Here is a 288358-nt window from a genome sequence, read left to right as displayed (position 1 = left end):
GAATTAGATTTTCTGGTGTAATAGAGAAGGTGTCTAATCGACCAAAACATATTTTATTATCAATATGATGGATTTAGGGTATTTAATACGCGAATGAGTTCCAAATAAAAAAGGGGTTGTTTTTGACTGGCATGTGGGGCTGTTCGTATGATTGCATTCGTTTTTTTTTTCACTCTAGTTTATGTGTTTCGGGATATCTAAATCAGATTTATATCGTTTCGTGAAAACGGTAGTAAATTAAAGAAGATAGGTGGGTATGTGTGCTGCATATAGTATGCACACAGTGGCATTCGATTTAGATGCTTGATGAATTGCCAAAATCCTTTGTTTCTATATTCGTGTAACTCTGCATCATGCAACTACAGTCCGAAGTAATAGTTAATCTTTACAGCCATAAAGCAGATAGCTTCCGTAATAAGGAGTGATTAGGACCATATCAATAAATTCTTTTTTTATTTATTGGGGAGAATGTTTACTACACTTTCCTCCAGTTAATATATGGACAAACCGAATTTGTCTTTTTTTATTTTTTTATTTTTATTGCACCCTTAGAAACATCCACAGCACATACAAGACGAAGAAGGAAGGAAAAAAAAACATTGAACGTTTCACCTAACCGTCCACACATAAATATCCATGGGACACAATACAAAACATTGTTCCATAAATAGAAGAGAGTCATAAAATTTTGGTCAATCTGTTGTGTGGATGGATATATATCTGTGCCGGGGTAGGGAGAATATCTTTCAGCATATATTTAAGATGAGATTAAGAAATAGGGTGAGAGTGCGGAGTTGAGGTATATGTGTGATGGTATGTATTTTTCTTGTGGACAGACGTCGTAAAAAACACTATTCGGCGATCAGAGGGACAAGATTAAAAAATTTATTAGAAAAATATTTATTGTTCTCCAACGTAAAAAAAAAAACGAAACGAGTTTTTTCACATCGGCCACCCTCCCGATACTAAATCAATATCATTTCAGAACAATATGTTGCTGCAAAAGAAGTTTCATCTCTTTGCGAACATATTAAGTTTGAAGAATAAATATTTTGGATTTCTTATTATGTAATGATCTAATGTGTTGTTTTGTCTGTCCCTAAGTTTGTTTTTTATTTATTCAAACGGAAAGGACTTGAGAAAGAGTTGAAAAATAAAATATTTTGCGTCAATATCGTGAAAATGTTCATTTCAAATGAAGTAGTAGATTCCATAAATCTTATTGGTTGGTTAGCGACAAGAAAAACTAATTCAACATTTTTCTCTGTGGAAAGAATAAAATTTTGCCTGTTACAGGAAAGGAAAATCCCTAAAATATTGCAAATTAGAAATATTCTTATGAATCTCATTGCATTGCTAGTCATGTATATGTACAGTGTACTGAATGGAATACATTTAAAACCTTGAACTTTCACTTCGGTCTCAATGTTACAGTTTTCCGCATTTTATCGCTGATCTTTGCGTTTATGTGGAGAAATTGTTCATGTCGGACAAATCGATACCGCACACAAATCCAAATCATCGTAAAATGTTGCAAGACAAAGCAAATTTGAAAAAAAAAAATTGTGTTATATACAAACCGTTGAACGTATACACATGATGACATGAGTATGAATACCTCGATGAGTATATCGATTGTTTTACCTTGTGATATTTTTGCCGTCACACTTATTGCATCATTGGAAAACTTGCGGCGGAGCGTCAAAACTGTCATAATGTCGAATTTATGCTGTGCTTGATGGATTTGCCAGTAAAATTTGGAAAAATGGTGTGTTACGGGAACATTTTCCAATCTGTGACAATGTCTGAACATATTTCAGACGTTCAGATCTGGAATTGACGAACCATATTTTGATAGAAATGTACAGCCAGAGGATATCGTTAACATGTCACAGACGGTAAGCATATTAACAGTTTTACTAAGATCTATTACTTGATTTGATCGAAGATTTTCAGAAATTAATTTCAGAAATCTATTACTTCATTTGTTTCGAACATAATTTTTTGCTATATAAGACCTCATTAGATAGAGCTTGTTGTTTAATATTGCTATCGTTGTCGATAACAGATGACAGCCGTCTGTAACCGGTTCAAATTTTCTGATTTCAATTGAAATTTCAGATCAATTTTAGATTTCTTATAATTTAGGTCATAACCTGCTATGACCTGACTGAACTGAATCAAAAATATTGCTACGAAATCCATTTTTGTTCAACAAAAATCTCTTTTTGACCTTAATTCGCAAAAGGTATGCCCATTATGCGTTCTATTATGCTCAGCTTTGTTGTGATATGCGTTTGCGATAAACTGCGAACATAAAATTGAAACAAAACAGCTACTGAATTTACAACACCAAAGATAAGACCATAAAACAACAGATTTATCGGAATATTATTTTGTGTATTATTTGTATTGGTAACGATTTTTGTATTATTATTTTCGCAATATTTATTGGCCAATATTTTCGATATTATTTTAATCTTAATTATCCCATGCTGAAAGCATAACAATCTGCTTTATCTCTATATGCTTAGCATTACGCGTTTGCTTTTGTATAAACACAGCGCGTTATCTTTAATACCGAATTAATTTTCTTTTTCGTCAAGACAAGGCCGATTTTTTCTGATTTTGTTTTAGAAATTTTGGTTCAAAATTTGTTTCACTATATTTTGAATTTTACCTAAGAAAATGCTTTGGAAGTTCTAGGAATGTTAGTGAATGCCAGAGCCAGCAGCAAGCGTAAGGCAGAAACAACAAGGTCGCGTCACTTCAACACTAGTTTGGAAATAGTACTACATGCTACATGCGCCGAGAAATGTACTTTTCATGTTTCAAGCCCTTACAGCCTGGGACAGTCAAAAAAGTGCATTTTTATTCTATACGTGTTTCATCGATTTCAACTGTTTTGCCATTGTAATTTGTATTGTTAAAACAGCTGAAATCGATAAACACGAAAATCATAAAAATACACTTTTTTGACTGTCCTTGGCTGTAAGAATAAATGAAATAAATGAAATGAAATGAAACTGACCCCACAGGTAGAACGATATGTCAAATGACGTTTAGAAGCCAATACGTCAAAATGCAATGTAAATCATATTTGACACATTCATTCTACCTGTGGAGCCTGTGGGGATTTCTCTGCTTGGCATGTAAAATTCATCCACTCGGAATAAAAATGGAGTAAATAACCCACAATGGTAAGTAGGGACTTTAGAAACGGTCATTAATCAATTTTCTTTATTAAAAGCGAAAAAAAGGCTGCAAACTGCAACCAGTAAAAAAACGATCTTTTCAACAAACAAATATTTACAATAAATAAAAATCATCAATTCTATTACGTCCCAAGGTCCCTAAAATGCAACTAGAATTTCTTCGTTGAATCGCAATGGAAACCTTCTGTAGCAGGTAGTCCATAGAGCGCGGTTCCCCAGAAGCCTTTTGCATTAACGATCCCAATTTCTTTATAAATGTCTTTGTCTCAGGACCCATGCTACCTAGTGATTCAAAAGCAATAGGTGTGAATAAATAATTATCTTTTAAACAAATGTAATGATTGTGCTGAGATCTTTTGGCATTATCAGCAATCGAACCAGCTTTTTTGGATGACTGATTAACATAAGAAGGGGCTAGGGTATCTCTAATGGTTACATCCCACAAAATAGGTCTACCGTGACTCCATGGAATTAGAGTCATACCATCCGGTCTTTTCCCGTCATCTCTAGAAATTCCCGGAGGCTGTACTAAATTCGGAAACCCTGCAGAAGAAAATGCATGAGAAAAGATTTTGTTAACTTCATCATGTCCAGGAATCCATCCTCCGCTTTTATTGCAAGATAAACCATGTAAGCCATCCTTCTTAACGTTTTTACCACAAATACATTTATGTTCTTCGCATAATTGACAGCCTAGTCGAAGACCAACAGCAATTCGTGCAGAATTGTTATCTAATAATAAGTCTAACTGACTCGATGGAACTACTTGTAGCCACTTTGAAGATTCTTTAGTAGATGACGCAAGCAGTCGAGCACGAGCAGTTGGCTCACTAGAATCAAACATTTCCGAAAATTTACTTTTGATCCTCGGTAGGTCCCAATTCTTTTGCACTTTCTTGTGGGCATCATTATCTGGAATAAAATCTTGAGGAATATCCTCCATCAAACGTAAAATATCGTCATTAATTATTCGTAAATTAAATTTTTCAAGTAATTTGTCTGACAGATCGGATGATGAATATACAGAAGACAAATATGCTGGCAATGCCAAATCCTCTACTTTCCTAATACCCATACCTCCAAAGGATAAAGGCAGCGAAGCCTGATCCCACGAAAACCCATCCACCTTCGTATTAGTAATAACTTCGAGTGTAGAACGGAAGATCTCGTCTACAGCTTTCAGTTTATCTAACAATAAGAAAGATCTACACGAGCGCAAGAGATAATTAAACCTACAGCTAAACAAGGACTTCCTAAAAATACACAAAGCAGGATGAACATCCATCAACCTCAAACGATCGCACATCAAACTAATTGACTCAATCTTAGACGAAAACATCCTCTCTAAACCTAATTCGAAAATTGGTGAGCCTAAAATTTCAAGTGAAGACTCATCAACTTTCTTAATCCCTGGTAACAACGCTGAAATGTCAGCGTACATACGAGCCTCATCCTCAGCAGAAGCGTTAACAAAAAACACCTCACACTTGTTCGCATTAATCTGTTCTCGACAACAACGACAAAATTAGTGGTTTGATTGGTCTCCTTTAATATATATCGCAAAAGGATAAACAATTGAAGACATAGATTTTTTAAAATTAATTGAACAAGAGCTATTGTAGTATCATACGTTTACTCATTTTTGGAATTACAATTTAATTCCTTCAGGGATTACTTGCATTACATTTCGAACTGGTAAAATTATTATTTTTTGATATGTTGACTTCAACTACGCGTATGAACTCATTTGCCTAACGAGATTTTAGGCCGGGACCTACAGCACACAGGCTGAGAATCTTCCCGATCAGCCATTGCATTCTTAATCTTCTCTTTGTTTCGTGACTTTATTACAAACCGAAAGCAATCCCACACGGACCCAATATTTTAATCCCAAAACTCTTTTTTCTAATGTAGAATGTTAATATACTATTGTTTAGGTTTTCATATCAGGCAAGCACTACATGCTTATTGGCAAAGATGTTATTTAACTGATATTTTGCTATCGACAAATTTATGTGCATATAATTAACATGAATAAGATGCTAATGACACTCTCTGTATGGACTATTCCATACATATACTATGACTATGAAAGTAAACACAAGAAACTTTAAGTATCGTCTTACTATGAGGTTACACACAAATTATATGCGTTACCATCTAGGCAAACATAATCAAGCAACGAAAATTTATCTTTGATTTATTTTATTATACCACATTCGAGGCCCATTCAATACACATTTTTAATATCGCTGGCATAGGAAATGGTGGCTATTGATTTCATTAAGGATATTTCCTGTTGATTTATAGCTGGGATCCATTGATATAAATGGAAAACAGCCATTTACTCCGACTTGCCATATATTCATATATTGGAGTAGAAGATATTGGTCAATTTATTTATTGGTTCGGAAACGGTCGCTGCAAAGGAATAGTTTTATTTTTATGATCTTTCAATCTGATATTTAATCATAATAAAATGTTTTAAATCCGGAACAAAACAACAAACAAGCCGATTAATATCGGGGAGCAGCAATCCATTTACATAGAAAACATTATAAATAATACTTTCAAACGAAACCATTTATTTAAATCGAGAGCAGAGCAACCAACAGAGAAAAAAGAACGACATCCATAATGTGCGGTCAATCGGTTTTATTACAATATAGTTGAGCTCATTTTGTACCCATATTCACTGTGCTATGCATACGAGAGAAAGCTATCATAAGGGACAGCATTAAAAAATATGTTTTCCAACTGGAAAAAAGGAATAAGGAAAAAAGGGAAAAACAATGTTTTCAGACCAATACCAGCACGAGTGGCTAACTTGTTTGCTGTTTAAGTTAGATTATAAGCAGAAAATGGTTCCGAGCTACGCATTCACAGTTAAGACTCAGGACGTAGACCTGAAAGAGTTGATTTGCAAAAATCCAGATCATGATAAGGTTTCCCAATAACACTAACGATAATTGCGGCTCCATCGATTGCTGTTAAGAGAAAGGACATACCTCCAACCTGAGCGGATCTAACATGACTTGACCGGAAGTAAATTTTAATTAGAATTTTATATGCAACGCACATCGAAAAATCAGGTAACCTTATTACCTGCCAGCCTGACAGTGCCAGGTCAGGTCAGTTTATTATTTTTCAGGTCGAATCTGATTTCAGATTAATTCCGGTCAGGTTAAAAGTAAACCAATCAGGTTCAGGTAACCTGGCTACGGGTTGTAAACAGCCCAAACTGATGCAGAGTCTTATCCAAAATCATTCGATTTTTTATAAAGTTAATCTAAACTTCGAAACATACAGCCGCCCATAAAAAATTACGAAATGGCGGGCCCACATCTTTAATTTCACGCTGATGTAAGACATTCTATTGGTCAAAAATTTGGTAAAAATACAGTTCAAGCGGTCGGACAGCTTGAACCAGTGCCTATATTCGCGGAAATATTTTCACGAATTTTCTCAAATTTTCGTGAATTTTCGCAAAAAGTTTTTTGTGGAAATTTGAGTTCACTGGCTTGAACAAATGTTTTCTTATCGCGGCTACAAACGGCCTCAGTCAAGTTTTGAGCAGCTGAAAAAATTCGAGTGGAATTGTTACGTATAACAAAATTAAATTATAAAATACGGGCATTTGATTCCCGTATATTTCGTATATCCACGAAAAGGAAAATTCGAAAAAATCTAAAAATTTCTTCGAAATATTTTTCAATTTTCTTAGTTTTCAAAATTCTTTTAAATTTAGGAAAATCGATATAATTTGGAAAAATTGTGAAAATCTTGAAAGATCGACAAATTTTCAACCGAGAAAATCCAGAAAATAGTTTTATTGAATTTTCATGATTTCGTGAAAATTCACAGAAATTTAAAAAATTAAGGAAAATTCGACTCTGAACTGCATCAGACAATTTTTGAATGTTCTGAATATTTTTTTTTGTCGACAATATATTCGGATACAGCAGAAGAATCGTACGGGCATGTGTAGTCCTTTGTTTTTTAAGATAGTCATCCTGAAATAGTTTCCTTTCGGCAGTTTATCTTTCGGAATTGTGTGTCTGTACATCTTTTTGTTTTGCTATCTTATTCCAATCGACATTTTTATGGACAACTTTTCAATAAAAATTTCACAGAAGCATTATGAGACTAAAAGAAATTTCGAACATTGAATATTTTTTATGCCGATTAAGTGAATAAATACGGCAAATGGCAATGGAGAAAATTTTTTGTTTTTCTTTCCGAATTTTCCGTTTCTTTTTCTGCTTTAAATTGGGGGATGGTTCATAAAACTTAATTGATTCGAATCCACGACTGATGGTTTTATTATTTCAATTCGTAATTAATCTAATTGAGCAACAGCAAAACGATTCTTCAACAATTACAAAATGTTCTTATATATTCAACCGTTTACACAATTTGATGGGTTTAGAGTCAAACGGCTTTTAATGCTTAATCAGCAAGCACGTGCTACGCCGGCAAAAAAAAATGGATTGGAAAAATTTGCAACTTAATAAATACAAACCGATATAAAACATTTAAACATCCAGTCATGCTTACTGTTTATATACTGGAAAAGTTTTAGTACGATGAACTTTGGAAAAGGTAAAAATGCATTCACTTGACGCTAATTCGGACTTTTTGTCGGACTGGTATGGTAATAATGAAATAAGCTAGAACGAGTAGGTGAAGCTTTTATTAAAAGCTTCAGAGTTCGATTGAAATGGCTAAGTCTCTCGAAATAGCTTCTGGCAATAAAAGTTGAGCATAATACATTGAGGGCTATTCTTCTGTTGTTACTGGTGATAAAATGCCATTTTTCTACCCTTCGAGCAAAAATCATGTCCGGAGCGTTAGCGGAGGACTTGACGCAGTCTAACTTCCAAAAAAAGAACGAAGAAAATTTTTTGAGACGCGGCAACTATATATAGGCGAGAATTTAAGTTTCTTTTCTTTGGCCTGTATCACCACAAATCCTATTTTATCTTATTCGCGCTTCAAATACGAGCAAAACGAGCTATCACTCGACTATGTAGCTTTAAAATTACCGGAGATACATCGTTTTGAAATTGGCACTTTTCATAGAAAATACACCAAATTGACTTTTCCTTAACAATCAAAATCTTTCAACTTACTCTGTATGTTTCTATCTATCTGTCTATCTATCGACGGTCGATCTCGGAAACTAGTCAGCCAATCTCCATGAAATTTTGCAGGAACCTCAGGGTGGGCATAAAAATGAAAATGTGATACGCCATTACCCCAGGAAAAACCAGAATTTTGTTTTATTGGCCTCGAAGTGGTTTCTGAGTGTGGTTTTCGAGGGTCGGGAACGCGTTTTCGGCTGTAGCTTAGCTGTATTGAAATCTACAGAGGCGTGCGACCCATCAAATGAAAGGTATTCGTAACACGATTCGAACAAAAAAATAATTTAAAAAATCGGGTCAGATTCGTTTGAGCTAGAGTGATTAGAGTGACCAAATTTTGAGCTACTCGAGCGTAGGATGAAAGGACTAATATTTTTTTGGGTTATGAAAGATAGAGAGTTACTTTCTTCGGCAAAGTCTAAGAGTTTTACGAGTAGAAAAGAAAGGCATTTGTGAAAAATGTCGAAAGTTGGAAATGGGTGGGTCAATTGGGGTTTTGGAGATATTTCTTGAATGGTGGCAGATAGAGAATTACTTTCTTCGTCAAATTTTCGAATTTCGTCAAATTTTCAAATTTCGTCAAATTTTCAAATTTCGTCAAATTTTCGAATTTCGTCAAATTTTCGAATTTCGTTAAATTTTCGAATTTCGTCAAATTTTCGAATTTCGTCAAATTTTCGAATTTCGTCAAATTTTCGATTTTCGTCAAATTTTCGAATTTCGTCAATTTTCCGAATTTCTGTTATAAACTGTTATAAAAAGCAGTGTTCTAAAACTTCTAAAACGACTGATATCCCAACAAAAATCTCTTCGAGAAAAGTGTGACGCAGTCTTTGAAGTACAATTTCTAAAATGAATGATATCGCTAGCGTTGACGCTTTCAGCTTCGTTCGCAAAAATTAAATTTTACACCCAATTAGTTCAAACAAGCTGGCTTAGTTTTTCTCATCATCTGCCAAATAATTTTTACCAAAAAAAAATTGACTGGAAACAACCAAAATTTTACCAAAAAAATCTGCGTCGCAAAGTGGCAAATGTTCAGGAACAGACCAGCAAGAAAATTTATCTGCCACATGCGACACAGATTATTTTGGTAAAATTTTGGTTGTTTCCAGTCAAATTTTTTTTTTCGGTAAAAATTATTTGGCAGATGATGAGAAAAACTAAGCCAGCTTGTTTGAACTAAAATTGAGTGTAAAATTTAATTTTTGCGTAACGAAGCTGAAAGCGTCAACGCTAGCGATATCATTCATTTTAGAAATTGTACTTCAAAGACTGCGTCACACTTTTCTCGAAGAGATTTTTGTTGGGATAGTTATTTATGCCACCAGGTGATAATAATACATTTTGTCATGAGTGATAGAAAATGTAACTTTTGAGTACGCTGAACGAGGCAAAGCCGATGTGTAATATGCTTTATTAATCACTAGATGTGTGTCGAGTGTGACAATAAAAATCGTGTGTCTAAAAAAGCATTATCACCGACTACCGCATTGCACCAAACTACAATATTAATTAACTAGCATTCTGATGTAAGCCGAGCATTTTTCTTACGATACAAATTATCCGAATTTCCACTTAATCCTAAGATGATGATGTGACTGTGCCTTTCGACCTACATCATCAGCCATAAAATAATTTCCATAAATTCTTCGATATACAGTCATGAACACCTAAAATTGCCACCGTCTTATCAATTTTTTCGATCACGCATTTACATTCGTTTGAATCACAAGCATCACGAAAATGAATGAATGGAACGAAGTGGACAAAAAAAAGAGACTGATAATATGACGGCACCTTTAGGTGCTCATGACCCTCGAACGAATTTGTTTGCATGTATATTTGCTGTATGAATAGTTCCGCAGTTTCACTATTTTATGCATCTAAAATGCATTTTTCAAGCAAATAGGTTTCAATTGGAACGAAGATATCGTTTTAAAGATCCGAACAAAGGTCAAAATGATAATTATTTTACTATGAATGTCTCAGTACATAATTTTGGGATGCATCGTGAGTCAAAATATTGGTTCAACTAATTGTACATTGGGTATAGATATGAATTGTTTGTTTAAAATATTAAGATTATGACAAACTAAAGACGATAGATTTAGTATAAATTTGGCAAGGATTTCTGTCACTCTCACAGTATTTCTGAAACCATCTGGATAGTTGGAAGTTAGGACAACATTGGTTTGTGCGATAGACGTCTCTGTGATATTTCATATTTTTTGTAAAACAGTTTGTTCAGCAGTGCCAATCAGAAACTAATTATCTCGGTTGTTAAGTAGTTAATTTTAGGTGAAGTGATTTTAGAAATGTTCACCTATAATGGGCTACTTTGCAATTTTTGGTAAAAAATCGTCGAAGCAATGTGTTAAAAGTGCACCTTTGGTCTATCAATTCAGTTCTATAGTGTCTGCTGCAAGTGCCAATTTTTGTTGTTAAGTAGACATTTACGGACGATCATTTTGTTTATAAATCGTCGGTTTCTATCTACTTTTCAACAAGATGTTTGAACGGAAAATCTGCATATAAATAGAACTGAGTTCCAAATAGTGAAATAAATAAATAAAAAATCGAAAAACTTCTCGTAAAACGTTTAGTTCACTACCTCTACATCCACGAGTGTGTTTGACGAAAGAAAAAAAAAATATTTAAAAATTATTGTAGGATTTTATCTTCGTGTGTAATGATTGCAGCTGGTGTGAGAAAAAGAGGTTTTAGGCGTGGCCAATCTCTACAGGTATTCTTCGGCCAATGGGAAAATTCATATACATTCCATTGAAAACACACGATGATAATATATAATGTATTTTCGTCTTGTATTTCATTACATACAACTTGATGTATACTTGAGCAGCGATTGCGCTGTTGATACCACACAATAATGATGTTTCTATGTAAAACAAAACAGACAGAAAAAAAACAATTACAGAAAATGGGGAAAGCATACACCAGTGTGTGTCGGTTAATTTCTATATTTTTTCAATTTAATAAACAAGACCTATATACAGCGTACCAGTTAACGGTCACGGTGTGAATATGGTTTCACATTTTTTTTCTGCATAAAATTGGTTAATCTGCAATGCTTCTTGTAGGTCAATGAAATTGTTCACTCAATGACGACAGGCTAACGGATTAAAGTGTGTGAAGTTCGGAGATTTATTCATCTGGTAAAAATCGATAGCCCGGAGGTGTGTTTATTTTTTGACCATTATCAAGATCACAGATCAGTTTTAGTTCCAAATTACAAAAAATTCTTACAACAAAAACTACAGCGATAAACTATCTAAATGACCGTCTTTTTCTAAATCTCTTTTTTCTCCAACTTCTCTCATTTCTCCATAACGAATATATAGAGCAATGAGAGAAAAAAGTTAGAAAAAGACGGTCATTTAGAGAGTTAGTCGATGTATCGAAAAGATAAAAAATCAAACAGTACAACTGTGCAATAGACCAATTACGCTCAAACGAAAATCACTCACTTTATAAATTAAAATCAAAGTTTTCCACAAAATTGATCCTGTAGTCATTGGATGTATCTCAGATATGCCACCTGAGAATCGTCTAGTAAATGACTGTCCATTTATGATGTGACTCATAGATTGTGTCCACTTATCTCCATTGAATCTCTACAAAGCTTACGATGTTCGTAATACGAAGCATAAACAATAGTCATCTGTTGCAAAACATATGTTAGAAACAAATGAAGTAAAAGATTTGACATCATAGTTTAGTCAATTCAGCAAACAAATGAAATTATAGATTTTATAATTTTGACAGTTGGTATCAATACTCGGTCTATTACATCTGTCAAAGTGACGTTTTAAACGTCAAACCAAAAAATTTCAGCCAAATAATTACAAAATCGTTTATTTTTCTATAAGTCTGTTCCACTGATAGAATTGACGAAAAATAGACGACTTCTTAACTATTTGGCAGAAAAATTTTGGTTTGACGTTTAAAACGTCACTTTGACAGATGTAATAGACCCAACTGTCATAATTACAAAATCTATAACTTCATTTGTTTGCTGAATTGGCTAGACTGTGATATCAAATCTTTTACTTCATTTGTTTCTAACATATGTTTTGCAACAGATGACTGTTGTTTATGCTTCGTATTACGAAGCTCGTAAGCTTTGTAAGACAAAATGATTCAATGGAGATATGTGGACACAATCAATGAGTCACATCATAAATGACTGTCCTACTAGACGATTCTCAGGTGGCATATCTGAGATACATTCAATGACTACGGGACTGTCACAATTAATGTTATTACAATTGCCATTTGCAAACCGTTACATTCGCCAAACCCGTTTGAAATCAATAAGTGAATCAGTTTTTGGATATAGGGTTCTCTTGAGTAAACCATGATCATAGCAACGGATGAGTCACCTTTTTGATCATTTTTAGTATAATATCATGCCCGCACGTTAGTAAGCGGGCGTGACGCAAGTCCATTACCAAAAAAGTGAGGATAATAATGGCATGATGTCACTGAACATTTCGTGGCTGGATCCGAAGATGGCGAGGCAATTTATCACACAATAGTTATTTGCGTTTCTTATTTGGACAGCTAATTTTAGCTACTTCTCTACATGTGAAAGTGGCTATAATTAGTTGTTCAAAGAGACACTCACAAAACTCATGTAAGTGGTCGAAAATTCGAGATCCCAGGAAGGCATTTGAGAAGCACTCGCCTTGGGCTTTGAAACATGAAAAAAGTCATTTTTATACATAAGTGGGAATAACATTATTTTCTCCACTCAATTGCGGTAAGAAGATGACGTTTTGTTGACATTCTATCTGATGACAGTTCAGGTGAGAAAATTTTTATTTTCAACTAAACGCCATGTCTTACCGCAATTGAGTGGAGAAAATAAGGTTAGTCGCTTCGCTCTGACAGAAAACTTTCGTCCTTGTTGGAATTTCCTATTTTCTCAGAGAGGAAGCTCATCTACTTCAAAAATATTTTGCTCCGATTTTTGAGTGAAATAAACTTAACTTTTATTTTACTACAGGGAATGTCAGCGAGATGTTAGAATAGACATGGATTAGCTTCAGCTGTTTTTAAGCAGGTCCTCATACAAACAAAAGTGCTTGTACATGCTTATACTCGCACGCGTGAAGTAGTTAATGGTAAAAAAGTAGAAAGACGTATGATCTGCTTTCGTTGTAACAGTGGACCCGAGAATACACACTCTCCAGATCATCTGTCCTTTCAGACACGACAACTAAATTGAAACATAGAATTACATTGTAGGACAATCCAATCATCCAATTCATGATTTTGATAATAAACTTATAAACTTATATACTGGTAACGAAATGATAGAAATGTAGACCGTTACTCATCAAATTGTGGTGGTACATCTTTCGAAAAAATAAATAATTTTCAATTGATTCCATCCAGCGCGGTCAAATCGAAACAAAAGCGACATGCATTGGTCATTATTTTCTCTTCTAATCTTTTAATTACATTGTTTTGGCTACTGGCATAAAGTACGTATCAAATCTTTTTAACAACAACTTCATTCTTCCATACAAACCACTCGCGTATTAAATTGCATTCGAAACGTGGTTACATTATGCCAAATACATATATATCCATTCACTATCTTATCAAAATGTTTTATATAAAATACCCGGCCTAAAACCGTCTAAGGTATAACTTTCGATTGTTTTAATAATTTTGCAGTGAAGTGATATACATAAAATGTATATTGGTACCTCGATGGTGGTGGTGATGGTGAACACACAATGTCCGTTGGTCTTATATCCGTATTATGTGTATCTTATGTTACCATAAAAGAATCGTAAAATTGTGATATGTAATATCAACTCAAACGAAAACATAACAAACAAAATATTATTTAGAAGATTGTGGCCTCCAGTTTTTATAAACATTGGACACACAATCAGAGAATAACAATTTTTGTATATATGCGAGTAAGAAGAAATAAATAAATAAAATAAAAAAGCAACAAAAAAAAGCGTATTACCTCACTCGAAAAAAAGAGTGTTTGTTATTTCGCATTTATCTAGTGAGTATTATGAGTAATGCCATATTTGGTGTCGAATATTAATGGTTAAAGAATGTCTGTTCTACGCGCTACAGAAAATTTCTAGTTTAATCATTCGATTCCATTGATAAGAGCCAGTTTTGAAACAAACTCAAAATAAACATTAGGTATGTAGCACAGTATGATGGGAGTGAAAAGAATTTGATATTTGGACGGTCATTCTTTATGTTGCTGATATAGTTAAAATGATAGTATCAGTCACTCTGCAGAGCAATATTAAATTTGTTTTTGTTTGTCTCTAATCAAATGGCAATTTTCGACCTTCACGACCAGGCTGGTCGAACCAGCGATTCGGAAGAATATGAAGTTAGAGTATGGAGCAAATTCGGAAAAGTGGAAAATTTTCCGAATCCTTCCGGTAAGTGACCAAGCTGTAAACTATGATCATAATTTGCTGCTAAAAATGTAATACAGTGCCGGACTGGCCATACGGGCCATCCTGATAAAATGGGTGTTTCTATAAGGGTTCTATGAATTGTTATATAAAAAAAATTAATCAAAAGGCTTCTGGTAGTAAGTCCAGGCCTGACTTAATATCGTGTCAAAAAATTGATAAAAAGATGCGCTGAAGAGAGATGGAATTCTAGAGAATTTAGCTAGTAGTACACGTGAACCACAATTGTAAATTCCTGGAAGAGTAAGCGCGCAAGGTTTATGTTAGGAATCTGGCAATGATCAAGAAGGCTTTCAGAATGGATTGAATCAAAGGAGACGGTTGTAAGACGATGTAAGAAAAAAAAGGATTGTTGAACAAGAAGTTCAGGGGACAGCATCCCCAAGTGAATTGTTTCCATTTTGTGTAGTGAATAGTTGTGACATGGCGCAGTTGGTAAAAACAATCTCAATAGAGATTGTAGCTCCAGTTCTTGGTCCCATATAGTGGTTTAGTGATCAAAATAAACGAAACATTTGGTTGGCTCGACATACGTGTGGTCACTACACAAAATGGAAACAATTCACTTGGGGATGCTGACCCCTGAACTTCTTGTTCAACAATCCTTTTTTTCTTCTTACATCGTCTTACAACCGTCTCCTTTGATTCAATCCATTCTGAAAGCCTTCTTGATCATTGCCAGATTCCTAACAGTTTATGTTGTATCTTGTATCGAATCGTAGAGATCAACGATCCGTCTAACGACATCAATACGTAACGTCAGACTTTTTGCCCTAAGGGTGTGACACGATTCACGCTATTGCAATATATTTTTGTCGGAGTGTCTAGGGGTGTACATGCCCGACAATAACGCTAACATAGAATCCTAACGATAAAGGCAAATGAATCAATGGAGTGAAAATAATAAAGTTTTGACTAGACGGTTTTTTATCAAACAAAATGCCAGTGTCTAGCATGTGATCTCAGGACTCCCTCAAAGAGATAGATGGTATTTGCACCCGGGTACAGATAGTTATTTTCCTAACGCATACTAAAAAAAACATTTTAGCAAAAGTTAGGAACAACGTTTTTCCTAAACGACAAGGGAATAAGCGACGATCACTAGTTAGAAACGAGCCGTCAGAACAGTCGGAGCGTTTGCTGTCACCCTAGTTGAAGTCAAATTATTATTGTGAAATGTGTACATCTTACAAATTGCGCATAGCGCAATTATGAAGTCCCGTACGACGTTCCTTTCAAATGTAACACAAATTTCAAGTTGACCTAAAATTTTAATTTATTTTGAGGCCTAAGGCCTAGTTACGGCCTTAGTCCAACGACCCAAATTTAATTTTTTTTCAACATCATTATATTCGGCCTTCGATTACCTTCCAAATGAAACAAAAATTAGGAAAATCGGACGAAATTTACTCGAGATATATGCAAAATACACTTAGGGCCGAGTAGCGGCCTTAGTCCAAGGACCCAAATTTAATTTTTTTTAACAACATTCTATTCCTCGTTCGATTACTTTTCAAATGAAACAAAAATTTTGAAAATTGGATCAAATTTACTCGAGTTATATGCAAAATACACTTAGGGCCGAGGAGCGGCCTCAGTCCAAGGACCTAATTTTCAAACATTTTTCTCACCACATTCTATTCGGTATTCAATTACCTTTCATATAAGACAAAAATTAGCAAAATTGGATGAGATTTACTCGATTTATATGCAAAATACACTTAGGGCCGAGGAGCGGCCTCAGTCCAAGGACCCACATTTAAAACGTTCTTCGCCACATTATATTCGGGCTTCGATTACCTTTCAAATGAAACAAAAATCACGAAAAAAGGATGAAATTTACTCGAGTTATATGCAAAATACACTTAGGGCCGAGTAGCCTTTCACTTCTAGGGCCCTAACTCACGGGCCATTCACCCGATTTTAATAAACTTTTTTTTCCTGGATCGGTATCGACATTACCTATCTTGTGCCGTTTCATTTACATTTCCAACGTTTTTTTTTGCCGTAAATATCCCCAAAAGACCTTAAAGCACTTAGGCGGCCCTAACTCACGAAGGGCCGACCCAAATATGCCCATCTTCGAACTTAGCCTCACTATTTTGACTATCTTTCAGGGACAAAAAAAATTTTGAAATCGGATTTGATTTACTCAAGTTATCGACGTGACGGACAGACGGACACACGGACAGACGGACAGAAGGACAGACGGACAGAAGGACAGACGGACAGACGGACAGACAAAATTTTTATTGCGGATTCGTCATCTATGAACATAGGCAAACATTTTGCCCTTACCGTCTGCTTCGAATTCCATCAATTACACACGGCATCGTAATCCTATAAGCCCCTTTGTACTTCGTACGGGGCTAAAAATTCATTCTTGACCACTAACACCTTTGAAATGAAATTTCCAACTTCTTTCCTCGGCATCTGTGATCGACGACAACGATGAGAAAAAGATTTTCCTTCAATTGAAAAATGAACTGAAAAACAAATTAAGATCTAAAAGATCTCGTATCAAACACAACAGAATAATTTAAACAAAAGAAGTACTAGACTTAACTCAATAACTCATTTTTTTTTTGCTAGAATTAAATCTCAAACCACAAGGTGATGTGTATCGGACCGACAGCCGATTCAAAACAGCTTATAGCCAGTTCAGTTCGGTTTTCTCCAATCCAAAACCAAATGCAATAATAATACGATAAAACCCACTTCCCAAGCAAGTAATTCCCGCACCAAAAAAAATGTATGAAATATACTTTGCGCCAAACAAAGATACACAAGAGAAAAAGTACATCAAAATATGATATCAATATCAATTTGTTCAATCGCTGGAAAAACAGTTTAAACTTTATGAAAAGGTTTTTGAAAATCGGAAAATATTACATTTAAGTCATCGTCGTCATCCCTTGTCACTTTAATAAGATGTTTAGATGGGATTTGGGTGAAAACATTGTGTGTATTTGGATGTTATTATGGGTATTATGGGAGTGGGGGCTCCACTTATTACATTCAAAAATTGCTCTTCTTAAACAGTGTTCTTTATCGACGATGACTCGGATGAGTTATAGAAAATGTGTCCTTTGAATAGGATTTTATTAATGGATAATGCGGTTCCGAAGACGTTTTATGGTTTGACGACATTCATTTTTCCCAGTTTTCATTCATTCTTTTGATTTAGTTGATTAAGTGAAAGTTTGGAACTTAAAATCTTTCGTCATTAATGCTTTCAATTTGAATCATAATAGACGCGATGGAGAGGTGAGCTGGTGGGCAATTCAATTTTCATAAAAGATATCCAATCCAATTTTCATTATCCGAAAACTTTCGTAGATTCGGTATACTTTACTGGTAACAGACGCTTCCATAAGCACTAGGTATTCCGTTTAATATACAATGGGAGCAAAACAAAACAAAAAAAAATCTCGAAGAGTATAAAGCGAGGGTAAACTATGCCGTAATAAAATAACACAAATCTGGTCGTCCCTAAATCCCATGTAAGTACATAAATCAAACGATGTTTTTCTCCCCCATTGGAAAACCGGAACTAAATAGCGCCATATAAGAGACATGAAATGTTTTAAAAGTAGAAATTTATGAGGAATTGGACAGGTTAGACTGTTTAAAAATTAAATTAGAAAATGTGTTTTATTGAATTGGAAGCGTTCGTTGGTGGGAGGAGGAGATGTTTTTTTTAGAATTGTGTGTGAATTTTTTTAATGACCGAGAAATATGTCAAACGGAACGTTTCACAATTCGTTATTATGATACGCAATTAAGGGAGCTGTTAGTGAATTTTTAAATAAATGAAACCGCGTTACATTGTCAACGGTTCCTCGTCGATGATATTTTGTCTACGCAGTATCGAGCTTGTTATTTCTAAACTATCATCAGCAAAAGCTAGGTAAAATGTAAGTAAACTCGTGTCCCTGAATTTTTACAACGAAGGACTCGGTTTTCGATTGTTTTCTTCTTAATAAAACTGAAAGGTCATTACACTTATTAGGTTCATCTAGCTTGACTAAGGTTCACCTAGCTTCACTCGGAATAGATATTCCGATTCCCAAGGAACTACGATTCCTACGGAATTCCGATTTTCTATGAATTACAGTGAACGACATCTCAAATGTCTCACTGTCATTTTTTTCATAGAATGTCATTGTGAATTTGCAATGACACAATAAAATTCTCAGAAAAATTTGACAGTGAGACATTTGAGATGTCGTTCACTGTACGATTCTGTAAGATCTACGATTACGTCGAAACTATGATTCACTCATGTAATTACTAAAATTTAATGTAAGAGGTAAGACATTATGTCAAGGTGGTTAGGAGAATCAGTGTTGTCAGGAGTGTCAGTGTGCTTAACAGACTCAGCGTGGTTAAGAGTACCAGTGTGGCTAGGAGTGTTGTGACATTGACATGCCTAACCAGTAACTAGGGTCAGCATAGGAGTTTCAATGTTGTTGGAAGTGCCAGTTTATCTCGGGTGACAGTGCTAGTTCTTCCATAAAAAGAGAAAAATTGGAAACATCATTTTTGGTTCGTAAAATAGTTAGTTTCGTTTATTGGCTCATCATTTGAAAATACATGTAAAATTACAATGAACTTAACAAATTAATGAATACAACTAGAACTCTCGGTCGGTTTTCCTTTGTTTGCCATGATGTGGTATTTATGTCACCTGTCACAGACAGGATTGATCTCAGAAATCTTTTACTTCATTTGTTTTTAACATGCTTTTCGCTATATAAGACCTCTTTAGTCAGAGCTTGTCGTTTATTATTACTGTAGTTGTCGATAACAGATGACAGCCGTCTGTAACAGGTTAATCGATTGTTCGTGCAGTTGCTTCCTTCATAGAGTTGTAGATGTCTTGACCTTTAAACGTTGGATTTGTCCTTGATTCATGAACCTGTTGGCCAAGGTTTCGTATTCTACAGTTGATAAGGGCCGGACAAGAAGTCAGAAGGTGTATTGGTGTTTCGTCCTCTTCATCGCAGTTCCTGCATGTTTTAGTTTGTGATAGTCCGAGCCTGTACAATGTGCTTGTTTAGGTCACAGTGTCCAGTGATGCAGCCTATTATGAACCGTATATCCTTTCTGGATTTGTTCAAGATGAATTGTGTGTTATGTTGATTTCGGCCATTTATTTTGGTTTTAGTGTGTTCGCAATACTCGAGATTTCTCCACTGTTCAGTATGTTTATCCTTAAAGAAATTCCTGAACCTGTGAAATTCCTGAACAAATTCACACAAAAACTAGCAACAACCGAAGACATCCTTGGAGAGATAAAGATTCTATCAAAGTTTAGAATTTTTACTGGCGGCAGCAAAGTGAACATGGAACCAAACTCGATTGGCCCCAATTAGCAGTGGGTTCCAGTATAGCCAATTCAATCAAAAAATGAATTCCTTCGATGGATTCCTGGTTGGCGTGAGTTCCAAAGACAGGACAACTAGTCTCCATCACCTATCGTTAGATCATCAAGGAAAACAAAGATTTGCGGTGAGAAAGATCTTAATGAGAATCGTAATCTATCTAAAGTCTCCCTTAACCCGAATTTGTTGCACAAGTTCTGATTCGAATACAAAATTCCAAAAAATTGTATCCACCTGTCTGATAACATTGAGTTATGGTGTTCTCTTAATCGAGGATTCCTTCCTCTATGTAAAGTAAATGGTAGTAACAAAACCCCATCCATCATCACCAATTATGTAGATGCGAATTCCATTAAAGACATTTGACGAAATTAATAGATATAAATTATGGAAGTACAAAATCGGACAAAATCGATTTTTTTCTTCCGTGCAGGACAATGTAATAGTGAAGCTGCACACTCCACCAACCTACACCAAAAACTTTTTGCGTTTATATTACACCGAATGTGTGTAGATTTATATATTCTATAATCTGCAACCATCAATTAAATGAGCTGTTCTGTCATTATCTCTTAAATTGCTTGTAACGATGTGTGCGAATTTTATGTATGTAACCCAATGGAATTGGGAAATGATGTGAATGTGATTTGTAATTTAACGAAATTCATTTCGTTTGGATATTAGGGACCATAACATTTACCACAAATTGAGTTTATGGCTCTATTCATCATTGAATCGGTGCTTTGGGACAGCGTGTTTTGTGCATTACTAGGTCACCGTTTCTTTCAGCATTTCGATGAAATGGTGAACAATGAAAATCTACGAATTTCCTTTGGAAAATTCATAGAAATCAGTTCTAGAGGCAATTCAAATAGATTTATTCTGAGAGGAGATCGAGAGAAAGAGAGAGATAAAGGATTTTAGTGAATAAGGACTACAATCTCGAGGTATACCCTTTGGAGTATGACAAACTCGCCTTCGGCTCTAAAGATTGTTCTTTTTTCCATATGTTCCACTACAAGGGAACATGTTTTCCGAACCTTTCGGATAGTCAACTAATACTAAGTTGCGCAATGTTGACCATCAATGTAGGTCATAACTCACATCCCAGACCTTAAGCCGTGAAATCTTAAAATGGATTTCGTAGCCAGAACTCTGAAAACCAAATAGAAAACCACCAAAGTAAAGCCGTTTCCCAATCATGCGAATACGTACGACTACGTACAGATATACACATTAAATCGTACATTACATCACCCTTCATATAATATGATAAAGAAAAGAGAAGAAGAAAGAAAATCGGAAGATATATATCTTAGAAAACGAAATAAATTGTAACTAATAATTTAATGGGCAGTTGTCGATCCCATGACCGATTAAAGGGTGGATAAAATATTTATTGACTTTATAGGGACATTGGGACAAACATATTGTATAGAATATTTTAATATATTGTCGTTTCGATGGTGCAGTAAAAAGATTGATGTCGGTATAACAGAAGTTTATTTTTTGTTGTTATTATTTGCCCCCTCCTATTTGCTTTACGGTTTTTCGAAGATATCTCCGGACATTTAAACGTTAAACTTGTAAGTGATACGTCAAATAAAAGGTATTTACAATACCGATCGACAAAAAAAAGTTTATGGAAATCGGATGACCGAGTCGTGAGTTAGACCCCTTGGTGTGGAACAGGCACAGGGCACGGTTCCCCTCAACCGAAATAAAGTTTTTTTTTTGGGTACCCAAAAAATGAGTGTTGATATGGATGAAGGGACCCCTAAGGACTATAAAACAGGTTTCCTTCACTCCAGGTCTGCTGATCTCCCCATAGTAAAATTTTCAAAATTCGTTTTTTTGAGGCATCTGTGGTAGGTTTTCAATCTTTTTTAGCTTATATTAAGATCCCTGACCTCAGAAACAGCTCAGTGAGTCCGTCAATGAATTTTATGGAAGAGACTTTTTTTTTAAATAATTTATTCAAAGCCGCAACACTATTTTTTTTTAAATTTCGTCGATTCCGTTCTGCGACTCATAAATCGACTGCAAACCATTGACTAACATCTACAAACAAGTTCGGAATGTGGCTTAAACTAATCTACAGATGTCTAAACTTAAATACAAAGAAAGAAAATTTGCCAAAAAAATGTTTTGTGGTCGTTGCAGTATGTCAAACTTCGCCAATGCTGATTTTTCTTACTTTTTTCTCAAGAAAAGAACCTTCGAAAGTAAATAAAATGTTATCGGAGTGTTTTAAAAGTCGCAATTTGACGTTTGAAGTAAATACAAACGAACACAAACGCTCACACAATTAAATAAATTATATTAAACTTTCCTAAATTGTATTTACTCTTTAGTATGCCGAACTTCGAAACTTAAAATGGAAGGAAATTCGGTAACTTTTATTAAAATTCAAATTAAATATGTTGCTTCGAACCAATAAAACTGAAAAAACCTTGTAAACCTTTGACAAATTTACTTAATTACCTCTAGAGTGTAATATTAGTATACCGGGAAGTACTCTCACTCCATCTTTTTGATATTTATGTTAAGCCAAATTCAAATGAGTCCCTTTAATATGTGGTAACTCCAGGAATATTTTACTAACCGTTTTTTGAATAATCCGAGATAATTTCACTCTTTGCTGGATGATTTGAAATTTACATGAAAATGTAATTTCTTTGTTTAATTGATTAAACTTAGAAATGTGATCTTTAGACTCGTATTCTGTTTCTTGTTTTAGTGTCCATGATCCATTCAGCTTATTTAAACACTCCCATAACATTTTATTTACTTTCGAAGGTTCTTTTCTTGGGAAAAAAGTAAGAAAAATCAGCATCGGCGAAGTTTGACATACTGCAACGACCACAAAACATTTTTTTGGCAAATTTTCTTTCTTTGTATTTAAGTTTAGACATCTGTAGATTAGTTTAAGCCACATTCCGAACTTGTTTGTAGATGTTAGTCAATGGTTTGCAGTCGATTTATGAGTCGCAGAACGGAATCGACGAAATTTTAAAAATTAGTGTTGCGGCTATGAATGCATTATTTTTCTCTTGGGAAATTATATTCGACCAATATTTTTTGATCGACGACCATTGGAATTTTTCCTTTTACAAATATTTTAATTCTCGCTACCGTTATTATCATCAAATTGGTACCAATTAGATGGAAATATTGGTAAATGGAATTATTTTTAACGCTCAACCCAAAACTAATAACGTTCGATTATTACCATCCTTTTCTCTTCCATAAAATTCATTGACGGACTCACTGAGCTGTTTCTGAGCTCAGGGATCTTAATATAAGCTAAAAAAGATTGAGAACCTACCATAGATGCCTCAAAAAAACGAATTTTGAAAATTTTACTATGGGGAGATCAGCAGACCTGGAGTGAAGGAAACCTGTTTTATAGTCCTTAGGGGTCCCTTCATCCATATCAAGACTCATTTTTTGGGTACCCAAAAATAAAACTTTATTTCGGTTGAGGGGAACCGTGAGGGCGGCAAGCAGTTTTTGCTTGTAGGTCGGCCACATTTGAACATATTTCGTTCGTTTTAGCTTTATTAGATAGGTATTGACCGTACCAATCAGGGAAAAAAAAGTTCATGAAATTATGTTCTCCGGAGCGTGAGCTAGGTCTCTTGGAGTGAGCTCTTATCTGGCTACTCGGCCGTACAGTGAACGTGGAGTATTTTGTCAATATCTCGAGTAAATTTTGACCGAATTTCATGAATTTGTTTTTGTTTGAAAGGTATTAACGAATGTAAAGCGTCGGTACTATTTCCGGTCTCCTAACAAAATGGCTGCCGGCGGCCATATTGGATTTTATTAAAAGTGATATAAAGTGGGAAAAATGATGCTTAGAGAGTTTCTGTTAACATGGAAATAATGTGTTAAGTGTGAGGGGTTTCAGGGATTCCATATATGGACATCTATATATACCTATATACAGCTATATTGAGCTATATACAGGCATATAGAGCTATATAATAGCATATTCCTCTGTGAAATGTTTATTTACAGTGAAATATAGTTAAATATAGCGGTATATAGCAGTTTAAATAGGAATTTATGAAATTTGTCTTCGTACGGGGCTGTCTATATTGCCTCCGGCAATTTAGTTGTATATGATAACAAGGCAAAGAGTGGATAATGTAAGTGATTTTAAAGGGAGAATAGTTTTTCAGCAGAGAAGAAAATGAAGTAAGAGAAATGAAGAGTTTCACATTAAAGGCTTTTGATACGAATAGGTGTTTCGTACGGGTCGGCGTTAGCTGTGTTTTTATATCCCAGACACCTTTAACGTACCATCGCACACTTTTGAAGAGTTGGCGCACTCATTCTATTTTTGGCATGGGAATTTTAACGTTGGCTCTCGGATTCCATTTAAATAATTTGGCGCAAAATCTATTATGTCAGAGACTCCATCGAGACCACTGAAAAAGGCGAATTTCGTACATGTGCCAGATTAGCCTACAGATAGGGAATTCTCCGGGACCCACATCGATTTTGAATGAAAAAAAGTTCAATTCATGCGAAAATTAAGGTCTGGCAAACACCTCTCTTGTTAGAATTTCATATTTGCCCTTTGGCAAACAAATAATTATTTCACAATTAAGAAAATAAACTTCTAATTGAGTTCCGAAAAATTGGCAGTTCCCTCCATCTTTATTTCCTAGCATAGCAGGGCACAAGAAGTAAAGTGGTGACCTACGAATTCCATTGATCCGAAAAAGTTCAACACAAAAGAGTTTGATGTATCAGGGAGTGAAAATGTATAATGAAGTGCCATTGAACGTTAGGATTGAGGATAATTTGAAACTTGAAATTTGAAATTTTTGTAGAGATTTCGTGAAGTTGAAATATTCTTATGAATGGTGATGGATGTAAGATGATGATTTGAGTAGTTGTTAACTAATAAACCGAATAAAACTAAACACACACTGCATCCATAATGGCTTGAATCTCAGAGGTAACAGTATGATCAAGATTGTCAATGCGAACAGCGATATCAGTACACTGAACAGCCAACCAACCAACGATATAGGGAAATGCTGTTTGGAAATAAAAGCTCAAATAATAGATTTTCTTATAATTCTATTGTCATTCGTCATACAAAGTCACTAATGTCCCCATATCCCCATATCACAACGATTCGGTGCAACAGTTTACACTACTGAAGCTAGTGCTAGTGAACAAACGTGAAAAAGCGGCTATTATACTTTCCGAATACAGTTAACGCCAACCAAATTTCTAGCACAATTTGCTTCAGCTGTTTCTCAGCTGGTCCACTCATATATAACTTTACCCTCTGAAGTAGGTGACAGTATAACGGTTCTTTATTTTTAAAAGCGAAAAAAAGGCTGCAATGCGCAACCAGTAAAAAACGATCTTTTCAAAAAAAACAAAGTTACAATAAATAAAAATGGTAGATGCTAGTCGCCCGTACGGGCGAATAGCGTCAGTAGTATAAGTAGACTAGTCGTCCGTACGTGCGAATAGTTTTAGTATTATAGGCATACTAATCGACCGTACGGACGAATAGTCTCAGTATTATAAGAATGCTAATCGACCGTACGGGCACTTAGTGTCAGTATTATAAGGATGCTAATCGCACGTACAGCCACCTTCCGCAGTGATGATGTTTGGCCGGCCGGCGAATTAAGCGAAATGATATATGTATCGCCACCGTTTACAAACATGATCGTCAGCACAGCCAAAAAGTACGTGCCCAGAAGATATAGGAAGGAATTCAAATGAATGAGTTGGATTTTACTATATTTTTCGATCAAAGAGAAGTAACAGGCACACATAGCTTAAGAGAAATTTTAATAGTGCTGGTGCTGGTGCGAAGAGAGCAACCGTCTGTACTGCTGCACAATGAGGTTCAGGAAAATTAAAGTCCCGGAGCAGCTAAGGAGCTTCTAAAATAATTGGATGAAACGAGGAAGAAAAAGTTGACTCAAACAGTTGAAAGCATGGACATGCAGATCGAGCAGAATAGCATGAGCTTTGATTCGAAAAAAAAAACGAAAATGAAACCGAATAGAATCGCACGAAAATTGGTACAAACGTTAAAACCTCCGCACGACAGAGATTTCCTGAGCCGGATAACCAAAAAAATCGTGATTTCCGAAAAAAGACAAAAAAGAGTAGCGAAATCTCCAGATGTTTCTCCACGACGAGGCTCTAAATATCATGAAAAACGGACGAGCTAGTGGATCCGATTCGATCCACCCAGAATTTCTGAAGAATTCTGGACCCAGATGCAGAACATAGCTTGCAGGCTTCTTCACGATCATAATCAAGACGAACATCCCACCACGAGCGTTCAAAATAACAAAAGTAATGGCACTTCTAAAACCGAACAAGAACGAAGAAAAACCAGAAACGCTAAAATTAATGGAACGTGTCCTGTACAACCGAATGGAAATTGAAAAAATCCTGCTAGATGACCAAGGTGGTTTCCGTACCGGACATAGATGCGATGACCAGGTCGTTTCACTCACCAATTACATCGAAACTGCACACGCAAATTTCGCAAGTTTTTGTACGCCGATGACAAAGCATATGCGTTCCACCACAAAAAGATTCCAAGAATTGAACAAAACATTGAACGAAGACATGGTAAATTACGTTTAATACTGCCGGAAGTGGAGATTAATTCCAAACGCATCGAAAACCGTCGCATCGGCCTTTCACCTGAACAACCGCGCAGACTCCTTAGAGCTAAGAATCTGGTTCAACGTCTCGTGTCTAAAACATGAATTCAATCCAGCCTATTTGGGAGTCACGCACGCTCGACCGCTCTCTAACTTTGAAACAAGAAGAAAATCAGCACAAGAAAAAACTTGCTGAACAAATTAACCGGCACCACTTGGGGTGTATCCGCATCGTGCCAACAAACAATGAATACGATGAATACTGCTGCTCCTCGTGGATAAACAGCGCACACACACAAAAAGTAGACACACAACTCAACGAAGCCATTGAATCGTAACTGGTACGGTCGGATCCAAACCTCTGCCATGGCTCTACGCTCTCTGTGATAAAGCACCACCAGAAGTAAGAAGGCAATACGCTTTTCTAGAGAATACCAAAAAGTCCTGTCGATTCCCAACATACCTCTCGGCTGTAATTCCGGAAACCGTCTATCGCCACAGCAACGCAAGTACACGAACACATTTTCGACACCAAAGATTCATGGAAAGAGACATGGGAAGACTCTGGTATGCAAATAGTATTTTTCGTCTTCGCCTCGTTAGCACAAGCTTAAGACGTGTCCTGAAAAAATTCTGCTTTCGTCACAAGTCACGAACTACGTTTTCTGTACTGTAAGGATCATAATGAGACGAAAAACAAAACAAAAACATTACAACAATTTCAGCTTTTCTTAGCAATCACTTTTCGATCGTAGGTGCAGTGACGAAATACGTCGAATTATGATTCTAAGGCTCAGAAACCCACACTGGTGCAATTTAAACAGAATTCGTACGGGCGAATAGTCGTAGTATTATAAGAGTACTATTCGTCCGTACGGGCGAATAGTGTCAGTATTATAAGAATATTACTCGCCCGTACGGGCAAATAGTCTTAGTATTATAAGAATACTATTCGCCCGTACGGACGAATAGTGTTAGTATTATAAGAATGCTATTCGCCCGTACGGGCGAATAGTCACTACGAATAAAAATCATCAATTCTACTACGTCCTAAAGTCCCCTAGCGTTTCTCCGTTGAATTGCAATAGAAACCTTTTGTAATAAGTAATCCATTGATCGGGGTTCGCCAGAAGCTTTTCGCATTAATGAACCCAATTTCTTTATAAATGTACTTGTATCATTTCTTCATTCCATCGCAAAGCCACTGTGAAGTCGTTTTATCATGAATTTTAGCATCAGTGTCGTCTCTTAGTAAAAAAAACACTTAAAAATCGACAATTATTTTATTTTGTTAAATGTTACAGACGGCAAGCATATGACCAGTATTATCTGGTCTATTACTTCCATCAATCATAAATATTTTTAAACCCTTTATTTCAAATCTTGTACTTCAATTTTTTTAACATTCATTTTACTATATAAAGCAACTATATTACACAGAGCCTGTCATTATTTTTGTCGTCGTTATCGATAACAGATGAATAGCCGTATCAGCTTAATGTAATTGTAGTGTGCTTTTGGGACATGTATAATTTGAAATGAAAAACTTTATACGATTTTTCCGGCGCGTATGACTGTAAAACTATTGAACCATTCGATGAGAACCGATTAAATTTTTTCATGGACTATTTAACCAGGAAAAGACTGCAATTCAATTTTATAAAATTCATAAATATAGTTTCACAATCAATAAAATCGAAACTGATCATACATCAAACATCTCGCTGCGCTGCAGTCGAATCTAAATAGACATGATATGCATGCAACAACAATAATAAATGTATGAACTGGTCGTAGTGAATAATGCATAAATGCATAAATTGAGTTATCCCAACACGAAATGTGTACCTTCTACCCCTTTCCACACCAGAGTATCTTCTCAATGTTCCAATGTCTAAAATATCAAAAAAAAGTAAAATAAAGAAAGATCCATATAAAGATGTAAAAGTATTATGTGAAAATTTCCCGAACGGAGGGAGGAATTTTCTTTTGTGAAAAATTGCTGGGAAGGGAAAACACGAAAATGTTAAGAAAGAACAAGTTACGTGTCAGGAATAATGAGCTGCTATTAGTCTTCGAACCGGTCATTATTTGTGCATGGGGGGTGAAAGAATACATATATCCAGGAAGGAAAAAAAAAACTCGGATAAAAATTCCGGGTGACGTTAATTTGAGACCAGAAAGATTGTGGTCAAGAATAAATTTATATGTTTGAAGGAAGATAATAAAGATGATGTTTATTGAATTGATATGTTATTTGGGATGTGTTCAAATTATTGGCTATCACCGTCATTCATACCAAAGAAGGGTAAACACACAAAGTCCCTCATATTGATTTTATTTGACTAAATTATGTTGTCAACCGACTCGTTTTTTCTATACACACAATGAAGGAACTTGCGTCATTCCATACATAGCGAATCAGTGTTTCATTATCAAACTCTTAACAACAATGAATGATGTGCAAATCTCTTCGACTATTATTTGTTCACTTGAGACTCAATTCATTCGGAGTAATATTTTTCCGCATTTTTTTTTCATGCAATAAAAGAGCGAACCACCAACTTGCAACATTATTAAATTTCATGAAAAACAAGAAAAATCGTAAAGTATAAATTCAACAAATAATTGTCTACGATACAAACGAATGCCATGCATATATACAGCCACTATTGTATAATATAGTGGATGGATTATTGTCAACATAACAGACAATGTGCACAACAACGGCGGAAAATTTTGATTATAGCACATCGGAAAATATATTGCGAATTGAAGAGATAGATTTGTCGTTTAGATTTGGAATAAATTTGAATTTTAAAAAGATTTTGAGTTTTCGGAATAATTTTTCGTTGTTGAACGAATGTTTTCACGATGGGGCGACGGTATATGTTTGATTTAAATAAAAACAAGTTCGATGGAATGGATTGGACTGATTTTTTTTGGAAAACTTTTACATGAAGAATAATTTGAAAATAAAAAAAAAATGAAAAGTAGAGGTCGATTGTCGAAGGATAATGCCAATAAATTTAGATAATAAACTATTCTTAGTTCACGTGAGTATACTCTTTCTACCCACAACCTTCAACTTTGTGGGCTCATGCTCTACCATGGAGCTATCGTGGTCGTATCAATTTGTTAAACTTTTTTGGTATGTATCGATAGATCTTGATTTAAAACCACCTTTAAAAAAATTCAAAGTTCATGCGGGCCTTCGGAGGAATCAAGGAAATGACGCTTTGTTACAAAAATTACAGCCACAGCAGTTGAGGAACATAATCGACCATGGGTTCGTTGGAAAGCTGAAGTATCATTCTGAAGTATGGCGATTTCCATGAACTCTGGACACTTTTATCTCATTAAACCCGGAAAGTTGAAGATTGTGGGTTCATGACCCATCCGTCACGGATGATCCGTGAACGAAAATTTTTCATTTCAGATTAAATTTCATTCCAATACGGTATACGATTCTAATAATTAATGTTCCAGCTCTAGTCCTTTAACTAGCCATGAGTCTAAAAATATAATTTTCCTACTTTCTTGTGTATTGTTTTCATTATATTCCAAAACATCCAACTGTCAACTATAATCAACTTTTCCGAAGCCATGTTTTCTCACGTTCAAGTTAGTACAGTCGACAGTGAAATTTAGACATGAGTTTGCTTCAGATATTAGTTGGTCCACTCATACAAAGTGATTAAGTGATTATACATATTTATAAGGGTGAAACACACACATGCATGCGCGTGGTGGTGGCTGAAAAACAGGTGACGCAAGTTCATGTCTAAATTTCACTGACGTCGACTGTATGTTCAGAGTGAGGTCTGGGTCGACCTGATGAGTTCAAATCAGTTTGTGATCCAATTTTTATCTGAAACTGTTTTCGTTCAAACTCGAAACCAACCTGAAAGGTTTTATCAGATCGAACTGTTCAGTTTGGGTTGCAGGTTGACCTGCTGACTTCAAAGAAAAGATCGACCAGAAGCGATCAGAAGCGAACTGAAAATTTCACGTCAACAAAAGTATGATGCAGATCGACCCAAGCTTGTTCCATTCCGAATCTGTAGTTCAATCCGAAGTTTAATTTTTTTTACCACAACATAAATTTCAATTAATTTATTTCCTCAAGCAATCTTAATTCCCTTGACTGAAAGTCATGGGTCTTACGGATGATAAACACTAAAATGTTTGTCACACAATGTTCACTACTATGATTGAAAATACATGAATGTATGACCAGAAACCTTAAATACAGAAAATGTTTGTCACACTTTGTTCATTCCTTGATAACACGATAACTCGATTAATTCTCAATGGATTTCCAAAAACTTTTTTTTATTCGACGAGGAATTTAATTCCTGAGGTTAAGTTCGAAGATGGGTTATAACGGACGGGTGATGTCTGAGATATTCCTAAAAGAATTTTTGTCTTGTCGCTTGATAACACGATAACTTGAGCAATCTTCAACGGATTTGCAAAAACGTTTTTTTATTCGACGGGTAATTAAATTCCTGAGGTTAAGTTCGAAGATGGGTTATAACGGACGGGTGATGTCTGAGATATTCCTAAAAGAATTTTTGTCTTGTCGCTTGATAACACGATAACTTGAGCAATCTTCAACGGATTTGCAAAAACGTTTTTTTATTCGACGGGTAATTAAATTCCTGAGGTTAAGTTCGAAGATGGGTTATAACGGACGGGTGATCTCTGAGATATTCCTGAAAGAATTTTTTTAATTCTTAACGGATTTCCAAAAAACTTTTTTTTATTCGACGGGGAATTAAGTTCGAAGATGGGCTGCAACGAACGAGTGATCTTGCAGATATTCCCAAAAAGTTTTCCTCTCGTCGCTGGATAACACAATAACTTAAGTAATCCGCAACGGATTTCAAAAAAAATAACTAGATTATCTGTGTATATAATAGTCATAGAGGTAGACTACCTAGAGGAATTATGCCCCGAAATTCATTGAAAAATTATACCACACACACCACTAACACGAAAACGTCAACTTTGCTTGATTTTGACATTATGGGTCCCTTTACTTTTGACATTAAGAGTCCCATAATAGTCTCCTTATCATACGGAGTAATTTTCGACTTCCCAAAAAATTTTTATTCGATAAGTACTGAAATAACTCGGGTTAAGTTTGTTAATGGAAAATACTGGAATAATAATCTGTGATTTATTCCAAAAAAAACTTTTAGAACTCTATGCTAGAAAAAAATGAATGGGTGTCAATTTTGCAGCCAGAGCGAAGCGAGGGCCGTAATCACACGAGTTGCATATGCACACCTTATTCATAAGTAAATGGGGCCGATTTTCAGTAGATTTATTTGCTAAAAAAGTCTCAGAATCTAGAAAATTTCAACGAAAATTTACAAACAGAGCGAAGCAAGGATTTCCTTAAAAAAAATTTAATCGACGAGGACTGAAATTCCTGAGGCTTAGGATCGTTGATGGAAAGTATTTGAGCAATAATCTAGACGTTATTTCGAAAAGATTTTTTTGAGTGATTTTGTGGTAGTTGTTTATATACAAAGACATTGAACGAGTGTGTGCTTCGCTTCGCTCTGGCCGCAATCCACACGAGTTTCATTTTTGTTCAAGCAAGAAACTATTTTCACCATCGTTTATAGCAGACAATATCACTTAAGGCCAGTTCATGGTCGCATATATCGCAAAAATGTATGCGGTTTCCCAGGTGGTATGCCAGGTGCTGGTGGACCTGCTCCAGGCGTTGGCGGTGCTGGACCAACCATCGAAGAAGTCGATGAAAACAATCGATCGAAACGAACATCGCAAATTCCTCGTTTAAGACCACACGTGAGTGGCCTTAAGGCCAGTTCATGGTCGCAATAATCGCAAAAATGTATGCGAGTATGAACTGGCCTTAAGATCGTTTGAAAATGTAAGGCATAGCTCGCCTTGTTTTTTAAAACTTTGTTTTGAATAAAATAAAAGGAATGCGCAATTTATAAGAAAATAAGTAGCGCGCCGATTTCCGTGAATTTAAGAATTCTTAACGCGTAAAGGTGACAACTGGAATTCTTAAATTCACGAGAATCGACGCCCAGGTGCAGATTTTCGTATTTTCGCAACTGCCAAGTTACGAATATTTAGGGTTACGATCGCATGAGAATCGATGTCGCAAAAATTGATTAAGAAAATCAGACAGTCAAGGGACCTGACCCATCCATAAGGTGGGGCCTAGTACCTAAGATAGAACCCATATCAATGGAAGGTTCTTAGTGGACATTTTCAAATTATTTTTTAGACGAAAGGGAATAGTATCAAGGAGTATCACTAGGTCTTAGTCATGCCGATCTCACCAATATAAAACAATCTTTTAAACATGTGGTAAATCAACTTTGCTATTTGAAACCAGTGTGAAATTTTGCGAAATTTGAGAAAAATGGACGAAATTTGTAAAATTTTACGAAATCCTAATTTGACGAATTTCGTCAATTTCGCAGATTTGTCGAAATTTTGCAAAATTTAACGTAATTCTAGTTTCATAAATATCGAAAATTTCACAAATAATAGGCCATGCATTAAACAGATGCCGTTTCTATACGAAAATCGATCGAAAACGGTTGAGAGCCGTTTCATTCAATACCAACAACATTTTCAATTCAAACTTTATCAGAGACGAAAGAATAACAATTAAATTTCAACGTCAATCTCTTATCTATATTCCTGTCTGTCTTTACATTCTATTTTCCGAATGGCGCATAATTCCTCAAGCCAAAAAGTAATATTTAAAAAAAATCCTTACCGCCTAGAAATGATCATATCATCCCTACATCCCTGCCCAATCTGTACATCAATTTATGCACGGAAATATAAATTTCTGTATTTTAATGTGATGTCACAAGTGGAAAATTCAAGTGCAAAGCAAAGTTTTAACTGCTCTCAAAGCACGTACTTGTTTTTTATTGCGGTATTTTATAAACCGTGTTGTACAATGTACCTTTGTGCACTCGACACCGGATGGAGAGAGATATGTTATGTGAGCCTTCTTCTTAAAAAACATTTAATAAGGTATTGTTTCTGTGGTCGGGCATGTGTGTGCTAAACAGTTGAGCTACTCATATAAATGGTTGTTGGTGGTGGGCATAGTGGGTAATGGTGAAAACAACCAGATACATGAAATAATCACACACACAAAAAATCGAGAGTAAGAAAACCAATTTTTATAATCCGATTCCGTTATGTGGGGTTCGGGAATAATTTGCTCTAACAACTTGTCATCAACATTAACCCTCCGGCCAGTCAATATGCACACAAAAGTCTTCTCGTCAAATGATACAAAAATTCTTCGGATCGAACCTATATACACACACACCATATTCCGCATATGCTACGGTTCGGTAGATGAGTCTTCTTCTTCTCTTTTTTTTTATCATGTCCATTTCTATTACATTGGGGGTTTTTTATCATGCAACTCTCGTAGGTGTATAAATGTGTGTCTTTGATGTAATCCAATAAATTGGAACTCGTTATTGTGATGTCTTTATCGGTTTATTATCGAGAGACATAAACGCACTACTTTATACGGACATGTTTATGAGATTTGTTTTTTTTTCTCCTACAGTGGATGGTGGAGTGTTATTGTCGAAGGAATTATTTTTTTATTATCTCGTTTTCTTTTCTTTTAACACAATTCACACTTTTATTTTTTAAATCTACCACGTTTTGAGAGTGCTTGTGAATACATCTAGCTTTGAAGTGTGAAAAGTCTCTTGAGTTTAATCAATTCAGTTCAAATACAATGTCATCAGAATTGGGTCGTCAGACGATGTCTGATGTCTTGTAATTAGTTTATGTTTGGGTGGAATGGTGGGTAAACAGTTAGAAAGTCTAGCAACGAACGAATCTATGGTTGGCGTCAGATTTGTGTATATAATTCCGAAAAGATTCACATTCAAAACCAAGATTTTCATCATTGTGGAAACATAGAACTGAATCAAGCACAAGAGCAGAATTCTCAAAAGAGACCTCCTCGACGCAGTAGTCAAAATTTTTCATATAAATTACATTTTTAAGGTTGGTAGTATCAATGAACATCAACACAAGGTATGGTCGAATGTCAAACGTTGTATGGAGTGGAGGACATAGCGATTTCATATAAAGAAACTCACCTCTCATGAGAGGTGAGTTTGTTTATATAAAATCGCTTTGTCCCCCGGTTTGTATGAATAGACCATACCTGGTTTACACCTTTATTGAGTAGTATGCTACTGCGTCGAGATTTGATATAAATCATTATGAAAGGGAATCATTGTGAAGAGGAAATTTGATTTGAACAGCGCACTCCACACGCAGTAGCAGGCATGAGCGCCGCCGAAAATAAGCCGCCGATCAAGCCGCCGCCGGCCATTTTTGAGCAAGCCGCGCCGCAGCCGAGCCGGTGCCAAAAACACGGCTCAAACCGGCTGGAAAATGAAATAAAGATTTCGAAAGGTGAATGTGTGAAATAATTTTGAAAACCGAGATTCCTGTTGATCCTAAGCAGCTCAAGTACTTTTTGATTTTTTTTTACAAAATTAAGAAAATTTTGAAAATTTTCTTGAATTTTCATGAATTTTCCAGAATGGTGTATTACGTCCTCGCTTCTAAGTTTGTTGTTTTGGCAAGTATGACCTTTGCGGAACGAGCTGAAGGCGCACAATCAGTTAATTCACAAATTTCAGAAAACTTTATCGATCTTTGCGAATTTTCTCGATTTTTTTTCTTTTCAATTTTTACTTAATTTTCGTGAGCTTTCGATTTCTTATCGAAAACCATTTTCTTAATGAGTTAAATGAGTGTACCGGAGCATGATTTTCCATTTAGTTCAAGTTTTGAGGCAATAAAACTTGACGTGTTAGTGAACCTTAGACTTAGAGACTTGCTTGTAACAAGACCAGTTCCACTTGCACTTTGAACAACCTAATCTACCTACATTTTCGCTTTCCGTACAATTTCATTTTCATGCTTACTAGTTCATTTTCCATGAATTTATCTAAACGTTTTTATTTTGAAAAAAAGTTAAAAGGAACCTCCAGCCGAGTCGTTTTAAGCCGGCTCAAGCCGACTTTTTCGCCGCCGCCGAGAATTTTTTTTCGGCTAGCCGCCGCCGAGGTTTCTCCGTCGGCGCTCATGCCTGCGCAGTAGTCTAAAATTCTCATATAAATTAAGTTTTGTCCACTGCGTTACGGACGTTCCATACAAAATAATAGGCCAAATGGCCGTTAAAAAAATCTGTTCTTGTGCCTGTTATTGGATGCGTTGACAAAGAACTTATGGGAACTGTCAAACGTTGAGACAAAAGTATATCTTCTTCATTTGAGATTTCCCGCATGTTCTGGTGCTTGGTTCAGTACTATCAACACCCATGCTCCAAGTACAGACAAAACAACAGAATTGGAATAAAGGTCAGTAGTCTCAAATTCACTAAGAATTCAGTTTTTTATGTTGGTACATTGACCAAATGACAGTTAATAAAATTTGTTTCTTTCCCTGTTCTTGTAGTGCGCTGGTGCTATGGTATTATCATTTTGGTCAGTATTGGCATCTACTGTACGCAAATATTAAAACGTTTTGCGTCCATCGATCACAATAAATTGATAAAACTCAATTGTTTTCGATTTTCTTCTGGCGAAAGACGGAACCGCAACCATAACATTAAAGGATTACAGACAATACAGAACGAACGTTTCCCATTTTCCCTGTACCAAACGCCTTCATCCTTTTTTTATTTTTGATAAATGGCTGAACCAGTGAGCTATATCTGTTTTAGATTCCACACCATTTAACGTGACCACTGACCATATCTGTGCTAAATCTATTATTCAAATGAAGTTTAGCATGAAAAATACTCCTTATGTAAAAATGCTATTACTGAATGTGATAGTGTTTGCGTCGAAACGGTTGTGTAACCAGCTAACTAGACGGTACGTGATTTTTTTTTCGGATAAAATAAACTCGGTTGGTGAATTCGTGTTTCATTTAAAAGGGAACTAAATATCAAGAAAAATATATATTCCGATAATAAATTGATAATGATGTTTGATTCAACTTCAACCGGAGATCATTAACCGTCTCAATGAATTACATTCAGTTTTCGTTCAATGAATCATTAAGAAAACTTGTTTGGTAATTAAGAGGGAAATCTCTTGTTTGCACAGCATTTATTAAGTTTCAAAATAAACAATCAGAACACCAAGAGAATTGTATCTCAATAAAAGAAAACAAATTCCCCATCATTGTTGATTCGTCAGCTTAAGATTTCTTTTTTGTCTTTAAATTAATGTAAAATTGATTTATGTACTTTGGGAACCGGAACAGAGGATCTTTTCTCAGACGTTTTTTGTCAACAAATCTTTTCGTGAAGCCGTAGATTTATGTACCAGGTAAGTCGTGTATAAAAGAGGTGTATAAGGTATCCCAACAAAAATCTCTTCGAGAAAAGTGTGACGCAGTCTTTGAAGTACAATTTCTAAAATGAATGATATCGCTAGAGTTGACGCTTTCAGCTTCGTTACGCAAAAATTAAATTTTACACCCAATTTTAGTTCTAGTTTTAGTTTTTCTCATCATCTGTCAAATAATTTTTACCAAAAAAAAATTTGACTGGAAACAACCAAAATTTTACCAAAAAAATCTGCGTCGAATGTGGCAGATAAATTTTCTTGCTGGTCTGTTCCTGAACATTTGCCACTTTGCGACGCAGATCTTTTTGGTAAAATTTTGGTTGTTTCTAGTCAATTTTTTTTTTGGTAAAAATTATTTGGCAGATGATGATAAAAAACAAGGCAAGTTTGTTTGAACTAAAATTGGGTGTAAAATTTAATTTTTGCGTAACGAAGCTGAAAGCGTCAACTCTAGCGATAGATTTTTGTTGGGATATCAGTCGTTTTAGAAGTTTTAGAACACTGCTTTTTATAAAAATTTATAACAGAAATTCGGAAATTTGGCAAAATTTGGAAATTTGACGAAATTCGAAAATTTGACGAAATTCGAAATTTTGACGAAAATCAAAAATTTGACGAAATTCGAAAATTTGACGAAAATCGAAAATTTGACGAAAATCAAAAATTTGACGAAATTCGAAAATTTGACGAAAATCGAAAATTTGGCGAAAATCGAAAATTTAACGAAAATCGAAAATTTGACGAAAATCGAAAATTTGACAAAAATCGAAAATTTAACGAAATTCGAAAATTTGACGAAAATCGAAAATTTGACAAAAATCGAAAATTTAACGAAAATCGAAAATTTGACGAAAATCGAAAATTTGACGAAAATCGAAAATTTGACAAAATTCGAAAATTTGACGAAATTCGAAAATTTGACGAAATTCGAAAATTTGACGAAATTCGAAAATTTGATGAAGAAAGTAATTCACTATCTGCCACCACTCCAACCCCCTTATGACCCACCCATTTCCAACTTTCGACATTTTTCACATATGCCCATCTGTTCTGCTCGTAAAACTATGAGACTTTGCCGAAGAAAGTTACTCTCTATCTGCCACCATTCAAGAAATACCTCTAAAAACATAATTGACCCACCTATTTCCAACTTTCGACATTTTTCACATATGCCCCTCTGTTCTACTCGTAAAACTCTTAGACTTTGCCGAAGAAAGTAACTCTCTATCTTTCATAACCCAAAAAAATATTAGTCCTTTCATCCTACGCTCGAGTAGCTCAAAATTTGGTCACTCTAATTACTCTAGCTCAAACGAATCTGACCCGATTTTTTTAATTATTTTTTATTTCGAATCGTGTTACGAATACCTTTCATTTGATGGGTCGCACGCCTCTGTAGGTTTCAATACAGCGAAGCTACAGCCGAAAACGCGTTCCCGACCCTCGAAAACCACACTCAGAAACCACTTCGAGGCCAATAAAACAAAATTCTGGTTTTTCCTGGGGTAATGGCGTATCACAATTTCATTTTTATGCCCACCCTGAGGTTCCTGCAAAATTTCATGGAGATTGGCTGACTAGTTTCCGAGATCGTCCGTCGATAGATAGATAGATAGAAACATACAGGGAAAGTTGAAAGATTTTGATTGTTTGGGAAAAGTCAATTTGGTGTATTTTGTATGAAAAGGGACCAATTTCAAAACGATGTATCTCCGGCAATTTTAAACCTACATAGTCGAGTGATAGCTCGTTTGGCTCGTATTTGAAGCGAGAATATGATAGAATATGTTTTGTGGTGATATAAACCAAAGGGTAGAAACGGAATCGTTCGGCTATATATAGTTGCCGCGTCTCAAAAAATTTTCTTCGTTCTTTTTTTGGAAGTTAGACTGCGTCAAGTCCTCCGCTAACGCTCCGGACATGATTAAGGATGAATCATACGAGCTCTAAAGAAATGTATGACCTCTTTTTTTGCGTGCTTACGATGCGTCATATCAGATCTAGATTATTATTTTATCATTTTTGCATACTTTCCAAAATATTCTGACACTATGCTAAATTGTTCCGCATTGTCTTAATTTTCCCACATTTTTCTCAATTTTTGCTCATTTACCTACATTTTCCGACATTTTCCTCATTTTCATTAATATTTTTTCATTTTCTTAAATTTTACCCAATTTGATGACATTTTTCTAATTTTTTTTATATTTTCCGAAATATTTCCGCTTTTTCTTAAATTTTCCGAAATTTTCCGAAATTTTCCAAAATTTTCTGTATTTTCCTAAATTTCTTTATTTTCTGAATTTTTTGACAATTTTCGTAAATTTTACCGTAATTTCTTAAGTTTCCACTAATTTTCCGATATTTTCCAAAGTTTTTTTTTTTATTTTCCGATATTTTCCAACATTTTCCAAGATTTTTCCGAATTTTCCTAATTATTTACTCAATTTTTCCGAACATTTTCCTACGTTTTATTATTTTCCTAAACAATATTATACAAAATTTGGAACATGTGAAAACGTTTTCCTGGTTACACGACACTTGTGGTTAATTATTACGTTCTCTGATGACCGTTTTAAGAATTCTACCAAACTCTACTAGATGCCAATCAATAACTCGACTCCATCCATATCGTAAACTTATTGATGAACTAATTCAAATAACTACCACAAATAATGTGGTCTCTGTATACCAACTTTTGAACATACAAATTGAGATGCAGAAACCGAAAGCAATTAAATTCATCAACCAGAATAATTTGCATTATTCGATTGTTTATACTGTTAACGTCTTCCACCCACCCCGCGATAAGCAATGAATCTTCACACAAAATAGGGGTTAATTAAATGATTCAAATTATTGACCTCTAAAGCTTCTTATGCACAGCTTTGTTTCCATTATATTTATTTACAAGAAAAGGGGGAGACTGTGTATCATTTTGTGTATATTTACAAATTTATAGAAAATAAATTGGCACACCAGCCTCATTGTGATCATATTTAACCATTTTATTCCAAGAACGGAGCAAGTAAATGTATACAAACGTTAAACTCACACAAAATTTGTTGAGATTTCAAAACCACCATTATATAGGTCTACACGTTCTGCTATTCTGGTTTATTTACCGTTTGCGGATGGATGTTAGATTTGATTGTACGAAATAGAATTTGATTTTATATGGTGTCTGTATGCACGAATGGAAATATATTCGTACATAATGCTCTTACTCTATCTCTGTGTTCTATTGTTAATTAGCATTGTTTTGTTGATTATGATATGAGCAAACAGAATGTGGATAATTAGACGAAAAAGGGTTCATATCGCAGGGTCTAACCTCTCGGGATTTTAACTCTTTAATCAAATCAAAATGTTATTTCATTAAAAAAAACCAACACAACAAATTTGGAGTGAGTCGTTTCATCCTTCCATGTATAATCGTTGTTTCGGAGAATAATTCATTCGTCGTCAATCATTCAACCATTAAGTAGTTGTCAGAAAATTTTAATTTGAATGTCTTAAATTCTGATTTACGCTTACTTATTGCCACACTTTTTTATTATTATGCGCATATTATATCTGATTCAAGTTAAGAAATGGAAAATTGCCTGTGGAACACTGAGCGGAACGTTTCTTATATATATATGTATTATACAACAAACACCCTTCGCTAGTACTCTGTGTGTGTACCGTACCCCCTCATCTTATTATACCCTTTTTATATTACACGCTCTGCTATTGTACGAATGGTGAACTGGAAAGCTTAATATTATACAATTAGGTGGGAAGTTAAAAATGATTACTGGAAAAATGTCTTATTAAAATATTATCTTTTCGCTGCAACGATCGTTTAACAGAGTGTTTTTTTTGCATCGTACAGAGAGAGAGAGAGAGCCTAAGATGTAGAAGCTCTTACAAAAATTAAAAATTAAAAGTGGGAGAGTGTCAAAAAGAAACATTTATGCAAAGAAATCACCACACCAGGGAGATGGGTGTATGGAAAGGGGGACCTATGTTAATTAAAACAAGAAAATAATTATTTTCCATGAACGACGGGGGGATGTTCAGTTTAATGCTTTTTAGTATAATTGTACACACAGAGGTTATTTTTGGTCAAGTGGATATTACTCGCATTTTATTTTATGTTAACGTAAACAAAGCTGATTTAAATTTCAGATTATATGTTTACCATGTTAGGAAGACATGTATGGTAAACACACTCACATATCTAATATTTTGTTGGTTTTTTTTTTCACGAATTATCTCTCGGAAAGAGTACACATGCAATACGTGACATATTCTTGAAATTCACAGTCATAAAGTCAATGAAATTCCTCTTCACACAACATTAAAGGCATAATGACCATGAGCATGTTGTGTGCCGACCACTGTGGCTAAATTGTTTTTACTGTAGCCACAGGTTAAGTTTTAGCACACATAAAACTTGACCTAAATGTTTCTATGCAAATCTAGTATTAATATAATGTCGGGTTAAAATCGGTGCGGTGCTTTAAAAACCAACTGCAAACAAATTAAACTAAACATTTTGTGTATGGGATCGTATATAGTTTACAGCATAATGTGGTTATGGTCATACATTGTTCAATTTTCATACCAGTACAAATCTTAGTTGTTTTTCCTAAGCAACTGCACCAGTTTATTAAAGAGGAACAAGAGGGACTCATATGCGAGATACAAAACTTTTTTGTAGACGGTACATCATCTGTTATGAACAACAACGACAAAAATAAACGCTGACCTCTTTATTTCGTTCAACTATATAGCAAATGCATGATAAAACAAATGAAGTAAAAGATTTTCATTCAATACTAGGTGATGATAACAATAGAAGTAACAGGTTAGATACTTGGAAAAGTATTTCAATGTTGGGAGATATGATAAATTCATATAGATACACCAGTCACAAGGGTTTTGTTGGTAAATATGAAAAGAAGATAACATTGTCAAAAAGTAGCAAATGAGCCTAACTGTTTCACTACATCTCGATTGAAAATAAAATGGCAAGGCCACCCCTTCTTACTTACTTAGGCGAGCACTACAGCCTTTTATTGGTTTTGGTTTCATCCAGCATTTTTCTCCAATCAGACTTATTCCGCTTTCAGATCCTACTCATCTTCAATTTGTATTTAGCAGTTTTAGGAGCACGGGTTCCTCATTCATTCTATGTACAAAGAATGAATGAGGATAGAATCGATTGATTTTGTTGAATTTAACTATATCGGGCTCATTGTAGAGCTCATGGAATTTCTTCACCAAAATTCTAATCCACTTTTACTCCTCCAAAATATTAACCGAAGAATTTTCCTTTTAAGTACACTTCACACTTAATTTTGCGTCGGAGTGTTTTTGATAGAAAGAATTTTTGAAGACTGTAGTAAGTGTTGCCCTTTTACTTATTTCCTATCCGATGCTTCACTTTTGTCCAAAATAAGTCTGTTTTAGCGTTTGATCCGTTGGTCTGTCGTCAAACAATGAATTTAGTAGTTTTATCTCTGAACTTAAGACTAAACGCATCACCCTTCGATAGATTAAGGTTGGTTCGTTCGGTATATGTTTTTATGTAGGTCACGGAGTTTCTGTGGGGTTTGAAATTTAGTTTCTCTATGTTGTACGCAGTGCAATGTAACCTTCTGATTAAATAATCTTGAATTCGTCAACAACGTGTGAAAAACCAAAATAAAACCCACACGAAACCGGTGGCGACCCCACCTTGTCAACGGACAACACATGAACAAATAATGATGTAATCTATTTCTGTTTGAGTATGTCACCATTCCGTCCATTTTAGTCTATGTCGTCAAATATTGTACTTCTGGTACCCACGTTCCTCTCTCGTATCAATTTCTCAAGAAGTATCCTAAATAATAATCGTCTTCGACATGACAAGTTAGGAGTGCGAACTGTCCTTTGACCAATTCTTCAGGACACTTCCCAACGTTTAGATCCGTTATTGTTTTAATAACTTCTTTATTTATCATTCCTTTTTATTTCTGAGCGGAGTTATGTTCGCAGATGTTCCTGAATAGATTTCCACCATTTCTCTCTTAGTTATCATTCCACCTACTTCAGATTCCTACTGGTGAAGCCTCTAATTCCTTCTTTCTTGATTTGATATACGTATTCGAATGTGCTTTTATCAGTGAATTGATTATGTTCCTCAACATCAATAATTTAAACGAAAAAAAAATCACTGAACCTATACAGATAGATAACTAAACTCATCCTCAAAAACGAAGAACGGGAGATCTACGAAATACACTAACTCCAATTTGTTTTATTTATTTTTTCCCTATTCGATTTAAGTTCTGATACATTATTACAGCAACATCTTCCTTTTGTCTTTCTATCTACGTCTATGCACATACCTACAATAAACATGAATACAATCTTAGCTATGAACGATAGAAAACATATATAATGCGGCATGGAACGCCTTTATTCAGTTCACATTTATGTTTCCTTCAAGGCAATAAAACTACCCCTATCTATCTATCGGTAATCAAACCAATTCACGTAAGGACGCGTACATGGTTCAGAGTTGCTTTTATACACTGTGCCACTGAGTATAGACTAAAGTGTATAGTCTGATAGTAATTCTGAAAAATAAAAGGAAGAAAATACTCATGTGAATCGGTCCCACGTAAAACGGTAATAAAATATAAATAAGTGAAATGTGTTTCGATGCTGGTAAATTTATGTATATTATGTTCTAGATGATCATCATTGTCGCATCGATTTTCGCATTTTAGTTGTTCCAATCAATTGGTTTTTTTTCTCGTCCATCTCTGTGGTATTACGCCAACGATCGATCTGAAAACTACTCTAATATAATGAGGAGATCTATGAAAAACTACAGAAAGGACTAGTCTAGTAATCTGCTATCGACAACTGCAGCAGGAATGAGCGATGAATAATTACCGTTCTACTCTTATATAGCAAAGAGTACAAGGAAAACATTGAAGCGATAGATTTTGTAACACTAGGAGAACTTTACACAAGTGACTTCACAGATTATATGGTCTGGTGAATAACTCAAATTCCTTGAAAATGAAGAGGCTAGGTTAGCCAAAATATATGGAAATGTCAGACTTTAGTTTACGGAGCGTTGAGTCAGCGCAAGTACATGGAAATGGTAGAATTGAGCATATGGAGTGACAATTTAGCCAAAATACATGCTAAGTCATGAATTGCGTATAAGGAGTGCTGAGTCCAAGGTTCTGAAAGAACAGGTTAGGACACCCACGAGGGCGGGTGACACGGAAATCGATAAACGCACTCAGTACAGATTGTGTGTGAAATTGACTTGAAGAAAATGTTTTTTAGGAAAATTCGAAATTTTGTTTTTGTTACGTTCCCTTTTTAAACCCGTACGAAGTACTGGGGTCTTATAGGTTTACGCATACGTTTGTAACACGTCGAATTGGACTCCCTGAGTAAGGGGAAACCTATTGTGGTTGTCTAGAGATGCCAAATCCGCGAAAAAAAAATGTCCGTCTGTCTGTCCGTCTGTCCGTCTGCACGATAACTTGAGTAAAACGCATCCGATTTTGAAAATTCTTTTTTTTCCCGGTTGGTAATGTCAAAAGACAGGCTAAGTTCGAAGATGAGTGATTTTGGATCGACCCCTCCCGAGCTGTGGCCCAATAAGTGCTTTACGGTTTTTCGAAGATATCTCCGGACATTTAAACGTTAAACTTGTAAGTGATACGTCAAATAAAAGGTATTTACAATACCGATCGACAAAAAAAAAGTTTATGGAAATCGGATGACCGACTCGTGAGTTAGACCCCTTGGTGTGGAACAGGCACAGGGCGGCAAGCAGTTTTTGCTTGTAGGTCGGCCACATTTGAACATATTTCGTCTGTTTTAGCTTTATTAGATAGGTATTGACCGTACCAATCAGGGAAATTTTTTTTTATGAAATTATGTTCTCCGGAGCGTGAGCTAGGTCTCTTGGAGTGAGCTCTTATCTGGCTACTCGGAAGTACAGTGAACGTGGTGTATTTTGACAATATCTCGAGTAAATTTTGACCGAATTTCATGAATTTTTTTTTGTTTGAAAGGTATTAACGAATGTAAAGCGTCGGTACTATTTACGGTCTCCTAACAAAATGGCTGCCGGCGGCCATATTGGATTTTATTAAAAGTGATATAAAGTGGGAAAAATGGTACTTAGAAAGTTTCTGTTAACATGGAAATAATGTGTTAAGTGTGAGGGGTTTCAGGGATTCCATATATGGACATCTATATATACCTATATACAGCTATATTGAGCTATATACAGGCATATAGAGCTATATGCTTAAATAGGAATTTATGAAATTTGACTTCGTACGGGGCTGTCTATATTGCCTCCGGCAATTTAGTTGTATATGATAACAAGGCAAAGAGTGGATAATGTAAGTGATTTAAAAGGAAGAATAGTTTTTCAGCAGAGAAGAAAATGAAGTAAGAGAAATGAAGAGTTTCACATTAAAGGCTTTTGATACGAATAGGTGTTTCGTACGGGTCGGCGTTAGCTATGTTTCATAGAAACTTCGTAGCCGCTGAGCTCAATTTGTGTGTCACCGCCTTCGTGATCAACTCAGAGTTGTCTTAACCTGGTTCTTTCAGAACCTTGGCTGAGTCAGCCAAAATACAGGGAAATGGCAGAATAGAGTGTGGCTGTCTCAATAAATAAGTTCGATCGTTCACAGGATTTTCATTTAAAAAGGACTCATTAGTCCAGCAAGTCGTAAGCACAATTGAAAAATCCCAATTCAATTCGCAAGTCGAAAACGTGTTTACATTCATGTTTATCAACACTTTATTCAGTGTTCACATAATCAAATCGCTAACAAAACGTCGATTTCCCACACATTTCCGCTAAGAGGCGATTACCCATTATCCCTTAAAACAAAATTAAATTAAACTAAATTGACTTTTAATTCAAATGGCACATTGTTAAATAATTTCAACTTCCGGATCGAATCAACACAACCCCTCGACAAAATTCTCGTAACCGATTCAACACTGCACGTAAACGTATTCGAATTCACCGACTGTGTTGCAATTGTCAGTATGATTTTATAGTAAGGGAATTTTTTTTTTGCGATGGGGAGAGTGTTTACGGTATCGCTCAGAGAGTTTGCTGATGGTAGATAGAGGTAAACGTTGAAAGGAGTATTGCAACTTTCAACTGAAATTCATGTATCTTGAGCGTGACTAATTTCACTGTTGCCTTTTTAGGCTAGTACGATGGTTCAGTGAATGGTAAATTTGCCGTGTCGTTGGCAACATTGTGAATTTGGGTTCATGTATGACTCTTTTCTCAATGTAGCAAATCAACATTTATATCCTCATCCCTGCGGCGTGAATGACCCTATTCTCTCCCCTCAAATGCGCTGAGAAAATGGTGTTTTGTTGACGCTCTCTCTGATGACAGTTCAGGTGATGATGTTCTTGAAGTCACCGAAAATCACGACAGAGTAAAGTTAACCAGGCAGGAGCGCCTATTTGACTAGGGACCTGAATAATCTGAATAAAATTTTTCAATTTATTTCAGTGTTCATTTGAGTTCATTTTCACATAGTGAATTAGGTCCCTTATATGACGTTTCGAAAATGACCGGTCCTGCCTGGTTTATTTTACTCTGCCGTGCGAAAATGCAATTTCTAACTTTTATTTCCGAGGTAAACACTTTTCACGACGAAGGCTTTCGAATTTTCTGGGAAGGGTGCAAAATGACTAATTTCTCGCCTGCGTTATGAAAAAAACGGAAACAGGAAATTCCAACTCGAGCGAATGTCAAGCAAGGGGCGAAAATAAGAAATTTCAACCAGAACAAAAGTTTGATGCCCTAGCTAGCGAAGCGACTTGATGCAGCATAAGAACTATAGGTCAGAGCTCAACGGTGTTGCAGTCCTAGTCACGATAAAATGGATTGCCTTGATAACTCTATGCACATTAACAACCCCATGTGCACTACACATCTACGTGTCTCTATATTCATTTCGACTATTCGCATACCACCCTCATTTGTTCGGTATTATGAATTTATAGTGAATATAATAGATATGCATAATGTAATTTAAAATACAGTCAAATATCGATGGTATATACAGAAAATCGACGACAGTGTATGCATTGAGGCATTGAGTCTAAATCGAAAGGTTTAACGCGAGTCTCGACAGTACACACACAAAATTTATAGCAGAAACTAGGAGGGAGAAAAAGTTTTCGAGTTCATGATGAAGTGATTTTAAAATGCGTCTTTTAACGGTGCCATAATTGTCTATGCTGGTGTGGTTGATTACAGGGGTTGTCGATTGGATGGAGAAACATTGTATGTATATAATGTGTACGATGCTCTGTGGTTTCGTCGGGTATTATTTAGAGAATGACGGCTTTTTTGTTTAAGAGGGGTTGTTAATTTAAATTTTGTTTTGTGGATATTAAGTGTGTATTACAATGTAATAGACGTTTAGTTGCATAAATCTCCATACACGAATTGAATGTTTATGGGATTAAATTAGGGTTGTTAGCATTGATCTGTGCAAATTATGTGTATTTGAAAACCGAAAATCAAACGAAAAAACGTTTGATAAATAAAAGAAAGACGGTGGTTGTTTAATGCTAATCCGCCGTTGACGATTATAGATTTTTCCGTCTCTCCCCACATTTTTCTCTCTCTCCAAATAATAAATAAAATGTGTCAAATAACCCGCAAAAAAATCAAAGATTACCACCCTTCGAAATCTTGGTGTTAACATCTTCACACATGACCTGATATTGAACTAAAACCGTACAAAACACGTGTCTAATTTAAACGTGTCGTCGTCGGTATAACAGTAAAACGAACTATAAAATCCGTTTCGAGAACGAGATATGTAGAATCACAATCGAATGGAACTGGAATTCAAAACTAAGCCAATCTGTATTTTACAGAAAAGAAAAATGAAACAAGAGGAAAATATGTAGCCAGATGTGACACACCTCAACGATTTCGTTATTTCCTTTTTTTATTTAATCTTTTTGAAAGGACGAAAGATCGTATAAAGTTTGTGGAAAATATTTTTAGAAACGATATGAAGATACGTCTTGCAGTTTGCAGTATTGTAACTATATTTAGTTACTGTAATCAATTTTAAATTAAAATCAAATCAAACTAAAATTATTGATTCAGAAGATTTTCAGACTAAACGCAGCGAGCATTTGAATCCCTTTTGTTACATTTTGCAGTACTTACTCAGTGTAAAGGATCAAAGGCTCGAATAACACCAAACAGTTCAATTGCTCGTAATGTAAGTCTACACTTCTGTAAGAGCCTAACTGTCTCTCATGTTACTATAGAGTAGTCGTAGAGAGCAGGTAAGCAACGCCATCTGTTTTGATCTCTCTGAGTGGTGGTCGATGCATGCGTTTTCGAGAGTATCCGTTCCATACAAAGATTCTAGTACTCTAAGGCTCTTCTAAATGAGGAAATTCAAAAAACTTAATTATTTTCGAATAGGCGTGCATTATTATACTCCATATTCAACCCTTTGCAAATCAATTAAAACCTTTCACAGCCGGCAAGAATATCAACTGATCTATCAGATCTATTACTTCGTTTGATCATAGTTTTTTAACAAATTGATTTAAAATCTTTTACTTCATTTTTAGACCCGTACGAAGTACTGGGGTCTTATAGGTTTACGCATACGTTTGTAACACGTCGAATTGGACTCCCTGAGTAAGGGGAAACCTATTGTGGTTGTCTAGAGATGCCAAATCCGCGAAAAAAAAAATGTCCGTCTGTCTGTCCGTCTGTCTGTCTGCACGATAACTTGAGTAAAACGCATCCGATTTTGAAAATTCTTTTTTTCCCGTTTGGTAATGTCAAAAGACAGGCTAAGTTCGAAGATGAGTGATTTTGGATCGACCCCTCCCGAGCTGTGGCCCAATAAGTGCTTTACGGTTTTTCGAAGATATCTCCGGACATTTAAACGTTAAACTTGTAAGTGATACGTCAAATAAAAGGTATTTACAATACCGATCGACAAAAAAAAAGTTTATGGAAATCGGATGACCGACTCGTGAGTTAGACCCCTTGGTGTGGAACAGGCACAGGGCGGCAAGCAGTTTTTGCTTGTAGGTCGGCCACATTTGAACATATTTCGTCTGTTTTAGCTTTATTAGATAGGTATTGACCGTACCAATCAGGGAAAAAAATTTTTATGAAATTATGTTCTCCGGAGCGTGAGCTAGGTCTCTTGGAGTGAGCTCTTATCTGGCTACTCGGAAGTACAGTGAACGTGGTGTATTTTGACAATATCTCGAGTAAATTTTGACCGAATTTCATGAATTTTTTTTTGTTTGAAAGGTATTAACGAATGTAAAGCGTCGGTACTATTTCCGGTCTCCTAACAAAATGGCTGCCGGCGGCCATATTGGATTTTAGTAAAATAGAAATATCTTGGGAAAAATGATACTTAGAGAGTTTCTGTTAACATGGAAATAATTTGTTATGTGTGTGGGGTTTCAGGGATTCCATATACGGACATCTATATATACCTATATACAGCTATATTGAGCTATATACAGGCATATAGAGCTATATAATAGCATATATTTATCTGTGAAATGTTTATTTATAGTGAAATATAGTTAAATATAGCGGTATATAGCTGTTTAAATAGGAATTTATGAAATTTGTCTTCGTACGGGGCTGTCTATATTGCCTCCGGCAATTTAGTTGTATATGATAACAAGGCAAAGAGTGGATAATGTAAGTGATTTTAAAGGGAGAATAGTTTTTCAGCAGAGAAGAAAATGAAGTAAGAGAAATGAAGAGTTTCACATTAAAGGCTTTTGATACGAATAGGTGTTTCGTACGGGTCGGCGTTAGCTATGTTTTTAATTTGATTTGAGTTTATATTTTGAAATAATTCACGCCGTAAGTGTGACTAAAATTTGAATTTCACGTGAACGATGAAAAAGTGAACCGAAAAGTAAATTTTAACGCTCCCTTGCTTAATCAATACTGGAATGTTTCTAGCTGATTCTTTATTTATCGAACTGTCTCACATGTTACTAGTGGTGGCAGAGAGGTGATAACAGATAGCGTTGTTTCCGCCTTGCCGGGAAGCAACGCCATCTGTTATGATCCATCTGAGTGGTGGTCGATGCATTTGTTTTCGACAATATCCGTTCCATACAAAAATTCTAGTACTCTAAGGTTACCAAAAAGCGATTTTAAAGTTTTCTAGTCGTTGATCTTCCGATTGAGTAAATTCAAAAAGCGTAACTATTTTCGAGTAGGCGTGCTTTATCATACTCCATATTCAACCCTTTTCATATCAATTAAAACCTTTCACAGCCGGCAAGAATATCAACAGTTTCACTATCAGATCTATTACTTCATTTAATCAAAGTATTTTCAAGAAATTGATTTCAAATCTTTTACTTCATTTTTTAGAAGATTTGATTCTTGTTATAATAAGACCGGATTTGTCAGAGCTTATTTTTGATTTTTTTTTATCAATAAGAGATGATTGGCGCCTTATCTATCATTTTTACCTGGAACTATCCAAAATAACTTCGCTAAATCATCGCACATACAAAAGAAAATCTTCATTTTCACTTCTCTTATTACATTTCCTTTCAATCGAGTTACAAAAGGGGACCGTTCAAGTATTGTCGATTTTTTGATTACATTACGGAAGGATATTGTGTAATAGCGGTAAGAGTTCCCACAGGAATACTTTATTTTGTAGTATATTGTTGTCCCTGCGTATCGAATTGTTAGATTAACCATATGAAAGTGTCCATAAAGACGAAATTAGTATTGGGTTTCATGACAAAATTTAGAAATTTTGTTACGTGCGGAGTTTTTAGTGGCTTGGCTTTGATTTGGTCTTGAGGTTTCATTGCTCTATCTCTATGCATATGAATGAGAACTCGGAACTCAGAACTCGGAACTCACAACACATGAATATCACAGTCTATTAGCCTGTGACGGCGATCATAGATTGTCTTTAAATTGTAATCAACGGAGTAACTCCCGAACTTAGTTATAAGTACAGTGTGCATTCATGAAATAAATTCATTCCGATTTTGGTTGTCTAAGGAGAAACAACTAGTTTCATTTCTTACCCATAAAGTCTTGAGCCCGACGTGAAATCTACATCGCCGAAAATGTATTGCCCCATCAAGAAAGGTAAAGTACATGTAATGGGTGATTCATAAACTTCAACCTTTCAAATCATCCGACTTAGATAGAATATTCTCACGAGCTATCACACGCCTCATAAGGTTAAGATTTGGCCGAGATATTTAATTTCAAAAATTGGAAATTTGTATGAAGAAATGGATTTTCATACATTTTGAAATTGATGAATTTTACCAACCTTTGTTACTTTGTTACAACGAAACTTTTAATTTACCGGTGGATTTGGCTGAAATTTTCAGGGTATGTTAAGGATGTAATTCTGAGAAACTATTTTGAAGGAATTTTTATAAAGGCTTATAATTTCAGAGCTATGAGCGTTTTGAGCCATTGAGCTATGAGACCTATAACTCGAAAAATACTGCAGATAGAAAGTTCGTTTAAAATATAAAGTTATAGAGTTTCAAATTCTAGTCGACACGTGTTTCATGGTTTTACCGAAAAATATTTCATTTGGGAGCTATGAACGTTTTAAGTGCTAGCTATGTCCTCCATAACTCGGTAAATATGGCAGATAGAAACTTCGTTTAAAAGACAAAGTTATAGAGTTTTAGATTCTAGTCGACACGTGTTTCATGGTTTCCTTAAAAAGTCGTCTATTTGGGAGCTAGGAGCGTTTTAAGTGCGAGCTATGTCAGCCATAACTCGGAAAATATAGCAGATAGAAAGTTCGTTTAAAAGACAATTTTATAGAGTTTTAGATTCTAGTCGAAACGTGTTTCATGGTTTCCCTAAAAAGTCGTCTATTTGGAAACTATGAGCGTTTTAAGTGCGAGTTATGTCAGCCATAGCTCGGAAAATATGGCAGATAGAAAGTTCGTTTAAAAGACAAATTTATAGTTTTTCTAACAACTAGCAAATATAATACACATAAACGAAATATATTAAGCAATGATTTTGGTTGATAAGAAACTGTAAGATGATTTATAGTAAGATGTTGAGGAACGAAAAATTTTAAAATTGTGAAATATGTTCCTTTAAAGAATGGAATTCAAACGGAAGAAAGCCGAATCATCTGCCACTTTTTGACGCAATTTTTTTTTGTTATAATTTTCTTCCTAAAATTTTTCTGGTAAGATTTTTGTTGATAAAACTTTCGCGTACTTTCCTCATCGGCTACCATTTGTGACGCATACCTTTTTGCGTGTCGAATCTGTAAGCGTCACCTACACCGATATCAGTTCTTTTGTAAGTGGATAACAGGACTTGCGTCACACCTCCACTGTAAGTGGTTTTGGGCGATAAGTTTAACATTATATTTAACGCCCAAAATATATACGTGTAGACAGCCAACACTTTTAAATTTTCTGAATATTTTTCAGAAAATCTCTCAGTTATACCAGTTATTCAAGCTCTTTTTGACGAAACGTTTGTTCAATTTTAGCTAGTTTGCGAGAAACTCACAGTTTTTTGGAACCGAATTGTTATCAGCTGGAATGATCCATATCCACTAAAAGTGAATTTAAGTAATCGTGAGCGGAGCGAACGAATTTCGTTTTTGATCAGTTACTGCAATCGTCGATTTGACTTTAAAATTCTACATTTCCCGATGATACGAAATAGTGCACGTTAGGAAATCAACAAACAATTCACGCAGTAAGTAACGCATCGCTAAATCGTCCCATTCTTTTATAAGGCTTGATTTCCACTTATCAAAAAAATACTCTGTGTGAGAGACAAAATTGATTTTTTGCAATTTTTGCTTTGTTTATTTGACTCTCTCACGGAGTACTTCTTGTACACAACGAATATATTCGCCACAACAACACTAAATGCCAAATAGCAACTCTAAATTTCATTCATAAAATCGGATGAGCTGGCAACTTCACATCGACAAATTTTTTTTTTTTTAATTTTGCCAATGTATCTTTCCAGTGTCTGTTCAATACAGCAATTCAGCACACCAAGAATTCGATGTGAACACTATTTACTTAGTGTAAAATTTCTGTTGTAGCACAATTTCAGTATGTCGGTAATATTTTAAAGTCTAGCGTCGTAATTCAGAACTGGAAACCTCGCATACGTCGCTGTGTAAAGGCACAGTAAGGAAGCGTAGAGAATTATTCGGTCCCTTAAAATGCAAATTCTAAAGCACACTTACAGCGTGAATTTGCTTAAAAATTGAGACCTTCCATGCAAGATGCTTGGAAATCTACAAAAAATGACTTTTTTCTCACGTTGGAATTTCCCATTTTATGATCAATCTACAGATTTCTCACTTCAATTTAAAACTTGCCGATTTTACAAAAAGTCTACTGAAAATTATCGTTATCGCAAAAATCCACTGAACCTTGCTGTAATTTTCATACAAAAGTTGTAGCTCAATTTTAGTTTAGTTGAAATTTCGCACTAAAATGCAGTTAGAGTTACGACCTTAGTGAAAAAAAAAACGATCATCGTTACCTTCTCACATAAAACCTTGGATATTCCATGGAATCCGTATTACGTACATTTTGTGGGAAACGAGCCTTTCAATACTCAACTTGGCTTTTCAATCAGTCTCCAAGTAAAGTCAAGTATACAACCAGCAATGCAACCAGTCGGTGAAATGAAATTCTCATACATTTCTCCACACGAACTGAAATGTTTGACAGATGGCGCATCCATTTTGTGTCAAAATTTCATTTCACCGGCTGGCTGTATACTTGGCTTTAAGTTGAATCTCCCATCGTCGACGAAAATTTTGAATCACTCAGAAAAGTTTGGCGGGTGAATTAGTTTGTGCGCACACGCGGGTCCGGTTAGATGTCAAATAACTTGAACGAATCCATTGCAGATGTCACAATGGAACCTGACGTGAGTGACATTCAAACTGTGTGCATAACAAATAAAAAACCAAATCAAATAGTCCGCAATGGATGCACAGGAATACAAACTGCTCCATGAAAAATATATGCAAAATAACAACGGATCAACCATTACTGACACATTTGTTGCTATTGTTCCGTCATTCTTCACGACATTCATCACTGTCAACATTTTAGTAGTTTCAAAACCATTAGAACTACCGGCACAGTTCCTGGTCGAATTTCTGCTAAACATTTTTTTCGTGATACTCAACGTAACTGTGCTACACGTAGAACTATGGGAAATCACCGGATCACTGTTCGTGATAGCAGCAAGTGCTACGGTCCGGCAGCTCTATAAGCTAACGTATCTTACTCCATTCATACAAATCAGGACAAAAAGGCCGGGATATTTGGCAATGACACGATCGACAATAAATCTTTTGACGGCTATTTGCATACTGGCCGTGGATTTTCGATGTTTTCCGAGATCGTTGGCCAAGACGGAAACATTCGGATTCGGTCTGATGGACACAGGCGTCGGACTGTTCGTTTACAGTAATGCGATCATTTCAAGTGAAATCAAACCAATCACACGACAAAAGTTAACGCTAAACAAACTGAAAGGTTTACTGGTACAGAACTCACCATTGCTGGCGCTGGGCATGATGAGATTTTTTGTTATCAACGAACTGGACTATCAACAACATGTTTCGGAGTATGGCGTGCACTGGAACTTCTTCTTGACATTAGCAGCAACTAAAATTGTTGGAACAATCATCTTGAGCATCATTTCCACTGCAGAGCATATCAAGTACGTAGCGATTTTGCTGTTGGTCGTACATGAAACGGCATTACAACTGGGACTTTCCAACTACGTACTGAGCGACGTTCCACGAACTTCGTTTGTGGCAGCTAATCGAGAAGGCCTGTTATCAATCAATGGCTACGTGGCCCTGTACATGGCATCCATTCTCGTTGGATCATTTCTGAAAACTGATGCTACCGTCGTGAATGCAAGAACTCTTTTCAAACAAGCCGGAAAGTTGGCAATGTTTTCCATATTACTGTGGAAGTTAACCTATTTGTGCCGTGATATGTTCGGAGTGTCTAGACGTCTCGCCAATATGGGCTATGTTGTATGGATTTTATCGATTGGCACCACAATGACCGCTCTGTATATGTTGCTCGAAATATTCTACCATTACTTGGTATTCCATAAACCGGCAACGTCGGACGAAGATACACCAGAATCGAGGACGTGTGTGCCGGTAATTCTACAGGCAATCGAATATAATGGGCTGGCCTTTTTCTTGGCTGCGAACATTTTAACCGGATTGATTAATATGACTTTTCAAACTTTGCTTGTCGGCTGTGGCGGTGCTGTATTTTTGTTAACTGTGTACATGTTTGTGTTGGCAGCGATCACATTGTTTCTGTTTGTGAATAAAATTAAACTCAAGTTTTGGTAGAGTTTGGATTTTATTCAAGGAAGGCAATTCCAATCCAATGCGAAAAGTCCAGAAGATAACCCAAAAAAACCTTCAAAAATCTTAAAATTGCTTGAAATCTAGAACTGGGAAGATGATGGACCATGTGGGGTGTGAACTAAAAAGAACCGAAAAACAAAACATGAGCAATCCTTTGAAATCCTAAGTACTAGAACTGGAAAGCTGGTGGACCAGGAGTAGCGCTAGAACATTGAGAACCATATACCACCTCAATGATTTCAAATCGTTTCTTTCTTCAGTTACATGCAAAAACAATCACCCCTATCGTTCTCCGACTGATATTAGCAGGATTTACACCCACTCTGAAGGATCAACCTCAGGATTCAGTGAATTGATTTTGATAAAATATTCCCCAAATGGGTCTGGTCATTTGCTTTTCTAATAAACGTTATAAAAATATGCGAAGAACCATGACCAGCCCTCGAAAATCACCTTTTTCCACTATATCTCCAAGACCTTCAGCCCATTTGTCTTTTTAAAAATCCTTTGCCGAAGATATTTACAAAAATATCGACTGAATCATCATTTTTTTTTCACTTCAATTTCGTATTAATTGCAGTAATGCAGTTCATTCCACGGCAGGGTTCCCATTCGTCCTCTTTTTAGAGGACATGTCCTCTTTTTTCATCTCGTTCTGCTTTTTTACAAAAATTCTAACAACATCACTTTTTTGAAGAAGACGTCGTCTTTGTCCTCTTTTTTTCAGCTCTTCTTCTTATTTAAGTAAATTTGATGCAGCTCATACCTAAAGAACCTCTGTCAGAGAATCTCTGAACGGTAATACAACGAAATCTTCATTAAAAAAAAATCGCTCGCTTCGCTCGCATTCTTTACCACCTCATTTTTTATACATTAAGATAAAAGTTAGTCATTTTACAAGAACAGCGTAGCGTTGTGTGAGATACCAAAGATAAGGTAAAACGAAGTCTGTATTCAGGTAATATGAAGTGGATGTTATAACTGAGAAGGAATCCAAAAGAATATCAGGAAGATTTCAATGCATATTGTACACAGAATTTTTTGTTTTTAGCATGAACTGGTGTAAATTACACAATAGTTGCACAAAGAGCATGTACAGTTGCTGTAATTCCGTGTCAGAAATTCACTTTTCGTCCTCTTTTTTGAATGTCTTTTTGTCCTCTTTTTTGATGCCGAAATGTCCTCTATTTCAAAATTGAAAAATGGGAACCCTAGGATTCCACGGGGGAAACAAAAAAAAAAAACAAACAAAATCGTGTCTAACAAACGCACTTCAAGCATAAGATGTACTAATAGGGTACACATTCAAAATAATTGCGGCTTGCCAACTTTCGACACCCTGGACTTTACTTAAATAGTCGTAGAATGCCTCCAAATAAATTTCTAAAAATCTAGAATTCAGTTCTATCTTCAATCAGCAGTAGCAGGTTGTTCTAATAAAGCTTTCAAGTGTTTACAGGCAAAATATTTTATTTCTTTCGCACTACCAAGTCCACAGAGAATGTCCGATCGCCTTAAAATAAAGAAAGTAATTCAAGCAGAACTATTCGTTATCGCCTGTGAACGTGGCTCGATTCGAGGTGGTGTGACTGAAGATCCGAATAGCAGAGCTAGACAGTACGCGTATGAAGGTTTTGTAGGAACGATGTACGTTGCCAAAACTGAAAACATGATGAAAGCGGAAGATCGATTGTTGAAAGCTGATTTTCGTTACAATGTCCACGATGAAAGCAACGCCGCGGATGAAAGAGGATTCATCTACGTTATCAGCGGACAAAAAAGGCAATAGTTATTTACGCATGTGTCGCAAGCGAAAGTGCCTACAATTAATCGTCTAAGACTGGTACGTTTGTAACTTTTCATGCTAAAAGGACAATAACTTGAGAAAAAATATCAAAAATTGACCTCATTTTCGTACACGAAGCATGAAAAATATCGAAATATGTTGAAATACGATAAATTAGTGAAACTAATCGATAACAAAGACTGGAACTTGAATTAAAAAAAAATTAACAACAAATTGGTGTAGATTCCTTCCTTCGGCCCAAAGCAAAGTATGAAAGTCATTTGTTGAAAAAATACGAGTTCCACTGACTTTGATAGCTCTCACCAAAATAATTGAATCCATGGAGTGTCAAAAAAACATAAAAATTCTCCTGCTCGATGTGACATTCATTCGAGTGATTTTATTAGACTCTCTAAGCTTCAAGTTTTGTTTGTGAGTTCTGAATTTGTTAAATTGGCTCAGGTGTCCGTTGAACGGTTCTATATTCATTTGATACGAAAAAACCCCACTGTCATACCGATGCAATTTCGTTGCCAAAGCAGTGATCTCTTCGCATGATTTTTCCTTGTTAATGCGTGGATCATGAACAGTGTGCGAATATCATGGATCGGTTGGATAAAGATCGTCTCCTGCAATTAAATCAAGATCAACGAAAAGTAAAACTATTTTCGAATTCGAACAGAGTTTTCCATCTCACCCGGACACGCAAAAACTGATCCGTCTTAGTGCATAGGGACTTGTTACGTGATTTTGCGAAATTGACAACGTCATCAATGTCGTTAATGTGACAAAGTCGAAGCAGTTCGTAGCACTGAGTTGACGGACACCAAAAATGAACCAAAGTCTGAGCAGTTCGTAGCACTGTCCTGGGGTGGCGGAAGCCAAATTTTATTGCCAGCAAACATTTTCAAAAGATTGTGCACGGCGAGTCACACTGTATTGCATAAACGACAGGGTAAAGAAATGATTAATAGTGAGACTAACATTCAACGAACCAAGAACTCCTGAATGTCATTCTTAAACCGCAAAGATAGAAGGATAGAAATGATAAAGTACCTGCCCTTCACAATGAACCGCGTCAGCCAATGTCAGCCATGTAGATTATCCAACACAAGTTGTAATGCCCGGTATGAGTTGTAATTGCCTGCACTTCAGAGTTCGTAAAACTTCGAGACGACAGTGTGAATTGTGTAACCTTTACGAAATTTGTTGGTGTTGTTTCTTTCGTGTCTGCCAACATTCAACAACAACAGGACGGTAATGAATGCCAAACTCCAATCTTCTCTATGAAATGAGAATGAAACTTCAGTTTGACGGACTGTCCTTCTTCAAAGAAAATCTCATTACCGCACCTGAGAATGGCATATTCTTCCTTCGTTTGGAATATAAACGGTCGTTGACCCTTCACCGAACAATTCTTTAGTTCGCTCATTTGTCACTCCTGATGATTTGCTTCAAACGTTATTTCGACCAAAAATCAGAAGTGAGAAGCTGATCCTTTATTGCTTCGATTTTCGCTCTTATTATCTCGGCAGTCACCGAAATTTTCAAGGAAAGTGTTGTTTTTACCAGTTTTTACTCGCACTTTTATATTATTATCACCAAATGGTGTTTATTTACATGTCACGCAAGTGTAAGATTTTGACAGATGACGTGTCCCAGTAAATATTTTCCCAGCTCAACTGTTATGTAAATGCTGTCAGTAATTAAATGGCCCTTCCACTGAACGAAAATACACTAACGCCACCAACACCAAAAGTTAGTGTACTTTCGTTCAGTGGAAGGGGGTTTCCCTTGTTGATTGAAACAACTGACAGTTTGCACTTTTTCATTATATTGAAGGAAGTTATCACGTACTCATCCAGTCACAAGTGAAATAATTGGTATTAATATCGATTACAACTTGTTTTACTCGCTGATCGTAAGCATCGTAAATAAGTCGATAGAAATTTTTCTCAACGCAGTGCGCGTCTAGGAAGATATATCAAATGTATACGTCTGCCAAATTTTGTTATAATTTTTCAATCTACCTGTAGAAAGCCGTAAGCCAAATCGGAATTACGTAAGTCCAGTGATTCTTGAGATAATTTTTTTTAGGATACTAAGAACACTCAAGACGTTGAAATCAGTGACGAATTTTGTTTCAGCTGATTTTCGGTGGATATACTCACACAAACAAAAGTCACTGGGTAAATCCTTACGCGCAAGCGCGTAGTGTAGTAAATCAGTTCAAAGACATAATTTTGAACACTTGTTTATACTTAAATCAAATTAAACACTTGCTCTATGAGTGGATCAGCTGAAATGAAATTCGTCACTTATTTCTACTTACTTCTATAGGTCAAGTCCAAGGTTGTTCGAAAGATCAAAAATTATTTACAGAGAACTTGAACGTATGTGCCACGAAATTTAGCACGATGGAACACATCTATGTTCTTCTTTGAAAATAAGCCCAAATGTTTGAGTGGTTCTCGTGGTTCCGACCATAGGTTTCTGTCTCTGAAATTTCCGAACAAAACGCTCAATGATTTCAATTTCGACTACATAGTTGAGGTTAGGGTTCTTTGTGGGTGTGACGGTGTAGCTGTCAGTATTCGCGTTTCTTATGGACTTGATCTATAGAAATCTGTTCATTTTACAGATGTAAATTGGTTGGTCATGGATAAAAAGGATCCTTCATCTTGGAAACACCGATTTTTAAGCATTTTCGGTGCTTCATCAAAACATTTAAATTCCACTCAACAGCAAAGGTCTGATACAGTTGGGCCACCTGTGTCTACAAGCATCGAATCGGCCGTTGAAGCAGTTTATGAAAGCACCTCTGCAGTTCGGCCTGAAAAAAGTGTCAATTCTCAAGAACAGCGTGAGTCTACCGTGTCGCAAAGGTTGCATGTTCCCCAAGCCAGTGTTCCGAATAGTGCGAGCAACGCTGCTCCGAATAATTATCCTAAACCAGTTCCACGACGTTCGAAAACTGGTCAACTTAATGATTCATTTACCGTTGAAACCCTCTATGGAATGCCAAGAAGCGTTATCGATGGCGGTGATCGAATGAGTCGACAAAATTCGGATAAGGAAAAAGCAAGGCCGAACGTCAATCAAAAATTTTGTAATTCCGTTAGTGAAGGTGTCGCGAGCGGAGGCAAACTAGAAGCCAGCCGCAATTACAGTCAATCGAATTTGAATCTAGATAAAGAAACCACACAGAATGATAGTCGGAATCAACACAATGCCACAATGCTAGCACCAAAATCATCGCAGACAAGTGGTCCGAGCAGTAATGTGAACAGAGGTCTAACGAATCAGAATCTGCACCAAGCTATAATGTTTCGAGGATTACAGCAATCTCGGTCTGAAAAACTTCAGCAAGAAGAAGCAGCATTACGAAAATTGCATGATCTCGAAGCCCGTATTCGGAATAGTGATAGCAACGCTGCTCCGAATAATTATCCCAAACCAGTTCAACGACCTTCGGCTACTGGTCAACTGAATGATTTATTTATCATTGAAACCCTCTATGGAATGCCAAGAAGCGTTAGCGATCGAATGAGTCGACAAAGTGCGGATGATTCTTATCAAAATAAGGCCAAAGCAGGTCCGAACGTCAATCAAACATTTCGTAATTATGTTAGTGAGGGCAAACCAGAAGTCAGCCGCAGTCAACAATCGAATTTGAATCTAGATAAAGAAATCACACAACAGCCACATCGTTCTCCGACTCCGACTTCACAATACCCAGCGAGCGATGTATTCCAACAGCCACATCGTTCTCGTGCGCAAAATGATGTTAGTCGGAATCAACAGAATGCCACAATGGCAGCACCAAAATCATCGCAGCCAAGTGGTTCGAGCAACAATGGCAACAGAGGCCGAACAAATAAGAATCCGCACCAAGCTACAAAGTCGCGAGGATCACAGAAATCTCACACTGACCGTGCTGGGAACACAGGCCAAACGAACCGGCATCAGCAGCATGCTTCAGTACGTCAAACTTCGCACCAATCTGACAGCAATGTAGAAACCGGAAATTTATATCAGCCAAAGCGACCCCAAACGCGTGGTACAACGAAACAAGCTTCTCATGGCTCTGGTACCGATAAGAGAGATCATAACAAACCAAACAAACCGCATCAAGCAAGAAGTGCAGGTGCAGGTCCGAATCCTGGTAGTGGAACGAATCAGCGTCGCGAAGGCAACCAGCGAACGTAAGTTTTCATTGGAGCTAATCCAGTCTCAGTCAATTTTTTATGGTTCGTTCTACTTCGCAGGTACTTCGGATTCAAGAAATTCGAAAATTATCTGAAAAGTCCTGCGGATTCAGTTGTGATCTCCTTGCATTTGGAAATGGAAGCGTTCGAAAGCTTTTTGAAAGAGCCCAGGGCATATGAAGGAGGCACGTTCGGAATGTTGCTGGAGGTTCTGAGTGAAAAAGTGTTTTCGGATGAATGCAATTTGGTCAACTATCAGAACGACATCGTTCGACTCATTGCTTATCCCGAAATAATGAACCGTTTCCGTGACAAATGCCTGACTGTGGACGACTCCAAGTTCAAGTTCATTTTTAATGTGGCGGATTTCTTGAAACGACGCATGCCCGTTTCTGCTGCAGACAGTTTAATGGGGCTGGTGACCCTATGCGTTAGCAGGCTGTTGATGATCAAAGACAATCCAAAATATGGGACGCTTCTCGAACAATTCCAAGAGTTGTTTAAGTCTCTTCACGAAAAGCGACAGCAAGAAGAAGCGGAAGTGATAGCCAGAAAACCACTTTCACGTGGGAAATTCACAGGTAATTTCGTGAACACATTTTCTAGGATTGACCGGAACACTAACGCCATCTACAATAGACTACGACTTGAAATCGTTCGATAAACTGAAACCACCGGATGACTTCCGAAACATACCGATAATTCCTACGATGGAAGAACTATTGTCGTCCGAGCCGTCGTTCTTGCGACCGAATAAACAAGCAGGCTCGTACGCAGATGCCGATCATTACCTGGATGTACAGTTTCGTTTGCTTCGGGAGGATTTCCTACAGCCTTTAAAGCAAGGTATTCAGGAGTATTTGTCGTTGAGGTAAGAGAGAGTCGCTAGGAACATCGCTCATCAGATTCAATTGAAAATCCAAAAAAAATTGTAGAAAAACGACGAATAATCCGAGAATGCCCAAAGGTTCACCGATTCGAGTGTATTACAAAGTGAAGTGTCTCACCGCCGAAGTAAAGTTTGAGAATCTTAACTACTGGATCGAATTGCCGACGGACTATTCCAAAATCAATTGGGATAAATCCAAAAGACTTCTACCGGGCAACTTGGTGCTGCTGACGAAAAATAGCGCATCGCTTGATTCAGTTGTGTTTGCTACTGTTGGTTTCCGAAATGATGATGATCTCAAAAAGCATCGAAAGCTCACCATAATACCGGAAAAAGCACAGTCACGCATCGCTGATGTTCTTTGTGACGAAACCGATTTACTGCTGATCGAATCCGAAGTTTATTGGGAATCGTTCAGGTAAGTTCTGAATGTCGGAAGGATGGCCTATCTACTCGTTCCGTCGCTTAAAAAATTTGTCTACTTCAAGGCACGTTTTAAAAACGGCTCAAAATCTGAATCTGAGCACTTTTCCCCTGGCGAAATACATTGTGAGCGCTTGCAACAACGTTGAACCTCCGCCGTCACTCGTGGAACAGCGTTTTGATGATGGGGACGTCGCGACCACGATCAGATTGTGCTTCCAACAAAGATATTTTGCCGTCCATCCGTTTGTTAGCAGAACCTGGCCACTGGATGCAACCATTGGACTCGATGCAAATCAATTTGACGCTTTCAAAGCTGCTCTAACTAAACAATTTGTCATCATTCAAGGACCGCCTGGAACGGGGAAAACTTATGTCGGTACGTCAATGCGAATGAATGGTGTTCTGATGTGCCACTGAAAATATAATTTCCAGGTCTTCGTATCGCCGAAGTAATCCTACAGAATCCACAGCTGCGGACGGGACGAAAGGAGCATGATGTGGATGATTTGGCAGTGCAGTCGGAATACAGAGGACCGTTGCTTTGCATCTGCTATACTAATCACGCGTTGGATCAGTTCTTGGAGGGCATACTGAACATAATGAACCGTCACGAAATGGATCCGAAAATAGTGCGCGTGGGAGGAAGAAGTAAGTCGGAGGTTTTACGCGAGTTTAATTTACGTGATATGGCTAGAAGGACAAACCGACAGTTAGGTGGATTGCAGCGGAGAGAACTGAACGACCTCGAAAGGGATATGAAGCAAAACGAAAGATCAATCCGAAATCTCAAGCAAATTGCCGCCGAATTGCAATGGCCTACTGGTAAGCGTGGTTTGTCTGTAGAGGTATCGCCAATTTTTCAACAATTTTACTTGCAATCTAAACAGGAATCATCAAATTTGAGTCAATTGACGATCAGATCTATCAAACGTTGTGCTCCGAATTCTCGTCGCAACTATTGGACAAATTGAGTTCTCCGTCTTTTTTCAAACTCAGTAACTCCGATGTGTACAACATCACCGAAGGCAGTGCTATTGACGCCGTCAAGAAATGGTTCGAATATTTGCAAGTGAACGCGAATAAGAATGCAAAAGGTCGCAAAGCCCAGAAAGACAATAGCCAAGCTGAGACGCCGAGTGAGGAAGCATACGCGGATGTAGGGGAAGAAGAATTCTATGACATGGATGAACTGATGGAGCACCGAATGATTTTTGATGATGTCGTCGACCATGCTGAAATAGAAGCGCAATTCGAGCATAGCAATAGTGTCGGTCGGTACCATGGAAAAGAGATGAGCATCCCGCATTCAACGTTTTTGTTGAAGGAATATGAAAGAAATATTCAACGAAATGTCATCCATGACAAAGACTCAATGGCTGTCGCTAATACGAAGCGACGCAATGTTGCTCAGGTTCGCGAAAGTGTTTTTGTTGAACAGAAGCGGCTGGATGTGTTGGTGGAAATTTTTGCTTGTCTGAACGAAAATCGTGTCAAGATCCCCGATGTTGCAGCAAAACTGGAAACGTTGAGACGCTTCAATACAACGGACTCTATAAATGTCGTCGACAAGACTTTGCCACTGGTCGCACAGAGATATGCTGCATACTTGATTGTAGCCAAACGGGCCAAGCACTTAATGAACGAAACCGTACGAGGTCTTGAAGAAAAGTTGATCGAAAGCGCCGAAACCATTGCTCAATTGAAGCGTCAACATGAAGTGGAAATTTTGAAGAATGCTGACGTTGTGGGTAAGTGACGAATGGAAACAATTAAATCGAAACAAGTGACAACCGAAGGGTCAAAAATTCTAGGTATGACTACGACTGGCGCTGCAAAGTTTCATGATCTCCTGGCAAAGATGAAGTGTCGGATCGGTAAATTTCCAAAATGTTTGGCGCAGTTTCCCCATTTAATGAATGCCATTTCCCCAGTTATCGTTGAAGAAGCCGCCGAAGTGCTGGAAGCGCACATTGTCACTTCGTTGACCAAATACACCGACCATTTGATATTGATTGGCGATCATCAACAATTGAAGCCGAGCACGGCCGTCTACGAACTGTCCAAGAAATATGACTTGGACGTGTCGTTGTTCGAAAGAATGATCAATAATCACATGACGTGCTATTCACTGCTGGTGAGACGCTCTTTCCCCCAAATTGTAACAACTTCATGACGACGGAGTCGTTAAATTCAATGTTTCAGGCTCAGCATCGAATGCGACCCGACATCGCCGACCTTATCCGTGGTTCAATTTACGCTAATTTGGACGATGCTCGGAATGTTCACCAGTACGAATGCATTAAAGGGATGTCGAACAGTCTATTCTTCTTAACCCACGAAAAACTTGAAGAATCGGTAACGCCATTCTGTCACCTCAGTTGTGTTGTTCGTTCAAGCGCAAATTTAAAACATTTAGGAAGGTGATTCGATGAGTAAATTGAATGAATTCGAAGCTGATTACCTAGCTGGTCTGGCTGGATACTTGCTGAAACAAGGATACCTCCCATCATCGATTACTGTGCTGACGACTTACACTGGCCAACTGTTTCTGCTCAAGTCGAAATTCCGGACATCGGAGAGCCTGAAGTCAATTCACATTACGTGCGTTGACAATTTTCAAGGCGAGGAGAACGAGATAATTTTACTGTCGTTGGTTCGCAGCAATTTGGATGGTAAAATGGGATTTTTAAGTATAAGCAATCGGGTCTGCGTCGCTCTCAGTCGCGCAAAGTAAGTGTTACAATACTGGTATGGAATTGATCGCTGACAATATTGGTCTCCCATTAAAAGGAAAGGCCTTTACGTCATCGGGAACATGAAAATGCTCTCCAAGCAAACAATCTGGTCACAAATCAATGCCAAGCTGGAACAGAAGAAACAAATCGGACCCAAAATGACAGTCGTGTGTCAACGGCATCAAACCCACAGTGACATAGCGAAGGGAGAGGATTTCATCAAAAAATGTCCGGAAGGAGGTTGCTCGAAAGTATGCGGGCTGTTAATGAAATGCCATCACCTTTGTCCAAGATTTTGCCACGCTCAAGATCTGCAACACGAAAACTATCGATGCAGGGAGCTGTGCAGAAAATTTTGCCCTAGTGGACATCCTTGTATGCTCGTATGTCACTTTGGCACAGGTAGGTCATTTTCAAAAAAGTTATTTCCTTCCGGCGTCTTTTGATCTGCGGTCCATTTCAGATTGCTTACCGTGCAGAGTCAAAGTGGATAAGCCGCGCTCTTGTGGCCACAACATATCGGTCGACTGTCATCGATCCGCTGAGGACGAGTTTTGTCGCACTCAAATCAAACGGCTGCTGAAATGCGACCATGAAGTGATCGTTTTTTGTAGCCAAAAAATGGATGATTGGCTGTGCCGTAAGATCGTGGATAAAGTTCTAACCTGCGGCCACGAATCGAAACTGATGTGTCACGTTGATCCGGATACGTACAGGTGTAACATCGAAGTGAGAAAGGAACTTCCTTGCACTCACTACAGGAATATGAAATGTTTTGAACAACCGGCGGTCTCGATGTGTAAAACACTTGTGGACAGGGAGCTTCCTTGTGGTCATAACCAAAAAATGGAATGCCGACTTGATCCGAAAGAAGCCACTTGTGCGGTGAAGGTGACCGCGACGTTGGATTGTGAGCATACGGTAAGTCGAATCGCCGGTGTTTAGAGCGTGAGAAAATAATTTTTTTCCGCACTCTCACAGGTTGTTGTGCCATGTTTCCGGAAGACAAACGGTAAAATCGACTGTGTGGAATTATGCGAAGAACGTTTGAGCTGCGGCCATTCATGCCCTCAGAAGTGTCACTACTATAAGGATCGCCATCACGACAAATTTCAATGCAAGAAACCGTGCTCTAAATCGTGTGCCAACGGTAACCGAAATAGAAATTCAAAAATTGGTAAAATTCACGTGATTCTTGCAGGTCATCCATGCAAGACAAACCATACGTGTTCATCGCAATGTAAAAAGTGCAGAACGATTGTTGAACGTGCACATCCAATTTGCGGTCATATCGGGAAGATACCTTGCTGTGATTCGTCAACGGAGTTCCAGTGCCAAGAGCAGTGCACTAAAGTGTTACCCTGCGGTCACTCATGTGGCAAGAAATGCTGTGAGCCGTGTGGTCCATGCCGGGTACGTTCGTTGTGTCGCTTAAATAGAGAGGGAATTATCACGTCACGATACCATTTCATGCATCTAGGTACCGACATCAAAGTCAACACCGATTTGTGGTCCTGGTCATAAACAAACGGTCCCATGCAATGAAAGTCCCACCATCGAAAATTGCAAAGAGAAAGTCCAAATATTAAGCACTCTGTGCGGACATGAAATCACCGTTGCATGCAACATGCGATCTGGTACGATTATCAGAACTTATTGCCACCGGAACACCGGGTGAATTCATGTACTCAATTTGTCTTATCCGTTCCAGCATCGTCTGTGGAGATCCAATCACATTGCACTAAGCCGTGCGGTTTTACATTTCCCGGTGAAAATGGATGCGGACATAAGTGTTCGGGTACGTGCAGCTCTTGTTGCATGGGTACTCTGCATCAAAAATGCTTAGATAAATGTTTGAGGCCGTTGATATGCGGTCATCTGTAAGTCAGACGGATTTTTCGTTTCAATATCCAGCTGAGATAAAAAAAATCTTTTCCAGCTGTGACTTCCCATGCTCCAGGAACTGTCCTCCGTGTAAGAAGCGCTGCCAAATGAAATGCGAACATTCGAAATGTAAGAAGATGTGCGGTGACGCTTGTTTCATCTGCAAGGTAAATGGTTTTCACTTTCCTCTTTCGTTATTCTCCTTCAAAACGACTGTTCCAATTGGCTTCCACAATTTCACCATCTAGGAACGGTGCAGCTGGCAATGTAAACACGTGCGGTGCAAAAATTTATGCGGCGAAATGTGCGATCGTGGTCCTTGCAACGAGCCATGTGACAAAAAGTTACGTTGTGGCCATGCGTGCATCGGTTTCTGTGGGGAAATGTGTCCGCCACTGTGTCGCATTTGCGATTTGGCTGAACTAACCGAATTCCAATTGCTGTTCACGGAAGACGAGGAGGACGCTCGGTATGATTTGATATTTAAATGAAGCAATTTCCCTGACATTAAACACCTGCAGGTTCATATGGCTGCCGGACTGCAAACATGCGATTGAAGTCGAAGGATTGACGATGCATTTCAATGCCACTGATGAAACTGGTGAAATTGGCCTGAAGAAGTGCCCACGATGTACGACTGTCATAAGGACATTGTCTGGAAGATTCGGAAATATAATTCGGAAAACGTTCCGTGATGTTGCTCAGGTGAAAAAGAACTTTTTCGGAAATCGGCATCAGAACCAAAAATTAACGGAGGAGATCCATCAAAATCTGCAATTGGAAGCTACCAGTCTGGTGAATTTCCTGCCCTCCGTGAAGGCTCTCTTCGAGATGATCATATATTTCGATGACAAGAGCGCAACCGCGAAACTGCGTCAGGTAGACATCTTTCTCATTTAACTCGACTCGATTTAACTCAAAATTTACGATTGAACCAACAGGTGGACATAAACACTCTGAACAGTTTGAAGCAGATTTGGGTTTGGGTCAAGGAAGTTCTGAAGAACGTGTCCGATTATTCGAGTGTCGTAATAAAGAGCGACTGCGATTCACTGTTCGCTAACATCACGAACAGACCGCTGCCGTTATGTTCTTTTGAAGTCGATAATATCGGCAGTGAGATTCAACGGCTCGTTCATAAGATCCAATTCAATCGTCGCTGGGAAACGGCCTCCCATACGACCAGGGAACGTTCGAATGCTAAAGATCTGCACGCAAAAATTTCGGCTATTTTGCGTTCGAAAGGAATCTACGACGAAAAATGTCAACGAAAATTCATTGACTACATTAAGGACCTGGAAAAGCTGTTGAAAACCGGCATAGGCATTTCCGAAGGTGAACGCTTGCAAATAATCAAGGCGCTGGACATGAAGCAAGGTCACTGGTTTAAATGTCCCAACGGACATCCGTATATCATTACAGAGTGTGGTGGGGCGATGCAAGTTGCTAAATGTTACGAATGTGGTGCAAACATTGGTCAGTTCTGATTCTATTGTTCCCCTCTGTTAAGTGGCTCCATTTAAAGTTTTTGATTTTTTTTTTGGTTGTTGGTCAGGTGGTGGCAATCACGCATTGTTAGCAACCAATCAATTTGCTCCGGAAATGGATGGTGCCGCGCGTCCAGCATGGGATTCAGTAATGGTTCCCCAGAATTTCGGATTATAAATCATTTTGAACTGTTGAAGTGTTTGAGTTGGTTGAAGTGTTTGTTGAACCATAGCATCACAGGATCATTCACATTTTGTTCCATATTTTCTTTACCATTTTTTTTTTTTGTTCAATAAATATTCCAAGTGGAAATAATTCGCCGATTTGATTGATTGTCCACATTACCAGCCTTGCTATCAAATTAGTGAATTCAACCAGTTTTGATGAGAGTGCTCCCAGATCTGAATGGAAAATCTCTTGTCGAGTAAAAAACTGTAATAGCCTAAAGTCCAGGCATGGAAGCCCTAATTCCAATAGAAAACAGTTTTTGGTGGTAGTAAATAGGATGCGCAACAGATACTCTCACCAGTTAGGAAATAACAAGCAGGAAATTCCAACACGGTCCAACAACCTATGCAATTGTTTTGATCATTTGTGTGTTGAGTGACCTCACTAACAGCCTTTTCCGGTCAACAACAAACTCAGTCTGGACCACCGACTTAACGTGACTTCCGAACCACGACTCGAAGTACATATTTCCGAACCACGACTCAAAGTACGCAGACACAATGTGGCAAGACAGTGCTTAATTGATATCTCGCCTAAATGTAGGCTAGAAATATACTCACACAAATTTTCATCATTTTCTGGTTACGTCATACGAGTCATTAATGCAGCCACCAAACACATTGCAACTACCCAAATTATGAAGCTTGAGTGAACTTTGAGGTACGTTACCAATACGACATAATCGCTAGAAAAATTCTATATGAAATTGTCTGACACGGGAATGGAACCCGGATCATTTTAGGCATCAGGCATAACGTTATTTTTGCACTTGTACTTTTATGTAAAAATTACGGTATCAGCATACTGAACGATTTTTAGAAATAGAGATGGAACATTACATTACAGAGATGGTAGCCTGTTTGTAACGTTACGAATTGTAACGAAAATACAAAAATCCAAACGATAACGTCACATGTATAACGCTGAGAATCCCAAGGTTCTGAAAGAACAGGTTAAGACAGCCACGAAGGTGGGTGACACCGAAATTGATAAATGCACTCAGTACAGATTGTGTAACTTGAAGAAAATGTTTTTTAGGAAAATTTGCAATTTGTGTGTCGTGATCAACTCAGAGTTGTCTTAACCTGTTCTTTCAGAGCCTTGGATAATCCTTGATTTACGCAATGAAAGTATAGAACAGGTGAGGCCGATCGGCCGATTTATCTTAAACGTACTCACAATTTATGTCAAAATAATATGAAAATGAAAGCGTTTGACCAAATTTTTATGTCCTCCGGGCGGTCGATAGACATACCTGTTTTATATTTTCATTGAATTTAATGGATAGCTAGTACGTACGTAACTACTAATCAATCCCGTCCGTAATTGAATTCTCAAAGAAAGTCCGTTAAAGTTCTTCAAAAAGCAACCTTCGACTCATTTTTCTTTGCGTCACAATTTCCAACAAAAGAAAAAATCTAAAATTGAAAACAGATTGCTTCCATTTAGGCCAGTTTTTCTCAGCACAGAAGCTTTCTGTGTCTTATGTTGAAAGGAAAGAAGCATTCAATTTCGGTCGATTTCGCAATGTTAATTATCGTTTTCACAAAAAGTACTCCTTAGAGAGCCAGCTGTCAAATAAACAAAGCAAAAATTGAAAAAAATCAATGTAGTCTCTCACACGGAGTACTTTTTGGTAAGTGGAAAACAAGCATTAGTTTGAATTCACAGTCATTCCCCGTTTTGTCTCCTTTTTATTCCGTTTTTCCTCTGAGTACATGACAGTTGGCATTTCATACAATAGTCAATTAAAATGACAACTGTCATCACGGAAGCTAAACGGACTCTAAGGCTACCTTTAAGAACGACATAGAAGTGTGTTCGCGTGCTGACCAGATGCTGACAATGTATTTTGGATTTGTGGGCCTGTCAATGTACATAATTTAGAAAAATTTACCTTCAGTCTACGATCGCATTTTGTCACCTTTTCTGTCTAACAATGTACATATTCACAAACCAGAGAAATGATAACATATGGTGTTGCTACCGCCTCACCCTTGAAGACGACAGCAACGCCATCTGTTCTCATTTCTCTGTCCCAAACATTTATTGTTTTCTTTTGCGTAGGTCGATTTTATACTTGCATGGAAGCTTTCAATCGTTGTGGCTAGTCTAGAACCTGTATTGTCACGTCTTGAAAATCGAAAAAACATTTTTTTTTCTGTAAATTTTATTGTGTATAAAAATGCCAAATTTTCAATATTTTAACATAATGATCGTGAATTACGTTTTTGATTTTAAAAACCTTTTTTGGTTAAATGAAAATTTATCACACTAATTGGATTGGACATTGACGCCGTAGCTTCGCTGAATATTCCAAATGCAGAATTCCCGCTCCTCCTAAAACTCCTAAAATTCATAAAATGGACCAAATCCTCCTAAAATCCTCATAAAACTCCTAAAATGGGTTCAAGCTTCAATAAAACTGAAAAACTAGAAAAAAAAACCTGAACAACGCTGTGATATCGACACCACCAATTTTTTACTACAGAGTGCGTTGCAAATACTCTTTGATGACATGTTTTAGTATTCAATTATCTCTTTTGTTTAAAAAAATTTTGATTCTGGCAAGTTCTACATTCAATTTCCAACATTGTACGGAAATGAATCCGAGCTTTTTTTACGTTACGATTTGGCAATGGGTTGTTGATACATACATAATTTAAGAATAAATAAAACTATAAACTCATGCGGGTTAAGACAGGACCTAACAGACAGACAATAAAAAGCACAACTAAGCTCTAGAAAATAAACTAATTATCCATTATCCATTATTAGCCTTTCCATCATTTATCATTTTATTAAACAAACAATGAGCAGGGATGCTTAGACTTTGATGAAGATTCAGATAAAGATGTGGATGGTCAGGGAAGTAAAGATACAAGCTATCAGGTAGCAGCGATGTGAAAAACAGTAGAGACTACTTACTCAGTCTAAAACGGTCCAACAAAAAATATTCCAAAAAAGACTACTCTTCAGTCTAGTCTCAAAGTGTCGAAGAAACAAAAAAGTGTCACAATGTGTTCAAAATGAGACTATTCAGTGAGCCTTGTTCATTATTTGTTCATCCGAAACATTTACGATAAAAAAAAACAATTTGAGACTAAATTTGAGTGTCAAATAATTATGAGACTAGAGTGAGACCCTTCAGTATACGTTTTTGATAGTCTCGAGAGACCAGAATTTTTACTCGGGATCTGGTTCAGATAAAGTACCGAGAACTTGATTTTCAGTATACTCGTTAGTTGGTTTTACGTGTGGTATCGTGATGGAATCAATTCAGACTTACAGCATCGCTAAGGACCAATTTTTGGGATTTTTTCAAAGAACGAAAGAAGTTGAGACTGGTTTTATAACTGTTGTATTGGTTTCGTTTTTTTCAGAGTTTTTATTTTCAAGTGTTACTGAACTTATAGGTCATTTCGGACAGATGTCCATAAAGCTTTTTGTATCGTTGCAAACCGTTCTTTTGACCTGCAAGATATTTCTGTCTCGATGGTACGTATATACATGGGAATTCTCTCTGAGTTTGCTTACCATTGGCTGACGATTTGCGAACCAAAGGACCCGTATATGACGAAACAGTGTCTTTATTCGAGTATTAACTCAACATTTCTTTTACGGAATCTCGTGCTAGGCTCATTTATGAGTATACTCTTTTAGAAACAATTTTGGTCTTTCGAGTTAGGTAGTTGCTGAATTGCAAAGTTAAAAATTGTGCTTATTGTGTAAATTGTGCCTTGAATGAAGAACGAAGTTTGTAAAAGTTTTTTTTTGGTAATTTCGAAGGTCGACGTTCTCAGTTAAATTCTTTTATGCATTAAAATTTCCTAAAATACCGTAAGCCTTAAATTATCAAAAAATTAGTTGAAAAACCTCCTAAAATTCTACTAAAGTTTTCTAAAAAACCTCCTAAAATCCTAAAATTAGGAGGCGTTCGAAGTCGTGGGAACTCTGCAAATGAGACAAGGGCTAAACAAACGCAGCTTTCAGCTAGTCCGAAGTTCCCGATATTCTCATATCATAGCACATTTACGGCGTGAATACAGTTTGTAAACCAAAGGCTTATGCAGAATCAGCAACAGCTGAACTTCATCAGCTGATCAAAAAACGCGCCCTACGTGTATAAGATACAATCAAAAAACATTCTAAACAACGAATTTACTACAAACATACGTGTTATGTGCGCACGTAGATGACCTTAACGTATGCACGCACTGTGTGTAGCTTGCCTTTGAATTGTTTTCTAACTAACTTTTGAACTAACTAACTAACTAATGTAGGCGATTTCAGTTATCTAAAAAAACCAAATTTTTTTTTTTTTTTCATACAAAAGTCAATATTTCGAAGTTCAATATCTCGGCCAATTTTGAAGCTGCAGTAACGTGTGATAGCTCGTTGAACTCGTATGGACAAGTAGATTCCAAGCAAGTCTGGAGTAAGTTTGAAGGTCATTGGAGCCAACAGGGGGAAGTCAAAACGTTACTGTAAATATGCTCCTTAGTAACAAAAAATAATTTTTGGAAAAATTTTGTAGTAGTGGACTTGCGTCACGCCCGCTTACTGCATGCTTACATGCATGATTTGGTGTATTTAGTATGAAAACTGACCAATTTTAAACCTACATAACCGAGTGATAGCTCGTTTTGTTCGTATTTAAAGCGAGAACATGATGAAATAGTTTTGTGGTGATAAATACAAAAGGGTAGCTACTGAAATGTTCAGCTATACATAGTTGACATGTCTCAAAAAAATTTCTTCGTTCTTTTTTTGGGGGTTAGACTGCGTCAAGTCCTCCGCTATCGCTCCGGACATGATTAGGTTGACGAACACAGTAGGACGTACTGCGATCAATGACGCATTAGAGTGGCAGATTTACTAGGTTCATGTTGACACTGGGTTCACAGGGCGCACCATATCGTTGCAGAATGCTGCGGAATATACCTTGTTTGTTTATGGTGAAAGCTACTTTATTGTAATGTACGGTTATATTTCATTAAAAAATTAATTAAAATAAGTTCGAAAATTAAAATGAATGTGTTGCTGCCGACTATCGAGATATGATGCACTTCTGTGATTCATCGAATAAATGGAAATGGAATAAATGGAGCTATTACTGAAAACTAGGAAAAGCTAATTATAAATTCTAAACGATTTTCAATTATAATGTGACTGCGAATAGGTAGCTGCATACTTTTCTAATTAGGTCGTCGCACTGAATCTACGCCAGTCCTTGAGTCCTCCATCTACTTGGTAGTAATCTTGAGGGCGAAGGTCAAGCGCTGCCAACTCATCCTTTGGATCGTAAATGTATTTCCCTTTTCCTGCCAATTCGAGCGACACATCGCCCACAAACTCTTTAATTAGCTGGAAGGCCTCCTTTCTATCCGCGGTTAGCTTTACTGTCCAGAGGCCGAACGGACTCAACAATAAATCTCCATTGAGCAGCTTATCCCTGCTGGTAGAGATAATTTCCGGTTCTCCTTTGCTGTCCCGTTTGATTCCATAGCTGAGCGTAATGGGCACACCATTGATAACGTAAATCTGATCTTGGAATTCGTAGTAGTTGACGCCAGTGTAAACCATATTGACCACGAAGTACTCCAGAACGTCTTCGAACTTTGCCTTGCGCGCCTCATCACTGCTGTCCAGCAGAAATCTTAAGTAGATGAGTGCAAACTTGATTGCTCTTCTGCTTGTCACAAATGGTTCACTCTTTCGCACATCCGCTAACAGAGTAATCTCGTCTCCTTTAAACAGGGCCTCGATTTCCTTCTTATGGTGCTCCTTCGTCCATATATAGAAAGGCCCGCCCAATTTCTCGTTCGAATAGAATTTGGCAGTGAAGAAAAACTTTTCGTTGGCTGGAATCGTCGCCCAGTATTGCGTGATGTGGTCCTTGATTTGCTTCAATTGTTTACTGGCAACGACAACCATTTCCCTCAGACTGTCCTCATCTTGAACTGGTTTCAGTGATTCCGGCAATGTGCTCGCCTCTAAGTAAGATCGAGCGAATGGGAACACCCATTGCTTGAAAGCATTCATTGAATTCTCGTACTCGAGAAGAACCAGATTCGATTGAATGGTCATGTCGAGCTGTCGCACACCTTGCTCATAGCTGGTCCCACGCAGCAGATCTTCGTAGTCTCCCGCGGCGCCAATATTAGCGATGTAGTCGCCCAGCGCCTGCTGGTCATGGTAATTTTCGAGCCGATCGTAGATGTGGATGAGAAGCGATAGCGCCTCGGAGAGTTGGTCAAAGCAACTTGTCAGTTCAGATTGTGCGTCGAATCCTTCCATGGCCATTTCGAGCGTGGTTTTGATTCCATTCAGAGTCGACTGAACCTCCCATTTAGTCACATCTAGGGCCACCTGTCAAATGGGTTTTTGATATTTTAAGTTAAAATGTCAGTAAAGGAAATGAAGGAAATGGATCGTTAAGATCACCTGAGATTTGCCCGATAGGGAATTCATAACTTCGTGCATGTCATCTCTCATGTTTCTAACCATCGGGAAGAGAGTGGTGTAAATGATTCGTTCGTAATCATGCAGAGCCATAATAGCCTCGTCAGCCTCCCGCAGAGCTTCCGATATGGCGTCCAACTTTTTCTGGTCATCCTTGAATTTGTCAAACGTTTCAAACGAGGCCGAAACTAGCTTCACCCCATTTTTAATTTTCTTCACGATGTCAAGCACATTCTTTTTATCCGTCTTGCCAGCAGCAATCTCTTCTTCGAGCTTGGTCTCCTTCTTGTCGATCGTGTCTTTGAGGTCTATCTGAATCGCATCGATTCGTTCAGTCTGGGCGGCAATGTTCTGTTCATTGTCTTCAAGAGCACTGTTAACTTTCTCAACATCCAATTTCTTCTGCAGTTCCTGCACTTTGACATCCAAATCCTTCAAGTTCTCTTTTTCAGTTGCACTATTTACCTACAAATGAAACGATAGAAAAACGATTTCTAAGTATTCATTATGTGAAAGAACGACCGACAATCAGTGTAGAAACTGATCAGCTAGCCGAGAGATTGTCATATTTTAGAAATTGTACTATAAAGACTGCGTCAAACTTTTCTCGTAGAGATTTTGTTTGGATATAATTCATTTTAGAAGATTTGGGCTCTTAACCTGAAATTTAGGTCGCACGCTATTCATCAAAATGATGCCTGAGTGAAGATTTATCGATATAGTCAATAAAATTTTTGACGAAAATTTCCACGTTCTCGGCGACCCCACGTTCTATTCATAAAAATGATCGCCACAATTTCTCCTATTACTTATTATTTCACCCATTTTCAACTTTCGACATTTTTCACATATGCTCCTCTGTTCTACTCGGAAAACTCTGAGACTTTGCCGAAGAAAGTAACTTTCTGTTTGCCACCATTCAAGAAATACCTCTAAAAACGTAATTGACCCAGACCCACCCATTTCCAATTTTTACATTTTTCATTTATACCCCTTTGTTCTACTCGTAAAACCTTGAGACTTTGCAGAAGAAAGTAACTCTCTATCTGCCACCATTCAAGAAATAACTCTAAAACCCTAAGTGACCCACCCATTTCCAACCTTAAATTATCAAAAAAAATCGATAATCGATAATTATTGATATTTTGTTAATTATCAAGATATCGATAATTCGATATATCGATATTTCGGTCCGAAAATCCGATATTTATCGATATATTCCGATATATCGGTATATTAAAATGAAAGCAAAATAAAATGATCGAGTCTGGTTTTTGACAATTGAAATTCAATTGACAAACAGACTCGATCATTTTATTTTGCTTTTACCTTATCATGAATTTTCAGATATCGATATTTTGATAATTATCGAATTTCGATATTTTGATAATTATCGATAATTATGAAATTATCGATAACGATATGACTAATCGATTATATTTTTTGATTGATATTATCGATAATTTTGAACGTCTCCCATCCCTAGTCACTCGAACGTGAGTTATTGCCCTACCAAAAAGTAAAAAGTAGTGCCCTAAGTGTTTTATACATATAAAATGACTAAACTTTCACCGATTTCGCTGATTTTGGTTTTGTTTGAGCCATAGATTGAATTTAAATATATTTGGAATTTCGGTCCTTGGTCTGAGACCCTAAACGGCCACACTATGGGGATATGGACCATAGATGCACTAAGGGTATGATTTTACTAAGATTACGGTAGTACTAGATGAAGGATTTACTAGGGTTACGGGCGAGCTAGATTACGGGTCGTACGGGGCTAGGATTAGTGGCATCAATATTTCTGGACGAATATGACCGAAACAGAGATTTACTACAATCTCCCAAATGGTTCGATGAATTCGTCAAACTTCATGCAACACCTAAAATTATTTTGAAATCTCACCGCAATTTCCTTCTCGGTCGAAGTCAGTTGAGCATCCAGCTCTTCAATTTTTCTGTCACGAATGCTAACGACCAGATTGCCAAGTCCATTAATCGATGTTTCTAATCCTTCAGGCAGTAAAATAGCCGAACCAGCTGGCATATCTGGGTCGACCACTAAAGAGTCGACAATTGTTGTTCCTGCCGTAACCACAGTACCAACGGCGGCTCCAATCGGACCGCAAAAACTAGCAATGATGCCACCAAGATTCAACAGGTTGAGGAATCCGTGAATGAAAACATTCATCTCCATTTGAGCCCGAAGCGCCTTGAGTTCCTCAACAGTCGCCTCTACTTCTTCCAGTTTCTTCAATGTTTCGTTGACCAAAGTTTCCAGAGCGTCGTCCATTCCTCTCATGGATTTATCGATTCCGGGATTTACTTTCGATGCAATCAATTCGTTAGCCTCATTCACCTTGAGTGTTATCGCCTGATTGTAAGACTTTTGGAAATCTTTGATAGCCACTCTCCGGTCCATTTCCTTGATTTCGTTGACTCGCCTTAGTGTGATATCAATGTACGGGGCTAAGTCAATTATGAAAGTTTGCGCCTTGTACTCTAGCTGAAGCGAGCACAGTTTACTGAGACAGGAGGAATAAATGGTGCCGAGGGCGAGCTTTTCAACTCGTTTCGTTTCATTCTTATGTTCATCGGCGTATTTTCGAACACGGTTCAACAATGCTTGGTAGTAGGGAGCCATGTTAATGCGATTGTGGATGCCGTAGAATAGGGACTCTAAAGTGTTCATTTCGTACAGAAGGGCTGAAGTGTCGTACAATTGGTTTAGGTCACTCGTTTCTTTCATACATACGAAAAAGTCTTGTTCCAAGGAACGTCGTAGTAGCCGCGCGTCGCTCCTTTCATTCATCTCTCGGAGAAACTGCTCAAGGAAATGCCGTAGCAACGGCGTCTTGGCAGCCATTCCAAGAATGTATCCTTTGAAGTCGATTAGAAATTTAGCCATTTCAGATACTGGTAGCTGAGGTTTGAGTTTCCGATCAGGTTTGTCATTTCCACCAGTTCTACCTTCGGATCCAGGGTTGGAGTAACCTTCGTCGTACCATTTAATAATTGTCCAGTCGCTATCCGATGTCTCAACATTTAGACTAGAAGAATGTTTAGCATTCAAATTGTTTCCGTGTTTTTCTCCAGCACCGCCCTTACCACCAGCTTAATTTTTTATGAAATAAAAGGGGAAACTTCAGCAAAACATCAATTGCAACACAAAAGGAAGAACCACTCACCTCCATTAGGTCCAATATCACCGTCAGAATCTCGGACGGTGGCAGAACTATTATTGCCCTCAAAAATGGATAAAATAACGCTTCCGCCCATCCCACCCAGTCCACCAATGCCTCCATCACCTCCACGCATTCCGTTGGTTGCTGCTTTTGAGTTAAAGATGTCATAAAACGTTTCCCATATGACATATCCAGGTCCCATCGTTTTCTTCTTGTCTACCTGCTTCCAATCTACACCTTCCTTACCGTCCGGCCTATTTTGCCATTTGTCTGTTGGCTTTCTAGCGTCATATCCTTTAGATCCTTTTCCACCTTTTCCACCATCCTGACCTTTCCCACCGTTACCGCCAATTGCCGAAATTGTAAGGTACTTCGCATTGTGAACTTCGTGGGCAACACCAATAAAATGTCCAGCAGGCTCACCCGCACCACCAGGAACGCCGTTCTCGCCAGGTGTTTCACCTTTTCCAGGTTCTGCTGGACTCAATTCACTTTTCCCATCTTTCCCATCCAGATGTATTGACGGGGCTCCCACAATATGCGATTGGGGAGCGGCGATAGCCATATGACATCCTGGAGCTGTAAAGTCGGGCGTATCGATGTAAACAGCACAAGACGCATTAACGTTAAAAGCCTTGACGTTTCGTTCATTCTTCTTGTACTCTTCTAACACCTTCGACAGTCGGACGAAGGGACCTTGAGCTAGAAGAGTTCCATCAGACTCAACCACGATATTTGCGGTAGTAGCCAGCGTGAGCTTTACAACGGAATTGAGTTCATTCATTCTCTCCTCGTTCAGTTTGAGCCCACTGATCGCAGTGGTTTCAATTTTAAGTAGTTTCGCAAACCTTTCAAACGTTTGTGTCGAAACGCGAAGCCCTTGAGGTTTACCACTCTGACCCCAGTCGTCCAAGTTGGCTACATTGTACATGGTTGTGTCTTCTTGGATGTAGTCGGCGCTCAGAGCTTCCAAAAATGTGTACAGTATTTTGTACCAAGCCACATAGTTGGTGATTAGAGTAACTGAATCATCAAGAGCTGTATATGGAACTGTGCCCACGTCTTCTTCTAGCATGGCTTCTACAAAGTCAAGATAGGAGATGTCGTCTTCCACAGCCTGAAACTTGGCTGCAGAGATTGCAATGTCAACAGCTGCAAGATCGGACTGCATGGAATCGACAAAGTCGGTTATGAATTTGTCCAGTTTTTTCAGTCTTTCTGAATTATCGGTGACAACTTCTAGAATCTCAGTTAGGGAAGCAATCAAATCCACCCAATCTACGGACTTACGCACACGTTTATCGACATCGGCGTTTATCAACTCGCCAATTTCTTTCATTTTGATTAAAATGTTATTGTTAAGTTCGTCCGAAATGTCCCTCATCTCCAGTTTTGTCTTGTCGGCGATGCTCATGCCAAAGTCGTCCGTTGAAACCGCCATGAAACTAGTTTCCGTTTTTATTGCGTTCACGATACCGTCATGGCTTTTCTGCATCAACGGCGACTGGTCCAGATGGCCCGATTCTTCAGGTTTGCGGAACAGTGAAATGCGACTGTACTTACCGTTTGTGGGTTTGCTCAGAGCCGTGAAAATGACGAGCGCATTCTCCAGAATTTTCTTCCTCTTTCCATTCTTTTCGGCTTCGATTTTCTTCTTAACGTCAGGAATCATGTTCTTGACAATAAAATCACCGACAGATTTAATTAGCATCTCGTCCGGTACAACTTGGATATTTCCCGAATCATCTTTTCGCGTCACTTTCGGAACTTTAGTGGCTACCATTGAAAGTCCGTCTTTGAACTTTTCTGCATCACGAATGAATTCTCCAACGCGCTCAATTGCTTCAATAAATGGGATTCCACGTCCATTCTGTCCAATTGCTGTCTCCCACTCGACGGTAATGTGAACTTTGATATTTTCTAAGTTTTCGAAGACCATCTTGGTCATGTAGGCACCAGCCAAATCGACGGCAGTTCCTCTGGAGTCTTTGAATCCGGGACAGTCATAGAATGCGATATCCTTTTTCGTGCTCACCACCAGTTCAGGATAGAGCGTCTTCGATGTAGACTCTTCTCCAGGCCTGCTGATTTTCCCGTCTTCATCTTGAATGATTATATTTCCGGAATATTCAGGATACTCCACGGCCCACATCTTTGACATGTCACCAGCAATGAATTGAACCAGCGTACTCTTGCCAGTACCTGTATTGCCCACAACAAGGACTGCGTCACGGTGGTTTGGATCAAAGATGACTTTATTCTTTGCCTCTTGTACAAGTTGCCATGCCTCTTCGATTGTCTCCCTTCCATCGTTGGACGTAGCTGCAGACATTTTGTTTCTCCTTACAGGTAATGGAAATTCCGACGAGAACCATTTTGGCTGAGTAAGCTTTCGCTTCAACTTCGCAGTCGTTGCAAAAAAGTAACCACCTGAAATCAACGAAAAGGACAAGACGTTTACTCTTTGAGTTGGAACGAATGTATTAGCAAAACTCGATCAGCTTACGCATTAAGTCGTTGTCCCTGAGAAAATAGGATTTGTTTTTTCGCCTGATGGACCTCGCCAACCGAAAATCCGCCATTTTTGATGTTCAGCAATTTATTTGGCAATAACAAGTTAAATTGAACCTAGAAATAAAACATAAGCTAACGCCGACCCGTACGAAAACCTATCAAAAGACTTTAATCTGAAACTCTTCATCTCTCACTTAATTCTCTTTTCTGCTTAGAAGCTATGAGCCTTTTAATGGTTATTTGGATCACAAGGGACGAAAGTAAAAATATGCAACCGTGTGCGAAGTTTGCAGCCCGTGGCCGAAGGCCAGGGTGGCAATCGCACCGGTTGAATTTTTTTACGACGTGCCATGTGATTTACCCAACTTTTCATTACAATAACTACGAAAATTGTAATTTGAGCTTCCTAAACACGTTCCAATTGATGAAATTTACCGAAAAAAGCTGAAATATGCGGGGCAACGTTCTTTATTGGCAACGTTCTTTTCTATCACATCGATCACAACAACACCAGACGGAACACATGTTGTTAACAACCATAAAAATACGATCTATAAATGAATATGTTTGGAACTTGAAAGTACAGTTCCGATTATTAGTCATTTCCATTTGTGTGCCTGTTTTGTAGGCTGTTTCACGGATTGTAGGCCGAACGATTTCGCTCCTCTGTTGTTGCTGTTATCTACTTTCCCAACGCACTTCAAGCAAAAGTGGTACTCTAAATAGGGTACTGAAACTTGACAGTGCTCCATTAAACATTTTACACTGTAAAAAGAGGGGGGATAAAATTTCTTACAAAATAGTACTCTATTGGGCAGCTGTAATTAATAGCACTTTTGCTTGAAGTGCGTTGTTTTCGCATCTTCTTTGGGGGGGGTGGGGGCGAAAGTACTTTCACACCTCTTGTGATGTCGTGGCGAATTTTTAAACTTTCGCATCTCATTCGGGAAGCGAAATTACAATTTTCATAGTTAGTGTAATGAAAACGTATGCGCAAACGCATCCTTCGAACGGGTCTAAACATAGTGGGGATCCTTACGAGTAGTACGTACTAAATTTAAATATTTTTCCAAAAAAGTCTTAAATATTGAAACTACACTGCAGCACTGCATCCGTAAATCTTCCATTTTTAACTGATCTGTAAACTATCTCCGAATAAAATTGCTAAAAGCAATAATCAAAGTCCTGCACGAAGTACGCCCACCCTATATAGTAAAAGATTATATAAACAGCTATACGCTGTCGTTTATACCACTATATTTGGCTTTATAATAGTTATAAGTTACCATTTTACAGCTAAAATTTAGTCGAATATGGCCTAATATAGCTCAATAATTCAAATATTTATTTATTCAAAGCGAAAAAAAGACTGCTCGCATACGGCGCAGTCAGTAAAAAAACGATCTTTTCAATCAACAAATATTACAATATAGTTGTATTGTATATAGATGTCCATGTACAGGATGCCTAAAACACACCGAAAACATTATTAGTCAGTGACTGACAGTCACCGATTTCCATGAACTTTTTTTTTGTCGATCGGTATTCTAAATACGTTTAATTTGACGTATCATTTACAAGCGTAAATGTCCGGAGATATCTTCAAAAACCACTAAGAGGGATTCTTTTTAAAAACAGCCTACCGAAATCGGACGCATTTTCCAGTGGACTTTTTTATATGTGCCTAGAAAGGACTTCGACCCTACAACCCAAAAACAATTTCAAAAAAATTCTTCGAAGCTTTTGTGACTGGTGAAAGGTGATCAAAAACCGAAAACTTGCACTTTTCTTACCAAAATTTCTCCGGGTACACGAGCCGTATATGGTCGTGTGGGGTGTCATTAGAAAGCTAATCACATGTACTATTGAGCCAAATAGAGACTCATTGGTTTTAAAATTAATACACACTGAAATATGTGCAGTTGAAGTTTTCAACCGAAAACTTGCACTTTTCTTACCAATATTTCTCCAGTTACACGAGCCGTACATGGTGGTGTGGGGTATCATTTGAAAGGTAATTTTATGTGCTTTTGGGCCAAATAGGGTCTTATGGGGGTTTGAAAGCATCTACGATGCAATATGAGAAGTTGAAATGTTTAAGTGCCTATATTTATAAACTTTTTTCCCTGATTGGTACGGTCAATACCTATCTAATAAAGCTAAAACAGACGAAATATGTTCAAATGTGGCCGACCTACAAGCAAAAACTGCTTGCCGCCCTGTGCCTGTTTCACACCAAGGGGTCTAACTCACGAGTCGGTCATCAGATTTCCATAAACTTTTTTTTTGTCGATCGGTATTGTAAATACCTTTTATTTGACGTATCACTTACAAGTGTTAACGTTTGAATGTCCGGAGATATCTTCGAAAAACCGTAAAGCACTTATTGGGCCACAGCTCGGGAAGGGTCGATCCAAAATCACTCATCTTCGAACTTAGCCTGTCTTTTGACATTACCAAACGGGAAAAAAAGAATTTTCAAAATCGGATGCGTTTTACTCAAGTTATCGTGCAGACGGACACACGGACAGACTGACTGACGGACATTTTTTTTCACTGATTTGGCATCTCTAGACAACCACAATAGGTTTCCCCTTACTCAGAGAGTCCAATTCGACGTGTTACGGATGTATGCGTAAACGCATAAGACCCCAGTACTTCGTACGGGTCTAAAAATTCTTGAGTCGCTAAATTTCTAAAGGTTCATTGGTGCATTCATCGATATTTTCAATTTTTTTGAAGCTCGGTTCTAGGTAAGTCAGAACTTGAAACGTAATATCTCGGATATCTAAGTTAGGTACAATTACAATTTCCTCCTGATCCAAAGACTTGGAATCTCAATACAAAGAGGGAATGCTGCATCGATTTTGGGCACAGTGCCATACACCTCTGGGTTGGAGGAGATTAATTTTATATTAATACACAAACGGAATATGATTAATTGTCATATAATGTAATTTTAATATAATCGCAAAATAAACGAATTAAAAATTTCCTCCTTACGCACGTGAAACCGAACTTTCTATGGAATGTTAGTAAACGCATTTGTGCGTACTTTGTGGACTGCAAAATTGTAGAAACTAAGACAAAGGTGCAAAAGTTTATAATTACACCAGTGTAGTGTAGTGCTGGTAGAATTGACTTGCGATTTTACAAGCCTGATAGTTTTTTCAAGAAACCTAAATTCTTCGACAAATCCTTGAAAAGCATCAAATCGAAATTTCACTTCGTTTTTTTTCTCAAAATTTTTCGAAACTTCCTGCGAAAACATCAAATCGAAAAATATTCGGATTTCAAAGTTTTTCAAGGATCGATTGAATAAAAAAAAAATAGAAAAGTTTAAACCCAGCAGTACGGAATAAATCGGTTCTTTGCTGAAATTTGATTCGTGATGAAAGAACCTGGGTCTTGAAATAGCTCAGAATCGGTGACGTTTTTTTTAGAGTAACCTTGATGGAGCCCTATATCATCTACTAGTGCACCACTTTCGAATGAGCCGAACAAACGTTTAAGAGTTTTGTGCAAAGTTTGTTAGTCACGGAACAAGATCATGCATTGCTTCATATGAGTTGCACGTTAACGAAACGCAGTATATCGTATTTTGTAGTAGAAAGAATAGATGAATTAAAGTTACGAAATGTTTTAAGAAATATGTGTAGAAAATAATAAACTAGCGATTGAAAAAACGAAAGTACCGATAGAAAATAATGAACGACCGATAGAAAATAATAAACTGTCGTAAAATTATGAATTTATCGGTACTTTATTACTTTTTATATCGGTAAAAAATTATCGGTAGTTGTGTATTTTTTTATCGGTACTTGTGAATTTCTCTATCGATCATTTATTATTTTCTATCGGTACCGTATTTATCGGTCATTTATTATTTTTTATCGGTAGTTTTCAATTAATTTATCGGTCAAATATAATATCCCTATAAAAATTCTTAAAAACTGATAAAACGAAAAAAAAAATCAACAAAGTTTGAAGAAAATTTCTTCAAACCGAACATACCGAAAAAAGACAGTTAATTGGCGTTTCTTCACACTTTGGTGATTTTTCTTGGCGTTTCATCAGTTTTTGAGAATTTTTATAATCACGAAAAGAAATCGCCAAAGTGTGAAGAAACGCCAACAAAAATCGCCAAAGTGTGAAGAAACGCCAATTATATGCCTTTTTTTGGTTTTGGCGTTTTTTCTCGCTTTGGCAATTTTTCTTGACGTTTCTTCATACTTTAGCGATTTTTTTTGTGATTATAAAGTTCTCAAAAACTCATAATACGAAAAGAAAAATTGCCAAAGTGTAAAAAAAGGACAAGAAAAATCGACAAAGTGTGAAGAAACGACAAAATGTGAAGAAACATTTTTTTGGCAATTTGATTTTGGCGATACTTCATGGGAATCATAAGACCCCCGTATTTCCTACGGGTCTAAATATTATCCGAGTGACTATAGATCACAAAAACAGAAAAAATGCAAATTTTCACTACGCACCCAATAGCACAGCTTTACTTTGAAAATATTTAAGTAACTAATGAAATTTGTCTTCGATGATTACGGCGGTAATTCAAAGCACACAACACCCTTTTAGCTTCACTTCACAGAAAGCAATGAATTGTGTCATGAACATCTCATCCAATTTCGCATTATTTTCCTACTTTGCTAAGATAACAATTTTTTATTCAATTTCCAAATTTACATTAATTGCTTGCAACAACAACAACAAAATTAAATAGAAAATCTTATCATTACACACAGAAAAATAATATAAGGACAACAAGACGGGAATGTATATCATTCGTCGGAACGGTATAGTTTGCATCCTTAACGTATGAACATTGTTCATTGAACAATGTGTTATAAACGTGGAAAATGTCAAAAACGCATGTACGTATTTCGATTAGCAGATTTTAATATTGTCACGTATTGTAGTAGAGTAGAGATTCGTGGAATATGCATAAATTACGTATGGAACGGAGGTGAAACGCATATACCGTATGATATACGTCCTTAACGTATAATGGCCTTAGGCATTGAATCAGGACTTTATTTCTATGTCTCTCATTTCTTTCGAAAGAAATCAACGAGTTAGGGTGTAGAATGTGTTGTAGTTAAATACTAAAGTTCTTTAATACGTCTAATACGTTCACCAATAAGAAATGTCAACCAGCACTTCTGTATGGCAACATTCGAAACGTCGTAGACTCAGATCCAGAGGTCTCAGGTTCAAGTCCGGAGGAAGTCAGTTTTTAATTTGAAGTATTTTTTAGATACTAATAATTAATAAAAACTGGTTAATATAACCATTCTGAACTGAAATAGGTGCCACACGTATATTAGACAGTTTGCGCAAATGACATATAACTTATAAGCTTATAAGTCAACTTATAGCTTTGAAATTATAAGTTATAAGTCAGTCAGTTATCAGTTATAAGTTAGGTGGTTATAAGTCGCAAGTTATAAGTCGGTTACATATAAAACGAAATTTATAAGTTGTAAGTCAGTGAGTTATAAGTTATAAGTGAATTTTCAAAATCTCTCAAAAACGTCGAATTCACACTTTGTTGATACTTTTGGACGTTTCTGAGAGATTTTGAAAATTCACTTATAACTTATAACTCACTGACTTACAACTTATAAATTTCGTTTTATATGTAGCCGACTTATAACTTATAACCACCTAACTTATAACTGATAAGTGTTAAGTGACTGACTTATAACTTATAATTTCGAAGTTATAAGTTGACTTATAATTTATATGTCACTTGCGCAAACTGTCTATTATTCGCCATCGCTGTATATAACTTCCTTATAAATTGGCACCACAGGCGAATCTTTAAGCCGCCACCAACATTCTAATGAGAATAAACTTTCTCACTTAAAGTCGGCTCCACTGCCTGTACGAAAGTCTTGTATACTATTTACACATCACTTCTTGTGCTGTGTTGGGTATGTTTTCGATTGAAAATAAAGAAAAAAAAACTTCTTAACATCTAATATTTCGGTTAATTAATTTGATCTCATTAAGTGACTGGTTTGCTGTTATCATCACTTCATTAAAAGTAATGTTCACCGATTCCAAAGACCCATGGTTAAACGTTTTTTTTCTTTTATAGATAATTTAATTCAATTATACGCTTATCAAACTTGATGAAAAAACAAAACAAAAAGTAGAAATCCGGCAAAACCCTAGTACGGTCTTTTTAGTATGTTTTCTTTAAAAAAAGAGCCTATTTTGGACACGTCGTCTCGGTAAATTTCCAAAATTTTTAGCGCAGTTTCCCCATTTAATGAAAGCCATTTCCACAGTTATCGTTGAAGAAGCCGCAGAAGTATTGGAAGCTCACACTGTCACTTCGATGACCAAATACACCGACCATTTGATATTGATTGGTGATCATCAACAATTGAAGCCGAGTACAGCCGTCTACGAACTGTCCAAGAAATATGACTTGGATGTGTCGTTGTTCGAAAGAATGATTAATAATTACATGAAGTACTATTTACTGCTGGTGAGACCCTCTTTGAAAGAGGCTCTTTCTCCGAAATTGTAACAGCTTCAGATCTACATTTTTCTCCATTTCTCCATTCATGGTAAAAAATCGACTACAAGTCTTGGCCAGAAATATGTCACTAAATTTTATGATTATTTACCTTCAGTCTACGATCGCATTTGGTCGCGTTTTCAGTCTAATAATGTACATATTCACAAACCAGAGAAATGATAACAGATGGCGTTGCTGCCGCCTCACCCTTGAAGACGACAGCAACGCCATCTGTTGTCATTTGCTGTCCCAAACTTTTATTGTTTTCTTTTGCGTAGATCGATTTTATACTTGCATGGAAGCTTTCTATCGCTGTTGCTAGTCTAGAACCTCACGGTGCGGTTGAATGAATTTTAACTGATCATTTCGATGCACTTTTGATATTTTTAGATATTATTAGTCAGCTCGGAGCCCTGAACAAGATTCCACAAAAATTTTTGATTTTCATCCGTACCGTCGGTGACAGTGGTGCATAGCCCATCCTGTCTACAGAGACAGTGGTGGGAAACTAGTTATGGTTGCAATCGGTAGTGCCTGAAATTCTAATAACAATTGTACACAAAATTTTTACCATTAGTGCAAGGGAAGCCGGCAGAGACACGCTAAAGTTTAAAAAACGTGATTTTCAAACAGTCATACAGGCGTGGATACTTGAGGGATGAAGCTAATAAATAGTTCTCGCAGTAGAGCAACATCTCCTCTACCAATAACCAAAAAATTATTTTTGGAAGCAGTCTACGCAGAGTGCCGACAGTAGCTCAAAGTTTTTCCTTCATATTTGGTAAAATTTGCGACTTTCAGTGGCACCTGTAACACACTTACTCAAATTTTTTGTAATTAAAATGGTTAATTCCGAAATGCTGGAAGTCTCAGCTGTCCATCGACACCACACTTACAATGACTCATGTCAACAGTGCCGATATGTTGCGTGAATATAAGTGAAATTTGTCCTTCCACGACGAAATTTTGTGCTTGATTTGAAAAATCTTTGAAAATACCGCTGGGATGATTTGTTTGATTAACAAAGTTATAGAGACAACGAAAAAACCAAAAAACATCGAAATTTTGCTCTTTATATAGATATTTCAAATCATGTACAAAATTTCGTCGTGGAAGGACAAATTTCACTTATATTCACGCAACATATCGGCACTGTTGACATGAGTCATTGTAAGTGTGGTGTCGATGGACAGCTGAGACTTCCAGCATTTCGGAATTAACCATTTTAATTACAAAAAATTTGAGTAAGTGTGTTACAGGTGCCACTGAAAGTCGCAAATTTTACCAAATATGAAGGAAAAACTTTGAGCTACTGTCGGCACTCTGCGTAGACTGCTTCCAAAAATAATTTTTTGGTTATTGGTAGAGGAGATGTTGCTCTACTGCGAGAACTATTTATTAGCTTCATCCCTCAAGTATCCACGCCTGTATGACTGCTTGAAAATCGCGTTTTTTAAACTTTAGCGTGTCTCTGCCGGCTTCCCTTCCACTAATGGTAATTTTTTTTTGTGCAATTGTTATTAGAATTTCAGGCACTACCGATTGCAACACGGAAAACTCATATATGCACCCCAGACGAAGAAATCGGGAACAGCTTCACGATTATAGAACATTAGTTGTGTGCTGCATATTGATCTGAGGATCATACAATGCCCGCCTAATGAATATTGTTGTTGTGTGCTGGATATTATTTTTCAGCGTGCAGGTCTTAGCTGTATGCCTGTTTTATAATATAAAATGAGGCCATTTTTTTCAATTCAATAAACAACCTAATTTATCGTTTAATAGAAGAACTTGATTTAATTAACTTTATCAATTTTATTTGCGTTAGCAAAAAAAAAAACAAAAAAACTTTCAATTTTTTTTTTTCAATTTTGTTATTATTATTTGTTATTAGCCGTAGATTTATATTTAAATTCATCATATTAAATTGCTAACAGAATTTTTTTTTGCTTACGTTTTTTCCGGTCACCCACCCAAGTACGGACCGCGACCATCGATGCTTAACCTCAGTTTCTGACTTCCAACGACTTTACCACTGCTGCTATACTGCTTGCATATAGTGGCAGTCTTATTTCGAACCGTTGTTACTTTGCTTTATGCAGCACACAGGCATATTTATACCTGCATGCTGAATATTGACTAAATGAATAAAGTCGTCCGTATTTAGAATGGGTTATGCAACAACATTTAATTGAATTTATTTTCTATGAAATGTAGTACTTCTCCCCACTAAGCAATGTCATCGGATATTATTATTTTAATTCTGAGCCTGGTTCTGAATTAGAGGTTTTTTCAATCGTTCTACAAAAAAACTGTTCACATTAATAGTGAGCATTTATTACGCGAAAATTAAGATTGGCTCACCTAGTTTGTGTATATTACGTAGGTGGAAGCACGGGGTTTCAGGGGGTTTCGAACATTTAGTTTTTTCATGTTGCAGATATTGCAGTGTCAAATTCTGTCCAAGATGTGACATATTTGCAAGGTATTGGCCTTTTTCACAAAGTATAATCAGCGTAACCTTCGTAAAAAGAATCTTGAATCTGACAAGAGCACGTGTGCCAACGTGTAAAAAACAAATGTTCAAAAACCCCTGCTGAACCGTGGCGATCCTCTTGTCAAACGGACAGTACATAAACAAATTCCATCATTTATTGCTGAATACCACCAACTATTTCTGTTAACATTTCAAAAGCCTTTAACACCGAAAATGGATTTAAAAGTTCGTTCGTGAAAATTTCTATTGAAATACATAAATGTAACATTATCATTGCATATTAATTCGGTAAAAATAGAAATAACTTTAAGAGGCACCGGCACTTAGCTAAAATTGTAGCCTACATTTGCGTGTTTCTTATTTCATTTTTGTTAATATCTTTTCATCAGAATCCTTTTTGAAAAATGTACGACCGCAATTCCGACCACGAATCTGCTAGCTTTATATAAAAATTAGTTTTGGTTGTAGTCGTTTGATCAGCTCTGAGAAAAGTGAGCAGTTTCATGAAATTTTCATAAACTGCTCATTGTTCTCAGAGCTGGTCAAATTGTTACAACCAAATCTATTTTCTGTTAAAAGCTAACACATTCGTGGTCGGAATTGCGGTCGTACATTTTTGAAAAAGGATTCTGATGAAAAGATATCATCAAAAGTAAACTAAAATCCTGTATTTAAAAATCGCCCTAATGTATGCTTTTCGGAAAAGTACCGGTGCCTCTTAAATGAAGGAATAAAATTAGATTTGATAATCATCTTTATGCGTATGTTCTTGAGATCTTCCTTTTATTTCATTAAAACAATAAATTTATTGTTGCATAGTCCATTCTAAATGCAGACGACTTTATTCATTTAGTCAATATTCAGCATGCAGGTATAGTTCGATAGTACCATTTAGTCAATATTCGGCATGCAGGTAAAGTTAAGTAATACATCCCACAACTAATTTGAAGATATAATTCAGCACACAGCAAATATATACCTGGGAACCTCACAATATTCCTACGAGCTGAATAATATTGTTGCCGGAACTATATTTTGAAAATATTCATATTACATGTTTATTGTAATACAACACACGGGAACATTATTCAGTCTGCAGCAAATATATGCAGCACACAACAAATGTCGAATTTGCCGAATTTTCCGTGAACCATAACCAGTTTTGCACCACTCTCTCTGTAGACAGGATGGGCTATGCACCACTGCCACCGACGGTACGGATGAAAATCCGAGCTGACTATTAATATCCAAAAATATCAAAAGTGCATCGAAATGATCAGTTAAAATTCATTCAACCTCACCGTGACCTGTATTGTCACATGGCTTGAAAAACGAAAAAAACATTTTTTGTTCTGTAAATTTTATTGTTGTATAAAAATGCCAAATTTTCAATATTTTAACATAATAATCGAAAGTTCTTAACTTTCTACGTAATTTAAAGCCTAAAAGTCTTTATCTATTCAAATTCAATCACTTTGGGACGTTTACGTTTTTGATTTTAAAAACCTTTTTTGGTTAAATGAAAATTTATCACACTAATTGGATTGCACATTGACGCCGTAGGTGCGCTGAATATTAAAAATGAGACAAGGGCTAAACAAACGCAGCTTTCAACTAGTCCGAAGTTCCCGATATTCTCATATAAGATTGCGTTGATTTGTTCATCCAAAATTTAAATTCTGAAGCACATTTACGGCGTGAATACAGTTTGTAAACCAAAGGGTTATGCAGAATCAGCAACAGCTGAACTTCATCAGCTGATCGAAAAACACACCCTACGTGTATAAGATACAATCAAAAAACATTCTAAACAACGAATTTACTACAGTCATACGTGTTACGTGCTCACATGACCTTAACGTATGCACGCACTGTATGTAGCTTGCCTTTGAATTGTTTTCGATACAAAGGTATTGTCTTTGTCGACCAGCTGGAGATGTTCAGCTGTTGCTGATTCTGCATAAGCCTTTGGTTCACTAACTGTATGAACACGAATAAACTTAAGAACCACTTTAGTACTCAAGGACTAACAAACCCTCGTATTACAAAGTGTGATGAAAGAGAAAAATTAGCATTGGAGAAAGACTAGAAAAAATTGAAGAAATTTGTACGAAATCAGAGGTCATCATGTACTTCTAATGTACCTGAGTTCTCAAGATATTTCGTTCAGTTCACGTTCAAATTTGATCTCACTTATCCCAATAAATTTGGCACGATGGGGCTCAGGTGTCCATTGAACGGTTCGATATTCATTTGAAACGAAAAACCACCTTTCGACGGCATCAATTCATATCGATGCATTTTCGTAGCCAAAGCTCTGATCTCTTCGCATGATTTTTCCTTGTAAATGCTTGGATCATGAACTGTGTGCGTATAGCACGGATCGGTTGGATACAGATCGTCTCCTGCAATAAATTCAAGATCAACGAAAAGTAAAAACAATTTCGGATTCGAACAAAGTTCTCTATCTCACCCGGATACGCAAAAACCGATCCGTCAGTGGCTTCGTAGTACATAGGGAGGTGCAAAGTGATGCCCTTGTTGTTACGTGATTTTGCAAAACTGACAACGTCGTCAATGTCGTTAATGTGACAAAGTCTAAGCAGTTCGTAGCACTGGGGTGGCGGAAGCCAGATTTTGTTGTCAGCAAACATTTTCAAAAGATTGCGCGGCGAATCCCACTGTAATGCATGAACGACAGGGTAAAGAAATGATTAATGGTGAGACTAACGTTCAACGAACCAAGAACTCCTGAACTTCATTCTTTTCCATAAGAAGTTCTGGTTGATCGTCCAAAGCACAAAGAAAGAAAGCAGTTTCGAATCTTCAATATTCAGTGATTGCGAATGGGTCAGTTGTAGAAAAGATAGAAGGAGGGGAAATGATTAAGTACCTGCCCCTAAAAGTGGACGGTGTCAGCCACGCAGCCCATTCAAAACAAGTTGTAATGTCTGGTACCACTTGCAACTGCTTGCACAGTTCGTAAAATTTCGACGCGTCGTTGTGTACCTTCACGGAATCAAAATTTAGTCTTTCAATGTGAAAAACGAATACAATTTTCAGACGTTACCTCATTCTGCCAACGTTCAATTTCAACGGGACGGCAATGCGTAGAAAATGAGGAGTTCGTGCGAAGTTGGTCACGATTTTTCACTAATAATAATCCAAGCTCCTCAAACGCTTCCCTGATAGCGGTAATGCGCAATGAAACTTCTCTGTGGAATGAGAATGAAACTTTATTCTGACGGACTGTATTTCTTGAATGAATAGTTTTTAGTTCCATGAGGGAAGTTAAGTTGAAAATTGCATTTCTATGGCCATATGGTGTTGTTTGTCGTTTCAGGACCACAGGTCACCAGAGAAAATGCAATTTTCAACTTCCCGGGCAGGTGAACACAACATTTTTCACAACATAGTCTTCCAAAGTTTCAACAAAGGCTTCCGAAGTTTCAGCGAAGGGGAGAAATTACCGTACCTGGGAATAGCATGTTCTTCCTTCTTTAGGAATATGAACGGTCGTTGACCCTTCACCGAACTAATTTCCTTAATTCGCTCATTCGTCACACCGAATGATTTGTACAGTTCGACCCAATCAACACTGTCATCACTTTTGTCCACAGCTCCGCCGGGGAAGACAAAACCATTCGGCATAAATGACGATTGCTTGGAGCGCTTCATGACGAGAACCTTGTAGTTACACTCGGTTGACTGTTGATTTTTCAACATATTTCGACCAAGAACCAAAAGGGTGGCAGATTCTCGCCACGCTTTCTTAACCACCTCGATTTTAGCACTCATTTTTTAGCTATGGCTTAAGGCAGTCTTCAAGACAAGTTCTCACACTTCAAAATTATTATCACCAAATGATATCACATGTTACACAATTTACACATAAATCACAAAAACAAACAAATTTTGACGGATGACAACCTGTCCCAGTAGAAATAAATGTTCTTAATGCTGGAGACGTCAAAAGTGTCGAGATATATATATGTCGAAGGTAGTGGAGGTCTGGAAGGGCTCTTTGTTTCTTTCGGGGTAATTTGAGCGTAATGACGTTAATGACTACCAATGATGTAAAGTTTGAGGATTTTACATTAAGACGATGTAACTGTTATGATGAGAAACAAGGAATATAATTTGGATAAGTTATTTTAAATTGCCTTGGGTGTGCCCCCATCGAACTCAGTTAAATTAACTGATTTGTTCCTAGTTAACTAAACTTTTACATAAAAATTTGGACATATCGCCCGTCGATACCACTTGAATAATTTTCTTTTTTCTCTCTATTTCCGCTCTTTCAACACAGTCTATAAAGTGTTAAACGAACGTAAAAACAGGGAACAACCAGTTAATTCATCTGATCTCGATGTCAAAATTATATGATATGCCAAAATTTCTACTCTCTTTTAATACAAGGCTATACAAGGCTGTAAACCTTGGGGAGGTCACCCAGATACGCAGGCACACTTCTGATGATTTTACATATAAGACAATTCACCCCATCATCACGACGACGAAAATCATCACAGGATGTGAACTTTGATTTGATATCAGACCAATTACCGTTTTGTGTCCAAGTCCAAAGTTTCTACTTTCAGGAAAAGTTATTTTTCTTATATTGCGCACATGTTGAATTCTTTTGCATAAAGTTGCAGCTAGTGGTGACAGTGAGGTGAATATTCAACCAACCATAAAAATACGATCTATAAATGAATATGTTCGGAACTTGACAGTAGAGTTCCGATTATATCGGATTAAATTCAGATCTTGTCTTGTCAGGAGATTAGCTATAAACTTTGCAGGTGTTAGCAGGTGGTCACAAGAAAGTTTGACAACATTATTACATTACAAAAATGAGTTCACCTGAAAGTCGGTATCGGTATTTTCTCAGACTCACCACTAAATCTTTCCAGTTTTACTTGAAAGAGCACCACTACTCCCAGATTCGCTTGTTGTATGAGCACCACTACTCCCAAACACAAGTCGGCGTCCCTGGCGTGACATCACGTACACCCTTGATTTTATCGTTAAGTGTGGTATGTCACCCACTTATTTGTATCTGCGTGATATGTTTGTTCCAAGATCAATGTCAAATTTCATCCACAGAAGGCAACTTAACCTCAACTTTCAGGTTGACGAAAATTTTAACGACAAATTTACAAAGAAATTCTTTGACGTTTGGGTTATGTTCATCTCTGTGGATGAAATCGTTGTCGTTCGTGTTGTCGAAGTTCGGGTTTACAGTTAATAGATCATCTTCAAAGCCGTTTGAAATGCCATCCACGTAAAAAAAACTCATACAAATGAATGAATGAACGAAACATTTAACGAAACTTCAGTGAGATTAGGTCTGAAAGGACCGTATCTTGAAGATGATCTATTGGATCTATTGGATCTCTCAATGCAATCGATCAAATTGAACGTGTTCAGAGGAAATTCTCAAGGATGTTTTTCTACAAATTCAACATGGAGAAACAATCATACGACAAAAGGCTAAAGTTTCTGAAGTTACACTCGTTGGAGTCACGACGGTTGGAAAATGACGAACTCACTCTGTTCAAACTGATCCATCATCGTATCGATTCTCAACTTTATCATCATCTTAAGTTTGATCGACGTTCTACATCCACACGGCAAAAGACTTTGTTTTACCTTCCAAAATTCAAGACTAATGTACAGAGAAATTGTCCTATTTATCGCCTGCAAGAGCACCACGACGTATATTTCTCACGATTAAACTTAATGGATGACAGGTTTTCTGTTTTTAAGAGCCTAGTCAAGGATCATTTCGCTTTTTGATTTTGATTATAGTGATGGTTGTTGACATTGTTAACGTTTTGCTATGCTTTTGGTTTATGATTTTTCCTGAAGTTTTCCATTTTTGTAATTTGCTGATTGACATATTATTGGGCTTTGGCCTGTTTGTTGATCATTAAACAGATAAAATAAAAATAAAAATAAAATAAAATAAAATAAAACAAACATATACGACCTTCCAAAAGTGTGCATACTTGCTTGAAAGGTCCCTTCTAAAGTCACCTTAAATATTTTTTATTGCAGCTGGGAATCAGTTGAAAAGACCGATTAGAACTGACAGTTGCCACTTCATACACACAAAATAATTTTCGTTGTCAAAACATGTAAACACGACATTTTTTTTGTTTATGACCCGAACTCCCGATCACGGTCTTTTAAACACCGCAAAGTGTCCGTCGCATATGTTCATTATATATGTCTGTTTGTTTATACATATTACATCTGAAGTGCTTGTGCTATACACACAATGTTTGGTTAATTCTTGCGTTTTATAATTTTCGATTTAGTCTTTCATCGCCGCTCCGCTGTTCTAGTCTACTCGCAAAATTTTCATCCTTTCGTCAATAAATGTTTGCACTTTAACAAACGAAGTGTTTAATTTTGAATCGCTTTTATATTGTACGCATTTATATATGGTACAGCGGTCTTTTAGCAATACAGTAAAAGTACAAAGTGTTGTATATATATTGTGGACTAGTGGTGAACCATTATACTTCAAAAAAAAAAGAATATTGAAAGCAGTGAATAGATTACTCGATTGTTGTTTCTTTTTTTTATTGTGATCAAAAATAGGCAGCGTTCAAAAGTAGCCGGACGAGTAATAAATTAATAAATTTTGATTGAATTATATAAATTAAAATTACCAATGGCCGCGACCAGCGTTGTTGTTTTGGACCGAGGTAACAACACAACCTGTACAATTAATTTACATGGTAAGTGCTGTTATACAAGCGATTGAAAATTTTTGTTTGATTTTTTGTTTGTAATTAAAAATGGTGTAATGTTTGATGTGGTTCGTAATCAGTTAGTGGAAGTACTTCATGTCCTTCATGGTTGTTTTTTACAATTAAAGATCTGTGTTCACTGCGTTCACTGTTAGTGTTATCATTATCAATGTCAAAATAATAAGACATGTCGAACAAGTCTTAAGGATCAGACGGAAAGATGATGAAGTACAGTACAGTGAAAGTTCCAAAGGAGTCCTTTCAATGTTGGAAATTTATAACTGAAGTAGTAACCACTTTTCGATTTGAATAACCGCGATTTCGTTTGACTCGATTGGTAATTATGATAATTAACGATTGGCAATAATGATTATTGTTAAAGAGTATATTATCGTTCGTGATAACATTTCAAAAAGCGGCAGTATCACAACACATAAAGAGCTTCGTTCCATCTGAAGTCTCTGAAGGTACTTCTGGTCGCCACGGCGGTCCATGGTCTATTGGTTTTAATAGCAATTCCTTTGCTCAGCATGTGTCTAACTGGACTTGGACAGCCTGTAACAGGACTGTTGTAACGTTAAAACAAAACGTTATTCTAACTCAAAATGCCATACATGTAAGGCCGAAAACACACGATCAATTCTGCGTTGATGGGATCGACAATTATGCTGCATTTTCGGCTGTTTAGCCTGTGATGAATATCAGATTACAATGGAAAACGCAGGATAATTGTCGATCCCATCAACGCAGAATTGTTCGTACATGGCCTAGTGAGACATGATTTCGACTGCAAATAGCATGACACGGTGGGGTTGAACAAAAATTAAATAGAGTCGCGATACCACCTCTGATTTTTCTTCATATTCTTATTGAGGGACTCGAGTACTATAAGGAACCACATTCAGTTCACGGATCCATCCAGCCGTTGCGGAGAACCGGCACTCATGGCCGTGCGGGACCGACTAGTCAATTTAAATACAGATTGTTATCGCAACGGATAGAGGGACTAATTTTAAGCTAATTCGTGTGAAAATGGCTTCACTCGACAACCTGAGCACGTAGCCACAGCCAGCTAAAGTCGAAATTTCGACATTTTTAAATCGTGATATGTCAAAGATGAAGAGCGTTTGAAACTCTTTGAATGGCGATATTGGCAGAGGATTTCATGCTCTATTAAACGCCGAAAATGGATTTTACAAAATTTGTCTGAATTGTACAATATTTGAAAAAGTTTATTTTCATCATACTCGGCAAAACTTGGACTCATCTGTAATGCACAGGTAGACCCTTCCTGCAACAAAACAATAATGCCTGATCAGCCTGCAGTCTAAGCTTTACAACGATACCAAACTTGCCATACCAGCCTCACAAAAAGTATCTGTTACGACATTTTGTTTGCAAGAAGGTCACTCAACGACAAAAATTCCAATTTCTCATCTATCTTCAAGTGCCCGTTCTCTCAGCATCTCTCAGTTCAGTATTACGTACCTTGGTACAATACAACACTTTTACTCACTAGGCCCCCTGGAAATGAGTCATTACGTCATTGACATGAACGTCAAAACACATACATCGGGGATTTAGTGAGTTAAATAACTTACCTATTAGATTAATGTCAAATAATCTCAAATAAGCTGTCAATTTCACAAAACCAGAGTAAAAATGAAAGGTTCATTGACATTTTTTGACATATTGGTTAGCTTTGTGAAAATGACAGTTTATTTGACGTCTCAAATGACATTAACAATGACCTTGTTTGGCTGCAAAACTCGCCTTTGGCTCAAGTTGCAAACGTCACACTCGACAAAATAAAAACTTCTAAACATTGATGTAATCTACTATTATTTAGTCCTTAAAACTTCAATACTCTGTATACGTAAGACTATTAGAACTACTCACAAATTTTTATCTTGAACTACTAAAATGAAACGTTTGAAACTTTCAACTTACCTCGAGACATATAATTATTCTAAATTAGGTATTCCAGACACATACTTAACTACGAACTTATGACACTTGATTCCTTGAATCGAATGCATTCATTGTTAATTCAATACGTCGAATTGAAAGAATTCGATTATCTCAAACGTCGCTAACAATTTACTTAAATGTTGATGGCCTTTAATAGGCGTAAAAGTAGAATTATAATCACATTTTCGATACACTTAAGCTGATATGCATGAAAAGAAGATGTTTTTAAGTTGTGAACACCGAAATTTTTGATTTATTTGAAATGGGTTTTTTTTCTCTCCACTTTGTACATTAAAATTGTGAACAAGACATTCTATTTCGCTTGCGCAATTTATATTTTATGATGACGATGGAGATAATCGTTGTGCCGGCAAACAAGTTTGTTTTTTTTTGTTTTCATGATTTCTAAGTGTCTGCTTTCAGTATATGTGTGTCTGAATGTCATTTAATTAAGATAGACATTTACTTCGCGGTTATAGTCAGTCATTGCTTAAAATTTAGCTTAGATATTCACTTTAAATCGATTAAAGATTCTGATATAATACATCACGTTATAAGACATCATTTATCGTAACTTTTGCGTTATCTTCTATATCAATTCAAGAAAATTGCACGTACATTTATTGGCCATTTAAACGACCTTATTGACACGACTCGGATCGGTAAATTGTCATAAAATAAAGGCAATTCAATGGACAATTAGCGACACTAATGAATTTATTTATGTGACTCAGAGTTGACTGTCTATGAATTGCATAAATGTCTGACTATTTCTTTTGACTATTTATATTCTGATAAATAGTCATTTAATATGTGCGATTTTTCATTAACCTTATTTTTCACAACGGAGGTGAGAAAATAGTCATTTTCTCCCCTCCACTGAAAATTCTGAAGCCTTTGTTGTGAAAAAAGTTAAAATTGTATTTTCTCGGTTGACTTGTGGCACTCACTACGCTCTGGTCTTTGAACAACATCTGTGAAATTCAATTTCTAACTTTTTTCTCTCGTAGAACAAGCAACTATTCTTCATTCCATGAGAAAATTATGTTTTGGTGTTCGTTTCATCTGATGACAGTTTGTCTATTTTCTTCCCACTCTTTTTTGAGAGGGAGGAAAATAGCAATTTTCTCTCCAGAACTGTCACATTTATTTTTGATTTGAAAAATGAAGTAACAAATCGCACAACGTTGTGTCGCCTCTGGAAGAAAATAGAAGTTTCCAACTAGACCGAAGTTTTGCGTCGAGGCGAGTTAAACAAACAACTATTATCTCGGTCATCTTCTGCGCCAGAAACTATTCTACTAACAATTTTCTTCTGACAAGTCGGATATTTGGGATTTGTTCCGAATAATTTGTGCACCAGCTGGCACTGAAATTTTTTTTGTGACGTCCTGTTGAGGGCTGAAAACACCTAAATTTGTATGAAAAATCGAGCATGCGATAGCGTTTTTACTATTTTTCCGCTAAGGCGCACGCCTTTGAAATTTCGTAGAGTAGATTTCCATTTACCCATTGACATCAAAACAGAGAAGAAACAAATGCGTGATAACTTAGTGCTAGATAAATTGTCTGCGTAATAAAGCCTACGGCAGATATGCTTTATGTAGATTGAAACAAACACACTACGAGTTTGTTGTAATCAGCTGATTACTAGTGACCTTTCCATGCGATAATCTTAATGACTAATGTGTCCAATATGGCGCGAACATGATTGATTAATACGATGTCTTTTACTTCATTGGTTGTAAGTACATCCTTGAATGCTTAGACAGAGCTCACATCTTACGCCTGTCATCGTGGACCGTGATTTCTAAGAGGTAACACCTGTTCCTCTTTGATATTTACAAATATATTTATGTTATGAAGTGATCGAACTACATTTTCAGTAATTCCGGTGTTCGACACATAGAAAAACGATTACAGGAAGTGCGGTGATGACGATCCAAGCGTTAAATGAACGTTTATCACAGTTTCCCTACTGCATACGTTTGGTTGGAGTTCCCATTTTTGTTGTCTGCTAAACGGCAACACTAACCAATTCCTCGTTTCTCTCGTATATATGTGGTTTATAACTCACTTAGATTGTGAAAGTTCATCATCGAATGATTAACTGTGGTATGATGAAGGTATCAATCTTGAGCCATAAATTTTTACTGAAGTTTGTAATGTGAGCTCTCAAAAACAAAGCAAAAAAATCGTTGTGAAAGGTGATATTAGAATGTTTTGTTATTCAATATGCCTTCATTAAATTGGATATTTTTTGGCAAAAATCAAACAGAATTGTATTTCATTTAAATGCTTATTATGACGGTCATTAACTTGATACATCTACGGTTTAATGTGAGCTAATTTGTAATTTGACTAATTGGTCATTGACTTGATTCCATTTCTACGGTGAAAGAAATATTGAAATTTGGCGGTTTTCATCTTTTTTTTAGTGGATTGTGTAGTGATTGGGGAATATGCGATGTTTTCTTAGCGTATTTTATGTATGTAAGAAACAAAATTTTCAAATTCTGTCTAATGTACTCTCTCCTGGGGACTTCTCTGCATATAATCATTGTTTCTGAATGTCTAAAGTTGCTTTTTAAAAACATCGCAACCACTAAACTATGCGATGTTTTTTCAGAGTCCAATCTAAAACCTACCTAGGGCAGAATTTGCTAACGATGTTTTATGTAAGAACCTTTGAGACATGCTATTTAGTGTCTTTCGCCGGTCAACAGGTATCACTGATATGTCCAACGGAATACTAGTGCTGTTGATTGCAAATCATACTAAATTCGATCTGTTTTCTACGTTTCTATAACGCAATCAAACTAATTTTGCATGAGCTGAACGTGACCTGTTCCGTGGCATAATTAGTTTCGCATGTAATATAGCCGCGCGTTGAGACTTTTTTCATGTGGAATGAATTCACACATAACGATTCTAACTTCATCACAACAGTAAAATCATAAAAAATGAGTGTATGTCCGTGCAAGTCTGTTCATTAAAAATCTCTGCTGAAATGAGATCCGATTTCAAACATTTTGCAAATTCTGGTTTTACTCATAGTGTCAGTTTTAGGCGCCACTCTAAAAATGCAAGAATTTCTTATAAACTGACAATAATTAGAACAGAGTAATTATACCTAGAGAGTTTGTTAAGATACACATTTCGTATAGTTTTACACTAATATGTGTATGCGTTGACGCTTTTTGATTTTGATTGGTCAATTAGTCCTCTTAATTAAGAGGGCAAACACATATACCACAACATTTCGTATTTCATGTTGGGACCACATATTTTACGTAATTTTGTTCGAAATTTCCTCTCTAGGTATAATTACTCTTAGAATTAGATACGAAGTAAGTAATGAGTTAGGCAAAGCGATGACAGAGGTAACGTTACTCTTAAGTGTCCATTCCACTCAACAAAAAGTACTCCGTGAGAGAGCCGTGAGAGAGCCGTGAGAGAGCGATCTGTCAAATAAACAAAGGAAAAATTGAAAAAATCAATTTTGTTTCTCACACGGAGTACTTTTTTGATAAGAGGAAACTAAGCCTTAAGTTATTAACCACAGAAAAAAGAATCTTCATCTTATGCTTAGTTTCCTCTTACCAAAAAAGTACTCCGTGTGAGAGACAAAATTGATTTTTTTCAATTTTTTCTGTATTTATTTGACAGTTTGCTCTCTCACGGCTCTCTCACGGAGTACTTTTGTTGAATGGAATGGACACTTTACTCCAAAAAAAAATCTCTTATTGCTGTCATTCCGTCAATAAATTTTACGGCACCTGTATTGTCGTCTTCGTATGGTGTAATTTGAACCTTCTTCTTCTTGCAGACAAACAAAATTAGTAGGTTAGGAGCAGTTGATGCTTAACTTAAAATGTAGCCTACATTTGTGCGTTTCGCATTTTAATTTTGATGATATCTTTTCATCAGAATCTTTTTTGAAAAATGTACGACGAAAATAACGACCACGGCTTTCAATAAAGAAAACGATTTGTTTGACGCAATTTGACAAGTTCTGAGAAACGTCCAGCATACATAAATTTGCACAAACTTTTCTCATGCTACAGCCAGATTCATTAGACCCGTACGAAGTACTCGGGTCTTATAGGTTTACGCATACGTTTGTAACACGTCGAATTGGACTCCCTGAGTAAGGGGAAACCTATTGTGGTTGTCTAGAGATGCCAAATCCGCGAAAAAAAAATGTCCGTCCGTCCGTCCGTCTGTCTGTCTGTCTGCACGATAACTTGAGTAAAACGCATCCGATTTTGAAAATTCTTTTTTTTTCCCCGTTTGGTAATGTCAAAAGACAGGCTAAGTTCGAAGATGAGTGATTTTGGATCGACCCCTCCCGAGCTGTGGCCCAATAAGTGCTTTACGGTTTTTCGAAGATATCTCCAGACATTTAAACGTTAAACTTGTAAGTGATACGTCAAATAAAAGGTATTTACAATACCGATCGACAAAAAAAAAGTTTATGGAAATCGGATGACCGACTCGTGAGTTAGACCCCTTGGTGTGGAACAGGCACAGGGCGGCAAGCAGTTTTTGCTTGTAGGTCGGCCACATTTGAACATATTTCGTCTGTTTTAGCTTTATTAGATAGGTATTGACCGTACCAATCAGGGAAAATTTTTTTTATGAAATTATGTTCTCCGGAGCGTGAGCTAGGTCTCTTGGAGTGAGCTCTTATCTGGCTACTCGGAAGTACAGTGAACGTGGAGTATTTTGTCAATATCTCGAGTAAATTTTGACCGAATTTCATGATTTTTTTTTTGTTTGAAAGGTATTAACGAATGTAAAGCGTCGGTACTATTTCCGGTCTCCTAACAAAATGGCTGCCGGTGGCCATATTGGATTTTAATGAAAGTGAAATATATTGGGAAAAATGATACTTAGATAGTTTCTGTTAACACGGAAATAATGTGTTAAGTGTGTGGGGTTTCAGGGATTCCATATATGGACATCTATATATACCTATATACAGCTATATTGAGCTATATACAGGCATATAGAGCTATATAATAGCATATTCCTCTGTGAAATGTTTATTTACAGTGAAATATAGGTAAATATAGCGGTATATAGCTGTTTAAATAGGAATTTATGAAATTTGACTTCGTACGGGGCTGTCTATATTGCCTCCGGCAATTTAGTTGTATATGATAACAAGGCAAAGAGTGGATAATGTAAGTGATTTTAAAGGGAGAATAGTTTTTCAGCAGAGAAGACTATGAAGTAAGAGAAATGAAGAGTTTCACATTAAAGGCTCTTGATACGAATAGGTGTTTCGTACGGGTCGGCGTTAGCTATGTTATTTTATTGAAAATTGGCAACCGCAAATATGTTAGCTGTCGTTTGTTACAGTCTCATCAGCTCTGAGAAAAATCAACTATCTGCCCAAAATTTACAATAACTGTTGACTTTTCTGAAATCGGTAAAAATTCAAGGAAAAACAAAAACGCACAGATGTAGGCAACGATCTCAGCGAAGCATTCATTCTTCTTAAGTATGAACTGGGACAAAGTTTTTTTTTTACAGAATGATTGAAAATTGGATTCTGTTTATCTACTTATTAAAAAAAATATTTTTGTTACAGGAGCCACAGTGGTATCGTGGAGAGTTAATAATCAGGAGCAGTTGTTCGTGAGGTAAATGGTTTAACGTACATTTTCTTTTCATTTGAAGACGAATTTACTTTAAATAACAAAAATCATTGTGCTGATTAATCCTCGGTCCGAAATAAATTGATTGAAACGATTGAAAAGACAAGTGCGACATTTCGGAATTTCAAAACTTTCGACAAAATCAATTAAACAAATATTTCGATGTATCGTTGTGAGGAAATTGTGAATCTAATTATACTCACGCAGTGTAAGTAATTCGGTTTTGTCCAAACTGTTCTTAAATATGTGCAGTTATGCTACACCGAGAGCTGGCAATTCAATCGTAAAGTTCATATCGCGACAATTCTTTTTTTTTATCACAAGGTTTTCTCGAGCTGAGGGCATGTTATTTGGAAATATTTTACGGAAATTACTAAAAAATGCAGAAACTTCCGAAAATTCTGATGATCAAATCGTCAATCTCGTGACAAACTGGTGTGTCTCCTAAAGACACAATACAATTTCATTGTGTTTAAAAGTCTACTCCGGTTTGTCACGAGATAGACGAAACGATCAAATTCTGATTGCCTGCTGCTAGTCAGAGCTTCCGTTTTCCCATTCAAACAAGTTTTGAAATTTCGTTCCAAACAAAAAGTCGTCTGCGGCATGCTTACTTCTCTGAAATTTCGCTTCAAGTTTTATAGAATTTGGGCGTGATCTTGAGAGACTCAGTTACTTCCTTGGTACATTCTCTACACCGTTAATTCAGCTTCCTTTTTCACTCGTATGACGTAACTCAAATACGATATATTTCTGTACTTGCATATGTCTAGCCAACATTTAGGCCTATAGGCGAGATATCAATTAATCACCAGACTATTTGAATACTGTGAGTCGTGGTTCAAAAGTCACGTTAAGCCGGTAGTCAAACCTGCTCTTGTTATTGGCTGCAAAAGGCTGTGTGAGGTCTCTAAACGATCAAATTAACATATCAAGCTTATTATATCGCTGGCTTAGTTGCACAACAGCACAACGAAATTCGATCTAACAATTCCAATGAACTTTATATCGGGTTGAATTGATTCCCAATTCCCAAAAGATTTCGCTAACGTTCGACAAAATCAGCATTTTCCCATCGTCAACAATCGTCGATAATAATCCATTCTCTAAGTCTAACCTATGAAGAGTGTGTACACATACGCTGACTTGAAAGAATCAAATTTCATACACGGATAACATCATTGAATATGACTCGTTTCAACATAATTGAATTCCAACTGTTAACGGAACCATTAGAACTAAATTTTCTCCAAACTTCCGAATAATATCAATTTTCAGTTTACGATTTTCTTGTATCGAAACATTAAAATCCAACATATAAAGCAACATCAAATGTGCAGTATATTTTATAGCAAATCATGAGTTTATACGACACTAAAGCATATGAGTGGTCGGCTATACACTTTGCTGGCTGATACAGTAGCGCCGGATTTTTTTTTCTGCCTCAACGTCTTGTCGAATTGAAGAAAAAAACTCACTCAAATTTCCGATGAGAATTTCTTGCTCACATATTTCATTTTCAAATTACATTACAAACACGCCGAATCGCGATAATTTAATATTTTTTTTTGTGACAATCCATATCCATCTACCATATCTATATACGACGAGCAGCAGAAACGAACATATTTCCTTTTACAATTTGAAAAAGAAAAACACGGTCGAGTGTATAAAACAGAATCCAGGGGCAGATTAGTCGACTGTATTTTATACATTTATGTGTGTATCTTAGAAGCACTAGCAACGAAGGAAGGAACGAAAAAAAAGAAGATTAAAATGAACAGAACTAAAACAAAATATATTCGGTTAAAAACTTAAGTTTTATTTTAAAGTTTTTCGATTTGAAATACGAGTAATGTTATACTTGTCGGTACATTTGTAATATAACGTACATTCTGTACAACGTTTTTTTTTTCTGTGTATATTTAGGGTGGATCGACTCTTCAATGCTGAAATTCCAATGTTGTTCGGAAGAAAGATCTGTAAATATTTATCATTGCGTTGGTCTTTAAGTCTTAAAAGAAGGGTTCGTCAGGTCGAGACATTCGAATGTTTGCCTGCAAAATCTTTCCTCACTTTTAATGTCAAATACATCCTTATTTTGTAAATATCAGTCTGAGCTGGTCACCAACAGCAAATAGCACCTGACCCAGTATTTACTCGCATAGTTTCCCTCTCAGTCCGAGCTAAGCTGTACTGAATGCAGTAGACATGTAAAATTATAGCGAATTATAAAAAAATGAAGTTTTGTTGATTTAACTTTATTTCCAATTGACATCGTCACACTTCGAATTGAAATAATTGTCAATTTCATTTTTCTTATAATTCTCTCATCGGACGCGTCTTCGTTTGTACATTTACATACTCAAATGACATTGTGGATAGGTTAGAAATTACAAAACTGAAAATTCGATCCACCGTAAATTCTTCTCTTTTTTGTGAAGCTTTTTTCATCGGTTAAATGTTCCAGAGCTGCTGTAATTTGCTCTTTGTCTCAGCTAGATGTAGATGAACGAACACACAGATGCATATGATTATAATTAAAAATATAAAAAGTAAAATGAATTTCAAAAAAAAATCTTAAAAAACTATGTTTTAATGTGCGACAGGGATGTATGTTGTTGTGCATTGAAAACATTTATGTTGAGACGATGTATTTCTTTTCGTATAACGATGGATATGCATCTTTGATGATGATTATCTTTAAACTAAATCGATTGTTTCATTGTATAACAATCGAAGGGAGGTAATGATTCCGGTTCGTTTATAATGACTAAACATTTGTAGTTGATTTTAATGTCAATGTTCAATGTTTCAATAGAATCGACAAAGGAAATGTTTTTTGAACTGTTTAATGTTCATTCAAAGTACTGCTTCCAGTTTTATAAAATATCAGTCCTTAATTATTGTTGCTTAATCGTGAACATTGCCGACATTATTGTCCTGATTATTGCTGTTATATCCATTATACCAGTTGAGGGTCAATTCTTTGTATGTTTGTCCTTACCAATTACCTAGTGTGATCTAGGACTACAGCGATTGAAGTACATTGCTCGCTGGGTATAGTATAAAGTCATTGGAGTTTTACTAGCTGGTCAACTCTTATATGTCTTTATACAGGTTACAGGTTTAATAGTTACACTTACACGAGTGGTAGTGGTAAAATGGATACAAATTCGATTAACATTAATTGTATCACATTGATATGATAATTATCGTCTTCTTGGCAATTGTCATTTGAGTAGGACTTATTTCAATGAATTTCATTTCATGAAGTTTCCACCAGAACTCTTCCAAGGTTTTTTTAGAAATAAGAAGTAAGTATCTAAATGTATAAAGGAGACATGCACAATTTTAGCGAATTATAATTTTTTTTATTTAACTTAATTTCCAATTGACTGACGATGTTATTTCTTCAAAAAAAGTCTAGTCTATTGACATCGTCACACTACGAATTTAAATTGAATTTCATTTTTCTTATGATTCGCTAATTGGACATGACTCCGTTGCGTATTTACACCCGATTCTTCAATAAGTGACTGGTGTCGGGGAATCTCGCACACGCGATCATAGTATGCGTCCTTTTACGACATGTAACGAAAAGTCATGACTGTGCGAGATTCACCACTTAGAGGTGAATCTCGCACACCATGAATTTGTGTGGTGTGCGAGATTACCCTACCCCAAGTGACTTTCCAATAAGAGTCAATAAATGAATGACTCTTTGTACCATGGTACCATGCTCGCTTTAGCATTGGGATCAGACCTTCTATGGTTATAGGTAAATGTTCGGCAGCTAATTCAAAAATCACAAAAAAGAAGTTTGTACATACCTGGACCGTGGTTTATTTGGTTCGTGTGCAGATGCGGCTCTTTTCCTTAGTTACACTAGAACATATTTCAGACAATGTAGCGTTCTCGCACCAAAATATTTAGCAATATGAAAAGACGAATTTTTGGAACCAGTTCGAGCTGGACAAACATTTTTATCTTCTCCAGTCCAACATTGCGAAAAAACCATTTCGAAACTGAACAATAGCACGAAAATAAACAATTTCGGTCGTAGGAACTTCATTGTATAGCCGATATGAACTAGTGCATGCAATGAGATGTTATGCCCAAAGTGTATAAACAACACTGAAGGTAATGCAAACCCGCAGAGAATGAGAGAAAATATGGATCCCTGAAAGTAGGGATTCATATTTGTAATGTTGCCATCATCGTTATATTTCCTTGTGAAAAATGCTGTTGCACCTGCTGAGTTTGTATGGAAACGAATTCATCTCACCACTAGCTGCAACGCATACAAATTCGATACTAGCTCCCACCTGTTGGGTGGGTCATATCCCTTGACTGTTTGTCTGAGCTCGTGTTAACAAAGAGCAGAAAAGGCTTGTTTTGAGAACTACTACCAGATGGTTGAACCGATGCCACCCATTTTCCAACTTGTCCTGAGGATTTCAATACTTCGTCGAATAAGAAAAAGTTTTTGAAAATCGGTTGAGATTTACTCAGGTTGTCGTGTTAACAAAAAGCAGAAAAGTCTTCTTTCGAGAACTACTACCAGATGGTTGAACTGATACCGCCCATTTTCGAACCTGACCTGAGGATTTCAATGCTTCGTCGAATAAAAAAAGTTTTTGAAAATCGGTTGAGATTTACTCAGGTTGTCGTGTTAACAAAAAGCAGAAAAAGTTTCTTTCGAGAACTGCTCCCAGATGGTTGAACCGATGCCACCCATTTTCGAATTTGACCAGTGGATTTCAATAATTCGTCGAATAAAACAAAGTTTTTGAAAATCGGTTGAGATTTACTTAAGTTATCGTGTTAACAAAGAGCAGAAATGGCTTCTTTCAAGAACTACTACCAGATGGTTGAACTGATACCACCCATTTTCGAACTTGGCCTGAGGATTTCAATACTTCGTCGATAAAAAATTTTTTTTTGAAAATCGGTTGAGATTTACTTAAGTTACAAAGGGCACAACATTTAACGTTTTTTCATCACATTTCCATACATTTTTAATCACAGTGAACGTGTTACGTACGGTGTATTTTCTTTTGTAAAACCCATGACTTACAGTCAAGGGAATAACGAAACTAACTCCAACTGAAATTAAGGATCCGTGCGTAACTGAGGAGCGGATTAGTTAGTTCAGTTTTACATCCGTATTCAGCACCATTTCGGTTCTAATGTTTCAACTGTAATCAATTTTAACATTGATTTTTTTTGGTACACACCAGAAACAAACGAGATGCTGCGGTGACGTCCTCGACTACGATAAATGGACGAAATTATTCTCATTTGTCAAATTTCTTCACTGTGTACATCCGTCCGAGATGACTGATGTCTTAATGGAAAAGCACAGTATTTCCACACTAATAATTAATTGATAAATCATCATCGTTCTGTATTTATACCTACAATATAACGATGATGTTTTTTTTCGATGTTGTCGTGCTTATGTATTTTATGGTGATTTCTGTTTGAGTTTCAGTTTTTTTTTTGTATTTTGAATAATTACATTTCAGATTAAAAACACTCTATTCCATTGACCTTTTCTTCGGAGTGCTATCTGGTGTTTTACGTACCATATACGAAATTGTGCGCTTCTCGTAAATAAGCGTTATATAACATTGAACATATCTGGCGGCGATATTGTTTAAAACCCGAAAAAAAAAGTTTTAACTTCGAAAAAAACAGAACTCTCCAAAACCGAATGAGAAATAGTTGAAAATGGAATCTATATACAACACAAAAATACATCGTTCAAGCAATACTCCGACATGTATTTTCATATATTATACACCAGAGTGTACAAGTTTTTCATAATTCCATTCGCACTATCTAGCTAAGCTTATAACAATATAACGATACCACACCAGCAGCAGCAAACTAGCGCTTTAGCATCACATCCAGCTATATACATTTTGATGGAAACTAAAAAACTCCGAACTCATTTTGTTGCTTTTGCTTTTTCTGTGTGCTGTTTGTTGAGCTGATTCTCTACGTTCAAAGTTGCCGCCGGCTACATACAAAAACTAGGCCCACCCGACAGCCATTTTGAATTCAGGGATGTAGTCGCTGCGAATGATAGTTTTTATGCACGTGGTTCTACGGAATGTTTATACACACGAAAAATGCTCATGCGATGCGGATCGATAATAATGTGCTCTGATGATACGGTTCTTTTTTCTTCATCTGGTATGTATGAATGAATGGAAAGAGAATGGACAGAAAGAGCACACACAGTGTTGGTTCGAAATGAATAATTGTATTTTATATCATCATTTTATAGTACAATCGTTTTTATAAGCACGCTAGACATCTACTATTTAAATGGTAAAGATATTTTGATTAATTGTATAATGGATGGTATGGTATAATAATATTGGAGAAGAGTAATGTTACGTACGGGTGGATTGAATGTGTGTAACGGAGATGAAATTTAAGTTTTTCTATTCGGGAGTTTTTATGAATAAAGTACGTTTTTATGTCCATTACCATTACGTATGTGTGGACGACAAGTTAATTTCAGGAAAGTTCGGTTGCTCAATTCGGATACCTAGAAATTTAATCTCATCCTGAATCCTGAGGGATGTGAACAGCAAGGAGTCAGCAACAGTATTTTGTCTACCGAGGGTTAGCAAATAGGAAATTTCAACAAGAGCAATGTTTGTGGGCGCAATTTAACTCGAGGTTCCCCAGAGGTGAACACAACCTTTTGGCACAGTGAAATAAAGCACGAAACGCACTATACTCCGCTTAGTCACTTCACTTTGGTGCACCATCTTCTTCTTCTTCTTCTTTTTCAGCCTGTTCCTGTCCACTGCTGGACGTAGGCCTCCCCAATTCTTTTCCAGTCCGAACGATTAGTTGCCACTTGTTGCCAATTTGCGCCTGCAATTCTCTTTATACCATTACTCCATCTCTCTGGTGGTCTACCTCTAGGTCGTGTTTTAGGTGGTCTCCAGTTCATGATCTTTTTGGTCCAACGTTCGTCCGTCCTTCTTGCAATATGTCCCGCCCAGCTCCACTTTAAAGATGCTATTCTTTCCATGACATCAACGACTTTTGTTTGTTGTCGAATCCATTGATTTGTCATTCTATCTCTGAGCGTAATTCCAAGCATACTTCGTTCCATAGCTCTTTGTGCCACTCTTAATTTATTTTCGGAAGCTTTTGTTAACGTTAACGTTTCCGCTCCATATGTGAGCACAGGAAGGACACACGTATCGAACACTTTACGTTTCAGACTATTGTTCATTTTGCTTTTGAAAATTAGCCTGAGTTTTCCGAACGCTGCCCATGCAAGACCAATTCTACGTTTTATTTCTGCAGTTTGGTTGTCTAGACCCAACTTCAATTTGTGACCTAGGTACACATAACTGTCGACTCGTTCAATGACAGTATCACCGATTTTAATGTCTCTGTCGTCGTCAATGTTTGTCATGATTTTCGTTTTCGACAAATTCATCTTGAGGCCGACTTTGTTTGACTCCTCATTCAGCTGTTGCAACATAATTTGCGCCTGATCTAGATCAGATGCCATCAGGGAGATGTCATCTGCGAAACGGAGATTACTCAGGTATTCTCCATTTATGTTGATACCCATTTCACTCCAGTCTAATTTCTTAAAAACACTCTCCAGAATCGATGTGAATAACTTAGGTGATATGGTGTCACCCTGTCGTACACCTCTGCCAATTCTGAATTTTTCAGTGCTTTTATGAAGTTTTATACACGACGTAGCGTTTTTATAGACGTATCGAATTGTGTTGGAGTATCTTGAGTCTACTCTGCACTCGTCTTATGAGTCCAATATCGACCATGTTTCCACTGAATCAAAAGCTTGTTCAAAGTCTATGAATATCAAGACCACAGCAATCTTGTATTCATTGCATTTCTCAATTAGCGTTCTCATCACATGTAAGTGGTCGTTTGTGCTGAATCCTGATCCAAATGCAGCTTGTTCAACAGGTTGGTAGAAGTCGAGCTTCTTGGTGTTCCTCTTCGTAACTATTTTCATGAACAACTTGTAGAGTGTTGATAAGAGACTTATGGGTCGATAGTTTTCCAACTTTGTTATGTCTCCTTTTTTATGCAGCCATGTTATCACTGCATTTTCCCATGCTTCTGGTACTTCTTCCCATTGAAGACATTGATTAAACAAAGTCGTTATTGCACCCAATAATGAGTCGCCACCTAGTTTAATGGCTTCCACTGGAACACCATCTTCACCGGGAGACTTTTTGTTCTTCATTTCGGCTACTGCAGCATGTACTTATCATCAATAGTTATGTAGTTATGTAGTTATGTCAGGCATATCTTCCGATCCTACATTTCTTATTATTGGTCTATCTTCGTTGGTATTCGTCGGATCTGGTCGAAATGATGAGAATAAATCTTTGTAAAATTCCTTTGCGATATTTAATATCGCATTTCGATCCGTTTGAATTGTTCCTGTTTTGTCTCGTAATTTGAAGATTTCTTTCTTTGCGTTCGTCATTTTTGACTGTAGGACCTTCATGTTGCAATTAGCACCATCTTAGGAGAGAAAATTTCAATTTTAACCCATCTCTCTTTTCACCTGAATTGTAGTTAAACGAATTCGTCAACAAAACACTAACTTCTCACCGCATTGAGTGGAGAAAATACGATTTTTCGCGCCCCATGGATGAAAAGTATTTTACATGCTACATGCGTCGAAAACCGTACTTTTCATGTTTCAAGCACTTCTTTCGACGCTCTCAGCATGTAAAATCCATTACGTAGTATTCATTAGTCTCGTTTTCGTGTGTTTATTGACCTCGTCTTCGCCTCGGATCAACAAAATTCACACGAAAATTCAAATTTTCAACTTTTTATTCCTAGTTATGTAAAATACTATTTCACAACGCATGCGAGAAATGACAAATTTTCAGCTGAAACTTCGAGAGACTTTGTTGTGAAAATCGTTTCGTTGACATCTGGAACAAGTAGGAAAGGAAATTTAATTTTCTCGGGTGAATTGTGGCCCTCGCTACGCTTTGGCAACGACAACACCCTCAAAATGAAATTTTAATTAATAAATTGATAAATTACTTTCCTGTTGACTGATCGCCCTTAAAGATATATCCACCACATCTGTGGATCAAATGGGAATTTCCCATTGGGAAATGACAATTTCATAGATCTGTCTAATACATTAGACTGAAATAAAAGAGCTGAGAACAGGAATGTCAAACTTACTTTGCCTTTTAAAGGTGATGACATTTACTTTTGACGTTTTAATAACATAATGAATCAGGAAATAGTACTACACTTACTTCAACCAGCATTTTGCTAAATAAATGGAGTCTCAGGAACAGAGAGATGATAACATATGATGTTGCTTCCGGCGGGGCGGAACGTCATCCATTATCAACTCTCTGCTCGATAGATGTCACCAATCATTTTGTTGCCGTTGCCGGTAAAAGATGACTAATCTCTCCGAAATATCATTTTATCACAAGGCTTCATAATACAAATTTTGGTTAGATTTTAATCTACCAATGTTCTACGATAAAAATGTTAAATCTTAGGATTGTCCCTTATTCCCTTGACTGAAAGTCAGGGTCTTATGAAAGAAAATACCCTTAAATGTCCGTAACGCTAAGTTCACTTTGATATTTTGAAAATGTTCTACATTGGCAAAAAACGTTAAATACAGAAAACGTCCGTACACTTGTGGACTCGATAACTCGAGTAATTCTTTACCGATTTGCAAAATTTTGGTTTTAATCGAAGGAGAATGAAAATCATGAGGTTAAGTTCGTAGATGGGCAATATTGGGGTAATGAGATGGGAGTAATTCTCAAGAGAATTTTATTCCTTGTTACCGCGATAACTTCCCTAATTCTTATCAGATTTTCAAATTTTTTGTGTTATTCGACGAAGATTGAAATTCTTGAGGTTAAGTTTGCATATGGATAATGTTAGAACAACGAGATGGGAGAAATTCTACACAGACGCTTTTCCTTGTGGACTCGATAACTCGAGTAATTCTTTACCGATTTTCAAAATTTTGGTTTTAATCGACGGAGAATGGAAATCATGAGGTTAAGTTCGTAGATGGGCAATATTGGAGTAATGAGATGGGAGTAATTCTCAAGAGATTTTTTTACTTGTTACCGCGTTAACTTCCATAATTCTTAGACGATTTTCAAAGATTTTGTCTTAATCGACGAAGATTGAAACTCTTGAGGCTGAGTTTGCAGATGGATAATGTTCGAACAACGAGATGGGAGAAATTCTACACAGACGCTTTCTCTTGTTACCGCGCGATAACTTGAGTAATTTTTACCCGATTTTCAAATTTTTTGTTTTAATTGACAGAGAATGATATTGGAGTAGTGAGTAATTGTAAATATAAAATATAAATATAAATTTGGAGTAATTGTAAATATAACTTGTTATCCCACGACATTTTTGCAACGGATTTCCAGATTTGACGAGTTGCGAAATTCTGGATTTCTGGTGTAACAATTAAGAAGTACTTCCCAAAAGAGTTTTTGCTTGAGAAACTGATAGCTCTAGTAATTCTCAGAGGCTTCAAAAATCAATTTCGACCAGTAGCGTAATTCATGTGGTTAAACTCGAACATTGGAATTTAATCGGACTAATCTGGGATATACGACAATTTTTGCGTGAAATCCGTATTCTAAAAAAGAATTTTTTTCGTTCCTAAAATGTTTGAACGAGTGTGAACTTTGCGGCCAGAGCGAAGCGAGGGCCGTAATTCACACGAGTTTTATTTTTTCAAGAGGTAGGCAAGAAATACGCCACATTTTCAGCGCTTTTTGTAGACTATATAGGAGTCTCATATTAGGAGTAAAACGTACGTCGCTAGACCTTCTATTCATTGCGCTTTTTAGGAGACAATATTCAATCGTAAATATTGTTTGTTTGTATTCTTCTCAGTGTATGTATAACATACTCAAAAATGCCTCTCCTGATAACATCGTGTTATAATTTCCTATTTTCCATGTTTAGGCTTATGAATATTTGAACGAGTGTGAACTTTGCGACCAAAGCGAAGCGAGGGCCGTAATTCACACGAGTTTAATTTATTCAAGAGGAAGGCAAGAAATATGCCATTTTAAAAGAGTTTTTAAGTACTCATACTTATTGGATGTAAAACATCGCTCGCTGAACCTTCGATTCACGCAGCTCTTAAGAAAATTAAATAAATTTTGAGTTTTCTAAACACCCAGTGAAAATAAAAGAGATACTCAATTAATGATGTAGCAAAGAGACTAAGAGACCATTCTTGTTTCGCTTTTTCATCTGGCTATAATTTTGTGTTTTTCAAAACAACAGCTTTTTTAAAAATGGTAAGACAACTGAGACTGGAATTATTGAAAGTATTGATAGTCAGTCAAGGGAAATGACCCACCCAAGTGGTGGGGCCTAGTTTTGAAGGGTCAGTTTAATTTGATTGAAATTAAATTTATAGTCGACGTCTGTGAATTTTACACATAAAGCTACTTCATCTGATTTTCAGCTTGTCCACTCATACAAACAAAAGTTCTTAAACATACGGGTGAAATAGTTGGGTAGTCCTACAAACGTATGAAGACGTACGATCAGTTTTATTTGTATGAGTGGACCAGCTACAGGTGACGAAAATTCCACTAACGTTTCCTGTACCAGAAAATTGAGTTCGATTTCTGAAAATTCTTTTTTTCATATTTTAGCAAACTAGCAGTATTCGATGGAAAGAAAGCCATTCGAGGCGGAATACCATTCGTTTTTCGTAAGTTCAATTTCCATCTTTCAAAAATCTCAATTCAAAAATTGAATTTTAACTTTTAGCTCAATTTGGCCCATGGTCTTTCGGACCGCAACATGGATTCGCACGAATTACCCGATGGGCTTTGGAACGGCCACCAGAACGTTTACACAATGGTGACGTTGAAGCTTTATTTAGTCTAATGGATAACGATTTTACGCGCTCAATGTGGAATTATCCGTGAGTTGATTTTGTTAATCATAACTGTTGTCGTCCTTAACTCATTCGATGGATTGCACAGGTTTCGAATAACATATCGTTTGATCTTACGAGAAAAGGAATTGCACTTTCACATTGGCGTTTACAATCCCAGCAAAGATTTGACCTTTTCGTTCAATTTACTGCTTCACACCTATTTAAAAGTTCCTGATGTACGGAGATGTCAAATAACTGGTCTGCATGGATGCACATTCATTGATAAGGTTCGATCACAACAAAGTTTAAATCTCTATTTTCGTCAAAGAAAAATTGTTTTTATTTTTGTAGACAAGAGATGGACTTATTTACCAGGAAGGACGAGACGTAGTAACAATAAATGAATTTTGTGGTAAGACTTTCTGCGCTGTTCGTCTATTGAACTTATACTCAAAGGTCCAATTGCTTTTCACAGATCGAATATATCAGCACACTCCACAGGAGCACATAATTACAAATGTAGTCTCTGGCCGAAAGATGCGACTGCAAAAATACAATTTTCCCGATACGGGTGAGTGTTTTTGCAATAAAATCGATTGTGACGTTGATCGAACAAAATTTGTGTTTTTTGCAGTCATTTGGAATCCATGGGTCGATCAAGCCAGAGAAATTGCCGATTTCGGTGATGATGAGTATCCAAATATGGTTTGCGTGGAGTCCGGCCATGTGTCTAGTCCTGTAATCCTCTTGCCAGGCACCGCTTTCGAAGCAAGCCAAATACTTCAAGTGAGTTTTAAATGAATAATTCATCTTAAGCATAGGTCCTACCAATCCTTAAGTCCCCCCCGGAACCCATTTAACCGACACAGCAATTTTATCGTTCACAATTTTCAAAGCCACTCAACCACACTCTAGGTAATGTGAGTAGAAACACCCGGGGTCGTAGCTCGTAGTAAGGATAAGGACTTATCGTTGTTGGCAATGTCATCACCATCATCATCATCATCTTACCTAGCGTCAGCACGCATGGTAGCTCCCACATCATCAACAGTACCATCAGCGTCTGCATCAAATCTATGGCCAATGACAAATGTTCCATCGCCCTTTTCATTTTGGAACAATTATCCGAAAATTACGTCTCCACCGTCTTGCGGTGGCTTGTGCGGTCCCCAAACTGGTTGCAATTTATGTTCGTTGAACGTCTAAGAACTTTTGAACGGCAATCTGTAAAAAATATTTTTTTTATTTTTTGTTGTTGTTATTGTTGATCAGCCCATTGTTCTGGATGTGCTAACGGTGCAAATTGCTAATCAAATTATAATAAAAGCTTCGAAGAATTTTACGCCATGCAATAAAATGCAATAAGAAAACGTTCGTAGACAAAGTTCCTCAAAATGTGGAAAACGTTTGCAACAAATTTTATATTAAACTATAGGCACGACCCAGAGAGTCGGATAATACGATAGAAGGATTCGAAGATATAAAATACAGAAAATTCAGTTAGTTTCTCCCTGACACTCTCCTATTCGAATTATGCAATCAGAACGAGCAGGTTACGCAGAATTAAACTCAGAATAAAATTCAAATCGGAACAGAAGCGCTAATTTGATGCGCTGGTGCTTAATGAAGCCCTCAACCAATGAATTCATCAATCAAATAATTCACACGACAAGTAAATTAACAAAGTTAATCAGCACGTAAGAGTATGTGTGCATTGTAGGGCACGGTTCGACACCTATGCCGAATCATGCAGATTTTATGCATAGATTTCAAACTGTGACCCACCGACTATAAAATGAATGAAATGGTTTTAAGTAACGCAGGGGCGCCGACTTCTACGGACAAGCGAGGCTCGGGCACCACTACTCGAATGATGAGCACCACTACATCTTTCCAGTTTTACTTGAAAGAGCACCACTACTCCCAGATTCGCTTGTTGTATGAGCACCACTACTCCCAAACACAAGTCGGCGTCCCTGAAGTAACGCAGAGAAAAGTGCAAACTCGGTGGTCATCCATGACCGGACTGGCTAAAAAAACGCTTCGTGGGTTGTATGAAGGAATTTTGTCCAATAGCCCTTCATTGTCATTCATTCAAAAATCGAAAAGCCCTTCGTCATAGGTTAAATACCCATAGGGCCAGCTCAGGCCTGAAGTCATCCTATTTCTGTTTAATAGTTATTTATGGACCAAGCAATAGAAACAGCGAAAATGCATTTTTTTGCGTGAAATTTATTGATCCGAGGCGAAGTTAATAGCGCATACGAAAAGTGATTTTTCATTTTTATCCCCAGTTTTGTAATGCATTTTCCTAACCGTTCAGTATTTGCTGAGAGTGTCAAAAGTTGTGTAAAAACATGAAAAGTACGGTTTTCAACGCACGTAGCATATAAAATACTATTGCATGCTGTGAGTTCATTCACCAGTTCTCTTATTTTCCTTAGTGATGTAATAGACCACTTTCGACCCTAGGGAGCTGAAAAGCATGTAATAGTAGAGTTTTCGTGTGAATTTTGTTGATCCGAGGCGAAGCCGAGGTTAATAAACACACCAAAACGAGACTTTTCATTTTTATCCCAAGTTATGTCATGGATTTTACATGTTGAGGGCGTCGAAAGACGTGCTTCAAACATGAAAAGTACGGTTTTCGACGCATGTAGCATGTAAATATCTATTTCTTGAGGCAGGCGAGTAAATAATCATTTTCTGACCTCAGTTGAAACTTCAGTAGCCTTAGTGTTGTGAAATACGTTGTGTTGACATCGGGAAAAAGTGAGAAATTTTATATTCTCTGTTGATTTGTGACAGCACACTCGAAATGAAATTTCAAACTTTTTTTCCCCCTGGTGTACAAATAACTTTTCTGACAAATAACGTACTGAAAGGTACGAGAGAAAACTTTTTAAATGGTCGACTCAGGCATGACGTCATAAAAAATATGAATTTTGTTGTGCAATAAATTGCATTTATTGGTAAAATGCATTTTTTTGTTTGTTAAATCTTGAGGAAATCTGTGTTTTGACGGACTCTGACCCTGGTTTTATATAGTAAATGTCGGATAGTTCGGAACTTTTTGACTATTTAGAGTATTTTTATGGTCAAACAATTAAGCAAATATCAATTACAAAACGTTATGACGATAATAAAAGTGAAAATAATGAATGTTGTAAAAATTATATAAAACTTCCGTAATAGGAGACATTGTAATAATTAAATTAAAATTAAAATTAAGAAGAAGAAAATTATAAATTACAAACAAGCATGGTGTAAAGAAAAAGAGTCTACGAATTGATAACACTAATTCACTAAATACAAATTTCAATTGAACACTGGACTTTTCGTAGCACTTTGAGACGATAAGTTTCAAAAGTCTGTGATTTACAAAAAAGCAAAAAAAAAATTAAATGAGAAAAATAAATTTACTAAAACTTAAAGACGAAAAATCTTCTGATTACACGAAGAGCAAAATTTATTTTAAGATTTTAATTAATGTAAAGGAAAATATTTGATTAAGAATTGAAACCGATCGCTCAAGTTAACTCGTTTAGGAGCCAAATTTTTGTGTTTGTTTAAGTACTGAGAGCTTTTCTGAACATTTTTGTTTATTGACAAATTTAAAGTTCTAACTTCCTTGATTGTTTTCAAATTTTTAAGGTTTTTATTTCACTTTTTTTGAATTTTTAAAATTGACCATGGATCGTAACTTGAAACTTTATAATTGCTTTCTCTTTAAGCAGTCACGGTCACCACCATCCTTTAATTTTTGTTATGATTTGCTGAGCTACTACCATGTAGACATAAATGAATTGTTAACAGATGCTACACTAAGAAATAAGCAAGACATTCGATTACTGTTTTGATCTGCGTCCGTTGACGTTTTGCTTAGATAAGCAGTTCGAAAATACCATTTCTCATCAAATGAAATTTCAACTTATCACCAACCTTGCTAACTCGTCGCCAGTGTGAGGTAAAACTACCACAGCAATGTTACTCTCATTGCCGAAAAAAATCTTCGATAACATTTCCTCCACAATTTTCTTTCCAAGTGCGGTCGAAATTCAAAATGGAAAGTGCGGAGGTCTTTCTAACGTAGCGTCATTTTCATACAATGAAGCGTTGAAATGTATTTTTCGGTTCACTTTTTGATCGAATCGTTCACTTAAAAATCAAATTTTAGGCACACTTATGGCGTGAATTTTACGAAAATATATTCCTGCCATAAAATCGTGAATATCGTTCTACAAACACTTTTGGGCACTTTACCGTTATTTCACTCAATTTTTACCAATATCGGAAAAATATAACGGTAACTGCATTAAATATAAAAAACGTTCGAATGTCTCCTAATTACCCAGGCTCAGTGTCACCTAAACATTTCCTATCTGCGAGTTTGTTTAGTGTTTCCCTCAATTTTGAACACGAAGCAAATATTTTGTCTTTCTATTTGGCACAGAATTTTTGTCAATTATTTAAAGTATGAAGTCAAAACGAGCGACCAATTTCGGATTTCGAATTTCCAAGGATTTCTTTTAGTTTTCTGTTGTTTTTTAGAGGTTTTTTTTGGTTGATTTTTTTCGGTTGACAGATTATTTTAGTTTATCTGTCCCACCAGTCCCATCTGCCTAAAGGAAAAAATTAGAATTTTTAAGAAGATCCATTACGAAATTTAGACAACTTCGTCGAATCGATCAATCGATCGACACACAATCGATTAAGTAAATAAAACGAACAAATTCCTTTTTTTTTAATAGATTTATCATTAAATTTAAATAGAATTAAAAACGTAATGTTAATCCATGAGACCATAGAATAGATGAAAAAATTACGATAAATAAAATTAAAAGAAAAAATTAAATTAAAAAAGAGAAAAACAACAAAAAAGATTCGAAACAAAATTAATCAAAACCAAAACATTCCTTGTATACGAACCCATTTTATGAAAATACTAAAAACAATACGAAAGTATCAAAAAAACAATGAGCAATTATAGAATTTGTTTCCTTGAATTTTTATTTTATTTGAAAATTATAATAATAAAATTTTAATAAAACATTGTACGGCGAGAGTTTTCTTTGATTTAAAGATTTTATCCATCATCGATGTAACACATAACATTATTCCGCGTTAAATGAATATTCTACAGAGATGTATTTTCAAAAGGAATTTGCTCCCTGAGCGATCTGCGTGTGGACTGAGAAAACCACCGATTACACCACTATCTTAATATTTTCGAAATTAATTATAATTCCTTCAACTTGAGGTGTACTGGTGAATCCGGTGAATCTCCAGTGGAGATGAACGTGAAAGGCATTTTATTTGTATGTGGTGCTTCCCTTCATCAAAAAGAATGTGTAGCATTGAAAAACTATTCTTATACCGGAACTATATTTGAATGTCTTCTGTAGACTTTCAGTGACATAATGAAAACAACCTGAATTTTCAATTTCGGGTTCGACCCGAACCTGAACTGAACCCGAAATTTGTAGGTTTAATCAGGTCGGGTTCGGGTAACCCGAAATTTTGAGCGTTTATTACACTAAAAAAAGTCAAAAATTTCGGGTTACCCGAACCCGACCTGATTAAACTTACAAATTTCATCCTAGTACTAGTACTCGATGAAAACTATAAAAATGGAAATCTTAGACGTTTATGCTTGATTTCCACTTACGCCGGTTTGCTTCCGTTTAATTAAGCCACGTCTCTTTTTCATTGCTTAAAGAGTAAACGAAGACCGAACGGAGTAACTTTTTCGTAAGAGGAAATCAAGCCTTTTGTATAAATTTGTACAGGCGACGTCAGTAAAACTTAAACCTAAATTTGTTTCAGCTGTTTTTCAGTTGTTTTTCAGCTGGTCGACTCATACAAACAAACCTCTTAATAAGTTTTCATACGGTTTCAGAACCGTAACTATTTTATCCGCATGGACAAGATTTGCAACAAGATATTTGTATTCGTGTCAGTGTTTTTTTCACGTTGCTATGACATCCCTTCGACCAATCCATTCTTATTTGTCCAACATTTTTATACTAAAAATTCGTCCTCTCTTGGTTGTTCAATATCAAAATTTCTTTCTTTTCGATTTTCAAGCTAGTGTAAATCACAGCACTTTACTTGTGAATTGTGGTGTAAAGTATTGACTTACTAGGTCAAGCGTGACTCTCTCCATAATTTTCCAATCTTTTCGACATTACATTAGCTCCAAAAGTTCGAATTTATTACAATAGTCCACAACAAGCCTCCAATAACAATAGTAACAAGGCTGGAGGCTAAGACAGATAGACTAGGAAATTATTGCATCGAAGGCTTCAGGCTTATACTACTACTACTAATTAAAACTCAAGTCTTCTTTCCAAGGTTACTTAAAAAGGAGTTTCAGAAGAAAATTCCACCATTTAAATAGTCCATGGTTTTTTAATATCACAAAATACAAATCTCAAGCCATGCGTAACCTTACCAACTTAGTGCAGTTGCTAACAAAACGGTTAAAGCAAGCGAAAGTATTGATTTCAACGATGATGACGCGGAATTTGGCAATTCGGTATTACAGTTGATTCCATCGCAATAAACGCATTCTTCGTTTTCGGCGTCAGTGCACTGCGTCAATTCTTCAGTAGTCAATGAAACTGCACAACCACGAACGACAACACCATCTGAGGAATAACAAAATAAAATTAATTTCGAGTGGCCGGAAGAAACGTTTCAGCGTTCACATCTTTTAGTTATTAGTATCTGACGGACCCACTACTCCAGAGAGTGGGCCCTTCAGATAGTGACTCTTGAAAATGGAAATTGAACTCAAAAAATCTCGGTTGTCAATGTTCATGTTACCTTCTCTCTTGGAGAAACAACCACGACTTTCGTATTTAACGACTACACCACATTGTTCTTCGAATCCATTGAATGCGTCTGATCCACACTGTTCCTCTCCGGATCGGTCACTTCGACAAACTTTGCACGATTGTGTGACCACATTCTGATTGTTGCAACTGGCTCCTGAACATGTTCGACAATCGCCACCATTGCACAGTTCAGTGGCGAGCGTACAACCGCGTGTAACGGCGTTATTTTCGTGTTGTAAAGTAAAGCAACTTTCCACATTCGGGAACTTTACCGAATCAGTGCATCTAGTCGCATCGGTTGCATCATGACCCCATGCACATCCTACGTTGGTATTGCTACATTGAATGCAAGACAAACTACCAGTTGTGAAAGCCGGTTGGGCGTTACATGATGTTGAGTTGCATAACACGCATTGTTGATTCGCTGCCCTGCACGCAACCCTATCGGGACTGTCATCAGATGCACAGCCTCGTCGCATTTGATTTGCACCTAAATGAAAAGTAGCATTAGCAAAGGTCTGTGACGACTTGTCAGTTATCAATCACTCACTATCAACAAACGCATAGCATTGATCGTTGGCCACATAGTTACGACACATGTCCACAAATTCAGTGCTGGACGAAAGATCCACACTGCACACAGACCCGGCGCATTGGTGACAAGAAGCGCGATTGGGTGGGAATATGGCGGCGTTACAGTTCACATCTGCACATTCCTCACTGATCTGTTCTCCGGTTAACGTTAATTCATTGGAGCATCCACGCTGAGTGCGACCGCCAATCAGTGTAACCGTTTTACACGAGTCTGTGTAACTGCGACACAACGATGTGGTCAATGGATTCTTCAAGCTAACGCAATTCAAATTGTTGTCCGAGTTGCACGTGAAACATCTCTGGAATTCTGCCTTCAAATTGCAGTTACTTCCAACGCAAGTTTTACACTCGCTGCCTTCACGTCTGCACAGTTGTATTTCACCTTCAATCAGATCCTCGAGACAGCCACGCTTAACGATCTCGCCTTAGTGGTGTATGAAAGGAAATTAAAATGTCGCCTCTGGCGTCTAGACTTCATGATTATGCTCACCTGAATCGTCATATCGATAGCATCCGAATTTGTTCAATTTTACGTCAGCACCGCATTGTTGACTCATTCCAATGTTGGGACTTCTACAATTGGCATCGACCTCCGTATCACAAGTTATGCAGAATTCATGCTCAATGTTATCGCTGTTACAATTGGTGCCGGTGGCGCATGTATTGCAAAGTGAGGGATCGTTCGCACAAGATAGTTGAAGGTCGGTACGTGAGGAAGAGCATCCTCTTCTGGCACGACCGTTTTCCAGGTGCGTTATACATGTGTCGATGTAACTTCTACACACCGCTGACGTCACATTTTGATTTGGCGAAAAGCAATCCGAGTTTGTGTTTGAATCGCAGGTCAGACATTGATGATATCTCAACTGGCTGTTGCAATCGTTTCCCACACACGTTTTACAAAATGAACCCTGTTGACGACAGTACGACTGTTCCTCTGGTATAAGATCGCTGACGCAGCCTCTTTTAATGATATCGCCACCATCGTCGAATAGATAGCATCCCATTCCGGCTACGGTTAAACTGCATTGAGTTCTCATGGTGTGGTTCAGATTGTCAACGCAATTCGGATCTCTACTGCTGTCGCAAGTGATGCAAAATTCACCGTTAACAATTTTGTCGTTGCAGTTTCCTCGGTAGTCGCACGATTCGCAGATGTCTCCGTTTCGGCAATCGTTTGTCAAATTGGGATTTTCCTGGAGACATCCTCTGGATGTGATGTTGTTTTGAACGTGAACAAAACACTCATCCAGATAATTGCGGCATGTTCGTGTAGCGACTGTCGTTGCCGATCGGATGCACTCGACTCCATTTGTTGAATTACAAACTCGGCATTGTTGGAAGTCAATTTTGGCGTTACAGTCCTAATACGAAATTGAAAGAGTTAGTCAACTAACCGGATGTCTTACCCATCCAAAACTTACGTCTCCAATACAAGTTTTGCAAAACTGTCCCTGGTTGCGGCAGTAAGAAATTTCTTCCGAAATAAGATGACTCAGACAACCTCTCTTGATAATATCACCTCCATCATCGAATCGGTAACAGCCACGTCGTGTCACAGCCAAATTACATTGCGTTCTCATGGTGTGATTTAGAGTGTCGCGACAATTCGGATTAACTTGCGAATCGCAGGTTAAACAAAATTCTCCGTCAATTAGCAAAGAGTTGCAATTATTTGCCGTGCACGTTTCGCATAATTCACTATTAGTTCGTTGGCACTCCGTTCGAGTTTCAGTGGGTGTGGATGGCTGTGCAAGGCAACCTCTTGTAACGATATCATCTCGTACGTTAACGTAGCATGTATCCATGTAATCTCGGCATGTTATTTCGGCCACTGAGCCGCCAGATCGGATGCAACTGACGTCGGTCGCCGAGTTACAACTTCTGCATCGTTGGAAAGTTTCCTTGGCGTTACAATCATTTCCGTAGCACGTTTTACAAAATTGTCCTTGTTGACGACACATGGCCACTTCTCCAGGATGTAAGTCGTTGTTGATGCAGCCTCGTTTGATAATGTCACCTAAATTTCAACAATTTTTCTCTCAACAAAAGGCTAAATGAAATAACGAATTTCTAGCAACACAAACCTCCATCATCGAATAGATAACAACCGAGCTGTCGAACACCTAGATTACATTGCACTCTGTGCGTATGATTCAAATTGGTTCTACAATCTTCACACTCCATACAAAATTCGCTGTCGATGACTTTGTTATTGCAATTTCCCGCAGCACACGTTTCGCACAGATCGCTACTCGTCCGACTACATTCTACTTGAACAACGGTTGGTTGCTCCGACAGACATCCTCTAGTAACTATATTGTTTTCGACATGTACGAAACAGGTGTCAATATAACTGCGACAAGTCTGCGTTGGAACGGAGCCCGGTGATCGAATGCAGTTTACGGTGCTGTTTGAACTGCACGTCACACATTCTTGGTATTCTAATTGGCTGTTACAATCGTCTCCAACACATGTCTTACAAAATGATCCCTCTTGTCGACAATAGGCCCTTTCTTCTGCTATAAGGTCGCTGACGCAGCCTCTTTTGATAATTTCGCCACCATCATCGAACAGATAGCATCCCATTCCGCCAACTGTTAAATCGCATTGCGTCCTCATGGTATGATTCAAATTGGCAACGCAATTCGGATCCCTTGTACTGTCGCAGGTGATGCAAAATTCGCCGTCCACAATTTTATCGTTGCAATTTTCTCTGTCGTTGCACGATTCGCAAATATCTCCGTTCCGGCAATCGCTCGTCAAAGCTGGATTTTCCTGGAGGCATCCTCGGCTAATGACATCGTCTTGAACGTGAATGAAACACTCATCCAGATAATTGCGACACGTTCGTGTTGCAACAGACGTTGCAGAACGGATGCACTCCACACCTTGTGTGGAATTACAAACTTTACAATGAGTGAACTCTATTTTGGCATTACAGTCCTACGAGAAATGGAAAGAGTGTCTTAACTTGCGAAGCTGTGAATCATCAGACCGATTAACTTACGTCTCCGATGCAAGTTTTACAAAACTGTCCCTGGTTACGGCAATAAGAAATTTCTTCCGAAATAAGATGGCTCAGACAGCCTCTCTTCACAATCTCACCACCATCGTCGAATCTGTAACAACCAAGTTGTCGCACCCCTAAATTACATTGCGTTCTCATGGTGTGATTAAGAGTGTCGTGACAATTTGGATCAACTGCCGAATCGCAGGTTAAACAAAACTCTCCGTCAATTAGCAAGGTGTTGCAATTGTTGTCGGTGCACGTTTCACAGAAATCGCTGTTAGTTCGTTGGCACTCCGTCCGAACTTCAGCAGGTGTGGAGGGCTGTGCAGTACAACCTCTTGTAACGATATCATCTCGTACGTGAACATAGCATGTATCCATGTAATCTCGGCATGTTACTTCGCCCACTGAGCCGCCAGATCGGATGCAATTGACGTCGGTCGCGGAGTTACAGCTTTGGCATCGTTGGAATGTTTCTTTCGCGTTACAGTCATTTCCATAACACGACTTACAAAATTCTCCTTGTTGACGGCACATAGTCACCTCACCAGGATGTAAATCGTTATTGATGCAACCTCTTTTGACGATGTCACCTAAATTAGAGAAATTTTTCGTTCAACAAAAGGTTAAATCAAAAAACAAATTTTCTCAACACAAACCTCCGTCATCAAATAGGTAGCAACCGCGTTGTCGAACAGCCAAATTACACTGCACTCTATGCGTATGATTCAAATTGGTTCGACAATCTTCACACTCCATACAAAATTCACCTGCGATGACTTTGGTATTACAATTGGTCTCTCCGGTACACGTTTCGCACAGTTCACTATCGGTCCGAGCACATTCTGTTTGAACCGCGGCTGATTGCCCCGACACACATCCTCTAGTAACTATATTGTTTTCGACATGTACGTAACAGGTGTCAATATAATTTCGACAAGTCTGCGTTGAAACCGTGCTCGGTGATCGAATGCAGCTGACATTGCTGTCCGAATCGCATTCGTGACATTTTTGGAAGTCAACCTGTGCATTGCAATTGTTTCCTGTGCAAGTCTTACAAAATGCTCCTTCACGTCGACATTCCGTAATTTCGACTGCGAGAAGACTGCCGACACATCCTCTTTTGATCATACCACCTAAAGTTAAATCGATTTGTTAGAGATGAAACATTTACAGGACTAACAGGATTGAATGGTACGTAAAAGACGAATCTATCGTAACGCAAGGCAATGGGAGCGAATTCGGATCTCATTCACGTTTAAAACATTAATAATTCGTTTAATGGACCCACCTACTCAAATGGTAATTTATACGTAGGTTGGTGGCACCACTTGCTAGACATTGTGCCAGTAGTAGAACATCTATTGTTCTTTCATTGATTTTTAGCCCCGTACGAAGTACTGGGGGCTTATAAGATTAATATGCCGTTTGTAACACGTCGAATTGGAAGCAGACAGTAAGGGCAAAGCATTTGGTTATGTTCATAGATGACGAATTCGCAATAAAAAAAATGTCCGTCCGTCCGTCCGTCCGTCCGTCCGTGACCCCTCTAGCTTGAGTAAATCACAACCTTTTTTCAAAATTCTTTTTTTCCCCGATTGGTATCGACAAAAGTAAGGTCAAGTTCGAAAATGGCATGGCAGGGTCGGCCCCTCCAGAGCTAGGGCCCTATAGGTGTTTTTCAGTCTTTCGACGATATCTACCGAAATACGCACGCAATAGCTGCTTGTGATATATCAAATGAAAGGTGTTGACGAGTAGAACAAAGTTGCTGAACATTGTTTTTGGGTAAGATGAAACGTGGGCTTGTTGGGAGGGCTCAAAGGTCGTTACTCGGCCCTAAGTGTTTTTTGCACATAAATCGAGTAAATCTAAACCGATTTTGCTAGATTTAGTTTTTTATGGAAGGGAATTGAATACCGAAAATAACGTGGCGAAAAAAGTTTCAAATTTGGGCCCTTGCACTAAGGCCGCTACTCGGCCCTAAGTGCTTTTCGCACATAAATCGAGTAAATCTCATCCGATTTTGCTAGATTTTGTTTTTTATGGAAGGTAATTGAATACCGAAAAGAACGTGGCGAAAAAAGTTTCAAATTTGGGCCCTTGGACTAAGGCCGCTACTCGGCCCTAAGTGTTTTTTGCACAAAAATCGAGTAAATCTCATCCGATTTTGCTAGTTTTTGTTTCATTTGAGAGATAATTGAATGCCGAATAGAATGATGGCAAAAAAAGTTTCAAATTTGGGCCCTTGCACTAAGGCCGCTACTCGGCCCTAAGTGCTTTTTGCACATAAATCGAGTAAATCTCATCCGATTTTGCTAGTTTTTGTTTCATTTGAGAGGTAATTGAATACCCAATGGAAAGTTGGCAAAAAATTTTGGGTTTCTAAAATAATGACGTAAATTGTTGGTTTTATTTGAAAGGTACTTCGTACGGGCTTTCGTAATTGCGCTGTGCGCAATTTTAAAAATGAACAGTTTCAGTAAATTTGACAATGCCCAACTTGACTTGCATTTTGGTAACAGACGCATTAGACGGTTGTAGACGTATTAGGGTTCCGGGCTTATTAGGGCTACGGACGTATTATGGTTGCGGACGAAATAGGATTACGGGTTGTACGGGGCTAAGTCGCAGCAAACGCTCCGACTGTTCTGATGCCTTGTTTTTATGAATGAAAGTACAATAGTTGTCCGACTACTGGGACATGCCCTGAGACTGGAGCCGACACCCTATATGAATACTGCATCTATTGTCTGATTAAGAGTTTGTACAAATTTATTATGACCAATAAAATGTTAGGCGAGTTATCTTGCAGCCAGAGCTAATAATAGCTGTCTTAAAAACCGATATATTTTTGACTGTGAACATCGATAATTGGAAAGTATTATACCCATATTAGTTAATCCACCGAATCGATATGTCATACGACAATATATCTACCTCATTTAATCACATGTATAAATATGTTCAATCAAATCTTTATCAATTGTAAATGGGCTTCAAATTCACAGATTGTTTTTTTCTTTCTTTATATTAAAATTCTGATAATGAGTTAATTTTGGCGAATCTCGGTTGATATAAACGGCGAGAAATACTTTACGATGCAGATTGTCACTGGGAATTATAAGTTGACTCAACTACAACCAATTTTCCTGTAAGTAACTTCTCCAAACAATAGTATCTTGGGCTCTATGTTTTGAAATTTTGATTTTTTGAGTCGTAGGCCCTCGCTACGCTCGTATGGAAAATTAGGACGTGTGTGGTGAAAAAATATTGTTTCAAATGGGACATTACTATTTCGTCTACATAAAATTATGCATTTTCTCTTATCTCATTGCTCTCTTTTGCCATTTAAAATAACATAAAAAAGATAAACGCGGAGAAGAAACGTGTGATATTTTATGTGTTCATGTAAAGTTTTTTTTTCGCAAACGTTCACGTTTTTCACATGCTTTTGTTTTTCCTAGGGTCCAAAGTGGGCTATTACACACCTAGGGAAAACAAGATTTTTTTTTAGGTTTCAAAAGCATGTAATAGTATTTTACATTACTAGGGATAAAAAGATGAAAAGTAGAGTTTTCGTGTGAATTTTGTTGATCCGAGGCGAAGCCGAGGTCAATAAACACACGAAAACGAGACTTTTAATTTTTATCCCGAGTTATGTAATGGATTTTACATGCTGAGGGCGTCGAAAGAAGTGCTTAAAACATGAAAAGTACGGTTTTCGACGCATGTAGCATGTAAATTCCATTACTTAACGCCGGATAATCTTAGATTATCGATACATGAGACGCACTAGATGGTACGAGTATAGTCAACTCTCGTTTTCGTGTGTTTATTGACCTCGGCTTCGCCTCGGATCAACAAAATTCACATGAAAATTCTACGTTTCATTTTTGGACTGGACGGTCAGAATTTTTTCTCCGTGCATACCCAATGCGGAATTTTCATAATTTTTTTTGATAAACTTTAAGTCTTGCAATCTAAATTATAATTTGAAATATTTGTATGTGAAGTGGGTGATCTAAAATGTTGTACAACCCATTATCTTATCGTTACTTCAATTTACGGTAAATGATGTATCGATGTTCTATCGAATACGTTTTTATTATGCACACTATACGAGTTGTTAACTGACTTGTATAGTTTTACTAACAGTTTTTGTTTCTTGATTTATCGATTGTAGACTACATAGCTGAACGAGTAATTTTCGTACAGAAATTGGGTTGTTTTTTACACATTATAATTGAATAGTTAAATGTAGAAATGAGACATGACACATTAGCGAAATTTAAGAAAAATGAAATTGCTTATTTTCAAATAGGCGGAGGATGTCAAAGAAGTTTAACAAAACAACGTAAGCGAAACGGTTCAAAATTAATGAAATTTCATTTTTCTTATAATTCGTTAAAGTAATACTTTCTCTTTCTGTATTTAACTATTCAATGTACACCAAAAATTTCCTTCCCTACAATTAGCCTTCGATTTTTAATGAATAGTTTGAATGAATTGCGAATCAAATGTAAACTAATTTACCTCCATCATCGAATCTATAGCATCCCATTCCAGCTGGACTAGATGGACAGCTCTGCTGCATTGTTTCGTTAAGATTGGTTACACAGTTAGCGTCCACATCACTGTCACAAACGACGCACCGTTCATCTTCTACAGTTTTTCCATTGCAGCCATTGTCGGTACATTTCGAGCAAATAGTTTCACTCTGACAAATTGTGACCAAATGTTGGTTCTCCGACATACATCCACGAGTAACAATTCCGTTGTACAACTGTGTGAAGCATTCATCATCGGCTCTATATCTTTGGCATGCCACTGCCACAGACAAATTTTCGTTTGCTATACAATTCGCTCCGGAGCACTTATGGCATGTAAGGCGATTTTCGGGATAAAGATTTGCATTGCAATTGTCTTCGGTACAAGAGGAAAATTCCTCCGGTGTGTTGACTGGAAGTTCACAGCCACGAATTGTTAGTTCACCTGTAATTTATTAAGGATTTAAAGTGATTGTTTGTTAGTCTTGTGAGAATGTAATTTTTTAGACACGCTCGTAATTAGTTCCGGAATTTCCTTGCTTTATTCGACCTGCCAGATTTACTTATCGACTCATCGAAAGTTACCAAGTAGTCAATGATGAGGATAGTTTTAACCATTTAACAGACGTCAATCCGTTTCACTATCTATTACTGCATTTGATCTGAATGTTTTCAAATCTTTTACTTCATTTATTAAATATGCTATTTACTATATACGACTGCATTAGTCAGAGTTTGTCGTTTTTTCCTAACGTTCTTTCAATAACAGATGTTAGTCGTCCGTAACAGCCTCTATGAAGCGGATAACATTGGCAGAGACCGAAATATGCGACATAAGAAAATGCGACAAAGTGGTTCTGTCGGAAAATTTGGAACGACTCTGTTACGCGCTTCATCGAGACTGTTTAATCAATTGAGGTCAAACCACAGTGTTGTACACATAATATATATGCCTTTTGTACACAAAAATGATGATTTTGTAACGTGATATTGTAACGGTATTGTAAAATGGTTTTTGTACACCGTAAAGTATTTTTTTACACAAAAAGGATGCCATTATGCCTATGGATAGGGAAAATACTGATTCTATCACGCCGTATCTTGCTTATGTACCTTTTTTTTTATTTTTGTGTACAAGAAATGGTTCTTCGGTTTGTGTACAAAACGCTTTATTTCTGTACAGAAGCTACACTTTGTGTGCGTACAAAAAAAATGTGTACCAAATAGGGTGTAGCGTTTTGACGAAGGTATTTTGTTTTTTAAGGCCTGCAGATAGGTTCGATGCAGAATGGTCCCCTGATCTCGAAAATATATTAAAAAAATGAAGTTCGAAGCTCCCATGCACACCTCTGAAAACCGACTTTTTGGTCCCAAAGCTATAGTGAGATCAGTTCTGGCGACTGTGTGGAAAAAATTTGTTAAGTGTATATGATAATTACTCGTAGAGTTTAAAAATTTAAAAAAATTCGACTCACCGATGAAAAATTACAAGAAGTGCTCCCGACCATGACTTTTTGAGAATATTTCTGGATTTAAAGCTTTGTGAAATCTGTGACTGGAAAGTAATATAGTGGTATCATAGCTCATTTTAAAGGGAATTTCAAGAGCTTCCAAACGAATATAGACTCGACGTAAAGTTTCACCGGGTTACAGATTAGTTGACCTTCTAGTGTGTAGAAAAGGGTGCGAGAAAAACCACATTTTTTAAATTACACAGAATTTATGCAAAAACGGTTCCAAATTGTTCTCAGTATTGCTGGCGTTGACAATGCAGCTACTCTAGGAAGAAATAGCCGACTTTTGGGGAACTTTAACTGTCGTATCTTCATGATCACCGAAAAATCATCAAAATGACACTTTTTTGAAATTTCTCCTTACACCGCTCATTTGTTTCCAGGATAGGTGCATTATTAACGCCAGCAATACTGAGAACAATTGGGAACCGTTTTTGCATAAATTCTGGTGAAAAATTAAAAAAATTGGTTTTTCTCGTATCATTTTTTACACACTAGAAAGTCAACGAATCTGTAACCCGGTGAAACTTTACGTCGAGTCTACATTCGTTTGAAAGCTCTTGAAATTCCTTTTAAATTTGAGCTACGACACCAACATATTGCTTTCCAGTCACAGATTTCACGAAGCTTTAAATCCAGAAAAATTCTCAAAAAGTCATGGTCGGGAGTACTTCTTGTAATTTGAGTCGGTGAGTCGAATTTTTTTAAATTTTAAACTCTACGAGTAATTATCATATACACTTAACAAATTTTTTTCCACACAGTCGCCAGAACTGATCTCACTATAGCAATGGGACCAAAAAGTCGGTTTTCAGAGGTGAGCATGGGAGCTTCGAACTTCAAAAATTACCGAAAAGCACCGAAGTCATTTTTTATGTACAAAAAAATCGTCAATTGAGATCTCGATTCGAGGAGGTTTATGTGTGTGTGCAATTTCTCGGATTTTCTTTATCAATTTAGAGTTTTTAGAATTTCTGCCTGTTACTGTTTTAAGGATTATCTTCACAATTGTAAGAAATTTTAAATGAAATAGAACATTTCCAAAGAACTTTTTTCAGAATTGATACTTATTTTGGACGATTGTGATCGATTTTTTATGTTTAAAAAATATTTCTGATAATTTCTAATTTCTAAGAGTAAGAGATTTTCTATCTTTCTCGACTGCATTAGCACCTATTGGAATATTTTAAATTCAATCTAAAACATTTTGAAGCTCTCAAATTTTATTGTGAAAGATTGAATGCGGTTTGCTGATGACTTTAGGGATAAAATTTGTATAAATCAAGACTCACTGTTTCCCTTCTTTTTTCATCATTTGGCCACTAATGCGTACACTAAAACTGTACCATATGTTTTTCACAGTAAAAACCGAGAACGAAAACTCTTTCCCGATCCGGTAATCTCTGACTTGTCGTGGGAATACGCTGATAAAATTTGAACAAAATAAAAACTGAGAGTGTGAAGAGCGCGTTAGCAATGTTATCGAAAATCATGCCTCGACAAAAGAAATCAAATTTTGAATGACTGAAGTGGGCAGATTATTTTTTATTACATAAATGTACCTGAATGACTACTGAATCAGCTAGCACTGATATGAGGGTTTTTTTTCAGAGATTTCAATTGATTTTTGACACGAAAATGAGTCCTTGCTTTTCCCTGAATCACTTTATTTACGGATTTACGGATTGTATATCAGCAAAATATTGTGCAGAACACTCACATACAACATCGTTGTCATTGACCTTCCTTAATTACTACGGTTACTATTTATACAAACCTTGAAGATAAGTGTAGCATGTATCCTGTCCTGCCGCACAGGTAACGCTTGGAAGTGTATCAGTTAGGGTAGCACAAGCTGCCAAAGTTGCAGATGAACAGCTTCTGCATTCCAAAGAATATACTAAAAGAAATATTACGTTACTCTACACTATTTTAGCGTGCAAGGTTTGATTTCTTTGTTCATTTGTACCATTGGGCACTAATTCACCAAGTCCCAGAACTAAAACTCCGACGAGTAATCTGATCAACATTACTCCGGCGAATCTTTTCAAAAAAGTTGAAAAAGAAAATTAATTTAGAAAAATTCACTTCTTTAATTGTAGGTGCTACTTAATCCGAGGTAAGATGGTAACTGAACAGACTCAATTACTCAATATCAATATTGTCACAATCGTTTTTGTATATGGTAGGTCGCTGATAAGATGTGGGTGAAACATTGAACAACTGTGTAAATTATAGTGTTATTTTAGCGACGCAGGCTGTTATCAGTAGCCATTTACTAAATTATTGATATTGCTCGAGGTTTTTGTTTACGGCTCATCGTTTATTTCGCAATACAAAAATGATTTTTGGGATTATTAATCCGCCGATAACGAACGGAATGTAATTTATATTTTGAGATTCCTCTGCTTTATTAAAAAAAGAGAAGTGAACCACCTAATCTGAATATAAACTCTTCGACAAGGAACAATCAGGCCATTATATTCATCTTATCGGCATGTCATTATTGGGATTAAATTTTTAATTGATTTTCTATGAATATGCACAAAAATGAACACCCGTCGTAAATTATTATAAAAAGTGGAGTGTTCCGATGGCAATCCAGAAAGTTTTTGTTTTCACTAACTTTTGAGGGCATTACATCGCGAACATAAAATGAAGAAAATTTACGATTGGCGGTATTTTATCCATGGCCGAATAAAGGGTTATTTTATGACTTAAATCGATTTCGTTTTTCGTTGTATTTATCGCATTTTCAATACTTTTTGAACAACGAACCAAATATTTTACCTTCGATTATATGAGCACTCTGCAGCCACAAGAAACGGCTAGTGTGAGTGGTATTATCGGTATTACTCAAAAGTGTAGTTTTTTATCCCAATTGTTACGCCTAAACGAATAGGCTCCGGAGTCTACCTGACCTGACACAATCAAGCCTGGTGCCTTTGCACACGACCAGAAGGACATGAACGTTGGAACTTTGGTAGCACAGAGTGTTACCGACAGAACCACCTTTTGATCCTTTAAGTTATATAATGGACGTGAGTCCAAAAATAACAGCGCTGGCCCGCAACTTGACATGTACAACTTAAAACTAACAACAACCACCGTCGCTCGACTTGTGGCCGGACTAGCTACTTAATTTGTCTCAATATAGTTGAACATAGTCTTCATTGAAATTACCTGTAATCAGAGGACCTGATTGACCTGAGTCAGTTGCATATATTCATTAAAGTTAGTGTCTAATGTGATTCCAATTTTAGTTGAACACTCTGCAATTGACTTCCAATCAAATGTCATTCATTCAATTTCAATCAACCAAATTCAGTCTTCCAACTTCCATACATTTCTTGTCGTGACAGATGGCTCAAATTGCTTGTTCTTGACATTCATACTCATGATGAGTGTTTGACCTCATCAAATTGAACATATTACAGAAAGAAAAAAAAACATGAGAAGCTTGAATACAACGCACTTCAAGCAAAAGTGCTATTAATGACAGCTGCCAAATATAGTACTATTTTGTATGAAATTTTATCCCCACTCTTTTTACAGTGTAAAATTTTGTATGGAGCACTGTCAAGTTTCAGTACCCTATTTAGAGTACCACTTTTGCTTGAAGTGCGTTGTTGAATAGCAACTTTGTTTCTTAGGTTTAGCTGACAAGTCGCACATGCGCACATTCAATGAATTGATATACTGATAGACGGTGAATAAGTATATAATTTCCTTGCGCACATTAATCAAAAATAAACCCACAAAGGGTCCACATTATGGACCCTCAGCCTAAGTTGTAGTATAGCGGGGAGATGAACCGATTACACGAGCTAGCGCTCAAACAAGAACCAACGGGTCTATCAAACAAAACAGAAGGTTTCATAACGTTCGCACAACACACTTCAATCTGTACGCCAAAATTCATTCACTCAGGGCAATCTGACCTACCTACTAATGAAATTACCTTCAAGGCGTTACGTCACATATCCAGATTACCTTACAATTTGCGTCTTACAAGCGTTAGTTTCTGTCGTATCTGAGCATGTCCATTGAGTGAGATCACCGTGCTTCATTGCATGTCCCAAACTCAACAGAAATTCATTCCAGCTCATTTCTGACATCGGCATTCGCTACACTGTTCCCAAAATTCATTGATTCGTGCAGGAGTTCAAACTTGATGGTTTGATCAAAAGGTTTTTGAACCAAATTTTCTTCTTTTATCAATCGTCAGAAAAAAAGCATCAGAAATTCATTCATTCATCTTCTAGTAGGATTTCCATTCGTATTCATTATTTAATCCTTGGTATTTCTCTCAAAATTAATTAACTTTTATACAAAAACTGGAGAGCGAAAATTTTCACGACCGTCCCTTTTCAAAGCCAACTTCGCCAGCCTACGAATAGGCTCCGGAGTCTACAAAAAAAAATATTTTTTAGCCAACCAAGCCATGTGCATTTGGCGCCCAAAAATGAACATTTGTGGAGCAAATTTAAAAAATTACTTTGGTCAACGCACTTCAAGCAAAAGTGATCAAAGTGGCAGCTGCAGAAAGTACTCTATTTTACATGAAAATATTTTTACAGTTGTGTGACACACTGTCAAGTTTCAGTTCCCCATTTAGAGTACCACTCATGTTTGAAGTGCGCTGCTTTGGTGCCAAAAAAAACTTAGTCGACACTGTCAAAAACAATCCCCTTCATTCACTCTCTGCGTTTCAGGAAAGAATAAAATCAAAATGTTTTTCACACAAACTTAACGTTGGTGAAATACTTCAAATTTCTATGACACAATTGAAAAATGATGGAAATGGCTCATTTTATGATTGTTGAACTCGCCTTCGGATCAACCATTTTCACACAAGTAGCTCCAAGAGTAGCTCCATTACTATGGTTTTTGACATATTGTCCATTGTTCCTCATTCGATGTATTTTTCCAATCTGATTGGTTATGCAATGATCATAAGTGTCTTACAAGAGTAAAAATTCTAACGACTTGCATAACGCAGGACACTACTACTTGCATTTATATAGAAAATATTTGGAGGCTGATGATCTCAGAGCTCAGAGCATTTGTTTCGCTTCGTTTCTTGGTATGAGTTACAACACAACACAAGCATAAGTGTACGCACCTACGACTTACATGTACATACACTGACAAAAAATAGCTATAAATCTTACCTGCAGCAGGTAACTTTGTCTCCAGGTAATGTACGATGCCATAGCTGTAGCACGTCATACAAAGAATACAGCTGTGGCAGATTATGTACGTTACCTGGAGACAAAGTTATCTGCTGCAGGTAAGATTTACAGCTATTTTTTGTCAGTGTATCAAAATTTGGATTTTTTGACGTTCTATATGTGAGTATTAATGCTAGGAGCACCTTAACGTCAATGATACCTTGGAAATGTGTAAATGAAAAGACAAAAATTGGATGTAAGGTTTTAATCTATCACATACGGATATTCATCTGTTATCGATAACGACGACAAAAATAATGACAAGTTCTAGGTAATGTGGTCCGTTATATAGTAATAGTACATTACTATGCAAGGGAAGTAAAGTGATATCTCGTAGCCAGATGAGTAAAAGTAACCGAGGGCTTTAGCCCGAGGTACATTTACTCATCGCGATACGAGATATCACTTTATTTTCCGTGTGTAGTACGACGTTTTACTATGCGAGTGATGTAAAGGCTATTGCCTATACATGTAATAGTCTTATTACATGCACCAGCATAGTAAAATGTATGTTAAAAAAATTGAAGTACAAGATTTGAAATCAACAGATTAATAATACTTTGATCGATGGAAGTAATAGACCTGATAATGCTTACCGACTGTAACAGGTAAACAACGTACGATTCAATTCCGCTGTGAATCGATTTCTGTAAAAGTATCTTATCGTCTACTAATCTCCTACCTGTCAGATAATGCAATTTGAGGTTTTGACTATCACTACGTGAGAACAGTGAGCTTAAAGTTTCTTTTATTTATCCACCCTTCCCCAAGTCCCACATACATGGTTTTCCCCATATTTTGCCCTTAATCGACAACAATGTGAAGAGATTGGTTCGTTAATAGACCTCACTAACAGCCCTTAATGGCCAATAACAAGTGCAGTCTGGTCTACCGGCTTAACATGACTGCTGAATCACGCCTCGAAGTATGTAACGACGATTTTTTTAATTGCTGTCTGGTTGAATTAAGGATAAATATGACAAGAACTTTGTTATTCCGTTTGATCTGAGTATTTGAACAGATTCAATTTCTTTTACTTAATTTTAGTTACAGCCAGACCTAATCACATATTAGCCTATTTAGATAAGAAATGGTAAGTCCCTCAAATCACGTAACATGTTCGATGAATCATTTTTCGTTACTTTTAAATATCTTCCGTGAACGTTACATAGCAATTGCGTGACTAAATCCTCGACCATTGTTTCTCTGCTCAAATATTATTAGATTTATGTCCGTCCATTTCTTATCTCTTTGCATTTTGTAATTTCGCTTGAGCCTGAAATGATCTGCGGTTGAATATAAACTCAATTTATATAACCAATTAGTAGTCTAGCATCTTATCAGCTCATTACCGATTCCTATGCCATGACAATTATTTATGCCGATTCATCGACTTTAACTTGAATCTTTCACCGAATTTTCATGTAAATATCTAATCTTTCACATTTTATCAATCATTTGCTCTACATCGTCACCATGTATTCGTACACCTCTAAATTGAATGACCATACACAACATGAACTATATCTCTGCCATATCGCAAATATATGTGAACAGTCGGCGATATATTTCCGTTTATTGAATGGACAACGGAGTTAATCAAAACCGAAGCTGGTCCATTGTAGATCTATTTACAAATCTCCCATTGATTCAATAACAACAATAATCTTTGTTGTCTGATAATCAAGCTGTCAAAATAAACGACATTTGAGTACAAACTGAAGTTTGTTTACGTTTGTCTGAAATGTTTTTACGCGGTCTTTTTGAAAAACGAAACATAAAAAAGACCCGTAAGTAAATATCTGTACTCATTGAGATCAAAATATATGGTGATATATCTAACCATACAACATTCGTTCGAGCTAATTTTCCATTAAGGCAGGGTAAATTGAAATGATCGATTATGAAGATTTTTAGCGTATCGTGATTTGAAAACGAGTATAGAACTAAATAACAAGCTTTCGATGAGATTTGTATAACATTCACAATGTTTTTTCGGTGTATTGAGCTTTCGCGTGCATTTTTATACTTCGAAGTCAAGCTTCTACGTGTGCATTGGAACTGTTTACAGATAATAAACCTAACAAATGCAATATAAACAGTTCAAATGGGCGGTTAAGACTATACTGGCTTTCAAATCTGGATATATTCAGGGTCGATCATTTTAATTTGCTTCCACTTTACTTGGAAAAATTATTTTCTCGACAAACTTCACCCGAAACTAACTTTTCCCGACTAAAATGAATCGTCATCTTTTCAAAACTTTATAAAATATCAACATGAACTTTTGTTAGCACTCAGAGTGTTCAAAACGGGGGATCTGACAAAAGAGTACGTAATTTGGGAATGGCCCCTTATTCATGTCTATAAATCAGTCACGTAGTTTTGGTTCTTCTTTCCGAAAACTCCAAATACTCCTTCCGTGGTTGACGAGATTTAATCATGTTCCTTAATATTCGAACAGAACCTTCTGTTTAATCTTGAAATGCAAAAAAAATCTAATTCACTTTAGTTGTTTATATGAAGTGCCTCCTCATTTCTATCACGAGTTTTGTAATGGATTTTTCATACCTAGGACCCGAAAAGTGCGACTTCGTCCAATGTGAAAAATACTATTCGTACCACGGACTAAAAGTCTTTTTTAGCGTATTCGATTCGCCTTCGGCTCTGTCTGGAAACTTCTCACACGCTAAAAAAGACTTTTTGTCCTAGGTATGAAATGTACTATTACATGCTGTGATTTCCTAAGCCAATTCTCGTGTTTTTCCATGTAATCATTTTTTTTTCTCGGTATTACCTGTTTTGTTGGTTTATTGGGAATTTAAGAGTCATAAAATGTAAAATATCGACAAAATCCCTAATTGTTCCCATATAAATTTGGTCTAAGAAATGAAACGAAATTTTTATGGAAACAATTACAAATCAGAAAAAATGTTGCAGTTCACTTTTCTGTTAAAGAATAGTTTTCAACGATTGAAGAAACTCGTTATTCCTCGCTACGATCTGGCCACAAACCAGCGCCTATATTCGCGAAAATATTTTCACAAATTTTCTCACATTTTCACGATTTTCTCAAATTTCCGTGAATTTTCCCAATTTTTTTTTGTTTGAAAATTGAGAAAATCGCGAAAATTTGAGAAAATTCGTGAAAATACTTCCGCGAATATTGGCATTGCCACAAATGCAATTTTTCTACCCAAATCAAACACAACGTTTTTCACCACAGGCTTCTGAAGTTTCAGCGGATGGGAGAAAATGACTATTTTCTCGCCAGCAGCATTGTAAAAAATATAATTCAAGAAATCGGTGAAAGTCCAGTTCGAAGTTAAATTTGCACAAATTTGCATTTTACAACTAAATATAACTCAATATAACGGTTAAGCTCGGAACAGGTTCAGGTCAGGTCAGGTCATGAAAAATCTCAGCATGAAAATTCAGTTCAGGTTCAGGTCATTTGTAAACCTGACCTGACCAGAGTTTTCGTTGACCTGTCCTGACCTGATCTAATTAATTTTTAATATGAAATACCTGACCTGACCCGATGAGAATTATCAAAGAGATCCTGTTGAATAACATTATTGAAACAATATGGTAACCATTAGGTGCAATAAAAATTGGTTTAAATTAGTTTTGTGCTATACTACTTTACAAAATTGCTGAATTATTTTTTGTCAGGTCAGGTCAGGTCATATAAAAACAGGTCAGGTTTTTTCAGGTCATGTCATAACAGGTTTGAGCTAGCTTCTGGTCAGGTCAGGTCATTTTATTTCAGGTCAAATCAGGTTTCAGGTATTTCAGGTCAGGTTTTCAGGTTGACCTGATCTGTACCGAGCCTTAGTTATAAATATAGCTGTAGAATAAATGGTTCACCTAAAGGGTTCCCATTTTTCAATTTTGAAAAAGAGGACATTTTGGCATCAAAAAAGAGGACAAAAAGTGAATTTCTGACGCGGAATTACAGCGACTGTACATGCACTTTGTGCAACTATTGTGTAATTTACACCACAGTTCATGCTGAAAACAAAAAAATCAAAAATGCTCTGTGCAATATGCACTGAAATCTTCCTGATATTCTTTTGGATTCCTTCTCAGTGATAGCATCCACTTCATATTACCTGAATACAGACTTCGCTTTACCTTATCCTTGCGTGATCGTTGGTAGAATGCGAGCGTAGCGAGCTAAATTTTTTTTTGTGATGAAGAGTTCGTTGTATTACCTTTCAGAGATTATCTGACAAAGAAGATTACTAGTTACAGAGTTCCCACTCCTCCTAAAATTCATAAAATTCCTAAAATGGACCAAATCCTCCTAAAATCTTCTAAAACTCCTAAAATTCCTAAAAATAGCCCACACTATCAAAGAATTTTTTTAATAAAACTGAAAAACAAGTAATTTTTTTAATTACGCTGCAATGAATTTGAAAACAGTCCTTTCTTTGAGTCATGCAAACAGCGATCCTGAACGTGGATTTAGCGAAAACAAATATATTATCGAGGATCTCAGCTTGTTAGTAGATGCGACTATCGTCGCACTTCGACCAAAATTATGGTGAATCTTGTTAACTTGAAAGAAGGGTCCAGTCGACAAGAAACAACTGATAAATACCAAGTTGCTGGTCTTAACCGGCGTCAAAAAAGTGTAAACCATAAAAGTTTCAATTATTGAACTACATAAGGAAAACGATGCTTTGATAAAAAAAAACTTTTTGTCAATTAGGGGTGTACGATGGAGAAAGGATCGAGACTGGCGTAAATTTTAAAAATCCATTTACAACTTGAGACAAATAAGCTAAATTTTTTAGTTTTCGGTCTTCCAACTACTTCGACTTCTACCAAAAACCTTCTTTGAGATCTTTGTTAGCTGCATTAGTCTTATTCTACTAATTGGAGTCCAGTGCTACAAGAAAAAATTAAATCCAGGCGAAGTTTGTCGAGAAGGTATTTTTGGTGAGTCGTCAAAGTTTGCCGACTATGAAAAATTGAGTGGATTTTAAACTTGAAAATTCGGAAATTCTATCAAGAAAATAATTCGATCTTTGCTCAAGTGGGCTTAAATTCTTGCGAATGTTGTAGGCTATCCAGAACAAAAAAGTTTTTGAAAATCATGTGAGAAATGTTTGTTTCGTGAGTGTTTGTTTGGTCTAAAATTGAGGCAAAATGGCTCAATTGAGAAAATCGAGTTTTTGGCATCTAGGGACGATAACAATTTTTTGTGGACTATGCTTGTCTCGATCCTATATCCATCGCACACCCCTAATTGAACATATTAATTTTCTGAAACACTTTTATTATTTTACGAAGTGTATGAGAAACAGAAAGATCTTGAGGCTGCAAAAATTCCTCTGGAAATTACTTATAAAACCTTTATCAAATCTCCTAAAATACTCCTAAAATTACTTGCAAAATCTCCTAAAATTCTCCTAAAATTACCGTTAAAATTTCCTAAAATTCCTAATTTTAGGAGCCTTCCTAAGTCGTGGGAACTCTGTAGTTAATGCCGCGCAGCGAAATGTTTTTGTTCTTTAGGTATGAGCTGCATCAAATTTACTTAAAAAAGAAGAAGACCTGAAAGAGGACAAAGAGGACGTCTTCTTCAAAAAAGTGATGTTCTTAGAATTTTTGTCAAAAAGAAGAACGAGACGAAAAAAGAGGACATGTCCTCTAAAAAGAGGACGAATGGGAACCCTACCTAAAACACACCTAAGACATACAACCATTTTTTTTGGAGAAAACTCGGATTAAACAAATATCTCTACCTCATATTAAGGACATTTCAGCGGCTACAATTGACAAATAAATAATCGAAAAGATGACAACGAATTATAGCACTATGCATGTTTTATACGGGCAGATGTCGGCCATTTTGTCAGGTAACTAAAAATAGTCTTTTTCACGGCCGAGTAGTATACTCGAGCTCAATTCGTGAATTCTACCTGCCGCACCTGTGTACAGATTTTGACATTTATTTGCTTGGCTATGTGGACATTAGATTTCAATAATGGACTATTTTATATGACACGTAACGTGGAAATGTTGCAACGACAAAAATGACCAATAACATTCGTAATGTGATCTTATATAGTATCAAACATCAGGTGAAACTTTAAATAAAAGGAATAACAGATTTAACGATTGTATTGCGATTCGTCAGCCGTTTCCTAATGGTTAAACATTTTTTTAGTGGCCTTAACAGCGTACAAGGGTTTAGCTTCGGACAAGAACCAAACAAATAGGGCATGTTTAGAAACATAATTCTTAGGATGCAAGAGATGGAATACAACAAAAAATGGACGAACGGTTAATTTGAACCTTACTTAACAAAAGTGTGTTTTCGCATTTATAAAATTACTTAATTTTCACAATTATTTTTCACAATTAAAACACGTCTGCAAGGCAAAAAAAAATTCCACTTTAGGTACATTTTTTCGGCAGTACATCGAGAATAAGCACATAAGCTCCTATATCAAAACCGTTTCTTATGTCACGAACCACGAAATTTTGTTTTCAATTTTTTGAAATAAGTTTTTATTTTTAAGAAATTAACCAAAAACAATTTTGTTTCTATCACGTGGGTCATTTTGTTTTCACTATATTTCTATGATAGGTGTCTTCGATGTTCGATTTTCTATTGTTATTACACATTACGAGTTTCATTTCAATTAAAAGAGATGACGCTATAGTATTTGATCTTTGTCCGAAGATAAACCCTTGTATGCTCTTAATGAAGGTCGAGTGATGTATTTAGTTTAACTTTATAGGTGCGAGTCTCAACACAATTAAAAACTGCGTTCGTTTGTTTGTCGAATGGGAACTGGCTGTAAATTTTTTTCATTTTCTCGTGAAAACCTCAAACATCCAAAATGGAAAATCCAAAGAATTTTCTTGCAGAAAAGCTTAATGAAAACGCAAATGAAAATAACAAAAGAAATGTTAAAACGAATGAAGTAAAAGATTTTCCTTGTCGAACACAAATCAAGATAAATTTGCAGTTACTAGAAACGAGCCTGTGTAACTGATGTTGCAAAGAGACGTTTCTTTCTGTTAAACCAAATTGAAACGAACATTCGGTGGACATCCATCATTGCAGTGAGCATTTCTTACTTAATCTGCATAAATATGAATATCTTTAATAAACAGCTTCATATTTACTACTGACGTGAAGTTATAAGAACATCAAATCCAATAAAAAAACAAAATACCACGAAAGAATAGAGCGAGACATCCTTATTGAACCATTCAGCACATATCATCGCGAGTTTGTTGTACCGATGCTTTCATATTATTAAGAAGTATGTATACAACATAACTGCTCACACAAATTTATTCTACCTGCATAGCATACAGAAAACGTATAAAGCAAAAAACCTGTTTCCCGAAGACCTAAAGAAGTAATTTTATTTTTAGTTATAAGAAATACTGAAATGGTGTATATAAAATGTGAAAATTATATTTTGGCCACTACACCAGTGATACGGCAGGAGATGCAGCGATCATCTCTGAGTTGTGGTACTTTGATATTATAATAAAAACCAATTAGACGAAAAATTTCGAAAGAATTGAGATGAATATACGTTTGAATCATTGGCTATGGGTGGTGATAGCTTTCGAATAAACTTGCAATTTGAATATCCAACATCGTAACGGAATTTGTAGGGTTAGCTGTTGCTGACATTTTGGTCTTCAGGGCATTCTTTTAGGAAAAAACTTCTTAAAAAATTTGGTAAAATTCTCGAAAAATTCCTTAAAATTCTTAAATCTCTTAAATTTTTTTAAAATAATTTTTTAAGAATTAAATTCCTGAAAATATTCCCTGTGACATTTAAATCTATTTTCGATTATAGGCTATTGATTTGACACGGAACAATTAACTATTATGTTCCCTAGGTAAAGGTATCAATCGGTAATAATGTTGTATATCAATGAATTAGAATCGTTGTATGTACGGAACGAGTCGCTAATCTACTTCATCCGCTTCGCGACTAATTGTTCATTTTAAAATGGTAAGAGAAGTATTTCCACTCCGATAAAAGACGTATATTCTGTGTAATTTCCACGTGTCTTGCCACTGAGCTTGCGACCTATTGTTATGATATCGTTACATTGGCATAAATATCAACTTAGTAGTTTTCTTCACATTTTTCTTAGCAGCTTCCGTTGCTTATTGCCAATTAATATTGCCTTGTTTCTTCATAAGACGATATGTTAGACGAAATACATCGGATGGCTCCCGTATACAGAAATAAATCATTTCTTTTTTGTGATAAAAGGACTGGTGGCACTGACAAAATCACAAGCAAAAGTTTTAGTATAAATTGTATGAAACCTTCATAAGTTCAGGCAAACGTTCATACAAGCACAAACGAAGTGAACTTCACAAATATTTACACCTAGATTCGTACTAATATCAATTACAAAATTACAAAATTACAGAACTTTTCAATAAAAAATTGTATGAAAACGCCATGACATCAGTTATCAACAATGACATCGACTAAATGAGCGATATGATTTGGCAAATGCAACCTTTTATAGCAATAATGTATGTCTAAACTATTGAAGTAAAAGATTTTGTAATTGAAAATCGCCCAAAACCACTTACAGTGGAGGTGTGACGCAAGTCCTGTTATCCACTTACAAAAGAACTCATATCGGTGTAGGTGACGCTTACAGATTCGATACACAAAAAGATATGCGTCACAAATGGCAACTGATGAGGAAATCACGCGAAAGTTTGATCAACAAAAATTTTACCCGAAAAATTTTAGAAAGAAAATTATAACAAAAAAATTTGCGTCAACAAGTGGCGGCAGGTGATTCGGCTTTCTTCCGTTTGAATTCCATTCTTTAAAGCAACATATTTCACAATTTAAAAAAATTTCCTTTCCCAACATCTGCCACTTGTGACGCAGTTTTTTGTTTGTTATAATTTTCTTTCAAAAATTTTTCGGGTAAAATTTTTGTTGATCAAACTTTCGCGTGCTTTCCTCATCAGCTGCCATTTGTGACGCATATCTTTTTGCGTGTCGAATCTGTAAGCGTCACCTACACCGATATCAGTTCTTTTGTAAGTGGATAACAGCACTTGCGTCACACCTCCACTGTAAGTGGTTTTGGGCGATATCAGCTCATTTGTAAGTTTTGATTTTTTAGAATTTGGTCATCTCAACCTTCCAGCTTTCATTTTAGTAAATTCAAAAATTTGACGAAAATCAAAAATTTGACGAAAATAAAATATTTGACGAAATTCGATAATTTGACGAAATTTAAAAATTTAACGAAAATTGAAAATTTGACGAAAATCAATAAGTTGATGAAAATTGCAAATTTGTCGAAAATCGAAAATTTGACGAAAATAGAAAATTTGTCGAAATTCAAAAATTTAACACACTTAAAACGCTCATAGCTCCAAGATAAGCGACTTTTTAGGGAAACCATGAAACACGCATCGACTATAATCTAAAACTCTATAACTTTGTCTTTTATACGAGGTTTCTATCTGCAATATTTTCCGATTTATGGCTGACATAGCTAGCACTTAAAACGCTCATAGCTCCCAAATGGGAGATTTTTCGGGAAAACCATGAAACACGTGTCGACTAGAATTTGAAACTTTAAAACTTTGTCTTTTAAACGAAATTTCTATCTGCAGTATTTTCCGAGTTATAGGTCTCATACCTCAATGGCTCAAAACGCTCATAGCTCCGAAATTATTGGAAATACTGTGATCGAAAAAAGTAATTGACTCAGTAAATTCATTGATGATGTTCTTGTCGTCTGTGAAGGGCCAAGCGAAAAGGAGTAGATGACCATTCGATAGGATAAATTCTTTCTATATTTGTTAGAAGGTCTGTCCGACTTGTGTCGGTTATTTCGTAGAAAATTTATTAGTAAAAGTGAATGCCATCAAATCTTCTCAATATACTGATTATTAGACCTTACACAGTTCAGTACGAAAATAGTTATTTGTTTACCAAAGGGATACCAACAAGAGCGAAATTTGTGTCAATTCGCTCGAGTTGGAATTTTGTATTTCTCCCAAAGGTGAACACTTCATTTTTCATCGGTGAGTGGCATGAATAACCGCTTTTATCCACGAAAAATTTTTCAAAACCAAACCAAAAAGAAGAGAAAAAACTCTTGTTCACTCCATGGAATAAACAAAAGGTGAGAAAATTTGCTCACCTGAAATGTGATCAACGAGAGCATCAACAAAGCCCCATCTTCTTACCGCATTTCAGTGGAGAAAATATGCCGCACGAAAACCTATGTATGAAACAAGAATCGAATTTTATCGCCTTAGATGTAGATTATCAATCTGAGGCGAAGACGAGGTTGACAAGACATCGTTTGCGATAAATAGTTATTTACGTATCTGTTTTATATGGAGATTTTAGGCAATTTCATGACATTTTTATAGTTTGTTTCCGCTTCGATGCTCAGAGGTCAGACCAATAACCAATAACTGTTGACGATAAATTAATGGTCTTAGCAGAAACAGGCTGCTTATTGCTTATGATATCACGGTCTGAATTGAAATGCTCATTACTCAATTACTTATGTGCAGCCTTCAAACTATCGTTTCTGGTCAAAGATACTCCAAAGAAATTCAAAATTGTATCAAAAACAAAAAGAACATGAAATTGTGTAGGTTGGAACACGGTGCCCACCGAGTTGACTAGTCTAAATTAACAGTCCTTGTACACTGTACAGTATAGCATGTAATGTAATGGTAATGTACGATGGTGCTTAAAAGTTTGTTTTCATATACTTTAAGTGCAGAACACCTCGATTAGCCATGGATGGCGAGCAACACTAAAATCGGTTCATAAGTGGCATATTGAAATGTCATCCATTTAAAATGAAATGTTTATTTAGCACCGCACAGCATTATCAGCAAATTGAGCCCAAATTATAGTTTTTTTTTTGTGCGCACTATAAGTCGTCCTATTGACGGAACGGATAGAATAACGTATTACGAAGAGAATTGGAAAAATCTAACACATTTTTGCGCTGTATTATGCTCACATGTGTGTATATATCGGAGAATAAAGAGCTGAGATGTGTGCTATAAAATGCCTTGCTAAATTATACGGTAAGTCAACACATGAATAATACAATGTTGATGATGACCAATCCCAATGAAAAACTTGGAATTGCACACATCCACACGATCCACAATTCTCTTAGCTCAGAGACTATACGAGAAAAATGTATGCTTTTACATCGCGAACAGCCGTACCTTTTAAAGAACGAAAAGTATTAAAAGCAAAAGAAAACGATCGAAGCGATCGTATAAGAAATCTAAAAGCAAAAGTCTGGTTTTTTGATCTCTAATGGTAATAAGCTCTGTGTGCGTATATATGCAACACACATTGTGCAAGCACAATGTGAAGCTGCCGCTGTTGATGTCCTTGTCTTCAGCGTACACGAAAATATTATCTCTCTTGTACTCACAGTCGATATTATGTTTCGTCGATCTCTGAATACATTTACCTGAAGTGAACCAGTTGTGTGTACGCTAAGGTGAGAGAAAGAAGTACAAAAACCACCTAAATCGTCGCGCGTTTAACATTTTTTTTTAAATAAGAAAAAAGTATTTTACAATCGTAAAGACTGGAGTTTGACAGAGTTTTCCATCTAAATTGGATGAAGATAGTATTGACGATTAAAGAAACTAGAATTTTCCCGTCGAGTGTGTCTGTTTAATTAGAGTTTTCGGTTCGGAAAATGTTGTTCAGTTCAAAGAAAATGTGAAAAAAAACAAAAGAAACATAAAAAAAACGACAACAAAACCTTACCTAGCATATTACCCACGACAACACTTTCAACGAAAGGAATTTAAATTCAACATGGAAACCATTCTTCAACTTTTTATTGGATTAACAGTGCTTCGTGGTTGAAAATAATATTAATTTTGTGTTCGAAATAACGACGAAAATTGTCTTTGGTGAAATAGAAGTGAAAACATATTACAAGAATCGAATGAAAATCGAATTTTCCGAAATGTGTTTGTGTTAGTTATAGATAAATTAAGATTGGATGTATTTGTTGTGTCACTTTTTAAACATAAAGTAGGTAGAACACACACTTTTTACCTCTTCAGTGGCAACCGGTTCGGAAAATAATAAATTTTTTTTTCTTAAAAAGAGGAAAATTGTGACAGAAAATTTTCGTTGAATTGAACGAAAACGATATTTGGATTATTCGGATTAATACATTTTTACATCAAAAGGATTACAAACGAATATCAAGTTGGCATCTTATAACGAACAGAAGAAGAAGACGAATAAAAAAAAACCAACTAAAATATCTAAGGTAAAGTGTAATCTCCATTGGTCTGTTGTTTCTTTTGCTTCTTTCAAACAAACAAAACACACATTCCTTTACATCGAAAATAGACTTGGGTAAATTAACTAGGTATATATCTTCATGCATTTAAAGAAAATATATGAAATAAAAAACAGGTAACAGATCTATACCTTATAATGGTTCGTTTCTTATTATTGCGTTTAAGTCTTTCGTTTTGTATACACACATTCCTATTTCGGAGACTTGGCTCGTTCATTTTTTTTTATATCATTTCGATTTACTTATAACATTTTCTCTCCATTCTGGCCGAGTGTATTACACACAATTTTCACAAAAATGGCCAAAAAATATTAAGCAATCCGAACACATTAAATTAAACTTTTCGTTTGATTGCACTCTCATATTGTCTGCCTGATGTCTGTAAATGAAAATCCGTGAGACCATCCACACCACAGACGGTTTTTTAAAGCATGGTACATGAAGTGTTATATATATATACATGAAGTACACCTATCACGATATTTGAATACTTGTTTCATTAAAAGAATTAAGAAAAAAAAAATCTCTCCGTTTCTCAGTTGGTTTTTATTTTATAAAAATGATACAAAATGAGTCGGAGAGATGTTTGCCTCGGAAAGATTGGTCATTCGTTTATGATGATGAAGACCTCTTTGCAGTATAATTATCATATATGAAGTTGAAAGGGTTTTTCGATGTAAAATTTAATTTGCGTGTAATCCGTTCATATTATTCGTTCGTCAGTATTTCATTCTAACAGGTTAAACGCGTGATTAAATGTTATTTGCTCGATTGGCAGTGCTCCCCATTTACATTCAGTGTCTTTTGTCAAATTAAATTTTTATAAGATAAGGTGGAGATTTAAGTCGTATGGATTGATAGTGTTCCGGTCCTGTCCGATTTCAATTGGTATTCCAAATTGGCTTTGCATAGTTTAAAAAATCCTTAGAACTGCTGTTCCAACAATAAAATAAGACCGTGGCATATTATTGGGAACATTTCTTAACTGAAATTAGAAAAACCTGAAGAAATTTTAATAAGTTTAAATTGATTGAAATTTACCGACAAATATTTGCGGTAAATTTTGGTAAATTCAGTAAATTGTTTGGTAAATTTCGGCATGTTTCAGTAATTTCAGTAAATAAAATTTCGAATAATAGGTCCAAGACCCACAATATGCGTTTCGCTTCAAACGTATTCTACAGGTCTATTAAGTTTGTCAATTTTTTTTTTTAAATTTAAAGAATAGATTTATTGGGAGTTACGTGACGAATTGCAAGCAAATACCAAAACGTTTCCTAGCAAGTTGTAAAAGTAGCCATGCAGCATAACTTAAGCTGGAAATCTCTGGCTCCACAACCTACTATTGGTTTTGGCCTCCTCAGCAGGTCCCATTTTCTAGAAAACGTTTTCTAAAATTATCCATAAGAAGTTAAAGAAATTTTTGGAAATTGCAGAATTTTGCAGAAAAATTTCTAGAAAATTCTACAAAATTCTAAAATGTCTAAAATTTTGTAGATTTTTACAAATTTTGAATTTTGTAGAGTTTGAAAGTTTAAAAATATTTCTAACAATTTTAGAATTCTAAGAAAATCTATAAAGTAGACCCTGTCCTCCAGCATCCCCCTTCATTCGGAAAATTGTTTACTCTTAGTGCTTTTATATCCGACTCAATTGCGTCCTTCCATCTTGTTTTTAGTGAGCCGGCATTCTGGAAATGTGAACCAGGAACTGTTTTTGGAATTTTTTAATTTTCCAAAAAATGTTTTTGGAAAAGTTTCGCAAAATGTTTTCACAAAAATATTTCCCTGATACGTACCGTCCTATGTGCTACACGTGGTTTCTAAATAAAAGTGATAACGAATTTTCACAATTTTTAATTTTCAATTGTGAGACAAGACACAATTCACAAATAAGTTACTTTTGAGAGATTTTTGGAGAATGGACAGTAACTATTCCGAAGTGATTTATTTGTCATCGCAATATATTACCATTTCACAAACAACAAGCATATCATCAGTCTATTCTGTTGATCTTAGGGGTTTCAACAGATTGGTAGAAAATCTTTTACTTTATTTGTTTTGTCATACATTTTGCTAGATAATATATTTCTAACCAGAGCTTGTTGTGTGTTTTTGTTGCTGCTATCGATTGCAGATAGCGTAAGACGTTAATACGAAAACGTTTACTGAATAAAACAATTCATAGACTTTCTGCCTGCCTTATGGCTTAATAAGTGTGACCCGTAACTGTTCATGCTCCTTCAAGTTCGACAAACAGTTATTGTCAGCGGTTTATACTCAGCCTTCTGATTATTTAATAAATTTCCGATTCTTCCCATTAAAAATGGTAGCATCTTCCAAGACAAGTCAACTTTTAAGTTTAAACTTAAATCAAATATAATCAATAAGACTTATAGGCTGAAGGGCAATACTCATATGGTGATAACTAAATTATAAAATAGTATTATAGGAAACCTCGATTGGCCTGTAGCGGCCCTACACCTTCTTTCAGTGCCTCACCATTTGTGCACCATTTTATTGTGTAATAACTTCACTCTGGTAATGCCCGTCACTGTGAAGTTGGTAATTTTATGACGAAATGTAACACAATTATACAAAAATCTATTACATTTGCGCTCCAGTTTCCGAAGAGTATTTCCTAATACTAGAGTGAAAATAGAAGAAGCATCCAACTACAGCTTGAAACTACAGTTACTTTCTCGAACAATTTTTAGTCTTTTTATTGCTGGATGTATGTCTTCAAGCAAAAATGAACACTAGGTGAACAACAAATATTTGTTTATTTGTTTCACATCTACTACCGCACACGGTTTCTCATTTGGGGAGTGCACTTCCTTTACTCGGTCACTTCCTGTGTTTCTTCACACATATTGTTCCCCATATTGTTCCCCATCGTCTGTACGACGATAACGATTTTAATTAACAATTATCTTTCAAATTAATTGTCTCTCTATATTTTCGCTGGATAAACACGACAGTTACACTTGTTCGAAGAATGCGACCGTTTTTTTTCCTCTGTGTGCTTATGCACAAAAAAATGTTTGCAATTCTACGAATCCGCTGTGTGTGAAAACTGACAAATAGAGAAATTTTCTTTTTATATTTTCTTGGTGAAACTGTACAAATTTTTGCGCTAAATTGCTCAATTAAGTGATTTTAGCATGCCAGCCAGTTAGTGCACCTGATATGTAATTTTACAACAAATATGTGTGGAAGTTGGAAGCCCTACTAAATTCGCAATTGAACATTGTACAATGTGAACCGTGTAGTGTTCACAATTGTACTGCGTGATTTTTTCTTTAAACAATTTGGCCTTGTTTACAAGAAAACAAATCGTTTGACTATCATGCAATATTATGTAGTAATCGTGAGGACTTGCATGTGTAATTGTACATGCTTGAGAGCCAACACATTCAGTAGTCATAACAAAAAGTCTGCAATGGTTTTCTTTGATGCATTTTTGAATAAGTCATAGATGTCTCACGGTGTGCCTGAATCGAATACACTTTTTTCGATTACAAGAATTCACTTTTGTTCGAAGGGTAGTGTTCATCGGGTGATTCTCGAAATTATGAAGAAAATTCATGTTTTTTTAACCATTTTTCACACATTTTCAAGTATGAAATTGATAAAAGTAAAACTCCTTATTTATAGGATTTGTTGATTGAAAAATACGTTTGAAACCAAACATATGTTTAATCGAGATCGACGTTTAAGAATCTGCTAATCATCTGTTATCGTCATAAAGGACAAACAGAAGCTATGACCCTGGTCTTATTATAGCTAAACATCTGTTAAATCCAATACAGTACCAGATTTTCTGTCATAATTTAAGCAGAAGAAGTACCAGACTATATTGCAATGAAGATTGTTGATTCTGGTTAAAGTGTGGTCGACATTCGACAAGAAAATACTATGCCCCACCACTTGGGTGGGTTAGGACCTTTGAATTTTTTTTGAATATTTAAAAATTATATTGGATCGTGAAGGGACCGCAAACGCGCAAACTTTGATTTTTGTTCGATCCATTCGTTCTATTCGTCCCATACACATAAGAGTCTGAGTTTCTCTAATTGTAAGAAAAATTCGTGTGAATTTCACACTCATTAATGCTTACTGGAGTTATCGTCATCGAGAAAAAAAAACTTTCAGACAACGCACTTCCAGCATGAGTGGTACTCTAAATAGATCATTTGCATTATACGGTACTCGTCAACGTTAACCCCACTTAATTTTTCGTCAAGTAGTCTTTAACCTCAATCAATTGACGTTAACTGCGTTCAATTTATTGGTTTTTACATGAAAATCGATATTTTTCGACATGTCTGACAGTTGGGATCGTGTCTGACGTTTACAAGGTCATGAAAATGATCTATAGGGTACTGAAACTTGACTGAGTGCCACACACCTGTGAAACACTGTAAAAAAACCGTTTCATACAAAATTTTACTCTATTTGGCAGCTATCGACTATGATCACTTTTGCTTGAAGTGCGTTTTTAATCTAGTAGTTCCAATATTATCAATCTACGAACTTCATCTCAACAGTCTTATTCATCGTCGATCAAAACAAAAACTTTGAAAATCGGTGAAGAGTTACTCACCTTATCGTTGCAACAAGGCAGAACGATTCTCTAGAGTATGATTTCCCATCTCGTTGTTCTAATATTATCGATCTGCGAACGTAACTTCATGAATGTCATTCTTCATCATTCTTCGTAAGAAGCTCTTACCCCGGTCTTATATAGCAAAAATCTGCTAATTCCAATACAGTAAATGTCCGTACTAGACATGAATCAATCCACCTGTTGGGTGGGTCATATCCCTTGAATGTTTGTCTGAGCTTCTCAATAGTATTTTTATTGACAATGATTTATTGATTTATTTCAATGGAATGTAATTTTGTATAATATAAAAAGCCTCGGTAAAAAATGATGTATGTTTACGAGTCGTGTGAATTGCGGCCCTCGCTTCGCTCTGGACGCAAACTTCACACTCATTAATTTTGGTTCTGTTTATTCGGTTTTGTTTACAAGGCAAAATCAAATAACAAGACTCCAGATCGTTTTTACAAAGAGTAGAAAAGGCTTCTTTTGAGAACTACTACCAGATTGTTGAACCAATCCGTTGAGATTACTCCAGTTAACGTGTTCCAAGAGTAGAATCTATTCTTCTAAATTACTCACAAAAAGATATTTAGAAGAAGAACTACTAGAACGGTCTAATAATTCTCTCATTGAAGATTTAATTCTGGTTAGTTTCATTGAAAACCTTCGAACCGTTGTCTATACGCTAATGAAACTTAAACTCGTGTGATTTGCGGCCCTTAACACTCGTTAATTTTTGTTCTGTTTATTCGGTTTTGTTTACAAGGCAAAATCAAATGACGAAAAAAACTATTGAAATAGATACAAAAATGCTGTTAGCAACATCAGCTTGTTCGTTAGACCAACATAATCTATCTTAGAACCTAACATCAGGAATTCATTACATTCTCCACTAAACATTTTTTTTAAATCGGTTGAGAATTACTCCAGTTGTTGTGTTAACAAAGGCTTCTTTCGAGAACTTCTCCCAGATGGTTGAACCGATACCGCCCATTTTCGAACTTGACCTGAGTTCGCTCCATCCCTGGACGTTTTCACCACCTGGGTCTAAAACACACCTTTTTGATCCTTGGTACATACTATTCTCCCTGGAGTACCAAAACCGTCACATTCAATCACCAAATTTAGTACCGAAAGAGCAACATTCTCTGACACTTTTTTCGCTCTCTTTTCATCCCCGCTTATGTCATTTTCGATCCTAATTTTGTTATTTCCCAAATGTGTCATGTCATATATACTTCATCGAATAAAACAAAGTTTTTGAAAATCGGTTGAACTTTGCTCCAGTTATCGTGTTAACAAAGAGCAGAAAAGGCTTCTTTCGAACTTGACGAGGATTTCAATACTTCGTCGATTAAAAAAAAAGGTTTTTGAAAATCCGTTGTGATTTACTCAAGTAAACATGTTAACAAAGGGCACAAAATTTTAACATTTAACGTTTTTTCATCACATTTCCATACATTTTTAATAATAGTGAAAGTATTATGTATTTTCTTTTGTAAAACCCATGACTTACAGTCAAGGAAATAAGTTAATCAACAGCATTCAACCGAGCTTGTTTAATTTCTCCTCTGAGCTGAAGAGGAACACCTATTAACTGAGTTATAATTCCAGACGGAATTACAGTAAAAGATTTTGTGTCATTTTTTCAACAAAAGAAGTACCAGATTATATCACATTGTAATGGAGATTCTTGATTAGGGAATGTAACCGGGAAATTAAAAACCGGGAAAAACCGGTTAACCAGTTTACCATTTCCCGGGAATTTTTTTTTCATTTCAAAAATTGAATGATTTTTACATTTTTCCTTTGCAATAATACCTTGAATTGAATTATTCTTCTAGTTGCATTACAGCATTACATCTGATTTGAACTCGTTGTGAACATTTTCATCACATTTTCATCGTAAATTGCACCTCAAGATCAGACCTAGACTAAGAAAAAAGGATCAGTTTATTTAGCGTTGCTGAGCTGGACAATCATGCTGTAATTTCTATTGTAATTGAATTTTCACCACAGTCCAAACAAAAGAAAATGCAGCATAATTGTCGATCTGAGCAACGCAAAATGTGTCATTTGTACTTAGCCTTAAGTTTGCAACTCTGAAATTGATGTTCTTTAGAAAGTCTACAGAATTCGAAGTTTAGAAGATCGTGTTACTACATCTTTAAGAAACCAATTGAAGCAACGTCCGTCAAAAATTCATGAAAACAGTTCAATAAGGAGCTTACCTTTCATTTATTTCCTTTCTCAGCATCTCGCTCAGCATAGTAAAAAATTCAATCTTTACACTGTCCAACAGAAATTTTGAAACTAGCTCACACGATCGATTTCCGATATTTCTGTTGAAATATGTAGATATGAAATTCTTTATCATCCTGAAAAATGCAAATAAAGGAACGGTAAACTCATTTCTGAAGGGCTTCGCGAGCACAATAAGCCACTTAGTAGGGGTAGGATGAAAGCATTTGTCATCGGTGCAAGTTACAAACTCCCAACTCATCCAAAAAAATGTCTAAAGGAGTACAGAATGTACTATTCATTTCCCGGGAAATTTTCCGTGAATTTTTTTTCTCATTTACCGTTTTTCCCGTTTCCCGGTTTTTCAAAATCGACGGTAAATGCATTCCCTATTCTTGATTCTGGTTACAGTGGGGTAACGGTCGACATTCGCCAAGAAAATATTATCAAAAGAGTAAATTCGAAAACGAACGGATACCATCACACCCACCAGCCCCGAAATATTTTCGTCTCATCGACATTCAGATTCGAGAATTTCTTCCGATCGTAATTCCTTCAACCTAGTCAATATAAATCTCGAATTTTTGAACAAGAAAACAACATGTACTCGTAATATTCATGCCTTATACACATCGATTCGACATATATTATACACACACAGTGTGTCTACATGGTTTTCGTTTCCTAAAAAAAAAACCTTAAATTATACTTCTTTAGCGAGAAAATGCAATTCATTGCCTCAAATTTGAACTGAACCTCGAACTGAACATGAAATTTGTTATTTGCCGCATGTTTTTTTTTATTCTTTTGAGAGTTTTTTTTTAAATATATTTATACATTTATGGCTTATATATATATATGTACGCTGTACACCAGAGTGTAGACTCACTTATTTCGTTATTATGCTACGTTTTTTCGTTCTTTGTTGTTCGATTAAAATTAATAATTGTGTTACTTCATTATTTTTCAAATGCATTAGCTTTATTCTCATACATATTATAATACCTCGGCTATGTATACTGTTTATATAATATATATATACACACAGCACCAGCACCAACAGCAACACCAATCCAGCATTAATTTTTATATTTTATTTTTATAGACACAAAATTCGTAGAAAAACGTTGAAAATTATGAAATAAGTGTCCAGAAATGAGCTTACGATCTAAAAAGGGTTTTAAATTGCTTCAATTAAGGTGCTCAGTTCATTTTGTTTGTTTTAAAAAATCGTTTTTTTCTCTCCTCCGTTTTTATTTTCATTAGTTTTCAATTTGATTAACCACAACTGAATGACACGGTAAATTAATTGAATTTTTCTCACGTAATTTCAGCGATCGAAAAACTGAGGAAAAGTATATTCGTCAGGCGCATCTTGTGTGTGTGTGTGTACCCATCCACACATATTTAATACGAGCGGTGAGTTGCACAGCAACTATGGATTTGAATTTTTCTCATCGGTGATGATGAGCGTAAATGCTGCTACATTAAAAATGGCAGCACCCCAATCAAAGTTCATTATGCCACCGCTCATTTGGCTGTGGCTGTGGCTAATTGGCAGCGGAATAATTCCAATTTTGGCCGAACACACACGCGAATTGGAAATATCGGAAGGCGTTCCGGTCGGAACGCAAATTGGTTTCATCGGTGAACTGTTGCATGGCGTCGACAGTGGTCCACCGTATTTGATTGTGCCGGTGCCGGGCAGTGCAGTCGATACGGAATTAGCGATCGATCAGACAACGGGTGAAATAAGAACAAGAGTGTCATTGGATCGGGAGGCGAGAGCGTCGTATTCGTTTGTTGCGATTCCGTTCAGTGGCGATGAAAATGTGCGCGTTATTGTGCGTGTGTTGGATGAGAATGATAATGCGCCGACATTTCCGACGCCGGTGATGAATATTGAATTTCCCGAGAACACGCCTCGAGACGTTAAACGTACGTTGAATCCGGCTCGGGACTTAGACTTGGGTCGGTACAATACCCAACGGTATAACATTGTGTCGGGTAACATAAATAATGCGTTCCGTCTGTCGTCCCATCGCGAACGGGATGATGTGTTGTATTTAGACTTACAAATAAATGGATTTCTCGACAGAGAGACCACTCAAGAGTATAGTTTAGTGATAGAAGCTTTGGATGGCGGTAGTCCACCGTTGCGTGGAAAAATGACTGTAAATATCACAATACAGGACGTCAATGACAATCAGCCAATTTTCAATCAAAGCAGATATTTTGCTACTATTCCCGAAAACGCAACGATCGGTACGAGTGTTCTGCAAGTATTCGCTACTGATACCGATGCCGACGACAACGGCTTGGTTTCATACTCGATAAATCGGCGACAAAGTGATAAAGATCAAATGTTTCGCATCGATTCTAAGACCGGGTCGATTTCGGTGAATAAACCACTGGACTTTGAGACAAAAGAACTCCACGAATTGGTCGTTGTTGCCAAAGACAACGGTGAACAACCATTGGAAACGACAGCTTTTGTATCGATTCGAGTGACTGACGTTAACGACAATCAGCCGACAATAAATGTAATTTTCCTCAGTGACGATGCAACGCCGAAAATTTCTGAATCTGCCCAGCCGGGAGAATTTGTTGCTCGAATATCGGTGAACGATCCCGATTCGAAAACGGAGTATTCCAATGTGAATGTGTCATTAAGTGGTGGCGACGGGCATTTCGGCTTAACGACACGCGATAACATCATTTATTTGGTAATTGTTTCGTTGCCACTCGATCGCGAAGTTCAGCCAAATTACACATTGAGTGTGGTCGCTACCGATCAAGGTAATCCGCCGTTGCATGCATCGAAAACGATTTATTTAAAAGTGATTGACATCAACGACAATGCACCCGAATTCGAAAAAGACATTTACCATGCCCATGTGATGGAAATAGCCGATCCGGGTACATCTGTCATACAAGTGGTAGCTATTGATCGCGACGAAGGCAATAATTCGGCCGTAGTTTATTCGCTGGTCGATACACCCGATACACATTCGCAGTGGTTTCAAATCGATCAGCACACCGGTCTAGTGACAACTCGCGCGCATATCGATTGTGAAACGGAACCGGTGCCGCAATTAACTGTGATAGCTAAGGATAGTGGTTTTCCAACATTGTCATCGTCGGCAACAATATTTGTCACCATCTATGATGTGAATGACAATCAACCACTGTTCGACCAGAGTTTCTACAACGTTTCGGTGCAGGAAAATGAGGCGAAGGGAAGGTGCATTCTAAAGGTGAGTCATTGGACAATATTTACTTAACATAACTTTTGGATTTAAGTTTATGAGGATTAGGATTCAGGATCGGTATGCTACAAATTTCATTCACCTTTTAGAAATGACAAACTCATCGCTATGCATTCGATAAATCTCTTACTTCTGTTGTTCAAATTATTGCTCAGATTTCTTTAAACATTTCGAAATACCAATTCGATTTTTCTGCACACAAAATATTTCATTTATCCAAGGAAAATCATGATAATTGTAATGCAGGTTGAAATTCGATTCTAGTACTTCAAAATGCCTAGTGTTTGATAGCCAATCTTGTACTTCAATTTTTTAAACATTTATTTTGCTATAAATAGTTTGCTATACACCGTTGATCATTGATTGTAAATCATTGCTGTCGATAACAGATGCCTATCCGTTTCTGATAAGATCGTTCAGGAAAGTTGTTGTCTGAAGTTGAGTCAATATAAATGTTTGAACAATCAAACAAGTAAAAATCACAATTTGATCGTCGAATTATACAAATCGTCGTGATCCATAATTAAAGGAAATTGTTCACAAAAGCCACTAAAATGGAATCATATTTTAATTATCATTCAAAATCATTAAAATGCCAGCAAGTTTTTCGGCGATTATTTAGAATCTTTATTTGTCTATAGTCAATATTAACAATACATTTATATACAAAATGTGGTTTTTGTACCTATATCTCGGTATACATATACGAAATGCGTTTCATCTGATATTACGTTGAGAGGGCAATAACATCAGCGGAGAGTTAATCAAAATAATTTATGCAAAACACCGGCCACGAATTGTATTTATTTACTCTTTTTTTTGTACCTCTTTGCTTTTAAATACAACAACACAACATGGCCTATAGTTTCTACGTTTGTATTTTTAGAGAAGATTTTGTTGTCATCTGTGTGTCTCTATATAGACGCTTTACCTTTCTATATATCCATTTTATTATGAAGAGCAAATATTTAGACTGAAATTATTCATATTTTTACCGAAGTAACATTTTCATATTATTAAAATGTTATTAAATAGAAGTGTGAGACCGAAATTCTCTGTTGACCAAACGATGGAAGAAGAAATTATTCATTTTTGTTATTTAAATAAGAAGGAAAAAAAAATTATTTCATTGTTTGAACGTATTATTACTTTTTAATTGGAAAAATTGTCTTCAGGCAGCATTTTAGTGATCGCAGATGATGTAACTAATGATGGTAGCGAGTTCTAGATTTTTGTGTTCTGACTGTTTTGTAAACTCAGAACATATATGAGTAATATCCGATCTAAAACTGAACTGTAATTTTACATATAAAATACAGAAGGCAACAAACAAAAGAATTTTCTTTATGATGGGGCGACCGTGAGTTAACTGATTTTTTATTCTAAGTTTAGGAAAAAAATCAAAAGTTAGTTGTTTGGATTGAATACAGCTAACTGGATCATTCAGTTAAATGTAGTACTGGATTTAGTATTTTGCTTGATCTATAGAGTGTTATGATGAAAAAGAAAGAAATATTTTGACAAGTACCCCAAAGCAACTTATGATAAACTGGTCATCGGTCCTCTCGTTCTCAACGTAACATGTTGAAAGAAAAACCAATATTTTGACAAGTACCCCAAGGCGAGTTATAATTCACTAGTCTTCGGTTTTCTCGCTCTGATCATAACAGTCTATACTTCTATCACTCCAACATTCACTTATGTGAAGTACTAGATTTAACCTTTCGTTACATATTTCGTTGCATATACTTCGAACACTCCGATTCACTTATGTGACGAACTTTACTTCATTTACACTTGGAGTGCTTCTAAGACAACGTAAAGCCTTAAATTCACCCAAATCTGGTACTTCGAAGCCAATGTTCATTAAATACACGGTAATAATATTTGTTGGGAGGCATGATCGAGTCATAAAGAAGTTTCTACGGTTATTTTGTTATTTTTAAGGCCATCGTTTAACACAATCTTTCCCGTTTATGTTTCGTTTTCATTTTATGTAAATTTTGTTCAAAAATAATTATCAGCTCAAGCGTTTCGTATTGTGTCAATTAATTTGTCTCTTACTATTTTACTCAGGAAGGTTAAAGATAATACGGCCTATCGAGTTTATTGATTGGATCTGAAAAGTTTCGGCTGATTGAAATAAAATCTTTTACTTCATTTTGTTTTAACATTTATTTTCCAATGACAAAGCAAATTAAGCAATTGATCAGAGTTCATTTAACCTGTTACATACGGCAAGCATATGATCAGTATTATTATTGGGTCTATTACTTCCATAGATCAAAAAGCATTTTTAATCGATTGATTTCAAATCTTGTACTTCAATTCTACATATTACCCAGAGCTTGTCATTATTTTTGTCGTCGTCATCGATAACAGATGAATAGTCGTATGTGACAGGTTAACGACATTTCCGTTTATTAGCTTCAGTTTCAAGTTTTGTTTTTATTATAAAAAAGTACATGATCTTGATACAGCGCATTTCCAACATATCGAAATCTTTGTGCAAACGATTTTGTCGTATAGCACCAACCCTCTTTTTCAAATTTTTCCGAATTATCTACGGTTATCGGTTATATATAATGATTCAGCTTCTTCGACCACTTCATAGTTTGCCACTGAAGGTATACTTAAATCTGAATTCGCTGTGCAACAACTCAAAATTGAAGAAAAAATCATTGCAAGTTTTATGTTCGTCTTAAACGAAACTGAATGACTATCAATCGTGAGGCTTTTTATCGTATCCAAATGCGAAATATTGCGTCTGAAATTCTCTATTTTCAAAGTAGCGTACTCACGAACAGAAGAGAACTAATATTTACTTGGAATGTTCACTGAATTTCACTGGAAAAAAATCCGTGTCTGAACACCAGTTCACCAAACAATAACCATTGTTCGCAAAAATGTTCTTTCTGCGTTCTTTTCGTTATCAATGGTTTGAATTTGTATAGATTATTTATAGATAAATTGGCGATACTAGGTCAGTAAAAAATATGAAGGTCAATGACATTCACCTATGGAAATGTCGCGTTATGGCTTATCGTGTAAAACACATCAGATGTTAAGTTCTAGTGCATGCTATTACTTTCGCTTGAGATACACTCAAAAGTGAAAAATACTTTGGATACGTTTGATTACCCCACAGACTAAATGGCTTATTACATTACCAGAGACAACCGAATTAGTTTGAAATCACACCAAGTAAAATCCAGTACAAACCTCGGGATAAAAACAAACATTTATGTTTTTGTCTTCGGCTTCGCCTTCTACCAAGAAACTTCACACGACTTGTGTGATCGAGAGATTTTTGTTAAAGGTTCTCTTTTGCAAGAGTTATTGTAAATGCTTACTAAAGAGCATATATAGAGCTAATGTCTTACTGCCGACCTGAATAGTTCGATGATTTTGATAGAAATATTTCCAATAATTATTGCCGTCATATAAATTCCGCAATTCAGTGCCAATTTCAGCAAACACTCTCAGTCAATCCTCATATTTTCTCATCACTTTTTTCAATCAACTTTTGATAACATTTTATTGACTCTGTGTCCATCATGTCATGGAGAGCAGCAGTACGGTTCCATAAAACCCAGACCAACGTAAATTTCACAATTCAGGTGGATCGAAGCACGACAATATTCGCTAATGAGGAAAAGATCGTAACCGTCGATTTCTAAATAAAAACACGAGACATAATTTGCCTGTAAACGAAGAAAAGTTTATTTTTGTGTGTAAATAAATGCGAGCATGTATATTGCCACTAATTAAGCTTAGTTTTGTGCCTACAGATTTTCAAGCAATTCGAAGGAGAGAAGAGGAAAAAAAAATTGACGATATGCACAAAGGTTCTTTTTTTGTTACTGGAGGTGATTTAATGATTGAGCCCAATGGCTGTCGAACTTGTCTGTTACACAAATTTAAACTTTATGTGTCTGTTGAAACAACAACAAAAGTTTTTTTTCAGTTATTTTTTTCGCTGCTTTATAATATTCATTTGTTCGTCTCAATCAACGAAACAAAAATGCTTTCGTCTACAATTTCTTTATATTGAAGCAATTATTTTCGAATTTGTGAGTTGAGTTGTTTTATTCGAACTTTTTTTTTTATTCTCGAGTTACTCGTCTCTTGAATAATCTCAATAAAAAAAAACCTTTTTTTCCTTATGGTTGGTGTGTATTTGTTAACATTTTAAAATTACCCAGGCATTATATGGAGATTAATATAGACATATGTTCGGTTCATATACTACCTTACATCCCAAAAAACGAATTCGAATTAAAAAACCATATTCGGTTAGATTATACATATGCAGAAGTCTTTATTAAATAAAAAGAACACTGAGCGAGAGGCTCAGTTATAAAACTATTTAATTTGAATTTGATGTTACGTTTTGATTGTACTTTTTACAGAAATATAAAATGATTTGTTCAATATGTTTATACGCGTTGTGTGTGTTGAACAAAAATGCTAATGGATGAGGATTGACTCTGGTCAAATATTAAACAGGAAAAAATTACCGAAAAAAATGGCAAAAAAAAATTATTTTCCATCCAAAGTTTATTGATTTGTTTTCTTTTATTCGGCTGAATTGAGTGAGCCACACCAATTGAATGCTAAGATGAATATTTGTATCCGAAAATCAATTACACATCAATTAAGACCATCAAGACATTATTTTATAAATGAATTTCAGTTTCTGTTGGTAAATTGATGTTTTAAGAGTCAAAAATAATTTAAATTTTAAGAAAGTAAATAAATGTAGGAACCGACTTTTTATTCGTCTTAAAATAAATGGCTGAATTCACTGATGTAGGTCTTTGGTTAGAACTCAGAAGCTGAATCTTCTAAAAACTTAAATAATTACCGAGGACATAAAAACGTACCGAGGACGTCAAGGCTTCGGAATATGTATTCTTAATTCTTTAAAAAGTTTTAAAATCTGCAAACCTTCCTAAAAGTTCATAAAAGTTCTTTAAATCTTCCTTAAAATTCTTTAAAATCGTTATAAACTTCAAAAATTCTTTAAAATTATTAAAAATTTATGTTAAAACGTACGACTTATGTTTGGAATATTTATTCTTGAATTGTTTAACAAATCCCCAAAAATTCTTAAATTTGAGAATTTCTAAGAACTCTTGGAATTTTAAGAACTTAGTGCCTTAAATTCTTAAAAACTCCTAAATATTCCTAAAAATGTTAACAAAAATTCTGCCCTTGAGAACGTCAACGTACCGAAAATGTTGATATTTAAGAGGCCACATTTAGCAGACTTGGAAGAAAGACTTAAAGGTCTCGTTAAAGGTTTAGAGTTTTCAAGAAAGAAAAACCAAAAGAATGAAAATTGCCAATTAATTTAAAATCAACGTGAAGGAAACATTTTTGTATAATTAATACAGTGAAAAGTGAAATTCGACATGTTTTCTGATTTAAGAGTTGTTGTGGTTTACAATAGATTCCACAAGAATTTCGTTGAACAAATGAAAATCTAGAGTTTTAATTTTGGTTAGATACGCTCTGTTGCGGCTCGGCGCGACCTTTGTTAGCTGTTTGAGATCTTGTCACCATGAACTTGTCAGCATCGCCGAAAGAAATGAAACAACTTTGACTCGTTTTATATTTCAGCAAAGGCTTTAATCTGTCATCAAGCATATTAACAGTTAATTACTATTCAAACTATTACTTCATTTAATCGAAGATTTTCAGAGATCGATTTCAGAAATCTTTTACTTCATTTGTTTTCAACATGCTTTTTGCTATATAAAACCCCATTAGTCATAGCTTGTCGTTTATTTTTGCTGTCGTTGTCGATAACAGATGACAACCGTTTGTAACAGGTCAATTTACTTCTTTCAATTAAATATAGCTTAGACAATTGAGAAACATAATTTTTCAGATCAAATCTTAGTTTGCTGTTCGAATCGGAATAACAAACGTTGGTTGAAATCGTGCTTTGGAATTTCCTAACCTAGATTCGACTATAGATTCTTTAATGTTATAAGTCTAAATCGTTATCGTTATCGTCGCCAGTCTACATGAACATTTATCTCGGCAGACTGGCACTACTGACGAACGAGTCTGTAAATTTAGCGTCTACCATGAGCAACGGACAAACTTTGAATGTAAAATATTCCAAATACGTAAATATATTCAGTCACAAATTCCTTGGCACGTTGAACACACTCAAATTATAATTGAAAATTACACTGATGATCAGATGGCTTACGATTGCTCTAATATTCAATAAATGTTCTGTTCTAATTGGACTTTCGTTCGCACTGCTATATTGAATCAGAATGTAAATACCGAGGTAAATACTAGGAACAATCTTCCTATCTGTTCTATAAATCAATTCTATGAAACGGTTGGCTTTACGATCTCAGTTCCAATGGGAGATCGTTCAGTTGAAATTTGCGCGCCAACAAGCTCTCGCAACGAGAACGAAATACTAAAATAAAAATTTAGATTTTCATTTGCTAAACAAATTTTGCCGGAACAATAAAAACGTTCAATAACAACGTTCATCGAAAGAGTTCATGAAGACTGAGAACGGGATATTGATCAAAAAGGTAAAGGACACGCTGCTGTTACGACGTTTTCTTAAAGTATCGCTTAATGGTAGATACGAAATCTTGTACTTCTTTTGTTCTTACCGTACATTTCACTATGAGTAGAATAACACTAGACTGAATTCATCGTTTACTTCTGTCGCTGTGGTCGATAATAATCAGAAACAACAATTGTCGATAAAACAGATGACTAGCACTCTACTCTTTCGTCTGATACAGCTTTCGATTCAATCTTTTGACAATTGTAACGATACGCAAATTTTTTACCGTAAATCTTAAATTTTCGTGCTGGCATTACTAACCCATGCCGCATTATATGTATGAAATAACTGCGCTATTCTAATAGTTTTGATCTAGAATTGAGTAACCTGTTTATCGATGTCTTTCCTTTTCAACCTAAAAACCTTGTACTTGTTAAGAATTGAATTTTTTTTTTTCGTCACTTGAATTCCTGGGTCTTATATTCAATGCATACTTTCATATAGTTTGTAAGTCAAAGGTGTAACTATAGGTATATTAATAAAATAATCTTTTCATTTCTTTCTTCGCTGAAACGTACTATGAAATAATATAAATACCAACTCATCGTAGAGCGAACAATCATAACACAATTTCAAAATCTTTTCGAACAACACACAGAACACATGCTCGTTTCTTTCTATTCCATACAATAATAACATATCATCATCCTCTTCCTCAATGGTATTTCTTGCCAGTTACAAGGAAATAACATACCAAATTTCTTCAGTGTGCGCGCACACAGGTTGTAAATAAAAAAAAGAAGAAAATAATAAGAGAACCGAACCTTAACACATATGCACACACAAAACCGAAAACATGTTTTGTACAGCTATTTCTTTTGCTCAATTTGTGTTTTAAACATTTTTCTTTAATTTTTTTTTTCTTCTTCTTTCTTTTTCAATATTTTATTTAACAAGGCAAAAATCTTTTTCGGTCCATCCGTCGGCACTTAACTGACTGTAGCTGTGGAGTTTGCGGTTGTGCAACGGGGTCCATGCATTCAGCTTTCAATGTTATGACCATTTTTATGTTTTGCCAGCAAGAAAACGAGAAAAATCGCTTTCAAAGTATTAAGTCTCGGTGTAGAATTTTATATGGCTATATACGATCTGTATAACATTATATATACGTATAAAATGCGCTGCAGTGCCATGCCATCATCATTCTCAATGCAATATATTTTACTACTTTAAATTCCTAACACCACCATGTCCACACTAACTGGGAAATCGTATACAATTCTAGTTTTGTAAATTGTTTCAAATGAATTCAGGTTTTTGGTATCTGAAATTACTTTTGGTGTTCCTTTTCCATTTCTTTTAAGGGGGTAATTTATAATATTTTCGAGTTTTGTTTAAAAAAAAAAATTGTGTGTGCAATGATCCATGCCAATGTTTGAGTTAAAATGGGTTAACTGGATGTATAGGTTGGGCTTTTTTCTTCTCTGGTCTTTCTGGAGAAAAATTAAGAATTTTTTCTTCTTCTTCTTCCCATCAATTTATTTATTAATTCTCTAATCCCAACATTGAGTTGATTATGTGTGGACAACGATATATAACTCATGTTTTTATTCATTAATCTGTCATTTGTAATTTAATTGGAAATGGTCGGAGATGTGTGCTGGTTGAACTTCGGGTTTTAGTTACCATTCACTTGAAATCGGCTTGACCTTTAATTGGCAATGTGAGCAATCTATAGTTTACATGATTGCGGGTCGAAAATCTTTCTTTTCATCTAATGTCATTAATTTTTTCGGCTTTAACACGTAATGGTCTTTTACATGCTACATGCGTCGAAAACCGTACTTTTCATGTTTGAAGCACGTCTTTCAACGCCCTCAGCATGTAAAATCCATTACATAACTCGGGATAAAAGTAAAAAGTCTCGTTTTCGTGTGTTTAGTGACCTCGGCTTCGCCTCGGATCAACAAAATTCACACGAAAACTCCACTTTTCATCATCATGTAAAATACTATTATCACATACGCGCGGTGTTCGGATGTCAAAATTACTTAACTAGAAGTTTAATTCAAAAAATACACTTCAGGTTCATGTTGTTGTCTCGTTTTCGCTTATGTGATAAAATAGAGTAAACGCTTGTCACTATCAGTCTCGGCAAGCCTCGACTTCTTCGTGGCAAGTGTGTAATATATATTACACGATACCTGCATCGAAAACTGTACTTTTCATCATGTTTGAAAAGCACGTCCTCTTCATCTACAATCCATTGCATAACTCGGGATAAAACCTAAAAGTCACGTTTTTGTGTGTTAATTTGTCCTCGGCTTCGCCTCGGATCACAAAAAATCACACGAAAAAATTTGCATTTTCAACATTTTACTCCATGTGTTTTTACATTACTGTCGACAATTATGTTCTTTTCGTTACTTCGTTGGATTGATAGTAGTTAATATGAATAGTGGATAGTGGATGCATACGCCAAACGCGTGAAATGTACTCGGACTAGCCAAATTGACAATTTATAAGTAGGGATGGGAGGCGTTCAAAATTATTGATAATATCAATCGAAAGAAATTATCGATAATCGATTAATCATATCGTTATCGATAATTTAATAATTATCGATAATTATCAAAATATCGAAATTCGATAATTATCAAAATATCGATATTTTGATATTTATCTGAAAATTCATGATAATATACCGATGTATAGGAATATATCGATAACTATCGGATTTTCGGACCGAAATATCGATATATCGAATTATCGATATCTTGATAATTATCAAAATATCAATAATTATCGATTATCGATATTTTTTTGATAATGTTCGATAAAAAAAGTCGATAATTATCGATTATCGATAATTGATAATTATCGATAATCATTTTCATTATCGCCCATGCCTATTTATAAGCAAGTATGTTTACTACACCTCTCTGGACGGGCTCATTGGGGACATACTAGCCATCCATAAAAATGATTCCGGTTAGATTCCCTTGTCAGACAATTTCACGTGGCATTTTTCTAGCGTCCTGAAGTTCATTCAAGCTTCATACTTTGAATAGTTGCAATTTGTTTGGCGGTTGCAACGATGTACACACCGAATAACTCGTATGATATAACCAAATGTCGATTAATACGAGATATTAATTAAGGATCTAAGTGTCCTCAGAGAGTATTGACATACTTCGAGGCGTGGTTCAGAAGTCACGTTGGTGATTCAGAATTCCAGACTGCAATAGTTATTGGCCGTAAATGGCTGTTAGTAACGAACAAATCGAATCAAAAGAATGATTACATGGGCAACTGGCAACATTGTCTCGTTCGTTTGATTTGTTTTTTATCGCTCCTATTAAGAGCACGTGCGTGTGACGTGTAGATAGCAAAAAATGCCAATAGGGCTTTCAATGGAGACCAATTGGAATAAAGCCATCTGTTACCAGTACTACCTGCATACACTGAGACGTATTATTTTAGAGCTGTCGTGTGCTTGCGAAATCTAAATAACAGATTCCGCTGCAGACGGTAATGACGAACCTACTGACCACAAGCATGATGGAAAATTGTTCTACCGTTTCTACGCTTGTTTGCCCCCGGAGCTATTGTAAAACGTTTGATATACATTTCAGTAATAAATTGATCCATTTCGTGTCTGCTGGTGAACAATAGCAGACGGATAATTATCGTGACTTTTTCGTTTAAATATATTTTTGCTCACATCGATTCAGCTGTCGCACGTTTCCGAATCTATTTTCTTTCAAATTCTTTCGACAAACATGAATTATACGTACCGACATGAGTAGGATGCTTCACTAGTCAAAGCCAATATTTTGCAGAGTAAACACGATGTTACGCTAACGTGTAGCAGGAATTGCAGTATGGACTAACTCCGCTGCTAGATAAAAAAAAGCTTTAATTCTCGTTTTAATTTATCTACGATTTTTTCTTCGCTAGCTCTTACAATGTATGGTGCAGCATAGTGCCACTAGTTCATTGTTTTGTTGTATCGCTTTTAAGCAAATTGTATATAAAATTGTTACATTTCAAAAAGTAAAAGATACATATTTGCAACCAGCACACCTTGTATGGCATAAACAAGTTTCATTGAATGCATAAATAACGAAATACACATGTTCTTTGTATAAATATACGAGAAAGAACTCAGTTGGGTATATAGTACCTTAAATTGAACATTTTATTTGTGAAATTATATGGCTGTGTTCTGTATTCCACCCGAAATTGTTGCTATTGCCCAATATTATAATGATGTTTCTTGCCGGGCGAAAGTGGAAGGAACATAAAAATAATTTTAAAGTTAAGAATGGAAAAAAAAGAAAAACCAAATTTCTGCTACACAAACTGAAAAAAAAAATGGTTCCGACATATTCGCTTGTTTGATTCGGTTTGGGACAATGTGAATGACCTCTTCAATATACTAGAATTAACCTCTTTTACATGCCATTTCGTCCATTTGAATTGGTAACAAAGGTTCGAGACGAGCCTATAATTTTCCATCCAATCCAAGGAGATTCTTCTTCTGACAGTATTTTCTGACGCTAATTACAACTAGACTAAAAATCGTTCTAGATACTGATACATTATGCAAGCTTCAGCGCAAGCAGTTTTCGAAACGCTGGTGCCAGTGCGGTTCGGTGTTTCAATTCTCCGAGAAAATTATGTTTTAATGAAAATTTCTCGCTCATTTTGAGTTCGAACGTGAAAAATAGTTGAATTGTTGTCCCCGTATCATGATCAAGCAGTTAAAGTGACGTGTGATAGACACTTCGCCTACGATCAAAAACTCAACCCAATAATTTTCTATCTGCTTTTCATTCCTCATAGTCCAGCCCCTTGTGTCAATCCGCTCGCTTTAAGTTTTTCGATTTTTTTCTTTATCTCATGTGCACGAAAAACTGTGGAACTAAATTTTTTTCTGAAAAATGGAAAATCGCTTTTCCGGCCGGTAAAGCGGTTTATATGAAAAAATTAAAAATCAAATATCTCCCGAACGTGACAACTTTATTCAAAAATTCTTTTTTTCCTTGAAAGCCTGATTTCCAACATTTCGTGGAACAATTTTTTTTTTCTGTAAAACAAAATGGCGTCGATATAGTAATCTTCCCAAAAAATGGTCAGGAAAATTCCTAAACTTTGTGTTGAATTAGAGGTCAGTTCCTATCAACTGATTATTCCTTATGGGTCCTTCAACTTCTAGGTGTGAGGTGAACTCAAAGTTTAGGAATTTTCATGGTCATTTTTTGGGAAGATTCCTATATCGACGCCATTTTGTTTTACAGAAGAAAAAAAAGTTGTTCCACGAAATGTTGGTATTGAATCAGGCTTTCAAGGAAAAAAAGAATTTTTGAATAAAGTTGTCACGTTCGGGAGATATTTGATTTTTAATTTTTTCATATAAACCAGAAAAAAATTTAGTTCCACAGTTTTTCATGCTCAATCACATGAATAAAGAAAAAAGGCAAAAAACTTAAAGCGACTTTTTCTGACACAAGGGTCTGGACTATCACTTGCTAGCTCATTCACATGTAACATCGAAAAACCTTACTTTTCATAATTCATGCACGCCTTCTGCATATAAAATCCATTATTCAACTCGGGATAAAAATGAAAGGTCAAGTTTTCGTGTTTATTTTACCTCGGCTTCGTCTTGGACCAATAAAATTCACACGAAAACTTGACTTTAAAACTTTTTATCCGTTCCTCTTGTTATGTAGATGACAAAAGTACGTTGGTAAGTTGGTAACGTTGGTAACGATTTTTTGAATTCTTGAGTGAATTTTCCAAAAGAAATTTAGTGTGCACCGAGATTTTATCATCCTCCCAATATTTTCTAAATGTTAATGCTAGGAGCAGTGCTATGGTAAAATACCTTACATTTCTGCTGCATGAAAGTTGTTTTTTCTCACTTTCCCTAAGCTTCTCCCTCGATTATAAACAAAAACTTTCGTTGGCTTTTTTGAGAAAAGGCCTTGAGTGACAAATTTACGCATCTAGTGCTTAAAAATGCATTTATCTTTGAGTGACATTTAGAACTATTAATCCTACATTTGACAGGTCTGTATTGATCAATTTTCGTCCCGCTTGATAGGGCCGAAAAAGAAAGTTTTCACATTGTGTAAATGGGAAACATAATGTAAGACTATTACCGAAGAGGAGGTAAAAAATACTCCCAAAATATAATCCATTTTTCCGAGGTGCATTGACCGTGTCACCAATATTTTATTTTCTTATTTATTATTTATTTTGGTGTTGAATTCTTTTTTTATGCATTAACCGCAAAAAAATATCTTTTTAACTTAAGTATACATATTTATGCACACTTCAATTACTTCTTTTTTTTCCTTACGTAAAGTTGCAGCCATAACTCGTTGATATGCCGAGAGGTGTGACATTCGTAATCAATTCCGATTTCTTGCTGGTGATATATTTAAATTTTCAGTGCATGCTAACATTTTAAATGTTTTATTTCACTTCACCTCTCTCTCGATTTTTTTTTATTTTCTTGCATATTAAATGTGTTATTTTTATGCAGATTCCGAAAGTGATTTTTTTTTTCTCGAAAACTAATTCGTAATATGAATCATTATGGAATTGAATATTATGCTGGTGAACTTAAGTAGTTTGTTTGAGATAATAAATTTTCGGAAGATACTCTCGACCCTGTCGATGATTTTCGGAGTTATTTTTATATGTGTTTGGTTGCAGATTTATTGATGTGGTATGAATCAGGTTGATTTTTTTTGGATATTTAAAAAAATTGTTTTCGAAATATTGGTAATACATTAATACAATATAACTCTGTAGGTGAAGGTTCATGAGAAGTAAATTTTGTGTAGTCTCTAGCTTACGAACTAGAACAACTGATTTTTTAACCTTTCACTGGAGAAGGTAGAATTGTTCAGAATATGCAGCTGCTCATGAAGGTGAAGGCCTTGAACGAGCTTAATCGTATGAGAAGATAAAACTCTTCAGAATCTGTTGAGAAAATGAAATCCTTTCATTTAAATGTCTGAAGACACCTATCGAAATCGGACGCATTTTCCAGTTGACTTTTTCATAAGTACCTTGAGTGGCCAAAACTACACGGACAAAACACAAAATGTCGATGTACGTTTGAGTCGATCACGTTTTACGTGTGGGTCGCAAATGCTACGTCTCGTACGTAGTATGTACATCGAAGTCGTAAAATTCTACGTCTACATCGTACAATAAACGGCTGAGTGAACCATTGGTTTTGTCCTCACTCAACTACAATGTACAAAACCAATGGTTCACTCAGTCGTTTATTGTACGATTTAGACGTAAAATTTCACGACTTCGATGTACATACTACGTAGGAGATGTAGTATTTGCGACTCACACGTAAATCGTGATCGAATCAGACGTACATTGACATTTTCCGTTTTTTCGGTGTACCGTCAAAAATTTCGCCGTTGCTTGAGTGACTTATAGCCAAATTTTTTACTTATTTTCAACTGCACATTTCCCAGTTTATGTGAATTTTCAACCCAATATCAATATGCCCCAAAAGTACTCGTACCGAACACAATCACTTTTCTTATGAAGTTCTTTCCAGATACATGAACGTTGTTGAACGGTCGTTGAAAAGGTAATTGCGAGTACTTTAGGGTTTAGAGTACTTTGGGTTTAAAATTCACCTAAACTGAGAAATGAGCAGTTGAAAATGGGAGAGAAATTTTGCTACTTAGTATAATTTGTAACTGTTCCCTCTGTAAATAAAAACAAGAGATTGATGCTTCGAGAGCAGTCAGTAGGTTTCTCTACTCGAAGATCTTCGAACATTGAAAACATTTGATCAAAAAAATATTTGTTCTGGAGAATGTACAGCGCTGACGTAAGTTTTCGATTTCAGCGAACAGAGCTTAATATAAAATAACGAAATTATCCTTAATCTTAGCTCCAGAATCTAGAGTCTAGATCGATACACTGTCTTACGTTTCTATTCACTCCTCGTTACTGTGGGAGGCAAAAATTTAAGTTTCAAATAAATTTTGAACAAAAGTTCATTATTTTTTACAGAGAACAGAGTTTTACAGAGTTTATAGTGTTTTTTAACCCAAACGTAGTCGGCCTCCGAAGCCTTTTAAATCCACTAATCATTTGTTACTGACGACAACGACAACAATAAACAAGTCTGTGTTCTCTTATATAGCAAAATTTATGTTAAACCTAATGAAGTAAAAGATTTGCCATCAAACACTCTTAGACAAGAACATTGAACGAAATAAGTAACAGATTGTCATATGCTCGCTGTTTTATGATTTTACCAAAAAACGGATTTCTACACCAATTAAACGAAGTTGTACGTCGGCGTCGTTGTTCACAAACATCGATTCAAAGTTCCGATTTTTTAATGCATTCTCGTACTCGCCTGGGATAAGTAAATAATATCGTTATTGAAAATGGTATTTTAATAACCTGTTTCGATTTTCTACAGACCGTTCAAGCTTAGAACTAACCGAAAATAATAAAGTTTTTTTTTTACTTTATTTATTTAAGAGGATATTATACTAACAAATCAGATCCCAAATTTAGCATACCCGAAATGTCCATGGTGTATAATAAGTGTATGTGTGTGTATGTGTTCTCAGATGTTAAGTGAGCTACTTAAAAAAAATATATTTTTTTTTTCAATTTTGTAATAACGCAACATTGACTCACTGAGCATTAGGTAAAAGGTAAACCTCTCAAATTTTACTCTTTTAACATTGTTTGTGTGTACACTTCTCCGCTTTCCGTCGAATAATGCTAGCGGCCATTGCCATACATATTATATCCAGCCACTTACCAAGAAATACACTGTTGCCGATTGCACAAAATTTCTTTAAAAAACTATCGATCAATTTATTTAATGCTCATTGCGGTGGTTTTCTTATTATTATTTTTCTTCTTCTTCTTTTCGTTTCATTTTGAATAATACTTTAACATTAAACAATATGGCAATGTTTAAGTGAGAAAGTCGGGATGTATTTTACGTTTTACATTTTTAATTCTTAACTAAAAGTTAAAAAATTAAATTTCATATCAAATAAAATCATAATCGATCAGAAACTCTTCGGTAATCAATTATGTCTCCCTGGTGCAGAAAAGCGTAAGTTATTAGTGTAAACGTGTTCGAAAATTGCATCAAGATTATCGATCAGAATATTTTATTCCGATTTATGTAAAGAATTTTTTTAAATTTTTTTTTTCCTTAAAAAGTTTAAAAGCAGAAAAAAGTGCAAGGAGGAAAAAAAATTATTTAAAAAAAACAACAACGAGAAAATGAAACAAAACAAAATTGTGTATGCACACTACCATCTTGCAAATGCGGTAGCATTGCCGGAGGTGCTGCTCTTGTTTCTGATGATGCAATACACATTTATATATATTTATCGAAAATGGCTATCGAAACATATAAATTTCATGAATTTATTTTCGATATAAAGCGCGTGTCAGAGAAGTTAACGGTGGCCAAATGGGGAGAAAAAAATATAAATCGAACGATGATTGATTTTGCGAACAGTATACTTAATCTAATTTATATCCTCGAAATATTAAATTGAAACATAAAGGAGATCTTTTATCTCTACCATTTGTGATCTTGTCGCCGGCACTAAGTCCTCGATTTGCTTAGTGTCTCTTCACTTTAGTTACTACCATCAGTTCTGCAAGTTCACGGCTCGATTTATTTTGTGGTTCGATTGTAGACTCAATCAAAACAATTTTCGGAACTCTGACTCACTGACTCATGTTTATTGAATGGTATTGAAGGGACTAGATGTTTCTGTACACATTGTTTCTTAATAAGTATACAAGTGCACATAGAAATTGCTCACTTTACTAATTAGCTAGGGATCGCTGCGTAGTGAAATGTAACTACGTCTACTTCTTATTCACCTGAATCAGCAAATTAACAGCACTCTGCCACGTATCATTTGTTGTTGTTAACATTGACTGAAATAAGTGATTCATTTCTTATATAACAAAATGTGTGTTAAATTCAATGAAGTAACGGCTCCAAGAGTTTCTGAGTTTCACACCAGGTCACTGCAAGCGTAACGTTCACCTACACAGAATAGATCGTTCTATTGATCCTATAACTGTTCTTGTGTTTAGCACCTGACACCGGTGTATATATCTTTGGGAAATGTTATCTTTACACTCCTTTGCACCTTCGGATATTATGAGATCCACGATGAGGATTTACCGTCTCTGGATGGAAGGCGCCTTAACGATCTCCTGCTGATAACTAGAAGATTCCAGTGTTCCTTAACGATCTCCTGCTGATAACTAGAAGATTCCAGTGAAAGAAGAAGGAGTAAGGGTACGAGAGGAAACAAACGAACTTTGATCTGGGCTTCTGCTTTCACTTATTTGAAAGTTTCTAATTACCTGACATGGTCTTATCAACGGAAGTACTAGATTTACTCACTATAAGCGGAACGTTTGTCATCTATAAAAGATTAGTAATTGAGTATGTTATGACAAATCGTCAGGTAGCTGTATTAGAAATCCGCCTTTCAAGCCATCTTTGACATATTTTGTTTTAGCTTGAGTTGTAATCATTTTGTTGTTATAATTATTCGCGACGAGATTCCTCAGTAGATTGTGACAATAACGATTATTGTGTCGAAGATTCTACTGAAGCCGAATGGAAGTATTTCGATATATTTTGCAATTTGTGTGTTGACCCTGCTTCCAAATATAGTCCTTCTCGATCTTGTCATTCGATAATATAAACTCGGAAATTTAAAAAAAAAAGAAAAGACAAAATGCAACCAGCCAGCAACACAAAAATTATGTTTAAAATATCGTGTTCTTGTGGCATAGAGCACCAACTCGTTTTTCCTTCACTTTACAATTTGCAAATCTACGTGAATATATGCTTGAAATAGTGAAACTATCCGCTTAATAAAACAGTTTTGCAAAATGCAAAGAGATTAAATGTGCCAATGATGTTTTGGCTTTTTTTTCGTAGCACGTTTTAACACTGAACCTAATTAAAATAGTTTCTTATAAAAGAAAGAAAAGAAAAGAAAATTCACCATTTTGCCAAGTATAGATAGATATATTGTATATTGTACAGCTACATTTCGAATGTGCAAAATGATGTTTATGTATGCATGATGCACAGCCAATTTCAATGAATTCCCAGTTTAAATGTTTGTTTCGTTTAGCAACTACAAATTGAATTATAAATACATGCAAAATGTATATCTATCTGCACAAAGGCATATAATATGTGGAATATATGTTTGCTGCGAACCCTTTTTTTTTCATTAAACGTTTGTGTTCTGTAGAATGGATTTTGAATTTTTTTTCTTGCTTTTTGAATTGTTGGCTGTGTTGTTTTTGTTCAGAGTCAGAGTATTTCATATAATACCTATCAAGATTCAAAGTACTATATTCATTAGATTAGATTAGATTAGATTAGATGGGAGGGTGTAAGCCCAGCACCTAAGCCTCAGATGGGCCTGTTGTGCTATTGTACAAGTCTCTTGATCATATGGACTGTGATTTTACATCATATCTCTCCCGACTTAGATTGTTCACAAATCGACCGTGTGTTAACGTCCCATACGTTGTGAATTCTCCAAGCCGTGGGTGGTATGCGAATACCACAACCATCACTAATTGACCTGTACATTTTCCCAAAGATGGCGCTATCAACATTGTCATGTTGTAGCTCTTTCTACTATTGACATTATGTCGATATGGTTTCTTTTATGGAGAAAGCGAATGTTGGGTTTTTTGATATTTCCGACTTTGTTACGGTTACGGCTATTAGTTTTAGGTAATAGCAAGTGTCTAATCACCATAGGCCATGAGTTGCCTCTTCGTATAAATCGCCATGCCACCATGTGACTGAACTCGTTCTGGCGTTGCAGGTTGTAGCGTTTGAATGATTCGTATTTCGTCATATCCCTTGACATCCATACAACGTATCAATCAATAGATCTGTTAAACCTCGCGGTCATTTTGGAGTACAAGATAGTTTCTGTATCTTGGGATTGTACCACAGCAAATTTGTAAAAATTTGCTATGTGGTTTTGGGGTGTCAAATGAGAACCCGAAGCGTTTGTACCTTACCTGCACTAAAATTGACTGCCAGATGCCATACGGCAATGTGTCATTTTCGTACATTAATCGAGCACGTAATTTAGCATTAGCTTCTGGTAGAGTCGATTGTTAATCCGTAAACCGACGCCACGAAGCACATGTTAAATAACAAAGGAAATAACACAATTGTTGATATCGCACAATGAGGCGAGAACGACTTTATTGATCAAAGAGAAAATGACCTACGAGAACAACACTTTGACTTCGTTAATAAAACCTTTAAAATAATTTCACCATTTAAACATTACAGCAAAATAAAAACACCAAAGCCGTAAAAGTTGGCACAGAAATTAGACAAAATCGAAAATGAATTCACACACAGCCACACAAAAGAAACACTTTTAGAGAGCAACGCATAAACACGTCCGTTCTCTGTGACTGCCGTTGTCCAACCCAAAATTTTAACTAACCATCGTTCTACGCTTTGCAACGAAAACTTATCTTGGAGCATTAGCACCTAACACCCGAAACAAAAGTCGCACCTGTCCCATTTTAATATATACGCGGAAGCAACCCACTTCTGATGATTTTTACCAACGCACTCCAAGAACAGGCCTGTTTTCGAGTGCGTTGTTTTTCCAGGAGGAGAATTTTTCATACTCATACTCATAGCATTAATGAAGTAACACGACCATAAATTCTAAATTCTTTCCAAGATACGCCCACTTTCTTCGTTTTCAAAACCAAGGAAACATTTATATATCATATCATATTTATCCGCGCACTTTTTTTCCCCGTCTTCTTTTTCAATTTATAGACATTTTTTTCTCGTTTTCCAAATGCACCATACAGACAATTTTTCTTCTTTTTCAGGTTTTTTTTTTCTGTTAGAATATTATGCATAGATCCACTCTTCAATAATCACTTCCATTTTATCTATAACTTTTACATTGTGCTTGTCCTTGCACTCTGTTGCAATAATAAAATAATTTTTTTTTCCGAAATGAAATCGTTTTCGTATCAAAAGTAGTTGTGGGTTGATGGATTTGCGTTCACATGCAGCGAAATACGGACAAGCTCGTTTCCCATATGTACACATTTCTTTCGTTATATACCAGGTCTACTCTGTGGAGAACTTATTTGAAGTGAGTGTGGTGCAATGTTTGTTCAATTTTACAGTTTAATGCGATGATGTAGTCAGAGAAGAAATTTCGATGTCCGACAGTTTTCAGTTCAGTTATATTTTGCAGTCTTTTACACAGTGCCTTATGCCTTATGCATTCGAGTTAATTCGCATTATAAAGAATTAATTTAATGTTTTTGGTATACTTTACGAACACAGCCATCTTGACATTGTTGCAGCTCCATATTTGAGCAGTGTGTTTCTATCAATTCTGATAAAGAGGGATTCTTTTGAAAAACAGCCTACCGAAATCGGACGCATTTTCCAGTGGACTTTTTTATATGTGCCTGGAAAGGTATTCGACCCCACAAGCCAAAACCACTTTCAAAAAAATTCTTCGAAGTTTGTGTGGCTGATGAAAGGTGACCAAAAACCGAAAACTTGCACTTTTCTTACAAAAATTTCTCCAGTTACACGAGCCGTACAGGGTCGTGTGGGGTGTCATTAGAAAGTTAATCACACCTACTATTGAGTCCCGAATAGGGACTTATTGGGTTTAAAATTCATCGACACTGAAATATGTGAAGTTAAAGTTTACAATCGAAGACTTACACTGTTCTTTCTGAAATTTGTACACAAAACATACATGATCGTGTAGGGTGTCATTTGACAGGTAATTTAATGTGCTTTTGGGCCAAATAGGGTCTTATGTGGTTTGGATGCATCTACGATTAAACAGAAGTTGAAATGTTTAGGTGTACATAATTCATCATAGAAGCATCCAAACTTCATAAGACTCTGTTTGGCCCAAAAGCACATTAAATTACCTTTCAAATGATACCCCACACGACCATGTACATTTTGTGTACCTCGAGAAATTTCAGTAAGAACAGTGTAAGTCTTCGGTTGAAAACTTTAACTGCACATTTTTCAGTGTCGATGAATTTTAAACCCAATAAGTCCCTATTTGGCTCAATAGAACATGTGATTACCTTTCTAATGACACCCCCCACGACCCTGTACGGCTTGCGTAACTGGAGAAATTTTTGTAAGAAAAGTGCAAGTTTTCGGGTTTGGATCACATTTCACCAGCCACACAAACTTCGAAGAACTTTTTTGAAAGTGGTCTTGGCTTCTAGGGTCGAATACCTTTCAAGTCCACTGGAAAATGTGTCCGATTTCGGTAGGATGTTTTTCAAAAGAATCTCTCAAAGTATTTAACTCTCGAATTGGGTAAAGTCAAGAGCAAGTAAATAATACCTCTACCACAGTACCTACTCTACCATCGACCAACTTCACCGGGATGCAAACAGTCTTCAGTACACTATTTGCGTCCGGTGGAACTTACAGCTAAAAAAGAGAAAATCTTTTCTTGTATGTGTTGTCCCGCCCTTTATATAACAGATTTTCTGCTGTATAAGCTTTTTCAAATTTGTGAGCGAAATTGATTTATTGATTCTCAGACTAACTTGTAGAAGGAAAAATCAACTCCCAATGCAACTTCTAATTCTGAAGTCAATTTTTGGAAGGAAAAATCAATTTGCCTCTAATATTTTAGGTCAACTTGTAGAAGAAGCTCAGAATTTGACTTTGTCATTCACAAAAATCATGGAAAATCCCGTACAAAAAAGGCAGTCCTTTGTCAAAGAAATTTACAAATAGTACAAACTGCTATGATTTCAAGAGATATCGAACCTTTCGACCAATTATTATTTAAACCTTAGTTATTCAGCTCGTCGAAAATTTTGAGAGGAAATAAAAATTTCCGAAAAAATCATCAAATTCAAATACATTTTGTTCAGTCTAATAAATTTATCTCCCAAAAGATTTATTGATGTGACGGTAACCAAGCTATTAAACTCGCTTGTATTAAATTTCAAAAATGTAAACTTCGGTGCATAAAGCGCATGGTGCACAAAGCGAACATTTTTTTTTTTTTTGGATCGGTTTCGTCGTCTTTAATGTGTGTCGATGTCTTTTGATTTATCATCAAATTTTTATAAATTTTCACTTTACATTATTTCTATGTAACCCAATATTTTATTTGATAATTTGTCATTGTAGACTCAAAATTTTTTTTTCTTCTAAAAAAAACACGACATCGACAACATAGAAATATTATTATGGTTTTACGTAACAGAGCGAGACTAATATTGACTTTGCGAATTCGAGTGACGCATTTTTCGTATTCATAAAAAAAAATGTTTAAAATATGGACCAGACCAGAGACCAAACCTAATGTACACTCAAATATTGTTGTAAAATGAGCCCCGCTGCTCATTTTATTGTATATTAATTTGAGGTACATGCTTGCTGATAGACTTATATACAAATATGTGCGGCTTCAACACAACGCCGCTCTGACAAGCCATTCAAATCACAATAATTTTGGTCAGGTAATAACTCCCCTCAATTAAAAGTCCATAACACAAAGTTTATTTGTTTTTTTTCCCTGAGACATGTTTCGTCTGATTCATGTTAATTTGTTTATTGCTTTTGCTTGATTGTTGATTGCTGAAAATGGTATATAATGCAAGAGAGAATGGGTCAATTAAATACAAAAATTTAAGATATTTGTGAGAAAAAGTAGCGAAGCAGATAGAATAAATGAAGAAGTCGGATAACGATAGAATCTCTAATTAGACGGAAAGAAATTTTGTTTTTATGTTTGTATTCGAAGAAATTGAACACCGTGAATACCGCGGTATTATAGCAGCGTCGATAACCTGAACGAATCCCAAAATTAAGATTAGACCCTAGTAATATGGTTCTTTTAGTATGATGAGGGTTTTTCATGCATGACTTTGCGAAATCAATTCAAAGTCTAAGTTTTGATAATTAAATCTGTTACTTCATTTGTTTACAGTATCGTATATGTGATAAAAAATCTATTACTTCATTAGTTTAAACATTTAATTTGCTACATAAAAGAGGTCAATATCTACAGTTTTTCGCTTATTTTTGTCTGCGCTGTCGATAACAGATGACCTCCTGATTGAGGTTAACATTTTATATCCGGTCCGATTCCGATATTGGGAAAAGTGTTAAATATCTGCCAAATTTACTGAACTCACACTATAATAAGCTGGGACTAGCCTTACCAAAAACTTATCGAAATTATTCAAATTGTGGAACTGAATAATCCTAATAATACAAACTAACCTTAAACTTTAACATCTAACAGTCTTTTATGATTGGTTGAATGCCCCGCATAGTTCACATGTTCTCCCATATATACTGATCAGATTCACATTCAATTCGTTTTGTCGGTTACGTCGAGAAACAATCATCTCAATTTGTTCTTGTTGATACAAAACAGAATCCAAATCCACAAACAATGATTATAATGAAGATAATTATGATGAAGCTTATTAGCCGGAAAATATCAAATTATCTCAATCACGCATTCACCATAGTCTATAGTCTCGTTCATTTTCTGTTCACATTCTCTACCTGTACTTAACCGGCGAATAGTCAATTCTGACAGTGTGTGTATGGTATAATGCAATTTGGCCATTTATGTATTTTGTGCGAGCAACGCTTTAAGAATACACGTTACGGTCGAATAACAAATGTTCGAAGGTGAGACTCGTGTTCGATCATGCGCATGTTAGAATATATATCATTCCCGAGACAAGACGTAACACCGATTCGGGCTGAGAACATATTTCATACCAACCGGGGCATGCACAGATCTCTTTGTTGTTATCAATCGCCCGAATGTAGACAGATCGGTTGAATATATATCAACGCTGTTTCGTTTCATATTCAGTGGACCACAATTTGTGCATTTGAGTATATTTCTTCCTGCTAAAAGAAGATTGATGCCTTTTTAATGTTCTCAGCCATGGCTTGGCTCTTCAGTGGTATGCAAAATTTGAAGAAAACAGATCGAGATGTGTGCCAATTCCAAACTGTGATTTATTTCAAACAAGGCAATGACTGGGAACACCTTAGATACATACCTGTCATTAATCTAAACGGTAAGAAACAACAATTGGACTCCATTTTACAGGTAACACTCTTAATTCTAAATTCTCAGTTAAATTTCCCCATTCTTTGAATGCAGAACTCATTAAAAAAAAGTAGAGTTTTCGTGTGAATTTTATTGATCTGAGGCGAAGCCGAGGTCAATAAATACACGAGAACGAGACTTCTTATTTTTATACCGAGTTATGACATGGATTTGCTAAACCTAAAACTAATTTCCTTATTTTCCCTAGATACGTAATAAGTCACTTTCGACACTAGGGAAAACAAAAGCATGTAAACTACTTTTATCACATACGCGCGGTGTTCGGATATCAAAATTACTTAACTAGAAGTTTAATTGAAAAATTACACTTCAGGTCTGTGTTGTTGTCTCGCTTTCGCTTATGTGACAAAATAGAGTACACACTTGTCACTATCAGTCTCGGCAAGCCTCGACTTCTTCGTGACAAGTGTGTAATATATATTACATCCCGCTAACATGTAAAAGACTACATATTGGTCTGTGTAAATAATGGTCTTACCTTTTGTAATCACACTCCGACAGCAATGACTTAATGTACTGAAACATTGTTTTCGCTGCAGCAACAACAAAAAATGTTGTCCAAAACAAATCACAAATTGGGTGCAATGTACATTTGGTAAATGTTGCAATGTACCACACCCGAGCGAGAACAATAAAATTTATTCGCACACGATCGACATGATCGACAATTCCAAATTGATGATGTGTTTTGTGCTTTCGAAGCCGTTACGATTTGTTTTTTTTTTGTTGAATCAACGTTCTGGGGTCGCTAAAGGAAACGTAGAAACGAAACATTATCTCGGATTCTTCTTTTATTTTATTGCAGAATTTTTAGCAACGCCAGAAGCGTGATATTATGAAGATAAATATTTCTTCTCTTTTTTATTTGGTGTTGTGTGGATATCGCGAACAGGGATATATATGGACTTTGCATTTGAATGCGCTTCCGAAAAGACTGCGACTTAATGTTATATTTTACTAAGTATATAGACGATCGAAAATAAATGGGGAAATATAAATTGGCTTTTGCAATGATACGTGACTCTGACGATTTGAAATTGAATTTCTTGTACTCAGTCAAAACGTATAATCAAATTGGTTTCGTAGTTTTCAAATTCTTTCAAATCATAAAATTGCTGTTTTGTGGCCATATAATAGATTTTTTCGTATAATATAGCATCTGTACCACGCACCAGAGTTATATATCATTCTTTTAACCATCATTAGCGACATGCTATAATTTTGTAGTTCTTTTCCCGGCAAGAGTGGTAGACGAGACTAAAATAAAATTAATGATCCACACACGGGCATTTCTAGATCATGAATCTTTTGTTTTGTCGAGCCTATAAATTACCCATCATTTATAATCATGTGTATAACGATGCGGTATTAGTCTGTATTGGGACGCTAATTAATAAAATTAGTTGGTTAATATTCCGGGGATCGAAAGACTGTGTATGTTTTCTGGTTGTCCAAAAAATGAGATCGAGATATTTCATCTGATTTGCATGAATTGTCTTTTGTTGAAGCGAACAAAAATAAAAGGAAAATTAAATCACCAACCATCATCAGTTTCATTTTACATTATTTCAGAAAAGAAAGATCAGGTTTTTTTCGGACCGATACGATGTACAAAAGACCTACAGGTTTAGTCATGCGTTTATTTTGGTTACTTTTGCATCAGGCTTTGTGTTGTGTTATTGATAGCGACACCACAATAAGCGATTATCTGTTTCTAATGTTTAGGTAATCAATCTGTTGAAAATAATTCGATCAAAAAAAGTTAGAGATTCAATAATTTAGTGGAGATGGACAGGCTTTCACAGACGGCAAACATATAAGAAGTTTTACTATTGGATCTATAACTTCATTTTATCTAAGTTATTTCCAGAAAATTGATTTCAGATCTTTTACTTCATTTTGTTAATGCATTTTTTGCTATTTAAAATCGTATAAGTCCGATTTTGTCGTTTATTCATGAAGTCTTTGTCAATAACAGATGATAGCCGTCTAGTCGATAGTCGATAAGAGAGTTTGGCTATGGATTGCAATAAGATTGTCGATCAAACACTAGGCACAACTTTGACCAAAAGAAGTTACAGAATAAATGATGAAACGGACTTAACCTTTTGTTTCTTCAGTAACATCACTAGCATCATTTTACGAATAATAACAAATTCAGTCTGGACCACCGGATTAACTTCATTTCCAAACCACCACGCCTTTAAGTATCCAAATACTATGTAGAAAGTTAGGGCTTAATTGATATCTTTCCTAAATGTAGGCTCGATATACGTGTCTCGCCTGAATGTAGGCTTGATAAATGTATCTCGCCTAAATGTATGTTCGATATACGTATCTCGCCTAAATGTAGGCTCGACAAATGTGTCTCGCCTAAATGTAGGCTCGAGGCTCGATATATGCACACAAATTTATCGTATTCCGGGTTACGTCATACGAGTCATTCAGTGCGTACAATTATCACACACTGCAGCTACCTAAATTATGAAGCTTGAGTGAACTTTTGGATATAATCGATTGGTAAATTCCATCTGGCATTGTCTGACAAAGGAATCGAACCCGGATCATTTCCGTAAAAAGGAGTGGTATTATGTAAAGTAAAGAATGTCCTATACGAATGAAGTAGTAGATTTTATTTGGTTGACCTTTGTCGGAAACTTTGATATGATTGATGTCTGTGAAGGCAACGGATTCGTGCGGGTTTCTGTAGTCAAATGTTTGTTTTTTAAATTTATTCTGAAATCTGTGATTGTTTTTTTTTCTTCGCTGAACTTGATTTGTACCTTTTTGGCTTATCTTTTAAACCTTTTTTTTTATATATAACGAACTATTTATACAAAATACATTATATTCGAAGCTAGTATTTACATCATTCACTCCTCGATCATTGCAAAGTAATTTTTTTTCTGAAAGAAAACGAAGGATAAATATAAAAAAAGAAACTCCATCTATTCGTAGAACTCTATAAAAGTATATTTGCGTGTCTAAAGTGCATTTTATGATGGAAATATAACTATTAAAATAAATAAAAAAAAAGAAAAAGAAGAAAATATTTTTACTTTATAATAAAATGTGAGGTTGGTCTGTATATTAAAGGTGCAATAAGTTCTTCTTCTTTTTTTTATTTCGCTATGAAATTCAATATTTCAAATTTATAACTTTATAAATCTCTGAACACTCTTTTGTTTTCATACATATGTTGATGGATGTATGCATTTATACTTGAAAATGTGCACCGCGTTTCTTGCGCATAAAATTACATTTGCAATGTTTTTCCATTTTTTTTACTTCTTTTTGAAGATTTGTAAATCAACCAGAAACATAAAGTTCAACGTCTGATGCATTACACATTCTGCGATGATTGACGAAGTGAATTTCGCTATGATTTCTAGCTGAGATATGTGTGCTCCAATCTAAGTTATTACCAATCGAAGCAAATTATAGAGAAATAATTCATTCAGCGATAGGCGATAGCTTATAAGTTCTTTTATCGGACAAGTAAAAACACACCCCACCTTGCCATAGGAAACATTATTTAACCACAATTGTCTTAAAAAATTTATATTTTAGACTGTTTAGTGTTCACACTGAGAAAGTCAATCGAAAAGATTGTCAGTCAATGTGTAATGCGGAGATCGCAAGTGGTGTAAATTTCGTGTAGAAATTAGCAGGAGAACCAAGGCTGTACACTTGGGAAGGTCACGCAGATCGCCATTTTATTAGATTCGCGGGAAGAGTCGACCTACTATGAAAATGCAAGAAACGGTCAAATTTTGTATGTGTCACCTGCATATCTGCATCTGCAGGAAGATTCGCAATAAGTGTTAGCTGTGTTCTTGTGCTTCATTCAGTCGTGGCGTTGATTTTTCGATCTGTTTTTGCTTATACAAAAAATCATCGATGGTCTTTATCCTGTCACATACGACTATTCACTTGTTATTGATAACGACCATAAAAATAATGACAAGCTCTAGGTAATAATATTGTTCGTTATCTAGTACATTAAATGCATGTTAAAAAAATTGAAGTACAAGATTTGAAATCAACCGACTAAAAATACTTTAATCGATGGAAGTAATCGATGGGAAAACCACTCTTTTTTTTCGTGGTTAACACGATTAACAAGTAATTAACATGATGACGAATCAGTGATAAACAAGCATTGAACCGGGCGAATCGTCGCAAGACTACAACTAATAGTGAAATATGATGGTTAATCATGATTAATAACTGATTAACCGTGCGTATTCCATTCACAAAAATCATGTTGATGATTAACTGATTAACCATGTTAATCACAAAGAGTGGTTGCCCCATCGAAAGTAATAGACCCGATAACAATACTGGTCATATGCTTGCCATCTGAAACCAGGTTAAGTCTCATTTCGAACCCAGTAGTAGTAATAAACTATTAGTAAACTAATTATCATCTTAAGTGAGTTACTCTACGTGTCCAATAAATCAATAAATGCTTAACATACAGCCACAAATACATTCTTGAAATTTGAATTACTGATTTTGAATATATAATGATAATTAATTGATTAGGCCCGACATTCCATCCTCTATATCGTGGATACTAAAGTCAAGGTCAATATTCCTATCGAACCGATACATAAGGTTAAGCAAATAATTCCCAACCGCAATACTTAAATATTCATGTTTATTGGCAGAACTTTTAGACGATAATAATAATAATAATAATGCTAGCCACACAACTACCCTCTTCTTTTATTACCCATTCAGACCATGAACGAGTTATTTAAATTGTTATTGGGCATCTACGTTTGAAAATCGCATTAACGTTTCTTCTTCTTTTTTGTTTCAAGTGCACTCCGATTAACTCATCTCCTATTATACATTTTAATTTGAAAAAGTAATTTAATTTTTCCGTATATACGACTGTGATTGGGAAGGGAGATATTGCATTTCAGATATGAACAAGAACATTAAATTACTGAGCAGAATAAAAAAGTGAAGATTTTTCTTTTAACCACGGCGATGGCTAGGCTGTTTGCTGAGCATCGTTTCAAGACGAAACAGGCATTACAATATTTTCTGTTCGGTTGGTGGGTTGTGTGTATACGTACGTATATGTATAGATATGTGTGTAATGTTATATTTTATTATAAATTACACGTTGTAACGTTTCAGCTTGCTTATACAGACAAAAGAACTGTGTGTATTAAAGCTCGTTTCAATCTCATTGAGTTTCATTTAAAAGATTGTAATCAGAAAATTCGATCGTTTTAATTACTGAATCTATATGCTATATATTATCGATTAATCGGTTCGAATCAAAGTACATATATTTTTTTTTGCCTGAATAATATGTTAAATGTCGAACGTTTGAACATATATTTTCAATGTCTTTTCTCTTTTATAAATAAGCAAGCATTTATAGATGAAAGATTTTGTGTATAATATGAAGCATAAAACATTATAAATTGGCAATGTAACTGATTGCCAGCTTACCTGGGTAGTTCGTTAGCTTCTTTCTTTTATATGCATCAGCATTTATACCGCCATCACTTTGCCCCATCAACATAATTATTTTAAGATTGATCTTGCGGACGTTTTTAAATCGAAAATGTTAAGCTTTCTTTATTGGTCTTTCCCTATCCTGAAGCTAGGTATAGGTTGTCAGCACTAATCTCCGCACATGTGCCAGTCATCGGAGACATATTGTTCCTTGATTCATACAAAATTTCCTAATAGGCTCGACTACTGGTACATGTACGGATACTGGTGCGTTCTGACTACTGGTAGATGTTCGGAGACTGATACGCCCGACTTGGGATGATAGCAAAATGTCTAAACTTTTTTTCGAACGTATGCAGTAGTAGATTTCCAGAAAGCTCAGGACACAATGAATGGGAGCCTGAGACTATGGCTTATATTGGGGTATTTTGAAGTATATTTTACTGTAACTTGTAAAGGAAACTACCACTAAACCGAGGGGTGACTCACTTCTAGATTAAATGGATTAAATGGAATAAAAATTGGATTAAATGGATTAAATAGGAAAAAAGTTCATTTTACCAAATACTGTAAAAGTCTTAAAAATTGTTGATTTTGATCGAACCACGTACTACAACTCATACTACAATGTTAAAAAGCGAAAATATCCACTTTTAGGAGTTTTTGGTGTAAAGTGGATTAAATGGATTAAATGAATTACAGTTTGTTCAAAAATGAAATGCACAGTTTTTAGTATTTCGAGACAGTTGAAAATTTCAATCTGTCAGACAGTAGAGGATGCGTTTAATTAACCGGCACATTAACAGATTTGAAATTTGAATGGTTTTTTCCACAGCTACAGATTTTTGCATGTTAAGTTTCTTACATTTTTTGCAGATAGCATTTTAATAGTAGGAAACTTAGATTTCGTCAGAAGAATTTGCGAACGGAAAAATGTAAATTTATTTTTAGTCTGAGTATTGTTCTACATCTATAATTTCTCTTAGATCGTGTCTTTATTCAAAGAAATCGATGGTGTTGTACAGCGGCTAACTGTTCAACTTCAATTAGCAGCAAAAAATCATCACCGGACAAAAATTCAATTATTCGAATTATATGTTGAAAATTTGGTTCGAATATTTAAATATTTGTCACAAATATTTCAAATATTTATGAGAAATAAATTCAAAATTATTTGTGACAAATATTTTAAATTATTTGTCACAACTTTTTTTAAATATTTATGACAAATAATTTTGAATTTATTTCTAATAAATAATTTAAATATTTGTTGCAAAATAAAATATGTGTCACAAATAATTTAAATATTTGTCACAATAAATTTGGAATTTATTTGTCACAAATATTTAAAATATTTATAACAAATAAAATGAAAGCAAAATAAAATGATCGATTCTGGTTTTTGACAATCGAAATTCAATTGTCATAAACCAGACTCGATCATTTTATTTTGCTTTCATTTCAATTTAAAATTATTTTATATTTTATATATTTGTCACAAATAAATTGCGAATTTATTTGTTACAAATATTTACATATTTGTGCCAAATATTTACATATTTGTGCCAAATATTTATATATTTGTAGAAAATAATTGTTGACAATTTTTTTTCCCTGATGCTTATTCGTGTTTCCAATATCGTCACTTCAAGTGCTGATAAAACTTCTTGTAAAAAATTTGCTAAATGTGTGAAGCAGACGGTCTTTCTACAGATTTGAGTATTCAAAGACCATCGATTTGTTTGAATAGAAACACGATCTAAGAGAAATCATAGATGTAGAACAATACTCAGACTCAAAATAAATTTACGTTTTTCCGTCCGCGAATTCTTCCTAGAAGCTGCGGGAAATTGCTCCTAGATAGGCCTCACAGATAAATGGAATTTTTGGCTAATACTTAAAACATATAATTCCAGTCATTGAAAGAGTATTTAAAATTCCACGAATCAATGCTAACTTTTTGCATTATTGTTCTTTGAAGAACGAATTAAGTACAATGACGCTCTTAACGATAAATCGAAAAATTAGAACGAAGTTCTGTGAGATATGAAATCTCAATATTCCCATCTGCGTAACAAGCGCCTTTTGCAATTAAACCAAAAAATTCATTTTATTATACGAGCCTATCACGCAATTTTTTTCGTTTTAATAATTTAAAATTAAACCTACCAGCTACCAGTCTAAATAAAAAAGACAAAATTTCGATTCTGTGAACAATAATCATTCAAAATCAAAATTATACACAAAAATGTGCGCCAACAATGCGAATTGAATGATTAAAGTGTGCGCATTCCAAACGTTTCAGATGTATGCATTGCACAGTGCTTTTTACGGCAATAAGATAGCCGTGCCTTTTTGCCCACAAATGTTCTCAGTGATATTTTGACCAAAATATCCGATTAATCTTCACCAAACTTTAGAGAATGAAAGTTCCACACGACTTTTAGCGGTACTCCCCAAAAAAAGTTCAAAAAGTTTTGTTTTTGTTCCCGTACGGACTCTCTCAAAAGGGCATTTGGGGTGCTATATAGCACCCCAAATGCCCTTTTGAGAGAGTTCGTTTTCATAGTAAATATTAACTTTTTGATTTGTTTTTTGGGAATATCGTTAAAAGTCGTGGGGAACTTTCATTCTCTAAAGTTTGGTGAAGATTGATCTAAAATTTTAGTCAAAATATCACTCAGAACATTTGTGGGCAAAAAGGCACGGCTATCTTATTGCCGTAAAAAGCACTGTGCAATGCATACATCTGAAACGTTTGGAATGCGCACACTTTAATCATTCAATTCGCATTGTTGGCGCACATTTTTGTGTATAATTTTGATTTTGAATGATTATTGTTCACAGAATCGAAATTTTGTCTTTTTTATTTAGACTGGTAGCTGGTAGGTTTAATTTTAAATTATTAAAACGAAAAAAATTGCGTGATAGGCTCGTATAATAAAATGAATTTTTTGGTTTAATTGCAAAAGGCGCTTGTTACGCAGATGGGAATATTGAGATTTCATATCTCACAGAACTTCGTTCTAATTTTTCGATTTATCGTTAAGAGCGTCATTGTACTTAATTCGTTCTTCAAAGAACAATAATGCAAAAAGTTAGCATTGATTCGTGGAATTTTAAATACTCTTTCAATGACTGGAATTATATGTTTTAAGTATTAGCCAAAAATTCCATTTATCTGTGAGGCCTATCTATGAGCAAATTCCCGCAGCTTCCTACGAAATCTAAGTTTCCTACTATTAAAATGCTATCTGCAAAAAATGTAAGAAACTTAACATGCGAAAATATGTAGATGTGGAAAAAATCATTCAAATTTCAAATCTTTTAATGCGCCGGGTAATTAAACGCATCCTTTACTATCTGACAGATTGCAATTTTGAAATGTATCGAAATACTAAAAACTGTGCATTTCATTTTTGAACAAACAGTAAATAAATTTAATACCATTTTTAACAAAAAAAAATATCCTATACCTCACGAGTACTTAAACGAGCTGGGGATCGTGCAAATCTATTTTTCGCAATTACTTTACAAATTTTTCAGGTCGGTAGCCTAATTATTTCGGTAAAAATTTTTTTTGGATTAAATGGATTAAATACATTAATTGGATTTAATGGATTAAATGGAAGTGCGTCACCCCTCGCACTAAACGCATTTATTCCTTCATACTAATACACTATCAACGTATCACTCTACTAAACGTATTTGCAAGCGGTTATGACAATTCGATTATCTGATCTTAAATAGCCAAATGCATGATGAACTATTGAAGTACAAGATTTTGTATTAATCTGTGGAAAATACTTAGTTCAAAAGCAGGAACCGATTCGATGTGTACACAAATTCGAAATTCAACATTTTCCAGAGTGTTTTATGAATGACTTCAATCGGGGTGGATGAATGTGTCAAGCTAATATTTGGATGCAGACGTGTTTGTATTGATTACCACACTACCAATTTTTCATTTTTGACTTTAGTGCATAGAGCACTCTTTCGACCGATTCTTTCCACTCCCCCAAGAAATAATCGTTTTTCTGTCAATAGATTCAAGTCGTAGACAATGCATAATACCAGATACATATATGTGCATCTGCTATTAGGTTTCCCATTACTTTTTTAATTAACGAAATACTCATTTCAGTTCGCTTCGTACCGATGTACATGTGCGTAAATTGCACAACGATTCCTCTCTATTAATTTATTATGACATCCTTACAACACATTATTGTTCAAGCAATTATTTCAATTTCAATTTGAAACTAATCAAAATATTTTCTATCTTAAGCCAAATTGAATTTATGAATTGTTGCACGAGTATATTAGCGAATAATTCCAAAGAAGAAGTCGAATAATCGGCCGCGCAAAACTGCACTTTTTTTCGTATATTTTCTTCTTCCATGCTGTAGCTCGATGATATGCCAATTTTAAAAAGTTTCCAGCCAGTGCAATATATATATGTGTATACATGGATGTAATACAATTTATGCCACAATCAAGTGGGACCTTTCTCTGGGTGATGCTGTGTGTATGTATAACTTTTAAATTTATTTTACAATAAACACAGAATGCAGAAAGATCCCATATAGATACCGAATAGTCTTCATCAGTGTTCATATAACATTTTATAGGGTAAAAAATGATGTCAGGTAATAAATAGTAGAAATACGAATATGTGTGCAAGACAAGAGAAGACACAAAATTTAATTTGTTATGTACCTTCAAGCAGCGGGATTGAAATGGAATTATCATCATAGGTGAAAGACAATCGTACTGCCGTTAAAGCTATATAAATATGTCTATAAATTAATAGGTTACATTGGGTATTATACCATTTTCATGCCATATAAATTTTGTAAAAAAAAAGTCAAAGAGTTTTTCTTCTCCTCGTGTCGGTCGGGAGTTTTTTTTTATCTTTCTTCTTCCTTTTCCGAACCAATGCAATACTTACCTGTGAACAGATTCATTTTTGTTTGTTATAAATTGTACTGGTTGACGTTTCGGGTAATTAGAAGTCTTAATAGCATTTTAAAGTTTAATTATCCAACGTTCCATGCAATCAATAAAAACTCAAGCGCTCATGAATCTTATAATATGCATATATGTGTTGTGGATACACTCGGATGTGTAGTATACCACTCGATGCATATATGAACATCTCTCGTTGAATTGCATATTGATCTTTTATAAAAAAAAACCATTCATTTCGTATGCCATTTCATATCAATAATTTCTGTTCAGATCTTTTGCGATGGGTTTTTTTCGTTCGACGATTGAAAAGAATAAAGAAGTAATAACGTAAATTCTTTTGAAGGTGTAATTTCGTCCAGCCCACGATTTAAATGCATATGGGTGCATAATGTTGTCGATATTTAATTAAATTTATTGGGTAGATTTGTGCGACTTTTTCTTGTTGTTGCTTGAATTGCTAGAGTTGTTTTTTCTTCTTCTTTCGAAATGTAAAGTTAATTTCTGTTTCTCCGCGCATTCAGATGCAGCGTCAATTGGAATATTGGTAGCGGCTGGATGTGCGGTGTGCAAGTGGCATTTTATCTGCACTGATTATTCCCTTGACTGAAAGTCATGGGTCTTACGGATGATAAACACCCTAAAATGTTTGTCACACAATGATCACTACTATGATTGAAAATGCATGAATGTATGACCAAAAACCTTAAATACAGAAAATGTTTGTCACACTTTGATGATTCGTTGATAACACGATAACTTGAGTAATTTTCAACGGATTTTCAAAAACTTTTTTTTAATCGACGGGTAATTAAATTAATGAGGTTAAGTTCGAAGATGGGCTATTACGGTCGGGTGTTCTTAGAGATATTCCCAAAAGAATTTTTGTCTCGTCCCTTGATTCCACGATAATTCGAGTAGTTTTCGACGGATTTCCAAAAACTTTTTTTTATTTGACGGGGAATTAAATTCCTCAGGTTAAGTTCGAAGATGGGTTATAACGGACGGGTGATCTTAGAGATATTCTCAGGAGAATTTCCAAAAACTTTTTTTTTATCGACAGTGAATTAAATTGCTGAGGCTAGTTTGAAGATGGGTCGTAACGGGCTGGTGATCTTAGAGATATTCCCAAAAGAATTTTTGTCTCGTTCCTTAATAACACGATAACTTGACGTAATCCTCAACGGATTTCCAAAAACTTTTTTTTAATCGACAGGGAATAAAATTACGAAGGCTACGTTCGAAGATGGGTCGTAACGGGCTGGTGATCTTAGAGATATTCCCAAAAGAATTTTTGTCTCGTTCCGAGATAACACGATAGCTTGACGTAATCCTCAACGGATTTCAAAAACTTTTTTTATTCAACGGGGAATTCCATTCCCGAGGATAAGTTCAAAGTTGGGATATGACGGTCGGGGGATCTCAGAGATATTCCTAAAAGAATTTTTGTATCGTCCCGTGATATTATCGTGATATTATTAGTTGAGTAATTCTTAATGGTCCACAAAAGACAATTATCCCACTAAGAAAGACATTTTTGGGTTAAGCTCGTTAATGGAATATACTGGAGTAATATTCTAGGATTTATTCCAAAATTTTGTGTGTGTAATATCTTTATATCGATGATAAGAAAGAAATTAAAGTTTGGACGAGTGTGAAATTCGCCTCTTTCCAGGGTCTGTATCTCGTCCTGCCTTTTTGATGGTATCTTTTCATCAGAATCCTTTTTTCAAAACACACGACCGCAATTCACGCCGTAAGTGTGCCTAAAATTTGAATTTTAAGTGAACGATTCGATGAAAAAGTGAACCGAAAAATACATTTCAACGCTTCATTGTATGAAAATGACGCTACGTTAGAAAGACCTCCGCACTTTCCATTTTGAATTTCGACCGCACTACCGGCGTGAATAACGACCACGAATGTATTAGCTTTCAACAGAAAGTAGATTTGGTTGTAGTCACTTGACCAGTTCTGAAAAAAGTGACCAGTGTACCGAAATTTTCATAAACTGCTCAGTTTTCTCAGGGTTGGTCAAACTGCTACAACCAAATCTATTTTATGTTGAAAGCTAACACATTCGTGGTCGTTATTGCGGTCGTACATACTTGAAAAATGATAATTTTGGTGGAAATATATCACCAAAAGACAGTATTTAAAAATCACCCAAATGTCTACTTTTCAGCAAATCATCGATGCCTCTTAAGTACTGAAAATACGTATGAGCCAGTATATGATCAAGTGCTGGAATTTCTCATATACGTGTTTTGTATCGAAAGTAGGGTACGCATACCCTGGTATACTTTTATATACTTTTAGAGTGATTTTTTTTTGCTCGGATTACAAAAATCTTCTTGAGAAAAGTAGTCAGTCAGTCAAGGGATCTGACCCATCCAAAAGATGGGGCCTAGTTTGTATGGACAAGCTTAGAGCTGTTCGAAATTTTGAGATTAATTTTGTTGTTCTTGTACAGGCTAAAAGAGAAGGTCTAATAACGGAGAACTGGTTCACTGACCATTCCCTGAATAATAAAATTGGTTCACAAATTTACAAAATCCACAATGTTTCCCTAGATTTCAAGCAAGATTTCTGATTTACGATGAACGTATTCTCTAAAGATTTTGTTATCGGCTAAAGAACATAAAAAAGAAAAAAAGGGAACATTGCAGTAACATAGTGTGCAACCAAAGCACTCTCAAGCACCGTTTGACAGTGCTATGATGCAACGAATTCTTCCTGCAACTGCTTACTGTTTTCGTTTGTTTAACCTGTTACAGACGGGTGTCATCTGCTATCGACAACGACAGCAATAATAAACGACAAGCTTCAACTAATGAGGTCCTGTATAGCAAAAAGCGTGTTCAAAACAAATGAAGTAAAAGATTTTTGAAAGCAATCTTTGAAAATCTTCGATCAAATGAAGTAATAGATCAGATAGTAAAACTGTTAATTTACTTACCGTCTGTGACAGGTTAAACTTACGCATTACGAACATCTCTGGAACATTTACATTACAAGGTACAAAAGGTTGAAAAGTCGAGTTTTCGGTTGAATTTTATCAATCCGAGGCGAAGCCGAGGGCAATAAGACCACTACAGCGAGACTTTTCATTTTATTTATTTCGAATTTTGTATTTGGCCTGTATAAGGTGGGCCTGGGCATTCTCAAATTTTAAGTTTTGGGTTGAGGAGAGCTTGACCAAAAGTTACTGATTACAGAGAATTGTTGTTAATTCTATGTAATTCCAAGAGTACGTTAAGAGAAAAAATGAGAGTTCCACTGTTATTTTTGTTACCATTGGCAGTTATTATTATAGATTATTACCCGTTTTATATCACGTCATTGCAGGGTCTATTTTAAGGAAATTAAATTTCCAAAAATTCTCAAATGTTGTTTTTATTGCCGTTTTAGTTGTTTTTCATGTCTTTGAGTAAACTGATTACTTCGAAATGAGATCTAACAGAAAATAAAATTTGGAAATTTTAAGAATTTTTGTGAAATTTGTGAAATTTTGGAAATTTTTGGAAATTAAATTCCTTAAAATAGGCCCTGCGGTCATTGACCCTTAGTCTTCGGCTGATTGTGAGGCCCAAGTTTTCAAATTTCAAGCTCGTAACGAGGCATAAATTTTAAGGCGATTTCTGCAGATAAATCTGATTCCAAATAAGACTTTTCGATTATGACGATATTGTCACTTCAACAACATCAGCTACATTTATATCTCCATTAGAACCACCAAATTTAACGAAACTTCCGTGGATTTTTTTTCTCGTTATTTTGATTATATTTTTTACAGAGTACAATTAGACGTAATTGAACGGAATATTCTTTTTAATGTGTTCCTCTTCTACAACGTTTTTATTCGAAACATTATTTTCGTAAAATGATATTAACGAGAAAGCAAAAACTTGGGGAAAAAATTGTTTAATGTGCACACTAATCGAAATAATGTCTTTTCTATACACAACTAATGTATTTTAACTCTTGTTCGTTTGTCGCACCAGCTCGAACGATTTCGGCGGACCAGACCCCATAATATCACATGAAAAATTATCTTTTAATCGCACCTTTATCTTCGCCTTTGTCTTTGAAAATAAAATACAGGAAAAAAAAAATTGACTGTAAGTATATGCGCGCTCAATGTAATTAGTGGTTATTAGTTCAAATACAAAAAAAGGTCAATCCAAAGATGCGTTGTCATAGACATTAAAATTTCATTTTGCTTGTATACCAGGTCCGTGTATAATATTATAAAATTAATGTGTACACAGAATAATGAATTATACTGAGAGAATAATAATGAATTATTAACGGATGATGTGGTCAGAAAGAATTTTAAAAGAAGTTCACTTTTTATCGAGGTCGATTTTCTGCGAGTGGCCTTTTTAAAGGTATATTTGTTTCCGAATGCTAACGGATTTCGTGCTAATGGAATTGGTTCAAATTCAATGTACATAATGTTGTGGTTGTTCATTCTCTTGAATCTAGCAAATCGATGGTAGACCTATTTTCGCCCAAAAATGGTACATCACAATCGCTTTGGTGAAAGATTTGAAGATTCTTTACAAATGACTCTTACACGCTGCGCCTACGACTAAAAAACACTTTTCTATTACCAAAGAAAGTTATCGTATTTGTTGTATATCAATTAACGGGACAAGAACTAGGTTCCAGCCATAGCACTGAACTGGCTATGAACTAGAACCGATTTTTTAATGTAAAATCGGTCCTCCTTTTTATAAATTCCGACACCCACCTTACAAACTTAATTAATAAAAGATAATTTTGACCTCTGCGTCCAGGTGGCCCTTTTTGAAAATTTTGTTCTCTTGCTTGGTTCAGTGCTATGTTCCCGCTCGTAAAAGTTTCAAGAAATAGAATTTTTTATCTTAAAACGAAAGAATGTGCAACTGAATGCACACACTCACGAGTATTGCAGCAGATTTTCGCGTTTAATTTTTATGACAACTAAAGTTGAAGAAAAGTCTCAGCAGTTTTACTGTATGAAAGAAGTTTCGCAACAATGTGTTAGATTTCATACTTGCTCGATGTTTAGATGTTTAGCCTATGGTATCAAGACATATGAATCGATGCAAAAGTTATTTGTTTACCGAGGAAAAAGCCCCCGTTGGAAATTCCCAGAGAAATGATAAGTTGGTACGCCTGTGGCGAGATAGAAGGAACATGTGAGAAAATTACATACGAATTCTCTCCCATAGGAGCTAACTGTCATTCACATGTTCCTTATCTCTCCCCATAGGCCAGAACTTATCATTTCTCTGGGAATTTCCAATTTTCTTCCAGAGGTGAATACAACCTTCTCCATATGATTCACCTTATTTTCTCCACTCGAAAGGCCATGAGAAAATGACATTTTGTCTGATGACAGTTCGGGGAGAATTTATATTTTCTCCACTGTAAAAACCATAGGGCAGAAAATAAACATTTTCTCCTCGAACTGTCAGCAGAAAAAATGTCATTTCCTCAATGGCCGTTTGAGTGAAGAAAATGAGGTTAATCACACCTCGCACATATGAAAATAGAAACTTTACCCCTGCTATTCAGATACTAATGCAATATAACCGCGACAAGATAAACACATAACCACACTATAGTAATATAATTATAATGACTATATTAGTCAACGTTAAAATATCAATCGCTAAATGGAAATCCGTTTAATTCCATTTTAAAAGCAATGTCTACACACAACTTAAAACAACGAGTTATAAGTTTTTCGCTTGGAAATTAATATATGTTACCATTGACCTCGATTATTAGGTTTTAATGAGATAAAAAAAAGAGTGGTAGGTGAGTTTGCCATAGGTGGTCCGAATCTATTAATGCAACAAATTAACATAATATTTGAAAATGTAGAGAAGGAAAAAAAATGGGTTCAAGAAACTAATCAACTAATTATTGAGCATCTTCTACCAAAAATATAATTTCGAAGAACTTTATTTGATTGATTTATTGGTAGATGCATTATCATCTATCCGTTCTGATTTTCTTGGACTTAAAAAAAGGTTTTATCGCTTGCTATTTATTATACAGGAATCAGGATCTGAAGCGGCTCAATTTATTAAATTTTAGCCAAATTTTCGGATCTTAATTATGAGATATTCGATTTTGTATGAATATGGACAATATATGGCCATTGGATATTATAAACAACCGAAACCATAAAAACCATTAGGTCACGGTTATAGTGTGCTGAAGGGATTCGTTCGTATAAATCAGCTCGTCTGAATCTGCCTGTGATTTTCCACAATGAAGGTTCGTTTTACGAATTTCCCATGATTACAATAATCCAGAATTAAATTACAGTCAAACTCTAACCGAAAATGTTGCACAAGAAATGGGCGAGGCGCAGTTGTCATACAAAGTGCTAGGACAATTTCCTTTTCGTCATCAAACTAGCACTTTGTATCGTTTCATTTTTTTCAACGAAGATTTGTAAACCAGTTTTTGGTTCAGACTTCATTACGATAAAACAAAGTTCCACCGGTGCGTTGGTCCAAATCTTAGATGGCCCTAATGCTAAAAAAGTAATTTACATAACAAGGGATGAATAGTCATGTTTTCGTCTGTTTATCGACCTCGGTGTTCGCCTCGGGTTAAAATTCACACAGAAACTGGACGTTTTAACGTTTGGTCCCTTGTTTTATAATAGTTATTTATGCCACCGACTGATAAATGTTTTTTTTTTGGGCAACTACACTCGCGGAATTCTGAAAACCGACACATTTTCAGTTTTGTGATTTTTGCATGTATTTTTAAAGGGCGAAATCAAGAACTCGCGTAAAATACGAAAACAGAAAATATATCGGTTTTAAGAATTCCGTGTGTGTAGATGTATAGATTGGTAAATCCTCGAACGTTTTTCACAAAAAAAGTAACGAAGGTTTTACTGTTCGTCACTAAGGTGTGAAAATGACTATTTTAGCATTAGAACGTCCTTCCGTGTGTAAGCTAATAATTTTTGAATTAATCAATAATTTGATGAAGATTTACATTTTGACTGTTGCCAGGGCGATGACGTCGTTCTTGATTTGCGTTCCGTAGAGCACACGTGGAAAAAACAGAAAATAATAATCTAGATGTCCATTTTGTTAAACCAAATTTATGTGGAGTTGTATGGGCTTGTAATTGTCCACACATAAATTTCGTTTAACAAATGAGCATCTAGATTTGTATTTCCTGACATTTTTGAACAACTAGAGCTGTTGTTCTTTGTAATTGATATCACATCAGAAAATGTGTGTGATTCCATTTTTCTGCAAGTGTAATTCTAAGGAAATTCTTAAACGATATCCATTTCTTCACTAAATACACTCAACCACCACTTTCCATTGTATTCATCAATACAGCCTTTAATTATCAAATTCGGCAAAAATATCTCCGTCCATTTTAATGGGATGAGAATATTTTATTGTCTTTAAAACTCCATTTCAATTTAATCTTCTATTATGATCAATGATCGCCAGTTCGATGGCAGAATGTTAATGACCTTTTCGATCGAAAACTTGTATAATTGCTATTTTTATAGAAATGAAAAAACAAAATAAAATGCAAATTAGGAAAGAAACACAGCTTTTTTTTGTGTGTGACTGACTATACTTTGTTGACTAATGTTATGAATGGAATACAGTCAAAGTCAGATGTTAATGACTAGATATGTATTATATGCCCTATTGTATGCTGTAGCGATGAGGAAGAAATTTTGTTGGAAACATTTGCTTCGTTTCAAATAGATTAATATACCGAGTCAAAGTATAGCGTTTTTTGATGCTGACCGTCAAAAACAACGTTTTCTTTTGTGGTAAGAAGATTAAATTCTTAATGTGTTACGATCTTTGCACCAATATAGGATTTACATCAGTGCAGACGTACATTTAACAGTCTCGAGTACTCTTATTTCATATGATAATTATTAAAAATCATTTGCAATATTATTAACTAACTTCTTTTTTCTCATTTCTATTTTTTCCAGGTAAGTGCTAACACAATCTCAAATTGATCAGTATAAGATGAACGCATATATCAAGGTATTTTCTTTGTATAAATCGCGCATGCACAACGAGGTAATTGCCATAGATTAATACATTTTATTCGGGGAAAGTAGCGCTATAGCACTTTCTCCATTTGAAACATAGAAAACTACTCGCAAAGCCTCGATGACTATTAATCATCATCAAATTTAGCTAGAATCGTTTGTACAGTTGCGGTCAAATTAGAATAGTATTGCTATTCAATTCATTAAAACATTTTCTTTTCTGCTTTTTTAAGGCTAACAATAATGACTTCCAAATAATAGACAATTGAACGGCTGAGAAGAAAAAATCTCACACACAAATCATTTTACATTTTATAAAAGTTCACTGAATTTCATGTAAATTGTAACCTGATATGGGTGATCCGGCCACTTTATTCTTTAAATTAAATCGAGAGTAATTATCTCATTCTAAATATTGTGAATTTGGCTCGAAAATTCAACGAAACGCAATGAGAAATTCTAAAAATTTTGTGAAAATATTTATAGTAAGTGCTAGTATGTTAAAAACGCCACTTTATGATACTTTGGCTATTCACACAATTTGTGAATGACTGAAGAATAATGAAGTGATGTGCGAATAGCCGAAGTGCGAATAGCATTTTCGAATATTTATTGATTAAAACCCAATATTTACAAGAAGAACGCAATCAATTTTCTCCCTCTGACTACTTCGAAAAAGAATTACGCGTGAGCGACGAATGAGTGAGAGGGATTCTTTTGAATTTCGACTGACCGAAATCGGCGCTATTTTTTCCACGACTTTTTTATATATGCCTAGTTAGGCCTTGGTGCCTAGGCCCCAAAACCAGTCTCAGATATTTTTGATCTTCCTTACCTGGTTGGTTGTAAGTGGCCAAAAGTCGAAAAATGGGGTTTCGTAGTGCGGATTTCATTTCCGAAAGGTGACGAGGACACGGGCGTGTGTGGGTTCGTTGGAAAGCTGAGGTCAAATACTCCTGGGGCAAATATTAATTTAATAAAATTTGCTGATTATCGGACGAAAATATGACTTCCGCAAAATTTCTCGAAATCAAAGTAACCTCGGTGAACTTTGATGAGTTCTGTGACCTCACTAATGCAATTATTTGATTAAATTATTACTTATTATGAATGTGGAGGACCTCAGCTTTACAGCGATACCCATATTTAGTAGTTTGGAACGTGACTACGTAACAGATAAAAATGTGTGTTACACTCCGCCAAACTACTAAATATGCGTATCGCTGTAAAGCTGAGGTCCTCCACATTCATAATAAGTAATAATTTAATCAAATAATTGCATTAGTGAGGTCACAGCTCTCATCAAAGTTCACCGAGGTTACTTTGATTTCGAGAAATTTTCCGGAAGTCATATTTTCGTCCGATAATCAGCAAATTTTATTAAATTAATATTTGCCCCAGGAGTATTTGACCTCAGCTTTCCAACGAACCCACACACGCCCGTGTCCTCGTCACCTTTCAGAAATGAAATCCGGACTACGAAATCCCATTTTTCGACTTTTGGCCACTTACAATCAACCAGGTAAGGAAGATCAAAAATATCTGAGACTGGTTTTGGGGCCTAGGCACCAAGGCCTAACTAGGCATATGTAAAAAAGTCCCGGAAAAAATAGTGCCGATTTCGGCCAGTCGAAATTCAAAAGAATCCCTCTGAGTGTTTGGTACAAAATCTATTACTTCATTACATTTTGCTATATAACACCACATAAATAGACCTGTTCCATAGCCAGCCGATTGCCATCGCTGATACTGTTTCGATCGATCGGCTGAGCTGGCTTGAATTTTTCTCATATTAAATTTCGACTTAAAATCCACTGGAACGCATAAACCAGAGCTCATCACTCTTGTATTTGTTGTAGTCGTTTTCATTGATCAGCGAGTATGTGACAATGCTGCATTGTATCTTGTTATGATCTGTCTTTACGATGGAAATGTATGAACCTCGCAGATTTGAGAGTAAACCTAATTCCATACCAAATCGAATAGCGAACAATCTGTACCTTTGTCACAAAGTTTGTTGAAAATGAGCAACCTCCCCCGCTTGGAAAAAAGGGTTAGGATTTTTTGCAACAACTTGTGCAACTCCTTCAGAAGGTTGATTGACCTGGATCTTACCATCTATAAAATGTGGCAATTTATTTCGTTTTCGTTGAACCAATCTATTGGCTATGTTGGTTATTGTAAATGTAATGTTTGGACAAAGTATTGATTGATCTTTCATAATTCTTACTTTAATTATTATTGCAATAACTTAAGACTTAGTTTTATGGGTTTCGCCTTGTTCATTTCCTTTCGATGTTTTATTAGTTTCTTGCACCTTCAAACCTATATATATAATACACTCGTCCACACACATTGATTGCTGAAGGATTTATGCCCTTGTGTGCTGTTTTCTTAACTCGTTGGGTCCAAAATAAACTTAACTTCGCCTGAAAGATATATTTTTTTTGTTGCCCAAACGTATTTTATTATCTCTATTTGTGTTCCTTTTGTCGAGTTTCGATGACTTAAAGCCAATAATTTGAGCAGCAAAAAAAAAATATTTTCGTTAAATTTGAAGTCATTACACGAAATTTCGTTTACAAAATTGATACAAGAAGAGGCTGAACAACATTTTATTGGTTGCCGAATGTTTCTTCTTCTTTTTTTTTGTGTATTGTAATTTCTCATCATGGGTAGAGGCGACCGTAAAAACGACAACAACAGCAACGAAAAAAAAAAAATTATTAAATTTTGTGGTCGAACAAGATAAGAGACGAAAAATTATGACTTTTCGATGATTTATTGTTCACCTTTTGGCACGGAAGAAACATATAAGTTTTTATTTCATGAAAATCTCTTCTCTATTAAATTGTTGCCTTTGTTAAAAGAATTAAATCATTTTCCTTGTTCGTTTGTCGAGAATGTATATGATCTTTCGAATGCATTTTGTTGTATACTGCGCTTAATGCCGGGTGATCGCGGTGATGCATAATTAGGCTGCGGCTTTGCGGTTTTTTTACAACCGATAAAAAAAAATCCGCTATGGTTACAAAGTATTGTAATGCTTTATCGTTATTTGTATGCAGAATAAATTAATTGTTGGAATTTATTTCAGGAGTTTCTTTGTTCAACGCAGCAACTGCAACCTTTTGCTAGTGTACAAAGTACTTGTCGATTTTATCATATTTTCTCAATGTTATGATTTCTATATGAATATATAGAGAATGTCATATTATAGCGAATTATAAGAAAAATGAAATTTCACAGATTTAACTCCGCTTTAAATAGGTTGAGTGTGTCAATTGTACTTTGCAAGCCTATTGGAAGCGGAGCTAAATGAAAGAAACTAATAATTTGCTAAAATGTGTAATGTGCCGTTTATGCATTTAACTAATCATATATTGACTCTTGTAAAGTATGGGTTTGACCCACGTCTGGGCTCAGTTACTATTATTTGGAAAGCATAAATCCAGGTGAATGACCCCATCTCATTCCGATATCGTTATAATACTTAACATTTTGACAAGAGTGATCGAAATATCAACGTCAAAGAATTGTGACTGTGAATCAATCGCTAGCTTTGCAATTCTTATTCAATAATAAATACGACAAACGATAACAGGTGCGATAAATTATAAATGTGTTGAGTAGAGTCTAACTTACTGTGAGTAACTGACTCCAGAGAATCATGTCACGAATTGGGAATTAGAGAGCAACCTGCATCTGGGCTAGGTATCAGCATAATTCGACCTTTTTCTAATAATTTAAATTATTAAATATTCTTCCACCATATTCTCATCTATATTTATCCGTCTTCTTCCTGCTAACACAAGGATAACATATGGATGCTTTGCTTCACCTTATTTCCGGTGGAAATAAATAAACATAAATTTCCATACGTTTTACAAGTGGTCTGTAAATAGCTCTCTTTCATCATTTATGAAAATCTATTTCTTCCATTACGCACAATCAAAATTTCTTTACGTAATACATCAAGAGATTTTAATTTTTCCGCTGATAGAGTCCAACAAAAAACTCTACATTTTACCGTCTAATTGTAGTTCGGTTAAAAGAAACATGAAAAAGGCGAGGAAAGAAGCATGTTTTGAAAGACTGATGTAATAATGTTCATAAAATTAAAACTTTTAGGTCGGTTATAACATTGATTGATTTTAAAGTATGTAACCACCATACGGCGATGCATGGTACAGCTATATATGTTCTTTGCAAATAGAAAATTTTGAAAGTGAACGTTTTTAATTTACCGAAATTTAATGAACATTCATTTTGCAAAAGCTTCTAGTGACGATTAGACATTTCAATAATTATTATTATTTAACCTTTTACGCCAAGCGTAACCACGGTTTGATCATTATAATCTGTTACTGTTTTTGTTTCAATAATTTTCGTTTAAAGTTTGATGGAAAATCTTTTACTTCAATTGTTGGAACATTGAATTTGCTGTATAAACGAACACAAAACAGAGTTAATTGCTTAGTTTTGTCGTGATATACATATGGCCTTCGAAAATGCAAATTTACTCACAAATGTAAGTCGGTATCAGAGAATCGGGTGGCGTCTCTACTGTTCGAGATGTTGTTGGTATCACACACTGAATAGCCGAACCAACGATTTTGAAATATGGGTGGTTGCTGCACAAAACCTGATCACAGAGTTACTCAAAGAAAATCATTTTTGTTTTTCGAATCACCTTGAGTGCGCATGCAATGTATTTTTCCGAAGTTTTCATGCTTCAAATGCTCATAAAAAGCATTGGCATGGGGTTTGCTTGTTAAAATGTTAGGACGAAGTATAAATAAGTCTTGTAAGTGGCAAGCGAGGGACAATTGCTGATTTAGTAAGTTTTTTCTAACCTAGAGGTACTACTAGGTTTTTATATTAAAATGCAGTTCATTTAATCTCGACCTCGACATTTCTTTTTTTGCATTAAATGTAAATGTTATCACAACAAAATTATTAAAGTTTTGAATTCTCAGATTCGAACAGAAATCGAAATAACTTAAGAGATTACTGGAGAAATGAACCATATCTTCTTATAATAACCTACAGACTATTACACAACCTGATGATAAAGTAATGGATTCTTAAAAAAGATGGTGAGTTGACAGCATTGCGAGCTATTGCAAAGCATCGTGAGCTGTTGCAAGTGGTACCTACAACCGTCTATTTTCACATAAAATCTAATCTGTCGAATGTGACATTGTAAGAAATTGCGTAATAGAATTTTATAAACAAATGAAAAGAAAGGTCAGGTCAATTGCTGGTGATAATAATGAAATAGTTATTTGCTCAACTAGAGAAAAAAGTTGGAAATTGCCTTTCGAGGGTGTTGTTACTTTCCAACTTTTCCCGAGATACAGACAACGCTTTTCACAACAGAGGGATTCTTTTGAAAAGCCGTCTACCAAAATCGGACCCATTTCGCCTGGGATTGATATATACATGGTTTGAAAGGTCTTTGCCAGTAGACCTCAAAACAGGCCTCACACGGTCTCTAGCCACACCTGGTTGCTGGTTGAACATCTCCGAAGTTGGTAAAAAGGGTGATTTTTATCCGAATTTTTTGGCCGTTATAAACGGACGTCCCGGGCGAGAGTGGGCTCGTTGGAAAGCTGAGTTCAAGTAGTTTCGGGTCATGCCTAGTTTAATTTAATTCATTGATATATGTTTGCAAAAATCTGCAAGAAAAAGTTTCAAAATCTGTGTGAACTTTAGACAGGTCTTGGCTGGTACTGATGACGCTTAATGGGAACTTAACATGCTAGTCGTAACATACATTGTCAAAGCTTTCCATCGATACCTCATTTGCAGTGCTGGTGATTGCTGGCGAGTTTTACGAGTAGCGGGTGGACTACCATAAAATTCTGTTATGTCGGCAATCACCAGCACTGCAAATGAGGTATCGATGGAAAGCTTAGACAATGTATCTTACGACTAACATGTTAGGTTCCCATTAAGCGTCATCAGTACCAGCCCAGACCTGTCTAAAGTTCTCACAGATTTTGAAAATTTTTCTTGCAGATTTTTGCAAACATATATCAATGAATTAAATTAAACTAGGCATGACCCGAAACTACTTGAACTCAGCTTTCCAACGAGCCCACTCTCGCCCGGGACGACCGTTTATAACGGCCAAAAAATTCGGATAAAAATCACCCTTTTTACCAACTTCGGAGATGTTCAACCAGCAACCAGGTGTGGCTAGAGACCGTGTGAGGCCTGTCTTGAGGTCTACTGGCAAAGACCTTTCAAACCATGTATATATCAATCCCAGGCGAAATGGGTCCGATTTTGGTAGACGACTTTTCAAAAGAATCCCTCACAAAGACTTGGACGGATGTGAGAATTAGTTATATATGCCACCGAGTGATAAATGCTTTTTTAGGTACTAGATGTGTTCAGCCTAAAAACATTTATCACCGAGTTGCATACGTTTTTCACAAAAAATCCAACGAAAGTTTTACTTTTCCTCACTGAGTTGAGAAAATGATTATTTTCTCGCCTAAGTTGTGAAAATAATTTAAAAAAATATCTCAAGACGACGAAGTTATGCGCTTTCGGGCAGCAGTGAGCACAGTACAAATTTGAAATCCGTGAAGAGTGTATGTGCATTCTGACAGAAAATGAATTTTCTATTACGTGTGCTACTTATAATTACCATATCGATCCAGTTGGTAACATCAGAGGAGCCTCATTCAACCGTTGAATTTACGACGTGTCTTACGGAGTCTCAACTCGCACTAGTAGAAGATGCTATAGTCAGAGTATCACTAACTAAACTTGAAGAGGAGAACTTACAATACATATGGAACTTTTTGACAAAAATGAATCCAGGTGGTAAACAAACAATGGAAAAAATCATCAAGCAAGGTCTACAGAAAATAGAATATTGCTTCGAACGTGAGTTCGTCACTTTGATAAAATTTGTGCATCAATCGAAGGATAGGCATTCTAAGCTGGCAGGATATCAAACATTGTTCAGAGAAATTACATCCAATTCAACCATAAATAAGTCAATCAGTCCGTTCTTAAATTTACATCATTATATTAGTCAAGATGAATCAATCAACACAGATGCAGATTTTGAATCTTTGCTGAATAGCATTGAATCGAAAATAAGTGATGTGCTACAATCTACTCAAAGTCTGTTCATTTCCTCTAACAACTTCTGTAGGCAGGAAATTATTAATGCGGACTATTTAATCAAACAAACCATTTCAAATTATCCAGGAAAAATAGAGGAGATATGGAATGAGCTGGGAGGTGATTCCGTGGATTCACTTCTTCAGTTTACGTCGGAGTTCGAGAAGAATAATCGAATAAATTATACTTTATTTCTCATACCGCGCATAAAAAGGGAATTATCTTCACCTATTCACGACGACGCAAATTACAACAAGACGTGCTACCTTCGACGTCAGCTGCACGCGATATTTCAAAAACTTCCAAACAGTAGCCCTTTAAGGAAACTGTTGTCGCACGATCAATTTTACATTAAAAATGCGTATGATCAGCAGTATGTCCATATGACACAAAATTCAAATCCTATTTTGGTGCATGTGGAGCGAACACAAGTGTATACAAGCTCAGACCGAAATGCAATTTGGAAATTCGATTATGCTTATAATCGTCAGCCAAAGGACGCTATAGAACTCTACGACGGAGATCGCCGAATAATTGATGCAAAGACATGTAGAGATCACGACGAGTGGTATGCAACGGGAGCATTATATCAATTCTACAATTCTCATGGAACATGGACTGTGAAAATGGTTCAAAACGACACAATTCGTATACAAAATAAGGGAACTGGATTGTACTTACGCATTGGAAATAACAAATTCGTTATCGTTTCGAGATTGGATGAGGACGAAGAAATGAATAAATTTGAATGGATTCTAGATAACGATGAAAATGGAGATAGGTTTGACAAAGAGTATGAGTGCATAAAAAGGTCATCGTAGATTGAGATCCATAATGTTAGGAAGAACGCGAGAAACAAAAAAAATCACTTTCCTGAATTGTTAAAATGATATTACAATTATATGGCTATTTTGCATCTATCGATCATTAAAATTTTTTGCTTTTTTCATAAAAAATTTCGTTTTAGACCGACCTCGATGCAAAACTCTTACATCCATATTTCTTGTTGAGTTTCAAGCATGACATATTTCGTATAGTTGTAAAGCTGAGACTCCAGGCTATCAAGCGACACATTGATGTGAAATAACCCTACCAGTAGGGTATAGAAGCGGTCAAAGGTCGCCGAGGGTAGCCAAAAAAGAGACATTTCTGAAAATATAACAGAAAACTTCACTTCAAAATTATTATTTTTTGTTACTCGAAAGGGTTCTCTAAACTAGTCTGGCATCTCGATTTACAGGCTTCCTCGATGGCGTTGTAAAGGAGTCTAAACATCAGCTAGATGTCATTTACACTGATTTCCAAAAAGCTTTTGACCGAGTTAAGCATTCAATTCTTTTATTCAAATTGAAGAAGTTTGGAGTTCATTCTGAGTTGTTGGCGTGGATTGCGTCTTATCTAAGCGGACGTACACAGTTCGTAAAGTTGTCTGGGTGGTCATCTATGACTTTTAATGTGACGTCTGGCGTTCCTCTAGGTAGCCATCTTGGCCCTCTTCTGTTCATGTTGTTCATGAACGATGTCACGAAAGTTTTTTCTTCCTCTACTCATCTGTTGTATGCAGACGATTTGAAGATCTTCAAAGTGATCAAAACTGTACTTGATGCTACTGCTCTTCAGAGAGATTTGAACAGGTTCTTACGGTGGTGCGAAGTCAACCAGCTTTATTTAAACGTAAGAAAATGCAATGTGATGTCTTTCACTCGCAAAAGGTCAAAGATTGAATTCAATTACTCTATCAACGATACTGTGGTGACTCGCTTGAAACTGGTGAAAGACTTAGGAGTTCTCATGGTTGAAAAACTGACCTTTGGTAAACACGTCGAATACGTAATCGCTAAGTCTTATTCGATACTCGGTTTTGTCATCAGGACTTGTAAGGAGTTTAAGAATGTCAAAACCTTGAAGAGTTTATATTTCGCACATGTGCGTTCGTATCTGGAATATGCTTCGGTCGTTTGGCACCCGTATCAAGAAACTTTCATTGATAGGATTGAATCGATTCAGAAGAAGTTTTTGATGTTTGCACTCAGACGATCAGTGAGACGTGACGAGAACTATAAACTTCCACCTTACATTGACAGATGTTGCTCCATCGACATTGAACCGCTTGCTAGACGCAGGATAAATGCCTGTGCATTGTGTACTTTTGACCTTTTAAGTGGTGGTCTTGATTCATTTGAAATAACGAGAAGAATTACTCTAAATCCTCGTCCCACTCGAGCTGACGATCTACTCATTGTCGATGAACACAGGACTAAGTATGGTTACCATGAACCAATAAATAACATGTGCTTGGAATTTAACCGTTTCTCACAGCTTTGGTTTCAGGGTATGCCGCGGAACTCATTCAAAACGACTGTTAGAATGTTGAAGATTCCAATCAAATTGAATGGTAAGATCAAAATGTCATGACTGATTTCACTTGCAAATATGCTGGACCTATGGTTCTTTTTCTAATCGGTATCGATTAGGTTATTTAGGTCTCACGACTTTAAAAAGTGGTCTCACGACTTAGCTCCGAGTCTTATCGACTTGTGCCGAATCGAGCCAGTCTAGTCGACTGGCTCCCGCTAACCACTAACCGTTCATTTCCAGGTGGCTCAGAAAACGACCTATTGACGACTTTATGGTTATTGGTCAAACGAGACGTGACTCACTCCTATGTGACGTTGGTGAATGTTTTTATTTATGTTTTTGTTCTATTTTTTTTCATTCAACTTGACATGTATAATCTTTTATTGTAAAATTAAAAATGCAAGTAGTCAGGGGGCGGATGCCATTGACGAAATAAATAAATAAATAAAGATAATAATAATAATAACTTAAGAACTTAAAAAAAAAAATTGAAAAATATTTACTTTCAGCTGCTATTGCTCCGTGAAGAAGTGAAAAAGAAAAACCTTGTACACTTTTTGCCCCTCCAACAATTCCAATGTAAGCCTTAAGTCCTCACTGCTTCACACACCTTGGTTGAGAGTAGTGCTGTCGTAAACAGCTCAGAGATTTTTGCTAAATCTTCTTAACTTGAATGGAACTTTTCTCCCCGAACTCACTCATGACAAAAACCGGGATGGGTTCACAATCCTTTGTTGAGGGTAGTGCTGGTTGTCAGAAATAGCTCAGAGATTTTCGCTAAAACTTGTTAACTTGAATAGAACTTCTTTACCCCAACTCACTCATGACAAAAACTGGTATGGATGTTTTCATGTTTATTTATAATTCGTTCCGCTCCTGTTGAGTTTACTTCTTGAACTAATTTTTATTTAGGATAATTACATAACAACAGATGGGATTTGAAGTAAGCCTGATGAGTTGTTGCGTCTCGCAGCGAAAATGGTGATTATTAGAAGCCATCAAAGGTAAGCGAAAAAATGCCTAAACTTGTTTGAGAGGCGAATTTACAGCAATATTGAATGGAGTTCTCATCAATTTTTTTAAGGTAGCAAAATCAAGTAGAATGAATAAGCACAAAAACAAACCTCTAATGCATTTCCAACCTGCTAAATAAGATAAATTTTACAACAAAATAAAAACTGAAAAAAAAAACAAAGTTCAATTATTGCCCAGACCATCAAGTAGTTGGTACACACCATGCCAATATTATATGATGATGGTCAGCCATTTTAATTCTCAGCTGTATTTTTCTTCCTATACAATTAAAAAGCTCATTGAAATTGATTGGTTCTTCGCTCCATCGTTCTTCTTTCATATCGGTTGCATCAAAATATAGGTTTTCTTTTTACGTATACAATGCCATAACGCTGATTTTTGCATTAATAAACTTATTTATATATTAAACATGCCTCTTCACATCATAATAATGCATCGACCGGCGCTATATAATGGATGAATCAATGGTTATACTATAAATGTTGTGTATACATATATTGCGTCTCACATGCATGGCAAATGTAATATAAATGTTTATAAGCAGGGAGAAGAGATCATATTATGTATGGCGAAGGCAGCAGAACACATGCGATATCGATAAGACGAACTACCTTTTTTATCGGTTGACCTTTTATTACCTAAACATTATTGCTGAAAGAAAATGGAATTTTTGTCTAGAGATACACACACACCACCGGTCGAATGATGGACCAATATGTGTGCGCATTTCTGTTTGGAATTTAAATTATATAATCTTCATTGTTCGTAATCATTACCAGTGGTTAAGTTAATACACTTAGTCGAAGAAGAAATAAATTTATTTCTAAACGTAAGAGAGGTTGGACTCTTTTGATAAATATGGTTACCTCTATGTTCGTTCCATCGTTTCTTTTTTTTGCTTAAAAAAATGAGTTTGCGTAAACTCACGTCGAACAGAATATTCTACTTCGTTTTCCTTTTTATTTATTTAATTTTTTTTCCTTTAATTTCTTTCAAACACTGGCTCTCGGTCTGTCTTTAAACAAAATTCATTTTCGTTTCATTTTATCCTGCTAATTTGCATCATTAATTAAATGCATTACATTTATCATGACATCAATATTTCGTAAAATGTAAAATATTAGCCATATGAATTTATGAATTCTCATTTTGTGTGTGCTGTAGAGAATTTCAGATGCAATTCGATAATACAATTCAGAGGTTGTTGAACTGGTGCTGTGGTTCTTGAAACACATGTATTATATATGTACGAATAATATACCTTCTACCAGAGGGACTGTGACATTTCTTTCGAGGAAAAAAAAAATGAACATTTTTTGGCTCTTTTCACAGTGATTTAAAATGTTACCTGACCAGCTTGAACGATAATTCATTCTGAATTGAATTTTATTTATTTGAATGATAGATCAGAGATGGACCTTTCAATACATATGGTATAACTTGGTTAACATTTTGAATACTCGCAGAGTTGATCGATTGTATTTGGGTATCGGATAAATTTGGATTGTAAAATTTCGTTAAACTTTGATGATACAAATAACGGTATCGAAAAAATCATTTTAATTTCGAAAGCAATTATTATTGACCTAGGGTAAAAGCACCAGTATTCGGTCAGGTAACCAAATCTTTCCTTGCATTGTTTGAACAATGGAAGTTCTATTATAGAACACACAAAAATGGCCGGATTGAGATGCATATCCGAGGCCGAATACTTAGTCGGGTGCGAGTTGTCCAAAAAAGCCGTTTCGCTAACGTTGAAAAGCGATTTCATGGTTGATTATCGTAAATGGATCGACCAGTAACTCGAATCACGATGTTGGCAAGCTGGGATCGGCTTGGTTTGGTCTAGGGAGCCGACGTTGCCCAACACTTCTTTTCGCTCTATGAAATTTTGATTTTTGAAAATTTATTTAAAAATATAAAATGAAATATTTTTGACATGGTTCCATGAGCGAAAATATTCCGAATGGTGTCTATTTTATGTTAAAAATAAAAAACATTAATTACTTTAAAAAAGCATTTCACGGATTTTCCAGATTTAAACACTTTCTTGTATTGATGCGCGCCATCTTGAATTACAGCGCCACCTGCATACTTTTTCGATCACTTATATTTTTCTCGTATGCAGAAAGGTTCAAGGAACACAGGATTTTTTTCCCACTCAGTTCGGATCAAAATTCAATTTTATAGAGCCGAAAAAAGTTTTAGCTAACGGCGGCTCCCTGGCACAGACCAGGCCGATCGCAGCTTGACAACATTGCGATTCGAGTTCGTGACCTACGATAGTCAACCATAAAATGGCTTTTCACATTCAATATGAGCGAAAGGACAACTCGCACCCGACTAACTGGTACTTTTATCCTATGTTGAAATTAGGATAAACTTTTTAAACTTCCAAAAGCCTCATTGTTCTTAAATTGTTGGCTGTGACGACTGTGGTTGGTTATATTGGCTGTTATGCACATAGACGACAAAACACAATTGGCCTATTAGATGTCGTGTATCAAAGAGTATAGTCAAATTAGTGAAGTAATAGATTCTATACAAAAATTGTTGAAAGTACTCAGAATGAAAGAAGTGGCAGATTCGATAATTTGTACTGCATGTCATTAGATTAATCAAAATCTTAAGGTAATAACAATCGTAGTTGCACAACAATCGATAAAAACATTTAGAAATAATCGTCATTGCAAGTACAATAGGTTGTTCTCGCAATTTTTGCACATAAATGTTGCTATTTACAAAAAATTGTTTTTAAAAATGAAGCTCTAGAGAACTGTTTTTAAAATTTAAAAATTTCAAATGGGACCTCGAAAATTCAAAAACATTTATTGCCTACGTCGAAGATCATTGGATATTTTTTTGAGCTTAGACCCTTCACTAAACTAACCGAATAGAATATTTTGTCTCGAAGCACGTTCCTGAAGTGAAGGAGCGAAGCTCAAAAAATATTCACAAGAATATTTTACATGTAAAAATTGCGAGAACACCCTAAAGTGCACACGTTGACCGTGGGTAGATGATGAAACAACAAACGTTGTATTTGAAGAGTGGCTACCACTTTAGCTCCAATAAACCGTTTGCATACCACGTCAACACAAGAGGGTCTGAGTTTAAAAGCTGATGACGAGGCTGATGAGTGTTACTTAACGGTATGATGGGTATGATTCATACCGTGTATAAAATGTTCAGTTCTTCTGTCGATAATATTTTGTATGAAATGTTTGTTGCCTTTTATAATTTATAGCGAGTGTTTGTTTCGTCGGATGGAAAAAAGGTGTGGATTTTTTTGGATTCAAAAAATTTTCGTCTCCACATTCATCAGTGAAATGGCAATCTCTTGATACCTTTTAACATTTTCAAATGTTTACCGATATGACTGTTATTCTTATTATATCTGTATGTTGCCCTATTGTTGTTTAAATAATTGAGACTCCAATTACATTCATGAGTCAATGCTTTATATATGATCTCGCATTCGTAAATAAATTCCAATTTTTTTTTTCGGTTTTCGCAAATTTTACTTTATTTTCCCATTGAAACGACGAGACGTCTTTTCCATCACTGCATACAATCAGATTCATTAAAAATATGTTTAAAGATACGAAATGTCACTAACATCCAAATAATGTTTTTTTTTCGTCTCCAATTTAAAAAGAAAGAAACATACAAACTAACAAAGGAAATATCACATAGTCCTCTGTTTACATATATTTCAATTTAACCGAAAAAATAAGGAAAAAAATGAAAACAAAACCAAAACCAAAAATAAAAAATTGTTCAATTCTGAAGCCACTCAATATTATATACGAAAATGCATTCGATTTTAGACCATGTCCAATTGATCTCGCAAACAAACGAATTGGGGACTCGAAATTATACAGTTCCAAAGAATGAAATGTATCTTTTGATTCATTTTATATAAATTATTTTGATTCTTTTTTCCGATTTTTTTTTTCTTCTTTTGCTTCTCCTTTATACATATCCAACATGTATACGTCTCTGTTTTCAATTTTTTCATTTTTTTTTCACAAATGAACAATGTCTGGGCTTCTGGATAGTAATATGTAGTTTTTGAATATAAAAAAAGAGTCAATAACGTATTTAACATGCATTGGCCAACAGAAATGCAAAAATAACAAAATGTTACTTTGGTCTTGGAGTGACAGAACGAGATAACATTCACAGAGCCGCAAAATAACAGAAGAGACTGTGTGTGCTTTGGAAAAAGTCTTTATTGTCATCCATTTATCTTGTTTAAATATCAGAGCTTAAATGGCATTTAATTTATTGTGCCTTTGCATTAATATATATAAATTCATAGAGTGAATAATAATACAAAGAAGGGAAAAAAAATGTGAAAAGAGTTTTTCCTTTTTTCACGGCATTCTTGTGACCATAATATCCATATGCAAACTAATTGACGCGATCTCGTTTAAAATTGTGCTAATATAATTCTCCGCTTTTTTTTGTACTCTTTACATGTTTGTTTTAATTTATTTACGGTTTTTTTCTGTTCATTTATTTTATTTCCATTTTTTTTTGTATTTGCTGTACCTTTGTACTTTTTCGCTGATTTGCCTTGCTCATTTGCTTTGAAAGTGAAATCTGATACACAGTTCAATGCAGATTGAGGAACCAAACATGCATAATGACATGCGTTTTTCTTCGTTGGTTTTTTTCTTCTTCATCATTTTAGTATATATATTCGTGCTCAACTGACATTCTGTTGATTAGTTGGAACGTTTTTTTTTCGTTTTATTTTTCTTTTATTTTTATAGCGTTCCGAAAAGCAATGTTTTTTAATTGGTTTGATCAGGTTATGTGAAGCAGTAAAAATGTATCTCAATGATCCTGTTGGTAGAATGTTTTCTATTTTGAATTGCGTCATTGAGCGAGTGCGGAAAAGTGTTTAACTTTCAGGACGTAAAACATACTTCCCCAAGGTAAAAATGTACGAAAAGAATGGCGCAGATGAACACGATCTGCTGAATATTTTTTTACTATTATTCAGATACTAAAACCCTTAAATATCCAATTCAGTCGCTCTGTTGTGTTAATTAGTTATTTAAATCGCCAATTTAATTTTGTTTAAGTCGCCTACGTCAGCATTTTCATTTGCTTGTAGTTGTTTTCCTTTAAACAACTAATTGTTAACATCATTTTCGTTATCTCTCTCCTTTTAACATAAAACGTTCGGCAAAGTCTGCAGACCAGTGTACAACTGTCTAATAAAAGGTCCGTAAAATTTAATAAAGTCCCTTTTTCATATAAAAATGCAAAAAGTCTCTCCTAAATCGCCCGAATACCCTATATGGTTCCTCAACATTCGGCACTGCGTTTTATTCCCAAAAATAAAAAACTTTTTATTTAAGGTCATTCATATACATACGTATTGTCCCTAAAATTAATATCCTTGTCTGAAGGATATTTTAATAAGGTGTGATGGCAAATTTTGATTGTTCTTACATCGAATTTCGTTCAAAAATGATTTGAAGTGATTATGCCTATTGTATCGATCAAGAGGGATGTCTTATCATTTTCTGCGTAATATATCTGAACGACATTATTTATCCGATCTACTCTTATTGTGTAAACATGGACAATTGAAACACTTCAAAATCTTCAAACAAGGACTATTTGTTCACTGATGGAAAATTTCATTTTGAGAGTTTCGCTACGCTCTGGCCACATGTCACCCGAGAAAATGACATTTCCTACTTTCTTCCGAGGTCAACACAACATTTTTCTCGCCTGTGTTGGGTAAAGTTTTTTGTTTGGCTTTGTTTGGCTTTTATATGCGACTAGGCCCCACATTTTGGGCGGGTCAGGTCCCTTGACTGACAATTTTATTAATATATTTTTAATCAATTTCATTTTATTTTCCGTTGTTAAACTTCCGAAACTTCGCAAATAACTGATATGAAAACCTTCGCTTGAGTCCAAATTCTTTGGAAATGTACTTTTTGTGTTCTCAATTATCAAATATTTGCTGCAAGATTTTTAATCAACCATAAATCATAAATTAAATACAGGGACTCGTGTGAACGTCCCAGTCGTATGAGTTGTATATTATTCTGTTTCATAGTTTTATTGCTAACGTTAATCAGCAGTAAGTGATGCGAATGTAGAACGAATATAGGACTTAGGTACAAAATAAAAACGTACGATAGATGTTCTTCTCTTGCTTTTATGTACAAAAGGAAGTCCCCCAAAACTTATTACATTCACAAAACCTTTAATTTATTTATTTATTTATTTATTTATCAACAGTATAAAACCAACTGATATTTATGACAAAAATAGAAATTAAAGATGAAAACAAGAATCATATTCAAACAATTGAAGAAAAAATATTCGTCAAAAAGATAAAAAAGAAGCTGAAGAAAATTCAAAAACAAGAAAAAGAAAAGGAAAAGAGGAAAACAAATCAGTAAATCAAATCAATCAAATTGCAATGAACGAAACGGCAGCTAAACACTTAGCTCATCCTGTAGGTGATAAACGAATAGCGCTCTGGTAGCTCCATGGCACGAATGCGATTTCGGAACGTAATCCTAGAGGTTGATCTGTCGTACAAATGTGCAAATCGATTGAAGATCATGCTCATATAATTGACTGGTTCATATAATCCATAGTTGGTTCGGTGTTGGTCGATTTGCAGAAATTCATTCGAACGAAGATCGCGGGCAGGTCGTCGAATGTTTATCTTAGACTTCAGCTCGGGAGCGTCAATTCGTTCGGTGAGGACATCGTACATGAAAGTTACACTCAAATTGATGCGCCTTCTTGATAATGCCTCAATACCAACTGTCCTACAGCGAGAATCATATGAAGGCAGTCTGAAGGTATTGTCACGCCGTACAGTTCGTCTTAGGGCGTAGATGATGAATTGTCTCTGAATGGACTCAATTGCAGATATTTTCGTGGTGCAGTGCGGTTGCCAAACGTTGAATGCGTATTCTAGACGTGATCTTACGTGAGCACAGTAGACGCTTTTTAGGGCGTTGACGGAACGAAACTCGTAACAAATCCTCTTCAAGAAGCCGAGCATTGAGTACGCTTTACTTGTTATATGTTCGATGTGGGCTGAAAAGTCTAATTTTGTATCCAGAATCACACCCAAGTCACGAATTCGGTTGACTCGCACCAGACTTTCACCGTCCATTTTGTAATCGAAGTGAATTGGATGATAGTTCCGATGAAATGAGATCGAATTGCATTTATTTATGCTGACTGTGAGGCCGTTAATCCTGAGCCAATGTGTGACGTCATCAAGATCACGTTGCAAAGCTGAGCAGTCCAATACTGTTCGTATTTTCCGAAAGATCTTCAAATCGTCTGCGTACAATAGACACTTCGCACGTTGTATTACTTTTGTTATGTCGTCGAAGAATAATATGAAGAGAAGGGGACCTAGGTGACTCCCCTGTGGGATTCCGGATGTAGCACAGAACACAGTTGATGAGTGACCTCCAATTTTAACGTATTGCAACCTTCCGCTCAAGTAAGACTCTATCCAATTTAGCATTTCAGAGTGGACTCCCATTTTACGAAGTTTCGATATCAAAAAATTGTGACGGACTGTATCAAACGCTTTCTTAATATCTGTGTAAACCGCATCCATTTGGTGACCCTTTTCCATGGTACGAATCGCTTTCCTCGTGAATTGAAGCAGATTGGTCGCGTGAATATAAAATATAACAACTCGTGGGACAACTAATTTAGGGTATTTTCTGGCGTAAGACCGTGACTTACAATCAAGGGAATTATTATCAAAAATTAGGAATTATCACATTCTTGTTTTATGTATCTATTGAAAACGAAAATGTGAAAATTTGTTAATTTTGTTTTATGTACAACAAGTTCCCAAATTTTCTGATAGTTTCCCAGATTTTCCCTCGGATTTTCCTTTAATTTCACAGATTTTTTTTTGGAAAATCAGAAAGAAAAGGAAAAGTTCAACAAAATATGGCAAATCATTCTCCGAAAAATAGTCCACTCGAAATTAAAAAATCCCCTAAGGTCAAACGCACCGAATTAAAAGCTGGATTAACCGACACGGCCGTTTAGATAAGAGATGAAATGTGACCTTCCTTAATAACAAGTGGTATTATTTGTAGTTTCACAGAGTGATGCAGAAATCTAACGTGAAATTTTCTATTATTTTAATATTAATATCAGCTAATAATAATAGTTTTTGTCCTAGAGTGCTTTCGTGCTCTTCGAGGCTACAGTCAGATTTATTAATTTTGAAGTCTTTAGAGGCAGTATCTTATTTACAGTAAATACGGGATGACATCGACGAGATCTTGTTGTCTGAGGTTATCGGTCGATTTATAATTGTCCAGAATAAAGCAGTTTGCCTGAAGTCCTGAAGTCTCTAGCTGAACTAATGAAGTAAAAGATTTTGTATAGAACACGACGCAATGCACTTAAATCACTTAAATAAAATAAGTAAAAGCTTGCCGTTTGTAAAAAACGTTTTTAACTTCCCCTTGTTCTTATTTTGTTGCTAGAAGTTTAAATGTTATGATAATATCTTTAGCACTTTACTCATTCTCTTTAAACGTAAATGTTTATATCCTCTGCAACCAGAGGATATTCATAAATATTTTCAATTCATTAATTGTGTGTATCATTAAAAGGCAAAACATTAAAGTTCATTTCTGTGCTTATATCGCTGTAATGTTTCTTAATTAATTAATACAAAATATAACTCAATACAATTCGCACAAGTACAACATTTTGAGCCATCGACACAGTCTATGCGCTATAATGTGGCTGGGGACGAAAAGGCATTTCATTAATGCAATTCGACGACCGAGAACCATTGCACACGATGAATATTGTGTATACTTATTTGTGTACACACATTTGTGTGCATAAATATCCAATGTTTTAAATGTTTCTACCAAATAAAAACTTGTATAAATACGTGTACACATACCATATGAACGTCGGTTTGTAACTGATTTTATTTATTCAAATTTGTAGGTGGGATGGATTTAGTATATATGACATTCGAATGAAGTAAAATATATTTTGTAAATTGGCATTTTGCTTTCAGTGTTGATTTGTGTCTGAGGCTCTTAGATTTCGTATTCATTTATTGTTAGTCCCATACGTAATCGAAATGGAATCGGAAATCTAGTAATTTAGGCCCGGTATAATGCAACACCAAAAGATATGAAAGTCTGCCAAAAAATATGGAAGTTCTCTATACCACAACTCCAAAAAAAAAACTCTGGTAAAAATCGATCGGAGAGATCGGAGAGATCGGAATCTGCTTCTATTGAATAAGACAGAAATTAGCTTCGACCACACTTCCGAAATGCCTTAAAATGTTTACTTGCAATATCTTTTCATTCAGCGGTTTAGATATGAATTTATTTCCTCTTTCTCATGCTACCTGAAACATTGTCTGCGAATCTATTATCTAGTCTCATAAATGCAACGTTTCCGAATGCTGCGAGAATCGGTGCCCAGATGGTGTCTATGGCATTATATTTTATTGATGAATGACAGGTGTGAACAGGTGATATACTTCAGAAAATAAAGTATCCGCTGAACGAAGTGTTATGAAAATATATATCTTTCGTATACGGTTAATTTAATGTTATTGTAAAACTGTGGGACGTTCATTTCACAGTGTGTCATAATTTGAAATTTGAATTATTATGATTATTATTTTTTGGTGTATTACTGATGTAATAAGCTGCACATAAAAGACGTAACCGTCTAATGAAATAGCTGGATCGTTATTCAAATGAATTAAATGGCCACTTAAGATATAAAATGGGAAATCAAACATATTCGGTTTGTTTATGATACCGACCGATATTACGAGAAGGATAATTTTTTGGAGAAAAAAATTCACGAGCAGATTATGCCACGGTCATATAGACTATTTAATGGACAAATTGTTATATACTCCGTTTTGGTAAATAAATGATTAATTTGAATATGTCATACATGTGATGCAATCTTTAAAGAATCTATTACTTCTTTTGATCCAAACATTATAATTCGAAATCTTTTACTTCATTTTTCTTAACATGCAGTGTTTTGTATGAAAGTACCTTAATCAGAGCTGGTCGTTTATTTTTCTCATCTTTTTCGATAACAAATGATCTTTTAGAAACAGTTGCTCCTGGTGTTGAATTCCGGTCGCAGTTTTTTATATAGAAAAAGAACCTTTTTTTTGCTTAAAACATTTCATTTTTAGAGGCAATAGTATGTGTAATCGTAGTAGGCATAATTGTTTTATGGAAAATGGTTAAAATATGGGAAAAAACGTCATGAAAGATTAAAGTAAAACGGAAGACAGCCGCATCATCTGCCACTGTGTGACGCAATTTTTTTTGTGAAATTTTCTTTTACACGTTGGAATTTTTTGGGTTCATCTTGTGTTGATAAAACTTTTGCGTACAGGCGCAGAATGCGTCACCCTCAGCGATATCAGTTATTTTGTAAGTAAGATAAAGGACTTGCATCACATTTACCCTTTAAGAAGTCTGAATCTAAAAATTTAAGAACCAACCTTGGAACACCTCACTGATGTCGAATATAACCCAAATCCATTTAAAAAACCGATGGAAGTCAGGTAGTACCAGAGGAATCATCTGTCATCCCAAAATTTAGGAACCAACCTTGGAACACCTCACTCATGTCGAATATAACCCAAAACCATCGAAAAATCCGATGGAAGGTAGGAAGTGCCAGAGGAATCATCTCTCATCCCAAAATTTAGGAACCAACCTCGGAACACCCTACCTATATCGAATATAACCCAAATCCATCTAAAAAACCGATGGAAGTCAGGTAGTACCAGAGGAATCATCTGTCATCCCAAAATTTAGGAACCAACCTTGGAACACCTCACTCATGTCGAATATAACCCAAAACCATCGAAAAATCCGATGGAAGTTAGGAAGTACCAGAGGAATCATGTCATCCCAAAATTTAGGAACCAACCTTGGAACACCTCACTCATGTCGAAAATAACCCAAATCCATCGAAAAATCAATAAATTGTCATAAAGTTAAAATCTGTACTTTTTGGGTTTGTGAATAGAAAACGACTGCACAAGGTTATCGCATTTTATAGACTATTCGCACGGAATTGATTTTTATAGATTTTGAAAGCTTATTGTTTAGTTAACATGAGATAGGGCGAAAAGTCAATAAACATACCATCCGCGCACGCGTGGAGATAGTCACAACTTGCACGCAAAACAAGAAAAAAAATGTAGAAAAACGGTAATCGTTATAGTATTCATTTCTAAACCTTCTAAGACCCACAAAATGCAGCATATATATGTTGCTCGATGGCGAATAGACGTTTAGATACTACATACCACCGTTGATTATAAAATTAATTGACTTTGTTTGTTTATGTGAACCAGCTGATCAAACAGCTGAATTGAAATAGTGCGCGAAATTGAAAGTCGTCAACTGTAGAACAGATCATATTCAGTGATTATCTGGAGATACGCTTTCCGTTTTTAAAATATATTACCCACAATAATGAAGTTCTAACTTTTATCCGTTCTTTCTTCAGACGATCTAATGTCTCTGTTTTCGATTAAACAAGCACGAATGAACAAATCCAGTGTTTCCGCCTCATAGACGATTCGAACAGAAAATATTTTAGGGCCGTAAACATAGTCGCGCATTACCATATAGACAACATTTTAACAATTTCTTCACGCACTATCAATAAAAATACTTTTACGCAATTCATACAAATCACATAATAATAAAATTTTTCTTTTTTTATTGTTTCAGGTAAAACTCATCACACATGTCTGAATAAGAAAGAAAAAAAAATGATTACAAGTCAAGTTGAATGTCATTTTGACCATATAGGTAACGTATATAACGTACGTGAGTAAACTACAAGTCTTTTATAAAGCATAACTCTTTTAATCAAATTTTTCGTATTACGTCCATATTAATGGTCTCTGCTTCGTAGTCAGCTCTAGTCCAGTTCATAAACAAAGTTGACTTCTTCGTATCATTTTTGCATAAGATTAAATCATATCTTTTTTATCGAATTCAAGTGGACAACGTTGTCTGCAAGCGATCCGGATGATACAATGGCCAGTTTAAAAAGTGAGATTGTTATGTTCATTGCAATTCAAGTTGGTGTATATAGTGCTCTTTTGCGTTGTTATTTTCGCAGCTAGTAACGGAAATGAGGTTTTTTTAACTCAATGACGAAATGTAAAACTTTCGTTACTAGTTACTCAAAAACAATATATTTTGGTTTATTGTCTGCCCCATGCGAAAGTTGATTACAAAGGAAACAGGAATTCACGTAGAATGAACCGAAAATATTCTTCATCTAAGAGAACTTTTTTACAGGGGAAGGTGTTATGTAATTGACAACTTTCGCATGGGTCAGACAGTAATAGTACATTACTGTCTCGCCAAGACATTTTTTGTTGAGGCGTGTGGGAATGCTGTATTACAATATGTCTCACAAGCCTCAACAAAAAATTTCCCAACGAGACAGTACGGTGCTTTGTTGTTTTGCTGCCAGAAAATTCGAAAAACTGTAATGACGCAAGCTGCAAGCCAACAAGACAATATTTTTATTCTCGTTCAGTGTTTGTATGCGTTAACATGCGTTTCTATGCGTTAGCATGCGTTTCTATGCGTTAGCATGCGTTTCTATGCGTTAGCATGCGTTTCTATGCGTTAGCATGCGTTTCTATGCGTTAGCATGCGTTTCTATGCGTTAGCATGCGTTTCTATGCGTTACCATGCGTTTATATGCGTTACCATGCGTTACCATGCGTTACCATGCGTTACCATGCGTTTATATGCGTTTCTATGCGTTACCATGCGTTACCATGCGTTACCATGCTTTTCTATGCGTTATCATGGGTTTCTATGCGTTGCCGTGCGTTTCTATGCGCTTTTATGTGAACTTTGATTGCTTTGCTCGACTCATCATTTTGTTTGTGAATTATGATGCAAAATACTCTTGTGTTTAGAATCAGATAGAGAAACGACATCGAGATTCCTCTGGAAGTTCTGAAATCGATTTTTTTAACGTGAGTAGGGCTAGTACGGTTGTCATACTTTAATTTCCACGAGAGATAGTTTTGTTCTTCAAGTCTACGTCGAAAATTCTGAAAAAATTCCGAAAAAGTTCCGAAAGATTCTGAAAAAATTCCGATAAATTCTGAAATAATTTTTCGGAATTTTTCAGAACTTTTTCGGAACTTTTTCAGAATTTTTGGAATTAAAATTCTCTAAAGTGGTCTACGCACTCGTTTCATTTTTATTTAAAAAAGAAAAGAAAATTGCACGTCTGGGCTTGATACTTGCAGAATACGGCACAATTGATTAACATCAAATAACAGAATCATATGTTTTCTGTTATTTGATGTTGAAGATAGTTTTGAAAATTTTTGATACCGAAAATGCCGGTGTTTCCAGTATTGTAACAAATCCATATATACCGAAACCGGTATCGTAAAAAATTGGTTCGGTATTATCTTCCCTACTTACAATTCGATCAAAGTCGATCTTTTTACCTACTATTTACTCTAGTTGTTAGCCCCCAAGATTTACAGAATAGAAGTGTTGTTCCACTAGCACCAGCAAGAGATAAATTCATGAAATTGACAGGTGATTTCGTATACTCTGATTCAATTCCGAATGATATTGATTCGACCCTGCAATTAACTTGCATTAAGACTTTGATGCATTTTCGTCTACATTCTCGATACGTATAATGAGCAAACTATTAATAATAGTAAAGGCCGCATAGGTATGGCTATACGTGTAATTGAAAGAGTTTTTAATTGGATGTTGGATACATGTTAGTTACGTCGATTTCAAATTCATTCAAATACAATAAATCGGAAACGCTGTAAATCATCTTTTGAAAATAAAATGTAAAACTTACAGTTCGAATTCAAATATAAATCGGAGAGACTGTAAATCATGTTCAGAAATATAAAACGTAGCATTACATAAAACGTTCATACAGACACACATTACACTTAAACAATTAATGAGTGTTATACTAAAAACGATATAAAATATTGCGAAATGAATTGATCCTTCCGAGTAACATATATAATGTAAGATGTAAGCGAAGAGTCAAACGTTCACCAAAACAAAACAAAAAAACAACAACCAAGCATTACATGCATCGGAACCAATACCACACAATTCCATTGAGGTTAAATGTAAATTTTTGCAAGTTAAGTTGAGCCCATGGTATGTACGAGAAGCATACGTATTTGGTTATAGTATAAATCCATTTGTGATTTGCGTGCGGAAAATGCTATATATAATATCGAGTGCATATTTCGTTTGCATTAATAACAATATTAATAAAATTATATAATACACACATTCAGTATGGATAAAAACATGCCACCTGAATGTTAACAATTTCAACATTTTGCGAGAGAAGAAATAAAAAAAAAGAAAAAGAAAAAATTATCGTAAATGTAGTCGTAGTTCGTATACAGCTTACATTTTATTTCTATTCGCTTCGAGATTAAAGAATTGAATGAAATGCAAAATAGTATGTGGGGCAATGGCATTTACCTAATATCACTTGAAAATTTATGGTCGCGCAACAATATTGATTGTATTTATTATGGCGTTATGCTTCGGAATTATTTGCATAACATAAGCACCTGCAGATTTACAGATGTTAGAAAAAAATTGAATGGAAAATTCTACTTGAAAGTTTTGAATTATTTCGTTTTGTGGAATTCTTTTCCATCAAAAATCTTACTACACATACCAAACGCCGTTCACAATTTTTTATTATTTATTTGATGTAGTGCGATGGAAATTGATTTCATGCATGACAGTGACAATTTTTGGAGAAGTTTTCCACTATTTTCCAAAACTCTCATATTTTTCCACATTTTTCCAAATAAAAAAAGAACGGAAAATTTGGGAAAATTTGAGGGAAAGTTTAGGAAAAAATCGGAAAACTTAGCAAAACATGGAAAAAATATCGAAAAACATTTTCACAAAAACTATTCCCTGATTTGCGCACTAGTGCGTAAAAGTAACGTTCCTACAAATGAAGATCCCACCGCCGTTTTTGTGGACATCGAGTGCAAAACAATATGTAATTATGACACGAAGCCTAGACCTTTATAGAGTACTTTGCAGTGCAAAGTTTGCACCGAGATTCATACGACTTATGCAGCAGAGAAATCTAAAGTTCGCAGTTTCCATGTACCTCTAATACCGTAATTTTCACTTCTCCACTAACTAAGTCACTACTCTTGATTGATAGGACTCGATTAGCGTCCAAAAATTAAGGTGCTGTAAGCAACTACAATCTACATCATTTGAATTCTATGGATCTTGTTATATCGTCATGTCATATGTTATCGACAACGAGGACAAAATTAAGCAATGAGCTCTGACTGGAAGTGTTCTCTTAAAAGCAAAATTTATGCTGAAACAAACGAAGTAAAAGATTTTGTCGCAAACATCACATAGTAAGGGAGGTTGAACAGATATGACGAATGTTACACTCTAAAAATTTTAAGGGCAGGTTAAGGTATTTACTTTTGCAAATGTTACCATGCGGTGTAAGAGGCCTTAACTTGGCCTTAAGGCCTTAAGAGGTTCCGAGCATTCAGGTCAGGCACAACCTAGTAGTATTTCAGAAATAAATAGCTAAATCAATTGAATAAACTCAAAACTGACTATTTTGTCACAAAAGAATGTCTTTTCCCACTTTAGCCCTACATACCTAAATATTGCTATTTGCTCTTCAATTTTGGTTTGCGTCCGTGCTAAACGTCAGAAACCTCTTAACAGCTAAATAAAACTAAAAAGTAAAACAAACTCGAAAATTGTCTACTAGAGTTCTCTTCATTCATTCATGTATCGTATGTGAACAAACTGAATCCCGAATACTGATCCATTGAGGTGGTCTGAAAACTGTTTGAAATTTATTTGGCAAATTTGGAGATTTTTAATTTGTTCTCATCTCTAGTAAGCATCAAGAACAATTACTCGATTTTCGGATGAAATTGCACTGCACTTTAGCATGCATATAGAAATTGTTTAAATTAAAAAAAGAAAAGAAAGAAGACCAACAATCTTCATCATCCTCAAAATCCATTAAATTATAAACATCAAGTTCATTGTAACCCAACAACATGTAATAAAAAGCACAGCATTTTTTCTGAATTTAATCTATAACAATTTTGCATTAAAAATATCTGCGCGCACCACGAAATATTCTCAATAAACAATTTCATTATATCTTGACACAGCGATCAACGCGAAATTTGTTTTTTTTCTTCTTCATTTTTTTTGCTCTTCGTCTTCTTTTTTGAATGAAGCTTCTTTCTTCCAATATCAAAGTAAATATTACAAAGGTTGTGCACACACACGCACCACATGTATATGCATTCCATTTCGTAATGAAACAATAATAATAAATAATAATGAAACGCGTAAGAGCATTCAACACTCTGGGACAGTCTTAATCGTCGAATATTCGCGAGCGAAATATCAATTTCAAGAATACATCATTTTCACGGTCTTTAAAAATGCGAACCGAAAATGACGAATATTATAATAACGGAAACTGCTGGAAATCCAATGAGAAAACTTTATTAGACTGCCACACAATTATGTGCTGTTATGTGAGTATGAATCCGTAGGCGACGAGGAGGAACACATCTGATGTGTAACTCTTTATATTAGGTGGTTTAGATAGGAACGTTTTTAATGTGTGGTGCCTAAATTTGAACAAATTTCGTTTTTGTTCTTTAAAACTGCTTCAAATTCATCAAGGACTTTACCCGACTATTTCGCCTTTCACAGTTTGAGTTTGTCTTATATTTTTACTTAATCAGCCGAGAGCTGCCTTTGGAACTCCAATTTTGAAGGCACTCGCTTGTCATTCATGTTAAGACGAATTTGTGCAACTTTGGCTGAATGAACTTAACAAGTATTTACCATTCACTTTTACACGCTTCAGTATGACTAATTATAGAAATTTCAAGAGAAATTTACTGCCTGCCCCATGCGAAAGTTGACTATTACATAGCAATTTGCCCACTGCGGAAATGATCCTTTGTGGACTATTTTCCGTTCATTTTTTTTTTCATTTTTTGCAAATAAACTTTTGCATGGGGCAGTCCGTAGACTAGAATACTTTGGATGCTCCTATGTTCTTTATTATACCGGAAACAACTTTGTTATACTCGCAAACTCACTCGTGTATTTTTAAGCATCTTAATGTGGCAACTGTTTTCGACAAGTGTAGTTGCATACCTCGACTTCGGCTCAGATATGCAAACTCTGCACTTGTCGAAAAGACTATAGAAAATAGCTATTGAAGCTTGTTACTCAAAAACTCATTTGGGAGTTTGCTTTTATCACAAAATTGTTGTCTTATGTAATGAATTACTTTCGCAGCATCCAATGTAACCTACTATAAAACTTTGAATGCCAACAGATCTAACTACTGAATATAATCAACCGCAAGGACAATAAAAAATTAATGACAAATCATCGACGATATCTTTTATCGTCAACGGTATTCTTTAAAATCTCAATCTCAATTCAATTATCGAAAATTTTTGAATTTTCCCTACACACACTTCATACACAAAACCATGTATACCGGCCATTTTTTGCAGAAGAACACGTAAAATAAATAATTTTTTTTCACTCTCAAAATAATAAGAGTTAAGTTCATAAAACAAAATTATGTTTGCATCCTGCTGTGAATGAAAGCTCTGACGAGTGTCTATACCAACCCGCAGTTATGCAATCTGTATGGTGTATGTTTAGGTGAGATCTCGATTACGATTAGCAGAAGAGAAAAAAATCAAATAAATATTGTTGCACGTACGGAATCGAATGGAAATGATGGATATGAACTGAAGTTTTGAGGAAAGCAAATTGAATTTTATCAAAACCTCAATTTAGCACAAGATTTGTTAGTAAATGACCAAGCCGTTTGTGGAATATTTCGACCCTCAGAGGCTTCATACATTATTGGCAGTGACAATAAAGCAAGTCTGACTGCCAAAGTCTTATGTAGGGTTATTGCACGATGTAGAATTTACTTCAATCGGCTGAACGATGACAACAAGTTCAATACTTCAAGATCAACACTAAAAGTCAGTATTGCATAACTAGAGAATACCGTTGGAACGTATAAGGACTTACTGTTCGTGAGAATTTGAGGTTCTATCAATAAAGGACGGTCATAAAGTCTCAAACAAGAAGAACGTTTATTGACATATGATCCTATGACCTCGCCTATGACTACAAACAATGATTTGACTAGACTGACGTGTACATATGAACAACATTGAAATGTGAACTCCCCCATTCAACAAAAACCTTAGACTAATCATACCTAGACAGAAAATATCTAAGAGAATTACGTAACATTAGTGGTCCCGACATGAAATACGAAATATTTGACAGTGTGAGTTTAGTGAGAGTTTTCTAAATTAGTAGGCAAATAAGCGCAAATAATAGTCATTTGTGTACCTGTTTTGGACGATTGATTTAAGGCAATTTCGCGGATTGTAGGCCGAACGAAGTGAGGTCTACAAGCGAAAGTGCCTTAAATCAATCGTCCCAAACAGGTGCACATGTGAGTTTTCATGCAGAGGGCCGGAAACCCGAGAAAATTCGAAAAATTGCCCTCATTTTCGGCCCCGAAGCATGAAAATGTAAATTTAAACCATCAAAATTTTCAGTACCTACATTTCAGAACCGGCTATACCATCTGTCATCGAAAACGAAGACGAAAATAAACGATCATATCTGAACAGTGTTCTTTTATCTAGCAAAACTTATGTAGTAGAGCCAAGGAAGTAAAAGATTTCATATCAAGCATTAAGCTATACTTGAAACAAAAGAAGTAACAGATTTAAACGTTACATGCTGCGCGATGAACGCTTGCTGTTTATAAAAGATTTATGTCTTACGATGGATCTTGACGAATTGTAGAGCCTTCAAGTTACTTTCAAGCACTAGTGCCAAAAAGTAACGGATCGTACCCCGAACTTTTGGTAGAAAATTATTTTATTTAACATTGCAGTCGGACATTCTCTTACTCAAACAAGGTGAAATTTAACTGTTCAATAAGGATTGGACTCAAAAGTTTTTAAGATCAATGCACCATTACCTCTCTGAATTTCGACCGAGATCTGTTGTGACAATTTTAGATCGTTTTTCTTCCGTTTTCGCTTTGAGTAATTTTCCAAATTTTTAAATAATTTTCTTTGTATCATCATCCATTGAAAAAAAAATGGATTGAAATGTGAGCCATACTTGATTTTCTCACTGTATTTCAAACAATAACACTCAATCTCGACGGTGGCATCGGCTATAGTATTGTATCAAATAATGGATTTTCTCGAAATTACATTTTACAACTAAGATAATGACGAGCTCGTAAAATCTATAAATTCTGATACAGTTCAATCCATAATTATCATAACAGTCTCTCTTGTCTGTTTCTTTCTTTTTTTCCATTATTTGATCATCTTACAAAATTGTTTCTTATTTAACAAGATAAAAAAAACGGTAAACAATAAGCAGTATTCAGCCTTAAAACACATAAATTATCCCGAAGAATCGGCATAATGGATCTTTTTCCGAACAAAACTACCTCTTTCGCCGTCGTTGCCATTATTATGGTGTAAAGTAAAACTAATTCCACATGATGATGGATATACGTAGCGTAGCAATGTAGCATGAATATCGCTATCGAAATAGGTTATGGGGAACGAAAAGGCAAGATGCTTTCAGTTTGAATCCATATATTTGAATGAATCTTAGTCTAACAAATACACCGTATATATAGGGGATACAATGTCTACTATGTCTGGAATCATTTGATTGGCATACTGTGATGAATTGATATGTTGTCGAGTGTTGGCGAGTGTTGACGAGTTACCACACACTTCCCCCCTAGGATCAGGTTTCGGTATCCATTTGAGGCGTGAATTCTTTTGATTCCATTTGACCAACCAAATTATGAAAGGAACTTATTGGCGATTTTGATTTATGTTTTTCCAAATGTTTGTTTGATTTTGATGATCATTGTATCGTATGATGCTGGTGATTCTGGATTTTATAATTGATTTTTGGATATAAGTCAATTTTTCAATTGATTTATGTATTTTGATTTTGGTATGCTGCGATAAAATCAGCACCCAAAATTATTTCATCAATATTGGCGGTGTAAAAACGCCACGAATAATTGATATTATTGATCTTTATATTCTTTTCTATTTTTTCATACATTGGAAGGATTTGATTTCCGTTGTATATAGATAGGGATGTATATCGTCCATTGATTTCAAATTGTGGGAATAATGAAAATGGACTTCCGGTATCAATGATACACTTTAGACCGGTGTTTGCGTCTTTAAGTGTTTCCATCATTTTTTATTTAAATATTTTATTTTATTTACTTGTAGTTGTTGTTCTTTCGAACGACTAGAAGTGAATGTACTTTTCTCAAATATTGTTGCCGCTTTTATAGGCATTTAGAGAATAGTGTACTAGATCGTTTGCAAAAGTTACATGTTTAGTTTGTTTAAAAATTTCGTTGAGCAACGGAATTTCGTAACATGGCTTTAGTCGATCGATAGAGATAACTTTTTCTTTTCCCTTAATTTTAAGAGTGAAAAATTTAGTATCTCTTTTGATTACTTCGTATGGTCCTTCATAATTAGGTTGTAGGGGTTTTCTATAACCATCGGTACGGACGAATACGTGAGTACAAGTATCTAAGTTCTTGAAAAGAAAAACTTTTTGTTTATGATGATTAGCGCTTGGGACAGGCTGTAAATCATTCATATGTCGTTTTAACTTTTCAACGAAAGAACTTGGATCTTTTGAAAGATCTTCTTCTGTATGATGGAAAAAATGGTATGGTAAACGGATATTTGTACCATATACCATTTCTGAAACAGAAGCGTTGATGTGAGGTAGAATTATTGAACGTAATCCTAACATCACAATAGGGAGCGTTTTCATCCAATCAGGTGTTGAATGACACTTGATTGCTCCTTTAACAATCCGATGCCATCTTTCAAGAATTCCGTTGGCTTGAGGATGGTGGGCTGTTGTTCTCAATCTCTTTGTTCCAAGAAGTTTATTTAATTCGGCGAACAAATCTGATTCGAATTGTTTACCTTGATCGGTTGTTATAACTTCTGGCACGCCGAAGCGAGGAATCCAATGGAAGAAAAACTGTTTAGCGCATGTTTCAGCGGTTTGGTTTTCCATAGGGATTGCTTCGGGCCATCTTGTAAAACGATCGATGCATGTTAGGACATATTTGAATCCTTCTGAATTAGGGAGTGCACCCACAATGTCTAAATGGACATGATCGAATCTTTGATTCGGCATATCAATCGGTGTGATTGGCGACGAGTTGTGTCGTGAGACTTTGGTCTTCTGACAAGGAATACAGCTTTTACAATAATTTCGAATGTCTTTGATCATAGTTGGCCAAACGAAATCTTTTTTTATCGTAGTTGTAGAAGCTTTGATTCCTGGATGAGCAAAGTTATGGACTTTGTCAAAAACAATTTTGCGAAAATCAGGAGGAACAATCGGTCTCAAGTTTCCAGTTGATATATCACAAAATATGTCTGTACCATGATAGTCCGTTTTAATAACTTTAAGACTCGTGTCTTTTTTTACTTTGTCGATTACCGTCATATCTCTGGTTTGGGCTTCGGCTAGTAATTTATAATCAATTGAGCTATCAAGTGATATTGAATGTACTATGTTCAATGTTTCTATTCGAGACATTGCATCAGCAACAACATTTTTCTTTCCAGGTAGATGTCGAATATCAGTTGAAAACTGAGATATGTAGTTTAGTTGTCGTATTTGACGAGGGGTTGCTTTGTCAGCTTTTTGAGTGAAGGCATGAACTAATGGTTTATGATCTGTGAAGATCGTAAATTCCATTCCTTCTAAAATTTGTCGGAAATGTTTAATTCCTTCATAGATGGCTAAGAGTTCTTTATCATAAGTTGAATACTTAAGCTGTGCAGTATTTAATTTTTGTGAATAAAATGATAAAGGTTGCCATTTATTATTGACAAACTGAACAACTACACCTCCAAGTGCATAATCGGAAGCATCGACATGTAAACCGATAGGTGCGTCAGTTTTAGGGTGTGCTAGCAAAGTTGCGTTTGCTAAATCTGATTTACATTTGTTGAAAGCTTCTATCATGGTCACAGTCCAGGTGATAGGTGTTTTATCGTTCTTTATGTTGCCTTTCATGCAAGAAAACAATGGTAGTTGTGTTTCTGCGGCGTGTGGCATGAAGCGACGGAAAAAATTGATCATACCGAGAAATCGTTTGAGCTTGGTGACTGTATCCGGTAAGGGAAAGTCTAATATTGATTTAACTCGGTTGTCGAGAGGTTTTGTTCCGTGTTCATTTATTAGAAATCCGAGGAATTTGACTTCTTTTTGTCCGAAAACACATTTTTGCAAGTTAATAACTACGCCGTAGTCGTTGAGGCGAGCAAAAAGTATTTTGAGATGTTTTTTGTGTTCTTCTTCATTTTCGGAAGCAATTAGAATATCGTCAAGGTAGACGAAACAGAAATCTAATTCTTTGAGGACTTCGTTCATAAAACGTTGGAACGTCTGACCGGCATTGCATAGACCGAAAGTCATGAATGGAAATTCAAATAAACCAAACGGTGTTATGATTGCCGTCTTTTGTATGTCGTCTTCGTGAACGGGTATTTGGTTATAAGCTCTGACTAAATCGACAACGCTGAAGATCTTTTTTCCATGCAAGAAATAGTTAAATTCTTGGATGTTTGGAACGGGATATCGATCTGGTTGCGTTGCAGCATTTAAACGTCGGTAATCGCCACATGGTCTAAAACCACCTGATGGTTTTTCTTTTATCAGTAATGGTGTTGCCCAGGGGCTGTCTGAGGGGCGACATATACCGAGTTTAAGCATATCGTCGATTTCTTTTTTAGCTATTGGAAGCTTAGAGGGATGTAATCTTCGAGCTTTTGCAAAAAGTGGGGCACATTTGGTAACGATGTGATGTTTAACATTGTGCTTTTTCACTTTTGATTTAAATTTTGTCAAGTCAAGAATATCTGGAAATTCGTTGACTAATTGATAGTAAACTGAAATGTTCGATATGGTTTTAATCGAATTTTTATTTTTTCGTGTACCAACGGTTGTTCCGATAGAAGAAATTGAAGTTTTACTGTCAATTAGTCTGTTGTTTTTAATATCGACGAGTAAGTCGAATTTTTGGAGTAGGTCAGCTCCAATGATGGGTTGTTGCACGTCTGCAATTATAAAAATCCATCTTATATTTCTTTTTAGGCCTAAATTAATAGTGACCGATTTGCTCCCATAAGTCTTAATAGGAGTACCATTAGCTGCATGAAGTTGGAATTGACATGGAGCATGGCTTCTTTCTTTATAACTTGGTGGAATGACTGATATGTCGGCACCAGTGTCAATTAAGAAAGTATTTCCAGTATTCTTTTCTTGAATGTATAAGCGACTTATGTCTTTGCCTTCGTCAAATTGCGCTTGGTTTGACTGGCTGTTTAGTTTTTTGGGTTGCGTTTTTTTATATTGCTCTTGTCTGGATAAGAACAAGGTGGTGTACAACGCCACGACCGTTTACCGTAGTCTAAATGACTTTTACAAAATCCGCTAGGAGATTGTTTATCTCGGTTAGGAGATTTAGACTTATTACGATTTCGCGAATCAGATCTGATGCGGGAGTTAGACTTATTGATTTCTTTTTGTAAAGAATCAATTTTGTCTTCCAGTTTGCAGAACTGTTGTGCTAGATCGCAGTCATTGACTGGTTGTTGTTTGGTAAAAGTCTGTATTTTATCTAAATCCATGGTTTCGTAAATTTTGTCGGCCATGAGACTTAGTTGTTCCAATGGTTCGGAACTATACGACAAAATGCTTTGGATGTTTTGTGGTAGTCGGTTAAACCATAATTCTTGTAATAAGTCATCGGAGACTTTGTTACAAGTGTTGTCTTTCATTTTTCGTAATAATTCTGAAGGTTTGCACGCTTCATTAATTGAATTATTGTCGAAAAGATGTTTTAGTTTTTTACGGTCAGAGACTGAAAATTCTTTGATCAACCGATTTTTAAGAGTTAAATACTTAGCATTGTCTGGTGGGTTCATTACAATATCACTGACTTTGTCAAGGATATCGGTGTCTAATTTTCCAACCAGATGATTGTATTTGGATGTGTCGGCTCTTATAGCATTTGTCGCAAATTGAGCTTCGATCTGCATAAACCATATTTCTGGTTTTGCTTTCCAGAAAGGTGGTAATTTTAACTGGACAGATCGAATTGTGCCGTCGTTGTTATTGGCATGAACAACATTTCTTGCGCCGTCTGTTTCATTGGCGGGTTGTTCAACTATAATTTCTTCTGTATCACTCATCGTAGATTATGCAAAAAATTTTATTTTGCAAAATATTTTTTAGATGAGACAAAGGAAACTTTGCGTTTATTGATTTTGTTCTCACAAATAAATTTAATTATTTGGACGGTAGAACTCAATCGAATTTATTCTTGTTATTGCTAACAATTTATTTTAAACAGTTGCTTGTTAGCAATTAATATATCGAAGCGTATAGCTTGATATTGACTTTGTATTCAGAGTCGGGGTCACCAATTATATGGGGAACGAAAAGGCAAGATGCTTTCAGTTTGAATCCATATATTTGAATGAATCTTAGTCTAACAAATACACCGTATATATAGGGGATACAATGTCTACTATGTCTGGAATCATTTGATTGGCATACTGTGATGAATTGATATGTTGTCGAGTGTTGGCGAGTGTTGACGAGTTACCACAAGGTCTAATGCCAACTCGGGTGAAAAGAGAACAAACTTGATGGATTTTTTCAGTCACGAAATGACAAGTAATTACGGCTTGATTATATCTTAGCCATCAATTAAAATGCACTCAATTCTATCGGAAAAATCTTTTCTAGTTGTTAATTTCAGAGAAGAAGAATTATTTTTTTCTATTTCGAAAAAGGTGACATCCACCAAGATGGTAATTTAATTGAATGCGCATTCAAGTGTTCCCAGTTCTCACCGTAACTTTGGTTCTTCTTATTTATTTTTTTAAAGGCTACCGTGTAATGGTTCTTGTGAGAGAACGGAAAACAATAAATAAATTTGGAAAAAATAAAACAAAATGAAAATAAGTAAATAATACACTTGGAACGGGAAGAGCGATGATCGTGATTTTGCTTATACGATGTGTGTAGTTCTCGAGTTTATTTTGATATTATTAATGTGTAGCTAATTCATTCCATTAAAACGAAATCATTGAGCTGCTTCACATCAAATAGAAATAGTCGTTTCCGCAACAAAGACAGAAACTACACGAATATATAACTTGAAGACTTTTTATGCTGAGAGTGGCGCACAAACAAAATCTTTCACTGTATTCCACTTCCACTTAACTTGTGGATTTTGTTTGTTTAACTAACAGTCTTTTGTAACCAATCAGAAGTTCCGAGACACGACTCGAAGAATCTTCATACTCTCTGAGAAAAGTTAGGAGCTAATTGATATCTTGCCTAAATGTACAGTACATATGCCCACAAATTCATCGTGTCTGGGATACGTCATCCGAGTAATTACATTGACTTCAACTACTTAAACTATGAAGTTTGAGTGAACTTTAGGACGTTACCAATGCGGTATAACCGCTAGAAAAATTCCTTGTGTGATGGCAGTTGTTGACAATAAAGACATATTTGTCAACGATTCTATACGAGCTACGATAAGCTAGTCGTGACTTTCCTAATTCGCTTATTGAGATAAGAAAAGCGATCTTCTACCATATACTAAGGATTCGAAAAGCTATTGCTATTTTGCGCGCGAAGTAGGTTTGTACTTTCAAGACAGTGTTGGGTCTTAAAACCAGAATGAAATTCTAATTCAACGTTTTCAACGCGATACCTAAATTCAATTCGTATTTTACAGAGAACAATGTAAACTGCTCTGGTGGTTCAGAAGGATATTTTCGACGTACAAAAGAATTGAATACACTTAACAAGAACAGTTTGTGTGTTTTAACATTTTAATTTATATTTAAAAGATGAATGTTGTATTCCGTTCCAACATTTTCATGTACATTGTATTCACTTCTACTCTTAATTTAACGAGGAATAACTTACCTATTCTTTTCAGTTAAATATCCATTATTATACTGGTAACCATACATTTATCTGCTTTCACAAACGACCGTCGTATCTGCCAAATAACAATTTCAAATCTGGTACTTCTTTTGTGCGATGATGGATCGCCCAGTGCTTGATGCAAAATGCTTCACTTCATTTGTTTTAACATAACATTTTGTTGTCATAGGAGATCACTCTAGCCTGAATTGATCGCCGAGTGTTGTCGTAGTTGTGGATGACAGACGATTTTAATAAAATTGAACTTTTTCATAATACGAATCGTGAGCTGCTGGTTTCGGTCTTCTAGATCTACAGATATCAGCTAAATCGGTTTAGAGATACTTTTAGATATGCACTGAATTTCTTCCGATTGATTTTCGAACTAGGTCGCCTTCAGTCATAACGGTATGAACACTAAAAATCTATTTTTTTTCGGTAATAATCATTTTCGGATCTGTAATCTTCAAAATTAGAAAACGTTACCGAAAAAACAATTTATGTAAAAATCGACAGAAACCTATAATTTGAAGGTTTCTTTTTGCAGACGCCCCTGAAAGAAATACGAATCTATCACAGGAAATTGAAAATAAAAAACAAAACAAAAAAAATTTGATTTTGTGGTTTCTGTTGTTCGTATCATTTTGTGAGATTGGATGTTATATTGTTGGTGTGGTGCAATTATCCTAATTTAAGTATTTTTGTGAACAGAACAGTCGATATGTATTACAGCAATGTGTTGACCGCAGTTTGAGTGATGTTGTATGTTTGCTATAAAATCATGTCTGATTGTGTCGAATTTACATCTGAAAGAGACAGCAGTAAAATCAGTAGCTTCATTAGAGCATTATTTAGCTAAACTGCAGACTATAAGCAACACTTTCAAATTGACCAAATCATTTTCTGAAATAACCTACGGATATCCAGAACCCATAGACGTAATACTCGCTTGTTGTCAATTCGGAGATTATTTGTTTTTCCGAGAAAAATACCGAAAGACTTATGTGAAATGTGTTTTAAGAAAAATAAAACTTAGTCGTGATCTGGCCGTGGAGGCCCGATTGACCGTGTGAATTTCTTGAAAAGTTTAATTTTTTTCCAAGTATATCTGAAATCTGAAAGCTTTTATGAAGTTTGTGTGATTTAACCAAGGTAAATATAGTATGGAGGTAATGTCATTCAGACGTGCGGTGTAACACATAAGTTCGATGCCAGACTATGATATAGTTGTGTTTCACAAAATAATTTTGCTATCTCACAACAGATGGCCTGAGTTTCTATTCCATTTTTTGTTTTTAACGAAGGGAGGAGATGGCGTTTTTATCGAACTTTCGTGCCACCGCACATTCGGTTATATATGGCATTACCTCCACACTATATTTACCTTGGATTTAACCTGAATTATTTAAATTATTGACCCACGAAAACGTCAAATAATCCCAATTTAACGAACATGGTATAGGTATCGAGTACTCTATTGGAGATTTCATTATTTTTCATCAGCGAGACGCGCAGAACGGACTGGGAGAACTTATAGTTGGAAACATTTTGTAAGCGTGATGATGCACAGACAGAACGTAAATGGTTATTTGTTTCACGAGAGGAGAGAATAGGAAATTCTAACAAGAGCCAGAGCGAAGCGAGAGCCGAATTTTCGCTCGAGTTGGATTTTCGTATTTCTCGCAGAGGTGAACCTAAATCAAGGGCTAATATTTGAGAACGGATTCACAAAAATTCCTTAAAATGCTCAAATATTAACAGAATTTTCAGTCATTTTAGGGAATCTTTTGAGAATCACTTCTCAAATATTAGGCCTTGATTAACGTATAGTAACAATTTCCTCCTTTTCGCACCTAAGGGTGAAATATTTTTCGATATGAGGAAAATGTAGAAACTCTTGAATTGAGTATTAAGATTTGTCAACAAAACGCCATCTTCCCACCGCATCTGAGTGAAGAAAACAGGGGTATTCTCGCCGCACGGATGAAAACTGTATCTACCCAGGGAAGAAACCGAGCGTGTACGTACCTTATGTACACGTATTTGGTATGCCTCCAATCCGACGTTTATATGCTATTGCCATTGCATGCTCTTTACACACCACCATACACACTTTTTCATGCATGGTTTTTAACTGAATTATTAAAACACATATAAAATGGTTGGTGTGTTCGTTCGTTCGTTTTTTTTTTTGCTGCCTTCTCCTTTATGAAATAAAATTAGCCTCCGCTCTTACCATTGAGCTCTATATTATGTATTTAGTTTTCCATACAAACACCATGATTGTGGTTGAGATGATGATAATTATATAGTTTTTACTCGTCTTCCGCAATTATTATGTTAACGTGTGCATAAAAAAAATAAATATTCGAATTCTTCTGTATTATGGCTGGATAGCTGCTGCTGCTGCGCGCTGCTCCTCCCAAATTTTACCCACCGAACATCGTCACACTTCGATGACAACGTAAAAGTTCTTGTATTTTGTACATTTAAAATTCTTATGGCATAATACGCCTCGATGTAATAAAAAATGTGTACATGCTTTTTTGTCGTACATACACGTGTGGTATATATAATGTACCTGTACATGCATATACGATACACATATATGATATAGGGTGTTATGATTGGAGCATTTTACTTGTTGCCTTTTTTTGTGTGATAAAATTATATCGCTAAATGGGAATTTGTTTCTCATTTCATTTCGTCAGAAGGAATTTTTTTTTGTTGATGGGAAAGAAATTGCGAACGATTAGTATCTCTGTACGAGGTAGCAAAGCTAATCGCTCAACCTGTTCGTTGTTGCTGGTGTTATTGATCCACTGATGGGTTTGGTATTGTAATAACCATCTAACTTGTTAAAGGTCAGCAGCAGGCAGAGCGAAACTTTACATAAATAAGCCTTGTGCATCGACATCAGAGATAGAGATCAATATTTCTCTTATAGAAACCGCCTGGTTTTAATTATTTACTACTGGTATGTCTTGCAAAGATTATTCGGCCTAGATAAGGAAAAAAGATAATTTTGGATTTCTAGAGACCATCCAGTACGAGTTGTAACACAAGTTCCATTTTTCACTGGCTTTCCGCAAACAAAATTTGATTTAAAAAAATCTATGTCGGGGACCAGTTCATTTGAATAATAATATTTTGCAAATGAAAAACATTTCGTTATTAAAATCTGTTACTTCATTTGTTTAAATTAGCTCCTATCGTTTGATGCAAAATCTTTTACTTCTTTTGTTTTAATCGTGCTGTATAATAGAGTACTTACAGAGTTCCTGGCATTCGTCTACAGATTCTTCTGCTCCAGACTTCCAGGGATTATTGGGATTTTTTGTAATTATTTCTCATTATATGGGGTTTCTATGGGATTATTATTGGATTTTTTTAGGTTATTTTGAAGTCGGTGACCCCTCGTTCTGCTCTAAACGTTCACTTTTAATACTGCATTGATTCGAGCTAGATATGATTCGCTTTCATATCGCCTTTCAACTCGTTTTTTTATCAATAGTTTACAATGATCTATGGAAAGGTAATGGATAAAGTTTTCTAAAGGCCTCTTCGCTCTTACACTACCGTTCAAAAGTATTAGATCATTGAGTGTTTTCAGTGTAAATTGACAAACTTTGAGAGGGCGCCAAAAATCGAAATGGTACCGCATTTTCACGAAAGATGGCGCATTGAGCTTGATCCTTAATTCTTCTTCTTCTTCTTCTTCTTCTTCTTTTTCAGCCTGTTTCTGTCCACTGCTGGACGTAGGCCTCCCCAATTCTTTTCCATTCCGAACGATTAGTTGCCACTTGTTGCCAATTTGCGCCTGCCTCTTTATACCATTACTCCATCTCTCTGGTGGAGCGTTGACCAAATGCAGTCAACACAACACCATCAGAAGAAGCTGCAACGACGAAAAACCGTCGTCATTAACCTTTTGCTCAGATAGGTTCAAAAGAATGGGCAAGCTTTATGTAAAATGGTTAGAAACAAAGATAACACTACCCCGCTGGGCACTTTGCTCTCAGCTAGTGATCCCAGGACGCATAGAAATGTGCGGGTCAGAGTTCGAGGAATTCCGGGGGCGAACAACATAAAGCACTCACCAACCCGCAATAGCAAGCGTGGTGTTTTAATGCTAAAAAACCCCAAACGATGCACAAAGAATTATACATTGCCACTTACAATGCCAGAACACTGTCGTCAAGGGCAAAAATGATCGAAATGATCCTTAATACTTAAAGGAAAAAATGTTTTCACCAAATATGAAATTTTTTGTCATAAAGTCAGCGCTCTATTTTTTGTGAACACACTCGACCAACTCATATGACATAGAATGAAGTACTGAAAAGAAATTGTTGCGCCTCTACAGGCCATCGAAGTTTTGTGTCCAAGTGAATCAATACGTTGTTCTTTGTCCAAATATCTTCGACTCGTATAGAACTGGCGCTGAAAAAGTTTACATTCTCTACCACTGAATGCATAAACTTGAATCATAATTCTAAAATGAACATTTTACTTTTCAAGATTTTAGTAACATTTCAATATGTTAACGACTTTTACAACATTAGCGCTTGCTGTTTATAAATATTTTCATAGAAAAAACTGTTCCCATCTACTTTTAAAACAAAAAACTGATAGAAATATCTAAAAGAGAATGCAATATCGACAGATAAAAACATAATTTTTTTTTCCTTCGTCGTATGGCGTTCTCGAAGCGTATTATAAATAACCAACTATTATAATAGATAGCTTAACACATAATTTATTATACATAATAGAGTTTGCTGTTGATTAATGTTTCGCTTTTAAAATATTATTTGACTTATTTTCAATGTTTCATTCCGATATCTGATTCAAATGTGTGTTTCGTATATTTTTTTTCCCTCCAGTTCTTGTAGATTTCACACTCAACATATCTTAGTTATGCATCCATATACTGCTGAATATTGCAACTCGTACTTACCACTTACATTCAACATTAATATAGCATTTAAAACAAATTCTGAGCGGAAAAAATGTATTTAATCAGCAGACACATGGGCTTTCGCTTTTATTTTAAAGTAAAATTTGTATTTAGGTAAAAATGGAATCGCATTCGTAAATTGACTCTCGTGATCTCTTTTAAGATCTAAATTAAAAGCGATGTAATAGTGGCCCAATTATATCTTATAAAATAACACTAAAATCCGATATGGAGACACTTTTGCCTTTTTCATTATTATTCACACGCTCACTCAGTGTAATATTTATCAGAGTCACTTTATTGAGAATATTGAATGTTTGAGCAAGACTACGTAACATTTCTTGTATCAGTATTTATATCGTGCTATACTGTTGAACTCTTTGAAGACACGCTGGAAGGTATACTGTTATTGTTATTGGGTTGAGGGATTTCCTAATATTTTTAAATCAATTCGCTAAGTTCACAAAGCTCGCTAAGTTCACAAAGCTCGCTAAGTTCACAAAGCTCGCTAAGTTCACAAAGCTCGCTAAGTTCACAAAACTCGCTAAGTTCACAAAGCTCGCTAAGTTCACAAAGCTCGGTTAGTTCTCAAAGCTAGCTAAGTTCACAAAGCTCGCTGAGTTCTCAAAGCTAGATAAGTTCACAAATCTCGCTGAGTTCACAAACCTCGCTAAGTTCACAAAGCTTTCTAAGTTCACAAACCTCGCTAAGTTCACAAAACTTTCTAAGTTTACAAAGTTCGCTAAGTTCACAAAGCTCCTAAGTTTACAAATCTCGCTAAGTTCACAAAGCTCGTTAAGTTTACAAGCTCGCTAAGTCCAAAAAACTCGCTAGAATCTTTTAGAAACAAGAATGATTCAAACATCTTAGGTTAACCTTTCACAGACAGCAAAAATTTCGTCATGCGTATTTTGCTTATGAGTTCCATTTCATGTTTAAAATGAGACTAAAGATCGGCAACTGAACGAGTAGTTTTCGTTGGTAGGTAAAGTCTATTTAACCACAACGTCAATATTTAATTTAACTTTTTGTCTTACACAAATTTTTATTAGGTTGATTACAGTCCATGTACCTTTCACGCCTCCACAAATTGAATTAAAAAAAAACCAAAAAAAACCATTAAAAGGAAATCAAATGTTTTGGTGTGGCATCTTTCAACATGAATTTATTTACGTATTCCCACTACGACTTCCATTTTTTTTCTGTTGACAAAATTTATTTGGCAATTTTTAGTTTCGATTTCATAAAATATGATCAGTGAGAACTGGCTCATGGAACACTGCTCATTTGTACGGCAAAAATGTGGATGAAGGGAAATAGACAAATCAAAATTTCATTAGATGAATTTCTTGCTAATTAAAATCTTTAAACGACATTCAACGTCCAGTTTCATCTAAAAACAACAACTTCAAATTGTACCATTCGTCTCCGGTTAAAGGGTCAATAATTCGATTTTAAATATCTATTTGTACAACAATCAAATCAGTCGTGACGCCCACTTTAACATCTTTTGCATATTAACAACCACAATAACAAAATACAAAAGTTTATTTGAATTATAATGAACGTTGGACTCGATTCAATGAGCACTTTTATTTTACATGGCACCGAGAATGAAGACAAAAAAAACCTCTAGCATTTTTCCGTTGATGTAACCTGTCAAAACAATTTATTTCTTAGTTTGTCGCGCCTTTATTATATCGTCCGTTATTTATAGAGTGGGCATTTTAATTCCAACCTTTTATTTCTCTTAATTCATAAACGACAACAATATCAATTTTTACATATTTTAGATTTGACGAGCAAGTTTTGATATCATCACAAGGTCGTGTGAATTTATTATTGACTCGGCTATTTGAAATGTGATTGTAGCTTGCGGAGTACCGGCAGTGGTATGAAAAGTTCTTTATTTTTTTTTTAAATATCTTTTCGACTGTCCGTTATGACGAGCGGCCTAATAAAGCAAAATATCCATTTAGTGTTTCCAAACGGCAAGTACATCCTCTAATGATTTTGAATCTCTAAATTTTCTTAAAAAATGTATTTTCATCTATTACTTCATTAGTTTATCATCGCTTGTCTATGTCGTCGCTGTCCATAACAGATCGTGAAAATCAATAGCAAACGAAATTCTTTAATTGCTATAAAGGGTTGATAAGTAGTCGCCTAAAATTGCCATTTACTTGATTCAAGCTGACTCTAAATTGAACTATCTAAATGCAGGCAAGGGACGTTCCAAATTAGCAAATTATAAAAAAAATGAAATTTTATTGATTTAACCTTTTCTCGAATAGTATGCAGAAATAACATCGTCAGCTTAATGAAGCTGTACAAATGAAATTTTATTTTTCTTATGATTCGCTAAATGGACACTAGCCCCTTGTTATATATTCAATTATGTTTGCTATGGACATCGGACTGTAGAATGATTCGCTAGAAACTGACACCTTCTAGTGGTACGAAATGTACATTTCACAAGCCGATTGTCTCAAACATCCACAGACAATCTCTCAGGCAAGCCGCTTATGATTATTTCAAACTAAGTCTAGCCACCATCCCGATCGGTTAAATGGAAATGGAAACGAAAAACCGATTCCCGGCCAAGGTTATGCTCAACTTTGCCGGTTTCTTTCGTTCTTTATTGTTCGTCTTCCTATTTTGCTTTCATTCAGAATCAATATGCCACAGGATATAAACATTATTCTATGGTCAATTACCATTAATATCACAATAGATGTGTACCCATCGGAATATTTATTTGCTGAAGAAGAGAGTTAAGTATCGCCCAAAGATTCGCCATGATACACATCTTATTTATAATATACACAACTTGGAAGAGATACATATAAATATATTGGCGATCATCTAATGTAATATTATTTAGAAGAAAGAATTCCTAGCAAAATTGTACAATGGTGAGTATAATCTCTACTGTCATACACTTAGATAGTGATCTTAAATGTTACCAAGGAGAATATTTAAGAAAGAAAAAAGAACAGCCACAACACCAGCAATAACAACAACAACTGAAAGAAGAATTACAGAAAGAAGATATTTTATAAGATATCGTCTATTTGATATGTCTTTAACAGTCATGCCACATAAAATAAATGGATTATTTACACTATGTGGATTGCATATTGGAGTTTTCTGATTTGTTGTCTCTATAGAGGATGGTTGAGGTTGATGTTGGTTTTTTTTTCCTTCTCCTGTGTGAGAGGAATGGAGTTTTACTTTTATTACAAAAATATTTTGATTGTAAGATTTTAATCTTTCTTTTTTTCTTCTTCTTCATTTTTTTCTTTATCGAACAGAATTCTTTTTCAACAATAGGAAGATATTCAGATTTATGTATTCGTCGTATATTGATGGTCGTACGGGAGATGGTGATATTTTTTTTGTTGCCTGTCGTTTTACATTTTTAATTTCCATCGTATCACAATCACAAAACGTCGTAAATTGTGCATATGTAAATTTACATCGAGTGTCCCTTCATTAATTGCCTAGGCGCACAATGTTCACTTTTATTTCTGCATAAAAATTGTTTTGGTTGTCTATATGTTGCATTTGTCTTTTGTACTGTCATTCTGATAAGTGAATTTAATGGAAATTCTGATCTTAAAGATCTAACGATCAGTGAACACCAGTACAACGTAGAGTGAAGGGAGCGATGAGGGAAACTATAGAAAGCTTTGTGATAACTTTAAACTTTAAAAATGTGTCGATAGACTGCACGGGCTTTTTTAAGCGTGTATTTTACACATTGTGTGTAAAAACTTTTTAAAAGAGTGTACTTTACACACTTTCTGTGCACACACGAAAGTGTGTGAAATACACACTTACAACAAGAAAAAAAAAGAAAAAAGAAAACCATGACTTTCTGAAGAAACGTCGAGTTCCTTGAAGAAATTACGAGCAGTTAGAAAGCTACCGTTTCTACAGGGATTGGTCATTTCTTCACATTTTGTAGAAGGAATATTCCATTTACAAAACGTTGAACAAGTTTAGTAACAAATTTAGGCTACAATTTAGTCTATTGTGCCATTGTTTTCTTAATAGTTACACTTTTATTTGTCCGTAAAGGTCCAATAGATTTAGATCCTTATGTATGTGTAATAATAGCTAGGTGGAAGCACCGACATTTGGTGGATTTTAAAATTCAGTTTTTTTAAGTTGCCAATAACATTACACAATGCCAAAAATGTGTAAAAAATGTGAATGGCCGTAGAACAAACTCCCAGAAAATGTGCAAAAAATGGGAAAAAGAGGAATGGCCGTAAAACAAATTCCCATTTTTGCACATTTTTTGGGATATTTTTCCTCCCATTTTTTGCACATTTTCTGGGAATTTGTTCTATTTGTTCCATTTTTTACACATTTTCTGGGAATTTGTTTTACGACCATTCCCATTTTTCCATTTTTTGCACATTTTCTGGGAATTTGCTCTTTTGCTTTTCCCATTTTTTACACTTTATCTGATAAAATTTTTCCTCACATTTTTGCACATTTTCTGGGCTTTACGGCCATTACCATTTTCCCATTTTTTGCACATTTTCTGGGAATTTTTTCCTCACATTTTTTGCACATTTTCTGTGAATATGTTCTACAGTAATCAAATTTATTATTCCCTTTACTTACATACCACAGTTTCTCAATCCACAAAAAAACTTCGTATATACCATGTACGTGTTACATGTTACACACATTCATACAGATACTGCTGTCTCGCGTGCAGTATGTGCTGTATGTGCAATCGAGCTATGTTTCAATGTGATTTCATATGGATTGTATTGGATTGTATTTGTGGATTGAATAGCGTTGAAAACAGAAACAAATTTCTAACGTAAGTTCATCGGGTGTACGGCCATTCCCATCTTTTACACATTTTCTGGGAATTTGTTTTACGGCCATTCCCATTTTCCCATTTTTGACATTGTATAATGTTATTGGCAACTTAAAAAAAACTGAATTTCAATACCCACCAAATGTCGGTGCTTCCACCTAATCTTAATCTATTGGCGAGAAGAATCGACGACTTCCTCAAGAAAAAGTGAGTTCCTGAAGAAACGTTGACTGCTCGTCATTTCCTCAGGAACTGGGTGTTTCTTCCGAAAGTCACCGTTTCTTATGTCGTCGAAACTTCAGTGCAATGAATTGAAAACATGGATTCAACCATTTTTTAACTGACACAGATGTGGGTTTTGAGTTGACGGAAAACTTCCTAGTTTCTTAAAATTCCTTTTCCTTTTACAAATTCGTTGCAAATAGCTAAATACTAACTAGAATCTTTTCATTCAAACTTAAATCTGTAGAACTGGGTTCTTTCTTTCGAACCATATTCAAGCCGTGAAGGTGCCTCAGAATTCGAATTTTTAATGAATGCTCGAATGAACCGAAAAGGAAATTTCAACGCACTCTTATTAAGAACATCGCGAATTGGGGAAGAAGCAAACATTTATTGAAGAAATAAAAGTGCTGCCCTTGTAACGCGTTCCACCCAAGTGGGCCTTCATTTCAAATTTTATACACACTTCCGGCACTTCCGAGCAAAACGCCTTTACCGGTCATTTCGTAAAAGGATGAATTATAAACAAGCTGATGTTATTGCCCGGGTATAAATAGTCATTATACACTATTTGCACCCGGGTGCAAATATCACTTCGGACAGAAAAATGTAACTAAAAAGAACGCCACACACATTTATGTATGCAACAGCTTTTAAAGTCCCCCTGGGTGATTTACTATATTTCTTGAACTGAAACAGTCCAGTGTTATAGAAAATCTCTGTCGTCCTATAGAGGCGCCACAATTTTCCGCGCTGATTGACATCCTACTGTAATATGTACTTTAAAAGGCTCACAGGCCTTACTCATACTCATATTATGGACATAAATAAACTAAACTAAACTAACTAACTTTATGACATGACGAAATGTAATAGAATCAAACGAAAATCTAAAACATTTGAGCTTCAGTTTTCAAACCGCATTTCTCTATTATGAAAAAGGAATCTATGTGTTTGACAGACAGTTGATGTTGCTACAACATTCCACTAATTTCGGCAAAAACTCCGCTCAACTAGTCTTACAGATCCAGCTGACGTAAAATTGTTTGCCTTTTCGGAATGACTATAGTCATTTGTTATCGACAACAATGACAAAAATAAACGATACGCTCTAACTAGTGGCCTCTTATATAAAGCAAGTAATTTAAGTTAAAACAAAATGATGTAATAGTACATTACTATGCAAGGGAAGTAAAGTGATATCTCGTATCCAGATGAGTAAAAGTAACCGAGGGCTTTAGCCCGAGGTACATTTACTCATCGTGATACGAGATATCACTTTATTTTCCGTGTGTTGTACGACGTTTTACTATGCGAGTGATGTAAAGGCTATTGCCTATACATGTAATAGCCTTATTACATGCACCAGCATAGTAAAAGATTTTGTGTTGAACAATAGAAGTAGAAGATTCAATGATTTCATGACTATTCTGTTATAAAGGTTAAGAGCTAAATATTGCCCTAAACTAATTCTGATCGCTAGAATTATGAGCAGGAGCTGGTTGTTTTTTGTTTGCCGTATTAAGAGACTCCCACGTTTTCTATTTTGTACTCAATTGCCATTTAAAGTGGATCGAAAGAAAATGTTCATCTTGGCTCAAAGCCCTTCATATACTTGACTTATTGACCGTGTACACTACTAACTGTATTGTACAAACAAAACAAAAAAAGGTTATTTTGCCAATCAATTTCACAACATCAATCGGACAATTCGAATAAGAAGTGTTGGTTGAATTCTCATATAGAATCAATTCCATCATTGGTTTAGCACAGTTTATTATACATACCTAAACCGTCGAGTCGAGTCCTACTTGACTTATTGAAGTAGTCAAAATGAGTTAATTTGATTTTTCAATATTTGCATATATTCCATTCGATCGTGATTCCAGTTTTTTTTTTTACTTCTTCTTCATTCGAATAAAAGTCTTACACTAAAATCGTGCGATCAAGATAATTTACTTACAATTTGATTTCGGATAAAGGCATCGATGAAATGGTCTACGTAGACGTTTTATGGTCTTTTACAACCCAACTGTATCAAAGAACGAGCAGATCATCGATTGGTGAACCGAATAAAATAAACTTTTTTTTCTGTTTCTTTTTGGCAAATTATATGCGAATGATAATTCACAGATTGTTTGTTTGTCGAGTGGGTCTTAAATATTGCGAAATATTTTTGCGTTTCGATTACAAGGCAGAATGGTGTGTTTGAGAACATTTTTTGACTTCATCATTTCTGACACTTCTTGTTCAAGAATGAGTAATGAGTCAAATCGAGGGGTAAATGACATGGGTACATCCGTTTGGTCAATGTGGGTTAGACCGAAAGGTAAATTCTCGGAAAAAAACAGATCAAGAGTGGAGCAAGTGCTCAAATTTTGATGGCCTCATTTTTAAAAATATTTATTTTTCTGTTTTTCCATAATTAATCCTTCCCAACAATCAAGTTTAATTATTATCTCCAGATTGTAAATTTTCTTTTCTGTTTTTTTAAAGCGGCGGCCATAAATTACATATAATTTTGCCATTAGATTTAACAGTTTTATGAACCAAAATAACTCTTGAGTAATTGCATTTTTAATACATCATTTTTGTGTGTTGTGGTATACGCAGACCTTGTAGTTACATATACTATACATACTATATATACGGCCGTATATGTATCAAAATTATAAGCTAATTTAAATTCCTTTTTATGTTTGTTTTGTTCGGTTTATTGTTTCAGACCTTTACTCGAATTCTTTTGTTTCAATTCAAAATGGAATAATAAATATTTCTCATAATTTCGAATATTTTTAACTCAAATTCAGTTTTATTTCAACTGGTTCGCTTCAACACAGAAGACAGTCGCCGGTTACACAAATTTTGAGTATCGAACTCTTTCAGCAGTGTTTGTTTGCACACCTTTTCGATAGTCTTTTTTGTTCAAGAAAAAGAAAAAACAAATTCAATATTAGAGAACGATCTGAGGGTCGGAATTTACTCTCATTCTTGCAATTAAAATGGTCACCTATTCTGAATGCATACATAGATGAATCAACGAACTTCCGATTAATTTCACAGAACTTAATAACTGTTTGAAGTAGGATATCGAACAAAAAATGCAAGATCAACACCTCGAGAGATCGCTTTTTACAAATACAGGCAACCTAGACAGTCAAAACAGACTGCGTATACCGATTTATCTCGGTCAATGTCAAAACTGTCTTGAAGTGTTGATCTAGCATTTTCTGTTCAATATCTTCATTCGATCAATTCGTTCATTCGTTCTTTGTTCACTTCGTGTAATACAACCCTTTCGAGAAAACTATTCATCTGTTATTGACAACGATGTCTAACATAAGCGATGAACCTTGGTTAGGTTTTTCTTAAATAACAGAACCGATGGATAAACTAATGAAATAATAGATTTTGCTGCGATGTTTGCATCCAAAACGAAATGAGCATATCGGGTCTTTTGCTTCTATCGATCAAAGTATTTTTAATCGGGTGATTTCAAATCTTGTACTTCAATTTTTTTAACATGCATTCTACTGTATAAAAGACCATTTTACCCAGAGCTTGTCATTATTTTTGTAGTCGTTATCGATAACAGATGAATAGCCGTATGTGCAACCACTAATTTTTACACCTTCAGCAGCTTTTCCATACCTAGGTATAATAATAAAAAGTCACGTTTTCTTGTGTTCATTAATACTTAGAGCCATTCATCTTTTTTGAAAAATATCATACAGTCAGAGGCGGTGAAATTTCAGCATGAATTTGCTTCAGCTGTTTTTCAGCTGACCCACACAACTTACAATCAAAACTGTTTATACTTGTTTATACAGTTGAAGCCGCAAGCGCGTCGTAGTGGTAAAACCCCATAAATACGTATAAAAAGATTTAATTGTTTGTGAGCATAGAAAACACTGGCATGACATACGACATGACACGAAATATCTATAGAAGGTCCGAGTCGCATGAATGAGTTTGGCTTGTGAAGTTCAAACCTCTTGCTTTGATGTCTTTATGGCGGCTCTACCGCACAGACTGGCCGAGAGTTAGCAAGTTTGGTGACGAATTGAAATTTCATTTCAACTATGATTCGCTAGACTTGTTCGTTAGCAAATTGGTATAGTGTTCTTACAGCATTGTATCAAGTACCACTGCCGCCATGGCCTGATGAGAAATTGCATTTTTAAACTGCATATCAACGGACGACGAATTTAATTTTCTCTCACATCGAAAACAGATGTCCAATGTCTTGCTAATGTTACTAGTACTTTAAGCCCAATACATTTTATGCGGATAAATGTTTGTAAATTAAAGAAGCACAAGCGATACAGATAACCGTTTCTAAGTGAGCAATGTTTAGCTTAGATATAGTTTAGAGCTTAGTCGAATTTTCGACGGATTTATCTTATGAAAGATAAATTTTGGGACATCTGAATAAAATCAGGTCTGGTTCAGATTGAATTTGAACGAAATAAGGACGACCTGAATCTGATCGGAGGCTTACTAATGTGTATTGATGTTTTTAATCCATCGACACTTTTACGCCCGTAGTGAGACTGTAAGACTGTTGATCGTAGAAGAAATACCTCGCTCTATCAAACTAAAATCCGAATGTGATTCACGTCTCAATCCATAACCGTAACCACACATCATGCGCAAGAGATACGAATTTATCTACGTCTGTCAGAGAAACTTAAATTTGCTCCGGTTTACATTAAAAATGTCTACCACTTTATCATCTGCCATTGTATAACACTTTCATTGATCGGTGATTAAAATGATTTTCAAAATAAAATAATAAAAAAAAAGTTTAATAGATTTACCATTAACTAATGACACAAACGGCTCGCTGTAGGTAAAGAAATAAATTATTTTTTCTTTAATAACTTTCCATTTTAGTCAAATTGAATATTACTCGTATCCTATACCGTATACACTTCTTTCTAGAAGACAGGCACATTAAAAATAAATAAATGAAATTGAAGACAAGAGAAGAGAAGTAAAAACCACCTCAATCGCTTACACAATTCCGAATGTGGAAGATAATTAAATAAATCCATGCAAAACATAAAAACCTAATTACAATGATAATTACTTACGACAAAATTTACTGTCAATACATGGCATGTCATGGTGCTATTTATTACCCAGATCAAGTGTGGTACACTCATACTGAGTATTCGATTCAATGAACCTCTTGTGTTGCTCAATTTCAACGATCAGTGTACGTTATTTCCACACATCAAACGCAGCATGAAAGTAAAAGATTGCAACAACAACAAAAATCAAACAACTTTTGATGCGATCACAATTTTCATTAATATTTACAGAAAACACTTTCCGCGTTCATCTCGAACTTTCGCCAATTATAATAGGTATATGGTGTACCTGATGGATAATTTATTATTTTTTGCAAATTAAATGTTTATGTCGTTAATCATCTTTCAGCTATTTGCTTTGGTTTGTCTATTAACAGAGCCCACATACACTTTTTTTACCAAGGAAATATGATTTTTCATGTCTTCATTAGTATCTGGTTGTAATAAAACATTGTGAGACAGTACCTGAATAAGAAAGAGTCTGGTTCTACCAGCAACGTTAGGTAAAACTAGAGATGTACAGACCCAACTTAATCTTTTAAAACAATGATTTGCCTATAGATTCCTGTAGGGTCGTGTAAAAAGTCAATACAGTGCACAAATTCTGCTTAAACTTGTTCCACGACAGAGTAAAGTTAACCAGGCAGGAGCGCTGATTTGACTAGGGACCTGATTAATCTAGCAGCCCTACATTTTTTTGCTAATAAATTTTTTCAATTTATGTCAGTGTTCATTTGAGTCCATTTTCATACAGTGTATTAGGTCCCTTATTTGACGTTTCAAAAATGAACCGCTCCTGCCTGGTTTTCTTTACTCTGTCGTGCTTGTTCGCATTCAAAATTAAATGTATTAAAAACCGAATATCATCCGTTATCGACGCAAAGACATAAATAAACTCGGACATTCGCCTAACATAGCCTTACATAATAGTGAAATGTTAAAACGAATGAAGTAATAGATTTTGATACCTTGAACAAATGAAGTAGAAGATTTTAATAGTTTTACTCAGCGATTCGCTGAAATTGTAACACAACATAGCAGGAAACAGGAATTAAAACTGATTTTTCTCTCGTCTCTTCCAGGTTTCAGCAAGCGATCCCGATTGTGGAGTGAATGCAGTAGTAAATTACACGTTAGGTGAAGGATTCAAAAAGCTCACTGAATTTGAAGTTAAATATAACACTGGAGACGTGTGCATTGTTGGGTCATTGGATTATGAAGTTCGTAATTCTTATGAATTTCCAATCGTTGCTACGGACAGAGGTAATGTGTGTTACAGTGAGATCATTTAGAATTCACACCAACTTTTGCATGTTCATTTTTATGAAGTCATCGGAAGTCATAAGTGAAATGAAAGATAGTACAGTACTGTCTTGCTTGGACATTTTTTATTGAGGCGTGTATCCCACACGTCGAAAAAAAATCGCAGCAAGACAATAACGTATTTTGTTTGCTTAGGGCCAGAAAATGAGAAAAACTGGTCTCGGGCGAGTCGATAATGAGTCATTTTCTGACCGCAAGCAAACAAATCTTATTGTCTACTTAAGGTCTAAAGTGAAAGCTGTCTGAACGTTTTTCTCAACGTGGTCCACGTCTAATGCAAACTATTAATATTTCGAATTACTGTTCCAGATGGTCTAAGCACAACGGCAATGGTTAAAGTGCAAGTAACCGATATAAACGATAACCGTCCGATCTTCTATCCCAGCGAATACAATGTCTCATTACGCGAAGCCCCATCGACCATGAGCTCGTCAACGCCAATTATAGCCGTTGTTGCCACCGACCCAGACTCTGGTTCATTCGGCATCGTTTCATACCGCATTGTCGATGGCAACGATGCCGGCATTTTTCGCATCGATCGATTCAGCGGTGAAATATTCATTGCCAAACCGAGCATGTTGTCCAGTCGTTCGCAGCCATATCATAAGCTAAACGTATCCGCAACGGATGGTGGTGGATTGAAAGCGTCACGGAATGCTGAAGTATTTATCAGTGTGATCGATTCGAAGCATCGACCGCCCATTTTTGAGAAGTCACGGTACAATTACAATGTGAAAGAGGATGCGGCCCATGGAAATGTGGTCGGATCGGTTTTGGCGACTAGCAGTGATTCAGGTAAAAATTAGATTTCAATGTATTGATTGTGTGTTAGTTGAAAGAGTAGATGAAGCAGGACCTTTTAGAAACGGCAAGGCATCTGTTATCGACAACGAATAAAGGCTCAGGCTTGCTATCTCTTATATAACCATGTCTGTATTAAACCACAACGAAGTAAAAGACTGTTGAAGACTATTTAAACAAAAGAAGTAACAGATTCTACCGTTTTTAAAGGCACCTCACTCAAAGCTATGTCGAACGAAAAACAATTACCAGAACTGCACGAACTCATAGAAATTCTGCATCAATCTAAAAATGCAACAAAACTAAAAGAATAAAATCCATTTCACAGGAAGCCGCGGCGTTGTTCGATATTCCATTAATTCCGGAGATCCAGATGGTTTTTTCAGTATAGACCAAGTGTCTGGAAATATTCGCGTTGCAAATATTTTGGATCACGAAACAAAATCCCAAATACTATTAAACGTACAAGCTACCAGCGGCGATCCGCCTGCCTATGGACATACACAGGTAATTATCTGCACAAATAATTTTCATTTTTCTTTCAATATGTTCTTACACCGAGCGTCAACAAAATGAACATAAAGAGATAAAAAGAAAAGAAAAAAAAGAAGAAAAATATGGTTGACTGTAGAGGCATTAGGCTATGTATACGACAATCCAGCGAGCTATTGAAAACATACATCGTATAGCCTCCATGTGACCAAGCAACAACAACAAGCTTTCGATAAAACGAAGAAGAAAAAAAAAGAAAGAAAAACGAGCAAACAAATATTTTTTGAAGAATGGTCGATTCAGTTGAGTTGAACGGTTGTGAACATTGAAAGAAGAAGAGAAAAAAAAAAAATTATTGGAAGAAGAAACAAATGAAAAAGGGAATAAAGAAAATAATTGAATAAATTTCAATGTGACATTCGAATAAAACTTTTAACAAAGGAGCTATTTGCCAATTTACATGATTTTTTTGTTGTTGTTGTTGTTGTCCCATCTTACTTGCACAGAGTCTTCCCGAAAGTCTCTTGTTTCGATAAACAAAGCAAACCTACATTATACCTCCACTAAAATACCTCTTCGTTTGCTAACCTAAAGCGTTGCATTTAATGCACTCACTACTCCAACCATTATGTAAATAAAATTACAAAAGAAAATGTTTATTTAAACATAATTAAGACACTAAAGGTTTTAGTTAATTAACGAGATTTATTTTCAGTTTGAATTTTTGTTTTTGTTTTTGTTTTTAATTTAAAAACAAATCGCCATAAAACATCAAACGAAATTTTTCTTCCATCGGTCGCGCCACAAAATAGTTTCCATCATTGCATGCATGCATATAATGCACTGCATAACATTTATATATATACGAACCATACAATATTAAGCAACTCTCTTGGTTTAAAAAAAAAGTCTTTTTTTTTCGTTTAAGTTCTCACGTACATTGTTTAAATTCTTATCAGGTGAACATAGACATCGAGGACGTTAATGATAATTTTCCTGAATTCGAATCGAACACGGTGCGCATATCTGTTCCAGAGAATGTGGAATTGGATACACCATTATATGCAGCGAATGCACGTGACAGAGATTCCGGAAAAAATGGCATTGTTAGTTATCGTTTAATTACCATTGGCGACGGTACATCTTTGGCGACACCGCTACAAATGTCATCCGCTTCGTTGTTTTCAATTGATGCACGTTCGGGCCATCTAACTCTATCACGACATTTGGATTATGAGACAGCGCAGCAACATTCATTGATCGTAACAGCTAGTGACTCCGGTGAACCATCTTTATCAGCTAATTTAACTATTCTAATTGGTAAGACTTTTGGATTTTGTTTTTTCGCTTTTCATTATTCACCAATAACACAAACCAATCATCATATGCATAAGGTCACCTGAGTGTACATTTATGTCCTATCTGATCGAAATATATTAAGTAAAACCTCCCTTTTCTTATTTCTTGTCTTTCAAGCCTTTATGAACTTTTTTTTAGGGTCATTGGAAGGAATAGTGTCCCGATTTAGAATTTCGTCATTTTATGGCAGGAAGGGCAGATAATCTTATATTCTGACCTTCTCCTCCTAAAGCTCCTTACAATCTAAAAATTTTAAAAATTGTCCAAAATCTCCTATAGGTCCTAAAATGAAGTTCTAAACAATAATTGCTGTTAACACAACTGATAAAAACTCCTCCAACGGCGACGCAGGAGTCAATTACTTTTTCTTTGTTTACAACAGTTCTGAAATCAGATCAGAATCTCCTACAGCCCTCCTGAAATTAAGCATCACCAATCAAAAAACTACTAAAATCCTCCTTAAATCAAGCCTCTTAAATTCCTAAAATAAAGATGGCACTTTAAACTTGACTTGCCTGTATTTTGAGTGCAAAAGGATTTTCTAAAAGAAAATCCTCTAAGAATTTTTCAAGGATTTTTACGTCAAGGATTTATACTGGATTTTCAAGAATGTTTAAACGATTTTTAAGGATTTTCTAAAAATGTGAAGGATTTTAAGTATTTTTAACGATCTTGAGGATTTCCTTAACAAAGGATTTTCTTATGAGTGCAAAAGGATTTTTTATGCTCACCTGCACCTCGTTGAGTGCAGTTTTATCTTTACCTATTTGAATATGTCGTCTTTTACTTGCTACCCGTGTTATGGTCTAAGAATATACTTTCTTTTGGCCATAAACACATAGGGAACAAGAACACTTACTCGAGAGTTAGAAACTTGATTTCCCCACGCGTGGTTCAGCTCCGATCCAGATTCACGTGCCGTTGAATCTCTACAAGATAAAATGCCACCAAGAGTTCACAGAATTTGTTCTGTCCTTATACAGGATTTTGTTGACAGTACTCGTTCTAAGTTTCGAATCATTAATTGAAGAATCCCCTGTAGATTCAAGCCGTTGCGTTCTTAACCAGAACGTTTTTGCAAAGTGGATCACAATGGTTATACTCATGGATTAACACATTAAAAACCCGCCACCGACTAACGAGATGGCGAAGGCAAAGGTGCCAGAGCACCACTCATGACAATAGTCATTCAATCATCATAATCGACCAATTGTACAAAACTTTATTTTACCTGGAAAACATACTAATTCCAGAGGTGGCGTTATCTAATATGCAGAACAAACACCAAAACAAACAAACAGAGCATAATTACTCTTCCCTTTCCCATGGATCGCGTGAAGCGAAAGTGTAGATAAAATGCTGTTTCGACCTCTGGATGCAGTGGCGGTCAGAGGTGTGCGTGGTCTAACCATCTTCAGTCGTTTCCACTGGTCCGTTACACGAGATAGCTGTAAATTTTCTGATTGAACTAGTAATTTGAAAATTTACAATAAAAGTTCTGCCACCTTTTGATGGAAATTTCGAAATTTAGTGAGAAGTTACTATGAAAATGTACCCACAAAACGTAGCAAAACAAAGAAAAAATTCATTTCAATCAAAAAACAAAGATGGAACAAAAACCTATAAAAACTTAAAAATATTTACAAATTCTTTCAAATTATTAAAAGTTCTAAAAATTGTCTTAAAATTCCTAAGAATTTCCGAATAATAATCCCTGGTACACAAGCAATAAGATCAGAGCATAAATCAAGGCTAAAATCAGGAATTTATCATTTGATCTGCATTTTCATTTTATTAATCAGTCTTTAAATCCTTACCTTACAGACGTTCAGGATGTTAACGATAATCCACCGATGTTTGAGCAGAATGAGTATGCCGTAAAAGTAATCGAATCAACGCCAATCAATTCTCAGGTAATGCAAAACGTCTTTGTTTCGATCATAAATCAGAGCTTAAACAACAGACATGAAGCGCATGAAGCATACAAATGATAAAATCTTGTACTCTAACCAATCCAAATCGTTTTCTTTCCATATAACAGATAATCCAAGTGACTGCCATCGACCTAGACACTGGAAACAATGCACGACTAACTTATCGCATCGTAAGCCAACAACAGAAACAGCCAAACAACCAAACATCCAACCACTCCGACGAATCAACCGAAGTGTTCGGTATATTTCCGAATAATGGCTGGATATACTTACGAACCACATTGGACCGTGAAACATACGATCGATACATAATAACTGTATTAGCTAGTGACAACGGGCAACCATCGGCCACGGCAACTACACATGTTACGATTACCGTTGATGATGCTAATGATAACGATCCGCAATTCATTCGCGACTCATATGAATTCAGCGTTGAGGAAAATTTACGACGTGGTGTTGTAGTGGGAACCGTTGCAGCTACGGATGCTGACTTGGATGCAAATGCCGCGCTGCGATATAATTTATTGCCGAGTAATACCAGCTTCCAGATCAATTTTGTTACAGGTGAGTTAGACGGTCCAGTAGTTTTTGTGTGATAAATATTTGGATTTTAAAATTTAAATGGTATCGTGCCTAACATGTCCACAAAAGTTTAGATTATGATCGAAAAGTGTTACGCGGTTTAGTAAAATATGTCAGTATAACGGTAGTTCTGAATCACATACGTCTGTTACGAAGAAGAAGGTTACACAAATTAAAGTGAATTTCATTCACAGAATACAGAACACAACTTCAGTAATTGAAGTCATTCGAATATTACGTTCAACCCAATCGCTTGATTGAAAGAATCGAAAGATATTAATAAAAATTTTGCGCTTATAGATTCCACGTTGAAAAAAAAAAGTTTTTTCTTTTCTTCGCCAGATCCAAAACCGATTAAGTTAATTTGTTTCTTCATTTGAACACTTTGAACATTAAAATATAATATCCGCGATCTCACTTGCACAATTTTACGTTATATCGGTTATTTGAATTCAAATTTTGTAAAACCATCTCCGTAAAGTAGATACGTTATTTTTACACATAGCATGCATAGAATGGGATGGTCCCTCTGCTGTTAAGATGAAGATCAAAGTTATGATGGTGCACATTACATAAATCGTTTATTAAAGAATGAGTTATAAGAACAAATTGTAATGAAATTTTAAATTGCGATTGTATCTTTTGCTGGTGGTAACAGGAAATTATCGTTTTTCTGTTGTTTTTTTTTCTCTTCTCCTGCTCTCTTAAATGTTCTCTTACTGGTGTAATTGACCTAAATCAATGACTTTCTGTACGAATTTGTGTGTTCTGATTTTACTTGCTCTTCACATAACAAGAAATTATAGTTGCAATAAGTTCCAATGCAGAGTGCAATGCAATGATGTTACCAAAATAGTTTGGATGTATACCTTACGTGAACGATTTTTATTTACCGCATTGTTCTTTGTGCGTTTACATTCGTAATAAAATTGTGTACAACTTCAAATGAAATCGCCGATCCTTAGAGAATTAGCCATTCATAACTCTCTAGTCAGTTACTGTAGAATTACGTCTACTGGAGAATTACGTCTCCTGGAGAATTACGTCTCCTGGAGAATTACGTCTACTGGAGAATTACGTCTCCTGGAGAATTAAGTCTCCTGGAGAACTACGTCTCCTGGAGAACTACGTCTCCTGGAGAATTACGTCTCCTGGAGAATTACGTCTCCTGGAGAATTACGTCTCCTGAAGAATTAGAATTACGTCTAGTGGAGAATTACGTCTCCTGGAGAATTACGTCTCCTGGAGAATTACGTCTCCTGGAGAATTACGTCTCCTGGAGAATTACGTCTCCTGGAAAATTACGTCTCCTGGAGAATTACGTCTCCTGGAGAATTACGTCTCCTGGAGAATTACGTCTCCTGGAGAATTACATCTACTGGAGAATTACGTCTACTGGAAAGTTAGAAATTCTTGAAAGTTCCAATTCATTAGGGACTTTTTTGATATTTCCCTAAATTTTCCCACTAATATTTTTTTATGAAAATTAAAGAAAATGTGGCAAAATTCATGAAAATATGAGAAAATGATTTCTCAAAATAGTCCCCGACTTCTGAACTGAGTTCAATAGCAATTCACCTTTTAAAATTGGAAAACATACCTCATTAGCTAGTTAAACTGTTACAGACGGCTGTCATCTGTTATCGACATAGACAGTAACAATAAAAGACAAGCTCCGATTAATTAGGTCTTATATAGCAGAAAACATGTTCAAAACAAATGAAGTAAAAGATTTCTGAAATCAATCTATAAAAATCTTCAATCAATTGAAGTAATAGATCAGATAGTAAAACTGTTACTATGCTTGCCGTCTGTTACAGGTTAACTAGCATACTCTCTGAAGAGAAATTTTCTAATTTCTGAAAACTAAGCAGCGATATATGACATGTACTGTCAGTGACTTTGAAATAAGTGACGTATTTCGTTTCAGCTGTATGTCAGCTGATAAACAAATGCATCTTTGCGTTTTTAATCGGTTTTACTACCACCTTCCGCCCACATGTAACTATTTCACCCGTAAAAACACTTTTGCATTTTGATATGGATATGTGGATCAGCTGAAAAATAGACGAAACAAAATGCGTCCCTTATTTCAAAGTCGCCGACTGTAGTCCTACTAGTCTACAAAACAAAAAACGCTAGCGATGGCAATGATGCAATTTGTTTCAATGTGATAAAAACTTTTACATTTCCAGGCGAAATAATGACACGGGAACTTCTCGATCGCGAGGAACGATCATCATACGATCTAGTGGCCGAAGTTCGTGACCAGGGCACGCCTTATCGTAGTTCTCGAGTTCCGATTCACATTGCCGTTACCGATGTCAACGACAATGCACCGGAAATTGTCGATCCACAGGAAGATGTGGTGAGCGTGCGCGAAGAACAGCAACCCGGTACGGCGGTCGTAAAAATTCGTGCGACTGATCGTGACAATGGGTACAACGCGTCCGTTAGTTATGCCATACTGAAAGGACGAGACTCGGATGGATATGATGTGTTTGCAATAGATCCGATAACCGGCGTGATTACGACGAAAGAGTCATTCGACCACGAAGAGAAGAGTATTTATCGGTTGGCTGTGGCTGCTTCCGATAGTGGCCGTCCGCCAAAGCAAACTGTTCGTCTTCTTCGTGTGGAGATACTGGATCTTAATGACAATCGACCGACGTTCACCAGCTCCAGTCTTCTTTTTAAGGTAAGTTAACTGAAAATGTTTTTTTGTTTTAAATTGAAGGAAAATCTACAGCGAAACAGTTCTGCGGTCTCTTGACCATCCGCGTTGAAGATTTCGTTTCTTTTGCATTTATTTTAAATTAATAGCGATCCTAACGACGTGAATTAATTTACAGTTCGTTCATTGTGCAAATTGATTTGATTTATGTGTTCGCACATTGCTACAACTATGCAAGAGTAAAATAATGTCTTTCATTTTGCACATAAACCAAATCCAACTGTTGATCTGCAATTTCTTGTTATAACATTACAAGTTATACACGCACGGTAGTCAGTAGCCATACAATACAGTATCAAATTTCGCAATAATTTGTCATACACAAAACAGATAGCAAAATATAACTTTTCCTTATCGTGGAACATCTTGGAAAAGCAAACAATTAGGTAGCGATCAGATAGCGTATGAATATGCAATTCGAGTACAAATCAACACACAGACACACAGGTATTGTGGTTCGGGTACCTTATGTGCATTAAATAAATAAATTTCGCCAACAAGTTTTATCTTTTCTATAAATTTATCAACAACATGGGTGGGCAAAATGTATTATTGTTGCGAGCAAAGTCGCACCATCTCAACTTTGGATGCGAATATTTCTGATATGCAGACGTCCCACACCTTTCTATCTTCCAATCATTTTTTTTTGTTTGCTTAAATTCAGAGAAATGATAACAGATGAAGCTGCGACAGCTCAGCCGGAAGCAACGCCATCTGTTATCATTTCCATCTCTGCTTAAATTTCGAAAAAACAAGGCATCAGAACAGTCGGAGCGTTTGCTGCGACTTAGCCCCGTACAACCCGTAATCCTATTTCGTCCGCAGCCATAATACGTCCGTAGCCCTAATAAGCCCGGAACCCTAATACGTCTACAACCCTCTAATGCGTCTGTTACCAAAATGCAAGTCAAGTTGGGCATTGTCAAATTTACTGAAACTGTTCATTTTTAAAATTGCGCATAGCGCAATTACGAAAGCCCGTACGAAGTACCTTTCAAATAAAACCAACAATTTACGACATTATTTTAGAAACCCAAAATTTTTTGCCGACTTTCCATTGGGTATTCAATTACCTCTCAAATGAAACAAAAACTAGCAAAATCGGTTGAGATTTACTCGATTTATGTGCAAAGAGCACTTAGGGCCGAGTAACGACCTTAGGGCAAGGGCCCAAATTTGAAACTTTTTTGCCATCATTCTATTCGGCATTCAATTATCTCTCAAATGAAACAAAAACTAGCAAAATCGGATGAGATTTACTCGATTTATGTGCAAAAAACACTTAGGGCCGAGTAGCGGCCTTAGTGCAAGGGCCCAAATTTGAAACTTTTTTCGCCACGTTCTTTTCAGTATTCAATTACCTTCCATAAAAAACTAAATCTAGCAAAATCGGATGAGATTTACTCGATTTATGTGCAAAAAACACTTAGGGCCAAGTAACGACCTTTGAGCCCTCCCAACAAGCCCACGTTGCATCTTACCCAAAAACAATGTTCAGCAACTTTGTTCTACTCGTCAATACCTTTCATTTGATATATCACAAGTAGCTATTGCGTGCGTATTTCGGTAGATATCGTCGAAAGACTGAAAAACACCTATAGGGCCCTAGCTCTGGAAGGGCCGACCCTACCATGCCAATTTTCGAACTTGACCTTACTTTTGTCGATACCAATCGGGGAAAAAAAGAACTTTGAAAAAAGGTTGTGATTTGCTCAAGCTAGAGGGGTCACAGACGGACGGACGGACGGATTCGATATTGCGGATTCGTCATCTATGAACATAACCAAATGCTTTGCCCTTACTGTCTGCTTCCAATTCGACGTGTTACAAACGGCATATTAATCTTATAAGCCCCCAGTACTTCGTACGGGGCTAAAAAGTGGAGAAAATGACTGCGTCACCAATTATTTCTTATTATTTCAAACATTAAAAATGTTCAAACAGCTGGAATGGAGCACAAAGTGAAATTCACCAAAATATCAAATTTTCACGCCTTGCGCAGCTCTTTTGTAATAGCTTATCGGGTCTTCGTTCGTTCCAACACATTGATACAAAATCTTTTACTTCATTTGTTTTATCAAACATTTTGCTAGATATGAGTGAACTACTGAGATCTTATCACTAATTTTTTCGCTATCGATAGCAGATGAAATAGCCATTCGGTAATATTGCCTTTTTTACTACGTCCATGTCCCCCTTCGAAATTCCTTACTATCCAACTTAAATCTCCGATAATCCACAATGGCGAGTGGAAGGCCTGCATAAATGCGAGACATATCAACATCGAATTTTTATCGCTCATTGTGTTAATTAGTTTATTACTTGTAAATATGACCAAAAACAAAAATACCAATGTCATTGTTCAGTCTGCGCTTTGATTCGTTTTTCTACTGCAACTTATATGCACTTTTGTCGTGAAAAAATATTTTAATAAAATTAAATTGTTTTTTTTCCTTTCCTTCTCCTGTCTTCATTAAAACGGCACAGAACTCAGTTTTTTTTTCTGCTGCGTTTTTACTTTTTAATTCGTTGCTGGCTCACACAACCAGCCAACATTGCGCGAGATGAAAAAGCATTTAAAATTTTTATTTTAATTCGACTGCTACAAGGAATTCAGATCGAATTAACATTCTGGAATTGATGTTGTGCGTTGAATTTATTAAATTATTTTCTTGGTCGTGAATGAGTCAACAAGTTTTGCGTTTATGCAATTATTGAGCGAACATTATTGTTTTTCAATCCACCTCCGGTTCGGTAGATTTGTCTTCGATCGAATTTGCTTACATTGACAAATGAAACAAAACAATTCTCATTTCAGGTACGTGAAGATGTTCCTGTCGGATACATCATCGGCGCCATGGGTGGATCGGAACGATCAATGATGGATAATCTAATTGCTAGTAACAACGGTCTGCACATAACATACACCCTAACATCGTTACCGAACGTTAGCGAAGGAGTATTCGAAATAGATCAAAATTCGGGATCACTTGTGGTGGCCCAGCAATTGGACCGGGAACAGCAAAGCGAGTACAGTTTAGAAATACGAGCACTCGACACAACGTCTTCGAACAATCCACAAAGTTCGGCAGTGACAGTAAAAGTTGAAATTGCTGATGTGAACGATAACGCTCCAATCTGGCATAACGATCCGATCATTATTAATGTCGTAGAAAATACACCGATCCGATCTGTTGTCTATAATTTTACGGCCTTTGATGCAGACTTTGGTGCCAACGGTGATGTACATTACAAGCTAGTCAAACAGAGTCCCTTTGAAACGGAAACCTTTTCCGTCGATCCGCTGACGGGTACACTAACTCTTACTGGTGCCATTGATTACGAAGAAGTTAATGAGTATGTCGTCGTTGTCGAAGCTACAGATCAAGCTCACAACGTATCCGATCGGTTAAGCTCGTCAGTGACCGCTCACATAATTGTAACCGATGTTAACGACAACAGTCCAGTATTTGTAACACCTAGTGCCGACGACTTTACACTGTATTTGAGTGACACAACTTCGGTGGGTCAAATTGTGATGCGTGTGGTTGCCATTGACAAAGACTCTGGCGGCAATGGACGTGTAATTTACAACATTCTTAGTGGCAATGAAGACGGGTTCTTCAATATGGATCAGAGCAGCGGTTGGATTGAATTGACAAAACCACTGTTGGGTGTCAGCAGCATGGGCCATCATCGGTACATAAACAACGTACTGACCAACGGACTTTTTACATTTTTGATCAGTGCTAGTGATGCGGGCGTACCTGCGCCGAAGGAATCAAGGATTACGATGAAAATCGTCGTGCAAGGATCATCAAACAATCCGCCGAGATTTCTGGAGTCCGTGTATCATGCCAACATATCGGAGAATGTACCAGCCGGAAACTTTGTGGTTCGTGTGGCAGCCAAATCATTTCAAGGAGGAATCGGTAAGTGAATGTTTAGAACAATTTTTCTGTAGGAGCTAAGATATGACTTTTCCAATTTTTCTCTTAAAACTAGTCTGAAAAATCTCAAAAACTTCGGAAAATTCTATTTTTCAGAATTTTCCGGAATTCTTCGTAATTTTTTCAGAATTTTCTGAAATTTTCCGGATTTTTCCGGGTTTTCGTTGGAATTTTCAGATTTTGGTCGGAATTTTCAGATTTTGGTCGGAATTTTCAGAAACATTCCTAATAATTATCCCTGCAACCGAATCACGATCTTTATATCACATCCCTGGAGATCCCCCAGAAAATGTTTTCCGAAGCTTGGCTTTGAAGAAATATTCGTATTGCCCATACAAAAATTATCACAATTTTACACGGACTAATAGTGATCCACCTCCGGTGCCCAGTACAAAAAAACGAAACGAACGCATTGATTTTTCTCATTAAATATGTGAAAACATAAATATTACAATCGTAATCGAATTCAATAACCGAAAATAATTCGCAATCGCTCCGAGCAACGTTAAATGCATCGGACCATCACAACATGATGCAGACAGAATGAAAGAAAAGCAAAGAAAAAAAATTAATTACGAGGTGTCCCTGTAAAAAATTATGTTTAATTTGTCGAGAGCGCGCACTTTCTTTATTAATTTCTTGAGTGGAAGACATTTCTCGGTATATTTAATTCAAAAGCATTTTGGGCTGAGACATTGAAGCCCACAGTTAATTTAAAAGTAAAATCTTGCAACAGTTAATAAATAGATTTGATTCGTATCGAGACACATATGCGATGATTAAACGGTACAACGGTTAAACGATTAATATCTCTTCTAACACACACTTGAATTGGAGGATTCGGTGAATTCAATATAATTTTGACTCGAATTTAGAGTCTCTTTAGCACATCGTTTTCATTTAGCAATAAATTGCTTGCGAAGATTGAGGCCGAGCAGGTTTTCTTGATATGCCTACACGTGAATTACCTTATCAATAATTGAAACAATTTAAAATTTAATTTGGCTTCTTTCAAATCGTTTATCTCCCACAGATGCATCAAGCATATCACCACCACCAGTGTAATTTTATCGAGTCTGTTACTTCTTTCGATATACATACATTTTTGAGAGATCTTGTACTTCATTAGTTTTAACATACGGCTATATAAAAGACCACATAAGCTAAAACTAGTTATTTTTGCATCTGATGTTGATAACAGATGAAAGGTTGGTCGTTTTACGTATTTGGTTGCGTACTTATGTCTAGGATTTGTACGCCTAAGTCCAGGGCTTATTATTGGGAATTTCAGTTCTCAAAATTCTAAAAATTCTTAAAAAATTCTAAAAATTCTCAAAATTCTTTAAAATTCTTAAAAAATTCTTAAAATTCTTAAAAATTCTTAAAAATTCTTAAAAAATTCTCAAAAAATTCTCAAAAAATTCTAAAAAAAATTCTTCGAAAATATTTTGCATTTAAAATGATTAAATTTTTCGTCTACTTCCTTGACTGAAAGTCAGGATTTTATGACAGATATTTTGAAAATGTTCTACATTGGCATAAAACGTTAAATACGGAAAACGTCCGTACACTTGTTGCCGCGATAACTCAAGTAATTCTTTATCGATTTTCAAAATTTTGGGCTCATTCGATGGAGAATGAAAATCATGAGGTTAAGTTCGTAGATTAGCAATATTGAAGTAGTGAGATGGGAGTAATTCTATACACAACTTCTTTTCTTTTTATTACCACGACATTTTTTCGTTGGTTGGTAGACTAGTCATTAAGTTCTAGAAATTGGGTTTGTATAAGGACAATTTTCGTTAAAAGAAAAAAAATTGTAGAAGAAAGCTACTTTTTACTAAGAAAAACACACATAAAATCACTGAAAGACGAATAGAGAGAGATTTAGTTTTATGATACGAATTGTTAGCCATATTGTTTATAGAGATATGGGCTTAGGTGGTCTGTGGTGGAGGAAAATAGTCTTATAACTTCACTCGGTCTTAGTTCAGAAAAGTGAGTTTTGAAAGTAAGTTTAAGCATGGATTTACATGACATTAAAATGTTTTCTGGTGGTTCCGACCAGTGGGTGGCTAAGTTCGAAGAAGTTAATTTTTGCGTGAAATTATATTCTTAAAAGAATTTTTTCCATGCTTATAGGACATATGAAAGGTAATATTTGAACGAGTGTAAATATTGCGGCCAGAGCGAAGCGAGGGCCGTAATTCAGAGAAGTTTAATTAATTCAAGAGGTAGGCAAGAGATAGTAGACTCATATTTATTGGGTGTAAAACATCGCTCGCTGAACCTTCAACTCACAGCTCTCTTTGTTTCTTCAGAAAATTAAATTAATTTTGAGTTTTCTAAACAGTCAGTGAAAATAAAAGAGATTCACAATTAATGATGTAGCAAACAGACCATTCTTGAAAACACCAGCTTATTTAAAAATGGTAAGGGACTGCAATTATTGGAAAATTTAGTCAGTCAAGCGGCCTGACCCACCTAAGAGGTAGGGCCTAGTTTCAAACTCAAAATGGTCTTAACATTAACAATGGTTTTTTGTTGCTTTGACAATGCTTTCATTTGAGTTTGTGAGCGTTTTGTCCAGCTCGTTTAAGATGGGTCGGCACTATGTCAGGGGCGACTTCATCAGTCGAAATCGTATCAGACACAACTTCATCTGATAAAATTGAATTTTGAATTGTTCGATTATATAAACGTAACTGACAAATGAATTGCATGAATTTACCTTTTTACAGCAAAAACAAAAAATTCTTAAAAAATTCTTAAAAATTCGTAAAAATTCTTGAAAATTCTTAAAAATTCCTAAAAATTCTTTAAAATTCATAAAATTCTCAAAAATTCTTAAAAAGTCTTAAAAAATTCTTAAAAAATTCCCAATAATAAGCCCTGCCTAAGTCTCTGAATTTACTAACTTTACAATTATGAACGGAAATCGATTCAGTTGCTTCAACCGACACATTCAATGTTACAGGTGGAAATTTAACATACGAAATACCTAACGGTGTAGGCGATGACCATTTTACCATCGATCCGTTGCGTGGCATCGTAACCACACAAGGCGAATTCGATCGCGAAACCAAAGACGTGTACATCATTCCGGTGTACGTGACGGAATTGTCAACGCCATCGTCTACGTACCAAAATTCGCTAACACAACGGCGAGACGCTCAATTTGACGTAACGACACTGGTCGTGAAAATTACCGATGTAAACGATTTTGCGCCAGAATTTCGACCTGGTTCCTGTTATCCGTTGGCGGTGCCGGAAAATAGTGAATTGGCTATCATTCATACGGTTGTGGCTACTGATTTGGATGAGGGGCCGAATGGTGATATCATTTATAGTATAACAGGTATGACAGGACGACATCCTTAGAAATTATAGAGAAAAAATTCTTCAAATATTCGAATGAAGCAAGGAACATTATTGACGTTCCTCTGTTCCATCCACAGTGATTTCTCGCCCGTCTCTAACATCACCCAATTCTTTTTAATAGGCGGCAACTTTGGGAACAAATTTAGCATTGACATGCACACCGGTGAACTAACCGCCCGACCATTAGACCGTGAAAGTCATTCGCGATATTTATTGCAAGTGACTGCTCAGGATCGAGGCACGCCCACGTCACGCCAGGGAACATGCAATATATCGATAACCGTTGAAGATGAGAACGACAATGATCCACGCTTCGAATCGGCTAAATACGTTGCAACGATCGCCGAAGATGAACCGATCGGAACATCCGTGTTAACAGTCAAAGCAACGGACGCTGATTTGAGCATAAATGCACGAATCATCTATTCGCTGTCCAATGAAACGCAGTGGCTGTTCAATATCGACAATCGTAGCGGTGTTATAACCACAGCCGGGTAAGTTTTTATTTTAGTCGTACTGATTGCCTGTTTCTGTTTTTCATTTGTTTGTTATAAAATGGATTGACGGCTGAAAATGTATTTAAAGATTATGAGCGACTAGGATTGCAAAGTTGGTTAGCCATTATTAAGCAGTAGATTTGCCCATTTCCTTTCCTGTCGAGTGAGTCGGTGAAAAAGTTAATCAACAGCTGAAATTGCTGCGAAAAAAATATTTTTTTGATCAAATGTTTCCTGCGCACCGAATTATTTGAGTGGAGAAATAAGATCTCCAATTTGGAAATCAACGACAAATTCATCGGGTCCCTACATCGGGTGTCATTGGAAAGTCGAGACAAGTACCAATCAGAAGAAAAAGTTTTCTGATGGTTCCGTTGTGCTCCAGATGCAAAGGAGCCATTGAAAGTTCGCAGAAATAGTCAAATTTTTACCTGTATGTTCAACTGCTCGAAACTCAATGTGGTGGCATTTAAAATCCAATAAGACTCCGAAAGCACTTGCAATTACCTTTCAAATGACACCCCACACGACCTTGTACGGTTCATGTACCCGAAGAAATTTCCCTAAGAAAAGTGCTTGTTTTCTGTTTTTGATCACCTCCCACTAGCCACACAAGCATCGAGGATTTTTTTTTGTTCAAATTGGTTTTGCTTGTAACGACAATACCTATCCAGGCACACATAAAAATGTCTCCTGGAAGCAGGCTGTTTTTTAAAGTAATCCCTTGAATAGCAAATCCACTCCAAAGTCCTTTGGGATTGGGATTGTTTGCACCCGATAAATGAGCAATCTGATTTGCATTATCCATTTCAATTTGTATACCTCAAACTCAGTTAATAACCACTGATATTTCGTCGCTTTTCTCACGGTCATTCTAACAATATACTGAAATCTCTGGGCTTTTTTCCTCAATTTTTTATTTTTTTTGTGCGACTCAATTTAATTTTATTCAAAAAGCGAAAAAGCGAGCGGTCTATTCCATTTATCAAAGAAAATAACCTTTTCAAAAACAGAATGAATGCAAAAAAAGACTCAAAGTACTGAGAGTGCATTATATGCAAATTAGATTTTCTGTGCATTTGCTGCGTACGTACCTTATGTATATGTATTCAAATGTATACCGTACACACAATCGTATTTATGGTTGTGATATCAACGTTTTTATTTCGGCAATGTTCTCATGAATATCTTATTAATACCAACCATTTACATAAGTGACTCAGCGAAACGGATTACAAAATCGATCCTTTTATGTCAGCAACATTCCATTTTCCAGGACTAAACATTACACATAAGTCTATCTCTCCTTCTTCCAACCATAAACATTTGCCGGTAACTCACTTCGGATATGAGTAGGTTACACCAGTGTGAATGTGGGCTACGCAAGAATTATCATCCTATACCTTGTCGCAGCTATGAACATCGCTATTAGTTAAAACCGTCCTACCATAATATTCACGTGATATAGGCAATGCAGAAACAACGCAAAACTTACAAACAAATCGCACAACTTTGCGAAAAGATATTTATTCAAACTAAGAAGAGAAGAGGAGAAGAAGAGAAAAAATTGTCGGAATTCGTACATGCTGATGCTGGAGACCTTGATAGTTTTATGTTACACATTTTTTGTCCATTTTTGCATTTACCAGCTAGTTGAACGAAGTGTACGTATAATTCTTTATGTTATTGAAACCTCGATTAATACACAGCCTACAAAAATAAAGTAAGAATACAGAACGGCTACGCCAGGGCCCGTACATGTTTTCAATGGGTTCAATGGGTTCGTTCATGTTTTCTAAAAAAAAGGTTTTTTTTAGGCAAATATGATGAATCATCATTGATGATATTTTCATGATTCCACCAACGTCGATAAGCAATAATTTCTGACGGATGTTCTCTCATGTGTCAGTTAAACCAAACGAATAGTTATATTTACATGCAGAATCTGCACGTGTTACACTAACGAATTAAAAGAAAAATGAAATTTCATTGATTCCGTTTTTGTCTTTCCATTTTAATAGAAGTTTTTTTTTTGATAAATTAAATCCAAGGACATCGTACGCCTACTCGATACGGAGCTTAATGAATGTAATTTCATTTTTCTTATAATTCGCTAAAGTATTCCGGCTTCTGTATTTAACTATTCAAAGAAAGTTTTTTCAGTGAAATATTAGCAAATATTCAACTTAAGAAGTCCTAGATTTATTGATCATATCCCCTATTTACGTTTATGGCGTAAGAAAAGACTTGAGAAAAGAAGAAGTTTAAATTTTAGTTTTGGATTAAAATCAGATTGTCATCGGATGATACATAGAGTTGGTGTAAGCACTCAGCTTTCCTTATCGCCAATTTCGTTTCGAAGTCTTCTAACAAATGTTCATTTCAATTACGTTACAAAGATATAAATAGGGAGCGAGTTCTTAATATTTTATGGATTAACAATACGCGACTAAAAAGCTCACTTTAATTTATTTTTATTTTTTGGAACTGGTATGCACAGTAAAAGAGTGTCTTTTCATTTAATTTCAAAAATATCTGGTCTTCTAATTTGAATAATTAGCTGACTGGTAAACGCTAATATCATTTTTTAGGTCCCAATTATAATCCCTGAATAAATTACACTTCTTCCGCATGGCGATGGAAATTTTCGAGTCCGAATGCGAAGAAGAAAACATTTATTCTGCCCTCGTAACGAAGACAAATTCATTAACAAAATTTCACGTAAAATCGAGGAGATGGCCGGGGATTCTAGGTCTAACCATTTCCTCATTCAGAGAATAAGTATCGCTTTGCAACGTTATAATGAAGGATGCGTGATGTTAACGTTCTCGGATTTGTTATCGAACGAGAAAGGCCTGTAATTTGTAAAATTTTACAAAATTTAACGAACTTAAGCGAAATTTGAGAAATTTAGCAAAATTTCTGGAAATTTAACGAAAATTAACGAAATTCGTGAAATTTAGCGAAATTATAAGAGATTTGAGAAATTTTAAGTAATTTGTGAAATTCAAGGAACTTTTGCTAAATTTCACGAAATTTGCGAAACTTTGCGAATTTCTGTGAAATTTGAGAAATTTAACGAATTTCTGCAAAATTTAACGAACTTTTCAGAAACTTTGTGAAATTTAAATTTTTATTAATAATTCCATATTTTACCCTTGGTTTGGCCAAGGTTGAAAGACCTGAACTTCATCGTATGAGTCTAAGCCGAAAGAAAAAAAAAATGATCTTAAACAAAACAAAAACTAAGAAAAACAAAAAGAAAACACGATAATAAACAGTAAAGAAATAAATATCAAAGAAAAAATACCACTGCACTCGTCGAGTAAATAATATTTTCTTCGCGTATTTATATGAAATTCTATTTTTTTTTTGCCATTGCCTTTTTTCAATAATAAACTGCAGAGTTCCTTTTAATTCTCGCATGTGAATTAATATGAAAACCAATGCATAATTTAATATTGAGATTTTTTAATATTATTGAGATTTATTGGTGAAGAGTGAATATTAACATTGCATTTATAATTATCATTCGATGGCGAATTAAATATTATTTCACAATATTGCGGTGGTTCACTAACATAGTGCTGTTCGCTGGTTGTTGTCTCTAAGAATGTACGGAAAAATTGCAATTTAATTTATTGATGGAATCGAAAGTAAAAAGCATATACGGCGCGGCATAAACATAAATGAATGTTAAATGGTGGAATATGCATAAAGAGTTAACTCTTTTTTTTTGGACTATAGGGAGCTGCAGTAAATGATCGGTCTGCAACACCATTAACATTCTTTTCATTTGAAAAGCATTTCCAATTTTAAATAAACTCTCTGTGCCAAGTGTTCCCATAGTTTTGTATTTCGCACCAGTGAAATATTTGCGGTTCATTCTCCCATAGTTCTCGGTATTTATTTTCATGTAGCACTTTTCTATGTAAAATTTAGGAGACACTACCACTCACTCTCTTGTCTGATATGTACTTCTCTGCGCGGGTTTCCGATTATGATAGTTTGTTTGACACTCTCTGTCAGACATCGATTTCACGTTTTCAAAAATTCGATTTTCTCAATAGAGCCATTTTGCCCCAATTTTAGGCCAGACAAGCACTCACAACACGAACATTTCTCAGATGATTTTCAAAAACTTTCTGTTCTGGATAGCTCACAACATCCCAAAGAATTTCAGCCCACTTGAGCAAAAATCGAATCATTTTGCAGATTAATTTTCAAGTTTAGGATCCACTAAATATTACCTACTCGGGGAGCTGCGGGAATCCGTCCTCTATGACATCTAGTAGATATAAAATTGAATAAAACAAAAGAAACTGAAAACTTCTGAATTTTTCGTCTGAAGTCCCGCGAACAGTCCTCAACGATTAATATTGCTTATCAATGTGCTGCAACAGAATTTACAAAGCGCATAGTCTCTGGGAAATTCCATGAATTTTGTGACATGAAGCCATTGGTATTGGTTAAGATACAGCCATATGTGTAACATGACTTACGCTTGGATGTGGAATATTTCACTTTTTTTGTTGTTGAAAAAATTCTATTTTGCACTACGGTTTTTTAGTTATCTGTAAAATTAGATCATTTGAACGTTAAGAATAATAAAAATTTTAAAAAACGAGTGATTTAGACATATTCGAAAATCAGGGCTGCGGCTCAGTTTTGTTTTGAATGAATGTATCAGCAGCTGAATGTATCAACAATCTGTTGGAGTTATCGGTATTTGGAATGCTTATTTCGTTCATATTACGAATTTCCCTCAGCTCCCCGGAACTTTGACGACTCACAAAATAGAATTTTTCGACAAACTTCTTCCGGATTCAATTTTTTTTCTGCAGAATTGGACTCCAATTAGTAGAATTAGTCCTATTCTCAGCTCAGAAAAATCTCGAGGAAATTTTTCGATAGAAGTCGAAATAGGTGGAAGACCGAAAACTCTAAGATTTATTATCTTCTATGATTTGTCGCAGGTTGTAAATGATTTTTTTTTTAATTTTCAAAATCGATTTTTGATATCTGGTCCTCCAGTCGCCAGTCTCGTTCCTTTATCCATCGCACACCCCTACTGAAGAAATTTATCAATTCTTCGAAGAAATTAAAAATCTGCTCCCCGAAGCATTACTTTTTGGATCCCCTAAATAAATCGACAGAACACACCGTTTTTCCAGCGTAGTTTAGAGCTAAGATCAGGATACAATATTCATACTTCTGTGTATTTATAGAAACCATGAAAATATTTTTTTTTGGTAAATTTATCGTAAAATGCAAACAGCACCAAAACAACTTTATGTTCCTATTTTGCTCTCCATGCAAACTTATTTTAGGTAATAAATAAGTGAATTTGCATCAACGATAAAATTAGAATACTTGCGTCAACAAAGAACACTTGTGACATTTTTTTCATTTGCTGGTAAGACTAGAGGTGAATTTGCATTAACGATAATATTACTGAAAATATTTTCTTCTATAAATAATTTTCTTTTTTCAAATAAATAAACGCATCTCCGGCTTAGAAACCACAGTCGAACTTTCAATAGACAGTACATCGGAAGGAACTTACTCCATTCTTACAAATTTACCAATTCACAAAATGAAGCTAACAATGTTAATAATCGCATTCGTAGCCATGTTCGGTGAGATAATATTTTAAATTAAAATTTCCTCTTCTTTTTATTTATAAAATTTTCCCGTATAAAGCTACAACTTCCTCACAAGAGCAGTACTTCAGTACTTGTTCTCGCATGTTTGACGGACCGTTTGGATCTAAAATAGCACATGCAACATGCATTGTGAGCTGTAAAATACAAAATTGTGGTACCGGTTCCTGTGAATATCGTGGAAGGACTGTATGCGTTTGCTCTCGATGCAATTGACAGATAGATACGAAGGTTTGAGGCGGGTCAAGCCTAGTTTGAGTTGACAGAAGTCTGGATCGTTTTTTCCACCGGCTACCTCTTTGTTTAATTTGCGCAAAAAAAATAAATTATAGTTTTGCAAGTAAAGTCTATTTGTTTATTCTCAATGCAACAGGTTACAATTTCCCCAATGAACTTAACTAATTAATTACAAAATCAAAAGTCCTAGCATTAATACTGCAAAGTCAAACCAAAGATCACCAGCAATCCTTCAAACTCCTCCTAAACTTCTTTCTAGCTATTGCCGGCTTGTAGATGCTCTGCACTACATTGAAAGTCCAGCACATGTTATGAAATGGTTCATAATTGCCATACTTCGTCCTGTGTTTTGCTAAACCGAAAATTCTATTGTTTCGCAGAGTCTCGTCATTTGTTCATTGATTCTCAGTAGGGAACGCAATTGTGGAGACTCAGTCAGTAAATCGAAAGCGAAAACTACGCACGATTTCAGCCGTCGGACTCGGAACGATTGTAGATGAATGAGCATACTCTTCGAGTTGTACGATGGAAGGAGCGAACGCATCCTCCAATTTCGAATTTCCTCAGGGCAGACAGCACAAACTATTATTGAACAAATTCAAAACCCATATCCGTTGGAGTTTTATAGAAGAGTTTAGTTTAGAAGAAAAAGCGAGGTCCTGTAGAAACGAGGTGTAGTCGCCGTTTCTTCAAGAACTCATTGCTACTTCTCCTTCATAAAATCGTCATTTCTTCTCATCATTTCTTTACTTTTTTAACATTTCGTAAAACGAATGTTTCTTAAACAACATGGTAAGAACGACAACTTTCTGAAGAGGCGGTGAGTTCACGAAAAGATGACACATCGTTTCTTCAGGAACTCACTGTTTCTTCAGAAAGTCGTCGATACTCCTGTCGTCGAAAAATCAGGACAATGAGTCTAATGAGCTGGTAATCAGTCCATTCACTGCGGTGTCGACCAAGAAGCCATTCACTCACTGGTTTACGAAGCAAAGGGATCACATTTTTTAAAAACAATTTTTCACAATCTCGCACACGCAAATTTTGTATTTCAAATATTTTGTTAGTTGATGACTGACCTTGCTTTTTCATCCTTTTACAAAATTTTCTTTTGTCACTTTCTAGGCCTCTCGATCGCGAACGCCAGAGCACCTACAATTTCATGGTAGTCGCAACTGATGGCGGTCGCTCCGATGCACGATCACAACGGGTTCCCGTGCAAATTATCATCGACGATGTCAACGATAATAAACCGTTGTTCGCCAGTTATCCGTTCAAAGCGCACGTAGCCGCTTACGTTCAACCCGGTCAGACATTACTGGAAGTGATGGCCAGCGATCCGGACCAGGGAACAAACGGTGAAATATTCTACAATATCATCAATGACTCAACGAACGGCAAATTCCGATTAAATCCCAATACTGGCACCCTAAGTGCCACCCAAAGTTTGACTAGCGAAAATGGTCGTTTGTTGCACATTGAAATTATGGCACGCGACAAAGGCAATCCACCGCAAAGTACAACCGGTTTGATTGAATTACGCATTGGTGAGGTGCCGCAAGGTCTGCCGGATCTGCGATTCCAAAATGAAACGTATGTGGTAACCATACCGGAAAACACTGCCACAGGATTTACGTTGGTGAAATTGAATGCGGTCAGAAGTGATGGTAGACGGCAAAAGATTGCATATTCATTGGGCGCCGGCAATGAAGCGGAAACATTTTCGATTAATGCGAATTCGGGCGAAATACAAGTGCAAAATTCGAAGCGGTTAGACTATGAATACAGCAAAGAGATGAGATTGATAGCCGTTGCCAAAACGGACGGATCGCCATTGCTGTACGGATACTGTGAGATAAAAGTAATTTTGCAAGACGAAAACGATAATGCACCGCGATTCACGCAACAGCAGTACTCAACGGCTGTGTGGGAAGGGAACAACAAAGGCACATTTGTTATGCAAGTGACCGCGTTCGATGCGGATCAAGGATCAAATTCGCATGTTTTGTACCACATCGTCGATGGGAACCATGATAATGCGTTCATCATCGAACCAGCATTTAGTGGCATTGTAAAGACGAACATTGTACTGGACCGGGAAATTAGGGACACGTATCGACTGAAAGTAATTGCAACTGATGAGGGTGTACCGCAAATGACTGGTACAGCTACAATTCGTGTGCAAATTATTGATGTTAATGACAATCAGCCAGTTTTTCCGCGACACAGTGTCATCAATGTCAGTGAAGGTATGTAATTTGGATCTTATTTTTTCGACTTTTTTTATTTCTTTCCTCGATCATACGTTCGTCGTCGTGTACATAGCAGTGATTTTCGATCGAATCTTGCTCTTCGAACATTTAAGTGGTTTGTCTTCAATTTGAAAAATCCTCATCTGCCTTCTCGGACAAGATTATTATAATACAGAAATGTAATTGAATTGAATCAGTAGAAAATTGCACGGAACGTGTACTGCATGCACTATATTATGTCTAGATGATTATAGTTGTGCCTACAATCACGACTCTTTTAACGTTCATGCAAACTGGTTCTTTTTTGCTGAATTGCTATTTCGTTTGCATCTATTCTTGACCAGATATTATGTAGGTGAGAATTTAAATGTGTTCCGCTAAACGCTGCTACTTGTGCATCTTTGAACTTTGTTCAGGCATTGGATTCAGTTTAAGCAAAATTCGTCACTTCTCTCATGGTCTTTAACCTGTTACAGCATTTGACCAGTATTATTATCGGGTCTACTACTTCCATCGATCAAAGTATTTTTAATCGGTTGATTTCAAATCTTGTACTTCAATTTTTTTAACATTCATTTTCGCTTATAAAGGACAATATTACCCAGAGCTTGTCATTATTTCTGTCGTCGTTATCGATAACAGATGACATATGTGAGAGGTTAACACATCGAATGAAGCAAACAACATGAACGTGCAAACGTGAGGTCCTGACATATTTATTGCTTGAACTATGTGGTCAGTCTCTTACTTTTAAATTGTTCGTAGAATTTTGTGATTTTCAAAACCATTTGCAAGCATCGAAAACCGTACTTTTCGAGCGCTACTTTCATCGCCCTCAGCATGTAAAACCCGTGGCAAAACTCAGGATAAAAATGAAAAGTCCGTTTTCGTGTGTTATTGAGCACTGCTTCGCCTCGGATCAACAAAATTCACACGAAAACTCTACTTTTTCTTCCGTCTCTTGCTTAATAAATGCTACCACGCATTGTCATAAAGACTCGAATTGGGTTCGGGTTGACCTGTTTCAATTCAGGTTGACCCAAATGGGATTTCAACGTAACCTGAACCCGAACCTTACCAGAACCCTTCTGAACCTAAACCTGATATTTTCAAGATGAAACAGGTTGGGCTCGGGTAAACCGAAATCAAAAAGTTTCATCAAAAATTTCGGATTACCCGAACCCACCCTGTTTCATCCTGAAAATTTCAGGTTTAGGTCAGATTCGGGTGGAACCAATTCAGGTTCGGTTGAAACTCGAAATCGAAAATTTCAGGCTCAAGTCAAGTTAAGTTCGGGTCGAACCTGAAATCTTCGTTTAGGCTCGTTCGAGTTCCGGTCAGACCGAATCCATCCCGTTCACAGCCTGTGATTGACTCTTAATCATAAAATGTAAATTATTTTGTAAAACTCTAACTCATTACAGACACCGAACTCGGTACCGTTCTAACAACGGTATCTGCCAACGACGTGGACACCAATCCAGCACTAAAGTACAGCTTTACCGATGAGGACATGGACGACACATTTGCTATCGATCGATTCAGTGGACGTGTAGTTCTGAAACGGCACTTAGACTACGAGACGAAACAAGAGTATGGGCTCAAGATCTCTGTTTCGGACACTGCGCACATTGCATACACAACACTATCCATACGCGTAACGGATGTAAACGATAATCCACCCGTTTTCCAACAGCCTGCCTATCACGTCACTCTTCCAGGTAAATTTCACTTAGCTACGTTAAGGCCTTCGATCTCATTGTCGGGATTTCGATTCATTTTTCCAGATAAAATCTCAAGCTACGATATGGATTTGTTGACGGTGAACGCAAGTGATGCGGACACAGAACCAAATGCTAAAGTTCGATATTCCATTGCTACTCCGGTTGAAGGGTTTACCATTGGTGAAATGAGTGGTGTCCTGTATGTGAACACCAGTCGAATCGCACGACCACTGATCAGAGATATTCAACTAACGGTAATGGCATCCGATTCTGGAACGCCAACTCTAAGCTCCATAGCAGCCGTACGAGTTCATGTCAGTTCAAATGGTTTTACAAAGCCACAATTTCAACAGAATCAATTCAGGTAGAGTCCTTGCGCCTAAAATTTAATTTTATGAAACTGACCAAACGTTCCGAATTCCAGATCATCGATACGTGAAGATATGCCAGCAGGAACAACGGTATTGAAACTGACACCCGACCTAATCGATGTGGACCTCGATCAAAACGTATCCTTCGAAATAATATCGGGAAATGACGAGGACTGTTTCGGTGTCATTCATCCGAACAATGCCATCATTCTTGTGAGAGAACTGGATCGTGAAACTACCGAAAACTACAATTTACGACTGGTACTCACCGAAAGGGGAGTCCGAGCCAGTCATGACGATAATTCGACCGCTATCAATGTGGTGGTCATTGTGGAGGATGCGAACGATAATCAGCCAGTATTCGAATCGTCCGAATATGAGGCAACAATAAGTGAAGCCACACCCTTAAAACGAAAAGTCGCTCAAGTGGTTGCTGTTGATAAAGATCTGGAAAATACGCCCAACGCGGAGGTAGTGTACGACATAACGTCTGGGAATGTTGGTGGAGCGTTTTCCATTGATTTAATTTCGGGAATTATCTCGGTGAACAATGATCTGGACTTTGATGGCAGCACACCCGAATATAATTTGATCATACGAGCGTGTGACAGTGCCGACAAACCGAGATGCAGCCTACAACCGTTTCCCATTTATTTGACCGACGAAAACGACAATCAACCAAAGTTTCCCGTTGCTGAGTATTTGCAGTTCGTCGGAGAAAATGAGCCGATTGGTGTCAGCATCTTTACGGCACGAGCCATCGACCTGGACAAAGGAAAGTACGGCAATCTGAGCTATTCCATAGTTTCATCTGCAGCTGTGGCTGAGTCTGACGAATCGGTTAATTGGTTCAAAGTAGATGCGACCAGTGGAACAGTGACGACCAATGCGATTTTTGATTACGAACAACGCAGCATCTATGCGTTCTCCGTGAAGGCGACAGACTTTGGAGGAAAAAGCGCAATCGTCAAAGTGAGGATCGGTGTAGACAGTCGTGATGAATTCACTCCGCAATTCACCGAACGCACATATCGCTTTACATTGGCAACGTCCGAAAACATACAGAGTGGATACGTGATTGGACACGTTTCAGCAACAGACGGTGATAAAGGTCCTGATGGCCGTGTAATTTACCAGTTGACGACACAGCACCCGTACTTCAAAATCAATCGTACAACCGGTGCCATTATTGTGAAAAAGAAGTTGGGAAATTCGGAAGTCAGTGTGGAGTCGGGCAGAGACATCAGTCTCGTTGTTACGGCTAGTTCGGGTCGCCAAGGGTCTCTAACAAATATGACCGTCGTTGAAATAGCATTCGATCCGCTAGCAGATTTGAGCACGAATCAAGCCAGTACAAATAGCGGTTCGACCAGTTCAGGTCTTGCTGATTGGGCGTTGGGATTGTTGATATCGCTGATTTTAGTGGTGCTGTCTTTCGCCGCTGTCTTCCTCTTCCTTCACTTCAAGAATCGGCGTCACAAGCAAGTTTCCAAGCCACGATTGAGTACAGAAACTGTGGGCAATTCTAACAGCTACGTGGATCAGAGTGCCTTTGACACTATTCCGATTCGCGGTACCGCTAGTGGTGTAGGAAATGCAGGACAATTTGCCCCACCTAAATATGACGAAATTCCGCCGTACGGTCCACATGGCAACAATGGTTCACAAGGTGCTGCGACCACATCTGAACTTTCCGGTTCAGAACAATCTGGATCTAGTGGTCGCGGATCGGCCGAAGATGGAGATGACGGAGAAGATGAAGAAATTCGAATGATCAACGAGGGTAACTTGCAGCGGGACAATCCTTTGCATCATGAAGACGGACGTTTGTCGGATGTGTCGGTGCAAAATACACAAGAATATCTTGCGCGCCTGGGAATAATTGATAATACGGGAGCAGCGTCAACATCGTCACGAAGTAACAAAGATTCGATGTCGCATCACGCAATGCCAATGCATTCGTTGCATATGTTTGACGAGGAACCAAACGAGAACGATATAACAAATCTAATTTATGCCAAATTGAATGATGTCACTGGCGGCGGTAGTGACAGAGCTAGTAGCACGGATGAAGGCGGAACAACTGCTGGCAGTATTGGAACGGGTGTCGATCATGTGATGGCAATGGGAGGCTTCGGCGACCATCCAGTTGTCTCATCATCGTCTGTCAATCCAGGACCGTCAATGAATGGTTCGTTAAGTTCCATTGTACATAGTGAAGAGGAACTCACGGGTAGCTACAACTGGGATTATTTGCTGGACTGGGGTCCGCAATATCAACCGTTAGCTCACGTTTTTTCGGAAATTGCTCGACTGAAAGACGATACACTGTCGGTGCACAGTAGTGGAGCATCAAGTGCCAAAAGTAAAATTTCATTACATCCAGCCAAACACATACCGCCACCATTATTAACGAATGTTGCGCCTCGTTCAGTGCCAGTTCTATCAGCCAGAAATAATCTCGGCCATCATTCGTCCAATGTAAATTACCATTTGCCAAGATCGCCGATCAATCATGACACACCCGGTAGCTTTTGTACATCGGCCGCAATGTCTCCGAGCTTCTCACCGTCACTTTCACCGTTGGCCACACGGTCACCATCGATATCACCGCACGTGATCGCCGGAAATGTTCCTGCTAGTTTACATATGGTGTCACTTCCACGACAGCATCCGATGCCGACGCAACGGAAAAAGGTTCACGATCCGGAAATGAGAGTGAGAAATTAGATTTTACGTTTAAGTGTGATAGTCCCGTATTTAATAGGCGTATGGGTGGGACGAGATGACATTGTTGGTCTCTCTTATTAAGATTGTTCAAATGGCTTGTGATTTCCGTTTTCGGTTTCGCTTGATTTTTAATTTTGTAATTTTTTGGAAGAAGAAAAAACTCAGTCACGATAAATTATGTATGTAGGTGTATGCGTGTGTCTGCAGCAGCAACTTGTTACATCAACAATTTTTAGCCATGAAAATGATGCACTCGGCAGTTTGGAAATTTTTACGCTGTCCTTTCAACACAATTATTTGTTTTGAGCTTTTGTTTTCCCTACAGTCGAAAGTGGCTTAATACACACCTAGGGAAAGCAAAATTGGTTTTAGTTTCAAAAGCAGATTCCAAACTTATTTACTACCTGCCCCATGCGAAAGTTACGCATTACATAGCAACCAGGTAGTGAACCAGAATCCATTTTATGCAGCTAAGTACTTTATTACTTCGGAAACAATTTGAAGATAATCGGAAACACACTCGTGTGTCTTTGAGCAACTTGTTTCGACAACTGTTTTTCGACAGGTTTAGTTTTATATCCGAGCCGACGTTGAGACTCTACACTTGTCGAACAGACATTTACAGAGCTATCGACAGAGCCGGATTAACCCATGGGCAAAGTGGGCCCGGCCCAGGGCGCTGGGAAAATAGGGGCGCTTAGAAATTAAATTTTCTCGACAATGTAATCATTTCACGTTCAACATAAGTCATGCACAAATCAACGTCGATTAAAAAAAATTCGCGCTCGCTTCGCTTGCGTCTGTACCTTACATTCTTGGGGTAAATGTGAGCTACAAGAAATGCATATATACATCTAACTTGATATTTTTGAATAATACACGCACATCGACTAACCCAAGGCTGTTCGTATTTGGTTATTTAAAGCGTTTTTATGATGGTCCTGCTTTAGAAAAGTTGAACTTTGAGGCTGAAGACACTATAAATAATTTTCAATAACCATTCCATTGCTTCATTTTCGTCAGCCGCCGGTGATAGTCGGATGATGGAAAGCTTTTAGCTCATGAGGAATTTTCGAAAATTTTGTAAATTCCTCATGAGCTGAAACCTGCTCATGATCGCCGGACAACGGGAGTTTGGAACAAATAAAGCAGCTGGAAAAGCTGCAGAACAAATCCGTTTCCGCCCATTGAAAATTGTTCATGGCATATATTCGCGATTTTTTTTGTCGAAATCCAAGGCCAATTACCTAAATTTCAAGATCTAACACTTTCAGAGTGAAGACAAAGGATCATTCTAGAGTGCCCTAAACTTCAATACTTTTGGGATCCCGAGTCCTAGATCCTTGAAATTGCTTCAACGCAAGTCGTTTTTTCCGAATCATGACCTTACCCAACGCAGTGCTCCTAGCATGAACATAAGAAATATTTGGAGGCTGATGAAGTCACAGTAGGCACTGCGTTTCTTTCGTGAAGATAGGTGACTTGTTTTAGTTGTGTGAGTTCAAACACACAATACAATCAGTCTTAAGCGGTATCTCTCATCACAAAAGCCTCCAAATTCGACGTTTGTCAAAGTAGTGTTCATGCTAGGAGCAGTGCGTTGCCTTACCAAGTAGAGTAAATCTTGCAATATAATGAAACTGTAACAGTATCACAAATATTGTGTCAAAAATTCACGTTTTTTTCTTGGTTTTTCCTCACAACGCGTTCATGTTCTAACGATCTTCCAAGGGAAGTGAAAAGTGAGAATAATGAGAGGACATTCGAGTGTAAATTGAAAGAACACCTGAATGAAACTATAGAATTGTGATGTAAATTTGAATTGTAGTGTTCATTTTTCAATGTCTGTGATTATGGAACTTTGTATTTGAAAATAGCTATTTGCTAAATAAATTTGTTTGATTTGATTTGTTCTTCAAGAAGAATTTCAAGAAAAAATTGTTTCGGATTCATTCTACAAACTTCAAACTTAAAATCCCGAAAAATACGAGCGAAACCTTTTTATAACTTTACTTGATTTTTGTTTGTGGGAAAGTTTTGCGAATTAATCACGAAAACTCTGGTTATATCATATATCTCTCATTCATATATGGTTATATGTTATCATAAGCTTGCCACCTCGCCTCGCTCGCCGTTTCTAACTACACATTACACTTAGAAAATAATATTCTTGAGGAAATGTTGAAAACATTTTATTTGATTTGGTTGACAATGTAGGAAACAATTTCTTTAATAAATGTTTCATGCGGCGCTGCAAGGCTCGTTGCCCAGGGCGCTGTAAATGCTAATCCGGCCCTGGCTATCGAAGCCGAAGGTGATGCAAGAACGCTTGTTGAAAAACAGTTTTCGAATCTTGTTGCTCAAGAACACGTTCGTAAGTTTGCTTTTATCACAAAGTTGTAACCTCAGGTAATGAATTACTTTCGCAGCATCCAATGTAACCTATTATTACTGCAATGAAATTTACAAAGCGGTAGGTAATGTTTGAACTGTGTCGTGTTGAACTTCATTTTAACTCTCTTCACTTTAACAATCTTAAAATTTACGAACGGATGTACGTCCCCTTCAGCATTAGTCAAGTTCTGCAAGTTTGTAGACTTTCGAAGATTTACCGAATTTATACAGTAAAACCGACTGTCGGGTGCTCGGAAAGATATTGTGAATTTACTGTCAATATTAAAATTGAACCGGAAAACCAATCAAAAGCATCAACAGCGATCATCATAGTATTTTGTGTTCCAACGTTGCTTGTAATTTATAAGTTTAAGCGAAGAAGATTTTGTTTTTAGAAAAGAAACGAGAAGAAAATGTAAAAGACTGTTATTAGCGTTTACAATACGCCATTCTAGTATTTAGGATTTTATTAATTATTTTTCGAATTGCAGTGTAAAAAGGAGGAAATCATCAAAAAATTAGACTTTTAGTTGTCA

General features: G+C 35.9%; 7 protein-coding genes and 2 long non-coding RNA genes across 21 annotated transcripts; 5 read left to right on the top strand and 4 right to left on the bottom strand.

The window, feature by feature from the left end:
- The first annotated feature begins 54307 nt into the window (after positions 1-54307).
- LOC119085140 (uncharacterized protein At4g17910-like) lies at positions 54308-55776 on the top strand. Its single transcript, XM_037195417.1, has one exon. The coding sequence runs from the start codon at positions 54372-54374 to the stop codon at positions 55773-55775; it is 1404 nt and encodes a 467-aa protein (XP_037051312.1). The 5' UTR covers positions 54308-54371; the 3' UTR covers position 55776.
- Positions 55777-57950: 2174 nt separating this feature from the next.
- On the bottom strand, positions 57951-59184 carry LOC119085144. Of its 2 annotated transcripts, none has more exons than XR_005089239.1 (4): positions 58932-59184; positions 58636-58863; positions 58277-58513; positions 57951-58208 (listed from the first exon to the last, which is right to left on the bottom strand). It is a non-coding gene; the product is annotated as an uncharacterized LOC119085144 (long non-coding RNA). The 2 variants fall into 2 exon arrangements; XR_005089240.1 differs by having other exon boundaries at positions 58636-58858.
- Positions 59185-59446: 262 nt separating this feature from the next.
- Positions 59447-69508, top strand: LOC119085136 (NFX1-type zinc finger-containing protein 1-like). 5 transcript variants are annotated; one of them, XM_037195407.1, is made up of 24 exons: positions 59447-59641; positions 60221-60377; positions 60414-61784; positions 61848-62368; positions 62427-62658; positions 62723-63094; positions 63165-63478; positions 63535-63924; positions 63990-64850; positions 64914-64976; positions 65034-65236; positions 65305-65457; positions 65519-65832; positions 65893-66239; positions 66301-66758; positions 66819-66987; positions 67039-67250; positions 67318-67474; positions 67549-67717; positions 67777-67888; positions 67970-68190; positions 68243-68600; positions 68663-69197; positions 69277-69431. In XM_037195407.1, the coding sequence occupies exons 2-24, from the start codon at positions 60238-60240 to the stop codon at positions 69384-69386; spliced, it is 7782 nt and encodes a 2593-aa protein (XP_037051302.1). In that variant the 5' UTR covers positions 59447-59641; positions 60221-60237; the 3' UTR covers positions 69387-69431. The 5 variants fall into 5 exon arrangements, with proteins under 5 accessions (XP_037051302.1, XP_037051303.1, XP_037051301.1 ...); XM_037195408.1 differs by having other exon boundaries at positions 60221-61285; positions 61343-61784; XM_037195409.1 differs by having other exon boundaries at positions 59450-59641; positions 60221-60786; positions 61336-61784.
- A 4902-nt stretch (positions 69509-74410) lies between these two features.
- Positions 74411-81715, bottom strand: LOC119085138. 4 transcript variants are annotated; one of them, XM_037195412.1, is made up of 6 exons: positions 81594-81715; positions 79091-81517; positions 78392-79016; positions 77809-78349; positions 75885-76367; positions 74411-75809 (listed from the first exon to the last, which is right to left on the bottom strand). In XM_037195412.1, the coding sequence occupies exons 1-6, from the start codon at positions 81667-81669 to the stop codon at positions 74640-74642; spliced, it is 5322 nt and encodes a 1773-aa protein (XP_037051307.1). In that variant the 5' UTR covers positions 81670-81715; the 3' UTR covers positions 74411-74639. The 4 variants fall into 4 exon arrangements, with proteins under 4 accessions (XP_037051307.1, XP_037051309.1, XP_037051306.1 ...); XM_037195414.1 differs by having other exon boundaries at positions 77809-78641; positions 78705-79016; XM_037195413.1 differs by having other exon boundaries at positions 74632-75809; positions 77809-78645; positions 78709-79016.
- A 10279-nt stretch (positions 81716-91994) lies between these two features.
- Positions 91995-94551, bottom strand: LOC119085141 (nucleoside diphosphate-linked moiety X motif 19-like). 2 transcript variants are annotated; one of them, XM_037195419.1, is made up of 7 exons: positions 94121-94551; positions 93716-93860; positions 93539-93654; positions 93388-93469; positions 93119-93326; positions 92790-93050; positions 91995-92730 (listed from the first exon to the last, which is right to left on the bottom strand). In XM_037195419.1, exons 1-6 carry the CDS (start codon positions 94441-94443, stop codon positions 92839-92841), a joined length of 1086 nt encoding a protein of 361 aa, XP_037051314.1. In that variant the 5' UTR covers positions 94444-94551; the 3' UTR covers positions 91995-92730; positions 92790-92838. The 2 variants fall into 2 exon arrangements, with proteins under 2 accessions (XP_037051314.1, XP_037051313.1); XM_037195418.1 differs by having other exon boundaries at positions 91995-93050.
- A 2231-nt stretch (positions 94552-96782) lies between these two features.
- On the top strand, positions 96783-118645 carry LOC119085142 (glucose-6-phosphate 1-epimerase). 2 transcript variants are annotated; one of them, XM_037195421.1, is made up of 9 exons: positions 96783-97397; positions 104980-105031; positions 116764-116822; positions 116882-117038; positions 117100-117280; positions 117345-117405; positions 117469-117564; positions 117628-117779; positions 117890-118645. In XM_037195421.1, exons 1-9 carry the CDS (start codon positions 97331-97333, stop codon positions 117944-117946), a joined length of 882 nt encoding a protein of 293 aa, XP_037051316.1. In that variant the 5' UTR covers positions 96783-97330; the 3' UTR covers positions 117947-118645. The 2 variants fall into 2 exon arrangements, with proteins under 2 accessions (XP_037051316.1, XP_037051317.1); XM_037195422.1 differs by having other exon boundaries at positions 96785-97397; positions 117909-118645.
- A 4739-nt stretch (positions 118646-123384) lies between these two features.
- LOC119085139 (proprotein convertase subtilisin/kexin type 5-like) lies at positions 123385-135645 on the bottom strand. 2 transcript variants are annotated; one of them, XM_037195415.1, is made up of 11 exons: positions 135473-135645; positions 135281-135403; positions 131976-132434; positions 128099-128575; positions 127437-128032; positions 126514-127372; positions 125851-126446; positions 124917-125790; positions 124383-124850; positions 123822-124322; positions 123385-123643 (listed from the first exon to the last, which is right to left on the bottom strand). In XM_037195415.1, exons 1-11 carry the CDS (start codon positions 135531-135533, stop codon positions 123444-123446), a joined length of 5214 nt encoding a protein of 1737 aa, XP_037051310.1. In that variant the 5' UTR covers positions 135534-135645; the 3' UTR covers positions 123385-123443. The 2 variants fall into 2 exon arrangements, with proteins under 2 accessions (XP_037051310.1, XP_037051311.1); XM_037195416.1 differs by lacking the exons at positions 126514-127372; positions 127437-128032 and having other exon boundaries at positions 135473-135643.
- Positions 135646-150234: 14589 nt separating this feature from the next.
- On the top strand, positions 150235-285449 carry LOC119085135 (protein dachsous). 2 transcript variants are annotated; one of them, XM_037195404.1, is made up of 16 exons: positions 150235-151052; positions 159269-161191; positions 256478-256658; positions 257028-257513; positions 257848-258026; positions 258971-259331; positions 261195-261283; positions 261412-261871; positions 264085-264587; positions 267442-268555; positions 271551-271931; positions 272076-272448; positions 279477-280600; positions 282028-282324; positions 282391-282691; positions 282752-285449. In XM_037195404.1, exons 2-16 carry the CDS (start codon positions 159398-159400, stop codon positions 285426-285428), a joined length of 10320 nt encoding a protein of 3439 aa, XP_037051299.1. In that variant the 5' UTR covers positions 150235-151052; positions 159269-159397; the 3' UTR covers positions 285429-285449. The 2 variants fall into 2 exon arrangements, with proteins under 2 accessions (XP_037051299.1, XP_037051298.1); XM_037195403.1 differs by having other exon boundaries at positions 282028-282691.
- Positions 277932-278430, top strand: LOC119085143. The gene is made up of 2 exons (XR_005089238.1): positions 277932-278090; positions 278155-278430. It is a non-coding gene; the product is annotated as an uncharacterized LOC119085143 (long non-coding RNA).
- Positions 285450-288358: the final 2909 nt, after the last annotated feature.

The sequence above is a fragment of the Bradysia coprophila genome, unplaced genomic scaffold, assembly GCF_014529535.1.
Source record: "Bradysia coprophila strain Holo2 unplaced genomic scaffold, BU_Bcop_v1 contig_94, whole genome shotgun sequence".
NCBI classification, from domain to species: Eukaryota; Metazoa; Arthropoda; class Insecta; order Diptera; family Sciaridae; genus Bradysia; species Bradysia coprophila.
This window is presented reverse-complemented; position numbering and strand designations above follow the sequence as displayed.

What these genes read in the sequence shown, in the direction of transcription:
- LOC119085140 (XM_037195417.1), top strand. Translation starts at nt 54,372, where the DNA reads ATGGATGCACAGGAATACAAACTGCTCCATGAAAAATATATGCAAAAT.
- LOC119085136 (XM_037195406.1), top strand. Translation starts at nt 60,238, where the DNA reads ATGGATAAAAAGGATCCTTCATCTTGGAAACACCGATTTTTAAGCATT. An exon ending in GAAGAATGCTGACGTTGTGG is followed by an intron (nt 64,851 to 64,913) that starts GTAAGTGACGAA and finishes CAAAAATTCTAG; the next exon opens with GTATGACTACGACTGGCGCT. An exon ending in CGTTGGATTGTGAGCATACG is followed by an intron (nt 66,759 to 66,818) that starts GTAAGTCGAATC and finishes GCACTCTCACAG; the next exon opens with GTTGTTGTGCCATGTTTCCG.
- LOC119085138 (XM_037195411.1), bottom strand. Translation starts at nt 81,669, where the DNA reads ATGGCGGATTTTCGGTTGGCGAGGTCCATCAGGCGAAAAAACAAATCC. An exon ending in CAGGGACAACGACTTAATGC is followed by an intron (nt 81,518 to 81,593) that starts GTAAGCTGATCG and finishes CGTTGATTTCAG; the next exon opens with GTGGTTACTTTTTTGCAACG. An exon ending in CGACCGAGAAGGAAATTGCG is followed by an intron (nt 76,368 to 77,808) that starts GTGAGATTTCAA and finishes TTTCATTTGTAG; the next exon opens with GTAAATAGTGCAACTGAAAA.
- LOC119085141 (XM_037195418.1), bottom strand. Translation starts at nt 94,443, where the DNA reads ATGAGTGCTAAAATCGAGGTGGTTAAGAAAGCGTGGCGAGAATCTGCC. An exon ending in CCGTCCACTTTTAGGGGCAG is followed by an intron (nt 93,470 to 93,538) that starts GTACTTAATCAT and finishes TGAATATTGAAG; the next exon opens with ATTCGAAACTGCTTTCTTTC. An exon ending in ATCGGTTTTTGCGTATCCGG is followed by an intron (nt 93,051 to 93,118) that starts GTGAGATAGAGA and finishes AATTTATTGCAG; the next exon opens with GAGACGATCTGTATCCAACC.
- LOC119085142 (XM_037195421.1), top strand. Translation starts at nt 97,331, where the DNA reads ATGGCCGCGACCAGCGTTGTTGTTTTGGACCGAGGTAACAACACAACC. An exon ending in CAGGAGCAGTTGTTCGTGAG is followed by an intron (nt 105,032 to 116,763) that starts GTAAATGGTTTA and finishes TTCATATTTTAG; the next exon opens with CAAACTAGCAGTATTCGATG. An exon ending in ATACAATTTTCCCGATACGG is followed by an intron (nt 117,565 to 117,627) that starts GTGAGTGTTTTT and finishes TGTTTTTTGCAG; the next exon opens with TCATTTGGAATCCATGGGTC.
- LOC119085139 (XM_037195415.1), bottom strand. Translation starts at nt 135,533, where the DNA reads ATGTTGATCAGATTACTCGTCGGAGTTTTAGTTCTGGGACTTGGTGAA. An exon ending in TGGTGAATTAGTGCCCAATG is followed by an intron (nt 135,404 to 135,472) that starts GTACAAATGAAC and finishes TATTTCTTTTAG; the next exon opens with TATATTCTTTGGAATGCAGA. An exon ending in GTAAAACTTGCATCGGAGAC is followed by an intron (nt 127,373 to 127,436) that starts GTAAGTTAATCG and finishes CATTTCTCGTAG; the next exon opens with GACTGTAATGCCAAAATAGA.
- LOC119085135 (XM_037195403.1), top strand. Translation starts at nt 159,398, where the DNA reads ATGATGAGCGTAAATGCTGCTACATTAAAAATGGCAGCACCCCAATCA. An exon ending in GGCGACTAGCAGTGATTCAG is followed by an intron (nt 257,514 to 257,847) that starts GTAAAAATTAGA and finishes TCCATTTCACAG; the next exon opens with GAAGCCGCGGCGTTGTTCGA. An exon ending in TGTCATCAATGTCAGTGAAG is followed by an intron (nt 280,601 to 282,027) that starts GTATGTAATTTG and finishes AACTCATTACAG; the next exon opens with ACACCGAACTCGGTACCGTT.